The sequence below is a fragment of the Manis javanica genome, chromosome 7 (genome assembly GCF_040802235.1).
Source record: "Manis javanica isolate MJ-LG chromosome 7, MJ_LKY, whole genome shotgun sequence".
Lineage (NCBI taxonomy): Eukaryota > Metazoa > Chordata > Mammalia > Pholidota > Manidae > Manis > Manis javanica.
In genome coordinates this window covers 13,690,891-13,968,693 of record NC_133162.1, presented here as the reverse complement: position 1 = coordinate 13,968,693, position 277,803 = coordinate 13,690,891, and the positions used below count along the sequence as shown (strand labels likewise).

At 43.9% G+C, this 277,803-nt stretch overlaps 1 protein-coding gene and 1 pseudogene across 9 annotated transcripts; both read right to left on the bottom strand.

Moving 5' to 3' along the window:
* Positions 1-34,316: 34,316 nt before the first annotated feature.
* GFRA1 (GDNF family receptor alpha 1) lies at positions 34,317-243,351 on the bottom strand. 9 transcript variants are annotated; one of them, XR_012132999.1, is made up of 13 exons: positions 242,193-242,557; positions 241,694-241,987; positions 240,548-240,841; positions 239,288-239,371; positions 183,784-183,798; positions 101,086-101,422; positions 74,919-75,028; positions 72,147-72,281; positions 68,286-68,467; positions 42,900-42,953; positions 41,676-41,780; positions 35,848-35,940; positions 34,317-35,274 (listed from the first exon to the last, which is right to left on the bottom strand). XR_012132999.1 is itself a non-coding variant. In XM_073240347.1 (13 exons), the coding sequence occupies exons 2-12, from the start codon at positions 241,731-241,733 to the stop codon at positions 36,093-36,095; spliced, it is 1,440 nt and encodes a 479-aa protein (XP_073096448.1). In that variant the 5' UTR covers positions 241,734-241,987; positions 242,193-242,558; the 3' UTR covers positions 34,317-35,940; positions 36,080-36,092. The 9 variants fall into 9 exon arrangements, 8 of the variants coding, with proteins under 8 accessions (XP_073096448.1, XP_073096444.1, XP_073096447.1 ...); XM_073240347.1 differs by adding an exon at positions 36,080-36,176 and having other exon boundaries at positions 34,317-35,940; positions 242,193-242,558; XM_073240343.1 differs by lacking the exon at positions 242,193-242,557 and adding an exon at positions 242,880-243,351 and having other exon boundaries at positions 34,317-36,176.
* Positions 145,021-145,857, bottom strand: LOC140850553 (small ribosomal subunit protein eS6-like; annotated as a pseudogene).
* Positions 243,352-277,803: the final 34,452 nt, after the last annotated feature.

Here is a 277,803-nt window from a genome sequence, read left to right as displayed (position 1 = left end):
ATGAAGAGTTTGATTTTAATATTTTTCTATTTGTATTAACAGATAGACTTAATTATTAGAAACTTGACACAAATAAAATACATCTGGTTTTTCAAGGGGTTTGGGAGTGAATTTCTGATTCTAATATCTCTGGATGTGCTGCTCATCCAGAAAAGAGAAAACGATTGGAAATTAAAAGGAAAATCCAGACAAAATGCATATGTTTTTAAAAATCGTGACTAAAATGAAACACGTGTCAATTGAACCGACAAACACCAAACCCATTTGTTCAGATCTGCAGCTTGGCAATGGTGTCTCCCAAGAGACCAATGAATCCTTTGGTTTTTAATAACCATTGGAATTTTTGTTTTAATAATTGTAAGGGGATGAAAAATACTTTCTTGCTCCATTACAAAAAATATCCACTTTCTGTTCTTTTTCTCATCACCTTTGAGGATCTCAATGGTTTCCTGCCCAGGATTGGTTTTCTTTCTGCCAATTTCATGGGCATTTTGTTTCATGAAACCATTAGGGAAACAGATCAGTCATTCAAGGAAGCTGCAGGGAAGTGTTTCCAGCTCTTTATTCTGGAAACCCTTTGTGATCCACAAATCCCGGAACAGAGGTCCAAAAGCCATCCCCACATCCACCCAACCACCAAGTCAGCTCATATCATTCCATCCTGACCCTAAGAAGCTCCTCCTTATTCTGGATGGTGGACACCATCTGCCTCGCAGGGACTCTAGCTTTGGGAGGAGAGCACCCTGTCCTGGGAAGCCTGATTTGGCGAACCCCCAAAACTTGTTTTGAAATGTCAACACCTTCTTCATTTTGAATTGTAAGCAGAAATTTGTTACAGATCAGCAGAGAGATGTTTGTCCCTCTGGCCTCAGAGGGGTATTTTAAAATTTGAGTATTTTACTCATACCCAGCACTAATGAGAACTGGAGGATGATAGGAAGAGAGGAAGTTCCCATAAGCACATATTACGAAATATTAATGTCATCCAAAAGCAGACCACCTGGAAAGAAGACACGTCTCCTATGCTAAATGAGGGAGGCGAGAGACACTTCTAATTCAAGTTTCCGTCCTCCACCCAGATCTGGGCTAAAGCCTTGAGTGAAATTTTTTTTTTTCGAATGTTTTGTTTCACTGTGGATGTTTTGCAAAGACAACATGAGACTCTGCTTAACACCAGTATCTCCATTAATATTTATTCCATGGAATCTGGGTTCAGGGCCTGGAGCTCTTTGTGGGAAAGGAGCTTCCAAAACCCCAGCTACATTCTCTTTGGATGACTTTTTAAATTGTACAAGAGTTTATTATTTCAAATTACCTATAATGGTTTAGGGAAATATACTTTCAAAGTTAGAATTAACCTGTTTATAAACATCTGTTTCTGTGTTTCCTCAGAAATGTCTGGAGTTTAGGACTTAAGGGAGCTAGAGAAGGGAAGGTCTGGAATGTTCTTGAGGGAGTCCTGGCCAGGTTTGCTCTGAGGCTGAGGCAGGAGGTGTAAGTCACATTTGCTTAAGTACTTCCCCTCCTGGGGTATCTCACGCAGAAGTTGTGTACATGATTTTACCTGATGTTCTGACCATTCCAATAGATTAAATGTATTTCAAATAGATAATCTAAAGACGGGGTTTTAAATATGCAGAACAACAGAGCGGGAAGACCATATGGCCTGGAATAAAGACACACACTCCTAAAAACTTAAAAGGCTGTCATCTGCTAAGCCTGCCCATAATAGCCACTCTCAACGATAATTGCCACCCGTGTGTCCTTGATGACAAGTGTATCGTGCTGCCCAGGAAATTGGCTTGTACTGCAACATGAAAGATTGAGATTAGCTGAGGCGCAACTTCCTGCCTGAGCAGCTCTGGGCTATGAGAGTGAGGGGCTGGGGGTGGACTCAGAGATGGGCCTGTGTATCCTCAGACTTTCACCCCTTCTCCTTCTCTTTGGGCCTTAAACTCTCCCTGAGCTGTAGAGTAGACAGGTTGTTACTGTCTCCAGCTTAATGGTACCTGTGGGGAAATGAATTGTAAGGAGCTTAGCTTGTTTCTTCACTTAGCATTTGTGCAACTATGACAGCTTCTGATGGAACTACAACCTACAAACAATGACTGTGACTTTCTCAGTGATGTTGGGCACGTGCTAGATGAAGAGCAGATGGAATTCATAAGTTCCCAAACCAAGACTGCAGGGAGGGTACCCGGAGTGGGAACAGTCAAAGAGGGAAGCAGCCCAGGTATGAGCATTTACACCCTCAGCGTGGTAACACATGCCACCAGCACTCAGGCCGGTGCGGCTGGCATTACTAGGGAAACCAGCGATCTGTATTCTGTTCATAGGTGAAGAATAGCTAAGAATATTAAGATCCTTAAATGGAGAGACCCCTGATAGGTTTTCCTCTTTGCACAGTTAATGTGCCATTAAACCTATTCTGGGATCCCTTAAACACATGGGCAGACAGACCAAACATTGGTTACTTTTGTGGAAGCCTCAGAGTCCGTGCCTGCGGGCCACTCTGACTCTAGAGCACTTTCATCCTGGGAGCACTGCCATCTGCCAGCGAAGGGGTGGCTGGGGCAGGACGGGGAGACCAGCACCTGGACTTGGAAGACTAGAGCCATCACAGCGGCCTTTGTTCTTCTTGTGAGCCACACAGGCTTCTCATGCTGAATATTCCTCCATGTCTGCCCAGGACTTTCAGGGTGGGGATTGCTGGGTGCCCACAGGGTCTGCCCCTCCCTGGCTCCACTTGCTGGGGATGCAGGGGGTGCAGACAGAACCTGAGCACCGTCCCGCAGTCCTCCCACCAGGCTTCCTGCCCTGCTAAGCCTGTGTGCCCGGCCTGAGAGCCTTTGGGGCAGTCCTAGCAAATGCCTGGGAGCTGCTTAGCTGGCACTCCTGCTCAGAGACCAGAGTATCAGAAAGAATTATAAGCACTCCTTTCTGTGGCTTCTTGGTTATTTTGCCTATTTGGGGTAATAATTCTTATTATGCTTTGTGGTCCTTTTTAATAAAAATGACATTCCCCTTGTCTTTAAAGGTTGAAATCTCAGCCTAATGTATGACCCACACTATCCTTGGAGAGTTATAAAAATTAGATTATATAACCTCACATTTCCTGCTAATGAACATGGTGATGCTTCGGCCCAATGAGAGGGAGACAAGAGATGGGGATTTATGCTTTAATAATCCTGCTTAGATTGGTGTGTGTGGCTGTGGGCAGCAGGCTGCCGATGGGCACAGCAGGCACTGCGGCTTTCCTGGCCAGCAGGGCAATATTTTGCGGCAGTAAATCTCTCTTGGGTGAGGGCTTCTTACATTGTACCAGAGGATAGTGGCGGCAGTAGCTCAGTGTATGAAATTGCTCTGAAAATAAGACCATTCTTATCATCTAGAAAAATGCTACTTGGTACTGCTGTTCTTTGAGTCTTAATGTGTAGCTGCTACTCTGGGCGCCCACCCGTGCCAGGCATGATGCTGATTGTCACACATGCCATTTTCCCATTTATTCTTCCTGCTCTCCCTCTGAGGTGGGTGCTGTTTACACTGTGACCTTCCTGAGGGAAGACACCAGGTCTTCATTTCAGGATTCCCGGTACCTGGGGCAGTTTATCGTAGGTGGTGAGTCGATGTTGCAGAATAAAAATGAGAAACCTGTGATGGTCAATTTTTTGTGTCAGCTTGGCTAGGCCACAGTACTCAGAAATTTGGTCAAACGTTACTCTAGATGTTTCTGTGATGGTGTTTTTTGGATGAGATTAACATTTATATATGGGCAGGCTTGGAGTAAAGCAGATTACCCCCCATACTGTTGGTGGGCCTCATCCAATCAGTTGAAGGACTTAACAATTAAAGGACAGATCTGCCCAAGCAAAAGGAATTCTGCCAGCAGACTGCCTTTGGGCAGGATCTGCAACTCTTCTCTACACATGTTGGATTTGAAAAGCTCCTGCAATCATGTGAGAGAGACTGGAGAGTGACTGCTAATGGATGTGGGGTTTCTTTGGGGGTGATGAAAATGAGCGATGGTTGCACAACTCTGTGAATACACTAAAAATCATTGACTTGTACACTTGAAGTAGATGAATTGTAGTATGTGAATTATGTGTCAGTAAAGCTGTTTATAAGTCAAGTTCTCCAGGTAATTCCCCTGTGGCCTAGATTGAGAAATACTTGCTGCCTAAAATATGGTCCACAGAGTGGCAGCAGTGGCCTCCCCTCGAGCTTGCTAGACATACCTCAGACCCCACGCCCCACCAATCAGAGTTTGCCTTTTAGCAAGAGCACCATGTGCTTCCTGAACATTTAAGTTTGAGAAGCAGCTACTTACGTACCCGTCCCCAGGCTCTGGAATCACCCACTACCTCTGTCCAGCATGAGAGCTACATTGTGGAGTTTCCTGAATGTTTTAGGAAGCTTCTTCAAGTGAGCGGACGTCACTGGACCTGCTTGCCTGGAATATAATCTGCAGGAAACATCTATGTTGTACTTGGGTGATTTTCACTTATAAACAGTAATGATCCTACTGCCCATTTTCATATCTTGAGGGGATGAACAATGAGGGGACAGAGAGGAAAGACAGAGAAGGCCCCTTGGGCAGGCTCCATCTAGTCTTTCTGCTTTGGGGGTTGGGGAGCTCAGGGTTGGATTTAAAGGGTGCCCTTCCTTGGGGGTCTCTGGGGCTGGGGAGCCCTTGTGGAGGCAGCTGCTTTGTAAATCATTCACCCATTCAGGTGAATCCTCAGGAGCAGGAGCCCTGCCTGATACTCCCCCAGCCCCTGACCCTGATCCTCAGCAGATGCCCAGGGAGTGTGGGGATGCTGCACATGGCAGCTGCCTTTACAGAGGGTAAGTTTCCTCAGGGCTGGGCCCTGTGCTGGACATATCCGCTCAGTGTCCCACTTACTCCTCATCTCAGCCCAGGAGGTGGAATGAGGGCCATTTCAAACCCACATGGCAGATGAGGAAGACAAAAGCTCTTGTCCAGTGTCACTCAGCTGATGTATCGCAGGGCCAGAATTCAAATCCAGTCTGGCTGACTCCAGTGGGTGATGGGTATCAGGTTACTCTGACTTGGATTTTGGTGTCTGTGAGTGGGGTGGCATTATCATGGAGCAAAGCCCTATAGGGATGGCCATTCCCAGGGGGATCTGGAGAGCTGAGAAGCTGAGGCTGGGACCCAGCAAAGGTGGCTAATCACCCCTTCCATACCCTTATCCCCAGAAGCCATTGGCTGGGGACAAATGAGTCACGGGGGTGGTTTTTCCACCTGTTCATCAGACCCTGTTCACCACCTCTTCCTGTAACTCCTGCCTGACCAGCCTGCTGCATTAGATCATAAATATGTTGCAAGTTCAATTCCATTCCGACTCTTCTTTTTTGTAATCCTTTCTGTTGGAACACTGAGCCCCTATTAAGAGAGACCAGTGGCAACAGCTGGCACTTCAGAAGAGCACGTGCAAAGTGCAAACGTCTTTCTTGATCCTGCTGATTGTAGGTAGCACATTTCTATTCCACTAATTGCAGGAAAACTGCCCCAAATGAGTGACTGGTGTGTTCCTGGATCTCTGCAGCCTCCATTTAGCAAAGACATGCCACAGGCCCTCTGCCCAGGGTTTTGATCTGATCTGAGTCTGTGGCCAGAGAGATGACTCTGAGCAGCTTCCCTTGGCACATGTGGAAAGATCATGCACCTCCCCACTGAGTACCTTGTCCATCCACATCCTCCCCATTCCCTGCCCTGAGTACTCTATTTCCTGAAGATTCCAGACCAGAAGACTCCTAAGAGCTTGTTTTGTGTATTTTGTGTATCTTGGAGAGGCTCTCCAGTCCTTGAAGTCCACCCAGTAGGAAGAAAAGTGGCCCCCACACCTTGGGATTTTCCCTTCCACTGCTCTTCCCTGCACATTGGCAGCACCCACCACAGCAGGGACTGGTCCCAGTGTATGCGGAGCCTCAGGCTGAGCTGGTTCTGCCTTTAGCCTGGCCCCTGCTCCTGTCCTGCTGCCGCATTACCCCCTCTCAGGCTCACTCCTCACCAACCGTACCAAATAGCTGGTGCTGTCAAGCTGAGAATAACCATCATTTACTGTGAGTCACAATTCTAGAAGTCAGTGACTTGGGCTGGTCTGAACTGGATGGTTCCTCTGGTCTTGGCCAGGCTCACACATGCAATGAGCTGCTAGGCCAGCTGGGACTTGCTGGTCTAGAATGGCCTCAGCTGGCACAAGTGGACTCTGCTCACCTGACCTCTCACCCGCTGTCAGGTCAGCCAAACTTGTTCTCGTGGCGGTGGCAGGGTCTGGAGGAGTTGGGAGACTCAACGTCCCTTGGAACCTGGACTCAGAACTGCCGTCACCCATCGCCACTGCCAGCCTATCACTCCCGCCATGCTCTGCTGGGCAAAGCATGTCATAAGGCCAAGCCAGATTCACGGGCGGAGAAAAAAACACCATTCTTGAGGGACAAGCTGCAAAGTCACTTTACGTAAGGCATAGGTTTAGGGAGGCAGGGAAAAACGGGACCATTTCTGTAATCAATCTACACCACCAACCCCCGTCCCCTGCTGGGCCTGCCCTTAGCCTTCAAAGCCCAGAAGCAATACAGCTCTTAACCTCTGCCGGCTCCCCAAAGACAGAATTTGATGCTCACCCTCTGGTTTAACCCCCCCTCCAGATGACACTCCCTGTGCCAGGGTTCCTTGCTCACACTCACCCTGGCCCTCCTGGAGTGGTATCTCTAAGTTTTGGGGTTTTTTTAAACCCTAGGGACAGGAATCTAAAAAGACAGAATTGAATAGGAAAATATGGGTCTAGTTTGGATGCCACTTTCAGCACTTCCGAGTGTGGCAAGCCACTCACATCTCTGTGCCTCAGTTTCCTCACATGTAGAAGGGGATAAGTATCTAGCACTCGGGATTGTTTTGAGGATTGCGTGAGTTAATATTTGTAAATTGCTTAGGACAGTTTGGGGCACATAGCTCATGCTCAAGTGGCAGTTATGGTGAGGCACTGGAACAGGGGTTACCAGGGAAGAGCTGTGTGGAGGGCCATTTCCCCAGGACCCTCAGATCTCACCCTGACCCACATTGTGGTGATTCTTTCAACTGCCCACGGTGAGGGATTCACTGGTGAAGATGCAAACGCGCCCAGCAGGACCCCTCTTCTCAGACAGTCTTCTGAAAGGTACCCTATGTGGCTGCCCCTCTGCCCCACCCCACGAGCTGGGGAGCTGCGAACAGGGCAGGGAGACCAGTCTCTCTGTTTGGTCCTCTGCTGCCAGCTCATCCTTGTGGACCGTGCGGCTCTGCTCTGGCTCAGCCGCCACCTCCCTCACAGTCCCCCAGGCCAAGTCACAGGCTTTCTGAGAGAGGTTAGCAGGCTCTTTCCTTATGTCCCTAACGTGTTGCAGATTCTCTGGACCAGAGATTCGAGGTGGGGACTTTCTTCAGCATACCACCTGCTCACTGCCCATCCTTCTGTTTCTTGAGCCCAACTTCGGGCCTTGACCCCAGTCATTCTCTCTGCCTGGAATGCGCCCCCCCACCTCCAGTTTTCTTGTCACTCAGGTCCCACTCCAATGTACCCCATACCAGCAGAGGATGGGGGTTGGTGGTGTAGATTGATTACAGAAATGGTCCCATTTTCCGTGCCTCCCTAAACCTACGCCTTATGTCATACCAGCTAAAGTAACACCCTCATTTCTCTATCACAGCCCCCTATTTTAAGATCCACATACCATGCTCATCACAACTTTATCTCTCCTTTTTTGTTTATTCATGTACCTTTTTGATTATGTTCCTACCATTTAAAATGTGGGTTCCAAGATGACAGGGACCCTGTCTTGTTCATCACTATATTCCCAGTACCTAGAACTTGAGGGATATACTAGGTGCTCAGTGAATATCTTTTGTTGGGGGCAGATGGATGGATGGGTGGACAAAGGGGTGGCTGAGTGAGTGAGTGCATGGATGGATAGAGAATTCAGAGTAATTTTTAGCAGAAGAGTCACAGGCTTTTGTTTTTGGAACCAGGTACAGGATGAGAGGATGTAGCTTTTCTTATTTAAATGATCACTCAGACTGGAATACCATGATAGGTTTTACTCCCAAATAACATACCTTGTCCCCAGGAATTTATTTGGTTTCAAAGTCTGTACAGCCTATTCCACGAGAGTAATATATAGTCTTCTTGTTTCTAAAATGAAAAAAAATAATAAGCATAGTTTCATTCACTGGAATCACTGTTGCCTCCTTCCTGGCTGGGCTTTCAATATAATGGGACTGCACATGGACAGAAACAGGCTTTTCTAGAGCCATCACCTAAATTCCTCCTGGACAACAGGGGAAGGTGGGAGGTTCAGCTCATCTTGTCTTGGAATTTCTGAAATATAAGGGAAGGCAGGTCATTGTGTCACTAATATTGCTGGGCCTTCTATGAAAGAAATTTCTGTAGGCTATAGTAGGACAATTTTTGGGACCGCTCCTTACGTTACTGTTTACCAGCCCTCTTTACTGTCTACCATCCTGGAATTTAAAGGATGGATTGGAAATGCTTAATTAATCCTTGCTGTAGCTGGGCCAGATCCTATCAGGAGGCAGAGACACAGAGAAGGAATAGACCAAGAACCTTCGCACTCAGTGCTTGCCCTGTTCCTAGGACAGAACCACCTAGAACTATCTTTGGCATTTGAAGTTTCTTCTGTCATGGCTTACCAATGGCTGCGGATGACCTAAAACCAGATCTCTCTGCCATATTTTCCAGAAAAACTGCATCCCCTTATCTTGTATCTGTTTTCATAAGGGCTTGGAAGTAGCCTTAAGAAGAACAAAAACAAAACAAACAAAATAAATTGCTAAGTCACTGTTCTAACAAGCAAAGTAAAAATCAGAAATGGCCATTAAGATCTCATTAAAATTTGAAGCTTATCAAACAGTTCTCATTCTCTCAAAGAACTTGGGTGAAATTAACCCCTGTGGGAAGGCAGAGTGTGGCGGTCAGAGCTGGTCACGGGGGAGCTTTCTGGGGCAAAGTTAACTGACAGGAACCTGTTGCCAGGATTATACTGAGGCAGATTCTGAATAGTACCTGGGAGGCTTGTTCACTACAAACCAAAGCCCAGTTATTGCTTCAGAACTGATGAAAGCCAAGTAGTGTTGCCTTTTGTTATGTAATTGGTCAGAAAGCTTAAGTTCTGTAAATGCCCAGGTGACTTGTCTAGTCCCCAGTACCCATCCCAGATTGTGGCCTCCAGTTCTTTCTAACTTACCTTCACCAACCTCACAGGTATGGCCCACTTTATTATTTCTCTCATTATTTTTTAACAAAATATTTTTTCATTTTTTATTATAGACATTTCATAGTTTCACAAGAAGATGTGAATATATATGTTCACTTTAAAGAAAAATAATGAAAACCCCTTGAATGCTACCACTCAGGTTAAGAAACTTAGCTTACTGTCTCTCTCTCTCTGTTTGCATCCCTCTTTCTTGCCACCCCAGAGGTAAACACTATCTTGATGTTCGTATTAACCATTCTCTTTACTTTTATCACCTGTGTTTATTTTGAACCTTTATGTCAATGGGATCAATGGAATTGTGGTATACATCTTATTCTGGGACTTGCTTTTTCAAGTTAGAATGGATTTGAGACTCATCTATGTTGGTGCAAACAGCTGGAGTTCTTATTTTCTTCACTGTATAGTATTCCACTATTTGAACATATTACCACTTAGTTATCCCAGCTGTGTAAGGGCATTTGGGCTATTCCCAGGTTTTATGGCTTTGTTTTGCTATAGTGAGCAATGCTGCTATGAATAACTTCTATATGTCTCTTGACAAACATGTGCAAGAGATTCTCTTGGGCAGCACTGTCCAATCAAAACATAATGTAGTCACTAATGAAGGCCACACACATAATTTAAAATTTTTTAGTAGCTGCATTCAAAGAGTAAAAGGATGAAATTAATTCCAAAAATATATTTCATGTAATCCAATATATCAAATATTACCATTTTAATATGCAACTAATATAAAAATTATTAATGAGCTATTTCACATTACATTTTCCCCATGCTTTGAAATCTGGAGTGTGATTTATAGTTAGAGCACATATCAATTCAGATTAACCACATTTCAGTAGCTTCACTGCCACATGAGTAGCTAGTGGTTACTGAATTGGGCACTGCCTTATGACATATACATAAAAGTAGATCCGACTGCTTGTGTACAGGAGGCACACTAGATTCAAAGATACAAAGAGATTGAATAAATGGAAAAGAGATACAAACAGCAACTATGAGAACACTGGTGTTGCTTTACTACATCAGACAAAGTAGACTTTAAAACAATGTTACTAGTGATAAGGAGGAGATTTTTATAATGTAGAAAAGTCAATGCATCAAGAGATATAGTTTGATTTTATTAGACAACTCCAGAATATTTTCCAAAATAGTTATATTGCCTCTGATATGTGTTCCCTATGGACTACATCCTTGGCAAGGCTGGGTATTGTCAGGCCTTCATGTATTTTCCTATCTAGTGGGTTGCAATGGTGTGTCCCTGGGGTTTTAATGTGAAGTTCGGTGCATTAATGAAGTCTGTCATCTTCTCATATGTTTATGAGCTATTACTGTGGAAGTTTTCTCCCATAGTTTTCTGTTGCATTCCTTATCTTTTTATTACCTCTTTGTAGGAATCTGTTTTATATTTGTGTACTATTTCTCTGTCAGTTATATTTGGTGTATATATCTTCTGTTCTGTGACTTGTTTTATTACTCTCTGAATGGGATCTTTTGTTAATTTTTTTAAATTTACTTTTAATTTTAACAGTATTAGGGAGATAGAACTCATATGCCATACAACTATTCCATTTAAGGGTACAAGTCAATGATTCTTTGCATGTTTGCAAAGTTGTGCAAACATCCTCACAATTACTTGTAGAACATTTTCATTGCCCCATAAAGAAATGCTTAGGCATTAGCAGCCACTCTGTTCCCTCGCAGATTCTTCTTGACCCCTACACCCCTGCATTAAGGCATACTGTATCTGAAAAGCTGCCCATCAACCACCTGGCATGGCTGGATCCCAGGTTAAAGATGGGAGTTGTGGGAGATGATATTATTGAGGTCAGTCAAGGCAAGATTGTGAGAAGACTTGAATGACCTGAAAATTTGGATTTTATCCTTTTTTTAATCCTAAATTAAAGAGCCACTGAAGCATTTTACACAGAGAAGTAACTCCATAATATTTTAATAATGTTCACTCTACTCTTTATTTTTTTGCTATAGGTTAGTCTGGCTTTTCTTTTCCCAGTGTCATAATACATTATTGATTTGAGGTCTTTCTCCTTTTCTTGATATAGGCATTTACAGCTGTAAAGTTCCTTCTATGCACTGTTTTACCTGCATCCCACAGTTTTTGGTATATTGTATTTTCATTTGCATTCATCTCAAAGCATTCTCTAATTTCTCTTGTGATTTTGTCTTAGCCTGTTGGTTATTTAGAACTGTGTTGTTTGTTTTCCACATACTTAAGGATTTCCCAATTTCATTTCTGTTATTTATTTCTAATGTTATCCCATGTGGCTTGAGAACATACTTTGTATGATTCAATTATTTTAAATTAGTTGATATTTGTTTTATATCTAAGCATATGGTCTATCCTAAGGAATGTTCCATGGGCACTTGAGAAGAATGTATAGATGTCTATTACATCTAGTTGGTTTACGGTGTTGTTCAGTTCTTTTATTTCCTCATTGATCTTCTGCTTGGTTGTTATATCCATTATTGGAAGTAGGGTGTTGAAGTTTCCAACAATCATCATCACATTGTCTATTTCTCCCTTCCTGTCAGTTTTTGCTTCATGTATTTTGGGGCTCAGTTGTTAGGTACATTTATGTTTATAATTATTAAATCTTCCTGATGGATTGAACTTTCTACATTACAACACGTTCCTCTTTATCCCCAGTAACATTTTTGTTTTTAAGTCTAATTTGCCTGATATTTAGGAACCCCAGCTTGTTTGTTTGCTTGCATGATATCTCTTTTCCTTTTCTTTTCAACCTCTGTATCTTTGAATCAGAACTGTGTCTCCAGTAAACAGCAAAAAGTTGGATCTTTTTTCTTTTTTTGTAATCCAGCCTGACAACATCTGCCTTTTGAGTAGATTGTTTAGTCTATTTTTACTTAAAGTTATTTCTAATGTGGTTGGATATGTCTGCCATTTAAAGTTTTGTTTTTTACTCATCTCATGCCTTTTTTATTCCCCTAGTCTTCCTTTACAGCTTTCCTTAGGATTCAGTGACTATTTTCTAGTATAACATTTTAGTTCCTCTATTTTTTTTACTATACTTTAAAATTTTAATAGCAGTTGTTCTTGGTCTTATAGTATGCATCTTATCATCTTTATCATATTTATACTAACTTAATTCAAATGAGGTATAGACACGTTGCTTCGATGCAGTTTACTTTTTCTGCTGCTTTTTGTACTATCATTGCTATGTATGATACATCTATGTATTTTACAAACTCAACAAAATATAATTACTTTATATAATGACTTTAAAAGATGACGGAAGAATGAAGAGCGAGTAAATATGAAGTTTTTATATTAACCCTATTTACCATTTTTGGTTCTCTTCATTTGTTCCTGTAGATTTCACTAACTGGCATCATTTTCTATTCCAAAGCAATTTTTTTCCACCCACCTTCTTTGAACTGCTATTGTCAAATATTTTATACTTCCACCTGTTGTAGCCCCAATAGTACAAGTAAATATATGTTATTTTATATACAATTTGACCCTCCTGGCGTGGAATTACCACCTTATCAGACAGGGCAATTAGGGCCGAGTATTCTTAGGTAGAGATTTCATCCCTTGAGTGGAGGATGAGTGAAAGGAGGAAGTCCCCCACCTTATAATTGTATTAGTTATTGATTTCTGATTTAATTATATTATGGAGGGAATAAATTTTATAGGATAACAGTTATTTGAAAGTTTTTGAGACTTCCTTTATGGCTAGAATGATAGTATAATTGTGTATAAACAGGGACAATTTTGTCTGGGATAAATGCTTACCTAGATAGATGTAAATACAGGAGGTATAAACTGGTATTGCCCTAGAAACTAGAATGTAGTTACCCTATTTATGGCTGAGTATGTGACAACATTTTTAAATGTTTGATGTGTATTTGGAAAGGATAAATATTATGCATTTGTCTTGTGCAATGCTCAATGCATGTCCATTAGACCAGACTTGTTGATCATGTTAATATATTCTTTATTCTTACTGAATTTTTGCTTCAGTTGCTGAAAGATATGTGTCAAAATATTCCAAATGATAATATATATCTACTTATCCTTATAGTCTGTCAATATTTGTAGCACAGCTTAAGGCTATGATTCATATAAATTTAAAGCCAGCCTACATTCCTATGTTTTGCTTTTTAATTAAAATGTAGTTGATATATCATATTATATTGATTTCTGAAGTACAACATAGTGATTTGACATTATATACATTATTAAATGCTCAGCCAATAATACTGTAATTTCTTTTATATTGACAGATTAGTAACTGAGTGTTTTATTTTCAGCATTTTGAAGATCTTAATCTCCCTAGTAATGTTTTTGTCTCAAAATCTATTTTATCCATTACTAATATGGCTATACCTGATTGCTTCTAATAGAATTTGGTTAGAAGTTAACCCTCAAGGGATTACTAGAATTATCATCATCATCTCAGTTTGAATAATTAATGTTTCAATTTAAACACATTCTTTCCCCATTCCTTCTTTAATCTCATTATCTTGCATGTGGAATTCCTTTCCTTCTGCCTCAAACACAGTCTTCAGAATTTCCTTTATTGAATGTCTATATTTGGAAAGCTCAATTTTTGTTCATCTGAAAGTAACTTTCCCTTGTTCTTAAAAGATATATTCACTATGTATAGAATTCTAAGTTGACAATAATTTTTCTCTCAGTACGTTGAAGATATCATTTTATTATCTTCTATTTTCCATTTTTGCTGCAGAGAAACTCCCTATCAATTTCTTAAAGGTGGCCTATCTCTTCTCTGGCTTGTCCTTTTTAAAAGGAACTTTTTAATATGTGTTATGCTCTGAATGTTTGTGACCCCCGCAGGTCCCCAAACTCATGTTGAATGCTAAAGCCCAGTATATTAGGAGGTGGGGACTTTGGGTGTTGCTTAGGTCATGAGGGTACAGCCCTCATAAGTGGGTTTAGTACCTTATAAAAGGGGCCCCAGAGAGCTTGCTCTCTGCTTCTGCCATATGAGGGCCCAAGCAGAAGTTTAAAACCTGGGAGAGGACTCTCATTTGAGCATGCTGGTACTCTACTCTCAGATTTCCAGACTCCAGAACTGTGAGAACTCCGGCACTGCTGTTATAAGCTGCCCAGTCTGCAATATTTTGTACAGCAGCCCAAACACATTAATATGAAAAATTTCCAAGAATACAGAATAGTATAAAGAACCTTCTTAAAATATTTACTCTTTCTCTTTGGTGTATTAAAATTTCATTTATGTGCATTTCTTTATATATATATATATATATATATATATATATATATATATATATATATATATACTATTTTAACCCCATTCCTTCCATGCTCTGATTCTGAAGTTTAATATAGACCCAGATTTCTCAGCCTCACACAATTGCCACAATTCTCTGTTGTGCAGGGCTGTCCAAAGCCTTGCAGGATGTCTGGCAGCATCCCTAGCCTCTAACCACCAGATTCCAGTTGCACATAACACCCACCTTCTGTAAGTTGTGATGACCGAAAATGTCTCCAGACACTACCAAATGTCCCCTGGAAGGAAAAACGACCCCAGGTTGAGAACTGCTGCTTTTAGACATACACTAAACATGATTATCTATCTTTCCTGTTTCTTAGTATCTCACTCATATATTCCAAATCATTACTCTTTCTGGACTGTAATTTGGATAATTTCATAACTACTTCTCTCTTCAGCTATATCTTTTTAGTCACTTTTTATAGCTTCTTTGTCTCTGTAATTTGGATAATTTCATAACTACTTCTCTCTTCAGCTATATCTTTTTAGTCACTTTTTATAGCTTCTTTGTCTCTGCTTATATCCAAACTTATCTTTTACTTATATAAACATCATATTTTTATATTGTCTCTGATACTTTCAGTATCCAATATAATTGTTACAGGTTTTTTTCTTTGCCTGTTCACTTGTCCCCTCATTTCCTTGGGTGTTCAGCAAAAGAGTTCTCATTTTCCTTGCAACTTTGTATGTGATAATTCTTTATTTGTGGGATGCAAGTGAGTTTCTCCAGGGAAGATTTAATTTGGCTTCTGCTAGATGCCTGGGGTCCAAACTAATCTAGGCTCACTTAAATTGTTGGGTTGAGGATTTTCAGACTCCAGGTAATAAGAACTCTGGCTGCAAACCTGAGTGAGGGCCAGCTTGTGGGGATTGATTCTCAGGGACTCGTTTCCTCTTTCCCTCTGTTCCAAGGTTCAAGAAAGGCAACATTTCCACTAGCTCCATTGGTGGTAAGGAGCTAGTAGAGTTATTTCTAAATTACCTTTTACACTGAAAGTTCAGCTCATGGGATTCTGGTTTTATTATTTAGGGTCTCTTATTTGACTCCCTTCCTCCCAGGTGGACCCTGCACATTTTCTCCAGTGCCTGTGAAACTGAAAATCTAAGTTCAATATACTTGGTTTTGCAAATACACCAGGGTAAGAACTGTTCAGCTTTCTGCTTGACTCTTGGGTGCATATCTTCACTTTGTTTTTTGCTTTCATGCTCCTTATTTTTTTTTTTGCCAGCTCATCAATGCACTCAGAAAGTTGTTTACAAATGTTTTCCCAGAATTCTTAACTATTTTCAGTGGGAAAATCAGTCAAGGTACCTAGCTTGTTATTTTGGGGGCAATGAATATCAAGTTACTTTTTTTTTCTTTCTCTAGTTACAGACCAATTATTTTATTGGGCACGCTATTTAAAACCACACGTCTTCTATCCACAATACTTATGAATTTTTGAGGTCACTCTTTTATAGAATGGAAAAGCCAACCAGGAGCCCTATTAGGCTGCCATTTTCACAGATCTTTCCTTTGCCTTTGACTCTCTAGCTGGAACCAATTGTGGGGCAACATGTATGAACCTAATGTAGCCCCCAGTTATTAAGGTTCACCCAGAACATTCACAGGGATACCACTGAGCAAATCATTATCTCAGTGCAAATGGTTATGGGGCTAATCAGTTAATAATCTCCAGCATTGAGAAAACAATTTCTGGCATCCACATCTTTTAAATGTTTTCCTTAGTGATTGGATGCCACTTTTGAATGAGCTTGGAGTGTGCCCACCTGCAATGAATAATAAAAAGTTATGCCAGAGAGATTGCTTGCTGTTACCATCTGAGGATGGCCAGGAACAACAATAATAATGATCATAATGAGCATAAGGATAATGACAGTCGTCTTTATTCTGTGCCATTCACCATACTTGGGACTTACCCGTATTAATAAATCCAGATGCTCTCATCTAATTAATCTCATGAACAACTGGCTCTGCTATTTAATTATTGCCACAGTCAAAACTGATTAAATACTGCTGTATAGCTAATAAGCCACCTTAGCAGCTCACCTCGTTCACTCATCTTGGCATTAATTTTGGCAGCTCGCTCATGTAGGTGGGACTATGAGCATTGCCTCCCATGGATCTTTCAACGGTGTATTTTTAGGGATGAGGTCAGTGTTTGGTTTTCCTATCGTAAAAATGTTCAGATAAAATTATTATAGTTACACTGAATGATATGAAACTCATAGGCATTGATACTTACTTGCCAATAATAGATGTTTTGGGGTGTGACTATGGAAAATCTTGGGTCTGACTGCAAGTATCTCTTTGGTCACCTCTGAATGAGAGAAGTAGCCTCCTTTTCTATGTTCAGGACCTTAATCTGCAGCCCTTCCATTCTGATACATCAGTGATTTTCACTTTTATTTGGAAACAATTTCAAACCTATCAAAAAGTTTGTCAAGCACACTACAAGTAACTTTTTGTCCTGAAGAACTTAGAGTAAATTTCTGGTGTGATACCTCATCACCCCCAGATAACTTTTAGATGTATTTCCTACACATAACATTTTTTCGCACTACTACAACACAACCAAAAAAATCGGGAAGTTAGTATTTCTATGTCACTACTTTCTAATTGTCAGACTTGGTTAAAATTTCACGAACCATCCCAATAAAGTCTTTTAGAGCAAAAAGATCCAGTTTAGGATCATGTGTTTTATTTTATTGTTCTTTTAGTGTCTTTTCCTTAGTTTTTCCTAAGCTTTTATGACCAAGACACTTCTGAAAATTGCAGGTCATGTATTTTGTAAAATGTGTCTTAATTTTTATTTATCTGATCTTTCCTCTTGATTAGGTTTAGACTATACATATTTGACAGGAATGACACAGAAGTGATCATGAGTTCTTCCCAGTCTGTCTATCAGGTGGCACCCCACTGTTGATTCATCTCATTTCTGATGATGTTAACTTTCATTACTGGGTTAAGGAGGTATCTGTCAACTGTCTCCACTATAATATTACTTCCCCACCCACTTTAATTGAGAAGTATTTTATGGGAGATTCTTTGAAACTACGTAATTGCCCCATTCCTCATCAAACTTTCAATGTATTCATTTAGTTAAATTAATATTAGCACATGGCTTCCTGTTTTGTTTTAATTTATATATTTTGATATTCAAAATTACCCAGATTTGGTCACTAATTGCCCCTTTGTTTGACATGTCCCCTTCATTCTTTGAGTGTTTTTTTTTTACTTTCTGACACAGAAAGGTATTCCAGGCTCATCCTGTCACAAGCCCTAGAATCAGTTAGTTCTCCAAGGAACCCTGGTTTCTTTTAGTGGAGATTGGGATTTAGAAACCAAGATCTGGCTAGCGTGTGTGTTCAGTACCATCAGAGTGTCACTGTTTCCAGGCTTTCTCGCGGACAGTGCAAGAGATTATATGTAGGCATATACATACACATATATTGACATCTATGTGTATTTCAGCATCTATACAACACTGATACTTCCAGTTCTAATCCAATACTGTAAAGCTCATTCTAATTTTCTCCCTTTCCCTGTTCATAAGTCTTGAAAAATGAGAAAATGGACTCCTTTTATCCTTAATATACCAACTTATTTGACCATTAAACTATAGACAACCCCCTGTCACTGCTGATCACCACACCCCCAGCCATGGCCTCCTTCCTCACCCCACCTGTGCTTCAGCATTCTTGCCATGGTGCCCATCCATGTGAAATTCTTCTAGTGGGGCTGCATCGCTTATCCTGCTTAGGCTCTGACTCTCTGTGCAGGCTGCTCTCCTATACAGAGGCCCTCTTCATTCTGCTTGGGCTCTGCTTCCCATGCGAGGACCCACCCATGACCCCACCTATATTAGGTTTTATTCCTGTGCCTTCCTCACCTCTCTGGAGCACTGACTCTCACCTTAGGCCACCTCTGCACATGACTTACTCATGTGTTGACACCTGTGCTAAAGGACCTTTCTCCCCCCTTGAGAATCCAACACCCACGCACAAGGCCACTCTCCAGCACACATGTCCTCCTTACTCTTGTTGGTCTCTGATACTTGAGTGCTGGACCGTGTGGCTCTCCCCACCCGTCTCACCCCCACACACACTGCTGGGGTCACTTACTTTGCTTAGCTCCATCTAATGTCTTTTGGACTAAATTTTGGGGGAAGAGGAAGAACAATTTTAAAACTTTTATAGCCATAGGATCCTAACTTCAAACAAAATTTTATATAGACCTTCAGTATATAAAACAGATTCACATGACATATTAACATATTTATGTAATCGTTTTAAAATGTACAACTTTTTAAATAAAGTTAATAAGTGAAAACATTGTTTAAAAATTTAAAACTCTATTTTGAAATTATTTTGATTTGCAGAAGAGTTGTGAAAATAGTGTGGAGAGAAGAATGCCTTCCACCCAGTAACTCCAATTTAATATGTTATGGAACTGTGACAAATTTTGCAAAACTGTGAAACTCGTGTTCTTAAAATATAATGAACTAAACTGCAAACTTGATCTAGATTTCTCCAGATTTTCCACTAATGTCCTTTTTCTGTTCCTGGCTACATTGCATTTAATCGTCATGTTTTGCTATTCAGTGAGATTATTTTCATGAATCCAAAACTAAAATTAAGAGTTCTAGGGAAGAGTTGAAGATAGAGTCTTATATCTACCTCCCAATCCGAACTGTGACTATATTAGGATGTGTTCGTGTAGGCTGAAGAGTGTCTTTATTTACACAAATAAGTGGGTACCCTTGGAAATATTTGTGTTTTCCACGGCTTACTTCTCAGAACCCTTTTCAATTAAACCAGAATGTCAGGGCTTCATTGTCAGGACTACAGAAGAATGTATCAACTCAGCAGCATGGCACACCAATGCAGTAGTTTCCAAAATGTTAAAATTTGTTATATAACACACATTTGCATGTAGATGGTTTGATGGCATATTTATGATACTTAAATATATTAAAAGTAAAATTTTAAATAAACACTTGATGAAACCCTGAGGCATCCCTCAGGACCTTGGAGTCTGGTCCCCACTGCTCACAAGACCCCAATATCCAGATTAATTCAGGCACTGATGAGTAAGGGTCCTAGACCTAATCACAAGGTCCCCTAGAATTGCGATTCCTAAATATCATGTCAGGGGGATGCCTCTGATCCGTGTCTGTAAGAGAAATCCCCCGAGAGGCTTGGCTCACTGACTGCTGGGATATTGTTGAGGACATCGATCACTGTTGTATTTCAAAGGGTCACCTTCATGAAGGACTCTGGAGCAAATGCTTTCCCAGCATAGTTTTAGGAATAGTTGTGCTTCTACTAAGAAGCTGGTTTATTTTGATCTCATAAGTGCTGTCAGTCGGTTTGACTGTAATTCATGTTCCTTTCTGTACTTGTCAGCTGAGAATGTAGCAAGGACTCGGATGGCATGTATGCTGGGTCCTATTCCTTGTTTCCTGTTGCCGTTTCTTCTTCACCTACTTGAAATTTTTTTCTAACCAAACTGTATGTAAGCTGCTGATGTTCTTTTTCAAACAAACAAGCATTAAATAAATAAACAAGGAAGGAAGGAAGGAAGTAGATTGACAGGTTAGAACAGGAAAGTAGCTGAAAGAGAATTCAGCAACTCCTGAATGCGTGTGCCAGGCTGTGGTGGTGCGCCTAGGGCCTTTCTTTCAAAAGTTGTTCAGTGATTTGTGTCAGTAGCAAAGACTTACTCTCCTAGGGTGCCTTTATTATAGCTTGTAAGTTAATATACTGATACATTTTTTAAAGTAGAGTTTGATGTTCTTTTAATTGTATAAATGAATTGTCCAATGTAAAAGAAGAGAGAAATCACCCACAGTCCTGTCACACAAGAAGAACCACTGTTGATGGTGACCAAGAGGTGTGCAGCCATGTTTGGAGAGATGTGGATCTACCTGGGTCTCACTGGTGCACCTGGGCTCCAAGGAGCCAAGGAGTATGATCTGCCTAGGATGGGGGTGTGAAGGGCTTTTGCCTCCAGCCCAGCCTCCCCTGCCTGCCTGCTGCCTCTGCCCATCCCATCAGATGCTTCCTGGTCAGGACACTAACTTCTGAAGAGGCTGTGCTCTGAGAAGCACAACCTGGTATAGGAGAGGCTGGTCCCTGCAGTCAGACTGGGTTGGGATCCTGGCGCTGCCACTTGCTGGTTGTGTGACTAGAGGATAAAAGGACCTCTCTCGGGACAGTCTGCAAAGAGGAGATCACTGCACCAACCTCAGAGGAAACACCTCTGAATTCTCTTGGCTGAGTGCTCGGTGTGTGGTTAGTGCTCAACAAAAAAAATTCACTTTTAACTCTTGTTTTCACCATTGAAAGTGAAGCCAGTGGCCATGCTAGCATAGTCCATAAGTGGTGAGGTCTTACTCCCTTGAACCAACCTTTTCGGTGACTCGGCCAGAGAGGGGTAATCCTCACATTGTGGTAGGCAGGCTCACCCTGGAATTTGTCAGTGGGCCATCTCAGCTCCTTTCTCTGGAAATATGTTCCCTTGGAGTTCTTCGCCAATTAATCTTATTATTTTTGTTTTCCATGTTGGCATCTTGTCTTCACATCACTCATGGGTTTTGCTTCCTGTGTGGGTAAAGGCTGAGGAAAATGAAACAAAGTAGAGAGGAGATAACAGCAGTCCTGCCAAGAATAGGGAGATGACCCCCTGTGTGAGGAACACAGTCAGCAGCATTTGCCAGCTGAGGATGGGCGCTCACACTGTTCTTGGAAAGCCTGGGTGAGGCTTCAGATGGGCATCTGAGGGGCAGGGACCCCATGGCCCTGGCTGTGAGGTCTGAGAGTTGTTAGTGAAGAGCTGAACAGAAACTTCTTGGCATTCTCATGACTTGACGTCGACGTGTGCAGCGGCTAAGGGGAAGGAAGCCTCTCCTTGGCAAGTGACCCAGCGTAATTGGGTGTTTGGTGGTAACAGGAAATGCCTTGTCCATTTCCTGTCAGATTTTGTATCCTTTCCCTGGACTCTGTTTTCTGGACACTCTTCATCTATTTTGTTTAAGACAGCCCACCTGTCCTTGCAGAAGGGGTGACCCCAAGCTGGGGCCGACTTTGAGAAGTGCCTGAATGGCCCAGCTGTGTTATAAACAAGCATGGCTGGCAGGTCCCACCTGTCCAGCTCACACTGTGCAGCTATCACTGTTCTCTTTTGTGTTACAGTCTCATGAAGGTTGAGTCTTAACCATGTCATCCTGGGTGGACAGGAGAGAAGGCAAGCTTTGGAATCTCACTTCCCAGCATGCTCACTTAGGAGTGAGATGCATTTACTAGCCTCATCTGCAGAAGGGGGAAGGAAGTACTGGTGTCTTCCTATGGGCTGTCCTGAGCAGTAAATGAGATGAGACCTAAAGGGCTCTGCCAGCGCCTGGCACATGGTGGGTGCTGTATGAGGGTAGCCAAGATCCTGATGGTGGTCCTTGACCTCAGTGAGCCTTTTCTCCCAAGTGGGCAGGACAACAGTATGGACCACCCAGGGCTGGAGACAGGTGTTTACTGTCTCTGCTTGGTACCAGCACAGAGCGGGCAATCAGGTCCTGCTCAGACTCGCTCAGGTACTAGTTGGCTGTGTTGAATCACTTGCCACAGGTGACGCCAGACAAGTATCAAATCTCCCGGCTCCAGATGTACTTCCCCACTAGCGCTCTTTGTCAGCAGTTCACACACCTCCATCCCATTCCTGGAAGTGTCTATACCTCTACCCTCTGCCCGTGCATTCCCCAAGCCAGGGATTTTCCTGCATTTTGTTACATGCCAGCATTCCCCAATAGCCAATACATAAAAAATGAGAATGGGGAGGGTAGAGCGGGAAGGTAATGGGACGAGGAGCCCTACCCAGCCTTCTACCTCAGCACTGACACTGGGACTACGGCCAAAGCCTCCGGGGCTTGGGAAGCAGTTTGAAAGCCTCTGCCCTGGACAACTGGCACTGCCTCCCAGTGGGTTTTCCCTGCTTTCTGCCGACCCCCGCTGCATGCTGCTGTCACTAGAGAAACTCTGTGACCCCACCAATATGGGTTCAGCCACTGCCTGTGGCCTGCCTGATAGGCCCACTTCTCAGCGTGGCATTGCGGGCTGTGCAACCCTGGCCAAGTTACTTAATCTCTCTGTCTAAGCTTCTACCAAAGAAAAAGACAGACCTCTCCAGATCATTGGTGGTAGTTTTAATAAGTAAGGGAACTCACGAGGCTTGTCTTGGGTGGCTTAAAACAAGTAGATCTCTATCTACACCTACCCACCAAATCTTAAAAGTTTAACTGGGTTTAGTTATGTGTACCATCCAGATAGTGTCAACACCACATTTCTGTCTCAAGTCTGTATTCTTAAGGCAGCTTCTGGAAATAGGGAAGGTAAGCAGAGTGCAAATTCCAATGATGAGAAGGCGGTGGGGCGCTCCAACTGCTGGGGTCCAGGTTGTGGGTCAACTGGTGGCCACATCTTGATGGCCTCCCCTACACTCCATCCCTTGTAATGGGCTCTTACAGTCCCACAGGCCGCTCTTGCTCCGTGTACCCTGAGCGGTCAGCAAGGTGTTTCACTAGCATGGAGATGGCTCATTTGGTGGCTATCTGGCTACACTGAAGGCAGATGCCACAGCAACAATATAGGCACATGCAAGAAAAAACACAGGTTAAGAAAATAATTTCCCAAATCCGTGACAACTATTTTTTACCAGGAGCCCGAGGATGTGAACCCATGGGTTGCCTAAATCCCCTAGCTGGGGGTCGGATCACTCAGGCCATTCACTTGTGTCCTCATGTGATTTAATAAAGATGATACATTAACAGACTCATCAGGTATGAACCCATAACATTGTGTTTGGATAATGGCACACGTGCCTCCCTGTAAGGCAGTAATAACATCCAAGGCCATTCTATTTTGGAGGACAGCTTTTCTCATTAGAGGCATTTCAGTGTTCAGTAAGGACGGGTTTTCTTGGCTATCATTCAAGGCTTGCTGGGTGAACTGAGCAAGGGCTATAACTTTCTCCAAGCCAGTGCATGGAACAGAGATGGCAGCCAAGTGACCATACCAATGGGAAACACAGTGTGCCCACCTGGCCTTGAGGAGAGGGAGACTGGCAGAACTTGAGCTGGTTGCATATACCATACTTGTTGGCCAGGGGAGGCAGCACTGTCAGACATGAGGAGATGGCAGCAGAATGTGCCCGACCAGGACCCCCACCTTCTCCCCTCTTTAACGGTGTGTGCTCCATTCCAGGCATAGTGCATTGCAGGGGTCCAGCTTGCAGCAGGCCAACAGGATCCCTGTGGGGATTTAGTTCCCTTCAATCAGGGGAGTGAAGTGACTCACCCATCTTGGTGAGATGTCCTGTTGCAGATTGCAGTAGATAATTCCTTTCCAGGTGTGATGGGGGCTTCATATTCTCAGCAGTCTAGCACATTGATCCATGGTGAAAGTCTGGGCCAATGACTGTCTCTTGTGACTTCCACACCCTTGTGGGATTGGGTGCCTCGGTGGGGGTCCCTCAGGGGCCACAGGCCCTGTTGGTTTATCATTCAAATGTATGAAAGCCTGGGACAGTGCTTTAGTCCACCTGGCCCAGATGGTTTTACTTCTTGGTGATATAATCTTCTGCTTTAATATTCCACTTTTCCTTTCTGCCTATTCTGCTGCCTGCAGGTTAGAGGGAAGATAGAGCCTCCATGCAGTGTCATGTTCTTTTGCCCAGCGTTGCGCATCATGGCCTTTGGAATGCAAGCCCCAGTCATTATCTAGTTGATGAGAATGTCCATGCGTGGTACTCAGCTTCTCTAATCCCCTAATGTGCAGCCTAGTTTGCACAATAGGGGAAAGCTTGGGTTAAACAAGACATGGTGTCCACACAAACCAAGACTTACTTAGAGCCCTCACTTGGAAGGAAGGGGCCAATGCATTCAATCTGCTGATCCCTCAGCAGTTGAGACCTTTGATGGATGGCTCCAGACCTTTCAGCAGTTGCCTTGAATGTTGTTTAGAATACACGGGACATGCTGTTACTGCATTAACCAAGTCACTGTATTTCGAGGGCAATCTGGCATAATATACCACCCCCCCCGGGTATTGCTATGGCACTTTTTTGATGCACCCAATCTGTTATATGTACTGAAGGGACAGTTGCTAGGGCTTATACCCAAGCTAGGGCGTCAGCTGCCTGATTGCCTGGTAGTATTAATGCCTTATGAGCTGGGATGTAGAAAACAGTCAGGACTGCTTCAGATTGCAGGCAGACCCAAACGTCTGTCCATATATCCTGACCCCACAAGGGCTCATTCATGATCACCCATGCCTCCACCTGCCATTGCCCGAGCCGTAAAGTGAATTCCTTTAGAACAGCCCAACTGTGAGTGCACAGTGTTAACGGCCAGGGCTCCCGAGTGACCATCAGTCACACAGCTCTGAGTTCAGCCCGCTGGCTGCTGCATTTTATTCCTTCTGGAGAGACTCCATCTGGGGCAGCAAGGCACACACGGCTAGGAACTGTTGCTCTGTGGCGGTGTATTCGGCTTTTGTTCCCTCCCAGAGCTGGGACCAAAGTCTTAGGGCCCCTCCCCTTCTGCTGTCTCTGCCACAGTGCCTGCCCCAAACCTTCTGGGTCACAGACACATCTAACTCAAATGGTAGCCCTGTTTAATCTGCTTCACCAGTATTTGTGCCTTCTCAAAGGTGGCTTGTTGCTCTGATGCCCAGTCCCACACTCACCCTTTCTTTACCAGGTGGCATAAGGGATGGAGGCGTTATGCCGGATGGGGAATAGAAGTCCTCCTTAACCCCCCAAATCGCTTCAAAGCCTTGCATCTCCTTTACATTCTTATGCACTGGGTGGGCTTGCCTCTTTTTTACCCTCACACATGTTCCAACAAAGCCTGCAGAGTGTCCTGTAGCAGAGGCAAGTCTTCACATGTTAACATTATATCGAGTCACTTCTTCTGAAAAGTAGAGTTGTGAATGTGCATGGAAAACACCCAGCTCTGGGCCAGGCACAGTATGAGTAAGCGCTGAGGATGTTTTAGACGATGATATATTTTTTATTTATAGGCATATTGTATCTTTCTTATCTGATTATAAACAATCTAGAAAATTTACAATCTAGTGCTTAATATGGGGCCTGAGACATAAATATTTGCTCAGTGAGAATTTTGGCTCCACTGTAGCTCTGCAGAATTGTGGTTTTTGACTTCTAGATCATTATTTCTCAAAGTGTGGACTGGAGACCACCTAGATCAGGAAAATTCTGAGAGTATGCAGATGCTGAGACCCTATTTCAGATTTACTGAACCAACATTTTTTGGGGAAGGGCCCAGCAATCTGCATTTCAATATAATCTAGAATTTTTAGGTGCACTGAGAGAGTCCCCTGAGTTGGGTGTTACATCCTTGCCTCTGGTTCTATCCTAGGCTCACAGGACCTATCTCAGAGATGGTAATTCTTTTAGTCCTATTCCCATCAATCTGTCTGCTTTAACATTCAGTTTCAAAAGCCTTTGTGTCCATGATGTCATACAAACAGCCCATGCCAGAATATTGACTTCAACTGAAAAAATTCTTGGAGTTATTTCTCTTCTGGTGTAAGTCAAAATGTCATTTTTGAGGGAATCGGGTCTTTTTGAATGACCAGATGCCATTGTTTAACAGTTCACTAGCAACAGCAAAAGGCCCTTTAATTTTTCATCCATTTACCTTCATGGTGAAGGCTTATTTTGGTTCCATGGAGGCAACTAATTAATTACTTAATGTTCTTTTGTATTTTTACCAACATCAGGCCAAATTTACATTGTGAAACAAGCCATCCATACAGCATGTGTCATAATTACTGTTTTGCAATTTCACACCAGCAAAAATTTATTAAAACTTCACGACTCATTGATAGTAAGTGATCATAATTGCTTAATAGAAAAGGAAACTGTGCTAATGATGGCAGCTTTGATTAACATATTTGACCTTAAGTCATGAAGTCAAGTGAAATTAATATTGCCAAGTGTTGAACATAAGGTTTTTTACAGTGCACATCATTTCGATTATCATAAAAGGCAAATAATCTGGTTTTGAGTTTGAGTAGATTTGAAGGCCTTTTTAACACTTCACAAAAAATTAAGGAAATGTTAATGAACTCCTATACAGTGACTGTTAAGTGACAGGATGTGAGTAGATGCAGAAATGGCTCTTTCCTATCAAGTACTGCAGTCGATGTCATCCAATTGGCTGGGTGAACATGCAGACACATCACTAGGGTAGAAACCTATCTCAAAAGAATGTAGTATATGGTAGGAAGGGACACGGTAGTTGTTTAAAGACCACCTTGTCCTAATCCGATAATAACCCAGAAGAATCCTAATCCCATTTACAAGAATTTTGGATGATGTAGACTGTTTGTGTGTCCCAGATACAGATCTGGGGAAATGGCCTCTCATGTGATTGAGACCCTGTCCTGCTTACATGAAGTCTACTTTCTTCAGGGCCTGGGCAGAGGGAGGAAACAAAAGTATATAAACTTTCATGAGGGCAGGGATTATATTTTGTTTCCCAAAGACAGTGTCCATCACAGGGCAGACCTCCAGTGAATTTGTTAAGTGGGGAGGGAAGAAGCCTGGGGGAAGCTGGGCACATCCGTTCGCTCAGGAGCAAATCCTGGGCAGCCAGTTCCCCACTTCATGCCCGGCTGAGGTCCAGGTGTCACATGCAGTTTACTGTCAACTTTTGTTGTCATTCTCCGTTGCTAACATAGGAACCTGAGAGCAACCCCCTGAGGTAGGTTCTATTATTTACCCCATTGATGACTGGGGAAACATTCTCAGAGAGGTTAAGAAACTTCATCTCTAGAGTCTATACTCTTCACCACCCATGGTGGATGCAGAGGAATCTGCTCCCTTTGTGGGTGGGTGGGGGGTTGGTGTAAAGCCTTGCTGGGGAGGGGAGGCTCATGCACACAGAACTAGGGGCCAGAACAGGTCACATGTGAATGCAGGAGCCCAGGGAGGTGAGCTGGGGGGCCTGTAAACACCTCACAGATGGAGAACTCACTGTAAACTGGAGTGACTTGGAAAGCCTGCCAGAGGGCAGCTGCGGGGTGGGGAAGTGGTGGCAGTAGGTGAACGTGGGGGCTGTGTGGGCAGAGGCTTTGGGCAGGTCTGCTTATTTGTGCAAGGGAAGAGCTGAGAGGCAGTGTGGAGTCAGAACCTGGCGACAGTGGAGTTTAGGGAAATAAGTCTGGAGAGGTCAGGAGAGGCTGGAGGCTGGGGGCAGGTGAGACCCATGGGGAGGCAGCAGGGTCACAGGAAGCAAAGCCCGGCTGGCTAACGGTACGTGGGCGGGGCAGGGGTAAGGGGAGTGGGGTCAGCATAACTGCTGGACCTCCGGGCCTGGGACTGGATGGTTCAGGAATCCCAGACTGAACAGGGGAATTTTGAACCTTTTCCTCTCCACCCTCCACTCCAAAGGGGCCGTTGTTCACCCACCTGCTTAAACCCAGCCTGGGAGTTAACCTTGATCACCTTTCATCCCCAAGAACCATCCAGTCCAGTCAGTTCTACCTCCCCAGTCTGTCCACTTGTCTTGCCCTGTGTGAGCACCACAGAACCTGCCCACTGTCTCTTGCATGGGCCACTGGACTCTCCCTAATTGCTCTTTACCTGCCACATGGGCATAGGGTGTCCACCTGCCTATAGGGCCGTAACATCTCACTGCAACACCCAGGGGTCCACGGGGCCCCCCACCCATCCAGCCTCCCCCTTCTCTCTCCCCAGTCCCTCCACACAGCCACGTGGGACTAATGTTTCCACCCTCAGTGTCCCCGGGGCCTCTGTCCCCCCGGCTGGAGCACCCTTTCCCCTCTGCAGGCATTTTCTTAGCATTTAGGTTTTATATTTGTGGACACATCCTCAGCGAGACTTCCTCTGTCTCCCAGATTAAGGCTGCTTCCCCATCCCTTCCACCTTCACACCATACTTATTTCACAATAATCCTCACCTAACGTCTCCTTAATGCTTTGCCATGTGCCCACACTGCAAGCACCTCCTGGTTTGGCTCACGAACCCTCACAATCACCCGGTGAGGAGGCACCGTTATCACCCTTATTTCACAGAAGAGGAAACCGGGCGCACTTGTCACTGTCACGTTTTTCACTGCTGCAAATGCCCCTCCTGTTACCGTGTAAGTGTACTGAGAAGAAAAGCCCATTCTCCTTTAGCCTCCACTCTATCCCTCATGCCTGCAGGGATGCTTGGCATGGGGTGGGCATGGACACGTGTAAGGAGAGCCAGTGGATCAGGGGAAGGGTCAATAAGGTCATCGCTGGGCATGTGCTGGTTTGAGAAGATGCTCGTTCCTTGCAGGGCAGCTGCAGCCACTGGAAGCTGAGCGACGGCACTGGAGAGGTGGCCCCTGAGTCGTCTGCTCTGGGTGGCAACTGCTGGGGCCCCAGGGACAGAACAAACTCTCCCAAGCAGGAAGACAGCAAGCAAAGAGCAGAGGAACAGAGGCTGAGCCTCCCTAGGCAGGGGAGCTGTGTGTGACCAACGCAGGCAACGTCTGCAGTCAGAACGCATTAACATGTCACCAAGTTCTGTTTCACTGTCAGTAAATCCCAAACTAAGAAAAAAAATCCAGACACATACATTGGTTGTTCACATTACAAGAGGATTACCAGTTGAAAACCACAGTTTCTCTTAAACATCTAATTCCTCGGTGGCTTTGAAAAATGATGTGATTTGCTGGAAGCCTCTTCTGGAACCAGGTGGTTGCAGGATAACACAGAGGTTGCCACCCTGATTCTGGAGTCGGACTGCCTGGGCTTGAATCCTGGGGTCCTGTCTGATCTGTGTGACTTTGCCGAGTTACTTACCTCTGAGTTTATTGGCAAAATTGGGGGAGCAGCACCCGTCTCCCAGGGGCGATCCAAAGTGATGGTCAGTATTCCTTAGAAGAGTAAGCACCCAGTGAATGAAGGGCCCAGGGGGAATGGGTTTTCTCCAGGAAATGTGAGAGGGCAAGGGGCAAGCAGGGACCAAAACAGACAGGGACTCAAGGTGGGGGCTGTGGGTAGATCCAGAGGTTCCAGATGCTGCAGGGGTGAGCGGGACTTGGCGGGCTCTGTGTGAGTTCTGTTGGGGAGGTGAAGATGAATATAAGGGCTCCCTGTGGGGCAGGCTGAGGCCAGCTCACCCAGCACCCAGAGGTCACTGGGCAGTGCGGGCACCTCCCTCGGCAGCCCTGCCCTCACACCTTGGTTTGCAACCTTGAGGCACTTTAGAGTCCAGTGAAGGAGCCACCATCCCCCGCCTCTGCCTCACTGGCTGGCCTGCCATGGCTGAGGCTTATGAACAAGTAAACAGCACGGAGCAAGGTCACCCTGTCACCTGGCACTGAGGATCTGAGGCTGGCTGTCCCCTAAATTACAGAAGGGGTCATTCAAAGAACACTTAATACCCTGTAAACATTGCCTGGGAAAACTCAGTGAAATTGAAAAATGGGGTCCATAGATGTGATCGGCAAAAACTGATAGACTAGATTGCAATTCTTGAGTGAGTGGGAAAATGCCAGGAAGGAAGACAAGAAGCGAAGGGAAAGGGTCACCTCCTGGGGGCGGCGCTGCTGGAGGAAGGGCTGCTGGGCCGCAGGGGCTTCTCTGCCTCTGACCGGATGAAGCTCTTTCCAGGCCTCTCTTTCTCCATCCATAAAATGGGGTTGATCAGCTTGACCCCTGCCCTCCACCGTGGGAACACAAGGGCACATGTATGAAGGTGCTCTGCCAACTGAAAAGACTTCCAATTAAGGAGCTATTATCTGAACACCCCATGGATCCTTCAGGGATGGTAGAAGGAAAACAAACGAGCTTTGTATCAGACTTTGGTCACTTTCCTGTTCTGATACTGGCTACTCAGGGATGACAGACGGTGTCAGGGATTCATTTTCGATTGACTGCAAAGGGAAAGTAAACTTCAACACGCAATGTATCGCAGGAAGGGAATTTTTCTTACTGCCTGTTGTGCATTTTCTTCTCTATTTGGGTAATATTTTCTGAAGCTCCTTTCCTGAAGCTACAATGAAATCCTTGCAAATCAGGGAATAAAACTCACTTTCCATCACTGATCTTGGTCGGCTCACTGCAAAAATAGATGCCCCACTCGTGGCATAAAATGAAGGCAACTGCTTTCAATGGTTTGAGAACAGCCTGAGGTGAGGGCTGCCTAAGCCAGACTCTTGCTTCCTCCCCATTATCGGGGTGTCGGCAGAAATGGGAGAGTCAGCATTTAGGATGAGACAGGTAGTGGAAATAAATGATTTTCCTGAGCCTGCCAACCTGCCAGGGGTCTTATTGCTCCCCCCCATCCCCTCATGTCCCCAAGGAAGGAGCTCCACTGTCTGTTGTCATCAGTCTGAGCACAGGAGAGGCCCTGGGAGTGAGGACTGGGGGCCTCAGGAGGGCGACTTGGCACCCCTTAAGTCGGAGCTGGGCCAGGGCCTTTCAAAGCTGTACAATATAACAGGCCGGCTATGTTTTCCTGGGCACAGTCTGTGGATAAATTAGATCTTTAAAAACACTTAGGCAGGCTTTTGTCACTTGGTGTTAACTGTGTACGTTGCAACTACTTTAATTGGTTTCATGTTTAGAACGGGGGACCAAAACGGAAGCGTGACTCCCTGGGGAGCAGTTCTGGCACTCAGATGGCTTGTCATACTTCTTTTTTAATCTGCTGTTCTTTTCCTTAAGGTGAGGGAGGTAATCTAATTATCTTTTGAAGACAAGCTCATGCCAAAATATGTCATCTTGGGCTGCTCCCTTAACATGGCCTGAAGTGTGGGTGGAGGGAAATGAAGTGGGGATGTGGGGGGGCCTGTGAGCTTTCCTGCTCACCCCCACAAGGGTTGAGGGTAGAGAGGATGTTAAATGGGCATCGGAAAACTCAATCGAGTCCTGCTCTGCCTCCCTTGACTATGGACTTTGCTTTAGTCACTTGCCTTCTCTGAGACTTAAGTTTCCTCAGTTGCAAAATTAGATTAATACTATCTTAGAGTTACTGTGAGGTCTGAGGGAGTTCATGTGCATGGAGCCCCACCATCTGGTGTTGGGGGCAGTGGTGAGCACCCGGTAAGCAGTGACCATTATTATCACGAGCCTTCTGAGGGCACTGCCCACAGGATCGGGTTAGTCCTCGGCACTCTTGTCATCAAGAGAGCTGACCCAGCCTCCCCCTGGGCTGTGTGAGCCCTTGCAGAGATGACTCACCTGTGTTGGCAACCCTAGGGGGAGGGATTATTTAAAAACCCTCCAATGACAGGTATGCTCTGGGCCCATAAGGTGCCTCTTCCCCAAACTGCAGCGATTCATCTTAAATGAGGTTGTGCAGGGCAGACACTGCTTGGGGCTCTGTGGGGCATTGCTGGATGCAGTAGGAAATAGGAGCCCTGGGGCTGCTCAGAGCCAGGGCTGCATCTGCCTCTCTCCTCCAAAGAACAGGGGCCAAAACCTGAGTTGGGATCCAGCAGCTGCACAGCTCACCTTTCCTGGATTTTATTCTTTGAAACACTGGTAAAAATAAGTACCAGGTGTGATAGAAACTGTGTAACTGGGTAGTATCCATCCATCCATCTATCCATTCATCCATCCATCCATCCATCCATCCATCTTACCTTCTATTTATCCATTCATTATCTACCAACATCTATCAAACTAGCATCACCTCTCTCTCTCTCATTTATGTTTCTTATATGTACACAAGACCATATTTCTCATTGTCCTGGACCTTGCTTTCCACTTAGTATACCAGAGACTACTTCCAGTTTCAGTAGATGTACATTGATTCTAAAGGGTTGCATACTGTTCCGTCATCTAGATGCACCACGAGTTCTCTAACCAGTTCGCTGTTGATGGGCATTCAGATTGTCTCAAGGATTTTGCTCTCACGATGGCTCATTTGCATGGCTCTTGGCATGTTGTGTAAGAACACAGGGTAAGGTCCTTGCAGTGGGATTGTTGTCTCAAAGGTGTAGATTTTAAATTCTGATGTATATTGTCACAGTGTTCGAAAAAAAAAGAGTTTCCCAATTTTATGCCCACTCAAGGTATTCTCAGGCCAAACACTTACCTTATCTTTTAAACATGGTGAATTCTTTGTCTACCAGCCCAGATGGGAGAAATCCTTGGAAGGATAAAACCCATCAGTGCAGCGAGCACTGCCAGTTTATGTGACTTTTATGGATACTCCGGCTCGTATCTTCCACATCACTGTGTTTTTGTTTATGCTTTATTTATATCACTAAACACAAGCAGCCTTGTATCTTGTTTCTGTCACAGCTTTTATTCACTTTCTTGGCATTTCTCTCAGGATTTTATTAGTCATTTCTTGTTCCAGCTCCTAAAATTTCTATCACCTGCATCCTGGGGATTTGGTTAGATTCGGAAGATGATTAGAATACTAACAGGCTGCAGAAGGAAACTCCACATCCCCAGAGTGCCTGCCCCCCTTCCCCATTTCTATGAGATGATTTGGGGCATCTCTGAATCCTGCCTTTCCCCAGGGGCCACCTGCTGGTGTTGACATGAGGAGGCTCATTTCTCTGTGAACCACTTAACTTGGGGATTTCTGTCCAGGTTGCCCTAAGAAGCCCAGAGCCAGGCGAGAGGGTGGGATCTGCGGTTTTGTTATACCTATAAAACGCCAGGCCCAGATCCAAATGATCACAGACGTTCTATCCAAACTGGGGAGTCTGCTGGAATTCATTCTAAACTTGGTCATTTGAGAGTAGGCCTGGGAAACAAGGAAGTAGGAAAACCCAGCTGAATGAAGAATCACAAAGAATAAAACTGTTCTGCAGAATCTCAAGTGAAACACACAGGCTTCTGTCCAGGCAAGGACTTCTTGTTTAGGACTGCAAGTTGCAGACTGAAGCAGACAACAGTGATGAAATTCATTACTGTGTTTTATGTTTTAATATTTTGCTTTAAAAAGCCCTGGTGGTGATAAGGTGCCAGAGATCCTCACTTCCTCAGACGAGTCGGGGGGAGTCATATTCTGAGCAACCACGGCCATGATGCTAATGCCCAGGGATAAAGCCAGCCTCGTGCAAAGCAGAGTGACCCTTCCTCACCAGGCACTGAGCTGGCTGCTGGGAACCAGGAATATGACCCACTCTGTCTTAACTTTTCATCAAAATACTATTTGTAAGTTTATACAAATGAATAAATACATGTATGATAGTAACTACAGAATCTGCCCATCCTTTCCTCTAATTATCAAACTGCATGTTGAAGACATAAAATAAGTACCAGGTGTGGCCCTACACAGACCCTGGTTTATTCTGGCACACCTGTATGAGCTGTATTGGGTCTACATCAGTGGCTCTCAATCAGGGTTATCCTGCTGGCCCTCCACCCACCACCCGGAGTTTACAATGTCTTGGGCAGGGGAATCGCTACTGGCATTTAGCAGGTAAAGGTCAGGGTACCAGTAAACATCCCACAATACACAGGAAGGGACACCATCCCCTCCCACACCCACAACAAAGATTATCTAAAAGCATCCATATCTGCCACACTCAGTCCTTGGGAATCTAACTTCCTCTGTCATCAAAAACCCCAATATCTTGACATTGGGGATCTCTATGTGCTTGTAGATTTCAAGATCATGTTGCAATGAACTAAGATAAAAGAAAAAGAAACCTCAATAATCTCACTTTTTTGTTTTTTTTAAAAAAGAAAACAATGTTTATTAGGATATTCTGGGGTGGAGGATGGCCAAAGGGACTACGTATGTACATTCTGTAGTGCTTGAGCGATATATCAACAGAAAATTCAAACATCACAAAACCACTCCCAAAGTCCAAAGAGTAAAACTTGTACTTCTACACGTAGACGGTCTTTGGCCGGTGTCGGCAGTTCAGTGCGTTGCAAACAGCTGTGTCAGGAAGCCGCGTGGGAGTGACCCCAGGAGAACGCACAGGTTCCTCAGGAAAGCAGGTCCACAAGATGATGAGGTACATGTATTACCCTCTACAAGTGGGAAACTCAGAAATACACAGCATAAAACCGAGACAAGAAAAATCTGGAGGCTTCAGGGAGGCTCACTCCACCCCTCATCCCAGCTCTGACCAGGCTGCTCACGGAACCCCTCTCCCGCGACAGAATTCTCAAACTCTCCTAAACCCCAGAATCCTTACTCTATTCCACCTGTATTGTTAGCCTGCATGCACATAAACTGAGACATACCCTCGGGTTAAGAATAAAAATGTAACACCATCCGAAAGAGTACAACAAAAAGAATCCTACATCCTAAATCTCACACAGCTTCTCAGCAGGAGGTGGATTAAACAGGAGAAAATAATTTCAATATCAAGGCATAATGCACAGGAGATGAGAAAACTCTTTAAAGCAAATTCTGTGGTGAGCAGTGTTCCCCCCACCAGCCCTTAGGGGGGAAAGAGAGAAAAGACAGATAATGAGGAGAACTATGAGGCCCTGGATTTCAGGTTTCTGAAACCATTTCTTCAATTCTCTGAGGACAATCAGCTATTTCTGAATCCAGAAAAGCACCTCAGAAATGTCTGCTTACTCTAAGACCACAGCCAGATAACGCAGGGCAATCTCTGACCGGGATCTATGGATTCCATTCTCTTTTTTCCCCACATTTCAGGAATGCCTTCAGCTAAAGCTAAAAAAAAAAAAAAGCAAAAAACAAATTCTAGATCACGCACACTTTGCATGCCAGCAAGATGATGCTGGATCTCACGGCCCTGCAGCCATTGCGACACAAAGTGGGGCAGCCTCATCAATGAAGCCTGAGGTGCTTTCACCTGTACCTGGGACAGATCTCCTGCCCAGGCCCAGGGCCAGACCCTTACCTACTTGTAGTAGCCCTGTGTTTCCTGTACCAGGGCATCCATTGCATTTTCCAATTCTTCATTATACTGTAGTCTGATGACCTACGTTATATTTGACAGGCACTGGGGTCTTTGTGTACGTTCAGTTTTGCTATTTTGAATGAGCACTGCTGTTTGTTTTCTTTGGCTAAAGTAGCGTTGGTGTCTCCTATCCCCATCTGTACCAATGGCTGGTACCTGATGGCTGGGACAGCTTCACTGGCATGCCCACCTGGCCATGCTCACAGCCCTTTGAGGTTCAGAGGGCGACCCCCCTTTTGGGCTCTGACTTAGGCTGGGTGTGTCTGCCTTCTCCACATGGTTGAGCCCAGTGAGTTGTTACATGCATATGGACTGGGGCTTACCTCTTAGAGATGGTCTGGAAAACAGCTTCACAGACTACTTATAAAGAGAATTCATATTCTCCAAAGGATGTCAAAGAGAAGGATTCTGTCAATCTGGAAAAGAAGGGTGTTCCCCTAAGCTGCTGCCAGAGGACCCTATGTTCTCAAATTATGCCTTGGGAAGCTTCATCCACATGATGGCTCATTCAATTGGAGAGTAGATATTCAATAAATGTGCTAAATTGATAAGCACCTAAGTTGGCTTCTCAAGATGCTGGCACAGGGGTTGCCATCTCTGGGGTTGGTCTGGACTGGAGGAATGGTCCATCTTTCTTGCCAGCATCCTGCACCTGAGGTGGATTAAAATGTCAGCAGACTCACTAGCTAATTTCCCATGAAATGAGTCTGCACCATTTTGAGTCCTGTTCTTTCTGGGACTGGCTGCTCATGCTCAGCTCCTCCTGGGGTCAAATGATAGTTTTTACTTTCTCAGCAGGAAACAGTGAGCAGATTTAAAGCTGCTTTGTTCTAATGCTTCCTTTCAACCCTTCCTCCAAGGTCACCCTCAATAACCTCAGGAGGACATCTTCAGGGTCGAAGTATAACAGCTCATGCAGGTAAGACAATACGGGCAGACCAGTTCTGGCTACCGTATTAAAGAATGAAGACCTTCAGTGCCCGGGAGGTTTCATTTACCCAGCATTGTTTAAATATCTGCTCTGGGTCATGCCTTCTATTAGGCAAGTGTGGGTGAGCAGGAAAAGATGTTAAAATGAAACAAGGGGCTGATGGTCTCTGGCGCTTTCTACAGAAGGAAAATGGGGATTGGCAAGAAAGCCCAGCATGGGATGAAGAGAAGAAAATCAGAGAAAACCTTCTATTGATGCTGGTATTGGGCTTGGCAGCTGCCCTTGAGCAAAAATAAACTCCCCATGGCAGTGGGACAAGATGCTGATATTGGCACCTGCCAGAGGCAGACAGCCGAAGTCGCAGCTGTGCTGGTCAAATGAGCCTGCAGACCCTAGGAGGCTGGGGCCCCGATGACTGTTAGCAGGCTGCAGTTCTCTGCAGGCAGTTTATTGAAGCAGGGTTTGTGTGCCTTCCCCACCCCTCTGGGCTGGGTCTCAGAACACTCAGAAGTGCAGGTGGCGCAGACAGCTTAACAACCCCGTGTTGCCCTCGGGAGAGAGAAGCTCATTAGCGAGCCCCCCGAGCAGCAAAGGGATGCCAGGAGAGGATGCAGAAGACAGGATGGTCCCAAAGCTAAGACGAGGGAGCTCAGAAGAGGGAGGGTTGAGTTAGCATCATTTTCAAATCACCTGCTCCTGAAAGCGGCTTCTCTGTCTTCAGAAACCCCAGGGTGTGTGTAAAATGGGCAATTGATGGAACAGGAATTAATTTGGGTAGGACTAAATTTAGAGTGATGAGGATGAAAAATTGATGGGAGGGGGACCCTGGTTAAACATGTAGGTGATACGTAGCAAGGGTGGGAGCTGGAGGCATCAATAATCAATGCGAATGAGAACGGAACCTGCCGATACCTTAGGACAACTCTCCTTGTGCGGTGAGATGCCGGCGGCGCAGGCGGCGGCAAGACCCACAGGTTTAAGGCCTCTGCACTGAGAATGAGTTTCAGAGATTTAGTCCTCATGAAAAATAGACTTAAAACAAATGGTCACGTGAGAAGAAACGTGGTGTCTGAGTCAGGAGGTGTCAGCTCTTTACATGACATGTTTAGGTTATAGAGACCTCTCTATATAAGAGAAAAATGTAGCTTCTAAGGGTTTCCAACTAAATTCCCAGATGTTTTATAATTTCTGAAAAGAAATTCCTTCCTCCGTGCACCAGATTTTAGCTCTGGCTTTCTCTCCACAAAGCCCCTGCTGTCTAATTGAAGGAACTCTGGCTGTTCCGGCAGGACAAGGTTCCTGTTTGGATCAGCGAGGACCAGGAGCAGACGACGAGTCATGCACCTACGGCACGTGGCCTCCTGTTCCGTCTTGATTCTGCTTCCTCTCTCCCAGCTCCCGAGTTCAGGGCAGACAGGCCCCTCTGCCATCCCTCTGCCCGGGCTATTGGTAATTCCCTCCCGTCTGTGGACACTGCTTTTTGGTCTTCTTGAAAAGATGAGTCTCATATGGTCTCATTTGCTTTACCAAAGAGTAGAAGCAACAAAGATCCCAGGGGTGTGAATCCGGGAGATCAAGGACAGTGCTGAAAGAGACTTAGAAAATGTGAATTCATTGAAGCAGCCATTTTCTGGCCCCCCGTTTATTGACTCAAATGAGTCGTGCATGTCTGACTACAGGAATGAAAATATATTTTCCAAAAGACGGCTCCTGCAAGGCCACTATCTTGTAAATAGTAATAGAAATATATGTTTGCTGTATTCTAAGAAAAGAATTTGCTAATTATATCAACTCCCACTGCTCTGATATCTCTTTTCTGAAGCACTTTTCACTGACCCAAAGATGTTTCTGGCTCTCCCGTTCTCCTAGTTCAGCAGATGGAGTGTTTGGGAGTGTCTGATTTAACGTACAAAGAGGCAGGTGGGAAATGGGATGCAGCTGGAGATGACCCGTTCTCAGAGTGCATGCATGATAGGAGCCATCTTAATATAGACCAAATCAAAGGCCACAGGAGCTCTGGAAGGCCTTGTCCTAGATTTGATGAACTCGAAGACACAGCTTCTAAGACATTTTTTTCCCTACAGGATCAAGCATTATTAAAAAAAAATTCTTTTTTTAAAAAATGGAAACCACACTCCACACTTCAGATACAGTTTGCTAGGCTTAATGAAAAATAAACTATGTAATCCTCAACTTATACTTTTTCTACTAGAGGCTTGAAAAAAATTAGATATGGAAAAATAACTGTTCAGGTGACATTCTGAATTCTCTCTCTTTATTGTGCCCTTCTGCCTTCATGTGCTCTATTAAAAAGATCCTCAAACATATATTGGTCAAAGATATTCAACATCAAAAGTGGAATGAATGTGCTTCTAATCAGTTTGGCAATAATGCCTCTTTTTTTTTTCTCAGATAAGTAGGGCATGGCTAGACTTAACAAGGGGTCATGATCTGTGTGGATATAAGTTATTATTCTTGTTTTATCAATATCAACTACAATGGCCCCTGTATTTGTTGGTCCATTTAATGCAGGGATTGATGGACAGCAAGTGGTGAGTCATTCTGCTCTAAGCCTGCAGGAGGAAGTCAGACAGGTAGAAGAAGTAAGTCCTGTTCCAGGCCCCTCTGCCTTCCCTGTGCCCGGGCTGTTCCAGTCGTGGGGCAAAAGATATTGTTTCAGGGCCGGCGCTGTGTTACACTGAGATCACCCTGCATGGCAGAGACCCTTGCCTGGCAGGATTGTGTAAGACTCTCTCTCATGTGTTGTCACTGAACATCCTTCACCCTGCTTATTGAATCAGCAATTTATTTCCAAATTTAGGATTTGGTAACTCTAATAGGCTCCTATCTCTGAAGAAAAATGACATCTTTGTTGGTGATAGATGAAGCTTTCTGACATTTAATCTGTGGGTTGCACAGCCCCACGTTGTTCATGGACGGCGACCCGTCAGCTTTGATAAGTCCCATTTCCTCTTCGGTCATCTGCAGCTAATTAGAGTCGCTGTTTACTGCAGAAGTGATCAATAGCTTTCTGGAGTAGATCACGTAGAATTGGACCCATATGCAATTAGTCCAATGTAGATACACAGAGATACCTTAATTAAAATAAAATATGCTCTTTAAGAGATATGCTCTCATAGATGACTGGAATTCCGAATATCTCCACACATTTAATGTGTTGATGCAAAGAGTCTTTATGAAGCCTTTCACTCATCAAATTTGTTTGACAAATTTCCCTTGAAAACATTCTGAAGTGAAAAAACTTGGTAATTGGTATTATACATTTATATTTATTCACATTCGGATATAAAGGTACTTCAAACAGCAACAGAGCTAAAAGACTATGCCTTTATCTTGGATTTAATAGATTCCCCATTCCAGGACTTTGATTAACCCTTACAAGGCAAACCTCAGCGTGCAAAAGGGATCAGTACGTGCACCATGGGCTCCCTCCTCCAGCCCATCCACTAATGTGGGGAGAAACCAATGCTCCCAGCACCCTGTAAGATGGAATCCCTTATCCTCTATTCAGCTCTGCAGACACATGTCTACTAGCACTTGATCACGGCAGATTCTGAGTCATGCCATTTCACTCAGACTTCAAAAGTGCACTTCAGAGTCTATTTCTTTAAGGAAAAAACTGTGGAACTTGAGCGTGGTGAACAAGCCAGATGCCTTATATCCAGAGTCCTGTTCTGTTCCGTGTACCTGTGCCCACCAGCTCCCCTCCCCAGACCCCACTGCTGACTCTCCCAATCCCCAACCTCCTTTCTTTCTGCATAGTCAGTCCCAGTCTGTCACCGAGGACAGAGAACAAGATGCAAGCAGCTTCGTGATGACCAAACGGGCCAAACAGCTGCCAAGCCATCCAAATTGGGAGTAAAGACACCCCTTAGAGATGGGACTGTGTACCCTGGCACAGGTCTGCTTTGGAGAGAGGGAAGCACATCCCTGTGCCCCTTCCCCCTCAAAGCGGCCTTTGTCAGGTAACATGAAAACCAAGGTACTGACTGCGTCCCCTGGCACGTGTGCCATTAGACATTGCAGAACATTAACGAGGGGCTGTGGTGTCCTTGCAGGTATGCACAGTGGCACTGAAATGAGAAAAGACAACGCTTGGCTGCTCCGCTTCCTCCTGCCTGTCCCAGTAACGTGCTGCAGCGCTTTCTGCTAAAGCACGGAGCTCCTCAGAGCCTGCTTTTGAAGAGCTGTGTTTGTGAAGTTAATATTGGAGCCAACACTACTTCTAAGAGGAAAACAAGCTCCAAGTATTTTGTATTAAATCATCAGTAAAAAATGAAGACAGTACCATTACTTCCAAAATATAGAAAGCCAATAGTGGAAACCATTTAGTAGTAAAATTTTTTTCTACATATAACCTCATACATGGAAAGAGTATTAGAGTGACACTTCGGCTGAATTTGACTCTCGTTAGTTTAAGGGCTTCTTACTCAGGTAAGGCTTAGGAAAGTGCTGTTGAAGGTTTTGTGAAGTTTCACACCCCACTCTTACTCTCAGTTCTGACAAGAAGACAGACACTACATTTGGATGTGATGGGTGTTTGTTGTTTTGTAGGAGAGCGAAGAACCATTTATAGTACATAAGCATTAGCGTGGGAGATGCTAGTACATATAGAAAGGTGAACATCGGTACAGGTGTGTTTGCGTGAAGTACATCACGATTCTCTTGATGGGAATCTTTGCATTATGACAAAAAAGAAGTCTGGTATCCAGGTTAGGCTGCTGTTAGGTCATCAGAAACCAAAACTCTTACATGAGATATGGAAGATTCTTTAGAAACACTGAGTCCTTCTCTAGCTGGTAAAGGCCAGAGTTCAATTGTTAAAATCGTCATCATCATCATGAAAAACATGGCCCTCGTTTGCTTTACAGCCAGAATTTACCAGGGGTCCCTTCACAACACAGCAGGCCCCAAAGCCTTTGAGCTTGGAATGTAGCACTGCATCAGGTAGCCAATAGAAGCCCTAAGGATCACAAGAAGCTTTCTTAAAAAAAGAAAAGAAAAGAAAAGAAAGTTCCAGTTGGATGAAACTGTTTTAGCAGTGTCTCAACTGAGCTCCTAAAAGTGGAATTTCAGATATATAAGAGGACAGGAAACAGATAACTTGGTTTTTGTCTTTTTACATGTCCATATTGTTTTTAAATGCAGCTACAATGTTTCTGCCAAAGATACAGATAATAAGGTGGACAGGGTGGTTACCGCCAGGACCAGCAGTGGGCTCAGACCACAGCTTGGAGGAGCAGCCATTGATTTTGTGGTTATGTGGCTAGAAGCACCAGAGAGACCATCCTTTTCATAATCACGCTGTAAGAAAGAATATTTTCATTATCACCCACCGCGTGCATTCGTGCTATAACAGTATATTTTAAACATACCTTTTCTCTCTCCCATCCCCTATCTCCAACTAGCTGTACGACTCACTAAAGCTGGCACAAGATTTGACCACTGAGATGTGTAGTTTTATGGGCCGGGACCATAAATCTGGGGGAGAACTAGACACTTCTGATAGACTGCCAACAGTTACTTCTTGCTCCTCCACTGTGGATTATTAAAATTCACTCAGGGATTTGAGCTTTGGGCCCCAGTATCCCAGCCGTTCTTCACTCCCACTCCTGGGACCCCCTATAGCTGTGGGACATGGAAGGCCTCTCCCTCCGGGTACCACCGACTGAGGAGGAATGGCTGCTGTCTCTCATCACAGAATGAAGGCAGGAAGAATCATCTCAGAAAACCAGCCCAGGCAGGTACTGGCTCATGCAGAGATGCATTATGATTCCAGCATAGCAGCCAGCGGGCTCTTCCTCCGTCAGCCAGTTCAGCTGAGATTTTATAGGTGACGGGGCCTGTCCAGCTCACCTATGGGACAGCCTGAACCAGAAACCAGGCTTCTGGATGCCCAGTCAGCACTTCCCCAGGACTGATGCCTCCACCCCAACCCCAGCACCTGCTTAATCCCATCATGCCGCATCCGGCCACAGTGAGCTATGATTGGCATGTGACCCAATCATGCAGTCCCTCCCCTGTAAATTGGGGAGAGTGAGGTGGCCTGCCCTAGCTACCTCCAGGTTGCTGTGGAGGTCAAAGGGACTGTACCCAGAGGGCATCTGGTAAGCATCTTCTCTGTGCTGGGTGATGTTACTTGACTGTGATCACAGTCTCATGGCACTGGAGCAGTGATGTGTGTGCTGGTCCACTTCTGACATGAGAATCCCTGGTCCACACTTAATTCTAACTTCGTGCACTGAGATCCAAAGACTGCACTTTGCTCAAAGGGCAGGGGAGCATGGAGGGTGCCTTGCATCGTTTCTGGACCTGAACCCTTCCTGTCTTTGAGCCCTTCACATCATCTCCTGCCCCAGGAGCCCAAAGGCTCTGTCTCCAGAAATACAGGGAGAAAGAAACCTAGGAAGAAAGATAACTTACATCAGAAAGACAGAGGTGTGTGCTGCCCGACACATTTGATTTCAGCTTCTGTGCCTGGAGAAAGATAAAACACACCCATATATACACAAAGTCACTCAGACATAATACGGAAGAGTAACTACTGACAATTCCTTAATCAATTGTCCAGGGCAGTGCCACTCACAGATGTATGAGGCACAGCTGTGAGCCCCATATATAATTTAAAATTTTCTAGTAACCATGTGAGTAAAGAGATAACAGATGAAGATAACATTAAGAATATTTTATTTAACCTATTCCCATTTCAACAGGTAATCAATATAAGAAGTTATTAATGAAGTACTTTATATTCTTTTTCTTCACATTAAGTCCTCGAAATTTGGTGCATTTGCCATAATATGTCTCAATTCGGGCCTGTCCCATTTCAAAGGCTCAATAGCCATGTGGCTAGTGGCTAGTAGGGCCAGTACACGAATAGGTTACTAAAGACAAAGCTTCGAAGCCTTTTCTAGTTTGAGCTCGTTCATATTTCTGAATGCTAATTTTGGGGAGATGCCTTCAAGGTAAAAATGTTGCAATAAAAATCCCCATGTATTAGGAACTTCCTGAAACTGCTTGTTCATTCATTTATTCGGTGCTCCAGTCAACAAACAGTTACCAGGCCATTTTCTGCTGCTGGGCATACCAAACAGAGGGAGCTACTGGGCTCGTGGGCTGCCTTCTCCTGAGTAAGCCACTCACCGCCTGGGAGCTAAGGTGCTAGGGCAGGAACTCTTGCAGACGGCCCCCTAGAGAAATGGTGTGAGGCATCCCGCAACCTTAAAACCGCCTCCAGGGCAGATGCAAGGGGGCTGAGCCGGGAAGGCTTTAAGATCCCTATTTCCTTGCAACTGGCACACATCTCCACTGGGCATCTACCTGGGAACTGAGTGAAGTCAAGGTTCCATTGCTCAACAGTTATAATTAAAACCACTGACTCAGTACCATCCTCTTGTTTTGTGAAGGAAAACACTGGATTGCTGAGAGGCTAAGTGACTTGTCCAAGGTCACACGGTGATTTACTTGTAGAGTCAGGATATAGAGCAGGTCTCTAAAATTCTTGAATTAAAATGTGCTTTTTCCTGTGTTACAGTGCTTCTCTCAGGTAATCCCGGTGTGCTTGACTCCATGCCCTACCCACCCCCGAATCCACACAAGGAACCTCCCCATGCCTGCTGGTACCATCACACAGAGCAAGAGCTCACTTGCCAACAGGATGCCCCTGGTCCAGCATCACACCTGCACCAAGGAGTATCTGGCCAACCAGTTCTGTGTGAATGGCATCAGCAAACTGCCTGCTTGTTGCAGGAAGACTTTTGCAACTCGTTGAAGACATGCTTGGCTGCAATGATAGCATGTTCACCCAAGGAGTAATTTATTGGCCATAATGCTACTTGGGAGGCATCATAATCTTTACCTATATTTGCATATGTCAGCTGTGAATATGAAATAGAAACCTTTAACAGCCATCAAGAATTAGACACTGCAGAGCATCCCTGGGCTCTTCAAAGGTCACTAAATGTTATATATAAGAAGCTCAGAGGGGAAATTGGAAGAGGAATTGAACCTTACTCAAAAGTCTACTCTTAATCTATATTAATAGCAAATCTGTTTCATCGCATTGTTACCTGCAGAGAATAATGCATAGAACTTCACATGTTTTATTTCCGTTCAAGACTGGAATTGTGCCCAGCCACCAAAATGGCCTTAAAATATCACATTCTGTCTTTTCTTTTCTGGGCCATAATCTACAAAAGACATAAACCCTTCCTAAGGGCCTTTGTATAACTAAGGAGTTCACGGAAATGTGCACAGAAGGCAGCCTGACTTCTAGTCTGGGACACATTACGCCTTCAAGTTGTTTCTGTGCTTGTGGCCACAGCCGAACTATGCCTCAAAGCCCAAGAGTGCTGAGTCCTAAGGGCTGGGAGGACCACCTTCCGTTACTGTTCTTGTATGATTAGCGCCTGCATGCAGTGTTTTACTCTTTGTGTACACAAAGATACTCACCAGTTATGCTTCCTCATCACTTGAGGAACCTACTGAAATGAGTGTAACACCCACCATTATTAAATGATTGCAAAGGGGCTTCTGCCAATGGAGAAGAAGTCTTTTATCACAACAGGTTTTCCTGAGTGGATTCTAGAACCACATAGGTAGATTGCTAACCCTCCTTAATCACTGAGGGGTTCACCCTGCATACAGGATTATAGGCAGACAATCAGGCCCTCATCTGGGAATGACTGGCATAACTATTTCATCACCCAGGAAAATACACTTAGACCAGCTTCGAGTCTGTGAAGTCTCTGGGCTCCTTTTCCCTCAAATCAGGCATCTTGATGGCCTTTATATTAAGGCAACAGTCACCTTCTGGCCTTGCAGTCCCATTGGCTTCACTAAAACTAGGATCATTCTCGTTGGGGTAACTGGATGAAGTGCTGAGTAGTAGTAGTAATGTGCCACCAGGCCCCTGTAGATGTGCCAAGAAAATGCCTTCTCTCCTGCTGAACACCTTCCCACCTGCCAGAAGTACTTAGTGCTCCAGAGGCTTAGCAGTCCATACACACAGGCCTTTAAATGCTTTGCTTACATAGTATATTAACACAGCTTTCTACCAAGAGACCTGGGTGCCAGTGGAAAGTCCCCTGACAGCAGAGGCAGAGCAGAGCAGCCCTGGAATACCATCAAAACCAGCCTAGACCACAGTGAGCTCTGTGAGTCTGATTAGGTGAAGGACTGAAGTCACTGGTTATCAGAATGGCAGGTGGCACCTAGGTGACACAATCAAAATAATGCACACAGACATGATAGCTTTTAAAATTCCACACCAAACCTGAGGGGCATATTGTGAGATGAGGGCCAGTGGGTCTGCTGCCTAGACTGAATGGCATCCCCCACAGGTGGAGTATTGTCACACACAGAGGAATCCAGGGCCTCTAAGAATTTGAAAGCTGCAGATGGAGGGGCAGAGCCTTGGAATTTAGACCTGTGTATGTCTAGCTGGTGCATGCTTGTAAGTCCTAGGTGTGCTCAGAACCCCTCCGATGACCACTCAGGGTCAGAAATCTACCTCTGCAGATCCAGAGTCCACTTAAGAAAATCTTGCTTTTAAAGCCCATTTTAGAAGCCTGAGCACCCTGTTATTTCCACATTTTAAAGGCTTTTATCTTGAACATTTCTGAAAACACCATCATGCTATCATTGTCTTGCCAGTCAGGTATGATAAATGCAAACACATCAAATTACAGGACGTCCTCCACTTTGAACTATTGCGAAAAGGGCCTACATGCTTTAAACACTGTCTCAGTTGATAAAAATTGGGATGGTCCCAGGAAAGTTAAAAAATATTTTCTGAGACCTTGTAAGATATAAGGTAAGTTAGACTGGAAGAGCACCTTTTATCACTGAGTTCTAAACCAGTACCACGAGTATAAGTAATAATGGAAGTGCTGGCACAGCACTCAAGGTCCTCTCTGCAGGCCCTGCGGCCCTGCAGCCCTGCTCATTAATGGGAAAGGCAGGGACCCAACACACAACCTGGCCAGCCTGGGCCTATCTAAACACGAAACTTTACAGCATGTGGCTTTAAAACATGTTACCTCTTTAAAAAGAGAGAGGGATAAAGAAGATGGGAATGGATTTCATTTTCTAAAAGTCAATTTTAACCATTGTGACAGCATGCTGAGAATGAATTATTTAACCTCTTTTATGTTTTGTAACAGCTGATTCATAATTACAGTTATGGGCAAAGGCTCCTGACTCTGAGTCGGGGGCAACACCATCCCCAAAACACAGTACCCCGAGATTTCCATCTTGAGAATGGGGAGATGCAAAGGGCACCGGAGAAGCCTGTCTTCAACCCAGAGGCCTTAAGGTCATTCTGGAAAACCAGGGAACCTGTTCTTCAGGCATTTTATAAGCCTTGTCCCTCCAGCAGTGTTATAAAATTGTCACTGTTGGTAATCCGCAAGTGCAGGCACGTAAGGTAATAGAATTTCCTCGGCACTGTGATTGAGGGCCCAGACCTCGCCATCCCTGGCACCAGAGGGTTAATCAGTGCATTAGATGCTGTTAACCTCTGTTACCTGGAGTCAGAACAATGACTCTCCTGCTTTATACCCCTGTGATTAGCATTTGGAAAGTCTGCCACGGTGGCAATCGCTTTTCTGTACAGGACACACAGGCACACACACAATTCATAGCTCTCAGCAGAGCCCACTCATGGGCCACTGCATGCACACGTGAGTTCTACCGACTGTGGAACCTCCATGAGCCTCAAGGACAGGTCAGGTTTTGGAACAGCACACTTGCTCCATTTATAGGATTGAAGACTTAGAAGTGCACCCACATGGAGCCTGGCTTCTGTCGTCCCAGGACTCCATTTCTGTAGAGAAGCCAGTGTTTAATCTCAGGTTTTTAGGCAGCTGTCAGCCAGCAGGGCATGGAACATTTCTCTACTCTGCCCCATGCATAAGAAAAGCCAGTTTCTGTTACACCTCCAGAAAATAAAACCAGAGGAAGTTGCCCAATCCAACAGCAACAGACTGTCCAGGCTGCAGCCAAATGGTTGTAATTAATGATGCTTCTGGTTCTTTTCTCCCTTGCTTTACTGATGAGAGAGATTTGCTATATTAGGAACCTGTTTGCTTAATGACAGAATACAAGCAATAAACAGAAATATACAGACTGTAAAATGCAATCAACTTTGCTCTCCAGCACTCAGTAAGTACCTAGTTGCATCCATCACACTTGTCAATATCAGTTTATTAGCATACGAGTCTCTTCTGCAGCATAAATTGAACCTTTGCTAGGGAAACCATTGCATGAGTTCTTCTCTGAACAGTCAGAACTCAAAGCCAAGCTCAATTTAAATCTACACATCTTGCATTTTCTTGTAGGACAAAACATAGGAAGACAGATGTGTGCCTAATTCAAAAGGATGACCGAGCAGAGTAACCTTCAGACTGTGCATTTTTCACATTCCATTTTAATAAAATAGACTTACCTGATTATAAACTTTTACGGGTAGTACTTACTGTATAGCCATTCTATTGTGTACTTGATGCCTGTTTGCCCAAATTAGTGTCTATGCAGGAAAAAGATGCTGTCTTCCAGTGAGTCTAAGCTAAGCAAGGGTGGTCAGCATAGTGCTCTGTAGCTTTATCTTTTTTTCAGCTTTTTCCTGTTGGATTTGGGAGAGCCCACGGAGGTTTTATTGCTGGTCTGGTCACAAGCAGTTGGTCAGTCTCTCTAAACTCCCCGCCACCGTCTACTCCGAAGCTCAGCTTCCTGGTGATTTGCTATTCCTACAAACTTGGTAACAATCACTTGCCACCACTGGTCTGAATAATGTGCAGTAAAGTCAGCTGTGTGAAACAAGTGGACACATAAATAAGGTCTACTCCGAGTCCCTGGGCTAGGGCGTCTGTCTTTCAGAGGCCGTGCTCGGCGGGGAAAGGATCCATTTCTCCAAGCCGATTTCTGCCGGCACCACGGACCCTGACACAGGCTCAGGAGAGACTGCGGGGCTATGAAGAGTGCAAGGTAGGATGGGGTAAGCGTCCTTCTGAGAAGGAGTGGTGACAATCCTTGCGTGCTTTTCTATCTATTCCCTCCAAGAACTGTGTCTCTACCTCTTGCCTGAAGCTCTGCCAAAAAGCTTTCATTACGTTCAGCTCTAAGGTATTTTACTTGGCACAGGTTTAGGAAAGCCCATGGGATGCCAAGGTTAGTTAGTCTGGGAGGCTTGGGGCAGGCTGAGCCGGTCATAAAGTGGGGGCAGGAAGAGGCTTTGGAGGCCTCATGATGTGTTTCTTTATCCAGAGAAACTACAGGCTTAGATCCCGGTGGGGCTGCTTAGACAAGGCGTCTAACACCCAGAGTTCAGTGAATTGAAATGAGGCCAGATTAACGGTGTGTGTGAAGGGGCCTGGGGTCGTAGCCTTGGCTGTGACATGGATGCACATTCTAGAATCTAGGAGGGCTTGGATTCCTGGCACCTGTGGGGTGTTCTGAGTTTAACTGTGCAATTTAGGTTGAGCTTAGCACCAAGCCTACAGGAGAAACCCTCATACCCGGCAGGACTGGGGACTGGGCCCATAGGTCCTCGGTCAAATGAAAAATTTAGTTTAAGAGCAAAATTATTATGTGGTTTAAAAATTACACATTTGTATCAAACTTTTTTCAAAATTTCAAAGCTGCTTTTTTTTATTATTATTATGGTAAGCACACTTAACATGAGATCCTTCAACAAGTTTTAAGTGCACAGTACAGTATTGTCATCTATAGGCACAATGTTGTACAGCAGGTGCCTAGAATATATTCATCTTGCTTAACTGAAACTTTATAGCTGTTGAACAAAACTGCCTTGCCACCCCCATCCCAGCCCCTGGCACGCACAATTCTATTCTTTGCCTCCGTGAGTTTGACCATTTCAGATACTTCATGTAAGTGGAATCAAGCAGGAAATGTCCTTCAGACTCATGCATGTTTTTGCATATTGCAGGATTTCCTTCTTTCTTAAGGCTGAATAATATGCCCTTGTATGTATCAGATCAAACATTTTAATTAAAAATATGGATGTCATCTGTTTACTGACTTTTGGATACATGACTAAGGCCGTCTTCTTAAAATTAAGTTTTTTAAAGATTTTGCTGATTGGAGTTCCCTTGCTTCAGTTCTGCATAAACTACACCTGTAATTCCTAGTCTACAATTTCCAGTTTTAGTTTCTTTAAAACAGGAGGGACGTTTGTTTAATACTCACAGAAGAATCGCAGTGCAGAATCTTTTTACATTTTTATGATTTTTCCCAGCCTTTCAGCAGTTGTCTTGTCCCCACCTAATCCCAAGGTGTTCTTTTTAGCAACTTGCTCTTTTCAACGTATTTAATTTCATTTTCACTGAAACTACTGGGCTTTCTTTTGTGCCGCTATTTCAATCTTTCATGTAAATGATGTAAATACAAATACTACAGCACAAAAAGATCTGAGAACAAATACACCTCTTTGAAGCCTGCATCTCAACTGGAGGGAAGAGGGGCATCGGTGAGCAGGACAGAGGCCACCAGCTTGGAGCATTCAGTGTCCTTGGGCCTTAGGTGTTTCCTGGGGATTGGAGAGGTGGGCTCTGTGATGAGTTGGCTAAATGAGGTCACTTACGAGAGCTTCTACTATGGTTTATAACCTGCTTCTGGTGCTGGCTTGACTGACGTGGTATAAAATGAACAGAGTTAGGAGTGTCTCAGTCCTGGCTTTTCAACTATCAGCTCTAATTAAAATAACTCCTGCCTCACTGCCTACCTCACAGAGTTGTTCTGAGAATCAAATGTGATAGGCGGAAGTCTTTAAAAACTCAAGGTGCTGTCAATCGCTTAGCCTCTCTGTGGTTCCTATGCTGCTGTTCTTGGACTGGGACAGAAGTAGAAAAAAATGCAAAAGCTCATTTGGCATGTGGACATGATATTGAATAGAACTGGCTCGTGATCATCTGCGATTCCTTGGATTTGAAAATGAATGCAATGAAAGAGATACAGTCCAGTAAAATATATCAACAGTCCTCCATTAGCTGAGCGGTCCCACGGGCTTGCCTGTCAGTCCCCAGCACACCAGAAAAACGATGCCTGCAGCCCTGTACTTGTAATTCAACACTAATGGCAGGATGGCAAGTAGGGCTGTGTGCAGACACTGTCTACAGCAGGGAGCTTAACATGGCACTCGAGCTGGCCTTTCTTCTTTCCAAAACTTCACAGGATCATCTTACATCTATTTTGCTTTTTCCTAAGTTGGGGCAAACACAGGTTGCAAACAATATCAGAGGACTGTGTGTTTTCATTCATGGTTAATTTTGCTAGATTAGTGAAATATTCAGACAAGGAGCAACCATGAGTTCTATTTTTAAAAATTATGCCCAATTGGCAATAAGATTATACAAAACAGCATGTGAAAGATGACGCTTTGGTTTGGGATGGGGGAGGTGTTCTGCAGAGCAGACATCCAGCTATAATGGTGTAAAGGCAACTAGGGGGATGGCCCTAAAGTGAAACATTTGTTTTCCCAAAATGTGCAGTTGGCAATGTAAATGTGCAAGAGCAACAGGAAAGATTCATTGTGGTCCCTGATGAGGAGTGCATGGAGCCTATCTCATCAGGCACCCATCCTCATCCCCATCAGACAATATTTATTAAGCCTCTCATTCTCCTGTGCATTTATGTGCAGCTGAGTGCAGCCCCGTAATGGCTCTCTGACTTATGGTGGTAACTAAGGTTTGATATAAGACACTGTGGTCTGGAGACATAACAGACCCAGGGCTTTTGTTCACCCTCTGTTGGGAAGACGGAGCACTCTTGGCGCTCTGAGAAACAAGATGAAGGCAAAAAATTTAAAAACTTGAAAGGAAAATGTGCTTTTAGTACACACAGAAAAATATTCTAGAAAACAGAGGAAAATCAAGTAGACTAAAAGTGATGATGACTCTGCTGATTACCATTGACAGTAGCCTCCATTGATAACGATACATCCGCATTGTACTGAATATTCCCAACACAAATTTCTAAGGGCGGCAGATCATGAAACAGTGGTTCTGACAGTTTGGAACTTGCCCAAGTTGCACAGCTTAGAGTGGCTGCACTGAGATTTTCTCTCTTTAACTCCAGTCTCTTTGACTGCAGAGCCCACGCACATTGACTCCAGGCCAGACACAGTTTGCACTACCTTAGATCATAATCCTCAGATCAGCCCATAGAAATAGTTCCTGTTATCCTGCTGACAGCTGAGGAAGGTTCCAAGGGGGGCATTCATAAGCCTGGGGTCACGGACAGAGCAGGCGGAGGCAGCCTAGTGCAGACAAGTAGCGAACAAGGAGTGCACAGCACTAGAGGGTCCTTGCAAGCCACACCCCAGAAACCAGAGCAACTTGTGCAAATGTGGCTTCTGCCTGAAGCCAGAAGTCAAGCTGGGCCTGGCGGATTTTGCTTGCTTGAGAGCCCTTGGAAGGGAACCCCTTTGTTTCAGACCTGAGGTCTCTGCAACCAAGGGACAGGCAGGCTGGGGAAACCCCAAGCGGTACAGACCCAATCCCCGGTTTCCTCTCTGGACAGCCTCGCCCATGATGTGACTCCTCTTGGGCGTCATTTAGGAGGGGCACAGGGGTGGGGAATCTCTTTGTGGAGCCTCACCTCCAAGAGAACCAGAGCCATTTTCTTCCCACATGTGAGCTTCATGGCTCAGGCACAAGGCTGAGCCTATTATTCAAGGAGATATTCAGGCATAACTGGTTAGAAGTCCTAAGGATAAAAGGTCAGCGGGGGATACAAGAAATTGGATTTATTTATAGTATGTGATCGAACTGTGCTCAGAGGTATTCTCATAGGTTCCCCAGACCAAGAGAGCATATTTATGGCCAAGATGGTGTAGATGCTCTGTTCCTTTTTATTAAGCATGTTTATTACCCAGCAATTGGGTTAAGCAATTGTCCAACTGCTGAATTACTGTCCCTCTGATGGGCCAACCTCACTGCCCTCAGGACCACAGGTGCAGGTAGCCTAATGGGTCTTCCCAGAATGCACTGAGAGGGCCTAGTCTTCCTATCCCCATCCTTAAATTATTCTCATTTTTTTTTTGAGAAAAGTGGTAAAAATATGTTTAGGAAAAGACATCATAAATGGTGATCATAAAAAATTGGTTGAACCATTGTGGAAAGCAGTATGGAGGTGCATCAAAATGCTCAAAACAGACCTACCATTTGACCCAGGAATTCCACTCCTAGGAATTTACCCTAAGAACGCAGCAATCAAGTTTGAGAAAGACAGATGCACTCCTATGTTTATCGCAGCACTATTTACAATAGCCAAGAATTGGAAGCAACCTAAATGTCCATCTGTAGATGAATGGATAAAGAAGATGTGGTACATATACACAATGGAATACTACTCAGCCATAAGAAGTGGAAAAATCCAACCATTTGCAGCAACATGGATGGAGCTGGAGAGTATTATGCTCAGTGAAATAAGCCAAGCGGAGAAAGAGAAATACCAAATGATTTCACTCATCTGAGGTGTATAGGAACAAAGGAAAAACTGAAGGAACAAAACAGCAGCAGAATTACAGAACCCAAAAATGGACTAACAGGTACCAAAGGGAAAGGAACTGGGGAGGATGGGTGGGCAGGGAGGGATAAGGGGGGGGAAGAAGAAGGGGGGTATTAAGATTAGCATGCATGGGGGGGAGGGAGAAAGGGGAGGGTGGGCTGCACAACACAGAGAGGACAAGTAGTGACTCTACCACATTTTGCTAAGCTGATGGACAGTAACCGTAATGTGGTTGTTAGGGGGGACCTGATATAGGGGAGAGCATAGTAAACATAGTATTCTTCAGGTAAGTGTAGATTAAAAATTTAAAAAAAAAAAGAAAGAAAGAAAGAAAAGGGGGATTACTCCTTAACAGGATAAAACTATTGGTAAATCAAAGATCAACGCATGCTTTAAATATCCTTAATGTTGATCACTTAAAGGGTGTCAGATGATCAGCTATGGAGGTACTCTTTTCTGATAATATTCCTTTCTCTTAATTAAAAAAAAAAAAAAAAAGCAGTTACTGTGTGCTGACCTCCAATGAGTTCTGCACAGTGGTATAGAGGGCATGTCAAAGTGTGGGCAAAGGGTCTGTTTGTTTCTACGCAGAAGATCAAGGCCTAGCTTGGATACCCAGAAAATGAACTAAGATACGATATGAGGAGGAGCTTCCGGCATCAGCACTCTCTGGAGGACTTGTGCCGGGGGATGATCATCAAAAAGCCTCCACAGGGATCCAGACGATGCTGTGGTTGTGGCTGCATCCAGCCCACCGTCTCCTGGACTTGCCATAAGAAGGAGGAGGGAGATGTCTAGGCTGGCATGTGCATACAGTGAGACAACAAATTTGACTGGATCTGTACTGTTGGAACTCAACCAGGAGTTGGGAGGGGTGCAAGTTGTAGCACCCCAAAATCTCATGACTATAGACTATCTATGGTTAAAAGAACATATGGGATGTGAACAGATCCCAGAAATGGGCTGCTTTAATTTGTCTGATGGTTCAAGTACAGTTGGAAAATATCCATCATATCATAGATAAATTTTCACAAATGCCTAGGGTGCCTAAATGGTTTTCTTGGCTTCACTGGAGATGGCTGGTAATTATAGATTTGCTTTGTTTATGTCACCGTATTCCTATTATGTTAATATGTGTGTGCAAATTAGTTAGTAGTTTAAAACCTATACATACTTAAGGTACTCTACAAGAAGATATGTCAAAGAAATAATCAATCCTCCCAAGTTTCCTTCATATGCTACATCTATAGCTTTTCTTCTTCCTTCCTAATTACAAACCTTAAATAGAATTCGTGCCTCATATCGAATTTACCGAGTATCATAATTCCTCCAGGTGGTAAAGATACCTCGAGACAAGTGCTGGGCATAGAAGCCACAGGGCATAAATCTGCAAAGAAGTAAAAAGCTAACCTTTGCAAACAATATGGCTTCTCTCTCACTTACCAACTTTACATTTCCCTGTATGGCCCCGGAAGATGACTGGTTAGCCAGAGACGGGTAAGATTCCTCAAGGGAGGAACAACCTAAGACAGGCACAGTCGCAGGGGGGCCATCAGGTGAGAATTTGGGGATCAACAGAGGTGAGGCTCAGAACCTCACACCCCCCTATACTGAATTTTATTGTTGTTAACAACCATTTGATCAATAAATATGAGAGATGCCCTCTCAAAAAAAAAAAAAAAAAAAAATTGGTTGAACCTGATGCTCACTTCTATACACATCCGATATAATGCCCAAGTTCATTGCCAAGATGAATTTTGGGGTGAAGGTCACCAAATGCTCCCTCAGCAAAGGCCCCTTTTCGGTCTCATGATCAGCACAGACCAACCAGCCGGACAAAGTAGTGATAAAAGCTGTCACTGTGCTGGAAGCTTGGTAACTGTGCTAAAGAATTTTAATTTGTTTAATTATTACAACCTCCTAGGTGGTAGAGCTCATGATTCCCATTTAACAGATGATAAATCCAAGGATTAAGGAGAAAAAACTACTCTTCATTATAATCCACAGGCAGGTCTGAAGGTCTGGTTTTACTGTAGCAGGAAGCCTGGTCCTTCAGTATTTTCTACTATATAGAGCGATAGCTTCTTTTTCTTAAAAAAGCAACTTCTAAAACTAACCAGTGCCACTGCTGGCCTACTGTCTACATGACCCTTTGTCAAGCGTTTGCACAGTTAATGCTTGACAATTTGTATTATCTTAAAATGAGCTTGGAATGAAATGATGGCATTGCCTCAACTCTTCATAGGCCCTCAGAACCACTAAGTGCTACCCTGCACCCTGTTTTAATGTATGGGGTGTCACGTGCTGGGGCCAGAGAATAGATGGAGATGACAGCTCAGGCCTGGGGCAAATGCCTGTTCCTGGGCAGCAAGAATGCCCTCCAGCTGTGGCGTCATTGCTGAGATGACCATGACCTGGCAAAAGATAGCCTAATGGTGTTGGGACAGCCGTAAGCTGTTCCCAAGTAACCCCAAATTTCCACTTGAAATTCCCTGGAGCTGACAAAATGGCCGAGGCAGCTAGAGAACTGAGTGGGAGACAGAGGAAAGGAGCCCAGTCATCTCTGGATGATGCAGGAGAGGGGCTCCAGCCACTGCAAGTGACCTCTGCCCGCCTCCTCCGCAGGTTGGAGATCCCCAGTCGGCCTCCCCGCCATTCACATAACAGGCATGCTGTTTATAACACAAAGTGGCTGTGAGCCCCAAGTCCCTGGACTGAACCCCAGATAGGAAGAAGCCCAGCCATGTGGGACTTCCTCTGACTGTTGGTATTTCTCTAGCAGAAACAGGGCTCAGAGCCAGAGCTGGTCTGCCCAAGAATCACATTGTACCAAGGGTCCTGGGACCTACGCAACGGGTGCTCTGTGGCCTCCAAAGTAGCCATATTTGTGTACCTGGCCCAGGGCCTACTTTTTTTTATTAACTTCAGTTGTCTGACAACATCCCTGGAAAATCCTAGAAATATAAGAATACAAACTATAATTCCAATGACAATGAGAGAGAGAGAGTGCCTTCTCCCCAGTGCTATATGCTAATGCTTTCATTACTCAGAAGGATAGTATATAATTATATTATAATGCATTATAATGTGGTGCTCCCCATTTTGCCACTCGCCCACTCACAGAATGGTGAGGTGTGGGTTATCCTGAGGCCTTAATAAGAGACTTCATTAGAGTCAGGAGCTGAGGGTGAATTGGTGCGATCAAGGAGCCCTCTGTAACATGAGTAACTTCTCAAGAGAGAATCAATTTCCTTCCTGTTCCTGCTAAAGCTCTTCTGGCCTAGCTGGTGTTCACCTGTGCTTGGCAAACAGGCTGAACCTAGCTGTAGGAGATTAGGGGTGAAAGATAAAAAAAAGGAAAAAAATTACAACTCAGAGATACTGTACTCTGTACTTAATTTGGAAGGCTTTGTGCTTGAGAAAAATAGATGCCATGATCTGTCTTTGTTGAAAAGGTGACATCTGGGTTCATTAAAGGTGTGCATTAGATTTTGATAAAAGGCTATTTTTCTAAGTCATTAAATTGGTTTTTAGGAACTTTATATTCTCCTTCATTTGAACAATTATTAAACTATAAAATAGAATCGTGCAATTGCTAAAACCGTAATCTGAAATTTTACAGCCAGCTATAAAATGCTATATTATTAAACTATACTGAAGATGCTCAAGCCCATTACAACTTTTAAAATGAATTATAAAACCCTTTACTGCTGATAAAATAATCTTAAATTACAGTATTGTGTATTCTAACAATATGTTGCACCAAAGTTTGCTACAATGCAAACATGCCAATCACAAAGAAATCATTACTTGAATTGTTTGCAGAGGCCTGAAATCCAATAGCATCCTGCTTCAGCAAGGGAAAGAGCACCCCATATTTGCAGGCTGGGAGGCACAGATGGCTGTCCCAAGGGAAGTGTCTTTCCCCATGAGCCAGCTGAGAGTCAGAGCCTTTTCAACAAAGGCTGTACGAGTGACACTTCGCAGGACCTCGGAGATTGTGGAATGGCTGGTGGCAACAGCAATGTTTTCCCCTAAAGCTACCTTATAAGGGAGATTTTTAAAATATCAAATGTTTAGTTATTAAGTACCTTTCCCTTACACATTTGTTATGGGATGAAATGTGTCCTCTCAAAATGCACGTGCTGACGTCCTGATCGCCAGTATCTTGGAATGTGATTGCATTTGGAAATAGAGCCTTTAAAGGAGTGATTAAGTTACAGCGAGGCTGGTAGAGTGGGTCCTAATCTGAGCTGACTGTTGTATAGAAAGAGGAAATTTGGAAAGAGGCACCAGGGATGAGCACACATGGAGGAGAGGCCCTGTGAGGACACAGTGACCAGGTGGCCACATGCAAGCCAGGGGGCGAGGCCTCAGGAGCAAAGCAAACCACCTGAGCTTGCAGACCCAGCCTCTGGAACTGCTGCGCCACCCATCCAGCCTGTGGTACTTTGTTAGGGGGGCCCTAGCTGACTAATACAATGTACAACCCTGTGATATGGGGTCATCTGCACACCTACCTGCCATGAAGACGCACCCCCAAGATGAAATTCCCTTTCCTTGGTACCAGTTAGGCTCTGCAAATTTCATTTCCAGTAGGGCTTGAATACACAACAGAAGATGGATTTCAGCATGCTGGACTGTAGGGCAGCCTTCATGGAGTAATACCCCATTTTGAGCTCTGAATTCAAACGCTGTCCTGGATGAAGGGCTTTGAAAACACTCTAGAAGCAGTCATTTCCGAAACTGTTTTTACAACAGCCTCTTTCCTCCCAGGGCTAACGTGGGTGGATTCTGGGACACAGCTTCCCTCTGAGCTCATCTGCTGGCACTTCGAGCCAGGAAGATTAAGTCCCAATAGGCCACTGGCAGCCTCTCCATACTGGGAGTAAGGACTATCGCCCAGGGCCCCAGGGCCACTTGGCAGCCTGGTCTACAGCTCTGCAGTGAAGCCTCCAGGGGGGCCCAGAAGCAGCCTGCCAGGCAGGGGGTGTGGGCAGGGGCTGCAGTTATTAATTCTGTTAACGGAAGACCCCCTACACACACACACACACACACACACACAGCTCATTTCTCCCAGAATAGGGAAATAAACTCACTCTGAGCAGAAGCACATTATGTAAAGGAAACACTAGGTATAGCCAAGATTTGTGTGTGTGTTTTTTATGAGATGGAAACAACAGGGTGCTAGAAAACACTCTTTAACAGACAGAAATGACGGGAAGCTCACAAAAAGTGTGAACCGAATACCACAAGTTAACTTGCAGCACCAAGACAGTTTCCCCAAACCAAGGCTCAGGGACAGCATCCAGGCTGCCACTGTCATTGAGACTGAGTACACATGCTGTGGCGTCAGTACTGATGAGTTGCCTCTGGCTTCAGGTTCGTACTCAATCCCCACCTCTCCTCACACTCCCCATCCTCAGAGGCCAGGTGTGTGAAACCTGACAGTGGTTTGGTACAAACACTTGCAACCACTCTGGTTGCCTGGCAAAGTCTCCTTGAAATGTCATCCATAGGGGAGCCATCCAGGGTGCTGGACAGGTACAAACCTCCCTCAGAGGGAGGGCTGTGAGGCCCCGCAGGCTGGGACTCCTGCAGGTCCCTGGATGAGGAGAACCAGGTCAAGGGCCTTGGTTCACACCACCTATGATACTATCCTTGGGTCCTGCTCTGAGAGGAGCATTGTGGGAAAATTGACCTAAATGTCTCAAAATGGGCATCTGGTGGTGACTGCAGCCCCCTTTGCACATTCTTGCCTGCACTACTGATGGAGGATTTGGTCTGGTGCCCCAATCTGCTCTCATATCCCCAGACATTCCTTACCATGTGTGTGGGGGGGGACTTTAAAAGACCCTCAGTGCCTCTGCTTCCCTTGTTAGTAGAAAGGAAGGGGTGTCTCTGAGGCAGCCCTTGTCTCTGGGCAGTGGTCTACAGCCAAGGGCTATTTTGCTCTTCAGGGGATTTTGGCTATGACTGGAGACACTTGGGCTGTCACAATTGGGGGAAGGTGCTGCTGGCCTCTAGATGCTGCTTAACACTATATAATGCACAGAACGGCCCCCACCACAGGGAATTCTCCAGATCAAAATGTCAACAGCGCCCAGGTTGAGCAAGCTTGACATTTTAGCTGGTCAAGTCATAGCCATGGGGAAACTAAGTAAGCCTTACTGAAGTTTCCAAGATTGGCAGAGGGGTGTGCAACCCACCTTCCAAAAAGAATGCCAGGGAAGCAAGTGATGTCCCATGGAGAAGCATCTGACTCTAAACTACATTTTACAATCCCCACTCTGGCTAGGCTTCCCCTTTTCTTATCCACAGCATGTTTACTCTACATGGGCAAAGCCCCACAGGTTACAAAGACCAAAAATACCATTGGAAAACAGGACTCACAAATGCATAACTCAGAGTCAGAGCATGTCTCTCTTACTGAATGTGGGACAAAGGTGGCCAATGATATCCCAATGTCCCATGGAACTTACAAGTAATATAAACTTACACAGTGTCTTCTCTGAGCTGGGCACTGCCCCAAGCACACTTTATGTGCAAGATCCACGTTTAATACTCCTCACACTCCAGGAGGTGCTACTACCGTCATCCTCATTGCATGGGTGAGGAACCCGAGGCCGGCAGGATAAGAAGGCCTTGCCTGGTAAGTGGTAAAATGAGCTAGGCTCAAAATTGCAACTCTAGAATTAAAACCAGAATCTGACTAGTTTTTGTTCCTGGTTCCTGGGAGTTAACTTCTAAATCCTTGGAAGTTTTTGGGTGATGGGAGTGTCTTTTTTATTCATGAGCCCTTTGGATCATACCTGAGTTTATGGTAATCAGAATGATGCAGGAGGGGGGTCCACAGGTTGGGGCTTTGAGCCATAAGAGGTCACCTCAAACTTTTGACTTCCAGGGAGCAAAAAGGGGCACAAGATTGTGTTCAGTCAATCACGCCTATGTAATGACACCACAAGTCACTAAAGTTTGGTAGGGTTTCCTGGTTGGTGAATCCATCAATGTACCTGGAGGCTAACATGACTGGATTCTACAGGGAGAGGGCATGGACGCTCCACTGCAGAGCCTCCTGGGCCTCAGACTAAGTATCTCTTCATCTGGCTAGTCCGGATTTGTATCCTTTATAATACAACTGTAATTGTCAAGTATAGTGCTTTCCTGAGTTCTGAGTCCTTCTATTGACTTGAACCTGAGGGGCTCAGGGGAACCCCTGAATTTATAGCTGGTTGGCCAGGTGGCCTGGGGACCCTGAAGTGTGACTAGCGTCTGAAGTACGGCAGTCTTGCTGGGGGCCATGTCCTTAACCAGCGGACTCTGTGCTAACTCCAGGGAGCTAGTGTTGGAACTGAGTTGTACTGCAGGACACCAGTTGGTGTCAGAATAGACAACATTACCTTTCTTTATGCTAGTTTATGAACCAGTCTGGCAAGTGAATCTGCCAGATGTTTAACAAGAATTTAGGGACTGATTTAATCTATACTGAATGAAGAATGTTACCCAGAAACAAAAAGGTAGAGTGCTATGATTTAGGTAATAAAATGTGGCCATTCAAAATGCATAGAGGGGGAAAAAAGCTACTTTCCTATTTCTCCTCTCCTGATCAAGCCTCTCTGTGTCTCCAAGTCTACTGTCGGAAAAATGAGAATAATAGAACTGACTTCATGAGGTTACTCTGAGGATTAAATGAGTGAATATATATATATATATATATGCATATGCTTAGACCAGTATGAGTTCATGGGAAGTACTGTATGCGATTTGCTTTTTTAACACCAAACCGCAAGAAGTAGAGATGATGCAAGTTATCAAAGCAAAGAGTTCTGGGGTCTGTCATATGATTAGGTTGTTTATAATGTCTCCCAAAGTGGGGTTTGGGCACCACTCATGTGTATGACATTATTTAGATGGCATACAAACATTTTTATTGCTTTTTTAATATTTTTATATTGATCACACAGAGAGAGCCAGCATAGTGATTCACCTATGTTTCACATGTTATTAACAGCTTAAGATGAGTCCAAAAAATGGTAGTGTGTATACAAATAAGTATATCAAGTAATTGAGTTTAAAGATAAATATTAATCAAATAATAATCCTGGCAGAATGCAGCTTTGGGAAAGACTCAAATTCTGGACTTTGAGGTTAAGAGGCAGGGCTAGTTCTTTAACACCACCTTTTCTGCAGCTATGAATGCCTCTTATTTACAGTGTCATCTCTTCCCAATGTCAGCACTGGTTAAAGAAATGAGGCCACGATCCCTGCCATACAACCGCACTCTGTATCCAGACTGGACCAAGATCCATCTACTGTCACAGCTCCAAGTCACAGCACCAAGAAGCTGATGGTTAGGATGAAGCTCCCAGGATGGGGGCACTCTTTCTGGACATGGAGAGAGGCATTTGCAACAGTTTTAATCCCCCAAGACCTGGCCCTTTATTGCCTTTTGGTTTCCCTTTCTCTTTGGCCTGGTATCCAAAGAACATCCCATCCCCGGCCCTCCTTCCTTGGAATTTTCTGCACTGACCACATCTTAGAACCCATGGGACATGGTTCAAACCTTTCTTACAAATTAAGAAACACAATCTAAAGAGCTCCATCTTGTTCCTTCCATGACCCCCCACCTCTGGGAACAGCCCTTCCTTTGTAGCCCAAGTTCAGAGTTAAAGCTCTAACACGGCTCATCCAGTCATGGTAAGAGCAGTGCCATGTACCAAGTACAGACAGTCGGCCAGTCATGGCGGGCCCTTTGCACACCAGCACTAGCTTTTTAATCCTCACAACAGACCCAAGAGGTGGGTAGTATTTCACAGCAGACATTCAGAGAGGGCAAGAAACATGCCCCTGGTCAAAGAGCAATAGGAAGTGAGCTGGGATTCTCTCTCAGGTCCAACCAATTCCAAAGCTCATGCTCTTCCCAGCAAAACAGCTCCCAGGCTGTCAACCAGAGGTTAAAAGGGAAGCACCAAGGAAGTGCCCACAGGGTCGCTCTGCCGGCTGGAAGGAGTGGAGTGAGTTCAGAGGATAAACATCCCCAGGCCAGGGCCCTGGTGTGGAAATAAGCACCTCACTCCCTCCACTTTCAGCTCCCACCCTTCCTCTGGCCGTCCTGTACAAATCGCACCACCCTGGCCTTGTTCTCAAGCGCCTCTTCTCCAGTGGGAAGATTAACGGGACGCCAAAGTACCCCATTGCTCTGCTAGCATAAATTGCAAGAAAAACATTTAGAATATTGATTAAGTGCTTCATGCTAGAAGATTTAAATTTACCTCCTGTATTTCCAGGATTAGCTGACATAATGGGGTCAGTCTGCTGGCACAAATGATTTACAGAACACCCATTGGCAACTTTCCTTTTAAAACTCAACACTTAAAATTTTCACTTGGTCACAGCCAGAGGAGTCCTGGGTATTTAGCAGTTTTGGATAATTGCCTTCCTACCGCGTCTAGATTTTGGGGGTTTGGCCCTGGGAAGAGTTTCTAAATCATTTCCAGTCTGGTCTGGCCCAATTTGGCACAAAGGGACTTTGTTTCGGTCTGATGAGGTACTGGGGCAGTGGAGAGGCAGGAAGCCTCTTCTCCCAGGAGAGAAAGTCTTGTTTCAGATATAGATGATTTTCAATATTATAATGCAATATTCAAATATTCAATTATCTAATTCAATATTTAAATACTCTAATAAGTAAGAGTTAAATGGACAAGAAAGTCCATCTGCCTTCTGCTCTTCCTATCAATCTGTAAACGTGTGTTACATCCACACGTGCCCGTTTCTATTAGCTTCAAACTGTATTCTGTGAAGAGAAGGAACTGTAATGAGGCTTCCCTGGGAGGCGAGGGAGACATGGGCCTAGACTGACATCCAGGGGTGCTTGAATGTTCTTTGCTTCAGGGAAGGTGCCTCTGCCCCCATGGCCCACAGAGGGGCCAGCGGTGGGACCTTAGGGCTGGCATGGTCTGGCCACCCATGTAGATGCTGCTGCTGTTGAGCGAGGGTGGGGCCAGCTGCCCTCTGCATTGCTGTTTTTAGTAGTCAGCATTCTCGTAAAGCCTATCTATTTGCACTGTGCTCACATCTCTTCTGTGACTTAGAAAGCTCTTTGCCGGTTTCTTTCTAGAATGTTGCCTTAAAAGTCCCATTAGGGGAAGGGCAGGAGCCTTACACTTTACTTCAACTGCTGACCCTCCATGTCTCATAAAACAGATATGTTTTATTTGGCATGCACACATAAATAACACTCACACGGACTGCCTTTGAATGTTGTTTGCACTGTTCACGAAAATCCCCCAACTGCTCATGGCTATCCCACGCCCATCCTGCTAGCCCTGACTCTCAATGTATGCCCCGTGATCCGTCAGACTTTCTCCTGTCAATCACCCATCTCACGTCTGGCACAGGAGAAGGAGTGGAAAGGGGCAGAGGCAGTGAAACTCGCCCAAGGGTCCTCAGCCCTAGTCCAAAGACTATAATCCCCAGTGTCTATAACCCTATGTGACCACGGCAATCAGAGGCTTAAAAATGCCACTGTAATGGGCTCCTCTTAACCCACCCGAGTTAAGTAGTATACAATGATGCGAAAGAGAGATTTTTCCAACACTATGTCCATCCCCTGAAGGTATTTACTTTAAATCAGCAACAAGTACAGTCCCTTTAAATATCCTGAGCTTTTTCCAGCTACCAGAACACTCAAATGCACAGAAGATGAAATAATTGGTAGAATTTTAATGCTTCTTTGTTTTTCATGTGACCACTCTGTACAAGTCAAAGGGATAGGCCAACAATAGCACAGCCTGCGTCATGTTTGTTACTAATATGACTGCCAATTAATCCTGACATGGGAGCTTGGCGGGTTACCCAAAACCTGCTATTTTACCACCTCAGGGGGTTAGCACTTGGACATTTCTATGACAGTCGGTACCAATCAATCAGCTTTCCTTTTTAAAAGCTGAGCCTTTCATAGGAACTGTGATGAGTCCTTTATACACCACACCCAAGGCCACCCATTTCCCCAAACAGAATTGCATTTGGTTTGTTGATAATCACACTTCGAAGCCAACTCTCAAAAATGTTTATTCTTATTTCTTTTCCTCTAAGGGGGAAAACTATCTCAAATGTTAAGACAGAAACTCAAGTCCCAGAGAGTTTTCTCATATTATTTTATATTTTAAAATATTACAAGAGGGTGCTTCTCTGGAGATGTGAACTTTACAGCTGCCAAAGATAGTTGACTTTCTCCAAATCTGTTATCAATGGATCCCAAGCTGGTTTAAGTCAGTTCTATTCTGAGTAATGACACAAGGCTGGGACAAACGCCATTCTAAGATATTTCTAGGACCCCCTGGCAAATGGTAATTTATCTGGAGACAGCGAGGCAGGCAAAGGAAAGACAGATGGGGAGAATGAGTCTCCTGGGAGCCCTACACTGAAGCAAGAGTCCTAAATCAGTGCCAGAGACCAGTTCTCAGGGTGAAGGCCTGCCTCCCATCACTCACTCAACCCTCATCCTTTGGCCTCCAATGATTCTTTCTACTGTTGCTAACACAGGCCATTCTAAAGAGATCATCAAGCTGCACAAACTTTTACTGGCAAACGTTCAGTGTTTCCCCAGAACCCCATCTTCTGGAGCTGCGGCATGAAAAAATCCCAGCCTAAAGTACGAGCTTTGTGTTTTCCCTATCCTACGAGTCACTGCCTTCAGGAAGCTTGTGGGTATAGGGCTCTCGCAAAACCCACTTTTCCCTTCCCCCTTTCCTGTTGTTCCCCCACCTTCCTGATTTATTGAGATATAATAGACAAATACAAATTGTATATATTTAATATAATATATTGTATAATTATTGTGCAACATGATATTTTGCTATATGTAACATTGTGGAAGGCTTACCACAATCAAGCTAATTAACATGTTATCCATCACCTGACATAGTTATCATCTGGGGAAGAATGAGAACCATTAAGATCTATTCTCTTAGCAGATGTCATACAGTGTTGCTAATTGCAGTCACCGCGCTGTAGATCAGAGCTCCAGACCTTATTCATCTTGCATGTCTGTAACTTGGTGCCCTTTGAATAATGCCTCCCATCTCCCCCACCCCCAGCCCGATAACCACCATTCCACACTTTGCTTTAAAGAGCTCTGCTTCTTTAGGTTCCATAGATAAGTGAGAACATGAACCTAGAGGACGTTATGCCAAATGAAATAAGCCAGACACAGAGAGACAAATACTGCATGACCTCCTTTTCTATTTTTCACTTCCTCCTCTCTGGCCACTGCTCATTCAAAGGAAGAGATAGGTTGTCCAAGGTCAAGGCAAGAGTACACTGGCCTCAGAATCAGAAATCCTGGCCCCCCTAGAGATTTTGTGATCTCAGGTAAGTCTCTAAGCTCCCCCTGCCTCAGTTGCCTCATTTGGAAAAGGGAAGGATGTCTGTCCTACCTGACTCAGGGGCTTCTGTGAAGAGTGAAGGGCACAGAGCATGTGAAATATCTTGAAAAATAAAACCCACTCCCCACCTGTTAGTGCTAATTCACCGCAATGTCCCCGAGTCCACCACCACCCAAGCAAGTCACACATCACCAGCCATTGTATGTAAAGGGACCCAGGGGCCAACTGACTTGGGATCAGGCATTGCATGGGATGTTTCTAGAGCACCATTCTGGAAAGTTCACTGTGCCCCATGCACTCAAGCATCGCCCCACTGAATCCTCTCAGCTGCAGTTCTGGAGATGAGGAACCTGATGCTGGTGAGGCTGAGAGCTGGGGTTGCCCTTGCCCCCTGCTTCACATGTGCACAAGCAGGTGTTAGTGGTGGTCTTCTTCAGCAGAAAGGCAAGGTTTTTTGGAACCCTTAATGGTGCCCTGGAAGTGCAATGCTGTTTAGCTCCAAGAAACCTGAATTGTGTGTGTGTGTGTGTGTGTGTGTGTCACAGGGAAGAGGGGTGTGGCCACCTCCCACCCCATTCTTTGGTAATCCTGCACCTCCATCGTGCTCTGCCAAGAAGCTAAATGGCAACCATGAGGTAAACATCATTTAAAATTTTACTTTGCCCCTCTATTTATGAGGCACAGCTCCTATTACTCATGCAGGGGAAGGAAAGGTGCCATTTCTTGGGAATATAGCTCATGTGTCCCCTGACGTTGCCAGGGCAACCCTGCAGCTGCCGTACAGAGTCTTCTTTGCAGGGACACATGTTGGGAAGATCTGGGTTGGAGGTGAAATATTGTGTGGACAAAGCACGCCTGCACCACGGGAAGCAGCAGTCAGGTGCTGCGGTGGGTGGGCTACAGGGTGGAGGGCAGAAGCTCCTTAAGGCTGACAGACTCCTTTTTTGTGGGGGAAACTAATTTCACAGAGTTTCCAATAAGGTCTGTCCTTCTGAGATGTCATCTGTTAGCTTAGTCTGACCTTCCAAAATGTTGACAAGCTGCATCTTGCTCACTATTTATAAGTTCACTGAGGGGAGACTTTTTTTTGAATGCCCATCTTCATGAAGTTTCTACAACCCAGGAATATAAAAATAGGGTGAACACTGCCTCTGCAGTCATGCCGTGTGCACTTAGACACGTGCAGAAAAGAAACTGGTTTTCCAACAGCCAGATCTTGCTTCCACCAGTCAGAAACCAACTCTGGCCCACTGTCAGCACGTTCTGAAACAAGGTCCTTAGCCCCCATTTGGCCATTTGTCTTTACTGAGGCTTTGTGCTGGTCATTTCCCCTCCTTGAACATCAGGGCTCTGCTGTAGATGGAGATGCCACAGTACTCCCTAAGCCTCCTCCTCATTCTGGCATCTTCTGCACAGTGCTTTGGAGATGGGAAGAGCTCAGGAAATGCTTTAGAATATGAAGAACATCTGGTTGACTTTAGGCTGTACGGCTTCCCTCCCTGTCTTCTCCTTAGTGTTTTTTTTGCATGTGTCTGTCTGAGGGTATGTTTTGGGCGTGGGGTGTGGGAGGGTGGTTGGAGACCCAGGAGGAGAGAGGAGAGAGAGCAACGCTCAGATGAATGACATGTAGGATATCCCAGAAGAAGAGAGGAAACAGGAAGAGAAGAGTGTGGAAACGCTGGCCCAGTACTTTCTAGGGAAGAAGTGGGCTGTGGGTCAAGAAGGTGTTTGGCAAAAGGTTTCCGGAGCGCATTCTGGTGAGGCTGATCCTTGGCAGGAGTTGGGGGCAGAGAAGAGTGAGGATATAGTTCAGTGACAAGTGTTAAGTGACAGCACAGTGCTTGGCACAAGTTCCCTTCCCCAGCATGGCAGAAGGCGGAAGTCACCATGTGGCTGTCACTGCCCTCATGACACAGGAAGACCCATGGAAGGAGCATGAGGCTCCTGGCATCCCGGCACTGCTCCTGTGACTCACTAGCTTGAGCAAAAAAACAAAGTGTCATCTCGCTGGGCCCCTATGTGCTCAAATAAGAACAAGGCTAATAATGATCCTATAATAATAGCACCTCTCCCATAGCCATCAGGAGGATAATATCCAAAGTAGTAAAGTATGTGAAAATACTTTGTGCACATATCAGTATGTAATGTCATGCCAAATTTCTGAAGACTCGTTACTATGAAAAAAAAATCAGTGAAAAGGCAGAATAAACACTCTGCTTTGACTAAAGTCAGGAAACCACCACTAGCCCTATGCCTTATGGCTCTGCCCTTGGAGATCTGGATCAACCCCAGCGAAGTCTCCTGGCCATTCTCATTGGACTCTATTCACACGGGGGTTTTGCAGGGCAGCTCCTTACAGCTCCTCTTTCCATGGAAAGCATTTCTGCTGCTTCTTGAAAAATAAGCCCATATGGGACTTGATACCTGGGTTAACACTTCACTAGGTACACTGTCTCTGGCCTTCTCTTAGATGGAGTTAGAGACTCCACATCACGTCTACATGGCTGTGATGGCCACCAACCCAAGAGCTCCTTCTTTTTCAAGATGCTTTGTAGAGAAGGCAGAATGAATACCAACTCAACTTCTCCAGCCCATGAACACAAAGTTTAAGGATTCATCTGCCCAGCCCCCTCTTTCTACAAGTGAAGACAAGGCTAGATAAACGTGCCTTGACCACAGCCACATCCCCTGTCAATGGGAGTCAGTTCCAGAGTCCACCTTTCTTTCTACTCTACGGCATTTCACAATCTCCTCTCAGAATGGTTAAAATGCATTTTTAAGATTCAAAGCTGAGCAGCATTCCATCATTCATGATCCATCCCCAAATACATTTTGGAAAATGAATCTGCATTTCCCTGAGACGTGAGCTCCAGCAGAGTCCAGCCCACCTTCTTACCTGTAAATTTGCACAAGGTGGTAAGACATGAGTGGGGATTTCATTCTCAGACCCTGCTGGCCCCAGGGGCTTGTTCTTGAGCCGAAAGGCTGTAGTGGTGGTGGCAGTGGTGGTCTGAACAGGGAGGGCTGGCTGCCACACAGTCACATCAGAGCCATTGCCAAAGGCTTGAATTGCATTTTCTGCAGTAAAACAGGAGGAAATCCAATTTCAAAGTCAAGCCGCAAATGTAACAGACAGGATGCATGAAGCCAAAGAGGCTCACTAGAAGTTCTGATTACAGCACTGGACTTCTCTGACAAAACCCAGCCATCCAGCCACCTTATACATGCTCAGAACCAGCCACTGGTGCAGGTGCTCAAATCAACTCATTTATTAAACGCTGATCTGGACACTTAGCTATGCTTCAAGTGCAACAAATATTGTGTTCCTATTTATGTATCAGGTGCCAAGCAAGACCCTTGCCCTGAGATTCTCACCAATTGAGCCCTTTGACACCTGCCTCGACCTGTTATTTGGGGTCACAATCACTGTTCCGACTTCTGAGAAAATCCTTGTGTTCTGTCAAAATTCTATATTAAAAGCAAACTAATGAGTGCTTTTGCTTCTTAAATACCACATGCGTAATTATGAGGTGACTCAGTGGCATGCACACTAATGTGACAAGCAGTAACATCAAATAGCAAAAAACGTGATTCCTATGACAGAGCACCTACCACAAGGCAGGCACTGCTCTATGCAGAGATGTAACTAATTTCGTTAAAAGAAAAACCTACCCCAAACCTCATCAATATAGAGGGAAAATTTAAGTAAGATGATTCTTTTCCCTTTCTGCTCCCAGTCTTCCAAAACAAAATCTGCATAATTAGGCAGGAACAGCCCTGCTTAAATGAAAAGTTTAAAATGCAAAACTTTAAAAGCTTATTACAATTTCATGGGATTAGATTGTTTTTATGGCAGGAGTAAATTGGTTGTGTGTTGCTCCCCTCCCCAAAATGAATTAAAAACAGTTTTTAATCAGGTCCTCAGGGATTTGGTCTGGATTTAGGAATTTTTTATTTCATATTAATTGTATAAGAAATCAGACTCTTCCGTTTGGCATCTGAATGTGCAAATTGTGAATATATGACTCTTAGCAGGCATTTTTTGATATACAAGACAGAATAATTTTAAGCCTAATCATCCTCTCCAAAGTGGCATTTTTGTTCTAAAGCTGTTATCCTTTAAGTTCAGCAAATTGGAAGCTTGTTTTCCAAAACTTCACATTTTTTAGACTGTGAGAAACAGCTTCAAATTAATATAGATGCTTTTTATGTTCCTAGCTATGTTACATGGCTTATGAGTGGGTAGAATGTAGAGAAAAATGTCCATGGGGGGCTGTTTCCTTGAATGACCCCAAACAACAAGAACCAAACCCTTCCATTTTCTTGTGAAGACATGTAGATTCAAGAGACCCTTGCCATTTGCTGAAACTACCTGTGTTTCCCAGTGTGTTTGCCTTGCCACGTGGGGAGGCTGTTGGCCTGCTCAGTCATTCATTCAGACGACAATGGCACATCTACTCAGCACCGGGCACTGCTCTCTGCTGAGGCTACAGCAGTGGACCATAATGACAGTGACAAAGGACAAGAATCTCTGCCCTCCTGAAGGTCACATTCTGGTTGGAGAGGCAAAGAAGTAAGATATATAATACATTAGGTGGTAAGAAATGCTTGGAGAAAACTGAAGCAGGGGTGAGAATGGAGAGCTGCCGTTGAGATACTGTGGTCCAGGGAGGTGAAGGTGGCATCTGAAGAAGGACTTGGATGACAATGGTTGATATCTCACCTCCGCCTCCTGTTCGTTCTTCTCTCTCCCCTCACCTCTGCCTTGCTCTTTAGCTTAAAAAATAACTGTTTCCTCCCCAGTAACCAGAAGTAAACAATAGGTTAAAGTCATGTTCAAGATAGAAGAATCTGAAAGAAATTTGCTAATCTGAAATTAGCCGAATTGGGTTAATGCATTTGGGTTGGAATTTATAAATTCCCAATGCCTTCTACTCTGGGGCCTTGTGCAAGAGAAGGAATTTACAGTTTTGATTTTGGTGGGCTGTGCTGCTTCTAATCAAAGCATAAATGGGGTGACTATGTAAACTCCTGGCTGGCCATCAGTCCCTGTTGAAGACCAAATGCATTTATTTTATTGAAGTTATTAGCAATAAGATACCAGGCTAGTCTCCCCTTCACCAAAATATTATTAGACAGGGAAAACCTTAATTTCTCTGTGAGGGCAGTTTTCCAGCCAGCGTGAGTATAATCTTTTCTCACACCGACCTCTATTGTCATTGCTTTATCTTCATTAAAGCTTGTATTCTGCCAGAAAAGCATATGGGATATGAAAAAGAGGATATATATTCTTTCTTTTTTAAGTCAAGACCAAACAAAAGGTCCAAGATGCAGATTCATGGTATGCCTAATGTCTTGCCAAACGTCTCCATATTTCAGACTAGTTTTATGGGTTTCAATTTATGTAAGTGTCCAAAAGCTTGTTTTTGTTTTAAGATGATCAAAGCATTTTGTTATAGCCACAAGATTCAAGGACCTAGTGAGCAAATCACTTAGATTTGTCTTTTCAACAAAGGAAACAATGATTACAGGTAATACTTAAAGGTTTGCCCATGTGTGGATTGTAAGTGGTCAGCTAATTCTTTAGAAATTGGTCACTGCAGAACAGAGCATCACGGAGAAACTGTCACTTGAGGACACAGCTTTTACAAGGGTGGTTGAACCTTGTTTCCTAGAAATCTGGTCCACACCTTCCACAAGGAAGTCACACCTGGTCCCTGATGTTCAGGCATATGTTCTTGTCTAACGGGCCCTCGATAGCAGGCATGCCACCAAAGTCCTTGGGGGGCTAGAGGGCTGCAGAAGGAACTCCAGCTTGGGATCCAATCTCGGGCATGGATGGTCTACATAAATATCAACCATTTACTCAACTGTGAAATGGAGATGATAATACCTATATCTCTTAGGATTCTTGTGCAGATTACAGTAAATGAGATAATGTATTTAATATATTTGCCATAGAGTAAGTTGAAGGCAGCCAGTAAATTAATGGTGGCTGCCACCACATGTGAGTGAGGTACTCAGACATCTCAGCTGGACCACTACCTCGAGTGCACATCTTGTTGGACAGAAGGGAGACACACATGGTCTGATGAATGCCCATCATTGACACATGCAGATTTCTCTCTATCCCTCTCCCTTTGGGAAACACACTTCCAAATTGCCTAAAGGACACTGCAATAATAACTGATACTATTTCCAAGCAGGAGCACCGCCGCCAGCCACCCAGGGCTCATCTCCATCTCCTGGGATCAGGCACAACCTGAGGCTCCTGGCTGCATGGCCAGCTCACCCCAGTCAAGGACTGCAGCTTCTCCTCTGAGCCAACCCTGAATATCTAAGGGGCTATTGATGTTCACACTCTAATTTTTCTCAGACAGCCTTTGGAGGCCTACCCTCATCTACATCTGAGCTTCTCACACAGTATATTGTGCCCAGGTCTTAAGATTCTTTGGAACAGACTTTGTGCTGGTTGCCAAGATCAAAATTTGATCTGTGGGCAGAAGTGTTCTTTCCCACATAATGTGTCCTCCTTTATTTGCATCACTTGCTCTCTCAGGCCTTTGGATTCTCAGTCTTGGCATCACCGTTCATTCCTTGCCCTGTTCCCTGTGGCACTCGGCAGTGAGGCCAAAACGATCTGGAGTCACAGTCAGAGCCCAGCCGGAGGAAGAGGGACAGGGAGAGAGAGGAGGCAGGCACAGGGCTGAGCTCAGAGAAGAAAACGTGTGTGTTTCCTATTTTTTTTTTAACTCACTAAGACATGTATTGTCCTTGAAGAAATTCAAAAATTTCAAGCACTCCTCCAGGTCATTCCCGCTATTGCTGCAGTCGCACCACGGGGCCACACTGAGGCTGCTCGAGTCTATGTAGTTGGGGGTCATGACTGTGCCTGAAAGAGTGAAAACAAGGCCTTTTAATTCGCATGTGACAACAGAGACTGTTCTATAGCCTCAAAAGAAACAAACGTTCCTCTGATGGTGGATGCACTGTGGATAATTACAAACATTGTGTTTGCTGAGTGGCAAATTATGGTAAGCAGTGCATTGTCTTGGCAATTTATCTTAAGCACATAAAATAATTTACACATTTACTTAAAAAATTATAACAGAACTCCCTAAGCTGCACTTAAGGTATTTTTTTTTTCGTGCCCAAATGGTATGGATGTCATGGAGTAGGAGAGAGAATTAACTTAGAATGCATGAGTTGCCAAATCCCTTGCATTTTCTTAAGAATGTTATTAATCTTCATAAATAGAGCGAGCTGGTTTTACGTATCTTAAAAATCCTTTTAGGACTTTGAATCCACTTCCCTTGGAAGCAAATGGCTTCTTCAGAGTAACACAGGGAAGCTCAGAAGCTATCCGTATGGGTTACCCCACATCCTGAAGGTATATAACGAGGCCTCTGCTCACCAAACTCTCAACTTATTTAAAGTTTTCCAAGATGTGAAGGAATTGGAAATTAACAGTGGAAATTATTTCAGCCAACGGCTCCTAGAGTATTGTTGCAATAGTTCTCAATTGTTGCAAAAGACATGCTGGGTGGTCTCTTGTCTACATCTTCTTGTATTCATGGTTTTGCTGATGAGTTCTGTACTGGTGCATAAATGCATTGATATTTAATACAACCCAAATGTCTCCTGGGTGGCTCACACCAGACAATGCCTACTCATGCCAAGGAGACTTCTGTTTTTATATACTGTGTGGAAGTAAGAAGCAATAGGCAATCAGTGATTCACAGGATATATATGGTTCACAAATAGAAAAAAAAAATTCTTTATATGCTCTTCTGGGTCAAGGGCATATCTTCTTTGCCCTGCATTCCTTACTGACTTGAACTATCATACCCCATTATACCCTGGGATGAGAACTTTGACCCACAGCAGAGAGCAAGCCCCTAACTTTGGGTGACAAAGGCCCAGGCATCCCCAGCACTGAGTAGAGAGGTTAAAATGTGTTTGCTAAGCATCTACTATATTCCTGGTGCCGTAGTGGGTCCCTGGCATATGGAAGAAATAGGAACAAGCTCTGTCCGGACAGAAGTTAGAGCTCAATGACCAGCATGAAGGGAGAGATCTGGGCCCAAGAGGAACATAAATTTTGGTCTACGGAATGCATTGCCTCAACCTTAAGTTTACTTCCTTGAATGGTGAGGATTTCACCGTCCTCAAAAACGATATGGTTGGCCAAGCCGGACATGCTGGAAGGCACTGTGCTCTGGCCGTTTGTGGAGTACTGAACGGGCATGAATGCCCGGAAGGGTGTGACCTAAGGTGTTGGTACTGATCACGTCTGGGGCTGGAGTTCTAAATCCTTAATATTATCTCTTTTGGGCTTCTCTGTATTTTTAAAAAACTTTTTACAATGAGTACAGCTTAATTATTTCCATTATTTCTTAAACCTATAATTCCATAGTTGGTAAGTAATCCCTACTAGAAATGAAATGATTTAAGAACAGAGAGCGAATGCAAATTTGGAACACTGACTTAAGGGAGATACACTCATTGGGCATACCCATAGTAAATAACTGGTGTGGGGTAGAACCCAAGAGAGCTCAGGTATCCTCCCAAAAAAACATTGGGATGAGTACACAGACATGTGTGATACTCCTGTGTGAAGGCCGGTTGTTGGTTTTCCCAACAGCTCTTGCTGAAGACGTTCTGGTGACAAAGAACTTAGTCTGCGCTGTCTTTCTTAGTGGGAAGTTCTTCCTGCCTGGTGACTGGTGTGATCCTGGCAGGAATGCAAAGTCTGGCTAAGCCATGATGCTTCAGACAAGCGTGAGCCCCTCACGCCTCCACGGCCGTCAGTATGTGTTCATTCTCAGATGTCAGTGGTGACAGGCCTGCTACCTGGCACAGCTGCCTCTCCTCCCGCCTGCCTCCGTTTATCCCCGGAGACAAAGCTGACTCACTTCAGGCCCCCTCCCAGCTCACTGGTGCCTTAATGCACTGCTCTGAATGCTTAGAACCTGCTCCTCTAAAGACTCAAATCTTAAAAGACAGAAAATACTGTTTCTGCTATGTCTGTTCTCAGGAAAAAAAAAAAAATTAGGCTAAATAACCCCCTGCATACCAGGAGCTGAATTACCAAGAATATTCATCGTGAAAAGGACCCCAGTATTTAGGGGTCTTATTTCTGGGAAACAGCCTTTTTGATTTCTCCAGACGGAATGACTTCCAAGTTCCCTAATTCAATTAGCTTGGTTTGACTTGCTTCCCTCTGACATACCCACACTTATTTCCTCTTTTTGTTCTGCGTGGTCAGTTCTCCAGCTGAGATGCTTCTCGGCTCTTCACACTTGTAGTCTTGCTTCTCTTTAAGAATCCCTGCTTCCTGCTTTCGCCTTTGCACGTTCATTATCCTCTTTTCTTCTTCTTTTTTTTTTTTTACAGGCGAGTCCTAAGGGGCCTAACATCAAAACCCCAGCACAGAGAGCTACTAGGAGATTTGACTTTCACAGGCTCCAGCGGAAACAGTGTGTATTTGTAAACCGACTTTTCTCCGTCTCCCTTCTCCCCCTCTTACCAATAAGTCCTGAGTAGGCAAGCAGGCAGTCAGCATAGTTTTCCTTTAGACAGCTGCTGGCAGACCTTGACTCCGGTTGGCAGTTGGTAAAAAAATCCGCAAGGCGAGATCTGCAGTAGGAAGAAAGAGGGAGGTTGTCTTTTAAAATATCCTAAGCTTCTGACATAATTTTTCTTTATTCCTTTGCTAATATGATTTTTTCCACAACAAAAAAATACAGAAAACGAGAATTCTTAAAATGTCATCATCGTCTCTCATACACCCCTGATGACCCTCCCCCCTAAAAGGGTCTACTTATTTGCAAAGAAGTCTTCAGGGCCTGTAACTGGAGAAATCTAGGTGCTTTGAAGTTTCTGCTCAATAGTTATTTCTGACTAGACTTATTTGCATCTTTTGGAAATATGCTCTCTCCACACTCACCAGAGGGCCACACTGGGAAAATATTTACTTTATACAGAAACATGTCCCTTGCATCACAACAGGATTGCACAGCCCATCTGCTCCCGTAATTCCTGCTGGCTTTAAAAATACGGGTATCTCTCTTACAAGTCATCTCTCATCCACCAGCCCAGGGGACAGTGATGTCCTCCAGCCAAGTGACCCTGAGGAGGAGCTCGCCTTCATGGCACTGAAGGGACAAGCAGGAGGGACAGGGGAAGCTGGCTCTGGGCGGGCGGCGGCGTGTCTGCGTGGGCGCAGGAATCTGCGGTGGGAGGCGGAGCATGGCGGGGGCCGACCAAAGGGCAGCCTGTGTCTGCGGTTTGGGAGCTCTCCGGGGTTGTGCTAAAGCTGCAGAGACCCCAAAGTGGTGAGGGATCCAGGCACGCTGGTCTCAGTAGGAAGAGGGCTCTCTGGGGCCAAAAAATGGCCGTTTTTCAATCTGAAGAGGATGTTGTTGGAGAAACCCTGCATGAGAGCCGGGCCACCTCTGAGGTCATCTCAGTAGACAACAGCCCTGCTTCTACATGAAGAACACAATGGACTTCAAGAGGATTCAAATTACCCAGCAATTATGAAGACAATGCATGGCTCTCTCGGCTCCCTTCTCTTTAGCTCACTTGGGATGGCAGCCAAAACACCCAGCGCCGTTTTCACGTCTTTCCCCACAAGAAACTGTACTTGCTTAGCATACTTTGTGATATAAACTTCTGTGTGTGCTTACATTGGTGAGACAGAACAAGGTAGAATGTGTGGAGATCACAGAGGTTTGCGGAGGCCCAGTAGGGAGCACACATGTGTGTCCCTTTACTACAACTTTAACTAGAAGGAGATTAAGAAGCCAAATGAAATTGTCTCAGGTCACAGCACTCCGCAAAGGCTGCACTGGTGTTCGTGTGGTCTCTCCATGTGTGTGAGTCTCCCCGTGTGTGCTGATCTGGGCACCCCATGTGTCGGGCCCGGTTTCTTCTCCGTGAATCCCTGGGGCAGGTGCTGGGGCTCAGCTTTATTTTTTTTGCACAGCACCTGACACTCCTCAGAGAGGCTCTTCATAATGCTTCCCAAGCAGAGCCACGTGCTGAAGCTAAGTGGCTTGGTAGATCGTCCAGATGAGGCTTGTGTGTGTGCCTGGCTCTGTCCCACAGTCTGAGCCTAGCTGGTGTTTTCAACTCTAACTGAACACACTGAAGGGCATGAAACCTGGCCATTCTCTATAGTCTGGTTAAAGGATTTATTTTTCAGAGGAAATCCCTAAAGGTGGCTCAGGCTTACTCAACTGGCTCCAGGGGCATCCAGCTTGGATTGAGTGTTAATTTCAGAAGAATTTTCCTGGTTGTGAAAGTTAATGATCTAGTGCTATGGAGCTTCTAACTTGCAGAGACCAAATGCATTTCAGGAAGCTGGAGTTTCAGTTGGGCACACAACCCGAATAGCGCTCTGACCTGGCAGCCCCAAGCTCCCTGCCCATCCCCTGGAGATGGACAGAAGGTGGCTCTGTCACCACGTCTCCTGTTTCTTGTAGTCTCTTGAGTGGACTATTAACTGAACAGCACCGTGATGCGGATTACCATCCTTCAGCGTGAGGCTAATGCCACCAGACTCATTTTGCTTAACAACCTCAGAATTGACTCACAATTGGACTCTGGAATGAAAGGCTAATTGAGTCAGTCTGCTACAGAGAGCATAACCCTGATCAAGAGGATAAAACAGATAGTCTGCTCTCAGCAGAACCCCAGTCAGGCTGGTTTCTGAGAGAAGATTGTCAGCACAGATCCTGGTCCTAAGATGAACACAGCCAGCAGCTGGAAAGAGAGTTTCAAAGGAATGGTGAGCACATGCACACTGCTAAAACATAACACTTCCCTGGTCTTCTCACATTTACCCATGTCCCCCTGACATTCATACTTGAAGACAAGGTGGTCACTTCAATGAAGAATTCACATTTTACAAACAGAATAATGGAAGTAAGAAGTGCGTACAGCAAAGCACCGGGGCACCTCACCACTGGCCGACTGGTAAATCTTCAGGAATTTTGCGGAGCGGTTAACATCACAGTGGCAGCCCGGATGCCACCTTGGTGGGGCCATGGTAACCAGCAAATACTACAAATCAGGGCTTTGTGTTTTTCTTGGAGAATCAAGACGTGCCCGATCCCACTGCCAAAGCACACGCCGTGTCGTGGGAGTTGAGCCCCAGCCCTTCTGGGACTGGCTTCCCCTCCCACTCCCACCACCTTTGGGCCAATGAGATGGGGTACCCATTAACTTCCGGTCTCTTACACTTCCCAGAGGGAGAAAACTGTCCTCCCCCAAAAGGTCTCCCTTCTCAGCATCTTCTCTTACTGACATGGTCCTCTGGAATCTCTCAAAGCAACGTGTCCAACGGTCACACTGATTGACAGAGCGGCTGAGTTCTTGTCCTTTCCACGGACTGAATGGCGCGTCAAGTGCTTTCAATATAATGATGAATATTTTCCCTGTCCCTGAACTCAAATAATCAGCAGTCTAGAAGCTGAGAGAGAAGTAAGTGAAAGGATTATAATACCACAGTGGCTAGTTCATGACACGAGGTAGGAAAGGCTGTTAATAAAAATAATACCTCACATGAATGAAGTGTTTATTATATATCAGTTATGTCTTTACACACTTGATATTTTTCCCTGACAACTCTAATAAGGTAGGAGCTATTATTTTATTATCCTAATTTTACAGAGGAGGAACCCACAGTTTAGCAAGTTTAGATGAGAGTAAAATAGTAAGTAGTAGAATCAGCATTTAAAACCACATATTCTGATCCTACAACTTAAGCTTTAAGCACTACACAGCTACAAAAGCTATTCTCAGCGAGGCCATGATGCTGGGACTGAGACTTGAAGGATGGGTAGGACCATCAAGTAAAGTGCAGGAGTGTGCTCCAGGCAGATGCAAGCAGGGCATGATGACGTAACTGTGTTCATAATATTCCCAGGGTAACAAGAATGGAACGTCTGTGCCAGATACTGATTTAAGTGCTCAACATATTTTCACACACTTAATTCCCACAACAACCTTAGTAGGTGATACTATTGGCCTATTTTACAGATGAAGGAAGTTGAGTCAAGGGGAGCTTAAGGACCACCCTCCAGGTTGTAGAGCCCCTTGGTGGAGCTGGAATGTAGCCATATTCAATCTGACTAGGACCAGAGATCATCTGCAATCACTCCACTTCAAGCAGGCATCATCCAGAAAGCTGTGAGTCATTCACGCGGGCTGCCCGGGCCGCAGGAGGCACATGGTGAGTGAAGGCTGATGGCGCTGGCAAGGCTGTGAAGAGCCTCGAATGACCTAGAGTTTGGATTTTAACCTAAAAGCAGTGGGAGCCCCTGAAGGATTTTAAGCAGAGAAGTGACACCATCAGATCTGCATATTAAGAAGACTCTTACGTCTCTCAGTTTTTTCAACAAAGATTGGCTTAAGCCCCACTGTGTGCCCTCACTGTGCGAGCAGCAGGCCAGAGGTGGGGGACGGTCTCCTGGGAAGCCACAGGCAGCAGGAAGATGCAAGGGCAGGAAGGAGAGGGAGCGACAAGGTGTGCTGAGGGGTGGGTGTCACTAGGAGGAAGTCCCCACTGCAGAAAGAGGGACAGAACCGAGGCGTGGGCAGCTCATCAGACAGAGGTGCTGTGGGCAGAGCACAGCGGAGGCCAGGTCGGCAAGGGAGACAGTGAGGGGGGCTGTGGCTGTCCTGAGTGCATGGCACCATGGGGCGCCAAGCATCTAGCAGGCCGTTAGAGTGCCAGTCCTTCTCCTGACCAGCCACCAACCCAGCCCTGAGCACCTGCCCCCAACCCCAGCTTGCCAGGCCAGCCCTGCCTGCACACACTGCCCCTGCCAGCCCAGGCTAAGTGTCACACTGGAACCTGTTTCAATGGATCCTCTCCCCCGATCCAAACAAGGAAGCTTAAACATCCAGCGTGGGATTAACAAAGAAATTACCCAGCCGGATTTCTTCTGGAGACATGAAATCTCCATGACTACTGCAGTGATGAACCTGATTGTTTTCCTCGGAGAACACGAAAAGGAAATGAATAGGCACTAATGTAGAAATGCATCTCCCTCCGAGAGAAAATTTCCCACCCTAAAGAGGAGGAAAAAAGCCGGCAAATGCCACGTTAGCCTTAGGAAATGTGCTGAAGAGAAAACAGTGGTTTATGCAGAAAATATCATATTAAAGGACGCATGCTGCTAACTGGAAATAGAAAAATGGTTATAACGATAGAATCTAGGAGAATCTTCTCAAACAGCAGATGGTCTTTTGACTGGGGGAAAAAATCATTTACCTACTTTGTAACACTTTTAGGAAAATAGCATTATGGAGAACAGGTTAAGAAAACATACCAGTAACGCCCAGTTTAACTCATCCTGGATTATCCTAATCCTCTAAACGTTTTTTTCCAGGACAAATCTCATACTTGGACACAAGCCATGTGGTTGGTGGAATTGAGCCCTGGACTAAGAGTTGTGAAAACTTGAATGAGATCCAGGCTCTGACACTAATTAAGCAGAATTCCTGAATATATTGCTTAACTACTTCGCTCTTGGGTTCCCCTCCACTTGAGAACTACAGTCTATGGGACACTCGAAGCTAGTAAAAAGCAGTTGTTTACAAAGCATTATTATTCTCAACCCATGATTCCAGTTTGCCATTAAACGATTTTAGTGTCCAGGCATTTGGTTTCCCTTGAGCATAGATGGAGGTTTTTCTCGTGGATCTCCTCATCTCACAGACAAGAAAGACAAGGACCAAAGAGGTTAAGCGCCTGCTCAGAGTCATGTGGTGGGTGGTGGCAGATGGCATCGCCTGGAAAAGGAATTGCCAGCCTCCCATAACAACCCTGGAAGGGAGAAGCACAGAGGGCATTGGCCTTCAGTCTCCTCGGGATCTTTTTTAAATGGGCAAGTGTGTAATTATTACTCTCCCTCTCCCACCATCTGATCGGATTGTTCTGCACCGTTTTCTTCCTAATAATGTTCCGCTGACTTTACAGCCTCGGTGAGCGCTCTGAATGCACTTCAGGAGCACCGCAGGGGCCGGAGGATACAGACGGAACTCTGCACAGGAGGGTGCTGGGTCCCCTCAGCTTTCTCAAATGGGTCAGTTAGAGGAAACAAAGTATGGCAGGCCTGGGAGTGACACACACCTGCTTCTGATCTCAGCCCCACTTTTTCTGCTCTTAGCCCTTTGCCAGTCATTTCGCTTCTCAGTTTCTTTACCTGGAGAATGGCGCCAATACTCTCTAAAGTCCCTTTAAACAGCTGCTGTAAGACCTAAAGGACAATTATATAAAGCATCTTACCTAGAGCCCAGAATATTCACTGCCTAATACATTTTTACTTGTGATTCCTTTACCTTTTCCCTGTAATTCCTGGTCCATTGCAAAGGCACACAGCAAGCTCAACACAGAAAAAGATACCTTACCCACTGGCCCTTGTATCACATGCCTAGAGTAGGCTCCATCTGTGGAAGTGAAGGCACCAACTTTGACTAAAATTTGAGATGTCCAAGGCCAGGAATCCTGTGGTTGTTATTTAAGACCTCTCAGTCATATAAGCTCATACACATTTTAAGAGAAGCTACTTTTTCCCAGGGGTTTAGAGGAAAAAGACATATTTTTTAAATGACTAAAATCAGTAAGTTTGTTAATACTACTAATCTCTTATGCAAAATAAAAATAATTTGAAAAACATGCTGCTAATATTAGGCCTGGGATGACAGAGCGAGGGCACTGGAATGGTAATTTTCTGGTACAGTGACAAAAAACAGATTTCTCTCTTTCTGTTTTTAGAAAATTACCTTAGCCCTTCTTCTCCAGCAGCCTGCTGGCGAGCACATCTGGGAAACATCCTTCAGCAAATCAGAGCTGGTATTAAATACATTTTGCAGGGGGCCTTACTGCTCCCCTCTTTGTGCTGTGTGTGCTGGCCTCCTGGGGTAAAGTGCCAGCATCTGCCTGGGGAAAGGCTGTGAAATTGGGGAGCTCAGGCCACCCTTCAGAAAGCACAGGCCCTCCCCTGCCTGAGAGCAAACATGGCCACTCTGGTGCAAAGACCCTGGGGCAGGTCCACACACCCCAGGCACAGATGCAGAAAGCTCTGCACATCTTATGTTCCAGCCCCTTGATGTGGGGCCCCACTCATTGATGCAATTCTCAGTGACAGCCATACCTCATCCACATGTTGGAAAAGAGAGACATCAGGTCTAAGAAGCCTTTGACACTTGCCTAACACTCTATATTCTGGAACAATAACCCCTACGGCCAAGTAGGGAACAATGCCGGCTCCCCTCAAAGCCTGCCCACCTTCGTCCTGAATCTTAGGAGGCTACAACCCAGTTAAAAAACCCTCCTGTGCCCACTCTCCTCTGGCTGCTTGGCACCTGGCCCAGCACGTATGGCCCATGAGGCTGCAGTTGCTGCCCCTGAGCTTGCCCCGCAGGGATGTGTCAAAGCCCAACCTGCTGAGGCAGGAGTTCTGGGAGAACAGGTGGAATCACACACAGTTTAAGGCCCTGTGTCCTGCCTGGGGTGGTTCTCCAGGCTGAGGGTCCAGAGAAGGCAGGCCACTGGCAGAAGTGTGATACATTTTAGCTTTCCTCATCACCTCAAACTGCAGCAGCCCCCTGAGGGAAGCCAGGTCAGCATCCGATCCGTCTCAGCATCCTTTGAGAAGCCACCTGCATGAACACTGACAGCCATCAATCAACATCTGTAGAGCAGCAGACAGGGCTCGACAGCTTATCTCTATGCAACAAATCTGAAAAGCAAGTTATGGTAGCTGGCAAAGGAATTTGCTCCATACCTTCAAGGGGCTCTTGGCAGCCTCTGACGGGATGTCCCAGAGGTACCCCTTCAGCCCCACAGTCAATTTCTCCAAGGCACACACTGATGACAGACTGTAAGTGATAGTGGGAGTGCAGGAACATAGCAAACAACCCTATGGTGCATCGCCAGGTCAAATAAAGTTGTTTTGTGTTATCCATGCTACAACATGCCCATTAGCACAGAAAACCTAGCTTCTTCAGTACAGGAAGAAATTGAGGGAGAAATGAATTGGAACTTTCCTGGATGACGAAATTATCATGAAGCTCTCAGATATCCAATAGCTGTCTGTGATGAAAATGCTAAAACTCCCTAAGAGTGAATCTTATCCAGAAAGTCCTTTATATTTCTGCAGGAACCTTTAGTAATCAGTTTTGTCACTTTTGTTCACAAGAAGCAATAGAAATCTAGATGTTCAATCAGTCTTTCACCAACAGAACCATCTCTGAAAACTCTGGACCAACCTGCATGAATTTACTTCAAGGAAAATTCTGTGGGCACCTTCACTTTCAGGAGTGAATTACGGAAACTGTGATACATTCATCCTGGAACCTGAGCAACTCCAAGTCAACCACTCACGAAGCCCAGGCGGCAAAGGTCCCCCACCGTGGCTTCACTTGATTATTGATGCCCACTCTCACTTCAGAAAGAATTTTGAGATGCATTCAGATGTAGCTTTGATGCAAAAGAATAAATGTAGAAATTAGTGAGGGTATTTGGGGCCCTAGAAAGATAGTAGTGGTGTAGCCAGGACAAAATGCACACAGACCTCTGGCTGGTTGAAGGCTGCATGTTTCACCCTGTGCTTTCTAGCAACCACCAGGAGGAAGGGGGAAACACTAGTTCCACAATTCATGATAGACCAAAAATTGAAGACATCTATGCTCTAGTTCCAGGAACCTGAGACTATGTTACCTGACATGGTAAAAAGGCTTTTACAGATGTGATTAAGGCTGTAGAGCTTGAGGCAGTGAGAGCATCCTGGCTTATCCAGGTGCACCCGGTGTAATCACAAGAATCCTTAAAAGCGGAAGAGGGAGGAGAGGTGAAGAGGTCAGAGAGATGCAATCTGAGAAAGACTGGACTGGCCTTTCCTGATTTTGAAGGTGGGAGGAGAGGCCATAAGCCTCTAGAAGGAATGAGGATGGGCAAAGGCAAGAAATGGGTGCAGCCCTAAAGCCTCTAGAAGGGCCTCAGGCCCGCAGGCACCTTGGTGCAGCCCCATGAGACTGAGTGGGACTTCCAACCTCCAGGACTGTGAGAGGACCTGTTTGTGTGTTGTTTAACGCCACCACCTTGTGTTACAGCAGTAAGCCAGCCATAGGTTAAAACACTACTAGAAAGCAGTACACAGAAGAGGTTTTGAATCTAGAATATGAAAATGGACCAGCACTCAAATTTCAATTCAGCCACTTTACTACACATGACATTTTGGCAACTACCTTCCCTTCTCTGAAGCTTGAATGACAGTAAGCCCTTCAATGCGTTACTGCCAGATTAGGTGTACTTGCCACCTAGCACCTGCTTCTGACCTCCAGATTCCTAGATGAGGGCAGGGACTCATCGGCACTAGTGCCTTCTATTCTGTGTAGGACCAGCCCAGGAGGTCACAGTGACCTTGAGACCTCTATGAGGCTCTAGGGTAGAGATGATCACATTGATAACTCCTGTAGAATTCATCTGCTAATAACTTGGCATACAAAACGCTTAGCCTGAGGTCACTGATCAACCTGTTTAAGATCTGTATGTGCTCGATAAACTCACGATTAACATCAGCTATATTCCTGCCATTAAGACCAAAGAGAGATTTCTCCTGGGAAATCTCCTACTTTATAGGTCAATGGAATCCCACCCACAGCCATAGGTCCAGGCAATCTACAGGTCATCCCATGTGGTCCCCATATGCTGCTTTCTGCTGGGCTGGCTGGGGCCAGGGCTGTGTCAGTTTAAGGAGGTGCTGTCTGTACACTCAGAAGGAAGTATTGCACCATGATGTTTATAGGCAGAGAAACTGAACTCTGATCATTTCAGAGAAACACAGGTAAATTCTAGAACTTATCCCAAATGCTGTCTGACCTCCTTCAGTCAAATCTTGCTTCTTTGGGGGTTCCCAGAAGATGAAAAATTAAAATTACACCAGCTCTGGACTTTAATAATTTGCAAAACTTCTCCCCCCTGCCCCCACCCCCAAAGGATAAGTACTAAATGCCTCTATGGTACCTGAACCCCAAGCTCCAAGCTCTGCTCAGCAGAGTGTTCATTTTCTTCCCACACATTAAATGTGCCCAGCCTACATGGGCACACAGACTTTAAGCAGAAACATATGAAAATAAGATTCCTTATTAATCTTTAATAGGGTTGCAGACTTCCTAAGAAAAATTATGTTCAATAGTAAATATACTCAAGGTCGTTTTTCTTCCAGGCAAGTTGTTTTAAGGTCAACAGAGACTTTGAGCTCAGCAAACAACTAGTCCCTAATATCTTCCTTCCCACATACGGCATTGCTCAAGGGAAAGGGAATTGTGTGTTGCACATCAAAAGAATAAATCACTTACTCCAATGCCATCAGATGGTAACTTCCCCTCTTTCACAAAATCCCTATCTCTTCTTAATAATCCATTCTATGTCTAACTTCTGCTGGTCAATAGCGTCCCCTGCCCCAGCCCCACTTTGCAATTTCTCCAAAGCTCTCAGCTGAATCTGAACTATGTTTCTTCCTTTATTCTTCAGGACCAAGGAGCAATTTTCCATGAGCCACATTAGCTATTCCCAATAAACTGCCCCTCAAACACTCCACCCAATGAGATGATCTTAAGGCTTGTGTTGACCCATTCACAGTGATCTCAAAGATCTCTTCTGAGCCCTTCCACCCACTCCCCCCGCCAGCTCTGAGCCCCCAGAAAGGGCTCCAGTGTCACCCTTCCTGCCCGCCCTTCCTCTCCATCACTTTCTATTTTTCATTTTCACTTTGTTAATAGTCTTGTCTCCAACCATGAGAAGTGAGCACCTAGGGTTATGCCTGGAATAAAGTAGATGCAGTAAATATTTGTGGATCGGGCGAGTGAATGAATGAATGAATCTAAGGGCCACACAGTATGGCTCCAATCACCTGTAGGTCTATATTCATCCTGGATGTTTTGGTGTTACACGTTCCACACAGATGAGGAGAAACAGCCCACATCTGGCTGCTCCATTCATGGGGTACTAAAACCAGTACATTTACTCAGAGCCAGTCACTATGTCCCATGCTTCACAGGCCCATGTCATGTGTAACCTGACCAGCCAGGCTAGCCTTCTTTTACGGCCGAGGACACTGGGACCCAGAAAACATCCAGGCAAAGTCACGGAGCTGGGAAAAGTTAGAGCCAGGTTTTGAAAAGAAAACCACAGATTCTCAAGCTCGTACTCACCCCTGCAGCACTGAAAGAATTAATGTTGGATTTTTATGTTACCGTTCTTGGATGTTTGCTGCCATTCTGATGTGAATTGTGTGCTCAAGAAGCCGATATATGATTTAGATGGATGTGAGTGATATTTACTAGACCCAATAAAGTGTAATGACAGAATTAGTGAGCGTTCTTTTTGTTTAATAGTGCTCACAGTTGAAAACATAAAAAAATAATGTCTGTTATTACTGTTCAGTTGGGCTAAATGCAATCCCACGACACAGCTGTGTGGCAAAGTCCCTTGGCCCAGGCCTTTTCTCACTGAGCACCGTCTCCCAGGCTGCATACCCCATCACCCCAGAGGGTGCCACAGAAATCAGGAAGTGGTGGCTACAGAAAGTGGGCTCCCTGGGCCCCCGGGAGAAGCCAGCTGCCCCCCAACCAGTCATTTGCTGACTACAGAGACCACTCTTAAGCCTGGAAAGAGAAGGCACCTGGCAGGGGCTGGCCTGGCTGGGACCATCTCTTTGGGCACCTCCCCAGAAGAGCAGACACATATGTGGGCCCTTCCAAGAGCTGTAGGTGCCAGGTTCTAAGCGAAAGCACATGATCCCTGAAATCAGACCACGGGTTCAAATCCCAACTGCCCCTGCTCCTGGGTTTTGTCTCTATGGCCCCACGTATAAAACGCAGACACTAACACACCTCCACGGGCTATGGGGAGGAGTAAGGCCCAAAACCCAGTGCCCGGACAGAGCGCAGTTCTCAAAGAGGGCTACAGAGGAATGCCACTGCTACTGCTCTCAAAGGCCTTTCAACGCCGGCCCCATCTCTCCAACCACAGGTGTATGAGGCAGGTAATGGGGCAGGGCTGCTCCTCCTTCACACTAAAGGATAGGCAGAGTGGAATCAAGTGATTCTTGATTCCTCAGGACCCACAACCAGGCAGGGCCAGACCCCATATGGGAAGATACTTCAGCTGGGCTCTGGAGGCACCGGGACCAGCACGTATTGCCTCCAGGTGGACAAGGAACACTTAGCCTGGCTCCCTCAAGAGGGCGCGCTCCCCTGCGGGCTGGAATAAATCCCGTGGACAGGCAAGTATGTGATAGCACCTCTTTATACCCACAAAACACTCCTTTCACATTCTCTGAGCCAGGAAATGCTGGGAGAAGCCTAGAGAAAGAACCCCGGGCCTGGGGCCTCTGAGATGGGCTGGTTAGGGGCCAGGACAAGAGTGCTCATCTTCAACTATGTAGTCTAGCATCTGGCACAGTGGCTGGCCCAGAATGCCCAGGGGTTCAACGAATGCACCAACCTTACAGTGGCCTCAGTCACTAAGCATCTCCAGTGCAAGGTACGTGTGTGAGGTGGTGGCCCCAGTGAAGCAGGGACTAAGACGGACAATGGTCACTTTGGGATATGGAATCTAGTACCTTCCTCCCCTGTGACCAGCAGTGAGCTAGGGGTGAGATGGGACTGCGTGCTTGTACAGGCTAAGGTTGAAAGGGACCTTGGCTTATGGAATCAGCCCTTTGAATCTCGAACATAGGCGTGGTTTGCATAATTGGCATCGTGCCTCCACTATAGGCACTCCCCTTCCCACGTTCCCTCCTGACAACCAAAGATGCTGCCACCTGGGAGGTGACAAGAAGTGAATGAAGCATGTCAGCTTTCTTTATCTGAATAGTCAAAGATTGCCCCAATGGTCATTTTGGAAGGAGGATTTCTTTTCAAATAATTGCCTTAAAGCCCTCTGTTTTGATTTGCATTTTCAGGTGTAATTCAGCCAAATGAATTCTAATTTCAGGCCAAGTTCAGCCTATGGGCACTGACCTGTCTACTTCCTCTATGCGATAAGGGCAAGGCCCTGCCATGCAGTGGGGCCAGCTTGGGCAGTAACTAGACGCGCATTAGCCAGGTCTCAGAATTCTTTGTTTCTGAGGAGTTGCTACCCAGGAGGGTATTAGAGCTCTTCACAGTGGATCCCCTCAGCCTTCTGATTAGAGCCCAACCTTGGCAGGGCACAGAAGCTTTCCAAGTATTGTCTCCCACCCCCTGGCCCCCCACACTGGGCTGACAGCCCACACCCCAGTGACAATTGTGCAGTCCTCTCCCCTCTGTCCCATCCTGAGTCCCAGTGCCCCAAAAGGCTGAGCTGGCTTCCTAGTCCTTTTCATCCTCAGCTTTGCAAACTCCTTTGAGAGCAGAGTGAGGCCCATTAGCCTAGGTTACCTGGTCAGCATTCTTTATTTCCAGCCAAGCGTGGACTCCCCCAGTAACCCTAGAAATATTCTAGAAATGCAAATTATCATGCCCTACCCAGACCACATGAATCAGAAATGGATCCTGATAGAGGCTAAAGTTGGAGAAACACTGCCCTAGATCTGTGGCACCAGTAAAAGTACTGCCCCCCACACACCCCCGAGGCTGTGTATATATACTCTGTGCTGACAGTTTACTTGTCTCTGACCCTCAGGGCCAGAAAAGCACCTGGCATTCCAGTCCTGCTGAGCCAGTGAATGAACCAACCACCAGCCCTTACACTCAGCAAAAAGCGAACTTTCTCAACCATGTACCTTACTCTTAGCTAAAAATGTTTCAACTTGAATTTATGACCCTGGAACATGGAAGAGGTATTTCCCATCTGCTTTGGTGTATTTCCTGAGAGAGGTCTGCTAGCAGGACAGTGTCCCATCCTTTGCTGGAGTGAATATTCTTGGAGAGATGGCCTTCTCTCTTCCTCGACTACCCTATCCTAAGACGCTCACAGCAGTTAGACGGAATCAGCTCTCCAACAGTAAACTAACTGCTGGGGTGCTTGCAAGGAATCTGGAACTTCCAGGTGCCTGCATTTGCAATTCTAAGGGTTATTTCAGGCCCAACATCATTACAACCCTTTAGCTCTCACCATGTAATGATCACAGAGCAGGAAGAGCAGAAAAGAGCTTTCCAATGGTCAAGGTCTACCTGCTACTCTTTCCCCACCCTGACCTGCTGGCGCTGAACAGGTTGCGCACAAGGCAGCCACAACCACACAGACTGCCTTAGTTCAAGAGCACCGCAGGTATGTCTGTACACACACATCTTCCACCCAAGATTATTCTGGCACTTTTTTCTAGTGCAGCAGTTCTCAAACTGAAGTCTGTGGACCCTGGCAATCTCAGAGAACCTTTCAGGGTCCATGTCAAAACTATTTTCCCAGCCTACTAAGTTCTTACTTACTTTCTCCTCTTCTTCTCTCACTAGAGTACTGCGGAGTTTATCTAGAGGCCACCCGACATGGGATACTGCAAAAGACGGCATGTGGAAGCAATGGAAGATTCCAGGCATTCCAGTCGGACACTAGATTTGCGGGAGTGTAAGGCAATGCCACGCTTCTGCCTGTGTTTTTTTGTTTTGGAAAATACAGTGATTTTTAATAAAACTGTATTCTGTTATTTGTGGTTAACATGTACAGGCTCCTTGGTGTTATTTTTAAATGACATAATAAGTATGTAAGCATTTCTTCAGCTTTGATTCCCAACATGGCAGACATCAGTAGATTTATGCCACTCATAAAAGCCCCTTGGGATCCTCAGAAATTTTGAGTAATGGAGTCCTGAAACCAATGGAGTTTGAAAACCACAGTTTTAAAGAGAAAGGAAATTTATTTTATGGAGGCTTCTGAGGTGGGCTGGTTAAGTGCCAGGACAGAGAGCTCACCTTTCACTAAGTAGCCTAGCATCTGGCACAGAATGGCCAGGGGTTCAACAAGTGCACCAACCTTACTTAGAGTGACCTTATTTTAAAGGTCTCTTATTTTAAATTTTTGTTCTAAAATGAATAAATAAAAGTGAAAACACAGTCACCTCCAGTACCCAATTCCACACACCCTGAGTGTCTTAGAAAAATTACAAGGATGGTTTGTAAGATAAGAACACTGTGTCCCAGAAGCAGGCAGCACAGGGTACAGAACCCGGGCTCTGCGGCCGGACAGACCCTCTGTGGAAGTTACTCAAGATCACATCTCCTCATCCGTGAAAGGGGCACAATAACAACAGCCCCCACTTCCAGGGATGTGGTGAAGTGCTCAGCGCACCACCTGGCACACAGTAAATGTCAAATAAACGCTGCTCTTCTCGTCATCATTCGCATCACCATCCCTGTCATCCACACATTCCTGCCTTGAAGTCCACGGCTCTGCAGATTCTGGGCTCCTGAGTCCTGCACAACAGCCACACTGCCCCCGGCTGTGGCTTGCCTCCTAATGAGATGACAGGATGATTCACGGCATCCTATCATCTCGCTGGATAAACCACCCAGCGAAGAGGAGCCTTCAGATTCAGTGGCACTGACTCAGTGACTGCCCTTTGCTGGATGGCTCACATCACTGACTCAGACACAAGCACCTCTCAGAACTCTTTATTCACGGTTACTCTAGGTCACTAAAGAAGCACGTGCCCCATGAGGCTGCCAGTGGTTCCCCACTGCCTATTCAGTCTAAACAATAGTGAATCCAGCGCTCCAGCCCCAACCATCTCGCGGCCAGCTCTGTTCATGTCTTACTGTGTATCTTTGTATGTCAATAATAATCTATTCTGGACAGAAATGTTCTTGAGATGACACGTCCTCCAAACACCCCTAGACTTTGTTTATCCCCACCTCTGCCTCCCTAAATTTTCCTAATGGTGAAAAACTGAGAAGATGGTGAATATAAAGCTTAGCAACCTGGCCTCACATAACAGCATTGGCATTTCCACACGCTGTAAATGCTGTGGGTGCATAGTGTGTAAAGCAGTAAGAATCTGCCTCCTCCACCCACAAATTCTGCTTTAAAGGTCTCGGTCTACTATTGGGGGCATTGTTACACTGGCAATCCTAAGCTTGCTTTGTCCTCTATGATAAACACTTGTGGAAAGAGCGAGGGAGAATGAGGGTCATACTTCTTGAGTGTCTGCTGTATTAGGCAGCAGGCGCCATGCAGATGTGTGTCCATAGATATCGCACTTAATCCTCACAGCTGCCCCTGAAGATGGAGTCATTACCTCCACTTAGAGACATCACTAAGGGTCGAATGTGTTCTAGAACTAGCAGAACCAGATGAGAGCCCAGGTCTGCCTCAGTCACAAACACTCTGACAGTAACTGTGGAAGGCAAAAAAGAGTCCCAACTCCAGCTTGGTATGGTACTTTCCACATTGATGGTTTTTAAAAAAATTCTCGTTTATCTTGGATGCAGAATTTTCTGCATAATTAATCACTTTTGGAAATCATGGAGCAATTTCCCATTCACTGAGTTGGAAATGCCCCATAGAAATGTAAATGCCAATGGGACTGTAGGATACCTGTAACGCCTGCGTGGGGTCTGGGGTATCCCTGGACGGACCAGGATCCAAGCCTGGCTATGAGACCGGGGTGCTCATCACACATGACAGCCATCTGGCAAATGAGGCACAGGTTTTCCCACCCAAAAATGAGACTGCTCTGGGGCCCAGGCTATGGTGCTGTGTCAACTGCAAACTGGGCACGACCAAAAGAAGACGTCTTCTCTCCTACGGGGCCAGCCTAGAAGCTGTGCAGTTTCAGCTTATGGGGCCAGCATGCAGGCCGGCACGGAAGCTCTTGGGCCCTAAAGACTGCTGGCCTGGATGAGGGGGCAGCGCTCTAGGAATACTGGGGTCTCCCCTCTTCCCATTCTTTACTCAGTGGATAAGACACATAAGAAAAAAGAGCTGTATGAAATGGAAACATCTCCTTCCCTTGGAATTAGAAAAGAAAAAGACTGCAAAATATATGTGGCTCTGTTTAGGTCTGGGCTTAAGTGGGGGGCTAGATTACCCTACCTGTGAACTTCGTGGGTCCCAGTATGGGGAATGCCACTGGGCAGAGCAGAGGGCCCCTCTGAAGAGGTACAAGCTGCACAGAGCAGCAGACGAGAGCAACTGGGGTCTTTCTAAGTTGCACAGGGTCTTAGACAAGGAGGTCTAAAGTGCAGGATCCCAGAGACCACCCCACCTCATTTCCCCCACCGGCCCCCTGCAGTGCTTCTGGGAATGAATCCAGGTCTCTCACTCACTGTACCTCTTACCAGCACTGCACACTCAAGGTTCATTCAGTCCACAGACAGCGGCATTCCCAGGATTAATGGAATGGCCAGAGGGCAGGGAGAAGGTAGGAAGGCAAACACCTGGATGACCCCAACCTGGTGACATAATCGTGGATTATTTAGAGCTGGTTGTCACTCTGTGACAGCAAAAAATTCATCTTCTGTGAGATACACAGCCAGGTCCCTGATATCTGCTGCCTTGGGGTAAGTGAGGGTCAAGGACTCTGAGCTCCAGTGACAGTTCAGCAGCGGGGAGTGATGGAGTCCAACCAGGTTGACGGGCGCATGACTTACACATCTGGCATCCTTCGGTCAAACGGACTGTGTTCAATAAATGTGCCCCGAGGGAATGACTAAGTTAATAATAATAATAATAATTATTATTATTATTATTATTATTATTATTAATAGGCAGTGCAGTCTGAGAGGATTTTTTTTCCTATTTGTAGACACAACTCTTGCAATCAGTAAGCTGTCACAGAGAAACCACTCCTTAATAAGCAATGAGTGCTCAAAAGGAAATTAAAGAAAGTGAGAACTTAATGAGCATGTATTACCTGAATAGCTTTTTAAAAAAAATTTTAAATGATGCTAAGAGGCTCTGATGGACATTATGTCCTCACTCTCTGTGCAAACTGTCTTTAAAACGGATGCTTTCTTAAGTTACTGAGCCATAAAGAACGTCTGGATTCAGAGGCTTGCTGTGATTGCCACTCTGTCTGGAACTAAAGGCAGTAAGGCTGGATGGTGGAAGAACAGTGTATTCTTGTCACAAAAGACAATCATTTGGAAATAATGATGGAAACAAGGCTTCAAAGTCAGCAAGACCTGGTTGAGTCCCAGTCCTCCAGGGGGGAGCTGGGCGGCTCCTGGGTTCAGCACTTCACCGGCTGTCCCTCAAAGGGCAGCTGGGCAGACAGAGATGACGTTTGTGAGGCGTGTAGCCCAGTGCTGCCCACCGTCAAGACCCAGCAGGCGGGCGTTGCTTCACTTCCCATGCCTTCTGTAAACCCGCAGTCCTGGGCCTCTGCCCTGTTCCTGCCCAGCCCAGGCCACGCATTCTCCTAGCCCAGCTCCCACTGCGGCTTCTCCAGGGAGCCTCTGCTGAGCCTCCAGGCTGAGCTGGCTGTTCTCTCCTGTTCTCCTGTACCACTTCGTGCCCTCCCGACCACAGACTGTCACGCCAGGCTGGAATGACCGTTTGTGTGCCCACCTTCCTCTCTGCACTGGAGGCGAGAAGCAGGTTGTTACTCGTGACATCATAACGGCAAGGCCAGCTGGCTGGCTGGCTGGCTGGCCAAACAGATGGGTAGATAGATGAACACACGGATGGATGGACGGAGGGAGGGATAAATGCATGGATGGATGCATGGATGCATGGATGGATGGATGGACAGATTTCCTATGTACTGAATCCAGAGTGCCACTGAGTTTTCCTCCACTCTCTGAGTGACTGACACCATTGCCCACTCCATTTTCTTCCTAAGATTTTATTCTCTATTGGTTTTGCTCCAACTTCCTTCCTCTCAAAGGGCCTCTCCAGACACTGTTACCATAATCCTGCTGCTCCCAAGATTGTCTTCAGCTGATTTTTCTTTTCACCCACTTTCCCTGGAGAATAATCCTACCATCCATCTTTGAAAATACCTTCTATGTTGATGATTCTACAATCTACTTCTAAATCCCATCCCCTTCTCTGAGACCCATTCATGGTTTAACTTTGTTTACCCATTTATTCATTTGGTAAATATTTAGTAAGTAAACAATATTGTCTGGGCAGTTTTAGGCACTTGGGATATAGCACAGATAGAGAACCCTGACTGTGGAACTTACGGTTCAGTGGAGAAAAGAGGAAAATAGTAATCAAAGTAGTAAGTAAATGTGATAGTTTTTTGCAAAGTGATAAGTGCTTTAAAAAAAAATGAGAGCAGGATAAAGAGACTGTGAGTGTGTATTAAATAGGTATTAAATAGGGTGGCCAGCACACACCTCATTACAATGGGATTTAAGGAAACTTGGAAGGGAGGGAGTTTGCCTGGGAGTATCTGGGGACAGAGTGGTCCCAGCAGAGATGAGAAGAAATAACACCGAGGCCTGGAAGCAGGACTCGCCTGTGCATCCGAGGACCAGCAAGGGGACAGGTGTGGCTGAGGCAGAGAGCAGAGGCAAGATGGCTGGAGAAGTGGCCCGACAGGCAAGCACAGGTGGGCCCCTCATGCTGGCCCCTAGGGGTGCTCTCCCCTCCAGCTCCACCTCCCGGGAGATCCTTGAGTACTTCAGACCCAGTTTTGTTTTTTTGAGCCAGTCTTCCCTGCCCTGCCTTTGGCAGTAGACTCTGCTGACCCTCGCCTTAACTGTGCCAAAGGATACACCCCCTCAAGTCCTGGTGGCTAGTCCAGGGATGGGAACATGACCCAAGCAGGTCCAATGAGTCCTTGCCTGAGGCTTCTCTCACGGGCTGCAGTGGGCAAGAGCCTGCGCCTCTGGTGAGGTGGTGGCTGACTGTGTGTGAGGGGCTGCCCGTGGCAGCTCTCAGTGAGGACCAGGCAAGCAGAGGGGAGCAGAGAAGTGGCAGTGGAGCCCCGGGGATGAAGCCTGCTGTCCTGGCTGCGTTCAGCTAACCTGCCTCCCCAGGCCTGTGAGTTACTACAACCCCGTCTTCGTCTTCAGTCCTAGCGAGCATGGCCAAAACAACACATGATCTTCCTCCCCAGCTTCTGACCCAGGAGACGAGTCTGCCCCTCTTTCCTCCGTTCCCCATCCTGGCCACTAACGCCGTCATCTGCCCAGTCACCAGGCCGGAGAGGCCCGCCTTATCCTCAGTCTATGCCACGAGGTGAATACATCAAGTCCACCCCCCTCCCACGGTGCTTATCAAGCTTCACAGCTCCCACCCTGTCCTGGCCACCTCTCCTCTGGTCTGCTGCAAGGACCTCCAACCCAGCCTCCCAGCCCCTCCCCACTCCAATCCTCCCTCACACGGCCACCTGGGAGCTATCCGAGGCCCAGCTGATGGCGTCTCTCTTCTCTCATAAAGCTTTGATAGATAAAACCCAGCCCTTCAATGTGGCACTAGAGGCCCATGTCCTCTTTACATGGCACTGATTTTCCTCCACCAGCCTCCAGGACAGCCCCCAGGCCTCTACCTCCCACCCCTACCACTGCATCCTCCCCACACTGAGCACCTCTCACCCACCAAGGTCTGGTCTGAGTACGGCTCCCAATGAGACCCTCCACCACGACCCCTCCTCCCCTAAAGGAATATGGGAATCTGTCTTTGGGCTTCCTGGGCAGATGCAATTCATTCCATTTCTGCCCACTTTCATACTCAAAGGCAGTACAAGACAGTTCTGGAGCCAAGACCCCATCTGTCCACATGAGTCTAATAACTGGCAGAATGTGCAAACGTAAAGGAAACAAGTCTCATTCTTTTCTGTCTCAGGGCCAAGAGTGGCAAAAGCGACTGATGAGGATGTGGGCAGGTGAAGGAAGGGGGAAACGAAGCAGGGACTCTGAGCTCTGGGCAGGCGCAAGGAAGGGGCTGGCTGCAGAGAGGAAGGATGTGGAGTGAATCCACTTTTAGTGACAGGCTAGCAGGAACAGACAAATGGCTTCACACCCGCCTCTGCCAAAGGAGAGATAAGGAAAGAGATACAAGGTGACAAGAGTGGGCAAGTTGTAGCAGGCGCCCGCCTGATTCACAGCTCAGGTTACCAGTGAGCCAGGGACACAGAGAGTGCGACACTGCTTAGCTGGGGCTGAACAGCCACACATTTCATCTCTGTGCACAGGCGGGGCGGAGGCCTGGAAGACCCAACAAGAAGCAGGCTGCTCCCTACCTGCTGGAGCTGAAGAGGAGGAGGCGGCAGCAGAGGTTAGAGGACCTCCTTGCTCTCTTCTCAGTATCCTGATGAATCTGCTGCATGCACGCAGAGCCCGCCTGCAGGAGTCCAGGGTTCTCCAGCACCAAGGCTGGATGGCAGGCAGTTTGTGCAGGTGGGGCGCATTAAGAAAATGAGCCATTCGGCGCTCTGAATGCATTGCTAAAGACACCCATGTAATCATTTGAAATGAAAACTGCTCAAATGAACTGGAAAATGTTTTACTTGTATTTTCTCATATTCTCAAACCTTTCTTTACATGGTTCAAAAGTTTGCATTATCTAATTGCTGATTTCCATTTGTGAATGAATCAGTGTAAAATAAAATTAAGTGCCAAATTAATCTACCCATCTAGTTTTAGGCATTAATTATCCTCTGAGCCATTTTCTCCTGCTCTTGCTGCATGTTAAGACAAGCCCAGATACAGTGATGTAGAATCCACTTTTAAACTCAGGAGTTTAGCCCAAGCAGATAAGGGTGGCCACCTCTAAAATCTACTGTTTACTGTGCAAAAGGGGTTGGATTCCAGGCAAATGAAACATTCTTCACCTTATAAAGGTGCACTAACACTGTCACATCAAGTAAGTTACTGGAGCAAAAATCTGCACAGTTTTGTGACATGCTTCCCAGATGTCCCAGTTAACAAATTAATAACAACACATTCCCTCTAAGTGTAACAGGGTCAGCCCCAGTGTGGAAAATGTGGTGCTGGCCAGGGCAATGTTTTGAAAATGACATATGCTATTCTGGAGCTGTACCAAGACAGACTTCCCGGGTTCTGCTAAAACAAAACATAGCAACACAGTCTCCGGGACACAGTTACAGGATCCTCAGTCCCTGCGGAAAGGTAAAACCATAACTTGGTGGCTTGCTTAAAGCTACCTTTCCAGGAATGGGGACATAGAACCTGGACACTGCAAAGAGAAAGTGTAAGTCAAGCAGGGACAAGAAGGCCTTGGGACAGAGGAGACAGAGTCCTGATCCCTTCTCTTCTGAGGTTCAGGATGATCAGAATCTTTCTGAAAGGAATGAGATATTCTTGATCAGCATTGTTTCAGCACTAAAAAAAAAAAAGGAAATCCCACAATATGCAAACAGCCTGGATGAACCTGGAGGAATTCACACCAAGTGAAATAAGCCAGTCACAGAAAGGCAAACACTGCTCTATGCCTTTCACAAGAGTATCTAAAATCATCAAACCCATGGAAGCAAAGAATAGAGTTACGGTTGTTGCCCAGGGTGGTCGGGGGAGGGGGAAGTGGGGAGTTGCTGACCAATGGATATAAATTTCAGTTATAAAAGATGAGTAGTTCTAGAGGTCTACTGTGACACACTGTGCCTCCAAACAAAAATAGGATATTGTACCCTTAAAGATCTGTTTTTAGAGGGTAGATGCTATGTTAAGTGTTCTTACCACAATAAATTTTGTACGAAAGAAGGAAGGAAGGAAGGAAGGAGGGAGAGGAAGGAAACGCAACACTCAGTTCCACCTGGGAATGTACTGCCAGGAAAGGGATACTAAGTGTTCTGGTGCTGGCTGGAACCTCGTAGCACCCAGCTCCTGGAGCAGAGAGTCATGCTTTGGGAAACACTGGCTGCACACCGAGTGTGCCCTAAGAGTTGCTCCACTCGTACTCATGGATGCAGCACCTCTGCAGCATGCACATGGCCAAGAAGGGCACAGCCACCAACCACCCAGCATGCTCCCATCGGTTCTCAACAGCGACACCATGTGGCCACAGCCAAAGCCACAGGCAGGTGGGCTGGTCCCTCCCTCTTTGCTTGGCAGTGGAAGCAGAAAGAATTTTGGAGTAGAACACTGTAATTCCTAGGTGAAAACAGGAAGGGGTGTGCTCAAGAGGAAGGTACTGGACTCCCCGGTAATACAGTATAGGTGAGGCATCTGAGTGACTAATTAGAAAAATGAAAGAGATATGAACATATTTGTAACACCCTGAGCCAGAATCCAAGTGCTGAGCTTATTTGTGGATACCAGAGACTGGGGTAAAGGAGGTAAGGTGCAAGTTTAAGTTATGTCTACATAACAACCTGCAACAGGAATAAAGGAGTGCACTTCCTGGAAGGCCAAAGCCAGTCCTGACATCCTTCCAGGCACTAAGGAAAACAACCCAAGGACTGGCGAGGGAGACACTGCTCCAGGGGAAGAATGTGAGGCTTTTCAATTCCATCTCTCCCTTCTAATAACACCCCCGCATTTGCTTTTCTGTAGACAAGCTTGGAGGCCCAAACCACCAATCTCTCGCTCCTTCCCAACCACCCAAGAGGAGAAGAGCCAGTCAGCCTCCCTAAAAGGGAAAGGAAAAAAGAAAACATAGCCGAAAGGAAAAGCTACAGTTGTGTCTCTTCTGTCTGAGTGCATAAGGCAGGAGAGCAGTTTTGCACAGAGGCAATGTTGGACCCTGGGGTACAGGAACCTCTGTGCTCTGAGTTGGAAAACATTAAGTGCAGAGATGTTTTAATGAGCTTGAGCAGCTCTTCAATAGCTGCTGATGCTAAGATGGAGCATCTGAACGTGTGAGCTTTGGAAGAATATGGTTTTTAGGAAGTGATTTTCCCTCTTGCCATTCAGTCCCTTTGGGAAAATTCAAAGTAGGCCTTCAGTCACCGCGTCAGCAGAGCTCCTTTTCTCTTGGTGGGTCAGGGCAAGTCCACCTGCAACGTGAGGCCAGCAGAAGCCCCAGCTGCTGCTTGGATAGTAGTGACTCTAAGGGGCCCACCGAGATGGACTGAAGAGGGGGGAGATAAAAGGCATAAAATTAAGGACAAGATTAATAAAGTCTGATGAAAGAAAACACCACTAGCCTATGTGGCAGCTTAAATTACACTTACTGCCTCTGACAGGGTTGGGGTAACCATCAGTAATCAGTCCAGCCTCTGGAAAGAAATTGTGGGGAACACCAGGGGAAGTCACTGGCTCACCTTCCCAGGGAAGACTCAGGACAAAGTGTAAAATCCACCAATCCCGCTGAGACAGTTTCTCTTGGAAGGGTCCCCGGATAGTCTAGGATCCGGATCTCCAAACAGCCTCTGAGTTCCACCCAGAGCCAGAAATGTGGCAGCAGTGCAAAGGCTGCCTCTAGTCAGGGTGCCTTCACCCCACTGAAAGGTGGCTGCTCTCACTACACCCCGACCTTGGGGTGACCAGGCACAGTTAGTTATCAGGCAAGCAAGCGCTGACCTGCAGCCCCTGATATGTTTCTGCCCCATCAGCTGAGGCCACCCTGCGCAGGGGCTGTTGCAACCCCAATGGCTCCAAGAACCTTCCTACCAGCTCAGTCTGAGCCCCAAACCATCCTGTTGTATCTGCAGGCTGCTCCTGCCACCTCCCCGAGAACATCCAAGCTCCCAAGCTCTTGGCTATTTCTCACTGAAGCTTAGCAGGAACACAGTCTGATTTAACTAATTCTCACGGACCCTCCAAGGATTCTGTTTTCTGAAGAGCAGGCCAGGTAATGCAAACAAACCACTCTGGGTGGGCTTCCAGCCCATATGGGAGAGGTCATGGACATCCTCTGGACTTTGTGTGCAAGACAAATCTTGTGAGCAGAGAAGGAAAAGGCCCCATACCCAGGCCCTCTCCCACCTCCCAGCCACTGCTCAGTGGATGGAGGGCTTACCCACTGCTCCATTCCCTCCCTGGACGATCTCCCGTCTTGAGGCCCCCCTGGGTAGGACCCATCAGTGAACAGGATAACGTCTCACTGTACAGACAGAGAAGAGCTGCAGTTGTTCAGCCTTAGGCCAAGGAAGATCCTGGCAACCCAGTCCTCCTCCCAGAAGAGTGATCCCTTCTGCTCAAAGACTTAAGGGGCACAGGAGCTTGGGTCTCTGATCCAGAGGTCTTTGGGGGAGGGGTCTTCAGAATCTTTGCTCCCTCCCAACTCTGCTCCTGTAGCTTTTCCCTGTGCCCTGCTCCTCGGTCAATTCATCTCCAGGGGGAGGTTCTTGGGCTCCCTGGCTGTGGCTTCCCCAGGTGTGGCTGCATGGAGGCCTGCCTCTTCTAGCGTAGTCATCCTGCTCCAACCCAGAGCTAAAAGGGTCTCAGTGGAAGAGCGGCCCAGGGGTGAGGAAGAAAGGGTCCTTGGACAAGCTGCACTGCACAGTCACCTGACTCCGCTCAGGACATGCGTGGTCACAGAGTTGTTTCTCATTTAGCATGTCGTTTGCTTCCAAATTAAAAAAGTGGAGGGACTTCTTAACTCCCAGAAAATCTTCAGCATGAGAGGGTTCTACAGATAATAAGGACTTCTATTTGTCTTTGGTCATCATTAGATCTAGTTTAAGGGAAGAATGGGATCCCACTTATCAGAGTAAAATTTAAATTGGCTAGAAACTCAGCTCACTAGAATCTTCAAAATATCAGACATATTTTCCCCCCTGCTCACTGCTCTTCAGAAATGGGGAACTGATGAGAAAACAGGCACACGGTCACCCCCACATCTACCTGCCCACCTGTGAACATTTCCTGAGTGCACAGGATTTTGTCAGAGGTGGCCTTGGAAGGCTCCTGGCTCTACCCTGGGGACAAAGTAGAGGTGTTGTCAATGTGACACCCGTCTGAGCCCTGCATCCGGGCTGCCCATCTCAGTGCGGGACCACAGCATCACCCCAGGCTGCAAGAACTCAAGTCTCTGCTTATCTGAATATATTTGCTTTGAACAGCAAATTGAATTTAATGCTAAATTCTGGAAGGACACACATGAAGTTGACAGTGATAGTTGGGGGCAAGTGGAAGCACAGTGCAAAGGGGACCTTCTCTTTCCCTCCTCCTAAGTCTATACTGCTTTTTGTGCTTAAACACAGAGAATGTATTTGTGGACTCCTCCAAACATTAAAATAAATTAACACATTCCAAAAAGAAAAAGAAAACGACTGTTCAATAACAGGGCCCAGTGTTAGCAAGGATTCTGCTGGGGGCTGAGATCTGGAAGCATGGCTGAGCAGGAAGGTGCTTATTCTTCCTGGCCGCGTGGATGACTGAACGGACCAGGACAGACCCAGGAGTTCTGGAAGTTCTCTGCAGGGCTGGGCACAGCTCAATCTCTCTTGCTGGTTTCTTCCATTTTTCTGACCTTGATGGTCAAGAGCCTCCCTATCTCCACCCCACCCCACCCAAGACTTCCTTGGCACCTGGGACCCCTGGCAGAAGCTCAGGGCTTGCAGAGTGAGCACCCCCTTCAGCTCACCTGGCCTCAGGTAACCCTCTGTGCTTATTAAGCATGGTTGTAATTACGTTGTCATCCTAACACTTCCCAAAGCTTTCCATTGGTTCAAGACGGGACCCCCACTCAGTGCAAAAGCCTGACCAGCTGCTGGAGAACCACGTGTCAGGTGCAGAGATCAGTTTCTGGTCAATCCATCCATTCCAACACCTGCCCTTCCCCTCTGCCCGCCCCCCAACCCACTGTAGAAATTTGGGAAACAGGAGCCTGGCCACTGAAGCAGCCGCAAAGGCTCTCCCACCATCTCATTAATCACGGGCTGCTGGCGCCTGCTCACCTGCAGATGTAATTCGTCTTGCAGGAGTCCTGCAAGTTCAGACAGTTGGGCTTCTCCTTCTCCTCGTAGGAGCACACAGGCACGATGGTCTGCCGCCTCCGCTCGGTGCAGGCGATGTCCCGGCAGGAGCAGAAGAGCATGCCGTAGCTGTGCTTGGCTGGAACCTTGTCGAAGAACTGCCGGAGGGCCTTGTGGCACTTGCGCCGGTTGCAGATGTCATTGGACATGCTGGTGGTACACGGGGTGATGTACGCGGACCTGTACTTCTTGCAGGTGTCATCGAGGTTGCAGGCCTTGGCAGCATCAAGGCAGTTGTTCCCTTTGGGAATGTGCTCCACTGCAGAAGGAGAGAAAGGCAGGCGTGACCTCAGGGCTGGGCACTGGGCTGCTCACATCTCTGTGTTAACTGAGATCTGGCAGTTCATCTGACAATGCCAGGGGCTCTGATCAACAAGCTAATAATTGAATGAGTTCACGACAAGGAGAAAGTATTCAGCAGTGCAAAGACTGGCAGCGCAGAGGAGCATACACGCACAGCATTCCTTACATGTATAATGAGGAGGTACTGAGTGAGGCCAAAGGAGCTCAGGCACCTGCCTGCCTGTGGATAAATAAGGCAACAGGAGAGTAAGTTTCCAGTCCCTGGTTGGTAAACTGAAATTAGGATAAAAGGAAAAAAGCAACAAATTATATACTTGTTCATTATACAGTATATAAAATGATATGCTGAATGTAAGTATAATTGCCATGCAATCCTCTAGGAATATAATTATGTAATAAATGCAAATATTACATGCTAATTACTATATGATTAGAGAGTAATTACATGGTTATTTAAGCCCAGAAGACAAAATATTATGCCAGCTCTCTAAACAGGAAGAAGTAACTACACAAAGCTGTATTTAAGTTCTAGCTCAGAGGCCATTGGAAGAAAACCAGAATAAATTACATAAAAATTTGCAAACCTCAATCACCACTTAACTTACCACAAACAAAATGTGGGATCTGTGAGTACTGAGGCTGCAGATGAGAAAAATTCACCCAGTATTTCGGAAAGAATATCGAGGAGCTTACAAACTACAGGCTTTAGGAATTTCATAAAATATACGTTGTCTTCTGCCCAAGCCCTCTGTGCTCATTGAGAAACCACGGCTGTCAGAGAGACCACGGCCCTCACTGTGCTGCCCACCATGCCGCTGGAGAGAAAGCCTGGTGGAGGCACGGCCCACTGGGGTGGCTGGGTGAGCGGGCCAAGGCCAACGGGCAGAGTTAAAAGATGGATGGACTAGGGAAATTAAGCTCATTCCCCACGACACAGGAGCTTCCCCAGGGAGAGGAAGTGATGGACAAACCTCAGGAGCCAAGTTATAAGGTATCCATGGAAAACTGATAAGTAGGTGTAGCTGTGACCCTCCAGAGACATCAAGAAGGCAGCAGACAAACATCAGGCAATTGTGGGATTCAGGCCCACAGGTTCCTGCTCAGGCCTCAAGCCCTTGCATGGATTCTGGAACCCCCTTTCATTCTATTTATGCCCCCAGTTGATAGGGGCCACAAAAGCATTTGGGAAATTACAAGAGACTGGAGAGAGGAGAGAGAGCCCAGGTGGATTGGGGGACAGAAAGGAGAGTGCATTTAGTGTGTCTACAGGGCACACGGAATATTCTTCAGCCTTTAACAAAGAAGGAAATCCCGCCATAGGTGACAACATGGATGAGCCCTGAGGATATTATGCAAAGTGAAATCAGCCAGTCACAGGAAGACAAATACAGCAACGCTTCCACTTAAATGAGGGTTCAAAACACTCAAACTCAGAAGCAGGGAGTAAAATGCTAGTGGCCCCAGGCTGGCAGGAAGGGAAATGTGGAGCTGTTGCTCAATGGGTACAAAGTTTCAGTTACACAGGATGAATACCTTCTAGGGATCTGCTGTATGCATCGTGTCTATAGTTAGTAATAACCGTATGCTACACTTAAAAATCTGTTAAGAGGGTAAGTCCCATGTTAAATGTTCTTATAACAACAAAAAAATATAAAGGGCATATGAAGCAAGTCCAACAATCTCAGGGGAAAAGGCTCCCTGTTCTTCTGAAGATGTGCCTTGCTTTAAGAGAACCCAATATGCAAAAATCTGAAACTACAAAATGATACCTCGGCACCATAAGCAGTATTACGCTGTTCCCCAGGTTCATGTTCCTGCCTATGACATCTGAATCCAGCAGTCTAAAGGGGAAGGCAATAAACAAGCCATTCAGCCCTTCCTGGGTGCAGGGAGCCAGCAGCTGCACACGCATCCCTGCTGGTTTAACAAGCACACCTGGTGCATTTTCTCCATCATGATCTTCCCAAGCCTGCTTCTCTCTGGCTCCTCTTTTTATACTTAGGCTGCTCGGGTCTCAAGGAATGAAACAGTCACCATGTGCCCTGACAGGATCATGAGGACCTTCAGACCTTGGTAACATTTCCAGCCGTTTCCTCTTTTGAGACTTCTAGTATTGCACTGTTGGCAACAGTGATTTATATTTTGGAGGGTCTAGAGTTTGTTAAGAGATACCGAAATTATGCATTTTGGGGATGATAATCTAAAAGAAATTAATATGATCACATTCTAGATCATCTGGGTTAGGCGCTTAAGGCTGGATATTGGTACATAATTTCACCACCTACATTTACATGTGCATTGGTGTTGAAGGGTACTCATGATTTATGGCTAAAAAGAAAGAATAGAGGCACAGAGGTGGACTTAACACTTAAGTGATGTAGCCAGTGATATATGAACCAGCAGCTCGTGCAAGTTCAAATGGAGAAAAATGGCAGAAGAATTAAGTCATCACATGATACCGAGTAACAGCCTGCCAAACTCAAAAGAATTCATGCTGAAACAGAGTACATATTCTGATTTTTAAACACCAATTTGCTCTTAGCAAAAAAAAAAAAAAATCCCTTACATTAAATTAATGTTATTAACTTGCATGTCACTGTTTTTAAAGTTTTATTCATGCTTAATTTGTGTGTGTTGCTTTTCTAGTTGTGTGAAAGTAAAGAATAAGAGCTGAGAGTTTTTGTGTTTTTAAATTTCAAATAAATTATAATAAAAATAATAAAATTCAATACATGGGGTCCAGAAAATTTATTTACCGAGTTAGTCCATGCACAAGTTTTAAAAAAGTGGCCTGGAAAAACATCTTCTTGATTGACACTGGTCTTGGCAATGCATTTTTGGATATGACATAAGCAACAACATCAAAAAAAATAAACAAGTGGGGCTACATCAAACTAACCAGTTTCTGCACAGCAAAGGAAACCCATCAACAAAATGAAAAGGCAACCTTGGAATGGAAGCATTTGCAAGTCATGTATCTGGCAAGGGGCTAAATATCCAAAATAAATGCTGAGTTCATACAACTCAATAGCAAATAATAATAATAATACTCCCATTAAAAAATGGGCAAAGAACTAAAATAAACATTTTTCCAAAGAAGATAGCCAAATGGCCAACAAATACATGAAAAGCTGTTCAGTATCACTAATCACCAGGAAAATGCAAATCAAAACTACAATGAGATATCACCTTGCACCCGTTAGAATGCTAACATCAAAAAGATAAGAGACAACAAATCCTAGTGAGGATGTGGAGAAAAGGGACCTCTTATGCACTGTTGGTAAGATTGTAAATTGGTGCAGCCACTATAGAAAACAGTATGGAGGTTCCTCAAAAAATTAAAAATAGAACTACCATGGGATTTAGCAATTCCACTTCTAGGTATATATCCAAAGGAAACAAAACCATTATATTGATGAAATACTGGCACCCTCATGTTCATTGCAGCATCATTTACAGCAGGCAACAACATTGGAAAACAACCTAAAGGTCCATCAGTAGATGAATAAGCACACACACACACACACACATACACACACACATAATGGAATACGGCCATATATTATTCAGCAATAAAAAAGAAGGAAATCTTTGCAACAACATAGATAGACCTTGAGGGCATTATGCTAAGTAAAGTAAGTCCAAGAAAGACAAATACTCTAATCTCGCTTATATGTGGAATCTAAAACGAAACAAAAAAATCAAATGCATAAGGGAAAAAAATCAGATTTGTGTCACTAGAGGCAAGGGGAGGGAAAGGAGAATTGGATAAAAGTGGTCAAAAGGTACAAACTTTCAGTTGTAAGAAGATAAGTACTCAGGATGTCATGTACATTATGACTACAGTTAACACTGCTGTATGGTATATCTGAAAGTTGCCAGTAATGCAAATACTAAAAGTTCCCATTCACAGGGAAAAAACTTTTTTTTCTTCTGTTTTTGTATCTATTTGAGGTGATAGATGTTAACTGAATTTATTGTGGTAATCATTATGCAACATACGTAAGTCAATTCACTATGCTTAAACTTACACAATGCTGCCTATTAATTACATCTCAAAAAAACTGAAAGAAAAAAAATTGGCTTCTTGTATGCCTGCTTTGTTAAAATAATATTAGCTCCCTTTACAAAGTTGTTAAAACTACATAAGCTACTAATGAATTTTTTTCTTCTGAATGATATAAGGAAAAGTAAAGCCGTATTTCAAAGGAAAAGCTTTCGACAAAGTGGCAATTTGGGGAACCATTTTATGTTCAAACAAACTGTTCAAAGTTTACTCCATTTAGCAAGTGGTGGGACTCAGCCTCACCCTCGGCTGATTCTGATTTCACAGATATATAATCCTGTCAGAGCACCATCTCCTTACCATTATTTCAGAGCCCATGACAAATTCTAGAATGCACAACTGGGCATATTCAGAGAGACAAAAATTTGTTAATTTATTTCCAGCTCATAGGAAATAAACGATATTTATGACTCCTTTTTGTTTCTGATTCTCATTCACAAAAAATATGCTCATGACCTTACCCAGATAGAACCTGAGGGAGATAAAAGAAGTAAATTTAAGACTAGTGTTCCTTACAATAGAGATTCAAAAAGTTTATTAAATAGTCCTTAGCAAGATGTTAAAAGGATAATGTACTATGACTAACCAGGTTGGTTTAATGCAAGGTTGGTTTAATATTTAGAAGTCAATGTAATCCACTATCGTAGCAGACAGTAAGATAAACATATGGTTAGTTTCATAGAAAAAAAAAAGTCTTCAATAAATTTCAACTCTCATTCCATAATAAAAAATGCCCAGCAATCTAAAAATAGTAGAGAACTTTCTTAATTTGATAAAGAGCACCTATGAAAAACCTATAGCTAAAATCATATTTCAAAGTGAAATATTGACTTTTCCCCCCCTAAAATCAGGAGCAAAGGAAGGATGGCCTTTCTTACCACCTATAGTCCAAGCCATTGCAGTAAAGCAATAAAAAGAAACAAAAGGTATAGAGATTGAAAAGGAAGAATCTCTATTTATAGATGACTTGGAAATCCTAAGGTATCTTTAAAACAACTACTAAAACTAGTAAGTGAATTTATTAAAGTCAAATGACATAAAGTTAACAATTAAAAATCAACTGTATTTTTATAAACTATCAGCAAAAATATCAGTAAACAAAATTTAAAAACAATTCAATTTATAATAGTGACCAAAAAAAGACACTTAAGAATGAATTTAATAAAAGACATGCAAGATCTCTACACTGAAGACTACATGATGACTGGATGGAAATATATACCATGTTCATGGATCAGAGGACTTAATATTGTTAAGATGTTAGTTATCCCCAAATTGTAAAGTGTTTTGAAACTGGCAAACAGATTCTAAAACTTATATGGAAATGCCAAGGACATAGCATAGCCAAAGCAATTTGAAGGACTTTATACTAACTTCAAGGTTTACCGTAAAGCCATTGTTATGAAGATAGTATGGTACAGCATAGACAGACAAGTCAAACAATGAAACCAGAAAACAGAACTCAAATTAAATATACCCACATATCTACAGTCATATGATTTTTGACAGAGTCACTAAAGAAACCCAACAGAGAAAGGCTTCTCAACAAATGCAGAACAACTGAAAATCAATGTAAAACTACAACAAAAATACCTCCATCCCTTTGGGAAAATGTCAGGCAACTTTTTTATAAAACTAAACATACCTACTCTATGACCTAGCATTTCCACTTCTAGGTATTTATCCAAGAGAAATGAGAACATATGTCCATAAAAAGACTTGTATAAGAATATAACACTATATTGATAGTAACAAAAAACTGGAAGCAGCTCCTGTATCCATTAATAGGAAAGCAGCTAAATAAACTGTGGTCTATGCAACAGAATACTACTCAGAAATAAAAAAAGATGAACTACTAATACACACCAAGCATGCATGAATCTCAAAAACACTATCTCAATGAAAAATGTAATTCACTACAGTAACAGACAGTAAGATAAACACACGGTTACTTCCATAGAAAAAAAAAGTGTTCAATAAATTTCAACTCTCATTCCATAATAAAAAATGTTCGGCATGTACTCATACACATAAAAGTACATGCCAAACAATTCTATGTTCATGAGGATCTAGAACAGGCAATCCTATTGGTGAAAAAAAATCAGAAGAGTGGTTGCTTCTAGGAGATGGAGGTAGATTTGGCTGGGAAGGGGCAAGAGAGAACTTTCTGGAGTGATCCATGGTAAGGTTCTCTATCTTGATAGAGGGTTTGGGCAAAACTCAGAGAATGGTACACTTAAAGTTTGTGCATATATAAATTGTTCTTTAAAAGGAAAAAAATGTAAACAAATATTAAAAACTAGTTAATGGTATGTATGCTGAAGTACTTAGGAGAAGTATATTAATATATATATTCAAAAGACTTAGATGAATTGATAGATGTACAGAAGGATGGCTAGATGGATACTTACAAAGCAATTACATTCAAATTTAATGGTAGCATCTAGATGGTGGGCTGACTGTAAATTGTTTTCTACTTTTCTGTTTGTTTGAAAATGTTCAAATAAAATATTGGAGGAGTGGATTCATGTAAACCTCATTCATTAAATAAAACTTTCACATGCACAAATTATGGAAAACATCTCTGAGCCCCCTGCCCTTTGCTTCCCTTCTTAATCTCCCCACAAATTCACCTCCAATTCCCTCTCAGGTAATGCTGTGTATGAGGCTGCAATGAAGTTCAAAATAAATATTCCTGAAGTTATAGGACATATAAATGAGAGTTTTCACTTGGTAGGAAGATTGACTTCCATGTCTATTCAATGGATCCCCCAGTGCACAAAAATACCACGTCAATGACTTCAGGGCGGAATGATTCAGTGTGGCCACTTGAGTCACACCCAATTCTCCGTGGACCCCCACACCACCCGGAGGAGCAGGAGCAAGCCTATGTTTCACAATCTGGGCACCAGCACCTTCTCACCCGCGTGGGAAGGCTTCTGAACAGCTTTGCCGTGACTCTGAGCGCCATCCTCTCCACAGCTCATTTCAGAGCTCAGCATTAAAATGCTGCCTTCCTTCCTCGCCTCCACCTCTAATCTCTCCCTCCATCTGCTGTTATTCATTCTTTAACTCGGTAGAATGCCTGGGATGCGGTCTGAATGGGAAGTTAGTTTCAGAATGAAGGCTGTTTACTAGAAATCCTTTTTTCTTGGGGGAGGGCGCGTGTGCACGTGTGGGCTATGCCAGGTACCGAGGGCGTCTCCAGCATCGCCCAGCACCGTGTTATGGAGAATGCCACTGAACCAGCTTTTCCTTTCACAGGCATAACATGCTGCTATTTTGCAGGTTACGTATTGCTTTCTCTATCATCCTTGTAAGCCTCTCCAGCTGTGATCACATCTAATGTGACTTGTTTCCTATTTTCTTGGGCATGGGAAGTATAACCTTCACAGCAACAGGAGAGATATAAAGGGGAATAAAAAGGGTCAGGAGAGGGTGCAATGAATTAGGAGCCAGGGGGTTTAAACATGGTTCAGTCATCTGAGTGTCTTTGGACAAGTCAGCTTTCTCCCCTGTGGGCCTGGGCCCCAGTTTCCCCACTTGTGAGATGATAGATCTAGGGTCCCTTCAAGCCTCAATGTTCTTTGATTTGATGGTTATGATGCAAATTGCCTTTTCTGATTACAATGTCAAGTAGTAAGGATAAAACTTGAAGATTAGGGACAGAATGTAAAAAAAATACCCAGCACTCAGAAGGCGCTAGCCTCTCAGCTCTTTGCCGCAGTAAGGAGTACATGGACCAGAGATTTCCACCCTAACCTACAGACAGAGCATATTTGTCCCTCCAACGCAGAGAGATGTGGAGGTGTCAGGGATGAATTATGCAGTGGGAGAACCTTTCACATCCCAAACTCCTCTGGAGCGAGGAGCTGCCTTTATCCCAAGTACAATCCACACACTGTCCCAAATCAAAGAGGCTATATCACTATGGCCGCAGCCTCTCATTACTTACAGTTAGAAAATGCCACCATTATTGGCAAACGCCAGAACCAGCTAACAGGTCAGAATGATTCAGGAAGAAACACAGACACAAGCAACTAGAAATCCATTTCTATAGATGATAAGGTGGAATAAAGCAGTAAATACATTAAAATTTGCATGGCCTGCATGAAGATGTGACTTATTAAGCAAGAAGTTCACAAGACACAGTGAGGGAATGTTGTTTACAAATGCCTGCCAATTTCCGGGTATCTGTCGGCCTTTCTTTTTAGGGCTGCAGAACTGAATTCACAACTGGTTTTCTCCTTCTTTCTGACTTGATTCATTACTGTGTTAACATAACTACTGTTCTCCTTCTAATAGCCTCCCTCTAATGTGTTATCCCAGCAAATGAAAAATGGGTCAAAAGCTCCAAGATCTTCACAGGGGTAGAGCAAGCTTTTGCAGAAGCTCACATTTACAGTCTGGTTTTCTGATATCCACATGGATCAGATGGCAAATCTGATCATACAGGTTGTGACCCTTGTAATCAATCCTTCAAGAGCTTGGCCTCTTCCAGCTGGGGCACTAAAAATTACATTTCAAACTCACATGTTGGCTCTTTGGAGCCCATTTTGTCATTCATACACCGTTTCAGACATATTGTATTACATGATGATGAATTTCCTCCTTGTCCTGTTTTTTTCATACCTTACACAACTACATTAAGCCACACACCCTACCCAAGTTTTCTCTGAGGTTCACAGTGGCTGAATTATTCTCAATACTTGTAAATTTGGAAATAATTATTCTGTATCGTGAAGACAGTGTCCAGGGTTAACCACCCACCAGTCATGGACTCACCCCAAGCTCACCCGTTAGAGCTTCCATTTCCATAATGCACATACTGTGTCCCCCCATCCATACCTTAAAAAATCAGATGCCTCGTATAAGTGGTGAGCAAGTCACATGCATGCTGCAAAATGATTAATAGTGCTGTCTTGGCAAATGGGATCATTACATTTTTAATTAACCTTTCCAACCTCATCCACCTTTTCCTTTTGTTATACATTGGGTCTCTGAAATTTTCTTCTTGTTTATGTTCAACTAGGTTTGAAACAAAGGCATGAAAAATGATAGCAGGTGATGTAGGAGCTGGTGCCGAGGTGAGATGCCTGGTGAGGTGCTGTGCCTCATTGTACATGGAACATGGGGACAGGCACTCAGAACTTGGTGGCTAGGTTCCCACCTAATTTTTGTTTTGGCAGCTTAGTGTTATTTAATGGCCTTGGCTACCAGGAAACTGGCTTTTTAGAATCTCTTTCAACCTAATTATAATTACTGTGTATAAATCATATAATGATCGATTATAAAAATCTCGGGTTCATAAATATTTAACTTAGCATTTAAATCCACACTGCAGGAGTGTATGAAATTTCTGAGCCCGTCTCTTTGCAAACAACTGCTTTATTACAGTTCCAGTGCCAATTACTGAAAACTGAACCAAGCTTGTCTTTCAGCACACTCAGGCACATATTTGAGCACAATGGCTTCCCATGTATTAAGATGGCACAATTTAGTTATTCCTAAAATATGCATGCCTCTCATTAAAAATGTATTTTGCAAAGTCTTCTATCGTCATCTTTTAATTCCTCAAGTATGGAGAGGCACAATGATGATACTGTATGTAAAAATACTCATTAAAATATATTTTATCTACTGTAAGATTGATTCTGAGATAATTGAGGTCAGATTTGTTTGGAAAATGTATTGTGACATGTGCAAATGCTGATGCAAAGAGGAAATGATCTTCTGCGAGGACTCAAGTAAAACAGCTAAATATTTTTCAGCAAAATCATAAAGCTATAATTGGATTTCAATTTAGTAATAGTCAGTCGAAGACAGGCCATTTTTAATAATCTAATTATGTGTTCAGGGCTTACCCTAGAACTCAGTGACTGCTGCAGAACTATTAATTGTACCCAATCCTGTTGCATCTTCAACCATGAAATTTGCTATTACATATAGGACTGGCTTTCAGTTACTAGTATTTTTTTCCAATCTCAGATAATCTTTATAACATCCCCAAATGCCTATTCCTTCAATTTTCAAAAAGCAAAGCCTTTTAATAACTCTCTCTGGAACAGAACACTTGATCTCAAGTAGCTCAGCTCTGAGGTCCTTCTACAGACATAAGTCACAATGAGATCTATAAACATCTACCCTATTTTTATGAAGACACAGAGAGCAGCCCTTGCTTTTATCTGATTTTCATTAATTAAAGGTATTTAATTGCAAACATCTCATTAGCAGTAAAATTAATGAGTATTTCAACTACAGGAAAAGATCTGCATGATAATGCAAACCTAATTCATTTTATGGGGTACAAACTTGTGTAAGCTCCACTGATATTTCGCCATTTCAGTAAAGGGTAAACATATCTTCACAACCAGTCCTGCTTCTCCCCTAGGGAAAACACCAAATGTGAGCCAACCAAGGAACAAAGAACCCAAGTGCTCTCCCACTTTTCTGCTGACATATCACCAGAGAGGACTAACTGGAAGGGAAATATGGGATGGTTTGTTTTTAATCATTTTCTAAGTTACTATTAAATAAACAGATAGCCTTAAAAAGATGCGCCTAAACTTTTATTAAATGAGCATACCCAAATTTAGAAACTTCTAAGTGTGTGCCAGGCTAAGTAAGAACTCTGGGAAGCTGGATGCTTACCCCAGGACAGCTGCCAGTACTCCAGACATTTCATGGAACTCTTCCCTCAGAACTGGACACATGTTTCTTTGGAATACTCTGAGCAACCGCAAATCTCCACATCAGAGGTGGATTTTAAAAGCCAAATGCCATCCAGCACTAACTGTGGTGATGAAATGGTGATGAGGTCGGGCAGTGTTCAGGGGAAGAAGGTAAATGGTGAATGAACATACTGATTTTTTCACATGCGTGACCGTGGACCAAGTGAAGGTCCTGTGGCCAGGCATGGTCATGGACTGAGTGAAGGTCCTGTGGCCATGATGCTCACCTGGCCCTGGTGGGCTGGCTCATCACACATGTGTGCGCAATACATCACTACTGACTCTACATAAAGAGCTCCGCCCAGTGCTCAGGGTGACACGGTGGCACCACTGCAAGGCCACAGGAGAGCAGAGCAGAGGCTGGAGTGGTGGCAGTGCCAAGGACAGAGGCCCAGAGGACGGCTGTGTGGACAGAGGGGCCCAGAGGCAGAGACCGGCTTGCTGCATGCAGACTCGCTCTGAATGAATGGGATTCTAGTGACTGACCTGCCACCTGGAAATAAAGTTGGGTATAACCCTTTCACCCCAAGAACGTTTTGCTGTCAATTTCTTTGGTCACACTGAATCCATAACGAACTTGCCTGGGGGCTGAAACCCATTGGCAAGACACCCTTTCACCCCAAGAACGTTCTACTGGCATTTCTTTGGTCTCATTGAATCCATAGTGGACTTGTCCAGGGCTGAAATCCATTGGCAAGACAGTGACTTAGAATTCAGCTTTGAAAACAACCCGTCGAGTGGCTTTCTAGCCAATGATAAAAAGGTTTTGAGCCAATGATAGCACCAGAATAAGTTGTATCTCACAGAGACTAACCTGAAGAACAGTATTCATCTGTTCATGTGTCCTTGGTAGGCTCATTATCGATAGTCATACGATTTGCCATGTTTGTCCAGGGAGGTACAGCAAAAGAATGCCACCAGAAGGCAGGTGAGAGGCCTGGATGTCACCTCCACTACACAATCAACAGAAATTGTTCTGGCCTCTGATATACACAGACCCAAGAAAAAGTATGCATTCCAGAGCCAAAGAATCTGCTGAAACAATGAAAAATGAAGAGACTGAAGATCCTATTAAGTAGCCTGGATAATGCTGAGATAATGATGAATCATCGATGATGTTGGTGGTTGTCAGAGCCCTCACAGTGCGGGATTTCAGCACAGATAAGCTAAATATCAGGTCTTTATTTTTAGTTAAAGAGCATAAAATTCAATGCCTTTCCTCCCACGAGCCTATTTACATACCTGCTGGGCTACCTCTTTGCTTTCACCTGCTTCCCAATTAATACCCTATTAAGCCGCTCCACTTGCAGTGGCTTTCACCTTCCCCGCAGCCCCGCAACCACCGCTCATCTGCTACAGCTCAATTGTTTCTTTTGGGAAGATAAACAAAAGCTGCATGAATAATCATGGCAGGGCTTTGCGTTTACAGGGTGCACTTTCTCAGAAAGCAGTGGACAGCAGCTGAGGCCCTTTCAGGGAGAGAAAGCCTGTAGCTGGGCAAAATGTCTAGAGTTAAGTGTAACCACATTCCAGAAGATTATGGGGGAGGAGGAATGTCCATCTTAATTAATCAGATTTGTGAACCTGGATTATATATATACATTTTTAATAATGTTTTGCTCCACTCAAGAGGGTGTTTCACGTCAGGTTGGGTTAATAATATTTTGTTTGGTTAAGAGTTCTTAGGTGACCCATTTTAATGACAATAACTCATTACTTCTCTTTCAAGCAAACAGGTTTTAAGTGTTGGATAGTTCCTTCAAGCAGTGACCAAACTTTGAGGCATCCGAAGCCCCTGGAGAACAAACGTTAAAACCAAAAGCACGAATTCCTGAGTCTGGTCCCATCCCCTGATAATCTGCAGTTTTATAAGACTCTCAGGTACTTTCAATAATCAGATGTGGAACCCGCTCATCTTCAGTGAGTTTAACGTTTCATTTGTACTACCCACCTGCACTCCCGCCTACTTTCTGGTAAATACTGGCTTTCTGGTTAGTTCTGATCACATTTTTAGGAATGTAGTCTTTAAGAGGTACCTTACAGTGGGTAGCTTGTTAGGGCCTTGTTCCATGAATACCTGCTTGACAAGACGGCTTTCTTTGCCCATGTTTCCAGTGTAACTTCCAAATTAAGCCGAGGCTAGATTCACCAGGTGGCCTCAGCAAAGATACTTCCAAGGTGGGCTAAGACAAAGCCCCCCTCGACCAATCCCCCATGGCTCCCATGAGCCACAGAGGAAGCAGACAGCAGAACGGGTATGTTTGGCCCTCTACATGCCTCAGTGAACCTCTGTGTTTTATTTTAACAGTGTGTTGGCAAGTGGTCCTGCTCATTTCGTTTCTAGCTTTAAATTGGTTCCAAGTGCATTCACACATTCACCCTTCTGAGCCCCAGTGTAACTCCTGATAGATCCCCATTTGAAGATACGCAAGTTAGCTCAAGGATTAAGTTTAAACCCTGGAATTTTTACATTAAAATTCCTTAGTCAGGATCTCCATTGTGTCCCTGTAACTTCATCTGTAGCTCTGCTCCCACAGGAATTGCAGAGTAAATACAGCTATAATAGAGCCATGTTTGGTGGGCACCAAGCCATGCCTCCCTAAGGAGGTGTTCTCCACCTGGCTCCTGCCCCACTGGATGCTGGGAACTGGCTGAGGCTGGTGGGTAATCTGGCACTCTCAGGCTGCTTTTGGTACATGTCTTTCCTCAGTTTCTCACACAAACATATTGGTTATGGAATAATCTGATGCACACATGAATTAAGAACCCTGGGCTAAATGAGAACAATCCCAGCTCCTAGACCCTGATATTTCCACTTACCTATTTGCTGAATAAAAATGGGTATAGTTTAGGCAGAATGCATGTGTTCCACCCCAAAGCTCCTTTAAGCTTCAAAGTGTGCCTTTTCTTATAAAGACCTGGACTTGCACACTAGCTGGTATTTGTGAGAAATGACCACTTAGACAGTTCCATTTAACCCTGGGCAAGGCTGAAGCTGGATTTGAGTGCTGGGGTCAAGACGAATCCATCAGCTTTATGCCTGGAGAGATGAGAATGACAGTCGGCACAAGTGCCAAGGTGCAGGCCAGCTGCTAATGCTGCTCTCCGTGCCCCTGGACATGCCATGGGTACAAGGTCACCCTTTTGCTAGGGCATTCAGGGACAACAGAAGTGAAGAAGGCCAGCTGTGCTGTCCTGCAGTGGAAGAGGGTTGGAGACATGGAATGTAGCGGTGAATTTATATGCCCTGTAGGAAAACAGCCTGGGTCCCTGAATACCCTTAACTAATGGAAGAGGCTTTGTGTTGTGGAAAATCCTGTTTTAAGACACAGGAAGAACCCCACAAAGTCAGACCTTATATCTCTGTGACTTGGTCTGCTTCTCATGAAATTGTCAAACACAGGTATTAGTCTTCTGACACTTTGGCCTTAAAAAATAAAAAACAAACGCTCCTGGTAATCTTCCGATGTGTCTAGAGCTGCCTGCATTACCAGGAAAGACAGGACATTCTCCTTCACGTGACATTAGCTATGAGCTGACCCAAGAAAGCTGAGAAAGTTACTGAGGTGGGAATATGGTAGAGCTCAGATTCCTATGAAGGTGGCAATGAGGGCTGGTCTGACTCAGTAAGGGAGCTGACATTCTCAGGATCATCATGTGCCCTCTAAGCAGTTCTTGGGGAAAAAAATGGAAGTCCATTTGGCTGTTCGCTAGGGAACAAGGTTTTCCCAGCTTCTATTTTATTTATAGTGTGGGACAGATGATCTGTAATGTTAGACTTAAGAGCTGTTAGTTTTAACTAAAAGGAGATCCATCCCATCAAGTCTTGGAGGATTTCACATAAGAAACTCTCCAAGAATTTCACCTAAGAAATTCTGTTCAAGATCGTAAGTGGCACCATATTCAGTGATGTTTGGGGGCTGTAGTGGTTGGTGGCTTATGTAGTTTAGAGATTTGACCAAGGAATTCATTTGTTAAATAACAAAAACAAACATTAAATGTAATTTAAGAAAGGTCAAAGGGCATTATAACGGAGAACCAAAGTTTTGGACATCTAACCCATATCCCCAAGTTGGGAATTAATTTCTAGTATGTTGTTTGCATGTTGGAAAGAAAATTTTAAAAGCAATTGTCTAAATCTATTTCTTGACACCAATAAGAGGTCTTCTTAGTGTGGTGAAGCCTCTTTCAAGTACCGGTAGCTCTGGAAGGCTTCTGCATTTGAGGGGAAAATAGAAAGGACACTGTAAATGGGATTGCAAACCCCACACAGTCCTCTGAGGAAAGGATCGCAGTCATCTGCTATAACCAAACATTGCAGAGGGAAAAGGTATCCACATAACATTAGTGCGTCAACAAATACATAAAGTACTGAAGTCCCACATATTTGACATTTGAAGAACAAAGCTATCCATCAATGTCCTGGCACAGATCGATCAAACCAAATGCTATTGCTGAAAACCTAATAGTCTGATAGTAATAATGTAGCCATAAAACCTCTGGTCTATAATTGACTGCTTCCACTCGAAGCTAACATGTCCAAAAGAGTGACTAATGCTCACCTAAAGATTTCACTTGCGTTGAATGACAATCAGTTACACCTGACACTAATCTCAGTGGCTGGCTTGTGCAGGATAACAGCCCAGGGCCAGACGCCCAGAGGGTGTGGGGAAAGTACATCCCCAAACAAGTGATGCCCATATGTGATGGTTAAAGGTGAATCTGAGGTATGTTTTCTCTTGGCCACCTCCTTTAGATGTGATGAGGCTGCCACTTTCTCACAAAGAAATTAGAAATGTACATGACTGTGGAGTCCTGTACCAATACAGCAAGTTCCTCATGGCATTCAGATCTTAGTTGTCAAGTTTTGTTCAGTGAACATATTACTATAAATTACATTCCCAGACCATAAGACCTTATGCTTTATCTCTCTTGTAATAAGCAACTAGATGCCCAGAATCCAAGGGTGGTGGCCTAGAGCAGGGCGTGGGAGCAGGGACACGCACAGCATTCACAAATCTTGGCCTTCTGTCCTGTTTTTTCTTTTTTTTTAAGGTTCCTGGACTGTCTGTGGGTTCTGGGTGCCAGCCTGGTGGATGGTTTGCTTAAGTGGGTCTTCTTGGACAAAAGAGGTAGCCGGGATGTTGGCAGTAAGAACTGAAGTTTGCAAGGAAAGCTTATTGTTATTGTTAGATGACAAACAAAAGATTCTTTACTTCTCAGGACAAATTCAGAGCCAGCCCTCCACTAGTACAAATGGCTGCTGAAGGTGCAGGAACCATGCAATGCGGGATTATTCATCATGGGCATTTGCCACAACCAGACAGATCAAGTTCAATGATGCCTAGCCACATAGCAGGACTGAGAAAGGGCTGGGTTACATCTTAGTGTTTTGCTGTGTTTTCAATCTCCAGTAAGGTTTTGCCTGCACTAACTGAAAACCACCATCGCTTCAATAATGACTGATTTCTAAGTATGAGAATTCCTCCCTTCCCTTCAACACAGAGGACAGAAACCTCTGCATCTTTTGGCCCACAGTCCTGAGTAAAAGCCCTTTATATGTTGAATTCAAGTGAAATGAAGTCATCCCCTGGTTTCATTATGGCAAAAGTCCCCCACATCTTCCTGTGCCCCAAAATGGATTGGCAAATTTCAGTTCCCTAGTCACTGTTTGTCACCAAAAGCAGAAATTTTTATCACCATTATATAGTTCTTTGTAACTAGAAATTTTAATTAATATGTCTGGTGGCTTCTAATGGACTTTGAGTATACGTCAGATTGCTTTGTGCTCTTTGATATATACTTAAAGGTAATTGGGAAGTCTTACTGATGTATTTTTAAAGAGAAAACTATTGATTAATAACATTTCAGTATTAATATAACCACTTTGTGTGGGATCAAAAAACATCAATAGTAGAAAACCCATATTTACCTACAAATTAACAACTCTATATAGATCTGTTACTTTAAGCTAAATGGGGTGCATCCACTCATTACACTCCAACAGGGACGAGACTCCTCATAATAAAGATTAAAGCTGAAGTTGGCCTTATTTTTCCACTGCATGAAATGAATGCTTTTCACCACTTCACGCCCTGGTACAGCTGCAGAATAGCTGCAGTAAAGCACAGGCCCACTTCCTCCTCTAACAGGCCAATATTTTCAATGCCTTACTCGATGAAAACATTTCATACTTTGGGAGCTTTAATTGCTGCCACTGCCAAGCAGAATGAAATAAAAAATGATAGTACCATTCAGAATGGAGGTGGGGATGAGCCCAGCTTTATTCCTGCTTAAAAACAGTTGTACGGTTCATATACTTTGAGGGTACGCTCATTCAAACTGAGTTACCGCTAAGAGAGGAAGCTGGAGTATTTTGGAGACTTGTGACAAATCAGCTCCTCAGGCTGGATTTGAGGACACTGGACAAAGTACTTTTCAAACAAACGGCAACAATAAGGACACAATTTTTAGCCTGATAGTAAACACTATAAATGTTAGCATAAACACTACAAATGAATGTGTGAATGAATGAATGAGTGAATGATGTGACAGAACTTTTGAAGAATACTTGCTATAGTCTAGAATATTCTTGGTTTATCTCATATATATTTTTTAATACCTTGAAGTCCTAGTGATTCTACTAAAGAGTTGGTTTGAATAAAATTCTTTGGTGTCTTTAGCATAGCATGATGGGTCCACCAACCTTCAGGCAGTCTGTGTAAACAATTGTTTGAGTGGCCAAGACAACCAACGGCAGTGATGGCCGTGTCCATACTGGGACCCCAAGCCCAATTTCTGATGGGGTCACCTTGCTCTGAGCTGGTGACAAAATATCCATACAATGCAAATGCTACCTGAATGTTACTTAGATTTATGCAAAGAGAAAAAGCAGTTGGCAGGATTCCTTGTCCTTGTTTAACACTCTCTCTCTCTCTCTCTCTCTCTCTCTCTGTCTTTCCACCGACAATGAACACGGCCAATTTAACTGTGGCTCTTCAACAAGCCAAAAGAGCCACAGATGGGGAAACTAACATACAGAGAACCAAGGCACATGCATACGGAGATCACACAATAAGGGATCTGCGCTATCAGCAGAAGAATGGAATATGAGTTTTGTTCTCTCCATTCTTATGTGTTTTGACGAGCATGTCTTTGCTAAAGCAGTGTGCTGGCCTAAATGTCACCACTCTGTATGGTAGGACATCTGAATAAGGGTTCTGAATAACATTTCATTAACCCAGTGACTCATGTTTTTGAGCACAAGAATCTCCTGAAGAGCTTGAATCCTATGCCTATAGAGTCTGATTCAGGGCATCTGGGGTGGGCCCCAGAAATCTGTATTTTAACACATTTCCCATGTGATTCTGCTAGACCACATTTTAAGAAATACTGCACTTCTAAAAGAAAATGGCTTCTTAGAAAGCTAAGTCCATTAATGAGAACAATTTTCTGCATCCAAAAATATAAAATAAGCTGATAATAATCTAAGCTATAAAAAGTATTCTTGAATAATTCTATCACATAAATCTATCACATAATTCATTCAGTCATTCAGTCATTCACCCATTCATTCATAGTGTTTATGTTAACATTTATAGTGTTTGCTATCAGGCTAAACCATATAAATTGTGTCTCTTGTTTCAAGACCCACCTACTTATACATATTTATTCAGTTCAACTTAGTGAATATTAACTAAACAGATGGTATGATATAAATGTGCTGGTTAGCTGTGAGGAATACAAGATAATGTCAGCTAAACAAAAAATAGCTTCTTCATGATAAAAACTCAAGGAGTAAATATGCCTAAAGAATAAAACAGAGCTATGAAAGAAACTACCAGTTGGCAAAGGATGAACTACTTAAACAAATTCCTACAACAACTGGGTATCCCATTGAAAAAAAATAAAATTAGATTTCTAAGGCATCCATACACACACAAAACAATTCTAAATGGATGAAAGACTTAAATGTGAAAAGCAAAACTTCGTAACTTTCAAAAGAAAACAGATTATGACTCTGAGATAGGAAAAAGTTTTGAACAAAACAAACATACCCCCAAACCATAAAGGGAAGACAAATAGATTGACTACATTTCAATGAAAAACTTAGTACAAACCAAAAAATTCCAAAAACCAAGTATAAAGATAAAGTCCCAGACTATGAAAAGATATTTACATTCACAAAAGGACAAAAAGAATGATTTCCTCAAATCACCTAGAACTCCTATGGATCACTATGAAAGAGAGAGACATGATGAGCTAATTAATAAAGGTCTGTGAAGCATAAAAATATATATGCCTAAAGAAATTCTGATGGGAAAGAATAGAATTTCAAGTTCAAAGGGCAAAAAGAATGATATAAACTTCCTAACTTTTAAGTAGGATCTTAGTAGTATATTCCAAATGGATGGTTGTGAGAGAGCATTACACTTTTTATTTCACTGAATTCTTTGAAAACAGGTATCTTTAGTTTCGTCTTTATATATCAATATTAAAGTCTTAGGCAAATGAAATCCTTTCAAACTACATAAATTTAAATTTGTACTGAAATATTTTAGATATCTATTTACAGCTGTATGAGGGGATAGTTTTCTGAGATTCTTTTCAAGAACATCTGAGTGAAAGTGTTTGAGGGCCTTAGCTATACAGAACCTATCCCACCTGTAAGAAAGTACAAGATTTTCATTGCACATTGTTTACTTCCACCTAGTCATTATAATAACCCAAATGCCCACTGCAAGAATACAGGACAAACAGATTATGATATATTAACACAATGAAATAGTATAACGCATAATAGCATAACTTACACAATGAAATAGTATAAATGGCAGCAATAATGAATAAACAGAAGCTATATGTATCAAGATGGATAAACCTCAAAACAGTATCTGAGAACAAGGCAAGTTGTAAAAGTATATGTATTGATGACAGTAACATTTATGTAGGATAAAAACCTAGAAAACAAATGTGTACAAGCACATAACACAAGATTCCAGGTTTGGCGGGGCCACAGCATATGTAATTGAGGAGGTTCTCTTTAAGTAAACAATAGAGAGTCTTGAAGAAAAAGAACGACATGTTTATTATTGTATATGCTACATTATCAAGCATATTCATGAGAGAAGATCACTTCCAGTTTGAACAGGTATTGGTAAGAATAGAACCATTTGCTTACAATTTGACATGTTTAATGTTTTGACATTTTTTCCATAGACTAGCTTCTGGCTCTATGCATTTCATACTTTGTTTCTCCCCTATTGCCCACAAACACCAGGTGTGGGGACCACAGGACACATTCATATTGCTCTACGACCTCTGGTCCTGTACCTTTGAGGCATGTCACGTTGCTCATGAGGGGAAACAGTGGGCGATGGGAGCATTCCCGAAGGCATGCCGTCATTCCTTCACAGGGATGTCTACAGTCACTTAACCATACATGGAAGTAACTGGGACCTTTGGGCATATTTCCCACTAAACCCAAACTGAATATATCCCCTATGGCAGCTTCCCCTTAGCCAGATGCTTAAATATATGATATGAGTTCAATCCCACTGGATACAGGAGGGAGGAAAGGTGTGCCAAAGGAATGATCAGAGTCGAAAGACAGTAATCTTCAACAAGTGCAATCAAGATCTCTTATTTCTGCAAAATTTACAAAAACATATAATCATGTGAACACATTGCTAGGGCCTCTCCTAGGGCCTGGGGAAGGAAGGGGCCAGCATCTTTCATTTCATTAGCTTTACGATAAGTCCACCCCTGGGGATCTGGGGATGGATGAAGGATGTGTAAGGATTTATTTAGCTGAGTGTGTATGCACATGTGCATGTGTGTGAGAGATCACATACAAATAGGGCCAAATGTCAGAGATCTGACAAAGCCGGGTTGGTGGGTACTTAGATGTACATTTATATTACTGCTCACATTTGTTTGTGTATTTGAAATGTTCCATTAAGAGATGGAGGCAGAGAAGATGCTGAGTGTGCTCACATCCTAAAGTCTCCCAGAGCAGAGTGATGGAGAGCTCTCAAAAATGGCAGTGCGGCAGCTGTTTGGCTAGGACATGGGGGCCAGCCTGACAGATCTTGTGACAGCTGTCAGTCACCAAAAGTCAAACTCATATGCACCACTGGCTGGAACCGGTGGTTCACAGCCCAGCACCACATCTCAAAATGCACCTGGTGACACATCCTTTTCTCCAGAAGAGACCAGCTGATGGCCCTGCTCTTGACTCCCCACAGAAAGGGCTACCCCGTTTTATCAAGACGAAAGAAATTGCTAGCGGCAAGCGTGACTCTGTCACCACATGTCAGTTCACATCAGCTGGCACATGTCAAAGAATGACACAAAAAGCTGCCACCTGCCATCCTCTCCCAGAGCAGATCAAACTTCTTTTTGTAAAACACTTGAACAGCAACCAGTAGACATTTTCCTTTATGAACCGCGAAGCCATCTCAGTGAATGGAAGTGAGTTGAAATCTCATGTCCTAGAACTACAGAGGACAGAAAGGAAGCAACTCTGCAGAAGGTCTCCAGTTAAAAACAGCCCCTCCACTCTTTCGTCCTACAAATCTTCCTCCCCCGTTTCCTGGGGACCACAGCAGAGGGGTCAAAAAGCTACATGGAGCCCTTTGGGGAATATGAATTGCAACAATTTTTGCCTAAAATGACAGATATTATAGGATGTGATGGTTGGGATTCTTTCCACTGTGCTGTCTGTCATCAAGAGTGATGACAATGAACATTATTTGGAAGGGGAGGGGTGAAGCAGGATGTTTGGAGAAGTTTACATTTTATCTTCTGGCTTGGCCTTGGAACACTTGAAAAGAATTACCATGGATTATAAAACTTCAGGGCTGAATGTGACCACAGAGGTACTCTAGGCCAATATTCTAATTCAAGGTGAGGAAAAGCAGCAACTTGCCAGAAGCTACCCAGTCAGCTAACAGCAGAGGCAGAGAAGCACTCAGGTTTCCCATAGCAGGGGAACATGAGTGGTGCCAAGCCAGCATGGACAAAGATCCTCAAACCAGACCCCTACAATCAGGGGCCTTGGTTACCCAACCTCCATGCCTACACTTCTTCATCTGTTAAATGGGGATATGGTAATAGAACAAACCTCACAAGGTTGTTGTGAGGATTAAATGAGATAATACATGCCTAGCATCTAGCAAGCACTCGTAATGTTGGTTGTTTTGAATTTTACATTAAACAGTTCATTTCTTCCACCCTGCCATGAACCCCAATCACAGCCATTGTTCCAGAAAGAACTTTACTGGGGGTTCATACTGACAGGCTAATTACTATGAAATGATCATTTCGATACAATGAGTTATGTTAAATAATTGACTTTGATCTTAAGGAAAAATAATCATTAAATAAGAGGATGCAGCTTATTCTGGGGCATGGAGAAAAGAGGAAATATGAGAGAATGAGGAGCTGGGAGAATTAGAAATCAGACAAGGAAGAAAAATGCCTTTGTATTCTAATGGGATCAATTTTTAACTTGATTCAAATTAAATTCCAAATGCATTATTTTTTAAAGGAAAGAAATTGTTTTAATAACAAGAGCACACAGGGTCTAAGGACTGCTGCACATATCCAGACAATTGACAGGCTGCGTGGGCACTGTCACCATGTAGGCTACCCATAAGCCTACGGGGATCACGAGCCAGTTATATGAATCAACTACCTCCAACGTTATACACGTCTTTAAAATATGCTTCCAGGATGTTCCCGTAAGAAAGAGCCACTGTCAGGTTGGAGAAGTTACAGCAAATTAATAAGGATCTCGACATGCTTGAGAATACCTGGGGTATAACAATGAAGTCATTACTCTTTATCTCCTTGAATTCCAAGAAAGCAAGAAATAGCAGCACAATAAAAAATCTTTCATAACAGTTGATTAGAAAATATGGCCTGCGGAAAATCAGGCTCTTGTCGCACTTTGCACATTAACAATCCAAATACTTTAGAGAAACTGGGATTTTTTAGCCCCCCACAGCTTCAACACGAAGGATCACATTAATAAGATACAATTTAGATTTGCATTTTTTAATAAGCTCGGGATCAAAGGGAATGCATAGCTGAAGGGGTATTAAGCTGTGAGCACACGAACTGCTCACTACACATTGGAGGAAGAAAACACATTTCCTCCCTGCAGGAAGACACCTATAATTTGAGAAGTAGAAAATTTTTGTTCTTTCTTTGGTACAAATATTATTGCTTAACAAATTCCAAGCATTTCGGCCCAGCCCCCGTTCATGCACCTGCTGATCCACCCAATGGACTCAGTCCATCCCAATGTTACACATTCCGATGCGTTACTTGAGGACATCAATGAGGGAATTGATTTAGGACTTTTCCTCTTATGTACATTTCTAGGTGTATAAAGAAAGAATCAGCCCTTTCACTCCTCAGGCTGGGGAGGATATGAGTCTCCTGAACTATATGTCAAACCATTCTTTGTTATCGTTAAAAATAAACCCAGGAACATTTTAAAGCTTGAAATCAGGGCCCCAGGGGCCAAGAGAGACTCACACAGAAATCTTCCTTCCCAACATGTTCCAAGCACTCCACGAATGACCTTCTGGAGATAAATGATTACATTAGTTAATATTCCGTGGGGTTTCATTTACTATGTGTCTAGCATGGTACCAACTGAGCACTCTGCACACCTTACCCTATTCTGTTCACCTCATTTTAGAGATGAGCAACAGAGGCCCTGAAAGATGAAGTGGCGAGGCTGGGATTGGAATTCAGGATTCAGGCACATGCCTAACCTCCGGGCCCACTGCACTTCTGACAGCCAAGCGCCCTACCTCCCACATCCACTTGCTTCCCCAGCCCCAGCCCGCCACAGTCCTAGCCTTCTCAGTCGTGGTATTGTCTGCGTGGCTCCTTATCTCTCCATCCTGGTGAATGAACTTCCTGTAGCTGTCCCACTGCTGCTCATTAAAGAAAAACCCTGGCATACTTCATTTCCTTCAGGAACGTTCCCAAATCAGGGCTGGCCAGGCTTTCTGGCTGATGTTCCTGCCTGATCTGTGATCTCCTAGGCAAGGGGCATGGAAATGCCTCTGAGGACTTCCACAGTCAGTGCCCCCAGGGGTCTTTACATCCCACACCTCCCTAAGAACTATTTTCATGTTCGAAGAGCATCCCCAGGGAGACCCCTACTCCAGCCACATTTGATTAAATTGAGGTGTCACCATCTGGATCAATCAAATACTATCTCCCAGAAATCTGGTGTTGGTACTTTCTGCTGACCATGTTAACCAGGGATGGTATCAAGGCCAGGCCCCTTTAAAGCCCTGGATACACTTTCTGCTCCTAGGTTTCCATAAGACACACCTGAGTTTTTATTCCCCTCAGTGAACAAAGCAAGTTAGTCAGTTCCTGTTACTCCAACCAAGAGACTATTGACTAAAAAACATTCAAAGGGAAGCCATGGTGATTTATGTTACTAAGTGATGACATGAGTGGGGAGGTAGCAATGATCATTACTGTGGGATTGGAGCAGTAACTTTTATCACTGGATAAAATGGGACTTAAAGAGAGGGAACAATGGACCCAATGGCAAGAGGAAGGAAAGAAGAGGGCCCGTCTGGGATTTGCGAATGACACGAAGGGGTCAAAGATCAGTGCCTGGTGGTAGGTGAAGGTGGGATGCAGAAGGACATACACATGATAAAGAGCTGGCAGGCGGGTAGTCTTAAAACCCAGGATGGGGAGAGGCTGATGAGAAATGGCCATTCTTTTATTTAATTGGTTTTTGAGCATCTACTGGGGTCCAGAAGTGAATCTGGTTTGGATTCCAGTGGGGGAGAAAGGCAAGGCAAATGAACAAACAAGAGATGTATCATGTACGTTTAATATCACAGTAAGATAAGGAGTCAATGCTACTACAAACCTCAGGAAGAAAAACAGCTCTCCCAGAAGGTGACGGTGGAGCCAAACCTCAGGATAGGGAAAGCTTGCTGATTTGGAGATACCAGCAGGGAGACCTTTGTGTCTAGAGCATGATGCTGGGGGGAGGAGTGGTAGGAAATGAGGTCAGAGGAAGTGACGTGGGTCAGGTGTGCACAGAATCATAAACATAGAAAAACATTTGGGTACTATTCTAAATGCAATGGGAAACATTGAAAGGTTCTGAGCAAGGGAATGAATTGATTCAATTCATGTCTGCTGGCTGGAGAATGGATGGTGTGGAGGAATAAGGTGGACCAGAGAGGAATCAGGAAAACCAGTTGGGAGGCTCTTGCAATAAATAATTCAGTACCCTACCCTGCGTCATCACCATCATCTTCACAACCACCATTTAAAGTGTTCCCTAACAGGCACCTCTCTACCGTGTATTCACCCACTCAGCACCAGTCAGGTAATGTGCGACCTAAACATTTTAAGGCAGTGACTTTTATATATTTGTTTATTTGGGTGATGTTTCAAAATCACACACATTTGCTACCATGATCATAAGGCAAAGCTGTACTGTGGGCTTCTTAACATAATTTAGATTTATTTTAATATCTGCTGCACTAGATTTGCTAGGCTGTTGACATTTTATTATTCAGCAAGTGATTATTGTTTGTTAGGAGGGGAGTAGAAGACAAGTCCTCTTATTGAGCACTGATGTGCATGTCAGCACTGGACTGAGTACTTTATAAATCTAGTCTTATTTAACAGTCAGCCCAATCAGTCAAACAACCATCCTGCAACCACCCGTCCACCCATCCACCCATCCACCCATCCATCCACCCATCTACCCCCCCATCCACCCATCCATCCACCCATCCACCCACCCATCCACCCATCCATCCACCCGTCCATCCACCCGTCCATCCACCCATCCATCCATCCACCCATCCATCCACCAAATAAATACTCTAAATGATCCTCTTTATTGTCCCAATTTTACAGACCAAGAAGCCAACTCAGAACAGTTAAGTGATTTGTGCAACACTACAAAGCCAGTGATATGTGGAATTCCTGAGCCAGGACAGCAGGATTAGAAGTTGACACAAAGGTTTTCAAAAGATGCAGAGACAGGGTGAGCAAGGAAGGGCCAAGAAAGGATGAAGCCTTTCCCAGAGCCCCCAGGGCTACCATTTCACCATGCACCCTGCCTTCCTACATCTTCCTGAATTCCTAGAGCAGAGGAGCTTTGTCCAGAGGAGGACTAGGGTGTTTGTGAGCAATAAGCAATCTCCTATGGCTACCTGTTCAGGGTCAGGCCCTTTGTGGAACATCAGAGCTGTGTCAAATTCATCCTACCTAAACAGTGCTTAGAGTTCCTGCCAGGTTGAATGTTAAACATCCTTTACCTTAAGACATAGCTGTGGAAAGCTTTCCATTTATTCGAGAGCTCATTAAAAACTAGTGACTCTATTAATGTTGAAAATAAAAAATAAAATTTCTGGAAAACATGAAAATATATTAATGCCCTGGGATAGGCAAAGGTTTCTTAAAACACAAAGAGCAGTTACCATAAGGGAAAACAGCTAAGTTGGACTCCATTAAATAAACTTCTGTTCATCAAATGACACCACTTCAAAAGTGAAAGGCAATCTGCCGTGTGGGAGGAGATATTTACAATATGTTTATCTGACAAAGGACTTGCATTCGGATTTTATAAGCACTCTACAAATCTACCACAAAAAGAAAGACAACCTACTAGAAAAACAGGTGAAGTCTTCAAGAATGCATTTCACAAAAGGGAACATTCATTCAAGGGGGGGAAAAAACACATGGAAAGGTGCTAAACATCATTCATCATCAGGGAAATGCAAAACAAAACTTTAATGAGATACCACTGCACACCCATCAAGATGGCTAAAATGAAGAGACAATTTTTTTTTCAATGAATGTGAACACGGAGCTTTTGGTATTCTTACAGTCTGGTGGTGGGCATGTCAATTGGCACAACCACTGTGGAAAAAAATTAGCTGGTAGTATTAGATCTGAATATAAGCATTCTCTTATGATGTAGCCATTTTACTCAACTGAAACATGCATACATGTTCACCAAAAGAAACATACAAGAATTTTCATTGCAGCATTATCTGTAGCCCCAAACTGGATATGACCAAATGGCTAACAACTATAGAATCAACTGTGATGTGGTTCTATGGTGGAATACTATATAGCAATGAATATGGACTGTTGCTACATGCAACAAGTGGATGATGCTCACGAATATGAGCATAATGTTAATCAAAAGCAGCCAGTCTCAAAAAGTACATACACCATTCCATTTATGTGACATTCCAACAGGCAAACCTAATCCATACTGACAGGAGGCAGAACGGTAGCTCTGTTTAGGGGATAGTAACTAGCAGGGATTAGGAGGGATCCCTGGCTCCTGGCAATGCCCTATTTCTCCACTGGCTCATGCTTACGTGGCTGTGCTCACTGTGTAAAATTGTACCCAGCTGTATACTTATGGCTTGTTCACTATTCTGTTAACGTCAATAAATAGCTAACCTGAAAAACAGTGACTCCCATCACCTTTACCACAAGCGCTTACCAAGTACCTATAATATACCAGGACACAGGCTGGGGCAGTTTGGGGGTCAGGGGAGTCTGCTCATGCATAAGATCAGGTCCCCACCCAAGTGACCCTTCAGCTCTGTAGTCTGTGGGCTTCTTGGCGGCTGCTATTTAATCAATAGTGACTTAGAGATTATGAAACAGAGGCTAATCTGGGGATACCCTGCTCAAAATAACTCTGCCAGTTCTTCAGAAAAGGGAATCATCCTAAATAACACAATTAACTGTTTTCTAGAGTGGGTATTTACATACCAGATATAGTAAAGCTAAAACCGCTTACCATTTTCAGCCCCATTTTGAAGTAATATTATTGTTAATAGCTTCTCAGAACTCTTAGGTGTCAAGAACTTTATATGTCATTTAATCCTCACGGCAATCCTATCAGACATGCATTATTAGTTCCATATTTAAAATACAGAAATGGATTTCAAGCAGGTGAGGTAACCTGCCCAAGTTCACAAAGCTGATGACTGGCAGAGCAAAATGGATTAAATTCAGCTTCCTGGTCTCCCATGCCCAAACACAGCGACACACTCTCCCTTTAAATCTTCCACTCTCTAGTGGGGCGAGGAAAGAGGCAACAGATGTCACCTGTCACCTGCCTTTCACTCATGGGGTGCTGACAGGCAACCCCAAGATGAAAGTGATCTGCTTCCAGTCACCTATGTACATCTAGAGCAGGTCCCAGGGAAAACAAAGGCCTTTCTTCCAGAGCCTAGACACTGATAAAACATTAATGGAATACTAAATTGTAAAAACAAGATTTTATATTTCACCCCAAAATTCACTGATTTGCTGAGCAACTTTTATCCTTCAAGCACCATCAGGTTCAGGGAAAGTTGGTTCACAAAGGCAAAGCTCTGAAAGGAATGTACTGAGGAAAATGCAGGAAAGCACAATTATTCCTCTACCATCTTATGAAAAATTGAAGGTTTGGCTGTCAGGGTGTAAAAACAGCCCTGCTTCTGCGTCACCAAATCATGACACTAGATGCACGCTGGAACTACAGACAGTGCCAGAGCCATAGAGGTTTATGGACTTGGTCAAAAATAGATGGTTGTAAAGACCAACGCTGGTTTATGAACCTGGCCACTTGGAAAGAAAGAAACCCTCTGACAGAACAGACTCTAGCACACCTGCTGAAAGAAAATGCTAGAAAACAAAGAAGGCCGCCACTGCCCACAGGCCTGAGCAGCCCAGGCAGATGTGCTTCACCTGAAGCAGGTACTAAACGAGACTAGTTAGTTCTATTCCCAAATGCAGCTCTTCAGCCATAGCAGGAAGCAACACAGGGCCTCACAGCAACCAAATCATGACAGAAAACGGAGCCATAGCTTTCTGAATTATTCCTGGTTCGAGATGCTGAATGGTGGTAGGTCAGCAAGAACAACAGAAGAATATTCCTTTTAATGAGAATAATCTATCACTGCTGCATCGATCTGATTAATGTAATGGGACCATTTCAAAAGGAGGAAATTACAGGTCATTAGGAGTAATTTCAAATTAAGTTACGGGTTTAAATGATTTTCTTCAGTTTTCTGAAGAATTTACACAGAATTTTATTTTGCATGTTTCATTCGGAGGACAAATAACAGTTACATGATTCTACAAGCCTTTCATATGCAAAGAAGTGTGTGGGGGACTGAATCTTGGAGCACAACTAAAACTGTTTCACAAATCTGTCTTGCCCACCCCGTGTTGAATGCAGTGTTTTTCTGCTTCAAGTGAAAACGTGTTCCATCCCAACTTATTCTTTATTTATTTTATTCAGTGATAAAACAAACACCTCAATTCCAGGTTGTTTACAAAACAGTGATAATTTGATTCCAATTAAACGGCTAAGAACTACAATAAGAACAAAAATATACATCATGTTAACCATCTGTTTTTGGCTGACAAAGAGGCAAAAGGAAAGGTTAAGTTCATATTCTGCATTTAATCTGTGCTATTGTGGAAGGAAAACCCAATTAGAGATGATATTTCATTGCAGGCTTTACACTGTTTCTTTTTCGTTCTTTAATTTGAGTTTAACCCATTGTGTCACCAAACTAGGGGAGGGTTCACTATCTCCTCCTCTAATATGTTGCAGGGGGCGCCCTCATTTATAAATGTGACATTGCCAATGCCAGCTAATTATAACCAGCTACTCTCAATTGCAGAGTTTAGCAGCGGAACTGTCTTCAAATCATCAGACAACAATGGATGCCAATTGTAACCTGTGCTGCTCTCCCAGGTAGGGTGAATAGGTGGGAACTCAGTGAAAAGGTGCCTTTCAACATTAAGCATATAAAGGAGAGGTTAATCCAAACATTTTCTCTGGTGTTAGCTCTCTGGGCAGTGAAATCTGGAGGTAGAACATTTGGAAGTTGTTTATGGAAGAAATGCTGCAGGCTGCCCTGAATGAAAATTGTTCTAAGTGGACTCCAAAGTAGGGTGTTAGTGACTTCTAAGGGACCAATACTCAAAAGCTGCTGGATCTGGGTATCAAATATCCAGAAGGGGCAGACATGCTATTTCTTGCACTTGTCTGAACTAGCCACCTAGGCAGTAATACCCAGCACACTACTGGCCGTGGGAGGGGCTACGCCATTGGCCAACTCTCCCCAGAAGCTACAGTTCTGCTGGTCTCAGCCTTCATTCTTCTGAACTGGATGTCCCTGTGCCTTGAGCATCTCCTTGTCCTCCTGGTGGCTACTTACCTATTCTTGAAGAAAAAGCCTTCCCTGCCAAGTCTCACCATCCTGCCTACTCCTCCAAAGGCTCCTCCTCCTGGCCTGCCACACCCTCATGGAGCCAATGACACTCATCACAGTATCTGATCTAGTGTCTATTTTACCAGATTAGGAGTTCTTTATGCTAATTGGGAGTTCTTTACTACAAAATGCTCTTAGTAAACTTTGTATTCCCAGCACTATATGCAATGGATGACAGCCTCAAGGAGGAACAAATGAATGAAAAGAAACCACTGGACTGCCACAGTCCAGTTTCTTTCTTGAATCTCAGGGGTGTTGCTGAGGGACATCTGCTCTAATGTTTCCCTGGCTCTGCACAAACATGGCAGTCTAAAAAGACAACATTCTTTTCCTTACTGAATGAGCTAGGAAGGTCCCTGAGCTCTGGGTTATTCCCACTAACTAGCCTCGGTGGTGTGCAACATGTCATTCCCACTTTATCAGAGACTGTCCCTGCGTTGAGTTGATGCAGAAGTCCTGTTTCATCCATTTGTGGATATACTCTGCAAAGAGCAAGCAGCCATGGGGCTGGAAGATGGTTCCCTTATTCCTGGTCAGCAGGCTGCCCAGAAAGCGATGTAGTAAGAGCTTGGACAAAGTAGAACTTTGCATGTGAAAGACTTCTCTTGAGACAGTGAACTCCATTCAGACAGTGCATTCAGAAACTACATGACCAAACTGCTGGACTGTAAGCTCCATGAGGGCTGGGACAAACGACGGGCATGGTGTCAAACCGGAGGGAGATTTGTTGAATGCATGCATGATTCAGGCAAAAAACTTCGATGGTAGGAAGAAAAGGTAGTTTTTTCTGTTTTATTCATGAGAAAACTACAGGCTCAGAGAATTTGCTCTATGCAAGCTGGAACTGAACTTCTAAGGCAAGAGCGGGGCTTAAGGCCCTGGAGGGAAGCCAGTCCACCGGAAGGGAGGTCATTAGTCCAGAGGAGAAGCCAGCAGTGTGGGGCAGTCAGCATGAGGACATGAGGACAATGCTGTCTGGCCAATACTCAGCATGAAGCTGGAGGTCACCCAAAACAAGGAAGGGGAGAGAGCCCTGCCCACCGCTCCCAGGGAGCACTTAGAAAGCAAAATAAGGAGGTCTTCCGGAGTCCAAGGGGCTGCCCTCGGTACAGAGGCAGGGGGTGCCCAGCACCGAGCTGACAGGGGAATGGGGAGCCCCAAGCTCTACAGCAGTGCCAGTCGCCCCACATTGACACACAGTTTCAGTCCCCAAGAGTGGTGCCCGTGGTGCTAGCAAACATGCACACACGCTGGACCCTTCCATGCCACCAAACACAGGGGCTGCCCATCCTCCAACTTTGCACTTGAAAGATGTGCATTGAAGGACACAGTGCACTGTCACTGGGGGATATGGAGGTGTCATACAGCTACATTAAAAAAGGCCAACATATATCCTGACTGCAGTCAATCACAGACAATGCACCTGTGGGCCCATATCAGTAAGTATAGGTCAAAATGGCAGAGTAAAAACAAACCAATCTCTATGCATGACCTCAAAGTCACTAAAACGAGGGTCTCAGGTTACCTTCTCATGCTTCCTCTCTGCAGAGGGCACAGTAACCAGGAACCCCCACTCTGACCCAGCTCATTCCAGTCCCATGGATCTTCTAACCCAACACCTCCCAAGTATGCTCCTCAGAATTGAATGAAGGGATCACATGAAGGTTCCCTCGGTCAAATAAACTGAGGCCATCCTGGTTTTGAATAAGTTGAACCCATTTCTTTTCTTTTTTTCACTAGTCCCCTGCCTCTTGCCTCCAGGATGTACATTTCATCATTGCAGAACTTGTCAGAGCTACCGTGTGGTGGACCCCCAAGCAGGTGACAACAAATACGGTGCAGGGTTTCCCACCTTACTTCTTAGAGTGGAGGAGCTTTGTGTCATGAGAAGCCACCCAAAGGAAGGTGCTTCTTTCAGGGTATAAAGCTCTGTGGTTCCGGCACCCTGGATACCGCTGTGGACGTCAAGGGCTGGCCAGCCCTCTGAACTTGCATTAATGCTGCACTGCTTTTGTTTGGTTCACGCCCTCCACAGACACAAGGTGAAGCCTCCTGCTGCAGGGGCAGAGGAGGCAGAAGGCCTGACCACCAGGAGTCCCCCCACGGCCCTCAGGCCACACGAGACCACACACAGAAGGCCAAAGGGAGAGTGCACGCTTCCCCCAGCCCACCCACCAGAGCTGTCCCTGGGTCTGTTCACAGAACAAAATGTGAGGACCACCAATGATCCCACAACTTACCAACTACAAAAGTCAGCACTTAATCCCACCACCCATCAGTAACTGAACTTAACCATAAAGATCCCAAAATACAGAATTTTTTTTTTTCTTTACAGAAACAGAAGCATGTGACATTTACTTTTTTCACTACCCACAGTACTGGGGACATCTTTCCTGGCCAACACACAGAACTGCCTCATCCATGTGATCCACCTCATTCTACCCCCTCTTTAGAACTGTCCCTCATTCCCCAGCCCCTATTGCTGGACATAAAAAAGACAAAATCCAGCAGCTTTTATTATTTATTGTTGCAAATAGCATTGCAGAAAACATTCTGGGATGTACGTACCCCATGTTTGCAAGCTAAGTTCCTAGAAAGAGGATGACTGAGTAGGAGGAAGGAACAGTTTTAATTTTAAAATTTATTGCCAAATTACTCTCCAAATCTATTGTAACCACTTTACATTCCTGTCAACACTATATCAGAAGGGCGCTTAGCACTTTCCCATAATAGTTATTTGGGTATATGTCTCATTTTGCAACCAGTCAGAAAATGCCTGGAAGGCAGCAAACGTCCCTGATCCATCACTGTGGGTCACGTGCTTGGCGTTTCATCTCGCTCACAGTATATGTTCAAGGAATATCTGCTGGATGAATGTCAGTAAGAAATCATTAGACATCATTCAAGTGCCTGGGATGAAACCATAATCCACAAGCAATAAACTAAGATCCAATGTTATACAACATGACAAAGGCATCCAATTATCTGTAAGAATAACCATCCTAAATGGGCTGGAGATCAATGACCAATTAATGGGCAATATAAGTTTCACAAAAGGATGTATTGCCTTTAACAAATCATGCATTTAGACAAATCCCAAGTGGCAGGGATCCCCAGGTTCACAGCCATGAGTAGATCCGGACAACCACTCACATGCCACATTCAATTCTGCACAAGCCAGCACAGGCTCCTGAACTACTTGGAAAGGAGGACATCTGTCAATGACAACCATGAATTATTAATCCTTGGGTTACAAGATCTTACTTTACTGCTCACCTCCTCATAGGAAATCTATGCAAAAGTAGAAACCAGGATATATGTTGGACTCATGTCTCCTACTCAGGTGAATTCAGGGCAAGGTGGCACAGGTAACCAGAGAGACAGGACGGTTTCCAGCCTAGAGATGGGCCTGGGAGGCAGAACTCAGGGGCAGGCATAGAGCAATGATGCCAAGTAGGAGACTAGAAGGCAGCCCCAGGGGTTCATGCTTCATCCATGAGACTAATTGGGGAGCAGAGGGTGGGATGTGCATCTTTAAGCACAGTCTGGGAAAATTTCAGCTGGGAAACACACTATCCATGGTCTTCAGAAGCTCCAGGCTTCTCTCCGTGTGGTCAATGGAAGGTCAGTTCTTCAGCCCAATGCTTCCACCCTGACTCACAGGTGTTGTTTTTCCTCCTGGTTGTGAATCTAAGACCCTCCCGTTCCAACTCTCAGACATGCAGATTCTCATTTATGATGAATCCCACCATGTTCTGCAAGAACTAATTTTTAAACAATGATATTTCTTTAATAAAGAGAGAATGGAAATTTCTTACATCTAGAAGGAAACTGATTACAACCGTGTCATCAAAATGACAATCCTGTGTACAAATTTACTACTATTGTGTGGAAATACTACAGGTCAACCTGCAAATGGGTCACTTTCAAACTTCCTGTTTCAACAAAGCAGCAGTATTTCGGGCCACTGAAAACATTTAGCATTATGATGGGCCACAGCCTCAGGTAATAACATCAAGCTGAAAAGGGGCTAATTTTCCAGATTGCTTCCTGTTTACCAGGTTCTTTATCTAGCTCAAGGTTTCTAAGCAGGGTTATCTTTTTAAGTTTTGTTTTCTGGGGTTTTCACAAGTGCCAACCACATTATATTTTACCAGTTCTTCCAGAATCTGAAAGCACCAAGACTGGTTAACCAGCAGTTAACTTGGAGTTGGACCTGGAGTCTACCTGGTCTGGCCCATGTCATGGAGCCGAGCAGGAAGAGGTCAAGCCAGAGGAAGACAGGCATCTAAGGTCTATGTAGAGAGAAGCAGAGGTCAGAGACTCTGTGAGTAGCATCAACTCCAGTCTCAGAGCCCAGGGCACAAATTTCTCCAGGAGCTTAGGTGCTGCAAATTAATCATGGTCAGGAGGAGGCTGGGGAGCCAAGGCAGCCCTGATGGTCTCCCAGGCTTCCCAGGCAGGACACCCTAAACTCAGCTGGCTTCGGGCTCCCTTCTTGCCAAGCTCATGTGGTCAGGCCTCACAGCCCACGCCAAACAAGTTCATCTGCAGACGCTCTGGAGGATGTATGCACACACACATGCAAGCACACACACACATGCACACATACACATGCACACACATACATGTGCGTGCACACACAGGGGCACTTCACTCTACACAAAAAGCTCACAGAAAGCAAACATCCCATGCTGAAAACTTTCAACTATTAAAATAGATTTTAAAAAGACAATTCTTCCACTGATCAAGGGACTATGTTATAATGGCTGAAGAACCCTGTGAATATACTAAAAAAGTGTTTTAAAGGGAAAGGTTGTGGTATGTAAGTTTTATCTCAATTGTTTAAAAAAAGACTGACAGATTTCCTTGCAAGGGCTACACTTGCCTTCGGTAGATGGACAATGTGACTAGATTCACAAAGACAAATTTGGGATCGGGATCTCCTGTCCTAGAAAAGGTATATATACCTGCATGTGGAATGGGATGGGAAGACAGCCACCTCCGCATTGTGAAGGTCACAGGCTGCTGACCATTCTAATGTCACTTGCTGCTGCTGGCAGGCAGGCCCTGGTCCACAGTGTGGGAAAGGTCAAGCACCCTACTCTTAATCTCCCTGGGCCTGGATGAGGAAAATCAATATAATGACCCATAAGAGAAACCTGCTCATAAAGAAGGTCACTAAATACCTCGAGTCACTCGCTGGCTCTTTAGTACAGAAAATACCATAAAAATCTATGAGTAGGGCATAACCCCCTGCTCCATTAACGCACGTGCTTTGGGGAGGAAAAAGATGCCCGGGTACTCATGCTAACATTTTCTGCTTCATTTCTGTCCATACCAACTGCCCTGGTTTGGATCCCGTGTTCACTGAGTGCCCACATGCCAGTTACTCAGAATGCAGCCTGACACCACCAACAAGCTTATTTGCTCTCAACACGTTGAAGACACTGGAAAACAATTTACCCACAGACCCGGTTTTCCAGCATCACTGTGGAGCCTCGCAGGCCCATTTCAACTGGGGCTGTCAGTTGCTACATGCTAACTCCAAGCAGCACCTTGAAATTCATGCAAATTCATGAATAAATACAATTTGCTCCTTGGAAACATGCCTTCACTTTCATACGAGGCCTCACTCCCCCAGCATCAGATGGCCTGAAGCAGGTCCAAAGAACCCAAAGTTCACGGCTGCAACCTGGGGGTCCCAATTCCTCCACCTTCCCTGTTCCAGACTGGAATGCATTGGTGACTTTGGGAGTCAGGGAGGGAGAGGATCTAGATAAGCCATAGTCTTCTCAAACATCAGCCACAGATTTTCCTGCGTAGCTCTTTTCACCCAGGGATTTTAACTCAAGTAACCCTCGAAGCTCTGTGTCCCCAAGTTCAATGTGTCTCCAGCAATAGGGAAATGTTAGAGTCGAGTGCCACAGCCCTTGTACTATTCAACAAGTGCTTGCTGTAGCCCCCCCATAATACTCCCACTGAAGCCCTTGGAGCTTTTTTCCAGCTAACACCCTTCCTACTCCTGCAGAGACCTGCTGAGGCACTACGTCCGGAGGACCTGGCCTGCTTCCTCTGAGGCCATCAACAAAGGACGGCCAGGCTTCTCAGCCCTTCTCCTTGTCACACCGGTCCTGCATGCCACAGGGCTATTCAGGCGGACAAGTCCAGAGGTGAGAGCCTATCGGGTGGCTGTCACACCCCGACTCCTCATCACTGGGTGTCTGAATGCACTGTGTTCATTACCGAACAGCAAGACGCAGCTGGGCCTCAGGACCAATCACTGGGCTTAAAATTTCCAGGTACCTCTTAAGTTCTGCATTTTCATTTAGAGAAAAATCCAAAGTGGACCCAAAAATGTCCCAGATTGTTTTGTTTTTCAGTAGTTTTTGTATAGCCAATTAGTGTCCTTTGTGCTCTTGGTCCTGCTTTGGTTTGGGTAAGAGTGAACAGCATGTGAAATGGAGGCATTGTTTATTCACAAATCAAATAAGCTCCCGACAGCTGCCCCAGTGGCTTCCTCATTCAGTTAAATTAATGCCAAGGCCTCAGGGTGAATGGTCTTCTGGGGAGAATGTGGGCATTCATTTTCGGATTCCCATTTGGTGTTGGGTCTTTTAATGCCAAATCCTACTTAATGTACTCGTGTTATGTTTAACTGTGTGCAAATTTATTCTATGGACTACTTAACAGAATTCATACTATTAAAGTCAAATACGATTTGCACTTGAAAAATAAGATCTTCCCTTCACTTTCAAACAGCAGCAACCCAGTGTTGCCTTCAGCAGAGTTTAAGCCTCACCAGACCCTACCGTCCCTCGGAAACCACCCTCACTTTCTTCCCAATGACCACCGTCGGAAAGATCATTTAAAAGGAAGTACTGTGGGAATGTTGATCCTCACTCAGGAAACATTTGCACACATTTTTTCTAAGGTCCTTATGAAAAGTTGTTCTTTTCAAGCATGTTGCCAGCACTTTCCCACACTGAGCTTTCTCATTCCACCTTGCAAGGAACAGGCAGTTCATCCTAATGTCACTGAATTTTATAACTGTCCTTCAGACTCATATTCTCTGCAAACACTGAGCTCCTAAGTGCTTGTAGTCCTGAAATATCTGAGTCAGAGGTGAGTTTCTGAATACAAGTCTAAGATTTTAGAGTGGTTCTATCTTCCATACCTTGGCCTGCCTTCAACACATTCTAGTTTTCCAAAATCCCTCGGGAATGCTCCATGTCACAGACAGATGAAGACTCTGTGTTGCAGTATCTGTTTTTATCACTCAACTGTTCTTCTCCTGTTGTGGAAAATAAGACATTACTTTAAATATCCCTGAAATGTTCGTCCATTTTTCTCCTTATTAATACTGAGGATATACCAAGAGAGAAACTTACTCAATCATAGCGCCAGGCTGTAGCTCAAATGAAATCATGTTTTCTGCTCTCACAAGGTAATTCAGGCCGGCCATCCAACAGTGGTCCTGAATGGCCTCTTCCTTGGCTTCTGAAATCACTTCTAACCAGCGTAAGTCTGCTGGCTTATTGTTACTCTCCCGGCCCAGGGAACAATTCTGAGACTCACCTGTGCACATGCGTGGTTTCCTGCTCCTGCCACGGTCTTGGTCTCTCTACGTATCTCACTCTTACACACACACACACAGGAGAGTAAGAGAGAGACAGGAACAGGACCTGTGGCTATTTAAACTCACTCGGCGAATGCTCCCAGATCTACACATGTTCTGTGGATCTACAAGCGAGGAAGATCTACACCTTCCCTCCCTGCAGCTCCTCAAATTGCCACCCTGCTGCTAACTACCCACTGGTGCCCTGGAGTCAGGGAGAGGAGCTCACCTGCTCCAATCTCCCTTCCTCTCGAGCTAGCGCCTTCCATTCCTTAAGCTTTGATTTCCCCAAAACCTGCCGTGGAATTTCCTCCCTTGACAGAGCCCAACGATCTCCTTAACCTCAAATCTAACAGTGCCTTCTCAGACCATATTTCTTTCCTTATCCTTTAAACAGAAAACTGTCAACTTCTCCATGGACTTTCCCTTCCTGACATCAGACCCTCAAGGTTTTCTTAATCAGCCAATTGTTCTTCAAGCCTTTCCCATATCTGAACTTTGCCGAAAAAGTCCCTGAAACTTGAGCTTGCCCTCCCTGCCATCACCAGCTGTGGACTCCTGCCCATGATCACAGGCCCAGTTCCAGGAAGCCCTGCACTTGCTCACCTCTGTGTTTCCCTCCCCAGGACAACTGTTAACACTTTACTGGCACAGCCTTCCTACTCTCTCCTTCATGGTTGTCTCTATTCCCACCCACCCCACCTGGCCAGATCCTAAACTCGTGGGTGGAGACTGTCTCAAGCCTTTTGAAAATCCCTGTGTATTTGCCTCAATGCCTGATACGTTAACACCTACTGAAAGCTGATTAAGTTCATTTTCAAAATTAGTTATAACCAAAGTCATCCTTTTTCCTTCCCAGTTTCTCTGTTAGACTCCCATTTGGTGCCACTGGAAGACCCACCTCTCAATCTTTACCATGCACAGCAATCCAGAGAGCCTACATTTTTTAAATGGAAATTCCCAAGCTCTGCCCTCAGAAAATCTGAAGCAGTGAGTCTAGGGTGGATCCCAAGAATCTGCATCTTTTTCTAGCATTCCAAGTGACCAGACCACGCTCTGAGGAAGCCTCTTTCATGTCCATAACCCCAGTTTAGACACTGCTATGAAATTTCCACAGCATTGACCTTCAAGTCAGGTGCAAAATTCAGTCCTGATTCATGAAAGTCAATTCTTACAAAGAGTTCAACCCATCAAAAACATAACAGATTTTTTTTTTAGGTCAGCCAGGCAAGTGTGACTGTCAGTCAACAATTATATACTGAGTGCCTACTAAGTACAAGGAACCGTTCTAGGAATCAGGATAAGGCAGTGAGTTTTACAGATAAAAACCCTGCCCTCTGGAGGATCCAGGTACCAGCGCACCCACCATGTTACCATTGACAGAGGTCTCGAGAGAGGACCGAGGACAAGGCAGGGAAAAATGGGTTTCTGCAGTCTTTAATAAGGCTACAACACGAGGGTTTCCATAGCGTGTGTAACCAGCTTGCGTACTGGGTGGCCCTGGCCCAGTGTCCTTCCCAATCAGCTATTTCCTCCCCAGATGACTACCCGCCCTTGTGTTGCCCTTGGTCCTGGCCTTGCCCAATCATCAGGCCTCGGAAAGAAGGGTGTGGCCGCTGGCCTTAATGAAGCGTAAATGCTCAAGACCCTTGGGTCAACTATGAGCAGTGGAGAGGCAGGGCAAGCCTCAGGGGGCTGGGCAAGGAATTCTCCTCCGTCCCCAGAGAGCCTCCCATCAGCTGTCCGTCAGGCAGAGGCTGTGGGCTGGCGCTAAATCTCTTATGTGTACTGGCTGCTGCTAACGTTGTTTTATTCATCATTATTTTTATTTGATCCAACTGTTTCTTGAAGCCATCCACATCCAGCATGCAGATTGCATGCATACCAGATTTCCTTTCAAAAATAAAACCCACAATGAGTCTGCTGTGTAAACAATCTCTCAGTACTTTGGAGCACTTCAGTAGCTTCCCTTTGAAAACAAAACCCTAAGTGGTATTTGGGTTCCAGATGGGGCAGTTAAGTGTACCTTGCCCCTGGGAAATGAGCAGCAGCTGCACCACTGCAGGCGCCGGCAGGTGGTCCCCATTCCCTGATGGTACCTTTTTCCAATGGTCACCTCCACCCACTCCCTGTGCTGGCTGCCCTCCAGAGTCCTGCCTCCAACTTCAGGGCACACGACTAACTCTGGGGCCACTGACATGCTCACCCAAGAGGCCCTGAGATCAAAGTCTTCCTTGGCTTGACCAGTATTGCTCACTCACTCTGCCCTCCAAAGATTCTCTGGGATCTAACCTTCAAAAAGTGAAATAAAAAGCTCCTTCCCACAAAGCTGATCCTCATCACTCCTATTCAAAGGACCCCTGTGAGCCCATTCTAAGGTCAGGACTGGGAGAAAGTCACCAGGGCTCTCCACAACGTGACACCAAGCCTGTCTTGACATAGATTCCTCTAAGAGGACAGGGAGAATCTGTGGATAAAATGAAGGTTCCTGTGGCCAGGAGTCTCACCTGGCCCTGGTCGGCTAGGTCACTACACACATGTGGGCAATACGTTGCTATTGACTGTATAAAGAGCTCTGCACAGTGCTCTGGGTGACACAGTAGCATGGCTGCACGGCTGCAGGAGAGCAGAGACTGGAGTGGTGGCAGCGCCGAGGACAGAGACTGAGATGGCTGCAGGGGTAGAGAGGCCCAGAAGCAGAGACCGGCTTGCTGCATGCAGACTTGCTCTGAGTGGATAAGATTCTAGTTATTGGCCTGCCACCATGGGAACAGAGTTGGGTATGGACCCTTTCACCCAAAGAACGTTCCATTGTCATTTTCAGTCTCATTGAATCCATAGTGAACTTGTCCAGGGCTGAAACCCATTGGCAAGACAGCATCCTTAACTATTTTTTAGCATCTACTAAGTGTGTTGTACGGCAGTGAAAAGGAAGGAAAGGGGTCAATCTCATCCTTTCTCTGGGTTATGCAACTCACAAGTGTCTTTCTTTACCTTCAAGTTCTCTGTTAAAATAATTCACATAAAATGCTGGGAATATGATCTGGACATCGGAGCTTCTCAACAGATGGTGGCTCCATTTGTCCTTCTAACTCTTGTCTTCTGCACCAAATCAAGGGAAACCTATACTCTATTTGTTATTGACTGCAGTAGCAGAGGTCTCTCTCACCCTCTCCTCCCCACAACCCCTTCGCTTAAACATTTAAAATGCAGGCTCCCTACCCAGTGGTTCCTGAGCACTCAGTAAATATTTGATAGCAACTTATCCATCACTGAGGCTTGGGAATTTGGAGTTAAAAACTCTGGGATTCTGGGAATTTGGAGTTAAAAACTCTCAGAATTCTATTCAATAGGTCCCAGCTTTTTCCAATCTGATCTTAACAAATCAAATGAAACAAACTACACTGTTTATGTAAATTTAAACCTATCGGTTGATAAAACTCCGCTCAGATAAGCAAGAAAACCCCAAGAGTTTAGACAAGAAGGCACCAGACAAAGAGCTTCTCCTTGAAAGCTTATCTGTTCTCCAGGGACCTTGATTTCAACAACAGCTGTAACCTGATGTCTGAAAGTCCTGGAAAAATTCATTGTACATTTTAAATATTCACAGGACATTTCTTTTCCTAACACACCCTGTCCAGGACTCCAAAGTCATCCTCACAGTCTTTGCAGGCTAATCCTTCCATGCTTAGTTGTAAAAACTGTCAATTAGGAAAACCTCTCTCCCTGACAGTGAGGAACTGCATCCTATTTTCATGTACATAGACACATACACAATGAATCACAGGCTTCACTAATCCTTTAAGAATGTTAGAGGTCCCAGAGGACTGTTCAAATGAAGGCAAACCCTGCCCGGTATTATGCTATTTCCTACTAATCCTAAGAAAATGAATGTTAATTTATCATGAAAAAGGGTTAATTATGCGTTTATTTCTGACGTAGGTATATGAGATCAGGCTCAGAAATAATACCGAGTCTAATTCTCTTTTAAACGAGGATTCCATTTTAAGCATTTTTATCAAACAGATGCTAAACTCAGAGCGCAACTATGCAGAAGAAAACGAGTGGCTGGGTAATGACAAGACCCAACTATAATTTTAATTAACCTTCTGATCCTGCTTAAATATATTTTGCCTTGTAAAAATCTGTAATAACATCTATTTCAATCTCCTCCGCTATTAGTTATTAAATTGAAAATGGATGCCCAGACTGATTTGGCAAAGATATTCAAGAAATTTTTCTTTATTCTCTCTGGTTTATTAAAGTAATAATTTGTAGCATAAAAAGTTCTCTGATTAAGTAATTTAGTGTAATTAAATCACCAGATTTATTAGGCTTCCTGAAGCAGCCACACATGCAGCTGGATGACAGGGACTATTGGCAGATGCTGGGTCACAAGCACATCTTGGCAGAGGTTTCCTTGAACTTCCCTGGAGCCCAGACCAAGGAGTTCCTCCGTTTCTCATGCCCTCTGCCACTGCCTGAGGTCCCAAAGGCCTCTGCCTACAGACGCCCTCTTGCTTATGACTGAGGAAGAGTCCTCAGTGAGGGTTCCTCTGTAGGTGTCAGTGGGAAAGAGTCAGAGGGAGGGGCGGCAAGGAAACAGCACTGAGAAGAGCTCACATGCAGGTACTTCATGCCCCAGGTTGGTGGTTTCTCCTCTTCCCTCCTCCACTATCTGCCCAGATGCCCACCACTGCAGTCTGAAGTCCTTCCTTTATCTGGGAATACACTGCAAGACTTATACACTACACTGCCTTAGCCCTGAGAACCACCTGGAAGATGAGACCAGGTTAAATGTTCCCGAGCTAGAGTCTGTCATCTTTCCAAAGCCTTCGGAGTTTCACTGGAGGAAGAGCAGAAAGAATCCAGAATCACTCACAGATCTTAACAGAATATGCAGTCCCTGACCTCTTGCAGGGCTATTCACTCCTGATGGTTGATACACTAGAAATTACAAGGTATGACTAGGAGCTTACACGTCTCCAGCCAGCCAGCCAGCCAGCCACCCACCCACCATGTAAATGTTTACTGAGAACTTGTGAGGAGTTTTCTGCTGATGGAGTCTGGGGAGAGATGAAGGCCCAGGAATCCTACTCTCAGTTCAGGATCCAGTGACAAAGGCACACACGGGGACCAGAAAATGCAGCACAACAGAGCAAGCTTGTCAGTGGGAAACAGGAGGAGGCTCAACTTAGCTGGAAAAGGGGATGCAAAGGTTTCCAAAAGGAAGTGGCACTTTTGTCCCTTCTTGGAGGAAGAACAGGTTCAGAGAGGGCATGCCAGGCATTGAAGAGAGCAGGTGTGAATGCAGGAGGTCACACAGGGACTGGCACTTTGGGAAACTCAAGTAGTTCCAGCTGGTCTGGAGAGAGAGTGCATATAGGGAGATGACTAGAGAGTTGGCATGAGTCTGAAAAAAGAGGGGCCACCTATACCAGGCCAAAGATCAGGGACCTTATTCTGACAGGTCTGGGCAGTTGCCTCCTGAGGGTTTCAACACCCCACTCCACTTGCCAGCTGGAGCAGACCCACTTGCTCAGATTTGCACATGAGGAAGATCTTTCTGGCGGGTGGAAGGAGAGAGGCTTAAGTGAAGGCACACTCAGAAGCCATAAGCCCCTGGGTTAGCTGTTGCAAACACCTGGAGTTGTGGTATGACTACATCCTTAGTGGACTGTAAGCAGCACCTTTCAGGTGTCTACTTTGAAGGAGACAATATTCATTTTGATATATAAATTCATTCACTCACACATTTGTAGAATATATTATTGAATACAAATACCTATTTTTAAAATTGGAAATTGCTATGTGCTCAACTTCTTTCATCAATACACTTTTTTTTGGATGTCTGATCGTATTTGTTACTCAAAAAACTCTCATTTTTGACTGGATTCAGACTTAGATGTAGAAGCTCTCAGAGAGGACAGCCTCCATCTCTTGGCAATCTGTTTCTGGTGTTTTTCTTTGGCCTCCTTCATTCTCCTGGCCAAAAGTTTAGCATATCTTGCAGCCTTTTCCTTATTTTTCTTAGTATGTTGTTTCTTCAGAGCAATATGCTGACGTGTGTGTTGCAGGGCACGTGGAGTAACAAGACGCTCAATCTTAGGTGCTTTGGTCCTGGGCTTCTTACCTTGTTTAGGGGCTTTCTCACAACATACTGGAGGACATCATCTTTAGAGAGATTGTGTGAATTCTGCTAGCTTGGGTCCTAGACAATGAGGCACAGTAGCATGAGTGAGTCCAGGAATATCGTTCTCCCGTTTTTTTTTTTTTACAATGGCCTCATTGAGAACACTCAAATTGGCATCCACAATGCAACTCCGAACAGATTTGCACTTCCTTTCTCCAGTCCTGGCAACTTAGTTCTTAATCTGTAACAGGAATGTCCCTTACTCCGTAGAAGGTGTACACAGCCAGGGGTTTAAGACACCCTGCTTCATGGGGAAACTTTGTTTGTCATTCTCACCACTGATGTGGACCACATGACCCTTCCACTCCTCACCCAGAGCATCAGCAGCAACTTTTGTGACCATACTCTTCTCATACAGGGTGCGAGGTTTGCATTCATTGTCCATTTCAATGAGTTTCTGGCAGCCAGTGCTGGGAAAGAGACGTTCAGCTTCTTTCTAAGGCAGCCGAGGCACCAGGAAAAAGAGCAATGCACTTTTAAAAGCACCTCCACACGGATGCCTCGATCTCCTCAGCAGCCCTGGGTACAGAGCACACCTAAGTCCCTAGGTGCTATAGGGCTGGTTGTTTCCTGGTTCCTGAGCCCATGCGGTCTGCGGTCCCTGCATAGGAAGGGCTAGAATACAGTTCTGAAGATGTGCTTGATGAAGGGATGAGGGGTGTTAGGGCTCCCATTTTAAAGATGAAGAGACTGATGCGCAGAGTGTCCAGTGTCACATCTACTCAGTGATGGAGCTGAGATAAAATGCCATCTTGTAATCTCCCTAGTGCAGTGGTCTCTCCTGTACCACTGCCACTGGTCTAAGGACATTCTGTATTTTAACCCATATACACCTATGGCTTTCACAGAACTGCCTTTTCAATATCCACATGCCCTCAAGGGGCACATGATAGAGTACCACCCCTAAGGGATTCAGAAAGGTTCTCCTATTCTACACTGAGACACAGAATCTGATTTTGCCTTTAACTGCATTAAAAACAAATGTGAACTAGAGAAAGCATTCTGTAATGTGTCTGTTTAGTTTGGGATGAAAAGTTTTTTTTTTCCATGTGAAATAAAGTCAGCCAGTGTCTACTAGACCTAGACCTGCCAGCCCTGATCTTTTTGACAAAACAGGCTTTTTAAAAAAAATCGCTTTTTCTTTGCAAACATCCAAAAAGTGATTTTGTCCTTGAAGGCTAAAATATGATTCCAGTATATTTCTGACCTCTATAAATCTACCATGTAACCAAGAAACCCTTTTCAGACTCAGATATATCTATATTTCAGGGAAGAGTGCTAAGTGAACTCTAACAAACCAAATGAGCTAATTTTGTGAATCTTTCAACTAGTCTTTTTGCCGCATTCTTCCCCTTAACAACCTATAAATTTTAGTCATGAGAATCATTCTTCAGTGTCTGGGGCAGTAAAACTCTTGCTAAAAATCAATAGTCTGCATACTTTTAAGATTTCAATGTGGTGTTAGGCAGCACAGGTCTTTCTTTATAAAACTCCATGATGACCTAGAACAAATTTGATTCTAGAAATCAGAATTCTCACACTAATAGTCTTTCATTTAGGAAGGCTCTTGTAACTGAGAACACACTCCTAAATGGGTTAGATTTTTCAATTTTATACTTTAGTCCATAAGTGCTAATTTCTCAGTGGAACAGTCAGATAATATACTAGAGATCGCTAAACGCGCTAGTCACAGTTCTGAATTATTAATTTAAAAGGTTATGCACCAGTGCTAATATAAATTATCTTTTAAAACTATCTATATGGGTAACATTTTAATAAGCTTTAAAACATGATTTTTCTCTCTCCATGTTGAAAGCAAAATATAATATATAAATGGCTCTATGAGAGTCGTAGATTTATTGTATTTTTTTCCAAAAGACTTGCACAACCATTTCCCACAACTGATGAAAAAGCCCCAGTGTGGGTCCTGCCTGCAAAAGTACTGTCCTAATCAATTGAAGGTGGCAGGCATCCTCTCTCCCTCTATCCTAGAACTCTAAATGAAATCTCTTTCTTCCACGACCTGTTAGAAAACCTGTACATGGCATTCAAGCTTCACCTGAGCACATCACGGGGAAGAGGCAGGATACAGTCAGGCCCCAGGGGAAGCAAATAAAATACCAACACTGCGGCAGCCTGCAGAAATGTCAGCCTTCCTCCAAGTTAATAGCGTTTGCTCTGTACCCGATGCAGAATGTGCACCCAGCTTTATCCTCAACATGGAGCCATATCCTTGAGAAAGAGGATGCCTTGGAGGAAATATGTGACTTCTTAGCTGTCTAACTACGTGCCAGCCCCAAAAGATGGCCTGACATTTATCAGAAAGCCTGAGCAAGTGGGAGCCCAGCGGGCTGCCTTCAGCCAAGGACAGAAGAAAAATAAAATGCAATGTTAGATTACCATGCATAGATCGTTATAGGGAGAGATTAATGCTGGTTGATTTTTTATGCTCGTTACAATCTTTGCCTGGGAACCTCATCCAGAATTTCCTGGCTAGCTTTGCTTTAGGAGCTGAATTAGAAACTTCAGAAAAATCAGTAAAGGTAGCTGGCCCAGACCTCTACCATCCTTGGTGTCCCTTTGTTTTGCCACTGTCCTACCATGGGGAGCCTTTTGTCCCTCATCACTCACCATAGGACTGCTCTGTTACCATAGTTACAAAGTGTAAACATCAATATGGTAATAAAAAGAAACACAGAATTCAGTTGCGCTGCCTTTCAAATTCAGGAGGAAGTGGAAGTCTTCCTGCTTTTTCTCTTTTTATGTTCATTGCCTTGTTTTCCAAAGGAACCTGCCCAGTTCAATTTTGCAGGAACTAAGCATTAAGGCAAAAAGCAGGCCCACATGTGAGCTGGAGTTCCCAGCTGGTTACCAAATGACCTTCCTTTAGTTTCTTCCTAAGTGGATGTTTAAAAAAAAATAGGGGCTACTAATGTAGGATGCAGGCAGACTATTTCCACCACAGACAGCCCCGCAAATGCACTATTTTTTTTAAAAAAAAGATAACAAAATCTTTAATTCATAAGCAGGGTATCAACCAGTTGCCTGTTTTTACGCAGCCCAAGAATTTTAAGGCACATTTTCCACAAACATATCAATCTGTGAATGCTCGCTGAAAGCCTACTGTGGGCCATGCTCCTTATCAGATTTGGAGAAGAAAACAAAAAAGTGCAGTTCAAACGTGGCACTGGAGAAACCGGCCAGAAGTGCCTGCCATGGGAATACTTTAGGATTCCCAAATGGAATCCATTCACTTTTTTCTGCCATCTTTCCCCCATTTCCCCATCCTCTCTTGTTTCCTTCCTATCTATTCAGCCATCCCTCCGTCCACCCTTCTAACTCTCTCCATGTCATGATGTCAGGCCCACTATGGACCAGGCCCTGGAGATACAAAGATGAGATTCAGTGTCAGTCCTCAGGAAGTTAACTTGTACTAACAGGAGGAGAGTGTGGGGCAGTGTGGTAGTGCAGTGGTACAGTTGTAGTGGGGTGCACAGCTTCACAGAGAAGGGTCTTGAAGCATGACTGTCATTCCCTAGGGAAACCAGGCAGACCGAGACCAACAGACAGCAAGACCAAACGCACAGAGGCTGTAATGTGTCTGGCTCGTCTAAGGAAAGGTAAGCAGTCAAGTGTGTCTAGAACATAGAGGATGCTAGAGAAGACGAGCTGGAAGCCTGACCATGGAGAATACCAAAGGCTGCAGTAAGAAATGCAGACTTCCTCCTCTGGCAATGAGGGATACCTAGTGTTCTCAAACCATGGCAACTTGAGGAGCACATCTCTGTGTTGTGATGGTGACAGTGTGGAGGACAGAGAGAGAGTGGCCCATCAGGAGGCTTGTGCAATGGCCCAGAATGAAGAGAAGACACAGGAATGGAAACAGGGAAGGATTTGAGATGAACCAAGAAAGTGGAATCTAGGTCCTGGGGGATGTCCACATGCCGAGTGGAGGAGGAGGGAGAGAGGTGGGCTCCAGGCTCAGGGCCAAGGTGGTGCTGCCACTTGCAACAGGACACACGGGAAGAGGGCAGGCCCAGGGCTGGGGCAGGGATGAGCCTAAGGAGGCTGAGGGAGAAGCATCAAAATGAGATCTAGAGCTTGGGCCAGAGCTGGCAGTTGTCAAAATACACGTGGGTAACTGAAACCGGGGAGGGAGGAGAGAATACAGAAAGGAAAAGAAGGCAGCAAGCATCCCCTCCGGTTCTCCAGAGGAACAGGAGGTGTGATGGAAATTTAGCCAGAAAAGCGAATCACATGAACAAGAAGCAATAAAACTGCTTCCTGAGTATCTGAGTGGTAGGTATCACTACAAATTAAACAGCTCTACCCATCCCCTGCTAGTTCTTCCTACTGACAAATAAGTATGCCCCCCCTGCACATCTGGGCACACTGAGGACAAAGCCAAATGCCCCAATTCCTGAGCTGGAAAGGGGTGTCCACCAGAGAGGACAGGCTGAGGGGAGACAGAGGCAGGAGGCCCTAGAGACCCCAGGCCCGGGCCCATTCCGCCATAGCCACTAACAACAGGGTCCAATAGCTACTGCCACAACTGCATTTTCAAAATCTATACTTTAGCTCTTCTTTTAAGTATGCACATCAGACTTATCAAATGCACCCTTTCAAAAGCAGGGACATTTCTACCTGCAGCATACCTGAGATTGAACTGCACACAGACTTTGTTTGGGCTTGGCTTCCTCCCAACTGGTAAATCATGAAGTTTTCAAATAAAGACACATCATACACACAGAAATCTTCACCGTGCCAGGAGCCCTTCCCTCATATGCTCCAGCCCACAAGGGGTTGTGGGAGGACTTTCTCTCCCCCCAGATTCACACAGTATTGTCTTTATTGTCTGGTACTGTTAATTAAGCACTTCCTTATTTATTACTGTTTAATTGTCAGTCAGCCAGATGTCAGGCTCCTTGAGAACGGGCTGACTTACACTGTTCGGTGTGTTACGGAGCAGGTACTCAGTGACTACACCACTTCAAGAAACAAATTCAGCAGTTCAGAGAAGCGATCCAAGGTTTCAAAATTGGGTGCAAGAGACAGATTCATATCCACACAGATGAGTCACTGCGCTAAGTTCTAAAAGAGGTAGAGGCCGTGTGCAGTGGACTCCCAGAAAAGAGCAGTGATTAATTCCCACCTCTGATCTCATTGGGGTCCCCCAGGGCATGTGTCTTTGCTAAAGTCCGAAAATACACTCAAACCAGGGGAGCCCTGAGTGGGACCAAAGGAGGACTATTCCAAAAGGAAGACGGATGTGCACAGTAGTAAACCATCATCCTGTCTCTTCTGCAGACTGAGGGCTTTCTCTCCCATGCCTCCCCACTGGGGTCCTCCTCTTTGAGTCCTGGAGAGGAGCATCTCAGGTCCATCCTTTGAAGCCCCCATGTGCACTGGAGCACCCCACAGTAGGTGGAGCTTGCTGTCTGCAGGAGCAGGTCTTGGACCAGTCAGTGCCCTGTTCCCCATATGCTCCTTCTCTGAATGACGGCTGGTATGCAGGGCACAGTGTTAGATGCAGAGGGAGGTACACAGAAGCACAGGTTGGCTGGCCCCCAAGCAGCTCACAGTCCAGACAAGAAGAGCAAATACAACCCCAGGTTACCTACCTATACCCCCAGTCCCAAATGTCTATATTATCAGGGTTTTATGTCAGCACTGATCTAAGCACTTTAAAAATGGCAACTAAGTCCTCATAAAAAACCCATAAGGTAACTACTTCCAGCACATTTTACCAGTGAGGAAACCGAAGCATGGAGAGTAAATGACTAGTTAGTGGTCATGTGACAGTAAGTGGTAGAGGTGGGTTTTGAGCCCAAGCTCTTTCCCATTCCAGTACACAGCCTTTTACTCATGCAGACGCCAAAACTGGAACTGAAAACAGAAGATACAGCCCGTTCTTTGGGTCGACTGGTCTGGGATAATGGTCTGAGACAGAGAGGTGTGCCTGGGTCCTAGAATAATGAATGGGATTTCAACAGAAGGAGAGGACCAGGGACAGGCTACTCCATGCAGAAGAGATGTCAGAAAGAGAGCCAGGAAGTACTCAGAGGGGACCAGGAGTAAACTGGCTTGACTGGAGAGCTGGGAGCATGGACAGTGTCTGTGGGAATGAAAGCTGGATCATATGCCGGGCGTAGAGCAAAGGGTTGCCTCTAAATGGCACCTGGAGATGACTTGTCCCACTCCTGAAAGCACTGAAGAGCCACAGATGTCTGGAAGTTGCCCAAAAAAGGCAGGGTCAGGGTTCCAGGGGTCATCGGCTTAAAGGGCCTGACCCTGGGCACTGTCCCCTGATGAAACACAGATTCTAGGTGTCACCCACTAAGCCGACCTTGCAAAGAGACACTTTGTATCCTGTGTTGTGAATCTTGTAACTCTGGCAATCTGCAATTTGTCAAATGAATTAGATTCCTTAATAATCATTATTCCAGTTCATGCCCATCAGCAAATATTTCTTTCTGAACAAATACCTAATTAATTCAGGCAACACCTCTTTGACTCAAAGGTTTTAAAGTGCCTGGCTGAGGTGAACATTCAGGAAAAATAATGGTATTTCCAAAGGAAAATTCATATGTGGTTCAATTTACAATATTGTAATAAGACTCTGCAGCATAAATTCCAGCACAGTGGACAGAAAACCTATTTGTGTAGCATGTGAGAACATAAATAAAAGCCAAATACTTATACTGTCCTCACAAATATGAAATTTTCTTTTGTGAGTCTACGTTCCCTGACACATATTCTGAGAAAGTTGGGTCCCATGATAAATATTTCAACTTGAAGGTCTTCATCAATATCAGCGCTCTCTCTCTCTCTCTCATTATTCAGTTACTAAATAAAAAGGATGGTAATAACAGAGTAACAAATAACGGAATGATATAATTAAAGTGTGTATCAACTTTCCTTCAATATTCAGTCACTACAGATTTTGTCACTGACTTCTTAACATTTTCTCCCAACAAAACTTATTTTCTAGCTTCTACATCCAACAACAGCCAGTCACTGGCCTCTTTTTATCTGGTTCTTGACTCCTTCTCTCCTCTTCCCACATCTCTAAGCTGTTTTTGTTTTGAATTCTAGGATTGGACCTTCTTGTTTGTTCCAACTGGAGGCTCCATCCCTCCCGGGCTGCCATGGCCCCACCATCACCCCCCTCCAAATAATGTGCTAGACCTTTCTGTAAACAGCATCTGCAGTCTTTTTCAAGAAACCTTTCCCTTGCTGAGGTCTCTGTTCCATTTCTGAAAAGTGTTTATAAGCTTTTTATGGATGCATAGTGTTAGCAAAGAAGGGCCTGTGGGTTCAGAAGCCCAACCTTTCCCCTCCTTCTAAATCATCACATGCAACTACTGTCATCCATAAATAATGTGTTTCCTGGTAGAGCCAATTTTGGTGAAGCTCTCAAGGTAGATGATAAAGATGAACTGAAACAAGCCTATTGGACTCCATTTGTGAGAACTTAGGAACAAAGGCACTATTATTCTTACGCCTGCACGAGTAATAACATGCTTGCAATATTAGCTTTGTTCTAGTGTGTGGGAGGCACAGATATCCCTTGTTGACTAGCAAAGAGCAGAAAACACAGGTAGAAATGGTCTGTGAACACAGCCATATTTGCAGCAACAAAATAGGCTGAGGAAAAGCCAAAGGCCTGGGTGTTTGGCCTCCAGCCCAAGGATCTCTTTAAGGATGCAACCATCAACACTACCAAAGCCAGACTTTTGCAAGCTCAGGTCACCAAGGGTTTAAGAAAAGAGAGATTCCTAGCCTAGTAGGGGAAGGGGCACTGGGCTGGGAGTCAGGAGTAAGGCCCAGTTCTGCCATGCCCCTTAACATAGGTCTTCATGCTGGAAGTCTTAGTTATCTGTCAAATGCCACAATAACACCTCACTGAGGTATTGGCTCATTTTTCTTTTATTCTTTTCCCAAGGATTAAACAGCTCCTATAGCAGAAACTATGAACTAGCTACAAAGTACAAAACATGGATTGATATTCAAAAGTTTTGCGTGGAAATGGTAAGAAACTGAGAAATCTCTGTAGTGCAATAACATTTGTATTAAAAACAAACAAAGATGGGCACATAAAAAGTATTCTGTTCAAGGATACATACATATTGAAGAATACACACAGATTCAAGAACACAGATTAAATACATATGAGTGGGGGTCGGCGGCAGGGAGTGGGGCAGAGATGGGGAATGAAGAAGGAAAACCTAGATAAGCCAAGGAGAAAGGCTGTTCCTTGACAATGCAGTGATGATAGTATTACATAAACCAAGGAGGATGACTACTTGACTTAATGAAGATACTAATATAATAATAATAATAATAACAGCAATAACTTTCTTGCTGTGGCCCTGTATTTTCTTTAGGAGCCATAAAAGAAAGCATGTCTGTGGGTAAAATTGAAGTTCCTATGGCCAGGATCCTCACCTGACCCTAAACTACTTGGTGATATAACTGTCCTGCTGCTAGGCTACTGCTTCCACACCCATAGGCAAAGAGCTATTGATAAGTCACTATATAAAGAGCTCTGCCCAGTGCTCTGGGTGTAGGCAGAGACAAAGGAGGATTACACACTTGGATGCAGACGTAATTCTAGGGCTCAACCTATCACCTATCACCGGGAGAACAAGTCAGGTAATAAATCCTTTTACCCCAAGAACATTCCATTGTCATTCTTCAGTCTCATTGAATCCATAGTGAACTTGCCCGGAGCTGAAACCCACTTGCAAGACAATGTCTTAAATGTTTATTTAAGAATAAACATATTTAAAGTGGTTGGTTTGGACTGAATATTGCTTGTCTGTATCACTCCCCTACCCTCCAGACCCCAGAACTCAAAAGCCTAATTAAACAAACACTTTGGAACATTGCTGTGAATAAAATGAAAGTTCCTGTGGCCAGGGTTCTCACCTGGCCCTGTTTGACTACCTCACTGCACACCTGTGGGTATCTGGACTCTATATAAAGAGCTCTGCCCAGTGCTCTGGGCGTGACATGGTGGCAGGGCTACAAGGCTGCAGGAGAGCAGAGCAGAGGCTGGAGTGGTAGCAGCGCTGAGGACAGAGGCCCAGAGGATGGCTGTGTGGGACATCTGTGCAGAGAGGCCCAGAGGACGGCTGTGCAGGATGGCTGTGCAGAGAGGCCCAGAGGACAGCTGTGCAGACAGAGGGGACCAGAGGCAAGGGGAGAGACCTGCTTACTGCATGCAGACTTGCTCTGAGTGAATGGGATTTTAGCAACTGACCTGTCACCTGGAAATAAAGTTGGATATAACCCTCTCACCCCAAGAACATTTTGCTTTCATTTTCTTTGGTCACACTGAATCCATAGCAAACTTGCCCCGGGGCTGAAACCCGTTGGCAAGACAATTGGCAGAAGTTGGCAGGGTTGACTGTTGACCAAGGAAAAAGACAAGCTGCCTTTATGGGAGGGGTGCTTCAGCAGGCTGCCCCTGTGAATGGGGAGACAGTGGATCGTCCCCCAATGGGTATGTGGTCTGAGGTGGCTTGTCTTCTAGAGGAGACACCCCAGGACTGGTGGCAAGTGGAAGTGACACCTGAGGCTGTAGGGGTGGCCCTTGGTATAATAAGTAGATCCTTTGAGAAGCAGAGTGCCCGTGAGGCAGTGGGGACTGTCGGTTGGCTGCTTCTCACAGTATTAACAAAGTCTACAGAGGAGACCCAAGAAATGGTGGCATGAGAACGCGAGCTGCAAACTTCTGTGGATTCCCTGAGGAAGGAGATGGCACTGATGCGGGAGGAGGCAGCATGAGAGCGCTGGTAGCAAGGTGCCAGTGGAGACAAGACAGCAGCGCTGCCAGGTGTTCCGAAGGAGGAAGAGGCCATCAAGAAAAATGACAAACTTCTGAGGGAAGCACAGGCGGAGGCGGCACGAGCACGTCAGCTGCAAAGCACTGCGCTGAAGGGGAGAGAGCCACTGAAGACTGAGCTGGCATTGCTGCGAGGTTTTGTGACAGAGGAGGCACTTGGGGGAGTGGAGAGAAAGGTGCCATCAGCACCAGAAGTGGAGGATGAAGGGGTGGTGCTGGAGGCACTGGCTCCTCCTGTATTGAAAGCACGTGCAGTGGTTGTAAAGAAAATAAAGACCCAGCAGCTGAAAGTTCCCCAAGGAGAGGAGCAGGCCCTCCCCAGGTCGTGGAGCACTCTATGCTCCGCCCCTGTACTCAGGCTGAGCCGGTGGCTGTGGGACTTAGGGGTGGATGGAATTGTTCTGTTGGGATCAGAGATGGGAAAGCTGTCTTCCCTGACAGTGCAGCCCGCCTTGAGGCAGCAATTACAAAATGCGAGGTGACACGTACAATAGCTGAAGCAATGAGAACCCGGAAAGATATAAGACCTGTTACTAACAGGAGGAATTTGAGGGGCCCTGGGAGGGTTACGAGGACCCAGATGTGGGTTGATTTGATACCGGCAGGAATAGATGGAAGGAAATTAGATGGGAAGCCAAACAGGACCTTACTGGAGCTATGACAACAACTGAAACCAGAGCAGCAGTTCCAGCCATTAAGACCAAAGAGGCAGAGGTCAGAGACAAAGCCATGAGTCCGGCCTGTGTGTCTGCAAGACTTTTTGCTGGAGAGGCTGGAGAACAATGTTCAAGCTTCCTTGTACAGGAACCATTGCAGAGGACTAAGGGCACATAGATTGAGTGGAAAGAATCCTGGAGGGGTGGATAGTGGATAAAATGAGAGTTCCTGTGGCCAGGATTCTCACCTGGCCCTGGCTGACTACCTCACTGCACACCTGTGGGTAAATGGACTCTATATAAAGAGCTCCACCCAGTGCTCTGGGTGCGACACGGTGGCAGGGCTGCAAGGCTATAGGAGAGCAGAGCAGAGGCTGGAGTGGTGGCAGAGCTGAAGACAGAGGCCCAGAGGACAGCTGTGTGGGACAACTGTGCAGAGAGGCCCAGAGGACGGTTGTGCGGGACGGCTGTGCAGACAGAGGGGCCCAGAAGCAAGCAGCTTACTGCATGCAGATTTGCTCTGAGTGAATGGGATTTTAGTGACTGACCTGCCACCTGGAAATAAAGTTGGATATAACCCTCTCACCCCAAGAACGTTTTGCTGTCATTTTCTTTGGTCACACTGAATCCATAGTGAACTTGCCTGGGGCTGAAACCCATTGGCACAACAATTGCCAAGAAAGCAGATCTGGAGGGTTCTATGCTTGGGGCCAGTAACAGTCAGTGAGCTACATGCAGAAATCTTTGTGGGGAAAATGGAAGTGCCCATGGCCAGGATCCTCACCTGACCCTAAACTACTTGATGATGTAATTGACCTACTGCTAGGCTACTGTTCCACACTCTTTGGCAATAAGCTATCACTGACTGAGTCACTAAATAAAGAGCTCTGCCCAGTGCTCTGGACAGAGGCAGAGAGAGAGACAGAGGTGGCTTATGGACCTGCAGGCTGCTGGATGCAGATGTGAGTCTAGTGCTCAACCTACTGCCAGGAGAATAAAGCCAGGTATAAACCCTTTTACTCCAAAAACATTCCATTGTCATTTCTCTGTCTCACTGAATCCATAGTCAAGGTGCCAGGCCTGAGACCCTCAGAGAAGACAATCCCCTGCATGGTAAGGCCAGTTCTAAAACAGCTCAAGCTGTCCCCCACCTTCAGAATTTCAGAATTGGAGATGACCCAGAAGCAGCTCAGTGACTCAGGAGGTAACCAACCACCATTCACTTCATGTCTCACCTTTGGAAGCCCTGAAACCCCACTCATTCTGTTCCCTAGTATTGCGAAAGAAATGCAAAGCACCTGTCACTGTCACTTTGCCAGTCCTGAGATGTGCAGGTCCATGCAAGGAAACAAGCAATGCCTTGGTCTTAAGGCCATCAAGTAATGATATCCACCTGCAAGTCTCACCTGGGGCTGAGCATCAAAGAAGACATTTTACAAGAATCTTGAGATCCTAGTTTTCCCCATGCTTCCAGCCAAAAGCAGTCCAGTAGTTTGTGAAGACCCAACACTATTCAATTTATCTTTTGGAATCAAGGTCATGCCTTCCCAAACATACTAGACACATTTTGCCCTCTTCATTTTTCTTACCTTCCTGACTTTTTCTCAGTTTTGAGTATTAAAGGAAAAAATGCACTCTTTTCCTCTGAGAGAGCAAGCATAGCATTTGTTGATCAATTTCCTTTTCTTTCACCATTTCAAAGCCATCTTATCAGTGCACTCCAGAAAGATGAGAAAGGAAGCTTTGCTCACTGGGCCTGGGGTTCAAAGCTGATCCCCTTGGGTTAGATAAGGCCTGGTGGGCAAGGACAGCATCATACACTGGGGTTATGCCCATTCAGGAAGCACCCCAATAGTCCAATCCAATTCTAATAGGTCATATTTACCGAATGCAGTGAGTGCTACATGCCAATGTCTGCTAAGGACTTTCAACGTCTTATGCCATGAAACTGTCTCCATAGCCCTGTGAGCTGTCCTTTACACCATCCCATGGGTATCTCAGGCTCAGAGAGTTAACTTGCTCAAGATCAAGAGGACGGATGTGAACATTGGTCAGTCTGAAATGCTCTTTTGCCCCAATCCAACTCCTCACTTTCACTTTCAGCACCATACAAGCTGAACAGAAAGGATGGAGAACACGGGGCTTGTACACTGGCAACTGATGAGGGCATAAGGGCAGGTGAAAAACAGCTCCACTGAGCTCCCCCCCACCCACGGTTCTTGCAGCCTGGGATGAGATGTCCAGTTTTTGGTCCTCCCTCTTCTTTCCCTCCCTCCCCTTTTCTTCCTCTTCCTCACTCACCTACTCTTTCTCTACGGCCACTGGGTCTCTTATGCAGAGAAGGTAACAGAAGCTGATGCTGCTTGACCCAGCGTTCTGGTGCCAGGTTCCTCTGTGTTTGACAGCACCCACAGCCACTGATGTGGGCAGCACTGCCCACCTATTGGTCCCACGTTCTGCTCCAGCTCCTTGAAGGCTGGGAGAGTACTTGCTCCACCTCAGCGTCCCCAGAGACATGCTCCAATTTCCCTCTGAGGACCTGGGACAGAGCTTCAGATCGCCAGATGAATGCTCTCTGCATTGCCCCAGAGCCTCCCCTGGGAAATTTACTAGAGTAAAGGTCACTGCTTCCACCAGTGCTTGGGAGCATTCCAGGGCACCAGCTACTGAGTTTTCTGAGTTTGCATGGAGTATTTTCACAAGATGTGGTGCCCACCCCACCTGGTAGCCTTCTAAGAAAGTCACTTCTTTTGCATAACCCCAATTGTTTAAGAAACACACACTGTTAACAGACCCTTTGATCCTCCCTTCACTGTAAAGTTAGACACAGAAGGGCAGCTTTCCAAACCCTTCAGTAAACAGCTCTTGGAAACTCCAGGCATAGAGAGGAGCTGCCCACCAAAGCCCCCAGATGTGTCAGGGGAGCCCCTGAAAATCATGGGCTGCCAGGACCAGTCACCACCAGGCCAGCTGTTACAACAGAGGTCCTCACAGTTTGGAAGAGGACGGATTGGCAGCCTTGTCTCCGGGCCCACATGCCAGCATGCATCAACTTCTTCAGTGTTCAAGTGCCCTAACTAGCTTGACAATGAATGGGAGCATATCCCCAGAGGAGCAACATGGGTTCCTTTACTGGCCAGGACCCGCAACTCCCCAAACCAATCCTCCTAAAGGCTGGAGGTGGCTGGAGAAGACTGCCTCTCTTGCCAGGCCAAGTTCCAAGAGGAGGTGGCACTGCAGCTGGGCTCTAACTAAAATGTCTCCTCAGAGGTCACAGCAGGAGCATGAAGACCCCTCAGTGCATCTTTCCTACCCTGACACGAGGCTGGATCGAGTTCTCAAAGCAAGGAGCCCAGGGAAAACTGGCCACACCAATCACCTGATTGTCTGGCTGTTGACCTAAAGCCCTGGCCACAGGCAATAGGAAGCTTCTTATCCCTAGAGCCAGGGCCAATGCAGAAAACCTCCTTAATAGGACACCTTTTCCACCGGGAGACCACAAAAGGTGTGCTCCCAAAATTCAGATGCCCCCCAAAAGGCCTTCACCTGAATTCACACTGGCTTCTTCCATTTGTCTGTCCTGTTCCCTGTACAAGTCTCTTCTGTGAGCACCTCCTTAAGAAATCCTTTGCATCTCTAAGTCTGCTGAACACCGGGGCAGGACAATAAAGGCTGGACGCTATTGTTACCATTGCTCTTTTACCTACTGAATCTTCTCAATGTCCCACAGGACTGGTTTCCCCTAGTTGATATCTAATCCTGGGCTCTGCATCCGCTGGGTCTCTCACTCAGGGAGGGTAACAGAAGCTGATGCCGCTTGACCCGGCATTTTAGAGCCGGCTCCTCTGTGTGTGGTGGCACCCAGGGCCACTCTTTACACATCCAGGAAGCTGCAGCTTTGATTCTTTTTTATCTTACTTTACTTGTTTTTGCACAGGAGGCGGGGGTGTTGAGGGAGGAAGTACCAAGGGGAATTTATTCCCAGGATCTGGGAACATGGGGCCAACCTGCCACAGCTATTCTGTGGTTAGACACAGGACTGAGAACTGGCACCATGGATAAGAAAGCCTCTGTGCCAACTAGAGACGGTGGCCACCATGACTACAGTCCGGTGACCGTTCCCTGGAAAGAGGGATACTTCTAAGGGCTCAGATGCAGCTAGAACAGTCCTGGAGCACCTTGCCATTTTCCAAATAGATTTATATTTTCCCAGTGATGAAATGTGACAACCCCATGGTCCCCCGAGGAACTAAGTGACAAGAGAAACAAGGGCACATGACTTCACACGTGAAGGTTGGTGGCAGTTCCTGATTATTGATACGCCACTAAGCAAGGTCTTGCCAACAGCCAAATGAACAGGTGCCCTTATAAAATGAGGGCGTTTTGTGGCACGAGTGATGGGTTTACACATATGTCTGTGACATTACACAATTCTGAAAGGCCACTCTTTATAAGTTGAAGGGGAGAGGCTCTTTAAAAAAAAAAAATCCACATTTAAATGCCATGTTGTTTCCCATCCAATTATTTCCGTAGTCTGTATACAGACAGGGAAAATGCTGAATGTTCATTTTAAGGGCCATCTATCTTCTGCTTAATTAATCGTACACGAACTCCAACTTGCATTTTAGGTGAACAGAACATAAAAGAAGTGAGATTTTCCTGGCAAATGAAAGTTCTGTATTAATAAGGAATATGACTTTTCCCCATAGAAACAAAACAATTTTAACTGCGACTCATGTCTCAAGCTCTCATGAGCTTTCAGCGAATTTCAAGTACTGCTCAAGCTAATATCCCTTCAAGCTGTTTACCCAAAAGCTGGAACGTGCCTGTGCCCCCAGGGTCACACACCTCCGGTCTTTTTCTCAAGAACTGCTGATTTCCTGAGAACTTCAATGTTAGAACTCAAAGAAGAGTAACTTCAGGTTTTTTACAGGTGTGTTCAGATTACTGTGCTACTTCAGTGATGAAAGTATTACATTTGAATGGAAGATGGATTAAAAACCATGACCACAATGCTTGGCATTAGCTAATAAAAGCCCCAAGTATTCTAGAAAAAAGACATAACTCTTTCTGAATGCAAATGTTCTATGAATATTTAGTATTTGTATATTATTTTTCATTGAAAAATGCCCATTTGAGACCATGAGGCTGGAGCCCTGGGTTCCACTGCTTGCTCAGCCAGTGTCTCTGGGGAACTCTGGGTATCCCCTGATGTCACCTGCCTGCAAATTTCTCCTTCATACCATGAGTAAGTTAGACTAGGAGCTCAGTGAGGCCCTTCTAGGACTACAGCCTTATTCAGTGAGTTACATTCTAATTTCCCAGGCCTGAAAACTGCTGTCTTATTTTTAATATTAATAGTCTAATTAACATAATAATCTAGGAGTTACTGGGTTGGATAATCCAATGAAGGAAATCATCCATAAGGCATTTTATCTAGCACAAGATTGTAGAAATTGACTTTTCTGTAGCAGGTTTTAGCTCTTAATTGTGTGTCATTTCGGCTGATACTAAATTTGTTTACCTTCCGGTGCACACACACCATGGAAGGTCTAGAGCAAAGTGGTCCAGAACCTTAGCAGGCTAAGAGAGGAGGGTGGTTTGAAATCCAAACATTTGTCAGGGAGAAATCTATGTGAAGGCAGCACAGACTCTAATAAGAATGGCAGCATTAAGTTAGCATTTCTCTCTGAGGTACTCAAAACACAGCTAAATGTATGTTCTCATGAGGATTCTCAGCCAAGGCTAGAGACAGATACATTCCTCCATCCCTCTCTCCACCTTGCAACTGTTTACTGAGCACTTACTATGTGCTAAGCACATAGCATGGGTTATGCTCCAGATACAAATCTAGACAGAAGTCCCAGCCCTCACAGATCTTAAAATCTAGTGGACCAGTTAGCCAATGGCAACAAGCAGAATACAAAGACAGACAAAAAGAGGAAAAGGGGACCTCTTATGATAGGCTGGTTGGGGTGGGGGCTCTTTGAGGCAATACCATTTAAACTGAGGTCTGCCAGGTTAGGGGAGCAGCCTTTTGTAGTGGTGCCCATGGAAGCCAAGTTCAGCTGAATGAATACTGGCACATAAGCTCCTGGCTGTGATGACCAAATCTTCAAAAAGGTGAGCAATGGTAAAAGAAGCCAGACATGAAAGGACCAATACTGTATGATTTCATTTACATGGGCTACCGAGAATAGCCAAATTCATGGAGACAGAAAGTAGAATGGTGGTTACCAGGGGCTGTGGGGAGGGTCGATGAAGAGTTATTGTTCAATGAGTACAGAGTGTCAGTTTGGAATGATGAAAAAGTTCTGGAATGGACAGTGTTGATGATCACACAACAATGTGAATGTACTTAACGTCACTGAATTGTACACTCAAAAGTGACAATGACACATTTTGGGTTATGCATACATTAGTGCAATTTTTTTTATAAAGGTGGGCAAGCAATTGAGCATTTTTAATGCACCTAAGCATGCTCCCTGGGACAGTTAATGAGCCCACCTGCAGGCAGAGAATAGATTCTGCCTCTTCACTGAAATAAAGGTAGAATCAACATCCTTCCCCTGTGAAGAACAACTGTTTGAAGAGGCAAGGCTCCTCGGAGGCACCTGGTATGTCAAGTTCATTAACTCCCAGGGAGCATGCTTAGGTGCATTAAAAATGCTCAATTGCTTGCCCACCTTTATAAAAAAAATTGCAGTAATGTATGCATAACACAAACAACACTGTCCATTCCAGCAGCTTAAGAAACACTTCCTCCAAGGAGTTCCCTTGATTGACACTTCTTAGTAACCAAAGGAATAACATCCCCTCAGCCCCCGGATGTCCTTCGGTGTGTATGTTTAAGTGTCTCTCTTCATAACCACGTTAGAGAACAGCATGCCCCTTCTACTGTCACTCCCCACCCCTGCTCCAAGCACACCTTACCTTTTGAGGCAGCATTTAAATTTGCAACTAGATATATTAACCATCTAAAGTTTAATTTTCTTTAAATGTCTATTATAGTAGAAATATTACATAAGCAGGTTCTGAAATTCATTCACTTATTCATTCACTGATACTGAGTGAAACATCTCTAAGACAACAGAAATAAGGGAAGTAGGTTGAATTTCCATGGTTTTACTCAATGCTTTACGTTTGATTTTTCTATTACAGCTTACCTTTCCAGTTGTATCCAGTACAATGCTTTTTTCCAAGCCAAAGACAAAATTTTCTATGAACTATGGATATGTGATAGTTATCTATTTCTCCATTTATAGCACTCATCATTTTAGAAGGTCAAGGCAAATGCATTAGGCCAGAGGTTTTTTTTTTAAGGTCTCTTTTCCTGATGAAGGTGAAGATGGGCGTAGCACTCTATGAGAAGACAAATGCCCTCAAGGGAGGCATTGCAAGCCTGATGAGAGACCCAGACAAGGCAGAGAGGGGGCCAGAGCTTGGGGAGGGCACTCCAGAGCAGCAACTGGGATGCAGCTGGAGGAAGCACATGGGAGTCAGGCCCTGAGCCATAGTGGCACATGAACACAACAGCACGCCCCCCAACGACGCGGGAAGAATCACGCCTTGTAACAGAAGCATGTGCTCAGTGCCCACCATGACACAGGGCAAGTGTACTCTAAACATGATGGGCGTCTGAAGTCAAGCTTCTAGAACTAAATGACTGCCAGACTGCTCCTCTCTCAACCTAGACAGGAAAGATGAGCACTGCCAGGGTTCCAGAAGAGCAATGGGCTCTGAGGAAATAAGGTCCACCCCGAGCCAGGGCTCTGCAGGCAGGACACGGGAGAGAGCCAGATTCACAGTCGTCTTCATAAAGGTGCACGGCCAGGAGCTCAAGTTCCTGCAGAAACTTCAAGAATGCTGCCCGGACCCCACCCTCGGCTGACCTCTTCTGTCAGGAAAGTGCACAATGTGTATTTCATTCAATCCTTCCCCAGATGTCTAAACAATTCCTTCCCCAAGCCCAGAATCATGACCTGCCAATCCCCAAAAGCCATTTACGGAGTGAAGAGAGAAGGAAAGAAGAAAGGAAGCTGAATGTGACTTTGCCTAAGGGGAAAAAAACCACAAAGCCTGCCCTGCCCTTCCCTTTGTGCCCCAGATGTGCGTCATTTATTTGGTGACAAAGCTCTGAATGTTAATTGAATGCATTAAAGGCATAATAACACAATCCAGAAAATTGTTTTTGCTCTATTTTTACATTTCCAGCGTGCCTGGCTACCTATGGCTGAACAAGAACAGGTAAAAGATCTCCCTGAAAGAAAAACAAGGGAGCCCGAGGAGGGGGCAGTAGGCACCTACTTGAGAGTTCACCAGGTTCCCACGGAGAAAAGGATAACTGCCTGGTGTAAGGCAGTGTGGTATCAATGCAATAATTTCTGGATAGCTGCCAGTGCTAAGGTTAAAAAGCAATATTACAAGGCTTCTATGATGACAGCCTACTGGGACACATTTGTTGGAAATTGCTTTGCCTATCATTTAGTCAGCAAAAAACCCCACAGTACTAGTTATGCTAGAACTCTGTTGAATGTGCATCTATAAATGATTCAAATTGTAGGGACATAAAGCCCCCATACAGGTAGATGTAATCACCATAAAAGCCTGGAGCCTCAGCTCTGTTCTTTTACATTGATAGGCCATATAAATTTTCACCATATGTTGCCAAATAAGAAGCATAATTACAAAGAAAGAATATTCTGAGTTTTAAATTCAACTTTCAAAGACGAAATCAGAATGGCTCTTTTTGGCACAAGGCAATAAACTTTTCAGCAGCCCCATCATGAAAAACTGACATTCTAAATCGCACAGCATCCCCGACCTGACTTCATTTTAACTATACCTTTTTGCCCTGCAAAAAGTGGCAACTTACTCGTTGTCAGGGGAAAATTACAAGGTTTTACCAGGTTGTCTCCTTCAATCTCTGAATATCAGAAACATTTTAAAGTGAGCTAAGACATTGGAAAGAAAAATAAAGGCCTGGTAATTTGGTAATCAGAGCGGTGTGGACAAATCTGAGTTAGTCGGCCCATTAACAGGAGGTTAGGAGTTGCCTGGCCAACACTCCTGAGTCTGAATGAATTCTTCCTTTTGTTCTCAGCATGATTTAAGGAGTAATTTCATTTCTTAGTGGTTTGGGGCTTTTTGTCTGCACAGATATAAAGTGCCCTTGGTTTGAATGGGCACCCTCATTATTCACCCTCATGAACCAGGAATACCTATGCTCAGGCGAACAAATAAATCCTCATTCCTACTATAGATAGGAGTTTGGAGGAGTTTGGGTTTGCAGGTTGGGCGTCTGGAGACCTCTTGCCTACCCAAAGGGCTGGAGTAGGCCTCCGCTTGCACCACTGTCCTGGGCCCCCAGATGTTAGGTGCAAGCGTGTCCAGGAGCCACCACTCCACAATCTGCCACTACCACTAGCCTTTGAAAACCCGTGAGATGGTTCTTCCACCAGAGCCACAACTTCCAGGGTCATCCTAAATGAGCTCACACCATGGTTCAGGGAAGGGTGAACAAACCGTCCAAGGCAAATACAGAGCCAGTTTGGTTCAGAGGCTGAATCCAGAGTCAAACTGCAAAAGCTGAGTGTCAGGAAAGGCTGCCTGGTGCACCTTCACCCAAGGGGAGCCTCTCACTCAAAGCTGACAAGCTCTCGACCATCTGGCCTCAGCCTGAGCACATCCTCTTAGAACCATGGTTCAGAAAAACACAGAAAACTCCACGTGAGGGTGGCTGGGATGTCCGCCACGCTGAAGATCCAAATTGGCCAGGCCAGCAAGAAGCTGTGGGCACCAAGGACAGACAAGGAATAAGACGTTTCCTCTGCACATTCAACCACGCCTGGGGAGGCAGGCAGTCCCAGGAGGGAGGTGGAAAGCATGCTTCCTATCTTCATGCTTCCTTTTAAGCAGCCAAGTGAAGGCAGAAAAAGCTGCCATCTTGGAATCCCATCTCTATGCCCTTTTTACAGCTCCACCCCCTGCATGTCTCCCAGCCCCCCTCCACACACACAGCCAGCACCCATGACAAAGGGCTGTTCTTTGATCCAGCTGGGAAACCACACATCCGTCAGGCTAATTTTCAGAAGTTACTAAAGTGACCTGGAAAAATGGCAGCCAAGGAGCCTCAAGATTACAAAATAAAAATAGATTTTTTTTTTATTATCAAGGCTTTTTAGGAGCAATTATGCTGCTGCAGTCATAACAGCCACTTGAACAAACAGCAGGTTTAGAAAGTACAAAAGACTCCTGCCACCTCCACACCCACTCCAGGGGCTATTAAAGTTTGGGGAGGGAAGGAAAGAGAAAGGATTTTTAAGACTTTGTTTGTTTTTTTTTTCCTTTTTTAGTTGATTCTTAAAAATCTATTAACATATTCTCTACCATTCAGAGGAAAATAAAACCATACAAACACACTTTGGAGAAATGAGGTAAAAATAAAACTACACCTCAGGGATAAGAGATAAAGGGTTTCATCAAGACCCAAGTTCATGGAAATGTCACTAATCCCTTACCATCACTCACTTCTGTTTTACATTTTTTGATGTACCAACAGAGAAGGGCTGGTCTCCTAAGAGACACAAATCCTGCTTTTGTTGGGTTCTGTGCGTGCTGTGCTACCTGACAGAACAGGCAGAGGGGTACAGAGAGTCTCTAAGCCAACCCCAGTAGGGGTGCTCTTGCATTTGGACCTGCTTCCCGATTGCCCTTCCCCTTCACCCCCCTCCCCCCACTCCGCTATTTACTGTACCAGCCCTGTTCCAGAGCCAACAATCTATAAAAAGGGAGCTCATTAGAAAGCCTTAAATAAGGAGCTTTAGAATGGCCAGTGAATTACTCATAATCTGTGTCTTTTGACCTGCTATATATGTAGAAAGTAGTTTACAAATATTCCCATGAATTTGTTTCACTATTTAAAAATTGGGTCTGTTAGGTAAATCCATGTTGCCAAAGTTGGATTGATAAATGAGAACAGAATGCCTAAAAATAACCATATGAATTCTTTCCCACCAGAAAGTCAAGAAAACAAAGCCATTTCCAATGAATCATTCCTGACCCAGCTCACCTTTCCAAGTCAACTTTAAACTACCCCCCCCCCCCTCCGCCGCCACTGCAGATGAACCTGGTAGATACTCTATCCTCTCTAATTTATCCTGAGAAATCATAAAGGGAGTTTGAAACATTAATTAAAATTTCTGGTATAGCTCTTGTGGATATCTAAGTACATGATATTTAGCTGGATCAATGACTGGGTTTCTGAATAACTAAGTATTCTAGTCAATACAGAATTATTCTGTATCTATGGACTACCAATGCTCAATAATTAGAATAGGAACAAAACCCTAAGAAACTTTTTTTTTTTTGGTTGATCAACCTTCAGCCTACTGATTCACACATAGCTGGGCATCAATAATTATTTGCCACATGACTGAATTATGAAGACAATTCAGCATATAGGAGCAGAACAACTGGTAGTCTCATTTCCTCACTCTATCAATACCTTCATCCTAATTCTCTAAACAAACTAATAATCATTTCTGAAACTTTTAATTTTTCATGGCTTCTGACCAAAGACCTGCTATGGAGACATAGAAAAGCAGGGGTCAGTAGACTTTTTCTGTAAAGGGCCAGAAAATAAATGCTTTCAGTTTGCAGGCCACACAGTCTTTGTGGAAACCGTTCAACTCTGCCACTGAAACAAAGGCAGCCATAAACAATATTTAAATAAATAGGTGTGGCTGTCCCAATATAACTTTATATACAAAAATAGGTAGCCAGCTGGCAGGCCATAGTTTGTCAACCACTGCACTGAAATATTTTCTTTTCCTTCATGGCCAAGTTTAGAAAACACCTTCCCCATTGAACCTTCTTTAGTGCCTTCTGGAAGAACTCCTTCTCTACTTTAAATTGCCCTATTGACTCATTTCTGTCTTTTTTGTTATACTTTCTCAGTCAGACTGAGATACAAGACATGGCATACAGACAGTTACTTCTGTGTTCTCCAAACTGATAGCTTTTAAATAGTCACTTAGCATTCTCATAGAGAGCAGACAGAGAGTTCTGTCAGGGAAGGGTAAGAGGGACCATCAGTGGGGCACTCAGATCCCCCTACATAGTGCTCAACAATTCAGCTCAGACCCAAACTTGCTAACCTTATTCAATGAAACATAAGCCTCACCAATGAAGAGAGTTCCTTGGGGGTAAACAATTTTTTCCATATACACATCCCATATGTATTTTGAGAAGAATCTGTGCAGTTTTTTCTAAGGTATATTTTATGGTATTTTAGGCCCCCCTTATAGCTAGGTGCTCTAAGCAGCTCTTTGGCTGGCCCACCCATCATTTGTATACGGACCATGTTCAGCCCTGTGGCATTATTCTTACACTTGCATCTTCCTTAGAGAACTGTAAACTCCCTGAGGGCCAGATCTATATTTGATTTTTATTTTAACCCAGCCTATGCATTTCTGCCTCACCCTTTGCCTGGCACATAACAGATGTTCCATCACATGAACTGGGTGAACGGATATGTAATCATCCTGCCCATGTAGCCCTCCTTCCTTTAGTATTTTTAATCTAACAGTAAAGGCCTCCCTGTCTGTATTAGTTTCTTATTGCTACTGGAACAAATGACCACAAACCTACCAGTCAGAACAACACAGAGTTGTTACCTTACAGTCTCAGAGCTCAGAAAGCCTAAAATCCAAGTGTCAGCAGGACTGTGCTAGAGTCTAGGTGAGAATTCTTTCCCTTGCCTTTTCCAGCTTCTAGAGGCCATGTGCATTCCTTGGCTTGTGGCCCCTTCCTGGCTTTTCGAGGCCAGCTGCACAGCATCTTTAAACCTCTCTCTCGCCTCTTCTTCTGTCATCCCATCTCCTTCTCTGACTCTGATCCTTCTGTCTCCCCCTTACAAGGGCCTTTGTGACTGCACCGGCCCAGGGAACCTGGAAGATCTCCCCACATCAAGATCCTTCATTTACGCACATCTGCAAAGTCCCTTCTCTCATGCAACACAGCACACTTGCAAGTTCCAGGGATGTGGATGTGCACATCTTTGGTGGGCCATTATTCTCTCCACCACACCACCTTTAAAGCCTAAGAGGAAGGAGGGAGTGGAGACAGAGAGACGGGTGGGAAGGTTTCTCAGGGAGAGGTGTGCCACCAGCTGAGCGAGTCCTCATTGGGAATCCCCAGCAGACACAAATCAGCACACTCGGCTTAGAAATTGACCACAGAAGGCTTCAAAATCTCCCCCAAAATCCATATTGTGATGCACTTTTCAGAAACCCACACATCACTACTTCAAACAGGAAGCAAATATGCAGAAATTACACAGTCCTGAGTTGTTCTCCAAACCATGGCAGTCTCAGGATGACTAACCTTTTGTCCAGAGCAAGGTTAAATACACATGCCATCCTCAGCTAACCATGGCACTAGGGATGCAGTCGTTGAGGAAAGGTTTAAAATCTAGGTAAGGAAGGATACAAATCAGGGGAAAGACACAGGTGAAACATCCAGGTATCAAAGCAGGAGTGAGTGGAAGTCACTGTTTCATAGAACGACAGACGTACAGGATGAGTCCTCAGATGATGTCTAATCCCCTCATGTGACAGATGAGAACATTCAAACATTGAAACCAACCTTCCCCAGATAACACACTTGTTAGGTATGGTGCCCAAAAAAGTCTCCATGACCTCTAAATGGCAGTCTACTATTGCATGAATTTTCTACTTTCTGTCTATACTTTTCCTAGATTTAGAGCAACACTTTAGTTTGACTATGTGAAACATAAGAAAAGACAAGATCTAATATACTGCTGATCCATTCAAACATGTAAACCATGACCATACAACCAGGCACCTCCCTTAACAGAACAGAATGCTGATATATACCTTCAGAGTGGCCACCTATGTAATCATTTTTCTAAATACTCTGGCAAATTCTTCTTTAAAATTGCCCTCAGGGCTATAAGTTATCCATCCATCCATCCATCCACTTAAACCATCCAAATCCATTCAAACCTCTATTGAATACCTACTGTGTCCCAAGCACTGGAGATAAAAAGATGACTAAGATGGGTCCCACCCACAAGAAGTTTGTGGACTGGGGGATACACAGGAAAACCGTTCTGCTAACCCTAATACCCCATCTTATTTCCAACCCAGATTGGCAGTACCACACCTAATGATTTGCTTGCTTTAAGTAGTAAAATGAACTTTGAATGATCTTTAGATTATTTCCAAAAGCCAAGATTCATCCTCACACTCATAACCAAGACATGCACTAGGGGAAGGATATTAGAAAACCTACACTATATGCTATCTTTTTTGCCATTGTAAGAATCAAGTTTTATTTATTTATTCAAAAAAAAAAGAAAGAAAGAAAGAAAAAGTTGGGGCAAGGGAGAACACAAACGTCACACAAAAGTGCTACAAAAGTAAACTCCCTTTGGTAAAAAAGTATAATAAATGTCTTGTCCATCTGTTTGTAAGTACAAAAGCTGAAGCCACATAGTTCTATGGTACACAGGAAGCTGAAGCAGTTATGCTAGCACATCAAAGCATATTTCTTTTAATAAAAAATTGACAGTATGTATGTTATTTACCCAAAAAAAGGAAAAGAAAAACCAAGTTAAAAGTGTGTGTGTGTATGTGTGTATGTGTGTGTGTGTGTGTGTATAAAACTTAACAGGTGATAGAGATGTGTGTTACATGACACAGGAAAAAAAGATTAAATCCAGTTGTTCCTGCCCTTTTCGGGGAGAAGAGAGGAGCAGTGACCATCAGTACTACAATGCATCTAAGCCCTTCCCCTGTCTGTGTGATGTACAGCCATCCAGTCACGGAGTGCACAGCATCCCTTCTCTCACGCAAGGTTAGGACCCAGGAGCCTCCAGACTTAGCTCTGCTGCTGCGTGCAAGCCAGCTGCCCATCTCTGTGCCTGCAGGGATTTCCTTACCCTCCAGGGAAGTTAGTACCCAAACTACCGGGGAAAGTTCCAGGTCCGGTCTTGTGAGATATAAAACTATATCATTTTTGGATGTATTTCAAAGTAAATTGTAAAGTTACTATGGGTAATTTTTTCTTAAAGTAAAAACCAAGCTGCTGTGATGTGGTGGAGTAGACCTGAACTTGATTTGAAGGCCTGAGTACGAATCCTGACTATTCTGAATGTGAGACTTGGGGCAAGTTAATAAACCTCTCCAGGTGTCAGTTTTCCCAAGCAGAGACTGAGACAACAATTCGTATCTCATAGGGTTAATTAATTTGACAAGTGCTTATTGAGCACTTATGATGTGCCTGGCACTGTTCTAGACCTGGGAGGTAGGCATGAGGAGCAGTGCAAGGTGAAAGTTAAGGTGCCCCTGGGGCCCTGCTCCCTCTGAAGTTTCTAAGGAAGAACCCTTTTTGCCTCTTCTGGGTCCTGGTGACCCCAGGCCTTCCTCACTGGAGGAACGCTGCTGCTGTGCCTCAGCCTTGCTGTGTCCTCTCCTCTTGTAAGGACCCTAGTCATTGGATTTGGGGCCCAGCCTAAATCTTAGGATGACTTCATCTCAGACCTTAACTAACCCTCTTTCCAAACAATGTCACATTCTGAGGTTCCAAGTGGGTGTGAATTTCAGGGGCACATTATCAAACCACTACCCATTTTGTGCAAGCGCTACAAAGAAATTAAACCAAGAACTGAAGGAGCACATCTGGGGGTAAATCTTCAGCGAGGAGGGTGAGGGGAAGCAGCTGCCTAACTGAGAGTCGTCAGCTGTAGAAGGAATGTTCTGGGGCCCCGAGGCACCAGCAAGCTCAGATGAAGGGTGCAAGAATCCAGCTGGGTGTCTGAGGGGGTGACTGAGTAAGGTGAAGGGGGGAACACCAGAGGACAGTGAGGCAGGGGGGGTGACTGGGGCCAGATCACACAAGCTGACGTGAGAACTGAATGTGGTAGAAGGTCTCAAGAACTAGTGTGTGTTACCTCTTCTCCAAAAGGGCTCCAAGGGCTGAACTTGTAATCCGCCCACCAAAGAGAGTAGGTGGTCCAAGCTCAGGAAGCCCCAAACCACAGAAGGCCTCTGTTCAGAGTGTATTAATTTATAGGCCTCTCACCCCTGCACCCCCCTCACAATGCAGGTGGTTTCCTGATGCAGGATATTAACTTTCAGCTGCTGGAGGTCCCTAACCTCCTCGCTGGCCTGAAAGGTTTCATCAGGCCTGGATAAGCCTCAGATAAGGAGATGAACTTTTGCAGGCTTATGAGAACAGCCCCTTCAATCCTTCAGAGATTCGCTCATCATGAACTTTAATCCATCTCAAATAAAACCTGTGCATACAGACGTGGTTTCCCACCATGGCTGTTTAACAAGGAAAAAGAACAGCTTTGTCTATTCTGCAAAAGCCTCCTCTGTTTACACTGTGCCCATGGATTTAATTTCTGAGATTTACATTTTAATTCTTTAAGATATTCAAGAGATAAATGGATAGAGAGCCGTGGTTGAGGCACGGCCCTTTCCTGGAAACCGACTTGCTTCATTTTCCTTTCTCCGGAGCCCTTGTTTCTTTCTTACAGAATTTAATCTCATTTCCTTCTCCATTCTCCTAGGATTTCCTCCTATCCTCCAACCCCTTGCCCTCTTTTCTGCCCCAGTCTTCCCATCTTTCTCTCTTCATTTGGGGACTCCTGGGTTGGTGGGTTGTCTGTCATGAGTGAATAGTGTCCCCCCAAAATGCATGTCCACTCTGAACCTCATCATGTGAGTTTATTTGGAAATAAGATCTTTGCACTTGTCACTGAGTTAAGATGAGGTCATATCGGTAAGGGTGGGCCCTAAATCCAAAGACGTGCAAACTCATAAGCCATGGAGGAGACATACAGAGACACACGGAGGAAAAGGCCCTGAAAGGATGAAGGGAGAGACTGGAGCAATGCAGCCACGAGCTGCCGATGCCGAGGACTGAAGCTGGAGCTCGCAAGCAAGCGTCCTCCCCCAGAGCTTTCCAGGAGAGGATGGCCCTATGGACACCTTGATTTCAGACTCCCAGCCTCCAGAACTGTGAGAGGACGCATTTCTCTTGTTTAAACAGAAGTACCACCAGGCTGGTGGTGGTTCATTACAGCAGCCCCAGAAACCGGCAGAGGTTCCAAAGTCTGCTCTCCACCCACCTCTCACCTGGAGCCCTGCAGCCGGACCCACGCCCTGCCTCCTCCTCTGGGATGCGCCCACTTCTGATTGACCTCCACGTTCCTAACTACTGAGGCCACATGCTCTGTATTACACAAAGGACTCCAACTAGGGTCTCTCTTCTTTTCCTTATCATTTTATTATTAAGTTTTCAAAATAGCAAGTTGAAAGAATTTATAGTGAAAACCTATATACTTACCACCTATGTTAACCATCAGCACTGAACTATACTTGCTTTATCATATATTCATCCATCTGTCCACCCCTCTCTCCAGCCATCCATGCATCTTCTTGGTTATTGGATACATTTCAAAATAAACTACAGACATCAGTGCAGTTGCTCCTGAATACTTCAGTGTGCATATCATTAATGAAAGCTCTGTATTTGTTTATAGTTCTTCCTTTTAAGGTAAAATTTACATACAGTGAAACACACAAATCTTAAATATATATTCTTGGAGTTTTGACAAACGCATACACCTGTTTAGGCAAAACCCCCATCAAGACAGAGCACCAACATCAGCCCAGGAAGTTCTCTCTTGCCTCTTCCAAGTGAATCTCCACTCCCATTTCCCCAGAGGCAACCAATGTTCTGAGTTTCATCCATCAAAGACTATTTTAACAATTTCATATAAATGGAATCTCACAGAGTGTCCTCTTCTGTGAAAGCCTTCTTTCACTTGGCACAGTGTTTCTGAGATTCATCCATGTCGTGTCTATCAACATTTTGTTTCTCTTTATTTTTGAGTAGCCTTCTAGTCTATGTAGGTACTGCCTTTGTCCTTTTTCCTATGGAGAAACACTGGGCTATCTCTAGCTTTGGGCTATTATGAAGAATGCTTCTATGAAGACTTGCACATGAGTTTTCTTGCTGGACCTATGCTTTCATTTCTCTGGAGTTTGGCCGGGACCTCTTGCCTGGTCATGGCACTCTCTATCCTGACCCATTGGCAAGCCCAACATAGTCCCCTGGTCCTTCCAAGATGTGTGATGTATTTAAGTATTCACACTAAGCCCAACTGCCTGGGTCTGTACTCAGACTCAGTCCTTCATTAGCAAGGAGACATTCTGCAAAGTGAAACTGCCTCTGCTTTCTGAATCTATTTCAGCATCTGAAAAATGGGGATAAAAGAGTATGTGAATCTCATAGGGTTATTCTGGGGAAGAAGTGAGTTTAATGTACATGCCTGGCACACACTAAGTCAGTAAGCAGAGGCCACCTTGGCCCACTGCTGCCAGCACCCAGCACACACAGTTTTATCATGGGCTCAGTACATGCTATTTCTGTGCTCAAAAATATTTAATGGCTTTCTTGGGCTTCCTAGAACAAGTCTAAACGTTGTTGCCTAGATTTTAAAATAAGCAAGAAGACCACCGCTCAAGCTATGTAAAATATCAAGCTGGATTTGTGTGTGTGTGTGTGGACCGGAACTTCATCAACTTAGGGGCATAACATTCATTCTGCTGATCAGGGACACTGATCGGTCATCTTTGAGTAGCAAAAGACAGGACAAAATGAGTAATAAAAAATGGGAAAACTCAACAGCCAACACTATTCATTTGGTAGACAACATATTTTCAATCATACTGAGAGTATTCTGGGGGTGGGCACAAGAAAACAAAGAGGTTTCTGGCAATCAGCAGACTGTGACTGGCCCCATTCAATCCCAACCCAGAGCCTGTAGGTTCACTGTCCTCTCAACATCCCATAAACACAACACCCTGCCTGTCTTTGTCTCTACTTCCATTCTGACTGTCATCCCCACGACCCCATCCACCTCCCAGCCAGCCTCTGTCCTGCTTCCTTCAGACCCATCTCCAGCACCACCCTTCCCAGGGGCCTAGGCCTCCATGGCTTCCTCCAGCACTGGGAGAGGACAGCACCCACTGGCCTCGCGTCTCCAGTGAAACCAGCAGGAAGGCAGGGATGTGTCTACTAAATATCCATGTTCCTCCTTATGCCTTGAACAAACCTGAGCAGGTAAAATATCTGCAGATTCACTGTAGGTCCAACTACTGTCCCCTCCAAAAAAAATAAACATGGTGGTGAAGGAACTGGATAAAAAAAGGTTTTGGACTCCAAAATCAGGAGTCCAAAATTGGGCTTGGCTGTTGACATGACTATCTATTTATTACACTGTCAGCATTCTGCCTCAACTTTAGTAAAGAACCTAGACTGTCAAACTGCTAAAAGAAGCATGTGCATGCATACACATGCACACACACACACAAGCTATGCACAAAATGCCAGTCTCTCGGAGCCTTGTTACTTCATTCCACTTTCATTCATCAAACATCTATCGAGCACCTACTGTGCATTAGGCACTGCATTTGGTGCTAGAAATTCAAAATAAAAGACATGATCCTTTTTCTCTAGGCACTCAATCTGCTGTGGGAAGACAGACACTTAAACACATCACAACAAGTTGAGAGAAGTGCTGACAGGCTGAGAAGGTGATGGGAAACTCCAGAGTGGAAGGCAGAATTCCCCATCTGCCAGCGTTGGGGGTGGGGGTGGGGTCGGGATAAATCAGCAGAGAAGACGTAGGCTGAGTGTTCAAGGGTAAACAAGAGCAGGCACGTATCCAAGAGGAGTTGGGTGGTACCTTTTCAATGATTTCAAAGTCAATTGTTGTCCCAGTAGTTGTATATATTACACTAACAAGACATTAGAGGATGATGTGTACAGGAGAGCCTGCTTCTCCCATGCACAGTGGAGGCGTCAGCATCAGATCAAAAACCCACAGCACCCATGCCTGGGTCATCCACCATGATGGCAGGACTGGGTACTTCTCTGAGGGTAGGGTGCAGAGCAGGACAAGGGTTGCTGAAAACGAGGAGAGGCACTCCAAAAAGAGCGATCAGCAGATCCAAAGGCACGGAGGTGTGGACAAGGGTCTGGAGGGATCAACTTGGCAGAGCCTTATGGGGTTGAATGCGATGGCGGAAGGGGTGCTAGAAATGAAGGTGGGCATGCTCAGAGGGGCCTGGCCTAGTGTCCCCTAGAAGAAGGCTGCCTTCAGTGGGTGCCTACATCCAGCCATCAGCCTGGGGAGACATGTCACCAACCCCATTGTCAAGTATAAAGAATACATTTCTATCAACTCACAAAAGTGCTTCCCAAAAGATTCCTTCACCTAAGAACAAAAATTTGAATAAATCAACCATAACTTTATAGAATGTTCTGTGGCTTTTAGTAAGCCAGGCTCCAAAAACAATGTGAGTAGAGCTCCCTGACATAATGGGGTACAAGAGGCCAAACCTCCTGACAGCTGGGCTGGAGGGGACCAGGTGCACCACAGGTAGCCAAGGGCATTAGCAAATTGGGCACCACCTGTCTCCACAGGGGCCCCCATCACCTGGCTGATGAATGCTGCTATCACAGGCAGGCTTCCAAGTCAGAACATCCCCTCTGCATGGAGGGGAAGGAGCATCAGAGAGAAGCTGGGGGAAACTGGCAGGTGCATGCCAGCCCAAACAGATGAACATGCTCAGTCTCTCCTGTACCCACCGCAGCCTCATAATCTGTCCCCAGGACAAACTTAGCAGTTTAAAAGATGGGTTGATCTTGGACCCCAATAAACCACAATCAATCCAAGGAAGATGTAAGCACTCAACAGCTGGAACATTATAAACAGACCAGTTGGTTCGTCCCTGGCCTGCCCAGGCTGGGCAGCCATGTTGGGCCTTGGGAAGGGCCAGGGGTCTGTGACTGTGTCCCACCAGTGGTAGACAAAAGCCTCTGGATAGCATATTGGTATCAAAAGTCAGAAACAGTATATGACAGGACATGAAGTCAAACTATCTGGGTTCAGAATCCTGGCCCAAGTATCTCACCTTGGGAGTGAGAATGTACAGATAAACAAGGGGAGGAGGCTGAGATGACCCATGTGGTGATGGATTAGAGTAGGAGGCATCGGTAACAGCTCATGCTTAGCTCACATGGACACACGTGGTTGCATGTAGAAACAGATATGCATATAACATGGTTAGTGTACACACGTATATTTTTTGCTCTGTCAGCTGAGAGGGCCTGTGGAAATGACACCACAGAAACAAGCACACTCAGCACCCAGAGCTTGGTTTCCAATGAAAGGAACCAAAGCTCCTTGGAGAAAAGCTCATTCTAGAACAGGGGTGGGAAATACACAGAATGTGCCTGGAACATCTTGTAGTATCAGAAAGTATTGCCGAAGTGCTCCCAAAAAAGGCAACACCCAGTCAACTATACTTCAAAAAAAAAAAAATTGACAGAGATCTGTGAAAGGGGCACAAGGAACCAACTGAAAAAGCCCCAGTGGCCAAAGCAAGAAAAAATTAAATTGTACTGCATTGCAGCTCAAGGTATACAATAACTATCCATGAGTCCATATTGACCAATTAATAAAATGAGGGCTAAAAACCAAAACTCCCATTCAGAAGAATAATTTTTGTAGACGGTCTCCCCTCCATGCGGTAGGGCCTAACTTCTCACTCCTTAAGAGCCAGCTGTGCACAGACTTCCTTCCAAGGAGTACATAATGGAAAGGAGGAGGACAAGTAACTGCACAGTGGACAAACTCGACGACCCCTACTTCAGCCAAGTGATAAAGAACAATAGATGTGACAGTAGTAGATGCCTTTGCTCTGATGGGATGCAAATGGGGTCTTCCCTCTGGGATCTTCCCTAAAACCCATCATCTCAGCCTAATCATGAGAAAAACATACAATAAATCCCCGGAGAGGGACCTCCTACAATACATTCATCAAAAAACCAGTACTCCTCAAAACTGTCAACGTTACCCAAACAAGGGAATCTTAGAAACTGTCACAGCCAAGGGGAGACTAAGGAGACATGACAACCAAATGTAATGTAGTATCCTGGATGGGATCCCAGGACAGAAGAAAGACATTGAGTAAAAACTCAGGAAACTGAATAAGCTTTGGACTTAAGTTATTATTAATGGATCAATACTGGGTCATTAATTGTAACAAATGCACATACTAATATAAGATGTTAGTAATAGGGGAGATAGGGTGTGGGGTATATAGGAACTCTCTGCATTATCTTCACAATTTTTCTGAAAACCTAAAGCTGTTCTATAAAATAAAGTCTCTGAATTTCAAAAAAAAATCCTGGCTCTACCACCTGTAGTTATATAACCATTGCTAGGGGTCCACTCTGTGCCTCAGTTTTCTCCTCTGTACAGTGGGATTATTGATTATAATACATACTTCATAAAATTTGGGGGTAGATTCAATGAGAAAATGTGTGCAAAGTGCCTGTCTCAATGCCTGGAATACAGGAAGTACAAAATATTATTATTATTATCATCACCATCATCATAATCTAAATAAAATTAAATTTTGAAGAGACAAACTGGCCTTATTAGCAACCATCTGAACAGTAGAATCTAAAAGTTTCCCCTTTTATTGATCTGGCAATTTTGAAACTCCAGTTGCTAGGAGAAGGCAGCTCTGAAACCTCACCCCAAACTCATGCCCTGGGGCTCAAGTGGGCACACAATGAACCTACTACAACAAAAAAGACCCACTCAAGGTCTCCCTGCAGGGGACAGGTCAATCTACAAAGCCTGCACGGGATGTGATAAAGCATCTCAGAGAATATGATTATTTAAATATGTTGTTGTTTCCTCATAGATCACACACACATACACAAAGGGAATCTGTGTATAATTAAATGGCAATGTTGCCCAGTTTGTGCTGGAAAGATGGATGCGTTTCCTATGTGACTCAGAATATACTACTGATTCTGGATAGAATGGGGGATGATACACATACACAGTAAGTATCAGCATATAGGAAAGTGTGACCAGGGAACTAATCACTTTCCACCATAAAAATGTGAACATGTTTTTCTCATTTACTAGTTAACCTCATTATGACAATTTGGGATTTTTACTTGGAAATGCAGGTTTAATTTATTCACCCAAAGCCTATATTCATAAAGAAAATAATATTTCATAATGTGTAGCATTACCAGGGGGACCATAATTCATGGCTAAAGGGTCAGAGCTTTATAATGGATAGGTTTTCCGCAGTGGTTGGGAAAATCTAAGATCCATCCCCAGCAGTTTAATCAGTAAGTCTGAAATATGCAGAAGAGCTCAAGTCAAGCACATTATAAATGACAGTGGTCCCCGTCACCACAAGCCCACCCCAACAATTAACAGGCCTGGCTGGGCTGCCAGAAACCAAACTGTGATTCATTGTTCTCTTCAAATTAGTAAAAGCAATGCCATCCATTGTGAAATTCAGCATTAATCCATGTGGGAAAGAGCTGATGTTTCAAAATGGCCATGTGAGCTCATTGCACTTCTGAAACCACAGTAGTTTCTGTCTCAGTTCCCAGATATTAGGGAAGCCTCTGCCTTCACCCAAGTTCTCCAGAGAATAGTCAAAACATGTAGCATGGGATATTTCTGCACTCTGTAACTCAAACACACTTAACACTTCTCAGGACAGAGCATCAGCAGGGTGCCAAGGTGGGTCTGGGACTCCCAGCTCTTATTTTACACACGGGAAAACGGAGGCTACGGGGCAAGGCAAATGGCCCAAGCTCTCTGATGAAGACAGCAACCCCACCAGGAGTCAAACTGAGGTCTTCCAAGCACAGGAACATGTATATTAACATGTAATACATCTGATACACACATATGTAAGCACTGGAGAAAAGTGGCTTTTCACAATCTAAAGACACATTTGGACTATGTTAGCCATGCCCTTGATGAGTATAATTTGCTGGCTTTAAGGAGAGGCGGTGTTAATCATGAGCACGAGACTCCCCACGGGCAGCGAGTAGAAAGCGAGGCTCTCAGCAGAGGTGGGCTGGCTGGATTAGGGCTGCCCCTTCCCCCCCATCCAGGATGGCAGAGACCCACTGCGGGGAGCAGTTAGAGCCTGTGCATAGGGCCCCATCTCAGCCCTGCCCTGGATTTACCTCCTCACACGCTGTTCTTGTGCATTTTCACAGCAGCCAGTGCGTCAGTTTTAACAGAAGTAAGACCACGCCACTCTTCTGCTTAAAACCCACTGCTGGCCGACTTCCTCCGATCCCCTGACCACACTCACGTCCGCCTCTCCTTGGGCGTTTCGCACAACTCTCCTTCGTGGAAAGCTCCAGCCACACAGGCTTCCCTCTGACCCTGGACTGTCGGGGTGTTCCTGCCAGAGAGGCTTCTCCCTGCTGTGACCAGCTGTCCTCCCATAGTTGGTCCTCCTTCCCCGGTCACACCCCCTGACGCGGCCCTCCTAGCTGCTGACACCCCATCCCGTGATACATTTGTCATTGCATGTCTCACCCTCGGAATGTACCTCATTTGTTTACCTGCATATTTGACACCCTCCCCAAGCCAAAATGGAAGTTCCATGAGAACCGGGGGCCTTGGCTGTCTTGCCCTCTCCCTTATCCTTCAGGCCCAGGAAGTACACGGCACATATCTACTGGTTGCAAAATAAATGAGTGGCACTATGTTCAGAGGTATATAAAATTACTTGAGCTGGAAGAAAAATCTCTCCGCTAGTATGATCCCAGCTCCAGGTGAGACAGGAGCAGGAGGAGGCCGAGGCCTATTCAGGCTCAGCGTCTAGAAGGGACTTCAGTTCACAGCGCAGAGCAGAGAATTACCTCTGTCGTGAAACCTTTATGCTGTGCCCATTTACACTTTCAAACGCCCTGCTGAGAGATACTGTTCTGATTTCCAAGCCACTAGCTCGGTGTCTGTTCGATTTCAGAATCAAGGTTGAGCCTACGGATGAGCATTCAAAAGGTGCTTCCGGAACTTCAAATGAGGCGTGTGTGTGGGCGCACAGTCCTGACTTCATCATTAAACGATTGGTATAGAAGTGCTCTGAAACTCGAGATTCTAGACATGTGCACATGTACAACATTTTCAATCGCACCTGATGTTGTGAAGAGCAATTCTGTGGCACTTCGGAATTTCTGAGAGCCATCCAGTGGCTCAGGAGCTCTGTGAGTGACAGAGAATGTGGGTCAATTAAAGCTCCTTGAAAATGTGGCTCCGTGGTCCTGGACCTCACACATGTGAAGGCCCAGCTGTGGCCCCACTTGCCCTTGACAGTCTCGTGGCCTGCAGTCTAACCACCACAGCAGGTGGTATTTACAGATGAAAGAACCAAAAAAGCTACACAATGGCAGAGGAGCAGGGTAGAAACATGCTCCCACGTGCACACACAGTAGATACAGCCGCAAAAGGCCTGGCAGTAGCTGCTGTGCTCCACCAACTATAACAAGACTGATCTGTAGTGAAATAAAAGATAATGCAATCCAGAGGAAATAGCTTTGGTTTCCTCTGAGAATGTCTGATGTTGTCAACTTGCAAGCCTGCTTCCCTCTTCTGCCTGCCAAGGTGCACAGCGGCCCAAAGCTGCAGGGACTCCTCTGGGCAAAGAGGCCTCACCCACTCACCGCCAGAAGCACACATCTGCAAGAGCAGCATCTCCCCAACTCCCCAGTGCCCGAGTCTCCTCATTGAAGCCAAAGCAAGCATGGCCTGGAGGCCCACAGCAGGGCCAGGGGGCCACAGCCACCCAGAGTCACCACTCTGTGTATGGACAGGCCTCAGGGATGACCCAGTGGCTTCTGTTCACCTGAAGCCATGTGGTTTTCTGGTTATTTATTTCTAGCACAATTCAGGGCCCCCATGTTTCAAGTTAACGGCACAATTCTGGAACAGAATTTCAGCTACAGAAGACGCTGCAGAGTCATGTTTTAGGCTCCATCTGTAAGACACAGAGCCTTTTGTCCCAGTCGGATGTGACTGTCACCAGCACATTGTTGCTGTCACATTTTACTGAGCACTAATTTCACAGGCAGAATGGCCCAAAGGAAAGGTAAGGAGGGGGCACCAGCTGGCAAGTTCTTTGCCATCATTTCAGAGAATGTCTGTCGGTATGAAATGGTCCTACAAGGCCAGAGCCATGTAAATAATTCACAAAAGCAAGTTCAGTTCTCTGCATTTGAAATCTTGGCAATACCTTATAAGGGAGCTGCTGCCCACCACCACACAGGGCACAGGGTAGCTCGCAGCTTCCCTCTCTGGAAGATGCTATTAAGTCTCGATAGCCAGTGATTTGCAGAAGATTATAACTTTTGCTCTGTATATCGTTGTTCCTGACAGGCAAATCGCATCAATCGAATGGCATGACTGATTATAAAAGGAGGCACACTTGACATAGGTAGCCTAATCAGTCATTTTTTATACTGACTACAGCAGCCATGAATGCTCACTACCGTGTGGAGCAAAGCCAAACCTAACACAAGCCTTTTCTCTCCCCACTCCCCAGGGGCCCTGGCACACGTGCTCCAGAAAGACTTTCCAGAGTCGGGCGCTGTGTGTCCCTAAAGGAGACATGCAATTCAGTGCTGGGTGGCGCTTCCATTCTGGTTAAAGGGGAAGAAGAATACTGTTGTTGCAGTGCATCATGCTGAACCCCTAATTTGTCAAGGAAGAAAGCACACTATGCCAACAGGCCCTGACGGCAGCACTTTCCTTACATGAACAGGCGAGGCACCTTTTCAGTTGTGCTCATCTCTTAGTTTCTAGCCAAATGGGACTTATTACTTATAGCTTGTTGGGGTTTATGAATTATTTATAGAAGTAGGTCTGTGACTCCAGACTTAAAAGACAACACACGAGCCCCCTCATCATTACCCACACTGTGCTTCTATCAAGAGTAGACAGGCATTCTCCGCAACACATGCGGCATGTTTGGGGTGAAATGATCATTGCGAAAATACCAAGCTTCTAAGATTATTTGGAAGCTATTTATAGGATGCTTAGATGTATTTTTAGACCATTCTCTTTTACTCTAAACCAGACTTTGAGTCAAGAAAGACATAGCAGGCGTGTGCTACAAACGTCTTCCCCAGCTTTGAAGCAGGTATGCCCACCACTTCTACCTGGAGGTTTCAGGCTGTGACAAAAAAACGGAAGAGGCAGCGCCGCCCCCCACCATGAATGTCTAGCAGGTTCGGCAAGGCCATGCAATGGGTCTCCCTCTGCATCCCAGGGCACAGGGGCTGTGCATCCTAAGCGGGCCTATGACATGTGCCAGAAGACACAGTCTGGGGTTCGGCTTTGCATCTCCAGCTCCCCGGAATGCATGAGCTTGGCTGGCAAAACAGGTAAGACATTCCATCCCTCTTCCCCCACCCCCGGCATGTCTCAGTCTCAATCTCAGACAGAGGCACTGTGAGGGACACCTGGGTTGGAGGTATCATGCCATGGCCTTGCCCACACTGCCAGGACAGTGACACAGCTGCATGGCAAAGAAAGCCCCACATGGAGCTGGCATATGGAGCCTGACCAAGTTAGCCCTGATGCAGGAACCCCAAGGGATAGGCACCTCGACCCCAGCCTCCTCCAGAGAAGCCTGCTTCTCCACGTCCCACAAGTCCCCCAGCAGCCCTGCCCTCTGACAGGGGCCTGGCCTTGACCCCACCCCAGGGTCCTGCCCCAGCTGCCCAGTCCCCACCCTACCCCCAAGCACAGCCCAGAGGAGAAAGCAGTGGCCGGACAGTGGAGGCTGAGGGCACTTCAGGCCACCCCTGGCCATTGTCCTCATTGTGCCTCCTGAAGCCCCCTGACATGTCCACAGAGAAAGGAAGCCCCATGACCCTGTGCACAGGGACTCCACCCTTGTTTCCCAAAGAGCACAGCTAGTGGAACAGCAGGCAGGAGGCAGCGAACTTACCTTGCTGGAAAACATCTGCCGGGAGGGAGGAAACCAGGAGAGGAGGCACGGAGAGAGGAGAAAAAAATATTAATGACGTTGAAAATGACAGTGACAATAATCATACGTAACATATGCTGTCTTTGCTGAGCACTCTTTGCATGACATCTCCTTCAGCTCGGAGACAGTGGCTAAGAACTCCCGTTCTGGAATGAAAATGCCTAGGTTTAAATCCTGGCTTGACACTTACTAGCTATGTGGCTTACATTTCCTAAACCACAGATAGACAGGAGTATTGAAAAGATCAAACAAATTATGTCCTGTGTTTTAAGAGCTTAGATTGGTGCCCAGCACATGGTAAACATACAGAACTCAGTGGTTATTATAAATATTAATATTATTGTCACAACAACCCTATAAAGTAGGCTTTATTATCATCCTCACTGTATGGATAGGGAAAGTGAGGCTTGGAAGGTAAAAGTAACTCATCCAAGGCCACAGAGGAGTAAGCAATGGGCTAAGGACTCAACTAAGTCTGTCAGATTCCAAAACCACCTTCGGACCCACAACTACGCTGCCTGACTGATTCATAAATAACACAAAAGGGACAATGGCACTGAGGATAAAAGGAGGAAGGGCTGCATATATATTAAAACTCCATATTTAAATCATAGAAACAAACCATTTGTATGAATTTTCCACATCATACCTTTCAACTAGTAATACCATGTCTTCATATTAAATACTAGGTTAAAAGGTGAAAAAAGACCAGTTTATTTTTTCAATAAATATTTGAATGGTTACTATACGCTGAGCAGTACATCTGGCAGTGGCAAACACACATCTAGCAAAATGCATAAACGAATAGTCACTAATACCCCTCCTAAGAGTAGCCACGAGCATGACTTCCAACAACTTGATTCGTTTTGCCTGCTTTCAAACTGTATATAAGTGGAATGCTAGGGTATGACCTTTTTCAGCCTGCCTTCTTTGCTGCAGTGATTGCGGGAGTCATCCTGCTGTAGCATATATAACATCATTCATTCTCACTGCTGTGTAGTATTCCAAGTTGCAATTACATAATAATTTCTTTCTCCCTTCAAATGTTGAGGGACATGTGGACTGTTCTCAGGGTTTGGCAGTTAGGAATTGTGATGAATATTTTGTATACAGATCTTTTGAAGAACACAGACTGACTTCTCTCCTGTGCATTCAGGCCCACACTGCTTTTACCACCTCCCAATCACCCTACAAGTATTCTTGTCAGCTCATACTGCTGGCAGGGTAGAGATAGCACCACCCAGACACGAGCCAGTTCCCACTCTGCTGGTGCAGTTGTACATAGGTAGGAAGCTTCGAAACGACAGTAAGACAGTACAAGAGGAAACGTTAAATATGCATTCCTTGACCTCACAGTACCACTTCCAGGAATTTTATCTAATGAAATCAGTAAAGGCGCAAAAGAAGTCTATAAGGCCATTCATCACGCCATTGTATATAACGGCAAAACAAGGTATTGCCTATTTGTCAACAGAGCATCAAACCAAAAATAATATATCCCAAATAATGGATTAGGGTGCAGCCATTTGAAATGGTTATTTAAAGACTCTGATTACTTTGGAATGAAAAGGCCATGTAGCCACATAGAACATGTATCCTGAAGCCATCTATATGCATACATACACATGTATGTCTACATGCAGAGAGATCTGTGACAATGCTCCAAGAAATGTTTATCCTCAGGTAATAAAATCTGGGGTTTTTTTTTTAAATCTTATATAAGCATTTCTGTATTATCTTAATTTTTAACAATGGACAAGCCTTACACATATAATCTGAATTTTAAAACTTCAGCTATTTTCATCTCAAAAACTAAATAAGAGCTATCTAAACATCAACATCTAAATTTGCTGCCAGTGATCAACTAAAACTGCAGCTCCTACAAGGTCAGAAAGAGCAAAGCACCCATGAACGGCGTGGATGAAACATGCATCTGGTGAGTTGGACTGCAGGGATGGGACACCTGTGGGAGCAGTTTTCATTCCACTGGGCATGTGTGACCTCCATGAGGGGTGTCATTCACATGCAATACACATGCGCCCAAGGGCACACCAAGGCCAGTGACTGTGGCACAGGTAGGACCGCAGGCTCACAATTCCCAGGGAACTGGCTAAAATACCACCCCACCCCTCACCCACCTGAAACCCAACTGGGATATAAATGGGCCATACTAGTGCATTACAAGACAACTTTAACTCTTTAATTTACACATGCTATACATTATTCTCTAACCTCAGTGATTCATCTTTGGCACAAGTTCTGACACAGCCATGTGTGGAATGCCACTCACCTCCCATGCCCTGACACTGTCCCCAGACGAAGAGAAGGACTATGTGCAGCTCTCTAAATATACCCTGCCACATGCATTTGCTGCCTGGAACACAGAATCTGAACCACCCACCCTCTGACCACCCTGCACACCTGGAGGAGCCCTCCACCTCAGCCTTCAAATGTCACAGCCACTGGGAAGCTTCTCAGCACCTATCCCCACAGAGAGGGAAGTCACTGTTTCCGCCTCTGTGCTCCTAGAGTAATTTGTGCATGTTGCAATTATAGCTCATATTATAATTAGTTATTTATGTAGACCCAAGCTCCTGTGGATAAGAGCTATGTGTCTTCATCTCCTTCGCGGGTTCTACCGGCCTGGCCTGGCTCCTACACAGCAGGGAAGGGAGGAGGGCTACTCTGTCTTAGCACTCATCTGGTCCAACCCCCATATATTACAGATGAGGAAACTGAGTCCCAGAGAAGTAAGTGATTTTTCCCAAGGTCACACATGGCATTAAAGGCTGAGCCAGGACTACATGAGATTCATTTAACCTTAATGAAGCACAAAAGCTCATCCCTATTATTAGCCAAGTACAAATTAGAGATTTATCATTCTCCTCTAATGAATACAGACAAAAATTTCCAACCTTGAAAACATCAGTGAAATAAGATTAGTCTTTCAAATACGGATCCAGTCTCGACATCCGTCCAGAATCCTCAACCTCCTCCCATGGCTTCTGATGGGGCACTTCCTTAGAAATTCAGTAGTGATCTGAATCACTGGAAAGTATCAGTGGGCAGGGAGGGAGGAAATTCAGGCAGGGATTTAGTGACCTTATTCCTTCCAATTCCACTGTATATTCCTTGCTTTGGCAAACAAATCTGCATAGAGTATTATTCATATCTTCTATTCCAGAAACCTTTCTGATTTTCATGTTATTTTAGATTTTTTTTAAAAAAACCTCTTTTTCAGCTTCATTTACATTTTGCACCTTTTTATTCAAATGTAAGTTTTCATAAACACTAGTATAAATATTGCAACAATTTTGCACATGAATTTTGTCTTGTAATTTATGCTCTAAATTTATGTCTTTTGTAGTTTCTGGCATAAATCATTCTGTTCTTGGAACTGCTTAACTCTTTGTTCTGTGTATTAATGGCTTGGGTACCCTCTTTAAAATTTCACTTTTCCCAACTAAGATAACCATCCAGGCTCAGGCTCAAGGGATTCGTGGACAGAAGAACAAACAATAAATGAGAAGGCCAATTCTGTGCTGTTCAGTTACATTTTACCCCACCCCCACAAAATTGGGAACCTCAGAGGATACTGGCCATAGAAATACTCCTAACATTTTTTGTTCTGGTGTTCACATCCTGCATCCCCCAATCCCAAACCATAGGAACTAATTATTTATGAAAATCAGAGAGCCTCAAATTTGAGTGTGATATTCTCCTTTCAGTCTAACCAACCACTAACAATATTCGAAAGTCAGTCACTCCCACCCTCTGCATTTGAATTTCTTTGTCAGTGGCCTCGGGATATTTTAATACCCATGCAATGCTGTTGGGAAGGTTAAGATGGGTAATTTACACCAACATTTTCCTATCCGCTGCTATGGAGACTCACTCTGCGAATAAGGCATAGTGCCCTCTTCTCTGCTCTCCCAGGAACTGGAAATCGCCAGGGCCCACCCTAGCCACAGTCCCGTTGAGCCCAAAGGACTCCAGGGACACTTGCGCTGAGGAAATGAACTCCTTGAGACAAAGCTCGGCTCATACTCACTTCCCAAGGGAGAAAACCTCAATCCCAATCGTTCACATGAACAAAGAAAGCCTGTTCTCTAGCCCCACCCCCTCCCCTGGAGCCATTCTGGTCCTATAGATAGATAAAAGGGCATGTATAAATTGGTGACTCAGAAGTGGGAAGAAGAAAATAAGAAAGAAAAGGGCTCTGATCTGCCTTTCTTAGCCTCCATGTCCAATTCTCCCATTAGGAATGAGCTTCAAGGATACTTGCCCTCCTCCCGCATGGCTACTGAGAGATTCACACCCCAGAGATCTTTAATGCACTGAGTCCTCCAGAGACTGGAGCCATAAAAAGACTAAGATTATTTATTATTATTAATAAGTTATGGCAATTAGGCTGGGTGATTCCTAAACGTTGCTGATTAAAAACTTTCCTGAGTACTACTCATCCACATGGATAGTGTTTACCTCTATTAAAAATGATTTAACTATGCTCTGGGCGAACCCCTCTCTCGCGTCTGGGTTAATAATTAGCAGTGCCCAGAGCCACGCAGGTTAAGTGAGTCGGCTCTCCTTTATTTATCTATTGCTTTGTTTTATGAGAAGAACAGGATGGCAGTCTTATTGCCCATTCAGTCTGCTAGGAATAATTTACTATTTCAATCCACAGTCCATAACTATGGCTAGAGTAACCCTGACTATTATTACAATATCACACTTAGCCCACATCCCACAGCATTAAACATATGCCCAACAGTGAAACTGCGCCTGACTCCCGTAAGAGTGGGGGAGGTAAAGTTACTAGTTCTCAGACAATGTAATAACACTACTCTCTCAATTTTGCTTTCTTTTCTAGGTTAAATTATATATGAGGGGAGTTTAGTTTCTTGAAAATGCATGCACTTAACTCCCATTTAAGAAGTCTCACCTGGGGAGATATCTGTCGTATGAGTCCTCCTGTGGTTTGAGCTACAGAAAGAAAATTCTCTTTCAAGTACTAGTGCTTTTACAGTAAAGCACTGTAAATTTTATTGGGACCCAACTAACCAGGGGCCAAGGGATGTGGGAACAGCTGGAACGAAGGCTACTCCCTTGCATGGGGTCAGGTTCACCATTAACCAAAGTCAATTTCAAGATCAGCTGAGTTAGCCCCTCATCAAATTTCAAAAACTAGCAAGCACTATGCCTAGACATGAAGAGTAACTAGAATTCAGTCTCTATGCTTCTGAAAGTCTCTGTGAACAAAGTAAAATCTTTCTTTCCTGTGTTGAAAAGTAGGGCCCACCAATGCCCCCTCTCTTGTTGAATACCGGCGTTCCAGAGAAATACTGCTTCAAAGTGACAAAGGCCAGGTCCAAACATGGCAAGTAGGCTTCCCAAGAAGAGCAGGGTTATCTCCTTCTCTCCAAAATACCGTCTAGTGGCTGTTACCACCTAAGTGAAGCCACTAGTTTCCATGACCTAAGATTGGATAGCTCCTCACCAGGTAGAAACCCAGGGTGAAACCTCTTGAGGCTTATGTTCTCATCTGTGAAATGTGGATGGTAGAAATAAGCCTTTTCCCTTCCATACGAATATCATGAAAATCAAGTTGGATAATTTAATCAGCATAGAGCATGTGGGCAATGGAGGCAAATACTAGGTTCAAGCCCTTGTGAGCGCACCATCCTCGCCATCTTGGGCTAGTTATCCCCCCTACGGAAAGCGCTCAGCTCATGGTAGCGGGTTTATGGTACATGTTCAGTAAGTGAATGTCAATGTTGTCACAATAATAAGCATTAGAATAGGGGAGCAAAGTGCTCAGGTCCTGAAATCTGAGCTGGTCTCACATCTGGCTGTGTGATCTTGGGCAATTTAACCCCCCCAATGCCTCGCTTTTCTCATCCACAACACATAGATAGTAACAACAGCTAATTTTTGTGCTTCCTCATAAACTGCTATGGAGCTCAAGTGAGGTGATGCATATAAGAATGCATCATGACTAGTACTCAGAAAGACTTCTATAAACGGTAGTATTCTTAGTCAACAAACACATATAGATTGTCTATTATTTGAAAAACCTCTGTATAGGACTATAAAATGTCGTAAGAAGAAAATCCATTAAAATAAAATAATCATTTTAATTCTTTCTTGTTATCATATAGCTACATGCCATTAAGAACCTCTAAAGCAGTTCTCAGATACTACCTTATGAATGAATTCTTTCTCATCTTTGAGATCAGAGGTCCTATAATAACACCCTATCTCCAAACACCAGTGATCTAATGGGCTGTGATTAGAACCCAGAAGCTCCAGAAATCCAGGGCCTAGCCTTTATTTTCAGCACCATTCACCCCTCTGACATGTCCTGTCTGCTGTGGACCTGCCTTTATTTCTCAAGGCCACCATGTAAGGGTTTGATCAGTGTTTCAAGCCATGCTCCCTGGAGACCCAGAGTTCGAAAGAGGTAGGGACCACGTGGGAGCAGCTGAATTGAGAACAACTGTGCTCAGTACAGTGAGGTTCTATGAGTAATTTGCCTGACAAAAGGGTTATGCTGCTTTATTAAATAAATTAAAGTTTGAACACAACAAACCACTTAGGTGGAGCCCCTTCCTATCCAGGTGCAGGTCTGTGCTCTCCTGGAGCCCAGCCAGAGTCAAGGGCTCCTCCACGGCGCCATTTGGGCCTCAATGGCACCACACCAGGGTGGTGATTAGTTTTCTGTGTCTCCAAAGCCAGACAGCTCAGGCAGCCATGTAGCCACACAGCCAATATCCCTGCTCTCCTGCTTCCCCCAGGCACACTCAGGCGGTGCAAACTGAGCGGAGCTGGCGAGGTTTGGTTATCAAGGACTGATGGGGACAGCCCACAATGCCAAAAACTGGCCCTTTCTCTTCCTCAGCAAGGCCTTCTATCTCTTTCTTTTTTCTCCTCTGTCTCATTTTGGATGTAGGCCGAGAAAGTTCTACCTTTTTCCTTGCTTCCAGGTCCCCTCACCTTTTATCATGTTAGAAATGAAGACCAGTACTTTGTTGCCTGTCATTGTCACCCGTGAAGGCACATTGGCCCTCGGTAAATGTCTTTCAGCGTTTGAAAGTAAGAAAAAAAATTTTTAAGCTGTGAAGTATCTTCCTGCTACATTTTCTGGGGAATGTGCAACCAACATGAATCTTTGGCTATGACTTGTAGCCCATTGGCCTGGCCTGACTTGGGAAGGCAGCACAAGGGACTCAGGCTAGTAAGTCTCAAACGTGTTTATGACATTCTATCCCTAGTATATCTCATTCCTACCACAGAGGGATAAAACTCTCAACTACTGAAAGAACATAAAAAAGTAGATTTAGGAATAATACTTTTTATGATTGCATTCTGTACACTGTGAAAGTTATATTCAAATCTGCTAGTACTTTATGGAGCTGATAAAGTAGAACAGTATGGCTTCCCAGCTAACAGTGTATTTTATATCCATTTAAAATGTTTTCTCTTAAATTGAATTACTTTTTGAGTAATTATAATAAGACTAATCTGGGCTTAATGAATTCATGTACAAATACTTTAGACTGCATTATTAAAACCACTATGATATGAAACTGTATTAAATTCAATCCCTCTAGCAACCAGTGTTTTTCTTTGAAAAGAAGAACATGAGTTTCTCTGAATTCTTTTACATCAGCTGAGAAATCACAAGAAGCCACATTAATAGCTCAAATAAAGGAAGAGACTGACAAATAATATTGTCCTAATTTCCCTAAACTTACATAATTTCGTATTAATTAGGAGTCACAGCAAGTACTTTATTAAATATCCACATATGCAAAGGGCTGAAGCGTTGGTCCATCTTTCAGTTATAGCTCTGATTAACAATGTCATAAAACCACTATTGGTAAAAATACTAAAGTAAGCCTGTGGATTTCAAGTCTTATGGTCTAAAACGTCTCCAATCGTCTATATACCCAGATTCTAGTTTGCACTGTAGGCAAAGCCACTCATCTCTGGATTTCAGTTCCTCCATCTACAAACTGATTTTTATCAGATGCTCTCTAAGGTCCCTTCCAGTTTGAAAACACGATGGTTTTAAATGTAAAATTACACACATTTATATTAAATGGGCTCTTACTGCATATAGCTTATTTGTCATCTTATCCATGCTAAATTACATTCACAGAAAAAATTTTCATTCCCTGCAATCCACATACATCCACAAACTCATCCATAATATGGCTGGTAATTTCAAATTTATCCCAAGATATTATCTCAGTGGTAAAGTATTTTTCCTATTACAGATGAGTTACAAACCACCTGAAACCTTTAAGGTTACAGTGTCTTCTTGAATCAGCCTCTATCCACTCTCCCCATACCCAACGGACACTTCCTGAACGATGCTCTTTCGGCTCCATTTCCAAGTCACTTAATTAGTTTCATCACCTATGTATTCTTCAAGCAGGTCTGTGAGATCCAGGTTTTAATAAGATTGGTTACCCAGGCTCCTAAATTCAAACTAGATATTTACAAGTGTCCAGCAGAATAAATCTGTCTCTTTGCCAGGCAATCCTTACCAGGATGGGCAACTTGAAAGTAAACGTAAGATAATGGCCATCATCATTACTCTGATGGCTTGACAGAAATTACTATCAGGAGAGCTCCTGGGAGCCAGAGACAATTAGTTCAGGGAAGCTGCCCCCAACATCAAGCATTGCTGATTAGAATGACTTGGGAGTAAATATGTTTCAGTAAATTGGCCTGAGTCTTCAAAGAGGAGGTCTGGCCATGTGATACACTCTGGCCTGACCTCAGTTTCAGGAGGTACAGGTGCTGGCCTAGCCCTAGCATAGATCACCCAAGCGGGGACAAATCATTTAAGTAATCTAGATTCCAAAGGGGTTTGACTCTCTACAATCCTTTCCAGTTCTGAAGTTTGATAATGGACAGTACTAGGATCTTTCATTAGGACCCTCTGTCCTATGCTTCCAAATTACTGCACATCTCCTTAGTTCACTGAAACACACTTGTAATTTTCCCTCCCTCTTTCCAGCTAGGCTGGAGGCACGATGATGCCAGGATGTTTTGCCTTTTTTAGTTTCAAAGTCTGGGGCAGAATATTAGAACACCTCTATATTAATAATAACTAATACATTTCCAGAACTCCAATATATCAGGCACTATTTTAAGTACTTTACATAGCTGTCTTAATTCTCTCAATCACCCGAAAAGGTAGCTATCATAATTATGCTCATTTTACAGATTAGAAAACAGGCCCAGAGAGGTTAACTAAAGTGATCAAAGGTCATAAGGAAGTAAATGATCTGGGAATCAACCCAAGCAATCTGGCTTCAGAGGCCAAACTCTTAACCACATGCTAATTCTGCCTGTCTCTCAGTGAATGCCCAATCGATACATGTGCAGAAAGATGAACAAGCAAAACACCCCTTTTTTTCCAAAACATCCCAGAGACTTAGTTCAGAGTTAACTTGAGCCATACCTATAATATACACAATATCATAATCCCCACATTTCTAGAACTCCAACCACACTTTTCCTGTACCTTTATTATCTGTGGATTTGGGGCCCAATTGCAGAAATCACCTAGATGTGCCTTTACCTTTTAAGAAATCTACAAATCTTCTCTGGAAACTATCTCAGCAGGTCTATGGCAACAGTAAGGTTAAGTCAAGAACATGAGGAAAGGACACGGAGCTGGATGAAAATATGAGGACTCCAAAAAGAGGGTAAGGAAAGGGAGAACAATTCAATACCAGGACACATGACCGAGCTACCAAGATCTGTGCAGCTGCCCCTGATTCAGCTGTCATCTTTCTAGGGTTCCCGAAAATGAGGACAGGAGGGAAAGAAACAGGGAAGGAGAATACCATGTAGGCAATACACAGGTGGGCTCTGGAGTCAGCGTGCGGCAATTGGCCAAGCTAGATGGCTTCTCTAAGGCTCAGCACCTCTACCTGTTACACTGGGAGTTACAGGCCTGCTGTGAGGGTCAGGGGATATCAAGCTCATAAAGACTTAGCACAGTGCCTGGCATATAGAAGGCATTCAGTAGAAGCAGGTAGTTTGCACAGATACTTGTGAGAAACTGAGTTTCAGGATATCAATCAAGATCAACAAAAATTCTTTGGCACCCTGGCAACTATGCTTGTTGTAGTGAATAAAATGGACTTGCATGGATCTAAAAACCAAAGAATCAGAGAAGTCCAGTGAAGTATTCCACATCTACTCCCCCATACCCACAGCATAGAATGAGGCAGCCCAGGAAAAAGATGTGAGAAAACATCTCTAGCAATGAAGGCTTCATTCCCTCCTAGTCATATTTGTTCCTTTGGAAGCAGGATCAATGTTTATTTTGTGAACAAACATTAAACCTTAGAAGTATTACCGCGTACTCTATATCATGTAAGAGCTAGTATTTTTCAGAAGTAGTTCGGAACAGGTAATTAAATGTGAACTACAGGTACTTCATGAATCTACCAGAGCACAGGTCTTTCCTCTGGAAGGCAGTACATTTTTTAAAGTTACCCACTTGCAGATTCAGTAGCTAACGTGGCCCCTATCTCTCCATCACTCCACATCACGGCTGTGCACGGCAGGATATCGCAATGGGCTGGGCTCTTCTACAATGAAGCTAGTTATTTCAGGGGGACAGACTACTGAGACAGCCGAGGATACCTTACAACCAGCCTCTGCAGCTGTAAATTTTCACGGTTGTGGAGAACAGTCAGCAAGCAGTAAGTGTGATCACCACACATCATACCCCGCTGAGTACCTTTCAAAAAGAGAGGAGAACCTCCACTGGCAGTATAAGATTCTTTTAAATCTGTATGATATCATTCACTGACTCAACCCAGTCATGAAATGTAAATGTCATTTTCATGAAGCATGTATGTGTGTGTCCAGCTTGCCCTGAAAAAAGAGATTCCGGCATCTTACAGAGCTTTATTTTAAATTTTAAATTTCAACCATGCTTTATATGTATATATTCTTTTCAAGCATCATTTTTCTTCTTCAAGTCCAGAGACTTGAGTTCTAGTTCTAGCTCTCTCCCTAACTGGTTATGGCTAGTGGCCGAGTTTCTCTTGGGGTACCTCAGTTTCTTCATCTGTAATTGAGGATGAAGCTTGCCTTAACTAATTCTTTGAGGAAATAAATAATGGATATGATCACATCAGAAAAAAATAAACCTAAAATTTCTGATACTCTTTCAGTGTCTACTAGAGCTGATGCACTATTATATATATATGAGCAATTCATGGACAAACGGAAGCTCAAATCCAGACCTACAGATAGCTTATAATGAAAAGGAGAGCCAGACACACTCAAGGCAAAGGTGCTAAATTCTACAGAGAGAGGAAAACAGCACAATGAGGAAAAGAGAAATTTCAGGGATGGTGCTCTGAGCAAAGTTCGTGGACCAGGTACAATCTGAGCTGGATTGTGAAGGACAGTTCCAAACAAAGCCAACTTTATTTGAGCCTTCATTTTGAAGAGCTTTACTTAAATAGGTCATATAATGCTCCTCAAAACTCGGTAAAGTACATATTATTCTCATCCTCATTTCACTAAAATGTTAATGTTAACTGGCCAAAGGTTCCACAAGCAATCTGACTGCAGGCACTCCCTCATCACCACTTTACCATGGGACTCATAAGGTGAAAATAAGAGAAAAGGGAGCAATGGACAGTTTAGTCAAAAAGAATAAAATGGGCTCACAGAAAATCAAAGAAGACCTAAAGCAGATGGAGATACGTGCCATATTCACAGATTGAAAGACTCAATATTGTTAAGATACTGGTTCTCCACACATTGATCTGTAGATTGAAAACAATCCCAATAGTGATTCCACCAGAATTTTTGTAGGAATTGATGAGCAATTCTAAAATTTCTTAGAAATATAAGAATTTAGAAGAGCCAAAGTAATCTTGAAAAGAAGGGCAAAGTCACAGGAGTGACTGTACTCAATTTCACGACATGTAATAAAGCTGCCGTAATCAAGATGGTGTAACTGGCATTAGGACACACAAGCAGATCAGTGAAGCAGAGTAGAGAGCCCAGAATCAAACCTGCAGTTTTACAATCATCTGATTTTTGACAAAGGAGACAATCCAATCCAATAGGGGAAAGGCAAGTCTAAGTCTCTTCAACAAATGGGACTGGAATATCCATATAGAGTAAAACAAACTCAGACTCCTACCTCACACCACACACAAAGGTTAATTCATGACAGTCACAGACCTATAGAGAAATACTCAAACTATAACATTTCTAGGAAAAAAACATAATAAAATACCCTAGTGACTCAGGAGCAAAGATTCTTTAGTATACTGAGAGCAATAGCAATAAGAGAAAAAGATAAATTAAACTTCATCAAAATTTAAAATTCTGCTCAATGAAGAACACCATGAGTAAAGTGAATCAGTAAGCTATTTTGGGGAGAAAATATTGACAAAACCTGTCTCTAACAAAGTTCTGGTACCCAGATACATAAAGCATTCCTTCAACTCACTAACAGAAAGACAAATGAGTCAATTTTTACAATGAAGTAAATATTTGAACAGACACTTCACAAAAGAACATATACAAATGACCAATAAACACATAAAAAAGTGCCCAACTTTATTAGTCATAAGGGAAATGCAAATTAAAACCACAATAATACTAGGCACTCACCAGAATGGCTACACACCACCAAATGTCAGTAAGGAAAAACAGCAACTGAAACTCTCATCCACTGTTAGTGGAAATGCAAAACGGCACTACTTTGGGGAAAGGTCCAGCAGTTTCTTATAAAACTAAATATATGCCTGCACCATGATCCAGTAATTCTGCTCCTAGGTATTCACTCAAGAGGAATGAAACATATATCCACAGAATGACTTGTACATGAATGCTCCTAATAGAACTAGCCTGGTGTCCATTAACAGAAGATAGATAAATGAGCATAAGTATATTCATACAATAGAATAATCAATGATATAAAGGGATGGAAATAGTAATATTCACAACAACATGAATGAATCTCACTAACATTATGCTGAGTGGAAGAGACCTTACAGAAAGACTACATCCTGGGTGGTTTCATGAATAAAATTCTAAAACAGGCAAGTTAATCTATGGTGAGTAAAATGGGATAGTGCCAAAACTGATCTATAGATTCAACACAATCCTATCAGTATTTCAACTTTCTCTAAAGAAACTGGCAAACTGATGGTAAAATACATGTGGACTCTTCAGAGCTCTCAAACAGCCAAAACAATTTGGAAAAAGAAAAACAAAGGTGGGGAACTAATACTTCTTAATTTCAAGTTACTACAAATCTACAGTAACAAAGACATATTTTTGGGTATGGGTATAAAGGTTAAACATATAGATCAATGGAATAAAATTGAGAGTCCAGAAAAAAAATCTCTCACATGATCAATTGAATTTTGACAAGATTTTCAATGGGGGAAAAAATTATTTTTAACTAACAGTGCTGGGACTACTGGATATCCTTATAGAAAATAGTTAAAATTGGACCCTTATCTCATACCATTTAAAAAATTAACTCAAAATGATCAAAGAGATAGAATTATAAAACTCTAATAAAAGAAAACATAAGTATACATCTTTATGACTTTAGTCAATAGTTGCTTTAATGACATTGAAAGCACGAACAATGAAAGAAAACACAGATAAACTGAACATCTGCAAAATTAAAACCTGTTGTGCCTCAAAGGGCACCATCAAGAAAGTGATGATTCACAGAATTATAGAAAATAATTGCAATTCATATATCTGATAAGGCACTGTACCTAGACTATATAAAGAAATATTACAACTCAAAAATACAAAAAAAAAACCAATTTAAAAATACAAAGGATCTGGATAAACGTTTCCCCAAACAAAATATATAAATGGCCAATAAGCACATTGAAGGAAGCTCAATATCATTAGACATCAGGGAAATACAAATTCAAAACCACAGTGACATACCACTTCACACTCATTAGGCTGACTATAATCAAAAGATAGATAATAACAAGTGTCGACAAAGACCTGGAGAAATGGAATGCTGCTGGTGAGAATGTAAAAAAACACAGACTGGAAAACAGTCTAGCATGCCCCCAAGTGGTTAATTACAGAGTTCCCCAAATAACCCAGCCATTCCAGTCCTAGATTTATGCCCAAAAGAAAGGAAAATATGTCCACACAAAAACTTGCACATGAATGTTCACAGCAGCACTACTAATAATAGCCAAAAAGTGGAAGCAATCCAAGTGACCATCAACTGGTAAATGTATAATTAAATGTGGTCTATCAACACAATGGGCTATTATTCTGCAATAAAAAGGAATGAAGTACTAATACATGCTACAATATGGACGAATCTTGAAAACATCATGCCAAGTGAAAGATGTCAATCACAAAGGACCACATATCATATGGTTCCATTTAGTTCCATTTATATGAAGTGCCCAGAATAGGCAAATCTAAAGACAGAAAATGGAATATAGTTGTGCTGGAAGGGATGAGAGGATAGGAGGTGATGATAGCTAAATGATTCTGGGTTTCTTTTGGGGGCTAATGAAAATTGACTGTCTGATGGATGCCCAACTCTGTGAGTATACTAAAAACCACTGAAATGTACACTTAAGATGAGTGAATTGTATCTTAAGAAACCTGTTTGAAAAAAGTCCTGGGTTGTGACTACATTTCTAATGACTAGCAAGGTCAACATCTGCCCTTCTGGACCACAGCTGGGCAAGCCAACCTCATAAGTACATCCAGCTCTTCACCCTATGAACACATCCAAAGAACCACACTCAGGTGCCAGGCACGACGCTGGGCACTAAGAACACTATGCACAGATGAAAGACGACATACCCTCTTCTCAAGGGATTGCCACCTAGTGCTTCAGTCTACACTTAGCCACAGTGCCTTCTGAGCACTTGAACATGGTGAGTCTGAATTGAGTTGTGCTCTAATTACAAAACAGATACTGGATATTTTCTTGGTCAGCAAAAAAAGTAAAATAGCTCATTAGTAATTGCTTATATTGAATTACATGTTGAAATGTGGTGTTTTTTTTTGTAAAGTAGGTGAAATTAAATGGTAAAATTAATTTCACCTGTGCTCTTTTGCTTTTTGAATGTATACTAGGAAATTTTAAATTACATATGTAGCCCACATTCTTTTTCTATTGGGTAGTACTCATTTAGATTATTAAATATAAATAAGTCATTGAAACTTTCCTGATCCCCAATGTTTTGGAGGATTATTTCATGCAGACTTCTAAATGGTAATTAACTCTGAAATCCACTCAGCAGTTACAAAGTGCCTGCTGCTGTGCAATTATAGAGGCACAAAAGGTTCCTTGTTTGCTGTCCTCTGCGAATTGGTCCCTTGGACTAAAGTTGAAGATGCTCGGCACGGCCTTTTAAATATTGGCATGCCCAAGCCTTTACAAAGCACAAATGTCTCCCAAATAAGGCAGGCCCAGAAAACTCCATCTGAACTCTTTAAGACTCATGATCAAAAGGGTTGCCTTATGAAATGATGAACGATCAGACTGAGATGACAGACCCCTATTCACAGAAAGAAAACTTCTTCTCAAAAGGGTTTCCTCTAAAAGGGGTTTTGCGTGTCATCTGTGTGGGCTCCCCCTTCACTGCTCACTTGTGGACACTGGATTGTTTAGGGAGCCTTTGCATCTCTTACTCCAGGTTCCTCTTTGATCCACACATCCAGGGTATCAATCACAGGGCCCATGAGGCAGAGGCAAGCTTTAAACTTCTGGCTCTGCTGAAACGTTATTTTTAAAAATCCAGAGATAAGTTCCCCAAGAGAGGAATCAGAAATGGACCTCAGATGTGGCAGGCCCTGGTAAGAAAGATGTGACCCCGGTTTGGCCAGCCAACCCCCACCAACAAGGCTGGCCGCTGATTCTCTCCCCAGCCAATGCCCAAATGTCAGCTTACCCTTCCATTCTCTACTCTCTGGAGTTACGACAGGAAGTTTGGAAGTGAAGTAATGTGGCCAGAGCTGGTAAATGGCACAGCCACGATTCCAACGAGGGGCTGCCTAATTTCAAAGCTATGCCCAAATTCCAAAGCTTAATAAGAACTGAGCAACACTGTCATTCTTGCATTCTACAAGGGCTACTTCCTGCTGTGTGCTCTGGCAGTACAAAGTTAGGGTAATAACTTTAAAAGATACATGATATAAGATCCTCCCTCCTCAAACACGATACTCTGAAATCCCTGCACCTACTTTGGTTCAGAATCTCCAGTAAACTGAAATAGAAGACAGTTTCATTGCCTTAATTGCCTCCATTCTGTGCATTATAGAAGCAGAGAGAAAATACCTCAAGGTCCTTAGCTTCTTCTGGATGCTTAATGGGTTGAAGTGGGAAACCCAGTGCTATATTCTGTATCCTGTGCAATGGGATCCACTTATTTTGCAGGCTTATGAATGGGACAGCATATCACATACCATGCTTGTTCCAGCACCTAGGACAGGCTACGCATTGTGCTTAGAACTGGGTATACACAAAGATGAATATGCCACAATCTCTGTGCTCTAGAATGTTCCTAAGTGCCTATCAAGTTATTTTAAAGGACCTGCATTTGGGGCAAAGTGTGCTGTAAAAACAAAGCTGATTTCTGGAGTAGTTTATGGCTTGAAACATCTTCAAATTACAGCAGCTGTTACAAAATGTACCTGACTTAGAGTTTCAGAAGAACTGGCTATAACAAGGCTATTTCTAGATGGGCAGTTTTTGGGTAACCTGCCAGCTGCCCTTTTCCACTCTCCTCCCACCAGCCCCAGCATCCTCCAGGCCTGCTCACTAGTCAGAATGCAACGGGCTAGTGTAATAAGCCCTGGGCAGTATGATTTGGAAAGTTAAAAGGGATTATGGTGGAAATGTCTTTGTAGGCCACCAAAAATCTGGAGGCCTCTGATGAGATTTAAAAGTGCCTCAGTCATCTCCAATTGGGTACTCCTAGAAAGCCAAAATGGCTCCAGAGGATGGCCAAGGGTACCATTCCTTCTCTATTTCTGGCAATGGTGGGCAGAGTAATGTCCCCATAGAGATGTCCACATTCTATTCTCTGGAACCCGTGACTATGTTAACTAACATGGCAAAAGGACTTTGCTGCGGCATTAAATTAAGGATTTTGAGATGGGGAGATTTTCCTGGATTATCTGGGTGGGCCCAATCTCATCACATGAATCCCTACACATGGAGAACATTTCCCCAGAGAGAAACAGAAAAAGGGTCAGAGACATGCTGTGTCACTGACATTGAAAGAATGGGTTAGAGAGCCACAAGCCAAGAAATGCATGGGGCCTCCAGCAGTTGGAAAAGGTAAGAAAACGGATTGTCCCAGAAAGAACACGGCCCTGCTAATACCTGATGTTAGCCCAGTAGATCCATTCTGGATTTCTGGCTTACAGAAGTATAAGATAAAAATTTGTATTGATTAAGCCACTAAGTGTGGGGTAATCTGTTAGAGCAGCAATAGAAAACTAACATACTGGTTGTACACAACCAAACGGTGGGATGGTCAGGCAATGCGGCCAAGTAACCTGGGCAGCAACTGCACAGGCAAAACGGCCAGCTTAACCAACTAGTCAATTCTGTCCAAAAGAAAGCTCAAGTATTGCTATGGAATGACCCAGTGTGAATTACGTCAAAGACGGGACTACGAGCACAAGTTGCATTAAAACACCAGGCCACAGAGAGGGAGCCGACACTCGGCTGATTCTGCATGCTCTTGTTAGCCCTCCAGAACCCTTGGATCCTTGTTCACTGGGGCCTGCTCAGCACAAAAGTATCAGGCAGACTTCTTCTCATGTAGAAGGAGATTAGGGAAGGGAAAGGTAGTATTCCCAGAATCTTCTTCCTAAGACTTCCACCCTTCTGAACCCTCCTCGGCTGCTGCATGACTATTCAATATGGGATAAATATTTGGGGTGACAGATGAAGATGAGGAGGCAGCTCCCCTCCTAACTTAAAACACAGACCTGTGATGCTTCCGTGCAATCAGCTGTAGGATTGCCTCCCTCCTAATACCCACCCATAGGGGAATGTGTTCATGCCCAGCACTGTTAGGGCTCAGTTAATGATGTGGGGCTGCATGGTGGCAGGGACTCGTGGCTGTCCTTCTCCCCCTTCTTTCCTCCTTGAGGATGAGATGATAGTTTATCTTAAGTGGATCTCATTGACACATATATCTGTGTTGGAGGGGAGGCTGTTCCACAGGGTCATGTATTTCCACCAGGAACCCTTGAAAGGCTGCCCTTTCCCTAGATTTCCCTGGAAATCTTTGACTCAGGATTCCCGAGGAGCTTCTTCTGGTGGTTTTGTATATTACCAAACCATCCATCCAAGTCACGCACCCATATGACAACTTTCTGGAGATCTCAGTCGGCGTTTACTCTCATCAACCTAAAGGGCATCACTGAATAGCAAATAGGGGAACTGAGGACTTACTAATCTGCCTGAAGTACAGGTCCTGACCAAAGGGATTCCTGATCCACCATCTCCTGAGTGCCTACGCTATTTCAAGAACTTCACATGTACTTTCTAATTTAATCCTTAGAGCATCAGTCAAGGATGAGTATGAGCATCCTATTTTAGAGATGAGGAAACTGAGACTGATAACTTGCTCAAGGTCACAGTGATGCTAAATGAAGGAGCTGGATTCAAAATTAGGTCTCTCTCATGCCAGAGTCCAAGTTCTTGTGTGGCCTCCCTGGATGGAAACTATTTGCTCCCCTGGGGTTTCTAGAAAAGTGCTACAGTGAATACACATGCACACAAAGGCTGCTATATGTCGATTTTCAGTTGAAATCTGGCTTCTCTAGCTAGTGGAAGAGCTGTTGTTGATATAAACAAGACTAGTTTCCACTCTAGAAGTATATACTGAGCACCTACTAGACTGAGACCATGCATAAAAACAGATCAGAGCCCCTACCGTCTACCAAAGGAGCTAGGTATGCATGCACACTTGTGCACACATGCAAAAGTATAAAACAAAAAACAAATGCTTTAGCAAAGCATGAAAAACGTTACAGAAATAAGCAGCAGCCACAGCAGGTAATTCAGTAAGCTTCAGAGAAGAGGCAGGCACTCAAAGCAACAGAAGGAAAACATGGCGATGTGGAAATACAGAACATCTCTGGACAAATGAAGCATCTGATCAGTGTTCTCCAGGGAGAAGAGAACGGAGAGGAAGCTGTGAAGGTAGGCCAAGGCTAGATTATAGCTTGAGAGAGACTTTTAAGGAAAATTTAGACTTTATTCTCTATGATTAAAATGTTCTTATATATACCTTAAATTCAGACTATGCAAAGCCATTCAGACTTCTGAGCAGAGAAGCATCATGTTCACAGCTGCGCTTTAAGGGAATTCCTGAAAGAGGTTTGGGGATTGGCAATGGCAGACAGGCTCCCAGGAAGGGGACCAACCAGGCACCAAACCTGTTCTCATCACTGTTCCAAGAGTCAGGGAGGTCGGAGAGAGCACCCAGATGTTCAGTCCCAGCCTTTCCCACTAACTGCCTCTGTGACATGAGTCAAGTTACTGAAACCTCCTGAGTCTCAGTCCCCGCAATGTCTTAAGTGATGGTGTTGAACTAAGTGATTACTAAAACCACATCTACCTCTAAAATGCTATCACTCCAAGTTATAAATCTGTACATGACACAGCAAATGTGCCTTTGTATCAAAGAAAGCATGGAGATAACTAATCCTAAGATTACTTGTATCTCATTGCAGATTCAAGTGATACAATTTATATGAACTATTTTTTTTCAGTGTATGTATGTCAGGTAAATCTGAGCGAATGTTTCTTGTCCTGAATGCTACCTTTATTAAAGAATCCTCTTCTTTCCCAGTCTTAAAAAGTATTCCCCTTCTCCCTTTATAAATTCTAGACCTTTGTCTTAACTAAAACACCTGCCAACCTTTTCCCAACTCACCTGCTTAGCAGAGAAAAATCATCTGTTGGAATATACCCATAAATTTAAATTCTAACTACAATATAAAAGCTAATGCTCTGTGACAGGCATTACTTCACATTTCCACAACACCTAAATCAAGACCTGGGCACACAAGCTTATTGAAAATTAGTTCAACCAAGGTGTGAATCAATGACACTTCCTCCTGCAAACAAGATCATTTCAGCAGGAACTTCCTTAAAATGTGACTGTGCCTTCGGTGGACGAGTAGATACTATCACTGAGATCAAATTGGAACCCCAGTGTGGAAAAGACGGCCAAGGGGCAGAGGGAGGAGAAGGCAGCCTATTTCCCTTTCCCTCCTTGCTGACAAATATCTGATCATTCAAACTGGTGGGAGTTTCAGGGAAGAATGCTGCCCCTTTATGTCAAACTATCCCAACCTGCTATTGAACTCTGGAAACTTAAAATAAACAGATTCAGAATTGAATGTATTCCATACTACTCAGAAATCATGTGAGCAAAAACACCAGTGATTTCATCCTCATGGGGAATATACATTACAGAGTGTGATTTGCAGCCCTCCAGAATCTTGTCTTAAATAGCTGTTGGGTGATTTAAAGAGATGAATATTTCAGTGCCTTGATTTCTCTTTAAATATACACTATTTGAATGAATCCATTTGTTGTAAAATGTAAATATCAAGGCATTGTGTTTAAAATTTCATATCTCAAAAAAAGTTCTCTGCCATTTTTCTTCAAACCTTTTAAGATGTTTAACTGATTCCTAATTTTAAAAAAATATTAATCCTGGTGTTAAATAATGATAAAGCATTTGTCTATTTTTGTAACAAATCAGAACAAAAGGCTATTATGGAGTAATTAAACAACCACATTCCACCTAGATATGCAGAAGGGAGAATTACAAATTACTTTTTACAGCTTGTTCTGAAGTTTTCTAAAGTGGAACACATTTTAATCACTTAAGTCCTCAAAGGTGTTAAAAAGTAATCGAGAGGGTTATAGGGCAATCTCCATTCCAGGACTCCAAAGCCTCAGATCTTTCCAGGGCCTCCAACTTAGACCTCATCATTCTGAGGCCCCATCTTTGATAAACCCATCCAGAGTTGAACTGCTGAAAAACCCACTTTTCATGAGTTTTCTTGCTTTGGGAGGCCACATTGCTCTCTGACCTTTAACTAAATGTAATTTGCCAGTTTAGGTCAAAGAACAAGTTACTTTTAAGTTTTAGCCTAAGCCAGAATAAAACAAGTCATCTTTAGTTCTTTCTTGTTATTATTTAAAAGGTGTCATTATTTTGAATTGAGTTAGTCAGCTTTCTGAGTACACCTGGCAGTGTGTAAGCATATTATAACCTAAGGATTCCCGGGCCTTAGAGAACTCCCAGGATTCATTCCGGGCATCTGAGAGCAATCCAGTTCATGATTTCCCAGCACGGACCCCCTGGGCCTAGTCTAGTGCAGATGCCCCTTAGTTTAAACACCCATGACTCACGTCCTTTCTGAGGACACTCTCTGTAGCTGTCAGAGGAAGGGTGTTCCCAGCCCAGGGCAAATCCCACCTATGAACCTGATGAAACCAAAATAAGTCAAGGGAAAGGATTGGTTCGGAGAAACTTTTTATTGCTCACAGCTTGCTTGAATTCACTAGCTAGGCCTGGCCCCATCCATCTCCTCTGACTGCACCTTGCACTCTGACCCCTCTGCCCGCTTTCTACTTCCTACCCACCGCTTCTGGGAGGAACTCCATTGGCGAGTCCTTAGTAACTGGCAGAGACCAGTCCAATTATGTACCAGGCCAGAACGGCCTGCTTCCTCTCCACCCCTTGCCCCAGATCAACTGGAGGCTCTGCAGTGGTAAACACCTACTGATATGTAATCTCCAGGCAGGAGATTCTGGAAATTCTGCGATTTACCCCACACTCTCCAATCTGCTGTTTAGACCAGAGGCTACCTGGAGCCACTGCCTGTCTGCACCCCTCAGCCTCTTTCGCCCAGAGCTATGACCTATCAGGTACTCCCTATCTATCAATACCTTTCCACCTTCAAGGCCATCTGCCCTGCCCAACAGGCTTACTCTTTGAAAACAATAATCTAAACACTTTGCCTGGTTTCTTTTAACCAACACACTTGATTTTTCATTTTTCCCCCAAACACAAATTATGTATAAAGGTCCATCTTCCAGAAACGGGGAAAAAAAGAATTATTCTCCTTAAATCTCACCGAACATGGCTTTGGGGAGGAGTTTGTCATTTACTATAATCGATGCTCCTTGGCGAGGATGATGGGAATGGGCAGCTGAGGATTGATTCATTTTTGGATTTGACTCTTTTTGTCTTTCTTCAGCCCTTCAATTGAATGGGCACTTTAAATCTCCCTTCTCTTTGAGAGAAGGTCCAACTGTACTTATATTTACAACCCTGATGAATGCACGCTTTTTGCACTAAACCAGAACACAGCTCTGACTATCCAACCATTTTGTGTGTTTTTTTGGTTACCTTTCAAGGAAAATGCCTACAACCAGGCTGCCTTTGTTTCCCCCTCCAGTGAAGCTCTTTTAAAGTGCTGGGAAGAACCTCCAGCTATGGGAACCCATTCAATTCTCATCTGGCTAGAGACAAACCTACCTTACACTGGACAGCATCCTGGGATCTAATGAAATGAAGGGGCAAGCATAAAGGAAAAACCCACTCCAGCTGGTGTGGGGAAATGGGGGCTAAATAGGGGCTAGTATCCTACAAGTCATCCAGCCTTTTCTACTTGAGATGGGTGTTTCTGAATCCTCAGAATATAGTTTAAATGTAGGATACGGAGCAAAACAGACCTCACTCAAGGGAGGTCCATTCATCTGGGTCGAATTCAGCTAACCCCTCATAGTCATGGGCATGCAAGCCTAGTCATACCCTCCATTAAACCACTCATTCGCCTTGGACAACTTCTGGCATCTTCATGTCCTTCTGTTCTAAACATTCTGTAAAGCAAATTCCACTCTACACATACAAGACCTGTATTACTCAGGGCCCCTGCATGGAACCCAGGTGTAGTGCAAGGAGTATACCACTAACCCAGAGTAGCACTAAGAAGATCTCAAGATTCGAGCTTCAGCCCCACTGAGTCAGGGTCACGCACACGTCAGAGAAGACAACCGAACCACACCCTTGGAGCTGGTTGTCCAACGTCAGTGGAAGGGAAGAAGCTTGTCACTAAAATGGCCACTGTGATTTGTCTTAAAACTTAGGATAAGGCACAGTATTTCCAGGCTGTTAAACTCTCTTTTTTCTGATCCATGAGTTTCTTTTCATAAGAAATGGGTCTCAGAGTGCATATACTCTCTTTAACAGTGAGTAAGGTGGTGCTGACTACATCTGATTACGTATCTGGACATCTGACTCAAGTCCTGTACAAAAGGTCACTGCACTCTAGGCACTGAAAAGCTCCTCCCCACCCACACCCTGACTCACCCTCAACACCTGGAACCCTAATCCAAACCATGGCAGCATATCTGGTTGGTCTGGTGGCTGCCCCACACAGGGTGAGAGGGGGGCATCCACCATAATTCAGCTCCAGCAACCTTCCCTCCCCAAAGCTGACAACTGCCCATCCCGCTTGTCATGGACTGAATGTTTGTGCCCCCCCAGATTCATTGCATTGATGCCCTGCCCCCAGGGTGGTGTGTCTAGAGATGGGGACTTTGCGGCTGGGATGGGTTTAGGTGAGACCTTAGGCAAACGTCTCTCCTGATCAGATCAGTGTTCTTGCTATAAGAAGACACCGGAGGACTTGCTCTCTCCCTCTCTCCCTGATCACACACAGAGACCATGTGAGCACACAGCAAAGTGGCAGTCCCCTACAAGCCCAGAGGAGACGGCTCACAGTGAAACCGACCTTATGGCACCTTGATCTTCGACTTCAGAATAGTGAGAATAAATTTCTGCTGGTTGAGCTACCCAGTCCCTGCTTGTTGTTACGGCAGCCTGAGCTGACTAAGACATCACTTCTCTGAGCTTTGTCACTGCCCTTCAGGACTGTGACAGAAGAGGAGTCCGAAGGTGACCTCTGATCAGAACCTTTCTTTGGCATTTGTAACAACCAGCAGGCCGTGAACGTGGGCGCCCCCTAGTGCCCTCTAAGGGTACCCACCCCAGCACAGAGTCCCCCATGGGGACCAGTCCCGCAACCATGGGTGGGGCACTCCCTCTGGTGCCTTCCAAATCACTTAGAAGGGCCCTGAAGGCACCACCTTTGCCAGGAACCACAGAGCTGTGAACAGCAATTCCCTTTCAGTGGAAAAAGCCTGGGGTGGAAAACTTCCCTCCACTTCCAAAAGGAAAGTTGCTAGTACCTCCTCAGATACAAAAGGAGAAAAGTACATAGTTTCATATTTATAAAAATTACCAAGTTAAGAACAAACCACTAGGAAGAAAACAAGCCAAATTAATGTGGTTCCTGCCTTCCAGGAGACAGGTGATCTGAGAAAAAACAGATCCACAGAAAAAAAGTAAGTAAAAGCACGCAACTGATGAAAACTACTGAATAAATCCCTAATATACATACAAATTAACCATACGCTGTGTATCCCACGTGAGGGAAGGGACAGCTGTTAGAATGAAGTAGCAAGTTTATTTAATCAAGGAAGGAGCTGAAGGAAGAAAAAGAAGGCACAGTGTAGCCACCACCTCTGCCAGGCTCTGCCTTCCCCCAACTGAGGTACGACATCACCTGTGCTTCCAGACCATTTTAAACCTTCCCTTGCTGCCTCCTAGGTTACATCCTGTTTTCTCCACTAAACAGGAAAAGTCTGCTTCTTATATGCAACTTTGTTTCCACACTACCACCAGAACAATGTTAGTAAAAACACAAGGAGTGCTTACTTTGAGCTGGGCCCTGGGAATATTAAGAACTTTGCATTATCTCATTTAATCTTCAGAACAAATTTACAAAGCTGTATGATTATTATTTTATGAGACAGTATCTTTATATGGTCCAAAAATATAAAAACACAAAAAAGGTATATAGTGAAGTCTCCCTCTTCCTGGTGTCCCCCTTATGCCAAGTTCCCACACCCATTTCATATACAACTACTATTATGCCTTATGTATCCATCCAGGGCTTACATATATATAAGCCTCATGATTTATACAAAAGGTAGCATATTACACAAGTTGTTCTGCACTTTGAAATTTTTACTTATCTTGGACAGCTTTACATAGAAAGCAATTGCATACTTTTTATAGTTGTATAATATTCCACTTTGTGCTTGAAATATAAAATATTTAACCATGTTTCTATTGATGAACACATGGATACTTTCATTATTATATTTTGCAGATGAGGAAACTGAGGCTCAAAGTTCAGTGACTTGTCCAAAGTCACACAGCTGGTATGTGGCATAACAAAGACTCAAGCTGAAGCTGGTTTGATTCAAGCCTAAACATTTAAGCAAACTGTTATATTCACTGCCTGGCACAATGACTTTGATGTAGCAGATTTTCAATAAATACTTGGTGAATAGATTAATGAACCAACAAAGCAATAACAAAAAAAAAGGACAATTCTGCTGTTCCTTCCATCCTTCACTTCTGTCACTGCTTTTCTTTTCCCCCCTCCAGATCTCTGCACCTACTCCTGTGTATTATCAGAGTAGTAGAACAAACTGGCTTTCAGCTATTCCTGGGTCCTGCAAATCCTGTGTCCTGCCTAATTCCTATGCATTATTTAATCCTACTCAAACCCTGTATGACGGACATCGTTAAGTGGATACAGGTGTCACCTCTAGTGGCCCCAAAGCTCGGCTCAACATGGCCAAAAGGGAGTGGGGAAAGAGACTTCCTGGAGGTAAACAACACCTGTGCCCTGAGCCCTAGGGGTCACACCGGACAAATCTCAGCGTCACTGTGGATTAGGCCGTAACATCCACGCCTCCCTCCAGCACTTCACAGCTGGTTTTGCTCTGCAATGCGGACATCCTGAAGACCTTCCACTCCTTCCCAGTGTGCCAGAAAGCTGACACGTGGAGCCTCCTTTTTAACGCTGTGTTTTGCATTCGACTCAGCCTTCCAATAAATTTAACACCGGAATTATATACAACGTTAAGTGCATTCAAACACAGCTGATTTCTTCACAGACTCTTTTGTGAGCAGCTGCTGGGAAGGTGCAGCCTTTGACTGCAGGAAAGCTGTGTCTTTCAACAGTCCTGGCCCTGGGGAATGCTGCCTGAAAGGTAACCTCCCTGTGACCTCACAAGATATCAGAATGGTTTACTTTATCTAACTTGTAAGTGTTGGGAGAACACTGCAAATTTTGCCTTCTGTATTCAGCCTTCCAGCCCCTCAGAAGATATGAACAGCTGCCTTCAGAAGGCCCAGACTTAAAAGTACTCAGAATGTGCCGTACACCATTCCCTGTCCACATTCTATGTATATATTCCATAAACACACAATCTCTGGAAAGTGTGTGACTGTATTGGAAGACACACACCAGTCTTTCCTCTGACACTTGGCTGTTGAGTTGGATAAATAAGAGATATTTATTTAACAAGGGCTCAGAATTACAACTTAATTGGTTGTAATCTGCTCAATGAAGGAATAATGACCTCTACAATTATTCTAATCTAATCCATTTAATCTAAAATCTATGGGACATTACTGGATTTTTCTGAGAATGTTTCAATCTCTTCCTCCACATTTCATTTTAAACTATTGACATGCAAAATAAATGGCCATTCTTTTTAAAGGCTGCAATACCAAAAAAAAAATAAAAAGGAAGAAAGAAAATCTATCATTTTTGCCCATGCTTAAGGCTAGCTTGCTAGCTATAGGATTAGCATTTGCAATTCCCGAAAAATGAGAAACTCTTAAAGCTTCTGTTTGTTTTCATTTTCCTCACTGGGCTCACATGGAAATATGTGAAGCAGAAATCTCAAAGCAGGAATAGCATGAGCCATATCTAACTATATTAGAATATTTTCCCAAGATGTCCAGAAAGAAAGAGAGAGAAATCAGTTAGTCAATCAATCAATTAACATGTGCACATCTTCATTTGCAGATTCCCATTAACAATGTTGATGTTTATGGCTTTTCCTAACACATCAAGTTTATAAATTTTGTTCAAACAAAGCCTGGGTCTAAACAGTGTTTAAATATTGCACGCCTTGTAGGTCTCAGGTTTCATAGATAGTAAAAATGCAGATCACGATGGAACAATTTCTTGACATTTTTGTTTTATAATTATTATTATCAAAGTGCAATTCTAGTGGGGCTTTGCTGGATATATATCAGAGGTGAAAATGTTTTTAAAGTAAATCATTATAAAATTCCTTTTCTTTATACCATGCTGGAAGTTCAGTGTCTAAAGGTCTTTTGGGAAAACAAATAATGGAAATTCTGAGGCAGTGAATCTAATGAGTTATTGTTATTTTACTTGCAGCAAATATTATGAGGTCCAAAATAACATTCAATTAAAGAAAGAAAGCCAGATAGGATGTAAGATAAAAATATAACAACAATGAATTCCTTTCAGCACTTCCTAAATACTAATTTAGTCTGTCATACATTTAGAATGAAATTCTTTTTAAAAAGTAGTTTCCCACGCCACAGTAATAATTAAAATGGTTATCTTCTGATAGACAAGTATTATCTTCAACAAAAGGTTACCAGTCTTATTAAAAGATAACTTCCAATTGGAGTTTTTAAAAAATCTAACAACAAAAACAAAACCGTAAGCTGATGGTCAAGTCTCCTAGGATTTATCGAAGATTTTGAAGAGTTAAATTTTCGCACAACTATAAAAGCAGCTTTGAAAGCATTGCACAGTACAGCCATGTTAGCATGGCTCCTCATTCCGTGAGTAGGGGGTCATCAGACTAAAGTCACCACGGGCCCCTTAGAGCTTCAGTAGATCCAGGACATCACAGCACTTCCAGAAAGTAAAAAGAGCGCCTACAGCAGGTGTTCGTCTGATTTCTTTATGGTGTGTCATAAAAAACGGGAAGCCATTGCATTTGAAAATTCTGTTTCTGGTTTATCAAGCTATCAAGAAAATTTCCAAATGACTTTTGAGTTTTAGGAAGCAGCTGCCATCATCTTAAATCTTCAGGACAAAGCTGCCACTGTTTTGCCACAGGCTGACCTAACACACCCGCCTTTCACTTCCACCCCTGTCACCCAACTGCCCCTCTGCGCTGCTCCGTTGCTGGATGGCGAGACCTCCGGACATCGGGCTTCCAGACTCTGCGCCTCCCTACCCCGCCCTTCTGGAGCTCAGATGATGCCCCGCCCCCTCCCAACCCCCACTCCCGACCATTCAGAGAAAATTAAGAGTGAATCCTTGGCACCAAATGACTACTTTCTTTTCTCATAAACAGCAAGGAAACCACATTTACCAAGAGGCATTTTCTAGAGATGGATTTCTCTTCAAGGAGCCAAATCCTACCATCTCTCAAAAGTCAAAGTACCTAAAAACTGAGTGTGTCACTTTGAACTTTTGCCCTTTACAGGCACCCAAATACTTAGGGAGAGCAAAAAGAAGGTCCTCACATGGGTGGGAAACAACTAGAAAAGAGTTATCTACTTTTCTTCCATTCACCACAGAATATCACAGGTAACTTTCACTTGCTTTTCTAATCCATTAGCCCCTGAGCTGCTTCTGAAGGAGAAACTAAACCTTTTGCATCTCTGCACCCGGATATCCCGTGCAAATGTCTGCAGACTAAAGGAATAAAAGAATGAACAAAGTGTTCACTCTAGACAAAAATGACACTGAACTTTTCATCTTTAAGACAGTCCAAATAGGTAGGTACAATTAAAATCATCCCATTTTATAGATGAAGAAATTGTGGCTTAGAGAGGCTCACATTAGCCAGTTAAGACTTAATGAAGCTGGGATCTAACACCAAACCATTTGCTCCAGACCTTATTCTCACAACCACTGTGCTAAAGTGATTAATAGATTAGCAAAATGACTCTCAATCCTCAAAAACAAGTCCTTACTTAAGATGCACATATTTTCACCAAATGATTTCCCTCATTTGTGGAGTATAACAAGGAAGCAAAACTGAAGAAACAAAATAACAGCAGACTCACAGACTCCAAGAAGGGACTAGTGGTTACTAAAGGGGAGGGGTAGCGGAAGGTGGGTGGGGAGGGAGGGAGAAGGGGGTTGTGGGGTATCCTGATTGGTGCACATGGTGTGTAGGGGGTCACCGGGAAGACAGTGTAGCTTAGAGAAGACAAATAGGGATTCTGTGGCATCTTACTACACTGATGGACAGTGACTGCAATGGGGTATGGGAAGGGACTCCATAATAAGGGTGAATGTAATAACCACATTGTTTTTCTTGTGAAACCTTCATAAGAGTGCATATCAATGATACCGTAATTTAAAAAAAAAGGATGCACCTATTTTTACATAATGGAAAATTTATAATTTCATAATATATTGGATTTCTAAAACGTGGTTTTGCAAAACCATGCTTTCAGATATTGAAGTGACAGACTGTCTTTTGTCAGAAGAACTTAAAGAACTTTTAAAACCAACAACAGGGAGAAAAAACAATTCACACATTTCCAAGAACCTATCACCAAGAGGATCAAGATGCCCATGCTTTCATCCAACTATCTCGCAAGCATTTCAAATTGCCTGGAAGAGACAGAAAACAGGGAGGCCTTGGAGAACCAAATGGATCAAAACAAATCTCAACCACGTAATTTCTCAGTTCTTTTATTGCTTTCATTCGGATGCAAAAATGCAGAGTCTCAGAAGGTCTCAGAAGCCTCCCATCTGAGTATCTCTCCATTGTCTCTATTCACCACATTAGCATCCTCAGCTGATCAAAGCAGAGGCTCAATGGGTATTAATATATATTGCTACATGATGCAGATGAGTTTGGGAATGGAATTAGAATGCATTGGCGCTAAATTTCCATGTTGGCAGCAAGCAGAGGCTCATTAGAAACAGGTACCATCTGGAGCTGATGGGATGGTCAAATTGGATATTTTCTAAATGTGGGAGCATGTGCCATGCTGATTGTTAGGTACAGGTGAAGACTGAAGCTTTTTCTTATATGCAAGATTTGGTGACCTTAGCTAGACTACTCTTGTTTTCTTCAGAGCTAGCTAGAAATATCACGAGATCCAGAAAGAAGTTTCTTCAACACTAGGATTAGGGAGATCAATTTGCTGCCAGCCACCTTCACTGGAAGCCAGCAAGTAATATTCAAAGATCTGAAAAGTGGACTCAAGTACACAATCCCTGAGCAAGAGTTCTGATCTTGAGAAATAGTGATTTCCAAAAGAGAGTTAAAAAAAAAGATGTCAATCATACAACAGCTGTGTTTACACAAAGTGAAGTGGAAAAACAAGGCAATTGCCCTGATGATTTCAATCAAAACATGCCCTCAACTGAAATATCCAGAAAATTGAAGATATAATATGGGGGATTCCTGGTTTTGGGCTTGAATTATCCAGATAGATGCTTCATCTCCCCACTGTTCTTCTTTAGACATAGCCTACAATCTATCCTGTGCATTGGCAACTGAAAGCACAATTATTTGCAGATGTACATACATAGGGATACAAGTGTCTGTGGTTATAATTATGTGCAGATGTAGCTCAGCATAGAACCAGAGTCAAGTCTGAAGTTTCAGAAGCCCATTTTGAAAATTTGGCTATAAACTATAAATTTGATTATTCCTTTTAAACTCTACCCTTTATTAAAAAAAAGTCACCTAAGCAAGTAATGACAATTTGTCCTCAAAAGAAAAATCCATATACACTAAAACATGTTGTTAAAACTGCCTTGTTTTGAGCCTTTCATTATTTGAGGGGATAAGGTATCCATGAAAACAGTTTTTAATAACAAAAAAAGCTTCAAAAATTGTGCTTTTTGCTGCCCAAATTACTTTCACATCAAATATATTTTTTAAATCAACTAGAAAACCTACCTGCCTTCTAAATATCACATTTTCTCACCTTGATTTTCAAGCAATCAACTTTATCCACTCCCCAAAAATAATCTCCACCATTTCTTACATGACATTTAAAATCTTACTACATTTATGTCCCTAAATTTAGCATATATTATAATACATTCTCCAACTACAAAATATATTCAAATATTTGTATCACAAAGGAGAAGCAGAGAATGCCACTAATTCAAATTCAACTCCAAACTATAAATTCATTTTAATTAAAGATAGGTGATAAGCACACATGCTGAAAGAAATAAAGGGGGAAGGGTACCAGAAAGGAGTTATCTTTTGCAGAGAAATTAAAAATTGCAGGAAGAATTCAATAAGCCAAGGAGGTCTCTTGAAACCTTCTGTTTAAGTCTTTTATGTAAGCATGCTGTCTAAAATTTGGTGCTTCTCATTTTAGTCAGTAAGGTTACCTGCGCTGATACAGGTTTACAGTCCTCTTTCCCACCCCACCTCCCTAAGAAAAGAAAAGAAAAGAAAAATGAAAAATCTCATAAAATACTAAACGCAATATAGCAAAAATAAAATTAAAAAATAAAAAACAGGGGAACTAAGCACATGCCTTATAAGGCAGTAACTTTCAACTTCGGCTGCACATTTAGAATCATCTGGGAGCTTTAAAAAAAGGTCCCAGGTCCAGACATCAGGATTCAAGAGCTCCCAGGTATTCCCATCATGCAGCCCATCTTGAGAATCGCTATGACAGGGACATGTGAGAACAGACACCATGGTCACAGGCAGGCTCTTGACCAGGAAATTCTCAAAGACCTCCCTGCATGAAACCAGTGGCCTGGAAGATCCAAATCTTAAAAACAGCCCAGAGTATCTCCATTCACTAGCCTGGAGACAAGACACAGAGAGAAGCTTGGATGCTGTAACAATGTGGAGTCTCAAAGACATTCTTTACACGGTATGTGGATTCCAAGCTAAGGAAGTTTTGAGATACCACTATATACCTATTAGAATGGCTAAAATCCAAGCTAAGGCTTCTGAGACACTGCATGGCCCATAACCCATAAAACCTCTAAGGCCCAGCCAAATAAATACAGACTACTTCAAGACTCTATGGTCTTGAATGTGGTTTCTGAAGTAAAAAGGGGCCATTTTTAAAGGGACTCTTTATTTTTAAAACTCTCTTTTCATGGGTACCTTCTCTCCCCAAGCAATGGAAAAAGCAAAGTAGTTTTAAGGACATGTTTTATTGTACATGGATTAGTTTTTTGGAGAACAATTTGTCATTATCCATTAAGTGACTTTTATAGGGGGTGGAGTAGAAAAGGAACAATGTCTGTTTTTAGTTAAATTTTCAAAATTGGCTTCCAAAGCTTCAGGTTTGACTCTGGTCTTTGCTGAACTACATTGCCTTCAGTATCTTATGTAGAACTCCTAGGGAAAGCTATTATGACTAAAGATGAACTTATAGTTGAAATATTATAAAATACAACAAAACAGTCATGACGGAGTTTGCAGGAACAACAAATGGGATGAGGACATGATAGCAGATCAATCTCAAAAAAGTCTTTAAGAAAACATGTTGATGTGTTCAATGGAGAGAGGAAGAAATGGACACCTCAAGAATATACCTCATAAAAAAGAATAAGAAGATTACAATATACATACATATACGAATGCCAAAATGAAAATATATAGCTGTTAAAATAAAAAAACTTTATTTCAAATAAATAATGGTTTATTTATTAAACCAAATAAATCAAAAAATGCATTTGATGAAACACAGAAGAGAGAATTAATGACTAGGAAAGTATACATGACCCACACTGTACCCAAAGAAATAAAGAAATGGAAAATATGAATCCAAATTTCTGAGAAATAAGCAAAGAATAAGAACTCTGTCTTACAGAAGCTCAAAATGAAGAGAAATGAGAGGATAGAGAGGTTACAGAAGACATAATCGGTGAATTTTTCAGAACCAAAGATACGAGTATTCAGACAGGAAGAAAAAAAATCATACCTAATGCCAAATGGAAGGAATTAAAACTGAAACCATGCCTAAATATCAGTAAAATCAGCTAACAGAAAAACAAGAAGAAAATCTTAAACTAGTAGAAAGAAAAATAAAAAGATAGCTCAAAAGAACAATCATTAGACTGACAACAGAGCTTGTCTCAGCAATAACAGATGCCAACTGGCAGTGGAATAATATTGTAAAAGCACTGAAAGAAAGTAATTGCCAAACAGAATATTATAATACCCAGATAAATTATTCAAGGATGAAAACTACATAAAGACATTTTCAAACATAAAAAGTTGTAGCAAAACACCTATCTGATAAAGTATTTGTATCCAAAAGAGAAAGGAATCTTAAAACTTAACAATTAGGGAACAAACCCCACTTTTAAAATGAGTGAAAAAGCTGAACAGACATCTCACCAAAGAAGATACATGGTGACAAATAAGCATATGAGAAGATGTTCGATATCATACACCATTAGGGAATTGCAAATTAAAATAAAATAACCACGAGATACCACTATATACCTATTAGAATGGCTAAAATCCAAATACCTGACAATACTAATTGCTGACGAGGGCACAGAGCAACCTGAGCTCTCAAAGATTGCTGGTGGGAACACAAAGTGGTACAGCCACTTTGGAAGAGTTGGCAGCTTCTACCAAGCTAAACATAGACCTAAAATACAATCTAATAATTGCACTTCTAGGTATTCACCCAAATTAGATGAAAATTTATAACCATATGAAAGGTGTGAACACAAATGTTCATAGCAGCTTTATTCATCATCTCTCCAAACTGGAAGCAAATAACACTGGAAGGAAGCTGCCCTTCAACAGGGAAATGGATAAACAAACTGTGGTACACCCAGACAATGGAATATTATTCAGTGATAAAAGGAAATGAACTATGGAGTCATGAAAAGACATGGCGGAACCTTAAGTACAATTGCTAAGTGAAAGCAGACAGTCTGCAAGGCTATGATTCCAGCCATAGGATTTTCTGGAAAAGGCAAAAGTATAGAAGCAATAACAAAATCAGTAGTTGTCAAAGGTTCAGGGAGAGAGCATAGATAAAACAGGAGGAGCAGGGGGGATTTTTAATGCAGTGAAACTATTCTGTATGATACTGTGATGGTGGCAACATGACATACATTTGTCAGAACCCATAGAACTATATAACATAAAGTTGGAATATTAATGTAAAATATGGACTTTAGTTAACAATAATGCATCAATATTGGCTCATTAATTGTTAAGAAATACACCACAATAATGCAAGAATTGTTAAGAATTGTTAAGAAATACACCACAATGATGTTAACAAAAGGGGCAACTGGGGGAGGAGAGCATGTGGGAACTCGGCTCTATCTGCTCAATTCTTCTGTAGATCTACAACAATGTTAAAAAATGCAGTCTAGGAATTGAAAAAAGAAAGGTTTTTTTTAAAAGGAAGTGATTACTATGCATAGACACTTGTTGAAGCAACTATTAAAAGATACACATTAGCAAAATGGACACTCAACCCAAAGGGATTAACAAAGACGCTGGTTAAATATGTTAGTAAATTGAAAGACGTACTGATCACTTAAAACCAAAATAAGTTCTGGAGGATTTAAAAACAAGGTGAAAATGTGTGTCCCGTTGTTTGATATTTGAATTATAACTCAACACAACTGTTACCAGAAAAAGTACATGGTCTATAACCTAGTAGTTCTATTTCCAAGTATAAATTCCCCCATATGTGCATAGAAAGGCCAGAGTAAGAATATACTGCAGCATTATTTGTCATTTCACAAAGAACTAACCTAAATGCTCATCCAGAGTGGAACATTGTTTATGAAAGCATATATGTGGCAAAGCATAAAATCTGGACATGATGAACAACAGCCCCATGAACACTAAATTCCAGAGAGGCAGTGATGAAGATATCTGCTTGGAAGAACAAAAGGCATTTCAAAGTTAACATGTCTAAAATGGAACTCTAAATCCTCATCTCCCAAAGCAAAAACAGCACTATTCCAGGTTTCCCCTACCTTAGAAAATGGCACCATAATTCACGCAGGCAAATGGCAAGTCGAAAACTGCTCAGAGGTCAACGCTGACTTCTCTCTCACCCCCTCTACCCAATCCACCAGTACATTCTGTGCATTCCTTGAATCCGACTGCCTCTTATCACTAACCCATTGTGAGCCCCCATCAGCTCTGGAGCTGATGCTCCAACAGCCTTCCAGCCAGGGTCTCTGCCTCTCCTCTTGCCTACAACCAAGGGGCAAGATCTACAACCAAGAGATCTTTCTAAAACATAGATAAGATCATGGTATCATCCTGCCCAAAACCCTCCAGTCTCTCCAAGAGTTTCTCATCATACTTAAAATGAACTCAATCAAAGTCCTTATAATGACCTTGGAAGGTTCTCCAACAAGTGGGTGAGAACTCCTCACTGGCCCTTCTACCACCCCTCATTCCACTGCACTCCCATTTGTCCCCATGTTCCCAGACTCACCAGGCCCTCCCCACCACTGGGCCAGGACACTTCCTGGTTCCTCAGCCTCAAAGGCCCTTTACCAGGTATCACTCTGACTTTGGGTCAAATGTCTCAGCATTTGGGTGAGTGCCCTCCCCCATCCCTGTCTGCCCCCTATCATCTTCCCTTTGTCTTCATTATATATTCCTTTGTCATCTGTCTTCCCCTAGACAGAATATAGACTTCTTGAAGACAGGGCTTTTTCTGGCTGGTTCCCCACTATCCTCAACATACACAGTAACATCTGACTCAGGGAAGCTTTCAGAAAATACTTGTAGAATTAATCAATTATTCAATGATGTTTTTGTAGATTTCACCTTTACCTAATAGTTCCTTTGTTAAAAAGAGATGAGGCAAATCAGGGGGCCAAGTGTGTGTTCCACAGGCTGAATCAGACAGATCTATGCTCTTGCACTCTTTCCAGAACGTGGCCAAGGGTGGGTGAAGGAGGAAGAAAACAGGGTGGCAACTCAGAGCTGGAGACCAGGGGGGCCGGTGGGCTATACTTTCCTTTCCCAGTGAGGCTGGGGGCAAGTCACCCACAGTCTCTAGATGTGAGCCTCACCTACAACATGCTGGGCCCACTCCAACCAGGAGGGAGAAGGAGCAGCTGCTCCTTCCCCTGGGGCCTTTAAGGGCTTAGGGGACACGCTGCCCGTGGGAGGAGAGGCCAACCTGGAGATGATCTGAAGTCCCCAGACAGGTTCACATCTCACAGCCTCGACAATTCACATCTTACTTTCAAAACATCCAAAAACAACGTGGTTTTGAACTGCGGACTTCACAGAGCATTTTGCCAGGTGTCATTTCATGCAAGCCTGCCAAGGGTGGGTATAACTGTGACCCCGGTTCACAGCTGAGGAAACTGAGGCTGGGAGAGTAGAGGGGCCAGCCTAAGAGAACAGAGTCCTCTCTGAGAAACAAATGACTTAAAACCATTGCATATGCCAGCACTTGTGCTCCTGCAGCCTTTTTCCCAGATGGGTGTAGCTGGTCCTTCTCAAATGTGACAATGACGACAATGGGCTGAGAAAGCTGTGCAGGCCCCACAGTTCCTGCCATGGTACATTCCAATGTTTATGTGCACAAGCTGGGTGTACAGGCCTGCTCTTCCCCCACCGGGTCCTAACCAGCCTGAGATGACTTCTCCAGTCTCATCTCCCACTGGCCTTCCTCACCTGCTCCCTCACACCCCTTGGCCTCTCCCTTTTGCTGTCTAGAACACCTTCACATCTGGACCAGTCTGACCTCCATCACAGGCTCTTAAATAGCACCACCTGCCTCTCCTTGACAGCATTTTTTGCACTTAGAATTCTCTATGTATTGGTGTCTGTCTGCCCTGCTAGACTATAAGCTCCATAGGCACAGGGCTAATGTGATTGTGTTCACTGTATGTCACCAAGTACCTCGCCAGGGATGGCACATGTGAGGCTGAGATGCCTGGAAATGCTGAAGCCCTTTTGTGACCATGTGGGAAGAGTGTACAGCTGCTGGAAGACATCCCTCTATTGACCCTGAAGATGACACCTCACCACAAAGGGTGGATACAAGCACCAGAGGTCAAAAGTCATGTTCTTGGTGACGGTGCCAAAACCCTGCCCTACCTCTGGATATCTTATAAATTCTGAGAGCTAACAAGCCCTCTTAACTATGCAAGTCTATTTGAGGTGAGTTTTCCGTCATGCATAAGAGAAGGAATCTTAACAGTTGCATCTCTCTAACAAGACTATAAGCTCCCTAACAGCTGTTAAAGCCTAACTTGTTAAGCCCTAAGAGGTTTGGTACAGTTTCTGTCCTATTTCATCTAAGTGCTGGCCAGCAAATAGGTATGGATAATTTGTTTTCACCTATCTGGCTCACACTCACTGCATATTCATTCATTCAGTCATTCAACAAATACTTGCTAAAAGCCCACTATGTGGCTTCCCAGGATCGGGAACACAGAAGTGGACAAGCCAGATGTCTTTGCTTTTATGCCATTTACCAGTCTAGTGAGAGAAATGGACAAACAAGTAAATTGACAAAATGATTTTGGACGCTGGTAAGTCTGACAGGGAATAGGGAGAAGTAATAAGGAATGAAAGAAATGGGAAAAATATTTAGCTGGGTGGTTATGGAGACCTCGGGGTTGAGACGAAGCCAGGCAAGTGCAGGTGATGCAAAGGACATTCCAGACAATGGGCAAAGAAGAGCAAAGGCTCTGAGACAGAACAAGCTTGATGTGTTTGAGGGCAGAAGAAAGGCAGAACGGCCGAGGAGTCTCTGACCCTTCCCCAGGGAGAATGGGACAAGATGGGGCCAGAGAGGTGGGCAGTGACCTGATTATTTAAGAATTCTTCAGAGGACAGTCCAGATGCCTGCGGGGACAGAGTCAGCTTTAGGCCTGTCTTGGACATTCTGCATATTTTGGCTGAGGAAAGAGGGAAGAATCTGGGACCAGCCTGTCTCCTCGCAAGCCCCTTAGCCATTCTGGTCTCCAATTCTGTCATCCGTCCACCAGTCTTGGGCCTGGACTTGGGATCTTCAAAGATGCCTTCAAATCCAATATTCTATAATTATTTTCCTTTATGGTGTCCTTTTAAAGAGACTTATCAATATAAATCATAAACACAGCCCCAAAAGACAACTATCATTTAAGAGTTACTCTCAAAGCAACAAGGCAAAGTTGGTCACTCCAGTCATGCTCAAATACAAAATCTCTGATTCAAACAGCTGCTTTGCTCCCATCTCAGAATTCTAGACTGGTGAAATGCAGCCATGAGTGCTTTTTTATATGTCAGACGAGATCACAAAAGCAGGTGCATGGCACTGAAGCCTCCTAATGTCCCCCCACCTATCTCCTGGCCTTCACCCCATTGCTGGCCCTCTGCTCAGCACATTAGCAGGAGATCATCTCTGGCCTAAAGGTGCAAGACTCCAACCACATTGGCTTCCCTGTTGGTGGAGAACACACCAGACTTTTGCCCTCCTGGGGGCCTTTGTGCTCTGCTAACAATGTACTTCAGCCTGTGCTGAGAGGTGTCATTCTTCCTTGTCCTTTAGGTCTCAGGGCAAAGTCACCTCCTCAGAGAGTCCCTTCTGACTTCCCTGAGTAATGTGGGGTTTTGCCTTACCCTGTGTGTGCTGCCATATTGGTTTAGCTTCTTTACAGTACTTACTGCCATCAAAACCACTTGTTTTAACTCATATTGTCTCCTCCACCAACCTGCAAACTTTGTGAGTTTAGAGGCCTCATCTGTCTGTCCTCACAATGTTCCCAAGACCCAGCACAATGTACAGCCCACAAAAGGCTGGCTTGGTAAATATTTGTCGATGAATTGAAGGAAGAAGTCATCCCAAGATCCTTGACAAAACATCAAAGATCACACGGTAGGTCAGAATGGACAGTTCCCAGGACATCAACACAGCACCTGTTGGGGGAGCAGAGCCAGCAGGGCATCTACAGCTCCCCCAAAGGAACACAGCAGCCTGAAACGCAGCATTACTGGGTCAGAACCACTGGCGTGGCGCAGATACTGTGCTTTGCCAGAGAGGGAAAGAAGGGTCCAGGAAAGAAAAGTCACTTATTTAACGGGATATTCAGAAATTGAAACCCAGGTGTCTGACATATGCAAGGAATTTCTGAAGTCCCCAGAGCCCACGCCCTAGGGGTCTACACCTTGGTCAGCAGAATTCCTTTACTCCTGTGCTGGTGGGGAAGGAAACCTGCCAACGCCAGCATCCCACACTCGGGCACACGGAGACTCAGGAGGAGCGGCAGGCGAGATGGCCCAGGTTCACGGCTAGAGCCTACAGAGCAAAATGCCACAGTCACCAGGACCGGGGGGAGTGGATCTGAGGGGCAAAGGGATAAAGGCTGAGCGAGGAGAAGGGCACGGTGGGGAAGGCCAGGGAGGCCGCCACTGGGCTGTCATTCCATGTTGTAAAAGACAACTCAGAAAAATGGAAACCAGCACTAGGCCTTTTTTTTGTTTTTTTTACAATTACCAAATATAAAATCCTGAATGGAAATTTTTCTATTTTAAGGTATTCTAAACAACATTTTACTTAGTATTTTACATCTAAGGTAAATATTTACTGGGCATTTCTGGCCCATGTAACAGTGTTTATCTAAAAAGCTGTTTGGTTCTGCTCTTACTAGGAAAATTCTGTATTAAGTTCAGGATACTCCCCTGCAGGTGAACACAAGCACCCGCCTTCCCTGGGTCTTGGGGTGCACCACAACAGGAGCAGCTGCCGGATCTGCCTAAGAGCCCTTTCTGGAATGTGTGTGCACTGTGTACGCTGCTGCTCTCCCTTAATTAGGGCGAGGTCGTGGAGAAACAAGTGCATGACTCACCCTGCACTCAGGATGCTACTGCATCAGCCCTGCTAGGCTGCAGGAATGTATGGGGAGATTCAGTAACTGTGAGGCAGGGCTGCACATAACAAGGTAGGTACACAGCCGGCGCACACAGCGTAGTGTGGCTGCTCTATTTTACAGACGAACTGGGCGATCAGTTATCACAGGACTGCAAGTACAGAACGCATTAAGAGATCTGCTGAAGCACACACAAAGTCTGAGGGAGGGCTGGAAGGACAGACACAGACCACACTCGTACTCATTCTCCATCTGTGCAGTGAAATGACTTGAGGCCAATCAGAAAGATCTCGTTCTTTAAATAGGAACGTCTAATATTTTGAAGACCCTACAAATGTGTTATACACTTAAACATGCTGTATCCCAGCTCAGATGGAATCTTCACAATGACCCTGCACAGGAGGCATTATCCACATTTGATAAATCAGGAAACTAAGGCTTAAGGAACTTGAATAATTTGTCTAAGTTACAAACCAATGAAGTCAGGAATGCAAATGGCAAAACTCAGGTCTGACTCCAAATCCACATTCTTCCCACTATAGTTCTACTTCCTCCAAAACAAAAAAAATAGGAAATTTTTATAGAAAATACAAAATAGAAAAATACTTCTCCCTAAGATTCTAATATGCCTCCTCCTCATTCCCCAGGTTTAAGAGAGAAGGCAAGTTCCCTGTGGAACATGCTTGAAGTAAAGCCAGGAAATCTTGGTGGAACTCTCCAGTGGGCAGCTGGATGGATATATTCTAAAAGAGAGCTCCCAGGATCCTTTGAACTCCACACAGGAAATACTGTTCAGAGCAAGGGACTCGGCAGACAGTCCAGAATGTGGCATTGCCATACAGGGAGAAGCACCTGTATCCTTGGAAGGCTACTGTCAGTCCAGCAGACAGGGCAGGCACTCAACAAACTAAACCTGTCTAAGGCAGGCAAGCATCCAGAAAACTCCTGGCCACGTCCAGCGCCTTCTTCCTACTCCTCCCTGCAATTAGGAAGATGTCATTTTTTCTGTTCAAATACAAAGCACTGCTTAGACCAGAGATAACTGAGAACCCATCTTGCATTTGGTTGCTTTAATTCTTGACCTAAAAATAACAAAGCAACAAGCAGAATTGCGTGTAAGGAGCTGGATAAAGTTGACTCAAGTTCAGGACCTTCATCAACTAGCTGTGCAGCCTAAGGCATGGCACTCAGCTTCTCCGAGTTTTGGTCTTCATATGTAAAATGTGGACAATTCTCCCATCCCCACTCTGGGTCAACATTCAGGGTTTTTGTGAGGATTAAATGAAATAACCTATGAAGGTATCTTGTATACTACTGCTGGGCAGCCAGCAGGTATTTCACAATTAATGTTTTCGCAATTGCTTTCTGGCAACCACAGGCAGCTTTGACCTCGGGGCTGGAACTTGAGACAGAGGCATCCCAAAAACATGTCTGGGGACCATCACAGCTAAACCTTCAAGCCTAAAAAGACTTCCCATAGAAATCTCAACCCTTGTTGGCAATGCCTATTTTCCTAAGCAAGCACTTTGTCACAAGAAGGGTATTCCAAGAGCTGAATCCTTAGAAAAGGTACATATAATGAGCCAGCCAGCATTCAAGAAGCAATTGCCTCCAAACCCAAACAGCAGTCATTTCCAGGCAATACCCTTCTAAGAGAAGATTCTAGAGGGATCTCAAACCCAGACAAAGGGGACTGAGATGAATGAGTTGTGTTCAAGAATTCTGACCCTCACCTGACCCTGTGCCCAATATAGTAGTTCACTTTCTCTGCAGAGTGACATAGCCACCAACAGCTGTGGAATGTCAAGAACAAGGCTGCTTGGGTCTAAAGTTACCCCTCCTCCACCATGAAAGGAAGGAAAATGCATTTCTAAGTCTCTACGTCTTTATGTTTTGCTTATGAGGAACAAATGTCAACAAGATATAAGATACACTGCTGTTTGCCACCAAAATGCACAGAACATAATTTTATATGAAGCTACACCCGCTTAATTGTGATACATTAAGTATTATGTTCATTGTTTCTGAAACTAGATAGAAATGAATAATTTATTTCAGACAAAGGAAACTCTTGAATATGAAATGCCTCCTCTTTTAAAATTACAATTTAGAAGACAAGAATGAAAAAAATACCCATAGCCAGTGAACCTTACATTGCTAATAGAAAACAATGCTTCGACTGTTTCTACTTTTGTTTGCAAACATTACATTTTCTTAAACATTCTTGAGAATAATCAGGAAAAAAAACACCACCACCACCAGGTTTTCACCACACTCACACCCACTCAACACAGGGCTACATATCTAAAATTAATCTTCCCTGCTGGGTGAACACCCCTTCCTTTCCTACAATGTGTCTGGGCCCTCCTGGAATCCACTCCCTACACCGCTGCAACTGGTCTCTGCCACCTCCTCCAGATCTTTCTTTCCTGCATCCTAGTTCCCCGCCTCTCCTTATCCTCCCTCTCGCTCCTGGCACCTCTCTCTGCTCAACAGATTTTTTTCTGGGGCTCCACCATCTTCCATGCATCCAGCACAGTGATGGCACAGAAGACGTTCTCAAAGAATATGATTTCTGTTACTTTAGAGTAGATAATCATGTTTTGAACTGAAGTGAACTGGCGATCTCTTCATTTCAGGTATATCTATTAATGTCACTCCCTCTTTTTTTTTTCCAGAACAGACGATATCTACATCCACTCAAATAATCTATAATTCCTGTTTCATGCTAATAAACTGGGAGAGGAAGAAGTGAGGATGGATGCACATAAAAGGAGGAGACTGGCGTGTCACTCACCTACCAATTACTGAGCACTTTCAAGAGCTCTAAGTATTACTGTTGCCAGAGATGGGTTCTTAGTCTTGTCATGAGAAAGAATTCAAGAACGGACACAAAAAGTGGTTGAGCTTTAGGAATTTATTTGGAGAATAAGAGTTTAAAGAAAAGTAAGTGTACACACCAAGAATAGCACACAGGCAGATCCAGAGCCCGTTGCCCAAGGAAAGAATAGGGAGCTGTTTTACGTCAAAGGAGACGAATATTCACTAAGTGGAGACAGGTTTCGGAGGGAACAGGTGGGGTCTTCTTGGAGTTCGGGCTTGCTCCACCCAAATGTTGGGCAGAGTAATTCTGGGCTATGTTTGGTTCTCATCAGAACCGTTATGGTTCAGGGAGGCGTGATTTTTACTATGCTAATGTTGGAAGGCATAATTTTTACTATGTTAGTAAGTGCATAACGTATTTTGGGGTGAAGCTTGGGTCAACTTCTCCATGTTGGAACCAGCTGGTTTCAACTGATCCCTTATCTTTATTTCCACTCCCCACATCCCATGAGAACAGCTTACATGAATGTGTAGAATGTAGACACCCAGCTGCATGTGAACGCTGGCTGAAGCCCCCACCCCTCTTCCCTGTTCATGTCTGGCTGTTTACCTACTCTAAAACTACCTCCAATAACCTTACGAATTCAATACCATTATTATCTCCATTTTTAGACAGAGGACTCAGAGTAGGTAACAATTTACCCAGCGTCCTTCCAAGAGTAAGTGTTGGAATGTGGGAACTCAAATCTGGGTGTGTTTAACCACCAGCCTTTTGCTCTTTACCACTGTTATTCTGCATCTCATAATTTCCTAGGATCATCAGGACTTCATCCCCTGCCCTTCCCTCACCCCGCCCCAATCCTTTGAATGAATGCAGATGGCCTGCCTGGTGGTTCTTAATGTAGGAACACACTGCCTGGTTCTGGGTGCGTTCCTCTCCAGAGACCAGCTGCAGCCACAAAGGGTAGCACCCCCTCTCCCCACTCCCACCCCAGCAATATCATTAAAACAATGCCATAAACACACCCTGGGCTCAAGCAAGGACAGAAGGAGGGTTCAGTAACTTCTGAGGGAGCAGCTCTGTGAGCTGTGGTAATGACTGGCTGCAGTCCCGACTGCCCTACCCTCTCATCGTTCCCTCGTCTGGTGTGCCCTGAGGTTAGTGGGCATCTCTTTCAATTAAGACAACTCCCCGCATTTAGAATCTTTGACTTTTTATTCACACTCTCTTGCAAAATGTTTTTTTGAGAATTTGATGCAGAAATCAGGAAGACACAGGATGGAGGAGCCAGAAGAAGAAAATAGGGTATAGAAAACAAATGAAAACCCAGCCCCCACCCACAGACAGACACTAACAGCAGAGAACCGGAGGGCCACAGACAGGCTGCACGGAGCCACCCCTCCCAGCCTAGGTATCCAAATGCCTGTGCCTGAGCCACTGTCCCCACGTGAAAAAGCAGAAGCCCATCCTAAGCCCAGGACACAGGGTAGCATTGGTATTGGGGCTGGGACAGATAGGGCCCCAAGGGAGGGAATAGCTGACCAGATGGAGCTGTGGGTCAGAGAAGGATCCCTAAAGGTGATTCTGAGCTGGGTCACTGCCCACCAGGAAAGCCTCCTTTCTCCAGCCAGGTCACTCAGTGTCTAAGAACAATTTTCAGTGACACTCTCTCCTGCCACCAGCCAAAACGCCTTCCTCCTGCGAGCATGCAGACCCTTCACAGCCGGCTCGAGGCTGCTGGGCCCTGCACCCATTCCTGCGGGCCCCTCTCTGCCTGCTAGAGTCTGCTCTACACGCACCCCCTCCCACCTTCCCAGGACCACCCCATGAGGCCCTGGCAGCTACACTGACTCCTGTTCCTCTGCTCACTGCTGGCAACTAAATTGGGGGACTGCAGCACTTGGACTTGGCATCCTGGAGCCTTGTGCATCTCCCCCCACCACAAGGAGGAGGTAAGCCTGGGGGAGAGGGGCTTGAGTGTGCCTACACTTGCTCTGCATCCAGCTGGAGCTCAGAGCATGGTGCTCCCGGCTCATTTTTTACTTCCTCAAAAGGTGCCTTGTGTGATGAGGAACTACTCACCCACAGCAGGTCTGTTATTCTCTCGTCTGGAAACACCCAGAACACTGCGTATGCTTTTATGACACAAAGCTATATTAAGTTGAGCCATATGAAACTTCCTACCACACTGACCTACAAAGGTGGCAATTTCATATGATTCAACCTGAGGTAAATTAGCCACCAACCACCTTTCTCTGCTTCTGCTGAGACAAAGGCCGATCCTTTGAGTGTGGCAAACCTGCCTCTCTGCCCAGCTCTTCTCCCACCAGCGCTCACACCTAACACTCCAGCCATACCAAGTGGCTTACTACTAATACTCCGGACACTATGGGCCTTTGCCCATGATGTTGCCTCTGCCTGGAATGCCCTCTGCGACCACCTCTGCTTACGAAACTCCTATCCATTCCTCAAAACCCAGCTCAAAGTCACCTTCAGCAATCCTTCCCTGACCCACAACTCCATCTAGTCAGCTATTCCCTCCTTAAGCTATATCTGAGCCCTGTATGGAGTTCTACTCATTCACCTCCCACTTTGCATCATAATTTCTTTCATTTACACATGTCCCTAAACAAAAAAGAGAATTCTTGGAAGGCAATGGCAGGGTCCTATTTACCTCTGAATTACCTAGGCTTCTGCCTAGACTCACAGTAACTTCTCAGTAAATATCTGATGAATGAATTCAGCAGAAATGTCATTCCACCACACTGAAATACTGAAAACCAATGGGGATCAAAGAAACTGACCAATTTGTGTCTTCATTCTAAAATAAATACATTTATTATATATAATAGATATATTGCTCAATACAAAATGCCTAATAATCCTTCATGCAGTTTGTGCACTTAACTTTCATAGACTATTTCTCCTGTTATATGTATGCAAATGAGTTTCTGCAGTCTGGGTTCTGGAGCCAGACTTCCTAGAAGATGAGAGTATGGGTCTACCGATTCTTAGGTGTTTGCCCCCAGAGAAGTTTCTTACTTGGACCTCAGCTTGTTTATCCATCAAGTGGGACTAAGAACACCTACTAGTAAACAAAGTTGTAATTATTATCTTTATTTCTCTTGAAGTGTCATGCAGAGGGTAATCATTTCTAATTGGGAATATATTTTGAGTTTCATCCTGGTCACTCTTTAACCAATTCAAATGTCACTTGCCACTTTCAAGCATCCAAGGATATAACGGTTCCATCAAGAACTCCCCAGAATTTACCGATCTCCTGGTTTCTTCCTCATCAAGAGCTTATTTAAAGCTCATAGTAACAGGGATCAATGAATCATTTCATAAACGTGGGCTTTAAGAAACCTGCTGGCCTATTCCTACAAAGAATGCAATCAATACTTATTTTCATACATTATTAACTGTACACAAAATGATAATGTGCAAAGACCAACAGAAATAACAGGCGGCATGGTGCTTCTTAGACCATTCAGAGGGACATAAAAGAGAGTGGGACCAGCATGGTGGAAGACAAGTGAATAGCATATTAGGTCACCTTAAAGTGGGTCTAAAACTATGTATTCCTTCTTTACCACAGCGTAATGCTATTTATATGACAACATGACAAAAAAATGGCCCTAGGCATTCTGTTCTACTTTAGAAGCCTTCCATCTCACACTGAAATGAAAAGATACAATCCAGAAATTGCTTCTTTGGTTAATATTTCTGCAGTTCCGCAGGAATGGTTTTAATAGCGTGCGTGTTCTGGATTTCGGTTGTCAATTAAGAACCCATCAGAATGCAGGGATAAGCATTAAAATAATAGAGATTGGCTTTTATTTCAACTTTAAAGGCCATTTGTTGAACAGTGCTTCAAGATGGAAGACAGGAGGAGAAAAGGGACTAAATATTTTCTCCTTAATAAATGATCGAGGTCTGTGTATAAAATTTCATCATGTAACAGCAGAGAGAGCACAGACTTTGGTATCAGCTGTGTGGTTCCAAGAAAGTTACTCAACCTCTCTGAACTCTGGTTTCCTCCTCCGAATTAAGAGATGATACCTAACTTTTAGCATGGAAGAGGACCAAAAGTAAATACTACCAGTGAACAGGCTGCACAGCCCAGGGCACTCAGCAGGGGCTTGCCCCAGGTACTCCTCTCCCCACATTTACCTCCCCTTTAAACAGAGGGTGAGTTTGGAGATTACACAGCTCTGGGCCTGGCAGAGTCCCAGAGGGAGCTGTGGTCTGACCAAAAATAGGCCGTTTGACCAAATGATTAAAAGCCTGTCATATGCTAATACTTGGACGGGGCGGACCCTGGGCCAATTTAGTAGGAGTAAATTGCAATTGATTTTCGAAGAAATTGCTTGTTCTCTTGCCTTTCCTCAGCTGTGTCACACTCTCTCACACAGCTGCCTTTGTCACAGCCAGAACCAACCGAAACACATGTCAAGGAAGATGTTTTTGAGGCAAAATGTTTAATAACATAGACATTCACACTTGCACACACACTACAGATCTATGCACGTGTGAGGAGGCACATAACATAAAGGTCCATATCTCTGTGCATATATACATGTTTACATTGGTATTTTAAATGGCTCGAAATTTAGAAACAGTCCTGCATCCTTCTGTACGTTTTGCAAAGCCCTCTGGGGCTGGCGAGCTATCCTGAACCATCTGTATTTTTACAACAACCTCCTATTTGAATAAAGATCATAAAAAAGCACACCCCTAAAATCTCCTCTATACACATTCGCCAGCACTATCTACTTAAATTCCTAAATATAAAAAGAAAATGGTTAAAAGATCACAGAAGATAAAAAATCATAAGAATAAAGGTTAACAATGGCTGCTTTCACCCCTAATTTCTGATATGGTGATAGAGCCTCTTAGAACATTAATTAGAATGGAAAGAGATGAAAGAAATGCCCAGGGGACATAATAAATTAGCCCCTTATGCAAATCACCCATTCGTTTTCATCACTGACCCAGCTAGTTGAGTCTCTAAATTACGGGAAGTGGTTAGCTTCTTTAACAAAAATTTCCAGATGAAAGATTAATTTTTTTTTTTAATCTGAGGGCTGGGAGGGCTTAAAGTAACAAATGATTTCTCGGTTTCCCTGGCAGACAACTCTGAAGGGGGCAAAAGACACGAAAATTAACGTTCCAGCCACTGGTTCTTATTGCCAAACAGGGACCTATTAACCTGTTTGGAAACAATTCTGAAACAATGGACAATTATCCCCTTACCTAAAGTCTATGGCTGAGCTTCTCATCCGAACTGCAAAAAGACAAACTGTGGCATCCTAACGGGTGCAGAGACCTAAACAGGTGAAGGACAATGTAAAGGAGATGAGGAAATGCAAGGATGTGGAGAGTTTCGAATATCAATTTGAAAACAAACACACATCTAATTTTACTTGTCATCACTGTCCTACACAATTTATGTTCTACTGTCCTAGAAATTTATGGAACTCTCAGTTTTCTTATCAGTAAGAAAAGGGCTAGAATGACCTCCAAAAGTCCTACAGCATCTATAATCCAGTGATTTTATTTATCCCTTTATAAAACAAACACAGCACTACCAGTAATTTAATTTGTTTACGTAGAATCTTATGACACACCTTTTGTCTCCTGAGCTCACTCTGGGCTTCATTTTTCTTTCCTACTCTCATTTTCCCCTTGCTCCTATTTTTTCCACTTAAATATTACTAATTTTGCTTCATCCACTTCCATGTATTCAAATGAGATGCTTTAAATACATTCTAGTTCAAAGTAAGGTATATACTGAATAAATCATGCTTTATAAATGTTATTATATGAAAAACATATAAAGACACTGAGATCACAAGTTTCTTTGGTATGAAAGAAACTGTACACAAAATGATAATTCTGCACAATTTGATCCCTCCTCTTGAGAATTCAGTACTGTATCCCAGAGAACAAAAAAAGGACATCCTTCGTAAAGAACAAGCTTCGAAAGCAGAAAAATTAAGAAATGGTAGAATGAAAAACTTCAGAGGACTAAGGAGAAGAAATGAGGACAGACGTATTGGCTATAATTTTGTACCTTGTGACAATCTTCAGTTCATGCAATTACCTGTCAGTTACTGGTGTTTTATCTCCCATCTTCTGGTAAAGGGACCTACAGTCACTCTATGCAAAATATTTGACTGTCTCCATCTTCACAACCTTCACTGCAGCATTTAGGCCTTCACTATAAGGATCTAGACGCTGGAATGGCCTCTGCTTTATTCTTGAAATTTCTTGAGGTTGACAGTTAAATCTAAATAAAATTTTTCTTTAGGAAATGGTCAGTGACACAAGAAGACACAGATCCCTCAGGTCATCAAGCAGGTGATAAAGTGTGTGTAGACTGTGGCTCCATTTTTGTAAAAAAAAAAAAGGAGAAACATATATGTGCATTATATATATATATATGTGTATGTATATATATATACACACACACACACACACAGATGTACATAGGAAAGAAATCTGAAAATTCTCACATCAACATAGTGATTAACTTTGGTAACTGAGACTATGGTGATTTAAATTCATTTTCCTTTTTTACCTGTTTGTAATTTCTTATTGTTCTAAAAGAAAGGATTGCTGAGGGGCCGGTGAGGGAGAGAATAAAAATCAAAAGTAGTGGTCTGTGAGAGTGAAATGCAAGTGTACTTAGCACGGCCTGTGGAGACAGAAGCATCTCCCAGGTTTAAGGCATGCCCTTCTAAGGGAGCAGTAATTCTTCCCGCTATGAGGGGCATTGGAAAGAAGATTTATGGGGCGAGGTTACAAGAATAGGAATCAGTCAAGCTGAGAAGGGAAAGCTGATCACAAGAATCCTTAAGCACAGGAAAAGCTCCCACCTCGGGTGATCAGCAGCTGCAACAACTCACCACCGAGCAAAGAGTATAGGGTAGGGCACCAGAGGAACAGGAGGATTCAGAGCAGGAATAAGGAAGACCCTCGCCAAAGGAGAGTCAAGACTCAAACTGCGTTATTAAGAGACAGGACTTTCCTCCAGGGCCCTTTAGACTGAGGATAGATTTTTCATTCTTGTCTAAGGAAGTTTATGAGCAGCCTTCCTGAAGCCTGGGGGTTGCTATCCTTTTCAAGAATAGAATCATTGTTCCATGATCAGGGAACATGGTCTGCTAAAGAGTCCCAACCTTGGAGTTAGGAGCAAGCTAACGGCTAGCATGGCGCTGGCACAGTTAAAAATGACTGAGATTTATTGAGGACTAAGTATGTTTGAGGCACTAGGCTAGGTATTTTACATACAACATCTTTAATTTGCAAGAACCTATAAGGTAGGAATTATCATCATCTCATTTGACTGTAAGGAGCCTGAGGCACAGTGAGCTCAAATGACCTGCTCAAGACAAAGGGAGGGGCAGAGCGGTGATGCACCCAGGTCAGCGGAACTCCAGGGTGTGCTCTTTCTCCAGCACCGGCACGCACACAGGTGCAGAGGCCCGAAGCTGCCCAGAGCACTAGCGGGACTGCAGCAGGTTAACTGGGCTTGTTTGGACACAGGGAGGTGGGGGCAAGAAGGAGGGTCGATGAGTAGAAGAATCTACAGAGGAAGAATGAAGCCAGGTGGTTCCTGTAAGTCACAAAGGTGGTAAATTAAGACCTGGCAATGAGGAGGCCAGACTGGATTGGGAGAAATTAGACACAGGGAGGTCAGTACGAAGGCCACTGCAAAGTTCAAGTGAGAGAAAAGATGATTTGTTAGGGAGTAGAGAGGGGAGAGCAATTCAAAAGACAGCAGGTCATTTCAGCAGGGCTTCATGATGGGTCTGGCTAAAGGAGGTGAGGATGGTAGAGGAGGTGGAGATGATCCCAAAGCTTGTGACTTGGGCAGGTAATGCTATTATGTAAGACTGGAGACTCAGGAAGAGCAGTGTGTGAGGAGGACAGAGAGAGATGATGAGATAGGCTTTGGGTGTGCTGAGTTGGAAGGAACCGAGATACATCCAGAAGAAGCTGTCGAATGAGGCTGGAATAGGAGGGAAGGCTCCGAGTCACAGTGTAAGTGGTAGCTGAGGTCCCAGGAATGGATGAAGTTTGTCCGGAAAGTTATGCCCAGAGAGAGGCCAACGCTGGCCTCCCACAAGCAGTGCCATGTCCCGGCAAAGGTCTGCTAGGCTACCCTCAACCAGCGTGGCCCTGGCCAAATCAGTTCTCTCCAAGCTTCAACTCTATAAAAGCACAGGGTTAGACTAGATAGCTAAGGCCCTTCTTCCCTGATGTTCCACCACCCACAGTCAGTGGGATGCCTACTCAGGACCAGGAAGGATGCTCCATGCTGAGTGGACACTCGGCATAACAAGTGAGTCCCTACCTTCTCAGTGTGAAAGACAGCCACATAAATTCATTACGCTGCAGTTGACAGCCATTGTAAAGGCAAGAGCAAAATGCCGCATGAAAAAGTCCTGAGTGGAAGTGCTTGCCTGGGGCAATTCCAGCATGGTCCTCAGAGATGAAACCTAACCTTGATCTTGAAGAACTGATAGAGACTTCCCCAGCAGAGGCAACACCATGTGCAAAGGCACAAGAAAGTGAACGCACAAGAAATTCCTGGGGAATCATGGCTCCCTGAGTGTGAGTGGAGAGGTGGGGAAAGGGCTTGGTGGAAGGCTGGGTCACACGGGCCTGCTAAGGAGGTTAACGTACGCCAGAACACACAGCAAGGAACAGATAATGGGGGTTCTCAAAGACAGCTGAGTGGAAAGGACAGGACCACCACCCACCCCTAGCAGCTGATATTTACAAACCCTTCTCTCTTGTCCTGATTTGACAAAACAGCAGATGATCTTATAAGGCTCTTCTTCAACATATAAAAATTTCCAGTTTTTTTTTAATAATGACATAAATATGACAGTACCTTAAAACAAAACTGTTAAACTTGACTAATTAGTCACAGCATCATTCAGAAAAAAGGGCCAGACTCAAAAGAGAGTTAGGGACATCTCATCCAGGAGTAAACCATTTCCGCTACTTGGAATTTCATGATCCTAAGGCTTCCTGGGAAGGTCTAAGCCACTCCTAGACTTGGCAGGAAATGAGAAGAGAGCCAGAGAAACAGAAGTTTGTCTTTCACCAAAGCAGATTCAGCACATTCACTCCCAAACATCATTCTTCCCCCACCATCTATCTGCCCGATTCTTGTTTGCAACACCGTCGACTTTGATGATGATATTCAAGGAAGGCCTGATGTCTCCTGACTCCTCCTACAAAATCCAACCCCTCAGTCAATACTTTTAAGCTGGGAGGCTCTTTTTCTCTTGCTGCCATAGGTGCTTACATCCTCTCTCTGATCCTCCATCCTCAGGCTTCTCTCGGCACCCACTGCACTTTCAAAATTTCTCACTGCTTTGTTCTTCCCCTCCAGAGAATCGAAAAACGCTGCCAACAGGTGCATCTTCCTTTCAAATAACTATTTACTTCTTGCTGCTTCTAATACTTTTGGGAAGAAGAAGAGACAAGGCAGAGTGGAAGCTAAAGAGCAGAGAGAGTTGTGGCTAGGAAAGATGCAGATGTGAAACCTCGCGTGGCAGCCAAGTCCTCTGGGACCCCACGCACACACACGGCTCTGCCCTCTTGCGTCTCAGAGACTTTTCTGACATCTCACCTCTCTTCTGCTTCTTGCACCGGCTCATTTTTTCCCCTGTGGGCTCCCATTCACTGCCTGACTCCTCATGTTCAAGACCCCTGCAAAGCACACCAGCATCAACCCACAGTGAGGGTCCTTCCTCGAGCCCTTAAAATGCCTAAGAGGCCAAATGCTTCTGTGCTCAAGTTTCCCCAAGAGTAGCCCCCCAAACTGCCCACCACGATTCTCACCTGGCCAGCCTGCTTGACTTCGCCTCTGCAGCTCAGGCGTCAAAGCAGAAATGACAATTTTTAGATTCTACTTGATTTTTTACTCCTCTTCTTTGTTCCTGCCAAGCTACTGATAATACCTCAATATGGCCTTTTAGCCAGTATCAAGTAAACAATAGCAAAGATGGCTGTGGGTTGGAGGAGTCCAAAGAAAATGGAAACGCAAGAATGTCAAACATGTCTCGTTCAGTGAGAAGATTCAGCACACACTTAATGTACATGGATAAACATTCTCTTCAGATTGGGCAGAGACACCCAAATATGGAAACTCTGATTGCTCCCATATCTGTAAAAGGCAGAGGCCCTGTTTGTCCTGGTTTCCTCAGAGAGATTTTCAAGACGAAAGAGATGTTCTAGAAACTCAGATTCAAACCATGAGAAGCAACATTTATCATCCTGCTCTTCTGTCCTTCTCCATCCTACAAATGCCAAACTGGGTAATATGCATTATTCAACAACTTAAAACCTCCTAAGACTCCATTTGGCTTTCCTATCCCCACTTACGGAACAGTCACAGTCAGAGGTCAAAGCTCATTCGTACTGGAACCTAAATTCAGTGCCCTTGAGATATGAAATGTAGCTCTAGACAAGGCCTTCCTGGCTCTGATTAATTCATTATGACTTCTGGGTTTTTGGCAGAATAGGTCTCACAAATTCAGGATCATATTTACTCTGAAAAGAAACCTGGCTTAGAGGAGGAGCCAAAAGTGAATCAGTGAGACTTGGTCCACGCACAAGAATTTCTTGTGCTTATAGAAGAAATGCAAACAAAACAGTGGTATCAAGGAATGACCAAGCCACTAAGTGTAGAACGAGTGTAAGGACTGAAAACGTGTTGATTCAAGAGCACAGTGGAGGGGTTCTGCTGGTGACCTCAATCTTCCCTCAGAATCACAGACCATGAGGACTGGAGATTATTTATTCCAATGGCCCCATTCTACCAAGAAAGAGGACCCAGAGAGGAAAAATGAATCTGTTGAAGTCCCATAGCCCATAGCAGTTCCGAAATCGAAATCCCAATGAACCTTCCTCCTTTCCTGCTTCCTCACCCTCACTGTCTACAGCAGATGCATATCCTTCAGGCATCGGTACACAGGCTGAGGAGTAAGGTTTCCATGGGGCAGGCAGCAAGCAAGAGGCACTGCTCTCAAAGCACTGGGAAGAACAGGTTCACTGCTGGCACCCCATGTCCCACATCCCATCCTAGTTCCTATAGACCTGCTCCCATGGGAGCCCAGGTGGTTACATACACTTGTCTGTGAATCTTTCCTCCACTGCTGGAGTCACTGTCCTGGCTGTGGACAAGTGGAACAGAGAGCGTTAGTAAGGATTTGGAGTGGAAATTATAAGCATTATTCAGGATAATGTATGAATGCCTCTGATAGTAAACAGAGACCACTATATCTTATCGCAAAACACACACACATGCATGCACTTTTCCCTCTGACCAAAGGGCAATTAGTGTAGAGGACTGCTTCTAAGGCTCCATGTGCACCCAGCTCAGGGATCGTCTTAAAATGCAAATTCTGATTCAGTAAGTCTGAGATGGGAGCCTGAGATTCTACACTTCTCACCAACTGCCCAGCAATGTCCATGCTGCTGGTATGAGAACCAGACTCTGAGTAGCAAGGGGCAGACGTTACAAAAATTTGAAAGCAAACAAATCTGGGTTTAAATTATGGTTGCACCAAATAGGGGCACTGTGATCTTGGGCTGGTTTCCTAACTTCACACTGCCTTGATTTTGTCATCTCTAAAATGGAAATAATACCTAGATGCACTTGACGATGATTATGTAAGTTAGTGATATAAAGCTCTTAACATAGTGTCTGGCATACAATAAGGGCTTAATTAATGCCAGTTGCTGGCTGCCTCTGTTTCACCAGGGCAGGAACAACATCTGTCTGGCTCACTAGCAAAATCCCAATGGCTAAAACTTAGAAGGTGCTCAATGGATGTTTGTGAGTGAGTTAATGTAGAGCAATATACTCATATAGATACTCCCTTGGTTCTATGCCTTTCTGGAGAAACACAGAAAACCTTTAAAAAACTAGACCACTCACCAGTAAGAAACCACCATCTCACAGAATCAAATTCAACATTAACCACCATGTTTAACCACCCAGAAACATATAATTTGTGATGGCTATGTACACTTGAGGAGATGTCTTAACTGTGAACAAATAAAGAGAACATCAGTCTGGAATCTGTATGTCATTAAGGACAATTACTGCCTTGTGTGTTATTTATGAGGCTGTCTGAATGCAGATGTTATGAAAAACGTAATTCTAAAACTAAGTTCACTTCCCGACTACATGTACAATTGCAAAGAGAGACAAAGCAAACCAGGGCAAGCAAGGTTACTTTTTAAATAGGACCATTGGGACGGTACATTCTCTTATATGAGCACACATTCGCTCTGGAAAAATTAGAAACAAAGAAGTGTTAATACATGGTAGAGTGTAATCTTTTAAATCAAAGGCAGAGAAGTGAGTCTATCCAAAATTCTTCAACAGTCTAAGATTATCCTCAGACATCTTGTAAAAGTAAGTGGCAACATTTAAACAGATCCCATTTCCAGGGGCACTGTGAATGGTATGTAGCAAGAAGGGAATACGATTGCCACCTACAGACAGAAGTGGCACTCCCTTTGCAAGTGATGGCCAATCACATTTTAACATGAAAAAAAAATTCAACCAAGTCACCTCCCTCCAACCTGTTTGAAATCATCACACCACATTACTTCCTTTAGAATTACTTTCAAATCATACAATCATCTCTAGGCATTTTCTGCCTCTTTATTATCATCATCCTATTTCTAATTTCCCAGAAACACTGCGCCGTTCAACTATCTACTCATACACTACTTGAGAGCCAAAGAGAATGCAAACCAACGGATTTCAAGCAGGCAAAGTCATAAGAGTGGAAGTTTAAATCTGCTTACCTGGTATGAATGGGACCACCCGGAATATATCAGACAATCTGCTGTTAACTGGTTCATATGGGGAATCTTCAAGCAGATCATTTCCTAAAAACAGAAAGAGTAAGTTCGGATCTGGGAAACAAGACCTATTTCTGGCAGTTTGTTACTGAATCTAAATTCTAATTATGTTATGATTGTGCAACAAAAAGATGCTGAAACTCTCAAAGATTTCAAATGTATATCTATTTGGCTGTGGTTATTTCTTTTCACTCCCTCTGCCTTTGTTGTCCTTGCTCTCCCCAGAGTGCCGTGAAAACACTGGAGAATGACCCAGCCTGATCTTGCCAGAAAACTCTCCCACTCTATACAAGGGAATGAAATCAGAGAGGAAGGAAGCAGTGATGTCACAAGCCCAGCTTGCCTCCAGGAGCCAATGGAAGAAAGGTGACTGGAAAGAGGCTCCTATTTCTTTGCTCCCAAAACATGGCATGTGGTCAGAAAGCTGGTTACCCTGGCCATTAAACAGTCAGTTTCTGAAATAGGTTTTCATTAACAGGTTCTAGTGGAAGTGGCAGCTGAGAGGTCAAATCTGTATATCACAAATTTCAGGTGTGAGTCTCAGTGGAGAATGAATGCATTGGAGTGCTATTGTTAGGTTTACAAACACAAGGCACCTCTGGCACATAGGACCAAAAAATTCCTATTGGAATGGGTGGTTGTGACAAGTGGCCCCAAGGTTGTCACAATAACCAAGGTTGAACTACACCAGCTGGTTCAAGACTCAGCTAATTTGACAAATGGTTTTTCACACATCTGCCTTTAATCAGGTTTGAGGGGGGATAAAGAATAGATTCTACTGGACCTTTTGTAACTAATTATTTATCTTACATCAGAATAGCTAGAAAGGAAGAAGAAAGGGGAGACATTCCAGGCAAAATACAGGGCAAGCCTTTGGAGTATTATTGTGAAACCAGCTCTCTTTGGAGAGATGTTGATTCTTCACCTGGCCTTTAATGGTTTCCTACTCTGATGCTCTGACCAGGTTTCAGAGAGGTCAGCGGGGTCCCAGGGGTGTGCCCCCCACCCCCTGATGGGCTTTCCAACAACCAGGCCCCAACAATGCTGCTCCAGAGGGAGGGAGCACCAGCTGCTGCTGTCCCTGGGGGCCAATGAAAGGTCCTCATTCTGCAGCTGGGGAGAAGTGAGGTAAACGCACAGGGGCCCAGGGGCCTGTCTGCCTTTGGGAGATGGGGGTGTGGGGCGAGGCAAGTCTGCGCATACCCTGCAGGCTCTGGTACATGCTCCAGTAGATACGCAGGCAGTTCTTCTCCTTCTTCATACCCCTCTTGCAGCGACAGTTGTAGAGCGACTTCTGCTTGAGGGCCTCCATGGCACTGCGACACTCGTCTTTGGCCTCCAGACCAGACGTCAGGCTGAAGTTGGTCTCCTTGCCCGCCACGCACTGCCTCAGCGTGCGGTACTTGGTGCTGCAGCTCTGCTCCTTGAGGCACTGGTCGCTGGCTTTCACACAGTCTAGGCGGTCCCCGCCGCTCACCTCGGCCGACAGGAGCACGTCTGCGGTGGAGGGGAGGGAGCGTGGGCGCAGCTGCGCCGGGCCGCTGCCGGGCCTCCGGGAGCGCGCGTGCTTCGCCCGGCTGCTGGGCGCCCTGCACAGCCCGCGGCCCACCCCCTACGCCTGGGAGTCCACTTTCCCGCCGTGGGACCTCCTGTCGCCCCAGTCTCCCACCCATTCCAACCCCCCGAGGCTTTGTGGGCTTTTCGCCCTGGGCTCCGGATCCTGCGCTGCCCCTCGCGCGCGCCGGTCCCGCTTTCCCGGGGCAACCCTGCCGGAGCGGCTGCTCGGCTCCAGGCCGCCGTCCTGCCGCCCGCTTGGCGGGGCCGACGGAAGCCCGCGGGCTTTCCGAAGAGGAGAGCGGCGGCGGGCTGCGCGCTGGGCGCGGGGCGGGCGCGGGGCGCGGGGCGCGCAGCGGGAGAGCCATGGTCCGCGGCCGGCCGGGCCGGGAGCCCCGAGACGCTGTTCGGGGAAAAGTTTTCCCTACGAAGTTTCCCTCCCAGCCCCGTGCTTGCCCACACCCCACCTGCCCGCCGCGCCTCCACGAGTTCCCTGGGTCTCTGGGCCCGGGACTGGAGGGCTCGGACCCCTTCATTCCCCGCCAGGCTTGGCCATTAAAAAACACAGGAAATAAAAGCGAAGTACGAAAAGCCGCGGTTAAGTGCCGCCCCGTCACCCCCTCCCAACCGGGGATGCTGAGGTCTTAGGATCCCCTTCCCCAAAACGAAACTTCTCCCTCCCACAGCCAGCGCACCGGCGCCGCAATTTGGGGATGGGGGGTGGGGTAGGGGGGCGCTGCGAGTACCCCTCGGAAAGACTCATTGGTAAGAAAGCTAGCAGTGGCCTCGACTTACCCAGGAGCGGCAGCGCGAAGTACAGAGTCGCCAGGAACATGGTGCCGGCGCACAGCTGGTCCCCGCCCCCCAAAAAATCCCGAGCCGCCGCTGGGTCTCGCCGAGGCAGCTCAGCATGCAGCGATCGCCGGACGGCCGCGCTGCTTTGGCCACCCAAAGTTCAGCTCCATCCAGAGCGAGAGGAAACTCCCTAGTCGGTCCTCCGCCACCGCCGCCGGCGACTCAGCTCCCGGCCGGCGGCTGGCGCGAGGGCGGGAGGCGTTTCCGCTTTTAGGGGTTCAGGTCCGACCCAACCTGGAAGGGAGAGCGTGCTTTGAAATGAGAGCCGAGAGCGCTGGAGCCTCCCCCTGCCCCTCTGCCCTCCCCTGCTCTCGCCTTGGGGGGACTTTCCAGCGCCCGGGTGAGAGCCCACCCCCACCCCAGTTGGGGCGCGGGAAGGGGACGCCGGGGCGGGAGATGGAGGGGTGCGTGTGAGTATATTCCGGGGAGCCGTCCACACCTGCAGGTGGGGACTGGAGAGGTCGGACGCAGGTTCCTAAATTCCAAGGGGGTGTCTACCGGATCCCACCCCAGAGGCTGAACGTAATCAAATAACGTTACTTTCCGAGGACTGCGAGCCGAACCGGCCGCTGCCTGGAGTCCGAGCACGAGGCGGCAGCAGCTCTCTCGCCAGCCCCGGCGCGGAAAGAGCCCCTTCTCCCGGGAAGTTCGCCGCCCCCTCCTCCCGCCAGCTCGCAGGCTCAGCTGCTGGCCCTCGCCACCCAAACCACCAATCGCAGCCCCCTGTCTCCGTCTCCCACTCCTCCCGGGCTCGCCTCCTTCCTGAGCCAGCCAGGCTAGGGGGAACAGACGTCCTGGTGGGGCCGAAACCCGGCTCCTGCGCCCCTACCCGTCACACATCCTCAGCTCCCACCCCTCGTTCGCGCAACAAAACCTCGCCGAACGCCTTAGACTCGCGCGCATCAATGCCACCGCCCCGCGGAAGCGCACGGGCTGGCAGCCCCGGGGAAGCGCACGGGCTGGCGGCCCAGGAGCGGCAGGGCAGGTGCAGCCAGGCGCAGAGCGCTCCCCCCGCCCCCACTGGACCCCAAAGTTGAGGGGCGCCTGCAAGAGGGGGAGGAGGATGGGGGAAAGGCGATGGGTTCCCAAATCGACAGGAGGAAAAAACTCTTCAAATGTCACCAACCTGGACTCAACCAACCGTGTCCAGCTGCGATGAAGAGCCAGTTTATTTATTTATTTATTTGGGGCGGGGGAGGGGGGGTGTCCCCGCCCTCTCCTTCCCTTTCCGGGCTCACTTCTCTGCGCTAGGAAGAAAGACGCGGTAATCTTCAAGAGCTCAGAGGGACGGAGTTGGGCCAGGCCGATTTCTGAGCAGAACCCCAGGCCCAGATGCCGGGTAGGGATGTTAGTGGCCGTTGGGAGTTGTGCAGAGGATCGCTGGTTCCGAGGCCAGATTTCTGTGCCGAAGACCCTCGGCCTGCTGCTCTCCAGCCGCTGCGCAGCACACCGCCAGCCCCCTCCTTTGCTCGCCCGCTCGGACGCCGCAGATGAACGCACTCGCCCGCGGTGGGACTCGGGGCCAGTCGCCGCACGCGCGCACAGGACACGCAGCGCTGTGCAGCGGGAGGCGGGCACTGCCAGACACACTCTTCTTTCTCTTTCTCCCTCTCTTTCTTACACACGCACGCACACACACACACACACACACACACACACACACACACACTCAGAGACACAAAAAGGCACAATGCACAGGGGCTCTTCTGATCTAGTACAATCGAATCAGACCCTTCTTCTGAACACCAAGTTTTTCTCCACGTCACTCGCAGCTGTGACTCCAGACTTGGCGCGTTAAAGACACCCAGACCCAGGCCCTCCGACCGCGATCGTGGAATGCGCCCGAGCGCTCATCCAGGGCGGCGCGCACACACTCACACGTGCCACGCAGTCTCCACCGTTCCCTTGGAGCTTGAGCAAGGAGACAAAAGCGGAACCCCGGCAACTGCATTTAAACCGCGTCAGACCTGGCTTTGGGAAATTTATAAACTGACCTCCATCTTGGCCGTTTCAAGAGTAAAATTTAAAAATAATAATAAATTTCAAAGCCCAGTACATACACAGCTATTCACCCCGATCCATGGAACCACTCGTTTCTCAGCCGTCTGCCGACCCACCTACCCCGCCCCGAACACACACTCCGCTTCCTCTACTCCGGGGGTGCCCAACGCACCAAAGTCTACACTGGGTGCAGACAGGGGTCTGTGGAGCAGCCTGCAGTGGCGGGTGGCGGTCCAGCTGCTCGGGGCTTCTGTTCGGGGGATCTTTGTTGATACCCAAGTTCATCTCTCAGGGAAATCGAATTTTAATCAAGTCTGGGTGAGCCCAGCTGTCAAATTTGCAAACCCATCACGCCAGACAATGGGCCACGGAGGAGAGAAAAAGGCTCAGTTTATTTTTAATCGAGGGGGTTAATTGAAAAGGGCACTGGCTTTGGTTGAAGTTTGAGGCTGGGCTGTAAGGGCGGGGAGAAGAAAAGGAGGAGAGAGGAGGGGTGGGTCGCTCTCTATTCAACTACACATCAACCAGGCGCGACCCTCGGTTGCGGAAGCCGTTCCAGTGCTTGGGGCGCATTATATTTGGAGTGTGTTCTGTGCATCCGCGCTTATACGCACCCCAAACCCGAGGGACATCCCACCGATTCATGCTCCTGTGTACGTGTTCCTCAGTAACAGGTATGAGATTGATGCCATTATCGAGCACACCCCTCAACACACACGCACACATGCACAGTGACACCATAGACAGATTTCTTGTTAGATCAGTTTACACTTGGTTGTTGAGTAAACAAAGCAAACATATGTCACATTTTCGCGACAGATGGTTCAAACCAAGGGCTACTTAAGTTCTCTTTCTCTAGGGGAGGTAACGATCTAAGTTACAGGGTGGACTAAGCGGAAATGTAATTAATTCTTTTAATCAGTTTCTTCACTGTAGAGCATTCAATTTCCATATTTTCACATACTATCCAGAGAAATCTTGGGGAAGTGGTTTTAGTAAGGCTAGGACCCAAAGTGAGTTATGAATGTATCTGAAAACTGTTTCTTGATGGAGACCCAAAGCATAAAACCCTCATAAATCATTCCATTTTATAAGTGGAGGTAACTATCTCCCTTTGAAAAATCAGTGATTGGAATTCCAATTTTCAGTGGTTAAACTAGTGTCTACTATTCTTGCCAACCACGTGGGAAGGTTGGAGGAAAATGAGGTTTCATTTGAGGACATCATTCATGTCTTTTGTAAGTGTTTTCTTTGTTTAGAAATGGCTTTTTTTTACCCTAATATTCCACAGGTATCTTTTAAAATGGGGTGGGGGAGTGGTGGAATAAAAGTTCTCCAAATGTAAAATATGGGACTTCTCTTGAAATATTTATAGCATCAAGAATATTTTGGAACCGTTCACTCACACTAGCCCTGTTCTGACTGATGAAAACAAGCTCTTTAAAAAAAATAAATGAATAAACCATCAGCCATTGTAACCGTTGTCCAATACAATAGTCACTACCCATATGGTTATGTCCATGAAAATTAAATAAAAGAAAAATGCAGCTCTTCAGTAGCACCAGCTACTTTCCAGTGCTCAATAGCCACCCATAACTAGTAGCTACCATAGTATGGCGCAGATAGAGAACACCTCCATCATCATGGAAAGTTCTACTGGATGGTGCTACCCTGTAATGGTGTGAGGTTATTTAATGTGGTGTATATATAAAGTTATTAGGGTAGTGGAATAGTGAAGGCATAACACGGGTGCTTTATAAGCAGGAGCAGCAGTCCTTTTTGGTGTGATGATAAGAATAATGACTTGTTGCTTTCTGGAGGAAATTGAAGAATCTAGGAAAACACAGCCCACTGTTGGTGTGTCCTGCACTGAGAATGAAATTAGCAGGCAAAGAAGTCAAGGAAAGGGGAATGGATATGTCAAACGTCGATCATCCAAGGAAAGCTGTGTGTAGAAAGATGTGACACTTACTCTGTCCTAAGATTCCTTGTAGTAGGCTCTAATAAAGAAAATCACTGTTTTACAACTATATCCACTAACCTCTAAAGGTGAGAAACACACAACTGGAAAGCCCTTGGAATATGGAAGATAGAAATGCAATTCGACTTACTGTATTTGTATTATCTCTGTTTCCTTGGAGGTTATCTGTTCCCTATGCATACAGGGCTAATCTCAGGATGAAAGGTGACATCAAAATATCAAATATGATTAATAATTATAAAGGTTCATGCCATCTTCTGTGAGATGTTTTCTCAGTAGGAAATTGGTTTTAATGCTACAAAATTAGGCTCAATCCACCCATAAGCACATGAAGTGAGCAATTTTCTTGCATTTCTTGATGTAAGTGTATTTTCATAAGTTAACAGATGAGTCATGGTGAGAATGATGGTTTTACTCCATGCAGTATTTTGTCTCCTACTCTCATTACCTTGGCTGTCTAGAGTATAATATAAAATACATTCATTTTGTAAAATTATACTGCTCAAAAATCACTCAAGTTCCTTTAACTCAGACTAGTCCTTCAAAGTATTTGACATCAGACAATTTGACAACCTTACCTCTGTAGCTACACAAAACCACACACCATTTCCTAAATGTGCCGTGCTTTTTTATCCCACTGCTACACCTTTGCCCATGCTGTTCAATCTGCCTAATACACACTTCATCCTGATATTTTAAGATACAACTCAGCCAATAAGGCTACAAGGACTCCTTTGGCCAGAATGACTAGCTCTCTGTAGTGCCCTCCCATAGCACCATGGGAATCTTTATTATTGCTTTTCTGACACTGCATTGTAGTTAGGTACTATTTCTGTGCCTTCAACTGGAATGTGAGTTCCTTGAAGGCAGGAAGATGTTCTGTTTTTTTTTTTTTGCATCCCCAGCATTTACACTGATGACAGACTGCCACACAGTCATCCCCCAATAAATGTATATTGATTGCCTGAATAATGGGCGATGCTGTTACTCATTTTCTTCTGACACAATAATTCTAGTGAAAGGTTTACATAAAATCCCTTTGCTATATGAACAATACTAAATATAAGCACCTCATGCAATTACTGGTATTGCTGTTCCAATAATAGTATCAAATATGTATTATTCCTTTGGGGATTTGACATTTACATTTTTTTTAAACAAAACCCATTATTGTAATAGAATGCTCTTTTTCTGGTTCACTTTAATAGTAACATATGACATATTTCCTTTCTGGGAAATGATAGCTTGCCTGAGGTCATATTTTAAGGCATAAAGCCAGAGGCAGAATACCGTTCCCACCTGAAGTTCTCTAATCATCTAGAAATGTGCTTCTCTCTGTGAGAGAAGGATTTAGAAGGGCCAGATTACAAGTATCCTGCAGTCTTCATTCTTGAAGGCAAATTTTTAAAAGCCAAATTGACCCAAAAGCTTTAAAAATTCTTTTATAAACACACAAGACCTCATGCAATCTTTTAGGAAAATGAGAAAATAGTAATCATTCCAACGTGGAAGGCTGGTGTAGGGGTCTATATGGTGACACAGATCTCATCCTCTAATACTGTACTTCAGCACTTCCCCTTTGGCGATGCAGAGAGAACTCTGTTGCTCTCAGATTTCAGAGTCCTTTTCCAGACTGACTATATTAAGATGTGTCTTTTGAGCATTACCTGCAAATGGCAGCTCCTTATTGGCTGTCAAGGTGCCTGACCCCTAGGAACCTAGCTGAGGAAACCCCTCTTCCTCCTTAGTTTTCAACTAATTTTCATTTCTTTATACTAATAAGCCAGTGCAAAGATTTTAATGTTTTGTAAAAGAATATTGCATTTCACGAGAGTTGAAGTCATTTGTGCTTTGGCCTTATACCACAAAATGCATTCAAGGTGTGCTGCTCTGATGAACTGAAGTGCCTGTCACATCATATTGCCTGGATGTATGGCCAAAGATACCCCAACTTCAGGGGACTTGCAAGGTTTTCTTAGGGATTGCCAAAGGTGCTGGATTAAATGCCCTGTTCATTTCAGTCCTCTGTATCCAAAAAGGATGGGGAGCGGCTGTAGTGAGGAAACACCTTTTCTCTCCACCACTCTCCTAATGAGCCCTAAACCCTGTTCCAGAGGGACTGTTCCTTCATAAGGGCAAGAGGAAAGCTTAATCTCTAGCTTTGTCCAGTAATTAGCCTCTCTCTCTGGAGGCAGCAAACACAGATGCCGATCCGGATGAGCTTTGGGACATGGAATGAAAACAAGACTGAAAACACTGACTCACTTCTTCAGAAGCCTTTTAGCAGCCTTTAAGACAGTAAAAACTTCTGATTTCCACTGATGCTTATTAGGTCTGAAGTGGTGGGATGGGGCCTCTCCCAGCAGCGATGAAGCGGTGAAGCAGCAAAGGCTGACTAAAAACTTGGGAGTGAGTAGCTGGAAGACCTTGGTGGCAACAATGAAAGACTGTACAGTGCAGCGCATCCTTGTCATGCCACATACCCAGGCCTCTCAATAAATGCCATGGAAATGCACTGTTTACCAAAACCGAAACCCAAACTTCTGGAAGCTCTGCAGTGTAAGCCCACTAACACAATTAGCTTGCAGTTAATGATAATGCGCCCACCTGGACTTATAATTAAGCCAAAGGTGCTTGTAGCACAAAAGATTTGGGGCCTGTTTTTAAGTATCTATTGTGACATCACTTAAAACTGTTTCAAACTCATCCGAAACTGCTGCTCAAAAAACAAATGTAGTGTGATGTTCTTCTAGTTGGTTCCATTTTCCCTTGTCAAAATATCTGACAAAAGTCAGTTGAAACAGTCAAAGAAAAAACATCACACGATATGAGATTTTCCTCAAATCGAAGCGTGTGGAAGGAATGACAGATCTGTTGCATAGATTACTCCAGCACAGAAGTGAGTTTGGACAGTCTAAGAGATACTATCATAATGAATATATGAGGTTGTCCTTGACACGGTTCATACATTTGAAGCCATATAAAAAATTAAAATGAGATCCATTGGATTTTGATCTGAATTATCTGTAAAGCTTAAAATACAGAAGTATCAATGGGATGGATATTTTTGTGTGTGTTTTATCTACACAAAACCTCTATTAAGAGACAAAAAGAATGTCTTCTTTTCCCATCCTTAGAAGATCTCTTGGTAAAAAGCCTTCTCTAGGCTCCAATATTTTGTCTCAAGTGTCAGCAGAGATTCCATCTGTACTCTCTAAGATGTCACTGACTGCTTGATTGATTTGTGGAGTGATTTCTTTGGTGGATTTATTTATCTTCTTGTAACTACCCAATAGTTAGCACTGTGATGTGCACTACAGAGAATGCAGAGTCATGAGCTTGCCTAGAGTCAGAACTGACTGCTTCCTTCCCAGTGGTGGAGGCTCCCAGTTACTAAGATTCTCCCTTCAGCCATCTATAGCAGTGTCTTTCAAACTACAGGCCATGCTGCATTTGTTAGCCACAAACAACATTTATTTTGTATGATACAAAAGATAAAAATAGGAAATGTGCCTCACAAAAAGTAAGGGTAAATATTGTTTCAAAATTTTAAAAATTTCTCTTTGTGTATGGTGCCTGTATTAGACTGTCATGTAAAATGTCTTTCATATTGTGATGGTTAAAGACTTTGAAAACCACTGCTTTATATTAATAATACTCTGATTTTTATTTGGACATCTAGCCAGCCAGAATAAACACTACACCTCCATTGCTACCAGCTGTAGTCACCTGGCCAGGATCTGATGAATAAGATGTGAGAGAAATGACATGAAGAATCTCTAGATGGCTTCTCTCTCCAGTTTTCCATTGTCCCTCCATCCTGTTGCTTGGTATGCTATGTTCAACCAAGCACATGAGAATACAGGCATACTGCATTTAATTGCTCTTCACAGATAATATGTTTTTTACAAATTGAAGGTTTGCGGCAACCCTTCATGGAGCAAGTCTATCTGCGCCATTTTTCCAACAGGATTTGCTCACATCAGGTCTCTGTGTCTCACTTTGGTAACTCCTGCAATATTTCAAAGATTTTCATAGTTATTATATTTGTTATGGTGTTCTGTGATCAGTGATTACAACTCTTTGAAAGTTCAGATGATGGTTAGTAATTTTTGGCAATAAAGTATTTTTTAATTAAAGTATGTGCATTGTGTCTTTAGACAGAATGCTACCACATGCTTACTAGACTATAGTATAGTATAAATGTAACTTTCATATGCACTGTGAAACCAAAAAATTCATTTGACTCATTTTATTGTAATACTTTATTACAGTGGTCTGGAAACGAATCTGCATTATTTCTAAGGTATGCATGTAACTCAAGATGGCAGGGCAACAAGATAGAAGGGACCTGGTCACAGGATGACCTTCTGAAGCAAAGCTGTCTGCACATCCTGGACCTTCCACCCTCATACCACTATGTAAGAGACAAATAAACTTGTCTTATTTAAACCACTATTACATTAGGTCTCCACTACATGCAGCTGACCTTGTGGAACTAGTACATCTCTTTCTCATAAAATAAGAGAAAGAAAGGAAAATAAATTCAATTCCACAATTATTTGCTGAGACTCTATCATCGGCCAGCCTTCTGCTAGGTTGATGTGGGATATACAGAAGAATATCAGTTCTAAAGAAAGTGCCATCTCATTGATGAGCTGAATATCTGAAATATGTAATGTTTTAAAGGAGTGTAGGATGAACTGTCCATATGACTGGTAATAAAAATAAGGCTCTACAGAGTCAGAAGAGAGAGGTAGAAAGGTAGAAAATGAAATGGATCCATGCAATTGAGAGAAGGGTAAGAGAGGGTAACAGACTAGGAGGAACAATCTGAGAGGTTTCAACTACTCAAAATGTGAATAAAATTAAAGACTCCCAAAATAAAAGTGGTATGTCCCTTATCCCAGGTCTCCTGTTTCCAGCCCTATTCAGCACTCAACCAAGGCTATCACCAGGGATCCATGATACGGCCAGGTGATGACACATCTGCAGACTTGCTCTTCATGCAGACACAAACTTGTTCTCATTTGTCAAAACCGTTTGCTAACCACCATGCAGACCAAAGGCTAAAGCCTCCTTTGTTAGGACCTCCTGTGGAACAGAATGCTGTCCTGTGGAAAGTCATTCTGGATTTGGTGAGAATGACTGACTGATGGGGTCAGAGCCATCCCACCCAGACACACCTCCATTTTAGGATGCTTTGGTCTTTGCTCTATTCTACAAGGTTTTGATGAAGCTTCTATTATTTCTTTAGGTCATTTGAGTTGTTAATGATGTGGATATTCTGGAATTCTGTTTTCTGCATACTGACTCAAAGACATTTAATATTCTGGCCTCCCTACTTGGAAGATGCAAGACTTGGAGATAGATGCCTTGCTGGCAAGGCAGGGGCATATGAAGAGGAAAAGTGTTATTTCAGCAGACTCACCACAGAGGTATGTGTTAATTAAGTACCATCAGCGATGCAGACATGACAGCAATTGCTCCCCAGAATGGGGCTGGGTTATTGCCATCATTTATTAAATGTGCTGGTTTTCTTAAATGCACTCACTTTCCTTTATTCTTTAAGCACACACACACACACACACACACACACACACACAATTTGATTTCTAGTTCACCAATCACTTCCACATTAATTCAATTACATTATTTGATCCTTATACCTAACCTGTGATGAAGGAGAGATGTTATTTTCTTTTGAGCAGATGAGGAAACTGGAGCACAGAGCTGTCTAGTGACTTGCCCAAGCTTCTTAATCCAGGAGCCAAGTCCTAAATCATGTCCGATCCTGTATACCACACTATCTAGCCAAGATTCCTAATATTCTGAAGGGCAAAACTGAAATTTTTATATTCTACATCACCTAACACATTAGGATTGCCAGGTGTTAAATACTAATTTACTTTTGAAAATGATTAGTGAATTGTCTGATTGCTCCATTTATGAAATACTAAGCCAGCAACCTCACATGGATTGATCAAGACCAAACACAATCTGGGTACATAGAAATTTGGATAATTTTGGGAGTTATCCAAACCTATTCTCTTACATGCCTCTCCAAAATATTAGGGGATAGTTGAAATGAAATGCCTATTCAGGCGCTTCAGGATAGCTCCCTGTCCAACCAGGAGCTGAGGGTCCGTATTTAAAGCTTTGATATAATTAGTTTTCCCTGTCTAAATATCAACAACCTTGAGATAGTTAACTCACAAGTGTTTATGCCAACTTCACTTTTGTGTGACCCAGTGCGGTCTCTTGCTTGGAAGGGGAAAAGGCTTACTGCTCCGCAGGACCTGGTGTTCAGGAGTGGATGGACACCGATCACCCAAAAGACTCATTTTTGCAAACTGATCAGGCTTGGAGTTCGTGTGCAAGGGGGACTTCAGCTGTGTCTCACAGCATTCAAATGCTTGCATGTAATGTTTCTAAAAAGGTGCAGTTAATTCTCACTTTCATCCCATGCCTACATTAAGTGAAGAAGCTGAGTTAGAGAGGTTTCTTTACCAGACAGCTGAGACTCACTAAATGCCATCTTTTGTAGGGTCCTTACAAGAATCATCTTAAATTGTTGGACAGAAGAAATATGAATTCATTGACAAGTCTATCCACTCAGCATGAGGACAGGGTGTTCATTGAAGTTGATTTTGGCCCAAATATGCTGTTTCTGGTTATTATAAATATTTACTAGCAAAATTTAATGAATTATAGAAAACATGCCTTTGGAACTCTGCAGAAAAGAGTTCCACACAGGCCTGAAACTGCTGTCCCTAGCTTAAAAGGTTGGCCCTTGGTTGGTATCTGGGAACATGAATTTTAGGAGGGTTCCCACCATTTCCTGGAAACAAAGGCTCACTCTTTAATAGTTTGTGAAAACGATGTGGCTTATGCTAAACACTCACTTTCCCTCTGGGAGTTGGAATTTTGGTTCATGCTAAGAAAAGGGTTTTATATGAATAGCCCCCAATAGAAACTTTGAGTTCTGAAATTAATGAGCTTCCCTGGTAGACAACATTACACGTGCTGTTCCAACTTCTTGGTGGTAGAGTTAGGCACATCCCGTGTGACTCCTCTGGGAAAGGACTTTTGGAAGCTCCCACCTGGCTTCCTCTGTATTTTGCCCCAAGCACCTTTTCCCATTCTGATCTTGCTTTGTCTCCATTCACTGTAATAAATCCCAGCCCATGAGTACACTAGAGTCTCCTAGGCAAAGAATCAAACCTGGGGGTGGGGGGGTAGGGGGGGTGGGCTTAGCAACCTCCAACGTGGAAATACACTTCATCTAATGAAGAGATGGCCATATAAGATTGTAAAGGATCATGTTGGACTGGTCAAGGCAGGAACGGCTTCATGAGTGTGAGACTTATGCAATCGCACTGGGCCCCAGCTTAGAAGAGCCCAGAATGTGGTTAAATGCTCTTCTGTCACTATTTAGAAGTTAATAATTTATGACCAAGGGATCCTGCATTTTCCCTTTGCACTGGGCCTCACAAATATATAACTGGTCCCGGGTCAAGGTGACTAGTTAGAGATAAAAAATAGAACATCTTGTCATCCCAAATGCTTACTTTCTCACCACTAGCAATTTTTCATTCAGCTTTCCACAGGGCCTAAAAATCTACCAATTATAGATTCATATTGTGGAGAAGGATGTCCTGGGATTGTTTAATGGCTGTTAGTTCACAGCTTAGGGTGAACTTGCTTACTCATTCACTCACTGCTTAGTGTCCTCCTTACCCTTTAGCGGAGTTCAGGGTCCTAGGTACATATTTCCCAAAGTGTGTTCTTCAGAACCCTGATTCCCATGAGATGCGTTTGGGGTGCTCTTGGAGATTTAGGGTGCACATTAACATAGTACAGACTGACTGAAGACCTTACACTGTAATAAGCTGTTTGGCTTTGTATTAGTTCCCTAGGGATGCCATAAACAAAGTGCCATACACTAGGTGTGCCACACACTAGGTGAATTAAGTAATATAAATATTTTATCTTGCAGTCTTAGAGGCTGGAAGTCCGAGATCAAGGTGTTGGTAGGTTGGTTCATTCTGAGAGCTGTGAGGGAGAATCTTTTCCATGCTTTCCTCCTTCTTCTAACGGTTTGCAGACAGTCTTTGGCATTCCTTGACTTGTAGGCCCATCACTCCAATCTCTGTCTATGGTTCAATGGCATTCTCCTTATGTGTGTGTCTGTGTGTCCAAATTTCCCCTCTTTATAAGGACACTAATCATATTGGATCAGGGCTCTCCCTAATGATCTCATTTTAACTTGATTACCTTTGTGAAGACTCCATTTCCACATAAGGTCACATTCTGAGGTACTCAGGATTATAACTTCAATATATGAATTTGGGAGGGGGGACACAATTCAACCCATAACAAACGGTATCAACATTTCCTAACATATTTAACTGTCTAACTCCTATTAACATTCCACAGAACCAGTATTTTAAGGCATAAATTGAGAGATGCTCTATTCCATGAAAAGAGGAAAATCTGTGTGGCTGCACGGCTACTGTGCAGGGTGCTGGAGGTGAGAAAGGGTGGAACGGCAGAGGCCGGGCTGTTGAGTTAGATGGGGGCCAGAAACTGCTCTGGACTCTGCACTCTGGCAAAGCAGATTTATCAGAGGTTCATCCAGGACTTCTCAGGGATTTCCAATCAGGTAACTGACATATCAAGCCAGGCAGCAGTTTGGATATTGCCAAGAGGAGAGGCTGGAGGCAGGGAGACTGAGGAGGTTGTTTCAAAGTCCAGAGAAGTGATGCAAAAGGGGCTGAAACCATGGCAACAGCAGTGCCAGAAGAAAGGGCTCCACTTAGAAGGTGGTAAAATATAAAAAACACACTGACAGATTCAGATTTACAAATATATGTATGTATATAAAGACATGTATAAAATATATATGAATATATGGCCCATATTTAATATATATCCATATATATTCACATATGGAATAAGCCTGTAGGTATATACATGTACATAAAAGGTTTCAGAGGTGTGCCTTTGCCTTTTGAGCCTTTTTCTTGCCTGATTGGTGGCATTCAGGTGGAAAGCTTGCAGAAGGTTGGTCTGGGCTGGGAGCTGTGTCAGGCTGGGAAGAGCCTGGTTTGTACCTATTCGTGGCCCTGACGATGCCATGAATTCTGAGGCAGATGGGAACCAGGGTCCTGTGTAATCTGCTCTAGCTTCACACACACTCCCTTACCCCTGACTTTCCAAAGCTCCGGCCACCTTGACCTTCTCCCTCTTCCACCTCAGAGCTCTGCATTTGCTGCTCTTTTAGCCTGCCTCTTGGTCTCTTGTTTTGTGTGACTGAGAGTTTCTCAGCTTATCGGACACTTGCTCTGGGAAGCCTTCTCTGCTATCCCCATGCATTCTCTCATCAGACTTGCAGTCCCTCAGTCAATGTCTCTCTTTTCTGCTAGAGTCTAAACTCCATGAGAGCAAGGAACGTGTCTGTCAGGTCCTTGCTCAATCCCCAGCATCTAGCGCAAGGGCCAAGTAAAAGAAACACTCTGCAGTTTAAGTTGGGCGAATGAATAATTTGTTGCATGAATAAGATTTGAAGAAATGTAGTAAAGGAATTGAGCAAAACAGATGAGGAACTAGAAGATGTGATAGCTTAGATGTGAGTTTAGAACCTACAGTTACCCAAATGACTTTTTAATTTGAAGCCAGTGTCAAATCCTACAGGGTTGACATTAATGTAATTTTAATCCCAAGAAACTTCCCCTTTCTTCGGAAAAAAAAAGAACCAAGATTTATTTTTAAAGTTTCATAGACATCAAATTACTTTCAAAAGAAAAAAAAATAGAACCCTTTAGATAAATGTATTTGAGTAGAAATGGCCAAAAACATGTGGATTGCATTTCCCTTAAACTCTCTTGGATTTGCAAATTAGAAAGAAGGTTCTGGAATTAAATGCATTTTATGTTTTCCTGACGTCAGTATATTTGGGAAAGAGTGATGTTGGAAATGTTCAGGAAACTGAAAATATGTGTGGATACTTGTTTAAGTACCGTTATTTCCAGTAGTACACTAAAGTGGCTGATAAGAAAGAGGAAGTGGGCATTTAGCATCTGAAAAGAACCAATTCAAAAAAAAATTTTTTTTCTCTGTAGCTTTCACACAGAAGAAATCTCCTTCTGCCTCCCCCCTTGACTACGATCAATATTTTTAGGGGATGAAGGCAGAAAGAGGAAAGAGTTTATTCAGGCTTTTGTATGCGACTGAGCTGTGGAAACAGGATGAATTTTGCTAAATCTGTCCATTAAGTGCTTCTAAGTGCTTTTAAAACATGTCCTAGAGCAGAATGAAGGACACAATAAAGAGAAACTGGGAATTAAGGCTAAATTATTACATTTAAGTGTCTTGATAGTGGAAATGTCAGAAAAAATAGTAGGAGTGATGAGCAGATAAACCTTCAGATGCTCCACTTAAATCTTCTTTTGTTGTGCATCCCTAAAAACTGAAAAGTTGTTTAGGCTCTAAAGTGGTCAAATTATATCATTTTTGTGAAGTGAGAATTTATTTTTCTTACCTATCAGTATCAATATATATAGTTTTCCTCTAGATGTGCTAAATAAGAATGTAGTTAAAATATACCAGCCTAAATGATTAGTGTGATTGTCAGGCACTTCAATAAATTACCACCTCACTTGCTTTGGGAAAATCTACTTTCTAATTTAGATAATTTGAATAACACTTTCCATATAAAATCAAGAAGCTTAATTACATCTAGAAAGGAAATAAGGAGAAAAAAGTGAAAAAATAATTTGAAACAAAGAGTATCAGTAGTTTTGCATATGGATTGCATAATGTTCAGATAATATTAATTTATTGATATTTAGCGATGACAATGAAGAGTCATCCGTATTTAGATTTGAGAACTGTTACAGCAAATCCATTTGTGCCTGAAAGGTGGACTGCTAGAGCCCCCTAGCTGTTGGAAATAATTCTGTCTACCTAGGTGAAGACTAAAAGAATCTTACTGCAAACGCAGTAAATCACCAGGAAACCTACTGGAAAACAGCTAAATAAAGGCAAATGGCTTGGTGTAGGGGAAAACCTAGTAAACATAATGTTCTTCATGTAATTGTAGATTAATGATAACAAAAAAAAAGAAGAATTAGAGAAAGGGGAAAAAGAAAAAGCATATGGGATTATACTCCACTATTGTCTTAGCATTTGGGTTGGCAGTGATGTCAACACTGCTTGAGGCACCCATGGGCATCTTGGCTCTCCACACCCATGAACTTCTTGACAGGTCAGTTGTAAGCACCGTTTTGACTGGTTTGAACTAGATGGTCTCTTAAACCCAAAAGGACAGTGAGCTGGATCAAGATGGTGACTCGAGTTCCATTTCCAGTAAAGGAGGGTCTGTCCTAGGGACCTGGAACACCCCGGGCCTTAGGATGAACCAGGCAAATACAGATGCGTGGCCCGGGGACCAGTGTGTTCTGTTCAGTTTGCACAGAGCTTTAAAACACTTAAGTAACTAGGTGACTTTCATAAATTCAAAAAGTTCAGATAAACATCTGTATTTCCTGCTTTTCTCATAAAACCAAAGATCTAGTAGTTGTGGACCCGACTACCCATATATCACGAATATGCAAGAGCTAAGTAGTGGTAACTTCCTTTATTTAGCACATACGAGTTCAGTTCTCCACAGTCCCCACCACTTCCTATTGGAGCATATACAACCAGCGCAATGAATCACATTACCGGCTTGGAGCCTGCAGCCTCTGAGTCTGTAACCCTTGGTCTAAACCCTGAATAATTACACTGTTCTTCCTGCTAGTAATAATAATTATAAAGCAGGTTCTGGTGATTGAACACTTACTATGAGACAGGCATGGTGTGAGGTTCTTTAGGTGTATTATATCAAACCTTCATATCAACCACTCAAGAAAATCATTATATTTATTTTACAAACAGGGACAATGAAATTCATGTTCAAATAAAGTAATGCCAACATATAATGAGTACCACTCTGAGCCAAGTATTGTACTAACTGCTGGGAAGCAGTGCTGAACAGGCCATATAAGTCGCTGCCCTCATGGAGTTTCTGGTTGAAGTACAAGCATGATCACAGAGTGAAAGTGTAGATGGCTGTGAAGGCATAAAACAGGGAGGATTTAATGTGGTCTGTATCAGGGTTTTCAAATTTTTATAGGAGGATCTCCTAGAGAAATTGCAGATTTCTGTTGTAATCCTATCCCCTCCTCTCAGTTTTCTGATTGAATAGGCCAGAGTGGAGTGGAAGCCAAATGTCAGGTTGTTAACAACAATAAAATTCTGTATAGGGGAGTCAATGCTCAATGCACAATCATTAATCCATCTCAAGCCTAATTCTCGTCAGTCTCCAATCTTCTGAAGCATAATGAACAAGTTCTTACATGGTGAACGAATTCTTACATAGTGAATAAATTCTTACATGGTGAACAGTACAAGGGCATTCATCACAGAAACTTTCGGTTTTGATCACGCATTATGAAGTATAAACAATCAGGTCAAATATGAATATTTGTTTGATTTTTATACTTGATTTATACGTTGATCCCACATTTCTCCCTTTATTATTATTATTATTTTTATTTTTAATAAAATGCTGAAGTGGTATGTAGATAGTTCTCCTTTTTTTATTTCGGTTAAGTGTACATAACAAAATATTTTCCATTTTAATATCTAACTTTTTTAAGTGTACAGTTCAGTGACATTAATACACTCATATTTTCATGCAAACATCAGCACCGTCAGTCCCCAGAACCTTTTTCATCTTCCCAATCTGACAGGCCATATGAAAACCCCCATCCCTCTCTTCCCCAGCAGTCTTCAAGCTTCATCCATGTTAAAACACCTATCAGGTTTTCCTTCCTTTTGAGACTGGAGAATATGCCATTGTACAGGCAGAGACATACAGGAGAATATGCAATATACAGACAGCATATTTTGAGTGAATTCATCCATTCATCTGTGATAGACCCTTGGGCTGCTTCTATGTTTGGCTGTTGTGATTAGTGCTGCTATGAACTTGGGTGTACAGGTGTCTATTCAAGCAGGCATCTGCACTTGGACCAAAGAGCCAGGTGAATCTAAAACATGTGGGTCATGAGCCAGTTTTGATAAATGCTGGTCTAGGGGTTAGAGAAAGCCTCTCTGAGAAACTGAGTCTCAAAGCATGAGCAAGCTTTGTCGGGTGAAGGGCAGTGAACAGCAGTGACCATGTTACCCTGGGAGTGTGCCTTCTCACCTTCACCTGCAACACTGAAATCCTGGAATTGCCACAGAACATTCATCAGCACTGGGGGCTGTAAACAGGTGCCATGATTTAGCTGAGTACCTAAAACAAGAGTTATTAATGAGTCATGTCTTTGACAAATATGTGTTAAGTGCCATCTTATGCCACGTCTCTTATTAGATACAAAAAATACCATGTTCTCAGTCACCTGTTCACTTGCAATGAGCCGGGCACTGTGCCAGGTGCTGGGAAATCACAGGAAATTGTTGCTGAGCATAATTTTGTTAATTGTTTCACAAAATCCACATACATCACTTATCAATGTTAGTAATTCCCTCCATGCTGATCCATCAGTATGGCAAAGACTTATTTAATACTTACAGGCATCCATGCGGATGACATTAAAAATGTTTTTCCTGAGCCATGAGGGAGTTATCACCGAGGATGATATATTCGTTTTTGAGACATTCTTTATTTTAATCATTAATCCATGTTTTGTTATTAATGAAATATTGGCATTGATTACTTGTTTTTCATATCTAAGAATGACTCTCAGATCTACCAGAGTTCAACAATTCTCTATAAGGATTATCTTGTCACATTGACTCCAAAGCTGTGGTTCTTGGAGAGGGAAAATAGAGGAAGTCTTTCATGGCTAAATTACTTTTACAAGATCTGATATTATGAAAAGATGCCTGGTGGGATATGATTTTTTAAATGCTTGAGTGAGAGATAAAAGTTTTAGGCTGCAAGAGTCTCAAAGAAATTCAAGAAAATGCTTTTATGAATACTTAAGTCATTTAAATTGGATGATATTTGTTACAGTCCACATTGCCTTATAGGTTACTGTGTGTATTTGTGATTTTGCCTTACTAGGCCACAAGTTTCTTGAAGGTAGTTTCTTAATCCTATTCGAATAACTCTCAGCATCAGCACTGAATATCGTGCACTGGATACTTCCTTAATAAAAGAGATCCAAACAGAATTCAGTGAATGAACAAATAAATGAACATGATTCACAGAACAGCAATTTGGGAAAGAGAGAGTTATCATTTGCTTAAAATTAACACGTTTATGTTAACCATTTGTTTGCAGGCAGCAAAACAATGATAAAAACAAAATGTTGCAAATAAAACCTTCACTTCCCTTTTTTTTTTTTTAAAGAAGAGGGATACCTCAAGAAGCCTGTGGCTTCTCCTTCAAAGAGCGCCCTTTTTTAAAGTGGAAATGCTCCTGCAAGGACAAAGCAGACCGAGCATCCAACTAAGGAAAGTTGAGGACCTCATACTGCCTGGAATAAAGGGACTGTTCAGAGTGAATCACAAAATATGAGAGAGCAAATACATGTATTTTGTAGCCTGCGCATCAAGGAATACAGTGGCTCAGCCTGACACATGGTCAGTGCTTTAGCCAGGGAAATGGTAAGGAGACAGAAAGGCAAGGGGTACAGAGGGAAAGGACAGAGAGGAAGTTTTAACTTGAAGTTTGAAAGGTTTTCTTCCCCTCTATTCCTGAGAGAAAAAGAATCAAATAAATTAGTCAGATACAATAGAATATTATTCAGCCTTTAAAAAAGGCCTTTAAAAAAGGCTATCTTATAACTTGCAACCAAAAGGATAGGACTGGAGGACATTATGCTAAGTGAAATAAGCCAGATACAGAAAGACAAATACTGCTGGATCTCACTTATATGCAGAAGCTAAAAAAGTCTAATTCACAGAAGCAGAGAGTAGAATGGTGGTTACCTGAGACTGGAGGATGGAGGAAATGGGGAGATGTTGGTCAAAAGGTATAAAGTTTCAATTATGCAGGATGAGTAAGTTCTAGAAAGCCAATACACAGTATGGCGTCTATGATTATTAATACTGTATTAATACTGTCATTAATACTCGAGATTTGCTGAGAGAGTAGATTTGAAATGTTCTTAATACACAAAAGAAAAATGATCACAAATAAATAAGTCAGTAAAACAAAGATTGAGCCTCACAATATTGCTTTAACTGACTCTGAAATGTTTTCTTCTGATATGATCTTTTCTAAAATTATTTTCATAATTAATCATCTTTTAGGAAAAAAAAATCTTGTAATCAAAGTTGTTTATATTGGAGCTCACATACACCAGCTTTTCTCCCATCCACTATTTTTGAGAGTTAATCATGTCCTAGTTCTGCTTCACTGGTTTCAAGAAAAATCGTGAATATGTTTATTTTTATAGATTCCTGGTACCTGACTTGCTACATTTTACTCTATTGCCAGTGATTCCTTTTTGAACCACATTTAACCAGAACATTTGCTTTTTAGGTAAACTTCAGTTGAGGCCAAATTCTTTGTAAACTAGAGGAGGTTTGAATTCGCTCCGCGGAAGGAGGAGTTGGGCAGAGAATCTAAGAAGTCCATAGAGGAGACTTGGAAAGACAAAGGGAAAAGTTTGCAAATCCCTGCAGCTCTCTCCAAATGCAAAAACAAAAAGGTCACGCTGACTGACATAGTGTAACTTAAACCATATTGTTTCCGGAGAGTATAATGCTTATACATTTTTAAATCCTGTCTTCTCATGGGAATGACTTAAGGAGTCTAGGTGGAGGGGGTTCCCAGTATATGTCAGCAAATCGAAATCAAGTCTGTAGGCTTCCTTTCAGCTTGTTCTGGGCTGTATCTTATGGAACTGGGAATAAAGATGGAAATGCAACAACTTCCCTCCACCATCTGACACCACCTCATCTATCATTCCTGATAACTTCACTGGCTCTGCTGAAGAAGTACATGCTTTTTAAAAAAAAAACTTGGGAATTAATCACTATGGGAAAATGACCATGTGCATTAATTACAGTAATTCCTAGCTTCTAAAAGGACTCAATCTGAGACACAACCTCAGTCTCCAGAGCACCATGTTCTGGAGAAAACCTTCACTATGGCAGCCATGTAGTCCTTTTAGTCATCTCTCAATATGTGGAATGTTGGGGAAGCTCCGTGAAGGTTTGAAGAAAGGAATGGAATGAATACAACAATACTAGGCAGATAATTGTATTGCACATAATTAGGAAGAGCTTTCTAATTCATAATGCAAGCCATTGCCCATGTGGAGTGATTACCCAATATAACAATTGTTAATTACTCAGCCCTGTGGATTAATCCAATGTTGCCAACAATATACTGTTGTTATTAGGTTGAACCATATGAAATTGCCAACACTTGACCATTTTTGACCCCCTAAGTGACAACTTACTAGGGTTCAATCTAATATTCTAGTTATCATAGTAGTAGTAGTGAATTAAACCACATGAGATTGCTATTTTTGTAGGTCAAACACTGTTGACTACTAACAAGTTCATACAGTTCAACTATAGAATAATACCTACCTGTCTAGGTAATATATAATTAATTGTCATTAAATAGTAATAACTGCTACTACCACCTATTGCCATGTCCACACCTTTTATTAAATAGTTTACATGTACATTGTTTCATTTACTCTTACGAGGGAGCAGATTCTAATATTATCCCTCAAATTTCACAAATAATCCAGGAAATAGTAAGGCATTAAACTGTTAGTCACTTTGACCTCATGAGATCAGCTTATCATTGAACCTAGTGGCATGTTTTCAGGGACACGAGGATTGAAGTTTGAGGCCACAACCTTATAGGCAGTTTCAGCGAGGCAGGGGCCAGGTTCCAGTTCCAGGTCATCTTTGGAGGAACACACCTGAATTTCATACACTGTTCCCAATTGGTCCCGAGGTCACAGCTATGCCCTGGGAAAAGTGGTTGTGTGTACCCTGGGGAGAGACAAGTCACATATACACACACACACTTACAAATAGAGAGGAGCTCTTTAGATTATGTAACTGAGACCAAGGAGGCCTGCATGTCCCACTGTGGCCAGGAAAGTACTGATTTATGCCTGTTGTCCCAGGATAATCACTAGAAGTCCTTTATATGACGACCCTCAGCAGCAGAGCCATGACAAGGAGAACAAAGCCAGTGAGGTCTTGCCTGAGGTACAAAATTTAAAGGGCCTCCAAAATTCAGTAATCAAGACAAGTCATATTATAAGGCAGCATTTTTAAAAACCTAAATTAATACAAAAATCCAGGATTAAAAAATGCCGACATGTTGAACACAAGAAAGATCAGTATTACTGATTTCTGCTTTTGCCTCAGGCTCCTGTATGGCTCTGCATGGCATTGCTCAAAAATGTCCCGATTCAAGCAATAAATTATACGGTTCCCTAATTTAAAGTACTTCATCAAATAATGGCTAATGCTTACATAGTGATTCCCAGATGCCGAGTACTATTCTAAGTGTCCTACACATGTTAACTATGAGGCAAACACTGCTATTACCCCATTTACAGCTGAGGACACTGAGGCTAGGGAAGCTTAAGGAGTTTGTTTAAAGTCACACAACTAGGAAGCAGAGGGGACAGGTCTGGAACCCAGGCAGTCTGGCTCCGAAGTTCCTAATCGTTAGACCAAACCGCAGCTCTCAGAAAGAGCCCAGCAATTGTCACTGCTATGAATGTCATTACAAGCAATAAAGAAAGTGAGAAGATTCTGGGAAAGGGAGATGGCAGGACAGAGAAACAAGCTTTACCTACTTCTCAATTTGGACTAAGTACAGTCGAGAATACAGCTGAGAGTGGCTGCAATTTAACCTTTTTGAGCCTCGGCTTCCTGTCAAATGAAGAGATGAAACTGACCCACTGATCTCTAAGGTCTCTTTCCAAATAATAGCTTTTTAGTCTGTGAGTCCTCATTGCTATATAGCATTTCTCTGGCACTCGCCAGTCCTCACAAGTACTTTTTCTCCTTCCATTTTCAGTTCCTCTGTGCTCTCCTGGCCCTCTCTCTGCACGGTTTTCCCCCGTCATCTCATCCATTCTCACGGCTCCGGTGCTCACCTCTCTGTGGCTGGCTTCCAAGTCTTTATCTTAGCTTCATCCTCTCTCCAACCACATTTCCAGCTGCCTGCTAGGCTCTTCTCTTAATTCTTACACTGGAAACTTGAAGTCAACATGTCCAGAATCAAATTCCTCCCTGCTGCCCTCCCCTCCCTACCCAGGCTCGACCCCTCCCCAAGTCTCAGGCAGGTGTGGAGACCTGACAGTTTCACCTCTGCCCAGTCTCCTTTACTGCCCGCCTCCTTTCCATTCCAACTCACCCCAGTCAGCCCCTCACTGCCTTCTCCTTGGACGTCTCCCTCCCATCTGCCCCATCCTCATGTACAAGCAGAACAGTACTAGGGTGACCTTCCCAGGCTTTAGGGTCCTAGCTCTCCTCCTCACGAACATCCAGTGGCCTCCCCGTGTCTGCAGAGCAAAGCCCAACTTCTGTTCTTGTCATTTAAGGCCTGCCCTGCCTCAGTTTGGCTCCAATCTGTTTTTCCAGTCTTATCTTCCACTTCTCAACTCTGTACATTTATATGTCATTTATACTGGACAGGGTTTCCTCAGTACACTATATTTTCCTGCCTTTGCTTTTGTGACTCCCTTTGTTTAATGTTCTTCCCTCCATCTCTCTTTACCCACCCTTCAAGATTCAGCTCAGATGGCCCCCTTCTTCTCAAATTCCCAAGGGCAGAGATTCACAGAGATGCCCTCTTGTGAACATTCATAGCATTTTATCTCTACATGTCCGCAGGCACTTAGCTCCTGCACTGTCCTGTAGCTCTGTACATTTACCCTTTCTCCTAATAGAGTTCTGTACAGGTACTTTTTCTTGCGTCTTCACTGCAAGGGTCATGTCTTTCATCTCTCCACCCCCATCCCCTCTATGGTACCTGTCACATCATCCCACAGGAGGTACTTGATAAAAATGCAAGCACGAAATTGCTTGATGTAATTTTTTAAATTACCATGTCTGCCAAAGAAAGTAACTGACCTATACCTTTGGGCAAGAGAAAGGACAGAAACCAGGTTATCACTCCCTCTCCCAGAGGACAGGTGTTCTTTCTGAAGACAGTGCCTCTCTTGATGGCAGTAATCCTCTGGGGACAAATTTGCCTGCCCAGGGTAAACCCCTTGCCCCTTTGAACAGCTTGAGATCATCTCACCCTTTGTGAGGAGTCTCAAGTCTTCATTGTTTCTGAAGACACTCCCAGGACTCTAGGGTGGCAGCTCTTTGAATTCTCTCCTCTCGGGTGAGCTGAACTCAGGTGTTCCTTAGAAGGGTTATTACTCAGCTATTTTAGACTCCAAACCTATCCCTCTGTTTGTCTGGGGAGTAGTATATTTGGGGAGGGCAGAGATGGCTGCACTTATGATTGCTAACTGAAAATACTGGTGACACTTGGAAATAGCTAAAGATAACTTTCACACTACATTTGTATTTGGGCTAAGATCGAACATGAGAAAAGAGTAAAGAATTCCTGATGGCAGAAGGTCATTTGTTCTTAATCTAACAGCTAAGGGACAACATTGTTTTTTTTAAATATGCATTTCTTGCTCGAGTTTGTCCTTGAACTAACAACTGATTATGGAATTTTAATTTAATATTACAAAATATGCTCTTTCTGAATTTAAAAATCCATGACTTGATTCCAAAATGTTTTCAAATTCTGCAGAATATTCTCACCAAAATAAGGTCATCAGTGGTAGTATTTATAATAAATGTACAATTTCTGAAAAAATGGAATCAATATATACAATTAATATTGCAAATAAATGTCAAAATGATATACTTTCAACCATATAAATGAACCCTGTTTCACACATAAATGTGCTCTGTGGCAATGGTTCAAAACCCTTTTTCTTCAACAGTAAGCAGATTAAATGAAATAAAAAAATGATGTGCCAGGACTTAAAGGTACAAGTGGTACAAATTTCAAATTATTGATTGCTGACTGCGCTTACAGACATCAAACAATACTTTTTCAGGCAGCTATAATAGTCCACTTCAGTGGAGACATGATATATTACAGGAAAACTGAAAATGTGAGGACTATTTGACTGGTCAATGGTCATTTTAAATTATTAAAGTTTTAGGCTTTGTTCTGTTTTTAGGTTATGGAAAAGACAATGCAAACTAAGAGGAAATCTCATTAATTTCAAACCTTTCTTACCAAACACCTTTATTACCGTTTGAAAAGTACAAAGATATTCAGAATATAAACCAGCTTTGTGTTAGAAGATGTGCATGTTTGGGCAGAATCTGTAGGCAGCGACATACCTTAAGTGGAAACCTGAGCAAACCAAAACAATTACTCTTGAGGGATCCAGAATGGATTTATGTAGGCAAGAAGTTTTATCAGGGACTAATTTTTACATATTGGTGGGACATGTGCTCTGACAGAGTCTGAATCTGAACTCTCTCAACCTGCTCATTCCTTTAAAATCATCCTTGGGTAACATCTTCCCCAAGGTAACAGTCAAGTAATAGTGTCAAAATTAAGTCGACGGTCCTGTATCATTGCCTGTGGAGTGTTCTTCTCAAAACCTGGAAATGGGAAGCAGATTTGTGTATTCAAAAAATCCATTGGTCGGAACTCTTTCAGTTGCAAGGAACAGAAACCAAACTGGAGGCAGCTTAGGCCCAAACAATTGCTTTCCCATGTTATTGGGGAGTTCCAGTACAGCTGGAGGGGGGTTCAGATGATGTCATCAGGAGTGTGTCTGTTTCTCTCCATCTCTCAGCTGTGCTTCCTCCCTGATAGACTCCTTCCCAAACTGACGGTCCCCACGTGGAAGGCCCTAGAGCCTGGAGGACGTTTTCTTCAGTGTTCCAGCAAAGACAAACTGCTTAAAACCATCATGCGGCTTTTGTGTTGATCGGTACGCTAAGACCCGGCGCGCTCTTCTGGATCTCTACCCCATAATGCGTACTACCTTCTCCCCTCCACACGTACACTCCCAGCTGTCCCCTGTTATTGGTCAAGTGCATGGGCTTCCATGGCAATTTCATAAGGCAAGAGTCTTCATCTGTCTTTGTTTCCCATTCTCTCTCCCTCCTCCCCACCCTCCTCCTCCTCCCAATCTGTATCAGATTTTGAAACAGGACACCCCCCCCCACAATAACCCTGGCCAATCATTGCACCCATGGAGTATTCTGGTAGGCCCAGGGCCTGCCCGTCTCCATGAGAAATGAAGCATATCTTGATGGACAGCTCCAACTGGGGTGAGGGTCAAGTCCCCAGCAGGAAGTGCTCGGCCCCACACAAATAAGAAACGGACTCTACCTGAACTACTGAAGCCGCTGTGAGGAATCAGAACTTGTACTTTTATGTGATTTCCCCCTGATCTCAGTTTTCTGTTTCAGTTGAGACCCACAAAGCCAGTTGAAATTAAGTCCCATTTTCGCATAAAATTTGTTGCTCAGACTTGTATGTATGTACCTAGGCTTCAAAATGTAGACATGGTACCAGGCCATGGAGTGGTGCAACTGGGGTTCACTGCAGGAAGTGAGGGGAGCCATTGACGTAGGGAAAGTTCTCTTTTTTTGGAATTTGGCTGAGGTGGTGAATATACCATTTCTTGTACAAACCTGCTCAAATCAAGATGTACTGCATGCACCAGGAATATGATGACATATTGGTGATTTTTAAGAAAAACTCCCTGCTTTCAGAAAAGTCACAGATTTTAAGGGAACATGAAAAAGCAAACAGCTAACTATAACACAGCATGATTAATGCTATGGGAATGGTAAAGCAAGCGTTATGCCAGGAGCAAAGAGGAAGAGGTGATTAATTTTTCTGGGGCTGGAGGGAATGAGTAGTAATGAGGAAAGTGTGGAGAGAGCAATGTCAGTTGGGGTGCCCTAAGGGAGGTGACATCTGACCTGAAGAATGAGAAGAGGTGTGATAATTTAGGGGAGACAGCATTTTAGGCAGAGGAAACAGTAACAGGTGGGAGGGGGAAATCAATCCACCCACCATCTAAGAGTTGCTGGCGAGTTCCCATGGCTAGCACGAGGGGGTGGATTGAAGGAATTATTGAGAAAACTGTCTCAATCTTTCCTTTTCTCCTGGCTGTGGAAATTTGGCCATTGCTGCATTTTTGTAAAAGAGTCTTTTCCAGAGACCAATTTTTCCAGAAAGAATCAATTCCAGAGACCACACAATGCTAAGTGATGGAAAAATTATTCTTTAGACAGAATAGAGAAAAAGCAGAGCACCTGAATTCAACTAGGAAAACTAGTGTTTGTGAGAAAGGAAAAGGAAAACGTTTCTTCTTGTCTCTCTGTGTGCTTCTCTCCTCTTCCCTCTTCCTTTTCTGCTTGGGTGTTGGTGTGGGAGATGGTGGAGGAGGGCTTCATTTTAGAGAGCAAATCCATTGAGCAAAACCATGTGTCTATATGCATTTGATGACTTGTGGGAGCTTAATAAATAGTTATCCTAGAAGAATGGTAATTATTCAAATAATTTTTCAAGAATTTACTAACATCAAAATCAATTTAACCTATAACCCCAGGAATTGATTGCCATGCCTCTCTTCCATTATCCCATCTCCCCAAATATCTGGGTAGCTTGTTAGCATTCAACACATCCTTTGAAGATTAAATAGCAAGACATTTTTGCCTTGCAAGGGAAGAGATCATGAGTTAATGTGAAAACAACTCTTTGGTAAAACTGTATGCAGAAATCTGAAAAGGGAAGAGATTTTGACTTAAAGTCCACAAAATGCACCATGAATGAACAGACACTGAATGGGCTTCAGTTGAAGTTTCAGCACCACCATTTATTAATTGTGTAACTATGGACACATTTTTAATTTTTCTCCACATCAGTTTAAAAATGGGAATAATAGCAGTATCTAGCAGAGTTATTTTGCATATAAAAAAGAATAATCCACGTAAAAATGTTTTACACAGGCCCCAGCACATAATACTATCTTGAAATCAACAGAGCAATGGAATTACAAAAAAATCACTCCAGGAATCACTACCAACCACAGAAGCAGCTGCTATCAAGCAGACAATATCAAGATTCTAGTCCGATAGCATCCATCTAATTGCTTTGTCCCTTCATCAAGGTGTTACAGTAACATGAATTGGGGACTCTCATTATGATATTGATCTGAGGAGGATATCACCGGAGGGCCAAAGGATAACTTCCAGTGCTTTTTATCTTTCCATTACTTGCAAAAATAAAAGAGAAGAGCTTTTAACTCCCTTCCCTGAAAACCTGGGCCATTTAGCACATCAGTTTGCTTGTAGAGAGAGGAGAGGATCCTAACATGATAACACTAGGCTCAGAAGGCCAAGACACACAGCCTTCCGCCTGCCACATCCCCAACCCATGGCGGATTTCCTCCTGTTACCTGAACACGCGCTTTAAAAAACAGCACATCATTTCATAGGCATTAAGTCTTAGGATTTGCTAATGATTAACCTGTTGGTTGAACTGCGTATTCTTTTCATAAGACAGAAAGAAGCATAAGCTTCTAACTGAAATGTACTGTGGGTAAAAGTGTAGTTGTCTACAGTTCACAACTGAGTCTGAATATTCCCTTTATGTGACACCTAAGAAGTAGGTACATAATTCAGTGCTGCATGTCTTTAAAACCTATTTGCCTATTGAGCTCTTGACTTATAACTAATTTCTTACAAAGGAGTTAAAATATGAATATGTGTGTGGAAAGAAAAGTCATGGTGAAATTTTCAGGTGACTGCATTGTAAATAGACCTTTCTGTACCTTACTTTTATACCTAACTGCTTCAAATGATTGTAATTTATCTCATTTAATATATAAGGGATAAAGTATGACTGATTGCAGATATCAAGTTGAAAATAGACAGGCAGAAAAGAATGCTTAGGGCTAGAACAATTCGTGGGCAAAATTTCCCATGACTTCATTCACATACTGCCATTTACATTCACTTTTTGTGGGATATGTACATCAAAGGGGTGTATTGGCTGTTTGTGACTCATTGAATCAGCTAAAGAGTTGTAAGATATGGCTACTTGTGGTCATCTATCACTCCAAATGTTGATTAAGTATGAAAAGAAGATACAACTTTACAAAGAACAACATAAATTGGGATAACAAGAATGGGCCACACCATTAGTGGTATTCATAATAAAATTTGAGGGAAAAAAATTTAATGAGAAAATCATAACACACATGTGAGATTTTGAAAAATCAGGTAAACATGAATTTGCAGAATGGATAAAGACCATGGCTCCTATTCATAATTAAATACTGGTTTCTTAGGTTAATTTTTCAAGTGACATTATAATGGTCTTTGGCTATGTCTACATGGACTTCTCACCTTCCTTAAAAAAGTGAGATTGAGAGATTTTTAATTGGACAAAGGAACTGTTTGTTTCTTCATCCTTAGTTTCTTGATCTATAAAATGGAGACAGTAATACTGATAGTTTTACTCCCCCCACATATTGCTGTGAGGATCAAATGAGATAACAGATGTAGGCTGCTGGTGTGAGTATTCAAAAATCAATTAATTTAAGGAGAATTACAGCTATGATTTCTTCTTTGATAGCTTAGACTTAGTCATCTGTGGGAGCAGGGTGGCCTAATACATTATTTCCCAAGGTGGGTATTATCTTGAAAGTGAGAGATCATTGTGCTACTTGTTTGTAATCCTATTTTTATTCCTAGATTGAGAGAACATAAGGAAATATTGTCATGCTTAGATTGCTTAGATATCCATGAGAATTAATATGTATAGATGAGCCCGCCTACATACTTGAAAAAAAAAGGTGTGTGAGTGTGTGTGTGTGTACATGTATTGATAGTAGGGATTCTGGAACCAGATGACTTCAGTTTGAATCTTACTTGCTTGTAACCTCAACTAGTAACTTAATCTCAATTTTGCAGTGTTTCAGTTTCCTTATCTAGAAAAGAAAAAAAAATAGATATGTTTCTACAGATTAAATGAGTTTATATCCAGAGTTCAGAGAATGGTGTCTCTGCATGTTGTAAATGCCAAATAAGTGTTCATTATTTTTATCATCAGGAGAACATATATTTTAGCAGCAAATTTAGCAATGGTGATTTTATCTGTTTAATTTAATCTGTTTAAAACATACACTCACTGTCTTCCTTCCTGGTCACCAACAATTTACCTCAATTCCAGTCTAGACTAGGTTCCTGACTTGGAATTCCAGGGCAGCTGAGTGGCCTATGACCAAGGTCTTGGGAGCTGCCTAACAGAAATACATATCAGGCTTTGAACCACAAAAAGTATTTTGCCCTAACATAGTTAAGTATGCTTCATAAAAAAAAAGGATCATGGCTGAATATGTTTGAGGACATTGCATTAAACTGTACAAATCAGGTTTCTTTATTGCAGGATCTCTAAGAGCCTTTAATAAACTCATGTGTATTGTGAGTCTCCAAGGGTTTAGAGAATGCAGTTCCTCAACTTATTTTTATCTAGAATTGTGTTTTTGTAAAGAAATCCCATGAAAATCTATGAAATATTAGGGATTCCTTAAGGTGCAGCTTGAAACATTTTCTTTAAGTAATTGTTCTCAAGTTCAGATATTTTAGGATGGTACCTTTTAAACAACAGGATGGTAAAGAGCCAAAAATACTCAACAAAATGCTCTTTTGGTTGTGGGGTGGGGCTAGTTCATGGACTCCTCCACTGAAAGGTGTTAGGTTGTCTTTGTTGGTAATGAGTTAATAATGGCTTGTCAGTGGTTTTAAAAGAACATTTCCCAAACCTCAGAGTTCACTGTGGGACATAGAACAACATGCACTATGAAACCTAGACTTACGTATGACCTTTTGGGAACCCATTTACACGATTTAGAGATGATTAGAATTTCCTTTCCATGAATTAAAACAAATTGTTAACTGCAGAGCAGAAGTCAGGCCAGACAGATATACTGCTCCTGAAAATGTACTGATGATGATTTGTCTTTTATGGTAGCTGAAGAGTTTGAGCTGCTTGTTAATGAGATCAAGCACCATTACATATATTACTGGCATCCTCAGAAGCAGCAGATCTATTTTGAAATACCTTTATGCTACATTTGTTCCAAACATTGTCTTTCTGTTAAAAGAATTCACCTGCACATTAAATTTTCTCTGTAATATACTACTGATAGTTTAAAGAAATATTTCTGTGTATCTCTTCATCTGAATTTGGAAGCTATATATTTTCTTTGAGTTCCATTTCTTCTAGAATCTCGTTGTTGACAAATACAACTGTCACAGTGATTGTAGGACTGAATTACCCTGCTGATTTCCTAATTCGTTGCTTAAATTGTAATGACTCAAAATAAGTGCAGTCTCTCTAAAATATTTTGTCATCTTATACCATTTGAAAGATAAATGGTCTTAAATAGAAAAGTCGGTGAGATTCTTTGTTAGAATTGAAGTTTAAACATCAAGGTTTACATCCAAATGAATGTAGGTGGCAGGGATCCCTTTTTTTTGAAGAGGTTTTTCTAATCAAAATAGGGAAATTCTGTAGAGTCAAGTCTAAAATCAAGAGAAGATAAAGGAGATGGATTTCCAAGTCAAAAGGAGGGCTGGAATGCATATTAAAAAGAGTGTAGAGTTCAGGTCTAGATCTGCAGGATTTTGGATAAATCAGATACCTGTCCCGCTATCAGTTTCCCTAATTATGAAATGGAAGGTATAGGTATCAGTAGTCTACAGGATAAAACATTTTTCATTAGAGAGTTGGTGTATCAGAAGAGCAATAAAAAGGAAAAATATGGAGTGTAGCAACTAACTAGAACTCTTTCCATGTGTTAAAAGTGGGAGAAAGGTACTATTAGGACACATAATTCTGCATCCTTGCATTGCCATTTCACATGTAGATTAGCAGTGGCTATTACTTTGAGAAAGCATTTCCAAAGTTGACTCAATTTTCTGCCTAGAATTTTGTATGTTGCTGTTGTATGCCTTGATTTTTTTTTCTACTTGTCATTTGAAAGGCTTTCACTTACTATGCCTATAAGCTATGATATTAAGGCTCAATGCCAGTGAAGTTTCAGGGAAAAGAGTGAGAAAATTATTTAAAAGGACTACTTTTTGATAATGGCAGTGTTTTGACAGTTTTTGACAGGCAATTTGGAATAATGCAACCTCCTGGATTATAGCCAACCTCTGAAATGTGCTGTAATTTAGAATGACGGCAGCTCCTGTGACCTCTATATTGAAGAGTCACTGAAATTAAAAACAAAAATTCTCCAAGCAGTTTAGGTTTGTATTTGAAAATCTGACCTAACTGTTAGGATATATAGCCATTTTATTTAAAGAAAAGATTTTCTTATCCTATGCATCACTCTAAATACTTATCCTAAAGCTGGGGGAGATTTTCTGCCCTTTGGATGTGGTAAACTCTTCTCAGATTCCACTCCCAACCAAACTGTGAACATTCTAATGAGCTGGCTGTGAGCATGCCTGGCCCTTCTCCCCACTGGATGAAATTAGACCCACTCAGGCATGGTAACTAGATCATGCTGTCACCCTGCAGTGGTGGGAAGTCCTGGGCTATGACAGTGTCCAACTTTCTCCTTTAATAAGAGTGTGTTGTCTCAGATTCTGAGTCTTATCTTAAAACCCCTTTGAAAAATAGATTTTTTACACCCTGAATTCTGAGAGTCAAATGTTTTTTAAAGAGTTTTGTAAGTTAAATATGAGCTGGGTGTACAGTGTACGATTTTTAACTGAACCACAGTTCTCCAAACATACCAATATATTCCAAAATTGCCAGTTGCAGGCCATAAAATATTTACATTACAGAGTAAATAATGTATGTTTAGTAAGAAATGATGAAATATTTATAGTTTTTCTAAAGGAACTGTATGGGTTTTTTTCCTTTACCAAAACCATTTTTCTTAAAGCAGGCAAAATAGGCAACTTTAAGAGCTCTGAGAACAGCATGGAAGCATCTATGAAGAAAGAGAATGATCTGAGGCAGTAAGTGAAAATGTCTCCATAAGGAAAAGAAACAACAGCTGATCCCAGATATCAAGATACATATTTCATATGGTTAAAGGTCTAGGGAGGCATTAGCAAACAATTTTGGTATTTTTACCATTAAATCGATGAGTTGCTAGGCCCATTTCGTGGACACAGTCATTTGCCAATGCCATTCCATGGCAGTGCTGTGAAACCCAGAGGATGCTATGACCTTCCAAGCCTCCAAAGAAAATGCATTTTTAAAACCTCTCCGACATGCTCAACCCTGCCATGACCTAGAGACCCAAATCGGGGTGTACGAGATCCTCCCTGAGTGTTTAGGAAAGAGCCTGAAGCAACTCTTAACAGAAGTTTTCAGCAGAATCACCTAAGAGAATCCTACAGAGAGATTTTCAGGCCTCCATCCACCCTAAGAAATTCTGATAGGATTGCTCTAGTCTGGGCCTCGGAATCTTCATTCTTTTAAAAACTTCCTAGGTAATTCTGATGATCATTGGGTTTCAGAACCATGGTAATCTGAATAAATGGCCCCCAAAGATATCCATGTCCTAATTTCTGGAACCTGTGAATGTTACCTTATATGGCAAAAGGAAGGTGACCAATGTAATTAAATTAAGATCCTTGAGATGGGGGGATTACCCTGGATTAGCTGACTGGACTGTCACTGTAATCACAAGTCTCCCAAGGGAGACAGAGGGAGATTTGACCACGGAAGAAGGAGGCAAGGTGATGAGGGAAGCAAGATGCCAGGCTTCTGGTCTTGAAGATGGAGGCTGGGTCGGGAGCCAATAAGGGCCAGTAGGCACCAGAAATGGGAAAAGGCTAGAAAAGCTTTTTCCCAGAGCTTCCAGAAGGAACTAGCCCCACTGATGTCTTTTAGCCCAGTGAAACAGATTTTAGACATTTGCATGTAAAAGAATAAATTTCTGTTCTTTGACACCACTGTTTGTGGTAAGTTTTGCAGTAACAGTAGGAAAGAAATACACGAACCATTGCCCTAAACCTCAGTTTTAATAGTTCTTTATTGCTGCACACAACTCTTCAAGCCAGAGCTTCAGGGCGCTAGGATTTAACCTGCTTCCGACTGTGGAGGGATGCAAAAGCAGCCTTGCCTCCAGAAAACGTGGCTGCTCCCCTTATCATCTATCTGTGTTGGGCACTTTTCTCACAGTCATATGCCCTTGAGGATGCCAGAGCTGCCCCAAAGAGAAAAGGCAGCTGTGTGGGAACGTGTCCAGTAACTGCATCCTTCAAGTTTGGACATCAAGCCACAAGAATTCATCATACCCCTCCCGTGTGCTCAGCATTCTGCTGTCCCTGTGGGAAATTCAGAGAACCAGGAGAGGTCACTCCCCATTCTTCTGCTGAGTACAGACATTGCAGAGTGGCTACAAACACCTCAGTTGCTTTTTCCAGGAATGTCAACACTGCCGCTCCCCTGGCTACAAAGGAAATTGTCTCATTTGGGGTGAAGACAAACACATCATTGCAGTTTAGGGGAAGAAGATGATGTCAAAACACGGGCTTCCCAGTTATACTCTGATTAGGAGATCTGGAAATCAAGTCATTTCTCCAAAGTTTTAGATTCTCCATTAGTTGAGGGATGCATTAACACATGGCCCATGCAGCACTTGAAATGTAGCTCTGTTTTCCATGATGGGTGAATGGAAAGGAAAAGGGGATCTCTATATTTTATCAGTACTTGTTCCTATCAGAACTCCTCACAGTGAAAGAAAAAAAAAAAAAGAAAAAGATGGCAGCTGCATAAAGCTGGGATAGCATCTCGTTTCTATGACAACAGTGTCTGCTCTGCTCCCAAGCTCCATCTGGTATTTTCAGGCCTAACAGCCAGGTAGCATCTAAATGCCTAGTGGGGAAAAAAAAGCATTGATAGAGATCCCTCAGATCAGATGCAAATGAACATAGCAACACCATGTCCTTTCTCAGAAAAACAGTGAATTACTTCACCAGCAATGGGGTGTTCTAAAGACAGATCACTTAGCACACAGAACATGCCCACCCCTATCTAGTGGACTATGCAAGCACAACAGGCATGTAAAATAAAAGTAGCTTTTGGGGCTGATGAGGAGTTTCTCCTAAAAGCAATCTAACGAGTCTCACGTGGAACGACTGTCCTTCCCATCTTGCTCTCTGTCCCATCCTTCGTCCTTCTTTGCAGAGCAGTGTGTGTTTTGGGTAATATGGATACAGCAGCTCGTACCTGCCTCACTGACCTTCCCCTCAGATTCCTTGCTGATTACTGTTCCCTGGTAGCTCTGCAGAATTTATGAGAAGCTGAACTTCAATCCTCTCCATGGGCACTTGCTCACAGAAAAGCATGCTTTTAAAACAGCACAGTATGACACAGCCCATTTTTACCTTCCCTTACCCCCCCACCCCACCCATTTTGAACACAATCTGGTAAAAACACTTCCTTTTTATTCCCTAATAAGGCCATCATTAAAAACACATTTTTGCAAGGGGAACAATTTATCTAAAATATGGTACAGTATGACTTTATAGCTAGATTGTCATGTAATATTTGAGACTAAAAAATTACTCATCATTTATCTGACATTCAAATTTAGCTGGGCACCCTGTATTTTTTTTCTTCTAAATCTGGCAATCCTATTTATAGACAGGCATATAGGCCTTGTCAATTCATTTGATCACTTGAGCTTTGATATCATTTATCAAACTGTCAGCACACTGAAGTGAATATTGGTTTCCAGCATTTTCTAGTTATTAAAAGGAACATCTAAATGTTCATGGTTTACACCAAAGGCTATTGTTCACATCAAACTTTTACATACCTTCATTTTTTCCTTTATTCATTCAACACAGAGTCACTGAGTACCTGCCATTGGCCTGACACTGTTCCAGGAGTAGATACTGTTCCAGTAACTGGCAACCAGTGAAACAGAAGCCCAACAGGTGCTCCCCCATGGAGCTAACATTCTATAGTGGCTCCTGGATTTTATTTTACGACATTTACTCCCACTGCATACAAGACACTTTGATATACACAGACCCATCACATATAGCCCTGCCCTCAAAGAGCAGATAAACTCTACTAGATTAGCTGTCCCTTACCTGTTTTTAAATTTCCCCAAAACTCATCAAGCCAATCCCAGATAGTTCCATGGGCATTAAATCATTGAAGAGAGGCAAATTGTCCTTTTCACTTTCTTTGTCCCTCCGTATCCCAGAGTAGGACACGAATGACCTTGGAAGAGTTGGACATTATCTGGTGCCACCCTACTCCCAGCTTCTGGAGTCCCCTCTTGTCCTTGCTGAGATCCGTCCACTAAAGGGCCCTTGCTCTGTCCTTTTCCTCTTCTGAGCCTCGCAGGAGGTATGGACACATGAGTGGTATTTTCATTTTGTCTCTCTCCTCATTCCTTTCTGTGCTGCCTCAACTATTTTCTCCTTTTAACTATTCCATCTACCTGGGGTAACTACCAAACCAGAGGGAAAAGTTAAAAGTTTGCAGTATTCCAGGAAGCTCTTGAGATAAGGATCTACTTTAAGTATTTTTTTATATGACTTAGATTCTTTCCCCTTATATCTCACTTTTTGATTGTGACACTCAGTTTTACTTTATGAGAATTCTAGGTAGCTTATTACCTATATTCAAATATGATATTTAAAATATACAACCACTGTGGTAGACAGAATAATGACCTGCAATGGTATCTGCCTTCTAAAGCTTGAAACCTTTGACTATGTCACCTTACAAAGCAAGAGAGACTTTGAATATGTGATCAAGTTAAGGATCTTGAGGGGGTGAGATCATCTTGACTAATCCAGGCAGGCCAAATGGAATTGCAAAGATCCTTGAAAGAAAGTGGCAGGAATCCCAGAGGAGGAGAGAGATTTTGGCTGGCTTGAAGCTGGAGGAGGGGGCCACAAGAAAAGAGAGGTGGGCCGCTTGCATGAGCTGGAAAGACAGAGACAAATTTTCTCCTAAAGCCTCCCAAACAACTGC

Excerpts from the sequence above, each read along its gene's own strand:
- GFRA1 (XM_073240343.1), bottom strand. The coding sequence starts at position 241,733 with ATGTTCCTGGCGACTCTGTACTTCGCGCTGCCGCTCCTGG. Across the intron at positions 239,372-240,547 it reads CATGTACCAGAGCCTGCAGG|GAAATGATCTGCTTGAAGAT; the intron begins GTATGCGCAGAC and ends TTCTGTTTTTAG. Across the intron at positions 36,177-41,675 it reads GCCCACTGCTGGTCCTGGCG|GTGCAGGATGCTGGCAAGAA; the intron begins GTAACCACCCTG and ends AATCCACCTCAG.